The 244,057-nt window shown below is 38.5% G+C and overlaps 22 protein-coding genes, 7 long non-coding RNA genes, 5 other non-coding genes and 3 pseudogenes across 44 annotated transcripts; 22 read left to right on the top strand and 15 right to left on the bottom strand.

Annotated features, from left to right (window-relative positions):
• Nucleotides 1-5,544: 5,544 nt before the first annotated feature.
• On the bottom strand, nucleotides 5,545-5,616 carry Trnap-agg (transfer RNA proline (anticodon AGG)). Its single transcript has one exon. It is a non-coding gene; the product is annotated as a tRNA-Pro (tRNA).
• A 242-nt stretch (nucleotides 5,617-5,858) lies between these two features.
• On the top strand, nucleotides 5,859-5,932 carry Trnan-guu (transfer RNA asparagine (anticodon GUU)). Its single transcript has one exon. It is a non-coding gene; the product is annotated as a tRNA-Asn (tRNA).
• Nucleotides 5,933-11,808: 5,876 nt separating this feature from the next.
• LOC110044136 (galanin receptor type 1-like) lies at nucleotides 11,809-23,491 on the top strand. Of its 2 annotated transcripts, none has more exons than XM_020749658.2 (3): nucleotides 11,809-12,043; nucleotides 19,104-19,575; nucleotides 20,391-23,491. In XM_020749658.2, the coding sequence occupies exons 2-3, from the start codon at nucleotides 19,199-19,201 to the stop codon at nucleotides 21,256-21,258; spliced, it is 1,245 nt and encodes a 414-aa protein (XP_020605317.1). In that variant the 5' UTR covers nucleotides 11,809-12,043; nucleotides 19,104-19,198; the 3' UTR covers nucleotides 21,259-23,491. The 2 variants fall into 2 exon arrangements, with proteins under 2 accessions (XP_020605317.1, XP_020605315.1); XM_020749656.2 differs by lacking the exon at nucleotides 11,809-12,043 and adding an exon at nucleotides 16,831-16,987.
• LOC110044167 (cholecystokinin receptor-like) lies at nucleotides 22,954-26,655 on the bottom strand. Its single transcript, XM_020749689.2, has 2 exons — nucleotides 25,842-26,655; nucleotides 22,954-25,169 (listed from the first exon to the last, which is right to left on the bottom strand). Exons 1-2 carry the CDS (start codon nucleotides 26,204-26,206, stop codon nucleotides 24,398-24,400), a joined length of 1,137 nt encoding a protein of 378 aa, XP_020605348.2. The 5' UTR covers nucleotides 26,207-26,655; the 3' UTR covers nucleotides 22,954-24,397.
• A 10,529-nt stretch (nucleotides 26,656-37,184) lies between these two features.
• LOC110044168 (cholecystokinin receptor type A-like) lies at nucleotides 37,185-44,495 on the bottom strand. 2 transcript variants are annotated; one of them, XM_020749690.2, is made up of 3 exons: nucleotides 44,138-44,495; nucleotides 38,589-39,051; nucleotides 37,185-38,341 (listed from the first exon to the last, which is right to left on the bottom strand). In XM_020749690.2, exons 2-3 carry the CDS (start codon nucleotides 38,966-38,968, stop codon nucleotides 37,588-37,590), a joined length of 1,134 nt encoding a protein of 377 aa, XP_020605349.1. In that variant the 5' UTR covers nucleotides 38,969-39,051; nucleotides 44,138-44,495; the 3' UTR covers nucleotides 37,185-37,587. The 2 variants fall into 2 exon arrangements, with proteins under 2 accessions (XP_020605349.1, XP_089130006.1); XM_089273880.1 differs by lacking the exon at nucleotides 44,138-44,495 and having other exon boundaries at nucleotides 38,589-39,300.
• A 1,711-nt stretch (nucleotides 44,496-46,206) lies between these two features.
• LOC110044148 (uncharacterized) lies at nucleotides 46,207-49,159 on the bottom strand. Its single transcript, XR_002296079.2, has 2 exons — nucleotides 48,341-49,159; nucleotides 46,207-47,048 (listed from the first exon to the last, which is right to left on the bottom strand). It is a non-coding gene; the product is annotated as an uncharacterized LOC110044148 (long non-coding RNA).
• Nucleotides 49,160-50,113: 954 nt separating this feature from the next.
• LOC149102552 (uncharacterized) lies at nucleotides 50,114-51,941 on the top strand. The gene is made up of 2 exons (XR_016202084.1): nucleotides 50,114-50,582; nucleotides 50,681-51,941. It is a non-coding gene; the product is annotated as an uncharacterized LOC149102552 (long non-coding RNA).
• Nucleotides 51,942-52,849: 908 nt separating this feature from the next.
• On the bottom strand, nucleotides 52,850-54,436 carry LOC110044163 (uncharacterized). 2 transcript variants are annotated; one of them, XR_002296086.2, is made up of 3 exons: nucleotides 54,331-54,436; nucleotides 54,081-54,173; nucleotides 52,850-53,654 (listed from the first exon to the last, which is right to left on the bottom strand). It is a non-coding gene; the product is annotated as an uncharacterized LOC110044163 (long non-coding RNA). The 2 variants fall into 2 exon arrangements; XR_016202083.1 differs by lacking the exon at nucleotides 54,081-54,173.
• Nucleotides 54,437-66,730: 12,294 nt separating this feature from the next.
• On the top strand, nucleotides 66,731-73,129 carry LOC110044162 (uncharacterized). Of its 2 annotated transcripts, none has more exons than XR_002296084.2 (3): nucleotides 66,731-66,871; nucleotides 71,367-71,418; nucleotides 72,687-73,129. It is a non-coding gene; the product is annotated as an uncharacterized LOC110044162 (long non-coding RNA). The 2 variants fall into 2 exon arrangements; XR_002296085.2 differs by lacking the exon at nucleotides 66,731-66,871 and adding an exon at nucleotides 71,020-71,153.
• Nucleotides 73,130-78,983: 5,854 nt separating this feature from the next.
• Nucleotides 78,984-80,085, top strand: LOC149102551 (uncharacterized). The gene is made up of 2 exons (XR_016202081.1): nucleotides 78,984-79,453; nucleotides 79,549-80,085. It is a non-coding gene; the product is annotated as an uncharacterized LOC149102551 (long non-coding RNA).
• Nucleotides 80,086-80,182: 97 nt separating this feature from the next.
• Nucleotides 80,183-88,893, top strand: LOC110044157 (uncharacterized). 3 transcript variants are annotated; one of them, XR_002296083.2, is made up of 3 exons: nucleotides 80,183-80,427; nucleotides 83,200-83,261; nucleotides 88,502-88,893. It is a non-coding gene; the product is annotated as an uncharacterized LOC110044157 (long non-coding RNA). The 3 variants fall into 3 exon arrangements; XR_002296082.2 differs by lacking the exon at nucleotides 80,183-80,427 and adding an exon at nucleotides 82,590-82,800; XR_002296081.2 differs by lacking the exon at nucleotides 80,183-80,427 and adding an exon at nucleotides 82,892-83,108.
• On the bottom strand, nucleotides 88,810-100,358 carry LOC110044156 (WD repeat-containing protein 55-like). Its single transcript, XM_089273076.1, has 9 exons — nucleotides 100,312-100,358; nucleotides 99,945-100,060; nucleotides 97,997-98,094; nucleotides 96,807-96,894; nucleotides 96,146-96,218; nucleotides 95,351-95,457; nucleotides 93,630-93,729; nucleotides 91,172-91,341; nucleotides 88,810-90,408 (listed from the first exon to the last, which is right to left on the bottom strand). Exons 1-9 carry the CDS (start codon nucleotides 100,327-100,329, stop codon nucleotides 90,174-90,176), a joined length of 1,005 nt encoding a protein of 334 aa, XP_089129202.1. The 5' UTR covers nucleotides 100,330-100,358; the 3' UTR covers nucleotides 88,810-90,173.
• A 472-nt stretch (nucleotides 100,359-100,830) lies between these two features.
• On the top strand, nucleotides 100,831-106,313 carry LOC149102550 (acyltransferase PGAP2-like). Its single transcript, XM_089272436.1, has 5 exons — nucleotides 100,831-101,004; nucleotides 102,819-103,089; nucleotides 103,223-103,329; nucleotides 103,951-104,059; nucleotides 104,786-106,313. The coding sequence occupies exons 1-5, from the start codon at nucleotides 100,852-100,854 to the stop codon at nucleotides 104,920-104,922; spliced, it is 777 nt and encodes a 258-aa protein (XP_089128562.1). The 5' UTR covers nucleotides 100,831-100,851; the 3' UTR covers nucleotides 104,923-106,313.
• Nucleotides 106,314-107,908: 1,595 nt separating this feature from the next.
• LOC110044142 (acyltransferase PGAP2-like) lies at nucleotides 107,909-112,915 on the top strand. The gene is made up of 5 exons (XM_020749667.2): nucleotides 107,909-108,142; nucleotides 109,879-110,152; nucleotides 110,255-110,361; nucleotides 111,590-111,698; nucleotides 112,406-112,915. Exons 1-5 carry the CDS (start codon nucleotides 107,990-107,992, stop codon nucleotides 112,540-112,542), a joined length of 780 nt encoding a protein of 259 aa, XP_020605326.1. The 5' UTR covers nucleotides 107,909-107,989; the 3' UTR covers nucleotides 112,543-112,915.
• An 820-nt stretch (nucleotides 112,916-113,735) lies between these two features.
• Nucleotides 113,736-118,962, top strand: LOC110044141 (acyltransferase PGAP2-like). 2 transcript variants are annotated; one of them, XM_020749666.2, is made up of 5 exons: nucleotides 113,736-113,888; nucleotides 116,232-116,505; nucleotides 116,858-116,964; nucleotides 117,288-117,396; nucleotides 117,993-118,962. In XM_020749666.2, exons 1-5 carry the CDS (start codon nucleotides 113,736-113,738, stop codon nucleotides 118,127-118,129), a joined length of 780 nt encoding a protein of 259 aa, XP_020605325.1. In that variant the 3' UTR covers nucleotides 118,130-118,962. The 2 variants fall into 2 exon arrangements, with proteins under 2 accessions (XP_020605325.1, XP_020605324.1); XM_020749665.2 differs by having other exon boundaries at nucleotides 113,750-115,261.
• Nucleotides 118,871-123,847, bottom strand: LOC110044140 (sialidase-1-like). The gene is made up of 6 exons (XM_020749664.2): nucleotides 123,719-123,847; nucleotides 123,071-123,241; nucleotides 121,913-122,313; nucleotides 120,831-120,918; nucleotides 120,442-120,512; nucleotides 118,871-119,978 (listed from the first exon to the last, which is right to left on the bottom strand). Exons 2-6 carry the CDS (start codon nucleotides 123,189-123,191, stop codon nucleotides 119,556-119,558), a joined length of 1,104 nt encoding a protein of 367 aa, XP_020605323.1. The 5' UTR covers nucleotides 123,192-123,241; nucleotides 123,719-123,847; the 3' UTR covers nucleotides 118,871-119,555.
• LOC110044138 (calpain-15-like) lies at nucleotides 123,470-134,157 on the top strand. The gene is made up of 14 exons (XM_020749659.2): nucleotides 123,470-124,332; nucleotides 125,637-125,893; nucleotides 126,255-126,469; nucleotides 127,095-127,164; nucleotides 127,674-127,787; nucleotides 128,294-128,438; nucleotides 128,855-128,936; nucleotides 129,767-129,892; nucleotides 130,569-130,721; nucleotides 131,240-131,401; nucleotides 131,776-131,945; nucleotides 132,278-132,498; nucleotides 132,669-132,847; nucleotides 133,215-134,157. The coding sequence occupies exons 1-14, from the start codon at nucleotides 123,633-123,635 to the stop codon at nucleotides 133,381-133,383; spliced, it is 2,763 nt and encodes a 920-aa protein (XP_020605318.1). The 5' UTR covers nucleotides 123,470-123,632; the 3' UTR covers nucleotides 133,384-134,157.
• Nucleotides 134,158-137,382: 3,225 nt separating this feature from the next.
• On the top strand, nucleotides 137,383-144,668 carry LOC110044139 (uncharacterized). 2 transcript variants are annotated; one of them, XM_020749660.2, is made up of 7 exons: nucleotides 137,383-137,442; nucleotides 140,473-140,545; nucleotides 140,853-141,003; nucleotides 142,193-142,434; nucleotides 142,638-142,658; nucleotides 143,229-143,436; nucleotides 144,018-144,668. In XM_020749660.2, exons 2-7 carry the CDS (start codon nucleotides 140,491-140,493, stop codon nucleotides 144,505-144,507), a joined length of 1,167 nt encoding a protein of 388 aa, XP_020605319.1. In that variant the 5' UTR covers nucleotides 137,383-137,442; nucleotides 140,473-140,490; the 3' UTR covers nucleotides 144,508-144,668. The 2 variants fall into 2 exon arrangements, with proteins under 2 accessions (XP_020605319.1, XP_020605321.1); XM_020749662.2 differs by lacking the exon at nucleotides 137,383-137,442 and adding an exon at nucleotides 138,708-138,832.
• Nucleotides 144,669-144,676: 8 nt separating this feature from the next.
• Nucleotides 144,677-155,641, bottom strand: LOC110044143 (uncharacterized). Its single transcript, XM_020749668.2, has 4 exons — nucleotides 155,401-155,641; nucleotides 154,179-154,320; nucleotides 153,228-153,330; nucleotides 144,677-145,222 (listed from the first exon to the last, which is right to left on the bottom strand). Exons 1-4 carry the CDS (start codon nucleotides 155,531-155,533, stop codon nucleotides 145,130-145,132), a joined length of 471 nt encoding a protein of 156 aa, XP_020605327.2. The 5' UTR covers nucleotides 155,534-155,641; the 3' UTR covers nucleotides 144,677-145,129.
• A 1,140-nt stretch (nucleotides 155,642-156,781) lies between these two features.
• Trnav-cac (transfer RNA valine (anticodon CAC)) lies at nucleotides 156,782-156,854 on the top strand. The gene has a single exon. It is a non-coding gene; the product is annotated as a tRNA-Val (tRNA).
• Nucleotides 156,855-157,158: 304 nt separating this feature from the next.
• Trnat-agu (transfer RNA threonine (anticodon AGU)) lies at nucleotides 157,159-157,232 on the bottom strand. Its single transcript has one exon. It is a non-coding gene; the product is annotated as a tRNA-Thr (tRNA).
• A 1,055-nt stretch (nucleotides 157,233-158,287) lies between these two features.
• Nucleotides 158,288-161,658, bottom strand: LOC110044125 (uncharacterized). The gene is made up of 3 exons (XM_020749645.2): nucleotides 161,411-161,658; nucleotides 160,396-160,533; nucleotides 158,288-158,305 (listed from the first exon to the last, which is right to left on the bottom strand). The coding sequence occupies exons 1-3, from the start codon at nucleotides 161,624-161,626 to the stop codon at nucleotides 158,288-158,290; spliced, it is 372 nt and encodes a 123-aa protein (XP_020605304.2). The 5' UTR covers nucleotides 161,627-161,658.
• A 3,461-nt stretch (nucleotides 161,659-165,119) lies between these two features.
• On the top strand, nucleotides 165,120-168,254 carry LOC149102549 (uncharacterized). Of its 2 annotated transcripts, XM_089273504.1 has the most exons (3): nucleotides 165,122-165,591; nucleotides 166,796-166,936; nucleotides 167,761-168,254. In XM_089273504.1, exons 1-3 carry the CDS (start codon nucleotides 165,391-165,393, stop codon nucleotides 167,884-167,886), a joined length of 468 nt encoding a protein of 155 aa, XP_089129630.1. In that variant the 5' UTR covers nucleotides 165,122-165,390; the 3' UTR covers nucleotides 167,887-168,254. The 2 variants fall into 2 exon arrangements, with proteins under 2 accessions (XP_089129629.1, XP_089129630.1); XM_089273503.1 differs by lacking the exon at nucleotides 167,761-168,254 and having other exon boundaries at nucleotides 165,120-165,591; nucleotides 166,796-167,265.
• Trnap-ugg (transfer RNA proline (anticodon UGG)) lies at nucleotides 168,200-168,271 on the bottom strand. Its single transcript has one exon. It is a non-coding gene; the product is annotated as a tRNA-Pro (tRNA).
• Nucleotides 168,272-174,498: 6,227 nt separating this feature from the next.
• LOC149102547 (uncharacterized) lies at nucleotides 174,499-175,927 on the top strand (annotated as a pseudogene).
• A 671-nt stretch (nucleotides 175,928-176,598) lies between these two features.
• Nucleotides 176,599-185,151, bottom strand: LOC110044133 (uncharacterized). Its single transcript, XM_020749653.2, has 9 exons — nucleotides 184,612-185,151; nucleotides 184,112-184,243; nucleotides 183,642-183,728; nucleotides 182,295-182,996; nucleotides 181,935-182,081; nucleotides 181,149-181,590; nucleotides 178,789-179,070; nucleotides 177,945-178,172; nucleotides 176,599-177,582 (listed from the first exon to the last, which is right to left on the bottom strand). Exons 4-9 carry the CDS (start codon nucleotides 182,320-182,322, stop codon nucleotides 177,279-177,281), a joined length of 1,431 nt encoding a protein of 476 aa, XP_020605312.1. The 5' UTR covers nucleotides 182,323-182,996; nucleotides 183,642-183,728; nucleotides 184,112-184,243; nucleotides 184,612-185,151; the 3' UTR covers nucleotides 176,599-177,278.
• A 379-nt stretch (nucleotides 185,152-185,530) lies between these two features.
• On the bottom strand, nucleotides 185,531-187,169 carry LOC149102546 (uncharacterized). Its single transcript, XM_089272738.1, has one exon. The coding sequence runs from the start codon at nucleotides 186,308-186,310 to the stop codon at nucleotides 185,924-185,926; it is 387 nt and encodes a 128-aa protein (XP_089128864.1). The 5' UTR covers nucleotides 186,311-187,169; the 3' UTR covers nucleotides 185,531-185,923.
• Nucleotides 187,170-191,255: 4,086 nt separating this feature from the next.
• LOC149102545 (beta-1,3-galactosyltransferase 5-like) lies at nucleotides 191,256-197,786 on the top strand. The gene has a single exon (XM_089272735.1). It carries the CDS (start codon nucleotides 194,632-194,634, stop codon nucleotides 195,769-195,771), a length of 1,140 nt encoding a protein of 379 aa, XP_089128861.1. The 5' UTR covers nucleotides 191,256-194,631; the 3' UTR covers nucleotides 195,772-197,786.
• An 89-nt stretch (nucleotides 197,787-197,875) lies between these two features.
• LOC149102544 (beta-1,3-galactosyltransferase 5-like) lies at nucleotides 197,876-200,523 on the top strand. The gene has a single exon (XM_089272736.1). The coding sequence runs from the start codon at nucleotides 198,007-198,009 to the stop codon at nucleotides 199,144-199,146; it is 1,140 nt and encodes a 379-aa protein (XP_089128862.1). The 5' UTR covers nucleotides 197,876-198,006; the 3' UTR covers nucleotides 199,147-200,523.
• Nucleotides 200,524-201,898: 1,375 nt separating this feature from the next.
• Nucleotides 201,899-206,189, top strand: LOC149102543 (beta-1,3-galactosyltransferase 5-like). Its single transcript, XM_089272737.1, has one exon. The coding sequence runs from the start codon at nucleotides 204,538-204,540 to the stop codon at nucleotides 205,675-205,677; it is 1,140 nt and encodes a 379-aa protein (XP_089128863.1). The 5' UTR covers nucleotides 201,899-204,537; the 3' UTR covers nucleotides 205,678-206,189.
• A 4,164-nt stretch (nucleotides 206,190-210,353) lies between these two features.
• On the top strand, nucleotides 210,354-212,054 carry LOC149102542 (beta-1,3-galactosyltransferase 5-like; annotated as a pseudogene).
• Nucleotides 212,055-212,127: 73 nt separating this feature from the next.
• LOC149102541 (uncharacterized) lies at nucleotides 212,128-216,960 on the top strand (annotated as a pseudogene). Its single transcript, XR_016201944.1, has 4 exons — nucleotides 212,128-212,682; nucleotides 213,716-213,748; nucleotides 215,256-215,859; nucleotides 216,389-216,960. The product of XR_016201944.1 is annotated as an uncharacterized LOC149102541 (transcript).
• A 76-nt stretch (nucleotides 216,961-217,036) lies between these two features.
• On the top strand, nucleotides 217,037-220,143 carry LOC149102540 (tolloid-like protein 2). Its single transcript, XM_089273252.1, has 3 exons — nucleotides 217,037-217,672; nucleotides 218,139-218,513; nucleotides 220,092-220,143. The coding sequence occupies exons 1-3, from the start codon at nucleotides 217,246-217,248 to the stop codon at nucleotides 220,097-220,099; spliced, it is 810 nt and encodes a 269-aa protein (XP_089129378.1). The 5' UTR covers nucleotides 217,037-217,245; the 3' UTR covers nucleotides 220,100-220,143.
• Nucleotides 219,818-223,056, top strand: LOC149102539 (uncharacterized). The gene is made up of 3 exons (XM_089273253.1): nucleotides 219,818-220,259; nucleotides 221,465-221,606; nucleotides 222,428-223,056. Exons 1-3 carry the CDS (start codon nucleotides 220,060-220,062, stop codon nucleotides 222,551-222,553), a joined length of 468 nt encoding a protein of 155 aa, XP_089129379.1. The 5' UTR covers nucleotides 219,818-220,059; the 3' UTR covers nucleotides 222,554-223,056.
• Nucleotides 223,057-232,114: 9,058 nt separating this feature from the next.
• Nucleotides 232,115-232,790, bottom strand: LOC149102538 (uncharacterized). Its single transcript, XM_089273860.1, has one exon. The coding sequence runs from the start codon at nucleotides 232,721-232,723 to the stop codon at nucleotides 232,172-232,174; it is 552 nt and encodes a 183-aa protein (XP_089129986.1). The 5' UTR covers nucleotides 232,724-232,790; the 3' UTR covers nucleotides 232,115-232,171.
• Nucleotides 232,668-233,717, bottom strand: LOC149102537 (uncharacterized). Its single transcript, XM_089273859.1, has one exon. It carries the CDS (start codon nucleotides 233,628-233,630, stop codon nucleotides 232,812-232,814), a length of 819 nt encoding a protein of 272 aa, XP_089129985.1. The 5' UTR covers nucleotides 233,631-233,717; the 3' UTR covers nucleotides 232,668-232,811.
• Nucleotides 233,718-239,902: 6,185 nt separating this feature from the next.
• LOC149102536 (uncharacterized) lies at nucleotides 239,903-242,107 on the top strand. The gene is made up of 2 exons (XR_016201995.1): nucleotides 239,903-240,246; nucleotides 240,927-242,107. It is a non-coding gene; the product is annotated as an uncharacterized LOC149102536 (long non-coding RNA).
• The last annotated feature ends 1,950 nt before the right edge of the window (nucleotides 242,108-244,057 follow it).

The raw sequence follows: 244,057 nt of genomic DNA, 5'->3' as shown, positions 1-244,057 counted from the left end.
TGATTGGCTGAGCTACTCGTAGACTATCAGCCAGTAGAACGCAGTGACGTCATGTTTTCTCGTTTTTGCAAAGTTAAAGAAGAAGATTTAATTACAAATGCATAATTAAACTCCTGGAAGACTAAACTGAAAGGCATTCACAGTTTCGTAACTTTAAAGAAACAAGAAAATGTTGAAAAAACTGACGAGTGGGCGTACACAACAGGAAATTCCAAACAACAATTCAGTCCGCGCGATTTTTCTAAAGCTAAAGTTAAATACGATGTACAAAAAAATTGGAAATGGTTAAATTTAAGTGAGAATTATACTAAAACAACTAGACTATTCGCTCTCGATTTCTGTAAGTTCATGATAGTTGATTCGGCCTTCGGTATCATCAACTGTTACCTAATGGAAATTAATTAAATCTCGAGTTCATAATCTAATTGTTAAATAGTGGGTATACAAGGAGGTCTTATTAAGGCAAAAACTTGATTTGTAAATAATGCCTACTGATTTTGAAATTTTCCTTGCCACGTTCTGTCTGTGAGATTTCCAAGACAAGTCTTCAGCACAATCAATAGGTCACGTTCGATGTATCAATATTCTAACATGGCGCTGAGGCTTTCGGGTCAAAATTGTAATTTTTTTTTTAAGTTTCTTTTGTCTCTCAATTCCCAAAAGAGACTTAAACACACTAAAAAACACCACACATAGAAGTTTGTCCTGAGAGCCTCTGAGCGATGTTAGAATATTGATATATAGAACAAAACCTCTTTCAGTTTCAGTAATGGAACTGAAGGTAATTCAAGATTCCTCTTGTTTTGAATAAAATGAAATTTGATTTTCTAATATTGATAGAACTTTTATTAGCCTGGTCGAACAAGCTTGACAGTTTCGTCTATTCAATAGTTACACTTATCATTAAGTAAATTTGGTTCTTTGTGTGAAAAAAATGATAAGTGTCATCATTAAATAAGAAATACAAGATGGTTGACTCATTGCATAAATCGTTTATGTATAACTAGATCGACCCTTGAGGTACACCGGCCAAATTTAATGTACTTAGAAGTCGAACTATATCCATTGAACGGTACAAACTGAGTTCTGCAAGGAAGATAACTCTTAAACCACTGTAAAGCAACAGCGCGCACTCCATAAAATTTTAGTTTAGTAAGGAGCATATCGTGATTAACAGTGTCAAAGACCTTGGATAAGTCAATAAATAGACCCTAGGTGACTTTCCTTGATCAAAGCATCTGCCAGTTTATCATATAGCTGAATTAGGCAGTAGACTAGGTTTTCCTAAAGCGGTATTGGTTACAAGAAAGGATGATATGTTTATTAAAGAAATTAATCAAACGTTTATAAACAATCCTTTCTAGAATATTGGAAAACGTTGGTAAAGTAGAAACTTGTTTGCAGTTGCTACATTACGACAGAACACCTGATTTAAATCAAGGACTAACCCAGGCTATATTCATATAACCAGAGACGGCACCAGATCTATGACTGAAAGATAAATTTGTTACATATATATATGTTAACCAGACGTGAATAGCTCAATTAGACAGATTCATAGGGAAAACAGAAAGTTTGAAATTAAATTTTAGTTTTCTTTAATGGTTGAATAATTAGACATATTGTTTCTTTTACAACCTTCAAAGTCATTTGGCTATAATCTGCGGTAGTTCCAGATTGAAAACTACTACAAATTTCTGAAATTTCTTGCTTAGTTGTTGGTTGTACGGATTCGCAAGGACTCTAGAAAGAAAGGAACGGCAGGAATTAGAAGAAGATGGAATCGAATTCGCTAAATTAGGTCCAAGCGTTAGACTGTCGTTTGGCTTTACAGTTTGTCATCGGGATTTGTTCAGTTTTCGTAAATAAACATTTTTTTATTACTGATATATCACCAATTAGAATTAATAACGAGGCGTCGTTCCGTCAAAGGTACCGGTGTTCTCTAACAGAAACGATGGCTTTAGTAAGCTGTACCGTGCTTCATTTCTGGCAATGTTGCCCCAATTCCGTCGATGAGACCATTCATTCAGAAAGTCTTCCTTATCAAAGATGTCTCATCTCTGACATTTCTGAAGATGCACAGCATACAGCCCGTGGCGTTGCTAACTATATTATTGTCCCCTCTTAACATGCCGGTAGCCTTTCTGTCGCTCTTGGGAAATGACCTTGTCCTCACTGCTGTGATTCGGTAAAGATCCCTTTAGTATCTTTCATTGATACTGCTAGGTAACTGTCCGTCAATAACGGACTTGGTGTAGGCTCTGCTTTCCATTGTCAGAGACGCCCCAAGGTGTACGAGTGAAGGCCTTTGCCCTGAAACAAGCGAGGACGAGGCAGTATTTGCTATTTTGTGCATGGCAGCAAACTTTTTGTAGCCTGGCCATTTTTAGCTTAGACCGGTATTTAGCGGTGAGCAAGCCTTGGTGGTACCGTAGCAGTGTGAAACGACCACGGTTTTTAAACAAGCGTCTGTAGTTTGGCTTTACATTGTCATCAGGATTCGTTTTCGCAAATAGATATTCCCTTATTCCTGATATAGCACCAATAATTACTAACATTTTCTTGTATATTTTATTTCAGGCAATGTTGTCCCAAGTCAATGAGACTATTCATTCAGGAATTCTTCTTTATCAAAGATGCCTCATTTCTGGCATTTCTGAAGATGCACAGCATACATCGCGTGACGTCACAAACTACGTTATTGTCCCTCTTGCCATGCTGGTAGCCTTTCTCTCTCTTTTGAGCAATGGCCTTGTTCTCACTGCTGTGATCCGAGCAAGATCTCTTCAGAATCCCCCACTGTTACTGTTGTGCAGTCTGTCAATAACTGACTTGCTGTGGGCTTTGTTTTCCATCGTCAGAGGCACCGGAAGATATACGACTGAAAGTCTTTGCCTTGAAAAAAGCAAGGAGTTGGCTTGGTTTTCTTCTTTGTGTTTTACAGCAACCGCTGGTAGCCTGGCCATTATTAGTAGAGATCGGTATTTAGCGGTGAGCAAACCTTTGCTGTACCGAAACAATGTGAAAAGATCACGGGTTTTCAAACATGCGTTGGCAGTTTGGCTTTCCAGTTTAATGTCATCGGGATTCGTTTACGCAAAAGAACATTCCCTTATTTCTGGTATAGTACCACTACTCGCTAACCGTTTCATGTATGTTTTTTCCTTAATTATAATTATTTATTCATATATTGGCATACTTATCGCAAACTTACGCCACAATCGAGTCATGCATCAGCACGGGCAGAGAGGTCGTCTACACGCAATAATTAAACGAGAGAAGAAATTGGCAAACACAGTTGGTTTGATCCTGATTGTGCCCCTGTTAACTTTCGTACCAGCGATTTGTTTTCCACCATTTCTGTTAATCTCAGGGCTTGCAGAATCAGTTGAGAATCTCGCTGCCTGGATACCATTTTATAGTTTCCTCATCTCATTAAATGGATTTTTAAATCCGCTTTTGAACTATGGACGGAATGGACGTTCGTAAAGTGGTGCGTGCTCTAATCGGCTGTCCCCAGCGGGCTAGAAGGCTGGTTCCTTTCCCTACTATAGCTAGGGAAACAGGCCACACTCATTCTTCCCGTAATGCCACAGCAATAGAACTCGTAGCAACGTGTTCAGCGCTCCACTGACAATTAAACATACTGCTTTAATCGTTCTATGATATTTACGTATCTGTACGTTAAAATTTCTGTAAAGTTGTGAATTCGAATAAATACTAAATAATTCAGTGGATTAATGAGTGGTAATCTGCCAGTTGTTAAGGGAAAATAAAGGACCGCACCATATGATTTATTCTATTCCAAAGAATCCATAACGCTAACTCCTATTATATATTGTATAGCTTGATGGAACCATCTTTGAGAGTATGGAAAACTGCGTTTTGACGGGTTCGGTTAATTAAACATTTCGCCATGTGCGCAATATCAAGAGAGGATGGTTCAAGGTTGTTCCTCGCAAATTATTTGTAGATGTAGTACTCACTTCTCCCGCGGAAAATTTTTCATGAGCGTTGGGTGGAGGTTTTCTTCGAGGATGAAAATGCGTGTAAAGCCGTTTGGGCTTCTCACGTGACCCAAGTCCGCTTCAAAAGATTAGCTTCATCTAGACCCTCCCAGAATTTTTTAAGCCAGGAGTGGCATTTAAAAATATCTTGGTAGGGATTACCTCGATAAGCCTATTGGGTGGAGTAAGATAATATAAAGATCTTTTCCCCAAAGAACATTTTTTTTCAAAACATGCGCATTCAACATCTCTGAGCATTTGCAAGACTTATTTTGATACGATTTTGTTCTAATCGCTCGTTGATTTACGTTTAAATTAAGAAATCTGTTTACTGGTAGCTATCTTTCAAGATAGCAACGCCCATAGCAACGGTTGCTCACAGTCTAAAAGTTGTCACAAAATGGATTCAATTCACTACAATTCGAGAATACTTTACAAGAAAGCTGTAAAGATGAATACTATGAGAATTTTTGCATCATGGTCCTGGAAATTGTTTCCTTTATCATCTTATACGCCCCTTACACTTGGTTAACATTTCTTTGGCCGGTTTCTGATTCGCGTATTTAATGCAACATTGATGTAACTCCTTTCGATATCCACCCACCACCCCCCCCCCCCCCCTTTTCACAGGGCTAATTTGCGTTCCCAGAGACCGAAGTAAAACTTTAAAGCTTATTTCTCAAAAAACCCAAACAGACAGATCACCAATATCTTAAGAACGAGGGTAGTCTTCACTGATGGTGCAACACAGCATGAAACCCGGCCATAACACAAATTTCGAGGTTTTTATTTGAAATCTAACCCAAAAACCCTACATGTAATGCCACCCATTCTTGCTCATTCGCTTCCTCGAAGATGATGGATTTCTATCCATTCATGTCATTTAGCGACTACTTATGGGCTACAAGAGATTACAGAGTTGTCAAGACGTCACAAATCACAAATCAAAGTGTGTATGAGCCACTCGCAGCTTGGAAAATGGATGGTGTGTAGACAGTAGCGATTTTGATGACGTTGAATTAATTTGTTATTCCGTAGAACATGCATCATTCATATATTGAGCTATAAATTAAAGGCGAAAGTTAAAAGTAATCACTCGGTGGGGAAATCATTTTCATCTCCAAGCCGAATAACTTGAAGTTTTCCCACCCATACCTACAACTTGGAAAATAGAATTTTCCAAATGAAATCGATACGTTTTGCGATTTTCTGATGGTTGTCTTACTAGGTGTAAGCGAATCAGGGAACAGTCGCTGGACTCTCTTCACTATAATTATTTCAATTATTACCAAAAATCTTAAAAACAACCTGGGCCTGTCCGGGAGTCGAACCCGGGACCACAAACGGAAATGCTGCTGCTATACGTAGGATCTGTAAAAGATCTGATGAGCCAAAAATAGAAATATAACAATGAAGCACGGCTGATTACTAGTAGACAATCTATACAGAGACACTTAGGAAATGTGACATTCTGCATTTTTGAAACATGATTGTTCATTGTTCCACCATTCTAATTCCAAGAAAAAAGATTCGTGGGCCTGTCCGGGAGTCGAACCCGGGATCTCTCGCACCCTAAGCGAGAATCATGCCACTAGACCAACAGGCCAAACGTGGTTGAAAATCATTTACCAAAGGCCTTAATTTACCTCTCCACGTAACTGGTACTATAACACCTGTTATGTGCTGTCTCATTGGCCAAGACAGTTACTCTTATCACCCATCTCCCCCAGTTTTTCCCTTTTCATGTCTCTTGACCACGATAAAATAATGTAGCAAAAACCTTACACAAGTTAAAATTTCATCCACACAATTAAATTTGATTAAAATGATAGAAATTCCTCCGTTGAAGTCTCCGTGGCGCAATCGGTTAGCGCGCTCGGCTGTTAACCGAAAGGCTGGTGGTTCAAGCCCACCCGGGGACGATTCTTGTTGTTTTGATCCGCAGAAAATAATCATTAACAATATTATCAGAGAATTGTTCTGTAAAATAGGATAGGATAATATAACTTTTGTTAACAAGACAGGTGGTCGAGGCAAAACAGACGATACATTTCTAGAACAGCGTAATTAAGCGTTAAGCGTTTTTTTAGTTTTGTTGCATGTAAGTTGGTCTTCAAAAAACACAGCTGCTCGGTGTATGTGCTTTAAACAAACCGTTATTATTATCATTATCATTAACATTATCATTATCATTATCATTATCATTATCATTATCATTATCATTATCATTATCATTATCATTATCATTATCATTATCATTATCATTATCATTATCATTATCATTATCATTATCATTATCATTATCATTATCATTATCATTATCATTACCATTACCTGATTACCATTACCATTATTATTGCTGTTCTTGTTATTATTATTATTTTTTATTTTTAAATAAAGGAGTGTTTATTGTGACAAAAACTAGAGCTAAGCTTTACAAAATGCTATAATATTTACATAATTTGATGTCTGTTAAACCTGTAAAACATGTTTCTGTATCTAATCATGATATCATGGTTACTACAACTAATACTAATGCTACTATCATCATCATAACATTAACTAACATATTCCATACAAATTGGTATATACAAGGTAAAAGTAAGTAAAAGAAATAAACTATTAAAACCTATTTCAACAGTGTTTACATAATGGCTCGCTCCTGGGTTTCAACGTCAATATCAATGTTCTTAAAGTCACAAAAGGCTTTCCTTCTAGCTCTTGAACCTCTTAGGCAGATTAGTGCGGATCTTAGTAAAGCGAAGGATGTCCTTGCTGTTATCCAGGAGATTGTTTTAGCATAATGTTCTCCTTTCTTGATTGAGATCAGCTGCGCCAGTCTGGAATGATATTGCAAGCACTCGTTTCCCATGCCGCCTGTTGACGTGAAAATAAGGGGTGTAAAAGTTCCTTGTTCGATATCCAAAACCCTCCTCGCGTAAAGGCGCTTCTTCTCGTTCTCATGATTGCGGTATATCTGTTGGGGCTCTAGGTCCCTATACGAATCAGCATTAGGGTGACAAACCCTCACGCCAAAGAATGCTGATCGTTGGTTCTCCCAGAACCCGCGCGCATGAATATCTAATCTCGCATCTGGAGCTCGATTAGAACCTCTTCCCAGCTGTTCACCCGAGATGTCTTGCAGGACAGGCTCAGTCTCAACATCGGTACAAACCATATTCAGGAGTTCGGCTTCTAAGTCCCTCAGCTCATTGTGACGTTGGGTAACGAACCCACCTTATCATTACTATTATTATTATTATTATTATAATTACCGAAAACTTAAGGAACAACAGAATTTCTTAATTTTTTACCAAATGCATGTAAGATTCAAGTTTGTATGGAAAAGTGCCCAATAAATTTTGTTATTATTGCTATTACTATTATTACTATTATTATTTTTATTATTATTGTTATTATTATCATTATCATAATTATTATTATGATTATTATTATTATTAGTGGGATCAAATACACCAGGCATGGCCAAATACTACACCGGCCATTTCTAAATTAGCATTATAATGTTACTCTTTCAAATAGGTGGAGCGCTCTCCAGTTGCTCGATGCCTGTCCTCACACTGAGATAAAACGCCCTTTTAGACATTTGCTTATGACTTATCACCTAACCACACCAAGTTCGCGGAAACCATATATTTCCCATAATGTTGGACCCTCCTGGAGTTGAAACTGACAAAGTTATTTGGCATGCAAACTTTTCAGGTTCAAGAGACGCAGGGACGGTTTTTGTTATATTATTATAATATAATTTATTATTATTATTATTATTATTATTAGTAGTAGTAGTAGTAGTAGTAGTAGTAGTAATATTAGTATTAGTATTATTTTTACTACTATTATTATTACTACGATAGTGGAGTGTGTGAAGATTTGTAAATAGGTTTTCTGAGGAGATTTTAATAAAGCTCTTGTTTATTATTATTATTATTATTATTATTATTATTATTAATGGTCAGCACAATGAAGAATGACAGCAAGCAAAATGCTACGTGTAAATTTCCTTTTGTATATCAAACCATGATATACATGCCGTATTTTTATTCGATCGTTCAATTCGCGAATAGAATCGCGAGAGAACTGGACGTCAGCGCAAAACGGGAGACATGACAGGGTAGGGGATCTCCCCTCCCCCCACCCTTCATTTCCGCGTGCTTCGCGCTTGCTTCGCTCGCTTCAGTTTTCTTTCGCGTGCGTTGAAAAATAGAGAGGTTGTGAACAGTATACATCTGATTTTACTCTCCGTCCTTGCGGCACACCGTCTCAGTCGACTTTGCAATAACTTATTACCTCGGAAAATGCTGGGTCAGTGGGAAAATTGAATTAGAAAACCAATAAAGTTTTAATGTTGAGTGTACTGTAAGAGAAATAACTGGATTTCTAAGACTCCTACAGAGGTCGCAGGTAAATAAGTGTATCATACACATCCAATGCTTAGAAAACAATTTGTAATGAAAAGCCTTTGGAAAAATTATAATTCCATTCGAATTCAATTCCCGTGTTATCACAAGATCGTTTTTTTTTTTTCGGTTTTCTGCGTTTTTGAACATTTGCAGCTCACCGAAAAAAAAAATATAGAGAACAATATCTGTTATTTAATCCTGCTCCTTGAATTTAGAAAGTGGAAAGCGGCTTTTTGAAAGTAAATTCCAGTTAAAAATTATTAAGCAATTTTGATTGTTCTAGCCGAGACTGAGTTTTATTGTTTTGATAGCCTAAGTGTAGGTTCATCAGTTGTCGGACTCTGAAATTTTTTTGGCGCAGCCAACAAAGACAATTTTGTGGATTTCTTTGAGTCAATTTGTTGTAAATGTCCTTACTTAAACTGTCACAGGCATTTCAAATGCGGCTTCGACGCAGCCTGTTCTGATATGCCATCTGAAAGGTGCCGGGCATGATTACGTATTGAGTAACCATAACATTACAGGGGAACTATTACTGACCAACAGGAACTCAAAAGAAGAATGGAAACGTAAACAGCTGTAAAATCCGAGGAATAATTCACGTAGTATTATTCTATTGTGATTTATTGTTTACTGCATATAAAGCCCGTGAGATTAATTGAGAACGCACCCTATGGCCTCTGTATAGTCCTTTTCATCGGTTCCTGCAGTGTTATTCATTCACCGATTAAACTGCAGGGCTAGTTTGTTTCCGATATCCCACATTTTTTTTCCATCCAGAAGACTGTTATTAAAGCTTTTGTTAACTGCATATGTATTCTTAGTAAACTTGTTTAATCCACCAAATTAAAAACTGTGTGTCGTAACCTCCTCGGAGGCTGGCAAAATTAAAAGTCAGATCTTTGCCGGGAACCAGCTGTGTATGGACCATGATTGATTTTTTTTTATTAAAGAAAGCATAAATTCACTTCAGTCAGGACAAACTGCTGTGTCCTTTTCATTTCTTGAAATTGATTACAACCGTACAATTTCTCGCTAGGAAGATTAAATATGCATGTATATATCAGTTTATGTCAGACAGTGTACACAATGTTACTTCGTCAGCTGCTGTGTTATTTTCAGAGGCCGAATGAGGAGGTGAGAAATCTAATAATGTTCACTGCGAATCAGATTCCGAACAAAAGCTGCATTGAAAATACCTATCACCCGAAGGGCGTCTGAAAATTGAAACTTTATTATCATCTAGAACATCAGAAGCCGACCAAAAAAAAAAAATCCAAGGCTAACAAAGTGTGTCTTATTTCACTGTGAGCTAAAAGTCGCACAAAGGTTGAGATGTATCCTTGGAGTTAAAAGCCTTCGATCGAAGGTAAGCTTGCCAAATGTTGGTGTGAACCGTGCATAGTTCGTATTTCAGTTCTTTTAACACATTCCTTGTTATTTCATCAACCCAATAACATATGAATCACGTTAAATGTACAAGGAATATGCATGCCTGTATGTTAGTCACCGTTTAAACTCTGTTGTTACTTAGTTTGTGCAAAGATTTCTTAGTATTTTCTTAAAGCTTGCCAGGTATAATCAGAGTCAATAGTTATGAAAATGTGCTTTGAATATGTTCGGCAATTTCGCTGATCAAAGTTGTAATACAATTTCAACAGCAGGACACATTTTCTCGATTTAGATTTTCTCTAAGCCCCTTCTCCCGAGCGCCAAAAAGTACGTCATTTAGGCACCGATATTTACTCTGAAATGTTAAGCGTGTAATTTTAGAAGCAAGTTTCGATTAATATCCTTTTAAGTTCTTTTACTGGCTACCGATTGCTTCGTAGCCTTCATCGGAGTTTCAGGAACCTTTTTCACTTGTTAAATATTGGCAAGATTTTTGGATTGTTTAGACCTCTATCATATTGGTGTTGAGTATTTGCAAAAAAATACAGCCAATGGTGTACCGCTTAACTGGTTAGCATATCAAATAAGTAACTCTGCATTGCTAAACTTCGATAAGCTACTTCTATAAAAAACTGGCCGTGATTTATTTTTCTTGCTAGCTCGAATAGTGTTTCCACCTATATGCCTTTCATGTTCTATCTGCAAGAAGAAGATAATTGTTATAGGGATAGCTTCAGTTAGCCGAGGGTAAATAATGGTATATATTTTTCATTTTATTTGTTTATTTATTTATTGATATTTTTTTTGTAGTTATTATTAGAATCTCCAACTAATCTAGAATTTGAAGCTCCAACTGTTTCTCTTGTTAATTTCGTGTTGATATCTTATATCCTGTTTTGTCTGGTTCCATGACCCCTATTGTCTTGTCCTATTCAACTGGTACTGGTTGTCAGGACACCCTGATGATTCAAGCAATATGTCCTTGAACTTTATTACCCACTGACGGATATCAATGTCAAAATAAATCAATTTTCATGTTTATTGACGCCTGCTTTCTTTTCCTTTGTGTCCAATAAAAATACCTTGCAATAAAATTGCCTTTTCTCAAGAATTGCTTTTCTTGAACCCAAGGACATGTACACTTGATCATATTCTAACTATACACGGAATTCTAATTAAATGGGTGTAATGATTTGTCATTAGAAAAAAACGTAGTGCGGCTGTGTTTCAAGATACGCTATACAAAATAAAAGTTCATTGAAAAGGGAAATTCTAATAGGAAACTTACATGTATAAAGAGTTTTAAGATTTTAAGGGATTTTTTTCATATTACCGCCTCATTTTCAGCAAGTTGTTTAAGTATATGCTACTATACTATTTGCTTTATGCACAATGAGAAATTTTGGAAACTTTCGAACCTATTCCTGCGACAAAACCTTGAACCACGAAAAGCATGATACAAGCAAAGCTAAACAATGCTAAATACCTACAATAGGAAGAGCATGTAACCATGGACATTGCGTCAGTCATAATTTTTCTTGGCTATATGGCCAGGGAAATAAAATCGAATACAACCCATGTTACCAGTGGACATTTAATCCTACCATGCATGGCTGCAAAAGTAACTGAGAACTGAAGAGTTCCTACAGGATATTAACGAAATTTATGTGGGTCACTGTACTCTGTGCTTGGCTCTCTAGGTAGCGGTGCCATTGTCTATCGCGGGGACTTGTCCTCGTAATGCTCTTTACAAACTCAAACGAAATTCAAACTTTTGTCAAAACATGCCCAGAAGTCTTAGTCCAAAATTCCCAGAGCATGGTCGCCGTTGTGTCCATCGGTTAGGCCACAAGAATGCCATACGCCCTAGTCATGAGCTTTTGATGACAGTAATGAAGTGATTTATATTGAATTAAATGCTATCAATAAAACATACCAGGAAAACAAAACGATCAACTCAATGCCCCTAACAATACTTAGCGTATCAAACCCATTCCCAGTTGAGAGTTTGGAAATGGAGAAGAAAGTCACCAACTGGAACCGGATAATTTAGGGAGTCACGAAGATTGAAATTCTTAAATTCTCCGAACATCAATCGGATGGCTTAACGGAGTCGTCCCCGAAGGTTTTCGATTTCAGTCCCAGCCTCCCATGAACCGATTTTTGATTTAAAGTTCAAAATGGCTGCAACATAAAACTGTAGGGACACACTCATCACAGGTAAGATTAACTTATCATTTATTATTAGCTTGTTTCACGGCTTGCAAAGAACACGACCAATATTTCCCCGGTGCGAGCCTCGTCTAGTTCGAAAACGTCTTTGTGAAAACCTTGAGTCATTCATCGGTCAAAGACGAACTGTAAATAAATTAATGTTCTAACATGGCTCCGAGGCTTTCAAGACAACATTACTAATTTGCGAAGTTGATTGGTCTCTCAATTCCCAAAAGATAGAAAGAAAATACCACCGAATATAGAAGTCTGCCCCAGAGCCGTGGCCTGTTGAAAAAACTAGATTTGCGTGCATGAAGCTAGGGTCTTAAGTTTGGAGGCGGAAAAAAAGATATTACGAGTTTCCTGTCCGTCTCGTGGCCTTTGGGTCAACAAGGTAATGTGCTAATAATTCGTCCGTGAACTCAAAACCATTTTGACGATGCCTTTTTTCGCACGACACATTTTGTTTTAAAACCTGCACTGAAGATTGAAGTGGAACTGTTCAAAAAAATATGTTTTGTATCTATCAATTTGTTAGTGCAAACATCACTTTGCTAGAATGTACAACAACAACTCATTAGTAAACTTAATTTACTATCTCACTGAAAACATAATACCAGCTTTTTAGTTAAGGAGTTGATTTTGGCACACATATTCAGAAGCATTGTTCTCAATTCGGTGACATGGCAAGACTTAAGACATCTTTTTTTTTTTTCATCTCAAAATGTTTATGATATGAAAATAATTTTTTCAAAGAAAATTCAGGGACATTTTCCTGTAATTATTGACAGAAGTTTATTGTATTTGGTATCTTGTTCATTATTTCAATGTCGTTATGCGATGTTTGACATATTTTCATTGCTGGTCTCTATACTATTTTTATATTCCTGTTTTCTTTATGGGTGTGCTTCGATATCATATCATGATAGACAATTCAATATGACCCCCGAGTCTTAAAACTTATAAATATAATATCGATACTTATCTGGACAAAAGAGAGAGCCCGGTCTGCTTTAATCGGAAAAAAATATCCAGAGAGTATTTTGTTAAAATGTAAGCGAGAAACTGAAACTTAGTGGACATTAGAATGTAAACAGTTATATTAGTGTAATGCCACTAAAAAGTACGATTGCGAAATCAAAAGAAGCAAAAATTAATCAAAATTTATGAAATCAAATACAAAGTAAATCAAACGCATGGAAATGTTTACAAGGAATTCACATGAGAAGATGTCTGCCGCCGATTAAAATAAGAACCCCCTTGTTCAGCCAGAAGGCATATATATATTTGACACCCATGCACCAATGAATATAATTTCAATTGGCAATCTCTGATTGCTATTTTGTATTTGGATTCTGCTAATAGTTAAAATCGTTTTACCTAGAGCAGGAATGTCGCAGACTTGCGATATTAAAGCCGTGATCTTCTGCCATTACATAAATTATAGTTCATGCTAATCTTGGTTCAATATGGTCAACAAGTTTTTTAAGCTCTGAAATAAGTAATTAAACGTGTGGTGATCGATCAGTTATATTTTTGGGGTTCAATCTCCGTTATAGACTCACAGTGATGGAAAGAACAGAAATGTTAAGTTTATCAATCCAGAGCCACCTGACAAGTAGAAAATAAACGAGACGACACAGAGAATTGGAATCATTGTTAAAATATCACAAAAGGGAAACGTTTACAATATTTCGGCTCTGTTTCAGAGTCCATGTAATTAAAATTCAAACAAATGGCGCGGCGTAGATTGATATACAACTGCATGCCTATCATAATCTTGACAATGTTAATCTCAGAAAGCTAAAACACATAACAAGTGTAAATCTAAAGCAAACAAGAAAAATGAAAGGGGTTGAATTTCCTCTTAGCGTGGGATTTATATTACATCTCGGCCACCGGCGGAAACAACTGCCTCCGCCTTGGCATGTTTTTTTTCCTTCCACTGAAATATCACAAGAGAATTATTTAATTATTATTAATACACGAGGACAACTTCCCACGGCCATACAAATTTCCAGGTAGGAGGTTAACATAAATGATCCACATTTTTTGAGGAGAGAAGTGCAAACTGTGGCAAGCCGGTCTGCGTTTTGCAGAGGATGGATTTATTTATAGCAAATTTTAATTTATATTTCACGTTTCATTCGTGAGCTATTGGAGAAACGTGAGTATCACAAATTAGCGCGAAAAATTTATCTGATTTCGAATTACATGGTAAAATATAACACTGTAGTCACTGTTTTCTGTTTAATATCACCTAAAATTTGGCTTTACAATCAAGATCGAAGTTGAAGGGGAGTTCTATATTGACATTCAAGGCTATCTAGAGTACTATCTGAGAACTTGAAAATTATCATAAATTGTCTTTACGAGTTTGAAACGGTTAAACCTTTCCTCACCACTTTTTGCATTAGATACCCAAATTTGATGTATTGGTCGACAGAAACATTGTTGATCTTTTCCATGCAAAGACGGGTTCGATGACAGACGTTGAAATTCAGTATTTCTCGCTGCGCAAGTAACATGGTCTGACTAAATTAATCAAAATCACTCAACGAGTTTTGCAGCAAGATGTTATGAAAACACATGATAATTTTTTCGGCGGTGTTTGGAAAAAGAAGCTTTCTTTCAGGACATTTTTGCAAAATATGGGTCCTTAAGCGGCCTGACATATAATTCAAGAGAGCACAACTATCATGTTTTGAAATGTTTAAATACGTACAGATGGCAAGAGGATATAGATATTGCAAAAAAAAAAAGACAGATCAGAATTGCTCACTGCCACTTTAGCTAGGACGCATGCGTAGCCAGCTGGCACCAGCGAAACCTCGGTGGTGCTTTTTGTAGGTCGCCTAGTCCAGGCGCCTCAACGCTTGTTTTATTTATTACATGGTTACATGCGTTCGGTCATTTACGTAAATATTTAAGAATAAAAATTAGCGAGAAAAGTTTACCAGCGTGCCCATATAAAGTGATGAAACATAACGATAACTATCGTATTTATAATTATAAGTATGTCTAAACGATGCGACATCAAAATTTTGTGTTAAACTGTTGTCGCTAATTTTAATCCTTAAATGTGCATTTCTAAATTTAATTTCATACATAAATATTAAAATGGATAATTATGGCGAGACTGACATACGTATGTTTCGTCCCTGTCAAGGGTCTCATCAGAGACCTTTCGGCTAGCTCGTCAAACATCGCGTTTGAAGTCCCGCCGTAATATGCCATTCAACATATGACGCAATTGGGAATCTTTACGTTATATAAGGCCATATTGCCAGCCACTATCATTTTGATGCTAATGGACTTCAAACGCGATCTCAGATGAGTTAGCCGAAAGGTCTGCGATGAATCCCTTGGCAGGAACGAAACATACTTATGTCAGGCTTGCTATAATTATCCATTGTAAAATTCTTGCTCTTTTTTCAAGTTTATAAATATTAGAAGGAAAAAAATCCACACATGACAGTTTCACCCTAGTTACTTGCTGGTAGTTAGGGACATCTTAAATTCCGTTCCCCCGCAGAAATAAATCATTAGTTTTACCAGGTTAAATATTAATAGTTTGACATTTTAACTTTTTAAATGCTTTTCGTGGTATTAATCTATTTGTCACAAAACAGAAAATTATTATTTTGTTATAAGAAATTCATGTATAGCCTACAGGTGTTGACAAATTCATGAGCACCGGCCAGAGGAAATAATTTATACCGCTTTACTAGTTAATAGTAAAAGTACAAACACTGGAATGGTTTCACCTTGTATATAACCATGGCAACAGTCAGCGCCTCCGTATGGCTGTGGATCTGCATTAACAGTCGATCACCGAAGATAATTTGCAGCTTTGGTATACATGTTGTATTTTCTTAAATAACTAAAAACCAAAACTATTCAAGCTTTAAAAAAATGCAAGAATTGTGGAATAATCTTATAATTTTACATGAGATTCGAAAAAACGGGGCGACCAATACAAACTTCTGAGTTTTGTAGAAGTTTCCCGGATTTCCCAAATATTAAGATGCTTACTACTTTCCTAATAAGTTGAATTGAAACTCAGTTGCTAGTTGATGTTTCATTTTAAAAGAAAATTCACTTTCAGGCATTCATCCGCTGGTTCATTCTAAAAATAGCCTATTGGTGATGATGGTCACTTCAAAACGTGACAGAAATTCGCGGGCGACCAAAATTTGCAAAGTGCGGCACGTTGTTGTAATTCTCATAGACATTGCGTGGAACATAAAACCATTTTAACCTACGAGTTAAGACTATAATACATCAGAATTAGTTGACTTGACTGGATTTAATTTTGACAAACGGAAAGCTTAGTGATTGTTTCTGCAGTGTCCTTTAAATCAAATTATCTTCATGAATATAAAGCTCTTTTTCGGCTCGTCTTCTCAATTGCCTTCTTTAATGTTAAATCCTCCACCCTTAATTTATTTTGACATGAGAGAACAATTTAGTAAATTTTAACCCTAAGGGATGCCCTCCTCTTGGCAAAATAATAATTCTGTCAAAATTATTCCTTGCTTCCTCTCTCTGATAATCAAAATTTAATTCTATTATATTAATTTTGTCATCTTTCTGGACAGTCCATATTCCATGGCAGCGTTTCTTTGAAAAGCAGACCGTGTATTCCAGTTTAATGAAGGAAGCTAATATAATTTTCTCTTTAGAATTCGAAACAGCACCTTATGTTCCCAAAATTTCCTTACATTGAGATTAAGGTTAATAAATTATTCAAACGCCTTCACAAAGTGAATTACACCCGAGTAACAATTAAGTGAAGATCGTTTTGTCCTGATTTACATAAAGACGTGATGTCAGTGGGAGGCGACGGTGTATTATAGAGGTTAACAGGAGAGAAAGACAGTAGTCTGTAGAACAGCTTCTTTATCTTAACAAGATACTTTTTTCTTCACAACAACAGCAGTGTCTAAGGTGAGATTGGCTAGAAATTGTAATCTTGCGGCATACATGTAGTAATGTCATGCATACTGAAATTACATCGTATTTGAGGGAAGCTTGGCTTGCATGTGTTTTCGGTGGGTTTCGAAAAAGATTTTACTCTTCTCGAGAAATCTTTATGAACTGGCAAAATATGCGCTAGTATAAGGCGAGGTCCAGTTTGACCCAAAAACGCGCAAAATTTTCCTTGTTGAAACTGAGGGTGTATGGTGTTACTAATCAGGTTTATAAAGATAAGGAAACCGAAGAAAAGTTAAAGACTGCGTTCGTGAATTTAACTACGTGATGAAAATTGGAAATAATGACTGGTAAAATTTTTTTAATATTTCTACACATCAAACCTTAAAGCAAAAGAAAGAACAATACTGTTGTTCTGTTTGTGTTCGTTTTTGGTGGTTTCGTAATTGATGCCGAGAGCAAGTCGCGACAGATGTTCGATATCAGACTGTTGACAAGGGAGTCATGAAGTTTACACGTCCTCCCATCAATAGCCATTTACTTTTCAGGGTGAAAATCCGACATCACTTTGTGAGAATTAAGTCTAACAAGGTCGGCAGCACTTTGAAATTTCATATAGTTCGTGTGTCTCGAAACGTTTTGTCGTTATACATTTGTCTCCCAAAAGTCTCAGCGGAGCCCAGCTTTTATTTTTATTCTCTGGTCTTGTCCGAGGCTTCTTGATTACTAATGGCCTCTTATACAAAGTCATGTTTGAAAGCAAGACAAATAAACAGCTAAATGGAACTGTTTTATTCCTCTAGAACTTTCCACTGTTTGAACCAAAAGGGTTGATAATTGATTTGATTTTAAACGTACATGTATTCTTTTTCATCAATCGGTTTTCTTATGCTAATCATCATGGCGGTAACATACTGTTGGCAGGCAACATGCATACAATCGTCGGTTGTGCAGTACCGAGAGAATAAGTTGAAATACGTGTAACTGAAAACTGAAATATTAAAGATGTCACTAAAAATAAATGTTTATTTTTTTTATGTTTTCTGTCGACGTATTTCTAGATATATGTCGAACAGTTTTGCAGATGTTATTGAAATCGGCGCACAGGCAATTAATGCGCATTTATTTTAATATCAGTGTGCTTATATCTTTTGTGATACGAATTTTATTAGCACGCACGAAAATACGAACTACGACTGAAATTTAGGGTATACTTATCTGAATTATATGTAAAAGGCTTTGACGAAAAAGTGTCAGTTGACATAAATCATTGTAAACTCGTTTATAATTTCGTCTTGACTTGACATACTATTCAACACCAACAAAACAACAGCCTTTGTTGTGACACCTTTTAAAACAAGCTAATTTGAAAAAGGTTTTAATGAACAAAAGATAAACTTATAGTTCCCAAGTGGTCCTTGGCTGAAATTAAAACCACAGTGTTGATGATAAACAAATTCCACTCAGCTGTTAAGTAGTTGACATGCAAGTGAAGGGGTCACTGTGCTTCGGCGAGCAAGTTACTAAGATACCTCACAAGTCAGGACAAGCATATCTCATAATGCGATTTTATTCACACGTACAGTATATTGTAAAAACGTCATGTCACGCCTGTGCTACTATCAGTTATTGGGTCGCCTTGTTTTGCTTTGTTTTTGCACATTTCAAAGTGTATCTAACGTGATACTTTCTCAGCATATTTGTATGCACACAGCACCCTTAAGATCGAGTCCCCTTAGGCATATTCCTAAACAAAGAGTGATGTGACGTCACAATTCTTATCTTTAACGATAAAACAGCTCTTTCAGCTGATAATCCTACTTTTGAACAGAAAATAAAATAGTGTTATCTTGAACAACAAAAGCTCAAACGATCGAGAATATTTTAGAAGGTAGTTGGTGCGCATTTCCACATCCTTATTCCCTGGCTCTCCTGACATATTTTAACTATGCCAGTTTTACTTGGCTCTTACCTTGGCGTTCAAAATTCTGAATAATCTACTCATGATGATTCAAAATATAATAACTTCCACGTTTCCGCTGGGTTAACCATGAATTTCACTGCTTATTATGTTATTGATTATATTCCCTCAATTTTGATGATGTGACATGCTACTATTATTCGTTCTCAGAGAGAGATAAGCAGAGTTTGGCCCGTGGATAAGCAATCGTAATCACGGTTATCACACCACAAGCGTAACAAAGTTGACCATTTACATCGCTCGTAATGAACAATTCCACCCACATAACAAACCTAAATGTTAAACCGACAAGTGAAGCTGAATCTACTGACACTCAATGGCTGGACATTTTACAGTTCACACTGTTTGCGGTAATATTCACTTTGAGTGCCACAGGAAACACTTTAGTTTGCTTGGTAGTGGCTCGAACACGACGCATGCGTACAACGCGTAATTATTTGCTTGTCAACCTTGCGGTGTCGGACCTGACAGTTGCCTTGTGGTGCATACCATTTGATATGGTGGTGAAAATAGCTGCCCCTGAATGGCCGCTTGGTGCTGCCATGTGTAAGTTACTGTGGCCTTCTATGACGCTTGTTACCAACTCTTCTGCAGCTACACTTGCAGTCATTAGTTATGACAGGTAAGGATTGTTATTATAAAAATGTTTACTTGTTACAACACAATGGTGAAACATTTTTAAACACTTTCTTCAATTCCCAGACGCATCGACGTTTTTGTCTGGCACCAAACGCTACTAACTCTGGTAGGATGTGAGTTTTTGAGTTCACACAGAGTACTCGTTTTGCGAGAAATAAAACAATTTAAAATAGGATTTTTTTTCGCTTAGATTGCAGTCAGTTAGGCATGGTTATATTCATACTGGTTATAAACAATCAACAAAGCATAAGAATAGACCTTTCCCGCATTCCACTTCAGTGCGTACGAACAATAGTACCAGAGCGAGATTGGGGTGGACATTTTCGTACATTTGTTGTATTTTTGTCCACCCTGACCTCGATTCGGCGCCATTGTTTGTTGGAACGCGGGAAAGGTCTATTAAGAACCTAAATAGCCTAATTTCTTAGTAAACACTAATGATATAAGACACTTTTGAGGTTACGTTTAAATATGCAGGTTTTTATGAACGGGTTTTTTACTGTACCCTAGTAGGCTGATTTAGTAAACAAAGGTTATTACTTGTACGGATTTATTACAAAATTAAAGCGTTATGCAAATTAGATGGTATCGAAGGAGAAGAAGCCAAGACTTTTCATTGCAGTAGAATTAACTCTGCATTCCGAGATGATTCTGTAAGCAAGGAAAAGTAACCTAAGTAAATACGTACGGTTGTATAGTTCTTATCTACTAACATTTTGCTATTTATTCGGTCATTCACTGAAACTGCGTACAGCAGGAAATGACGTTCAAGTTTGTTTTCGCTTTCTTTTGTTCTAGATATCGAGCAGTAGTACGACCTATGAAAGCTCGCTTCACAACTCGTCAAACGGGCCTCATCATTGGGGCGATTTGGATCATCTCTCTATTGCTGGTACTACCTTACGTTTTTGCTTTGGGAATTATCGAGAACAATTGCACTGAAAAGTGGTCAAGTGAAAGCACCAGGAAAATTTACACTGTTGGATTATTTGTATTTCAATATGCTTTACCTTTAACGATTATTGCGGCTGCCTATATCAAAGTCGTGCTCAGACTTCGACAACAGGCCGAGCGAATGGCGAGGAACTACGAATTTTCGTTAAGACCGCCCTCACCAACACCTCTTCGCCATGACAGCTGGAACCTCAAGAGTAACCTTTCTCCTAAGACACGTAACACCTTAACCGTATCGCCTCCAAATCACGAAAAGAAATTATTTCTTAATGCGGATGCAGGCAAAAAGAATCATCTTGGGAGAAATCTTCTTGCTGTGCAGATGTGTGACATTGCTTCCCCACTACCACCAAGGAAATTACTTTCCAGGCGCGATAATGAGAAGAAGCAGTACCCGGATAGATTTGGCAGCGGCCGGATAAAAGAGGCAAGACGACTAGAGCACAATACAAAGGTCGTAAAGATGCTTGTATCAGTGGTTCTTTTGTACGCCATTTGTCTGTTGCCAAACCAGATTGCTTGGTTGTGGTACGAGTTTGGGTCGGGTCAGAGCTGGCCGCACATTAATGAGCTGCTTATATTTGGAAGTCTTATGGTGTATATAAATAGTTCTGTAAATCCTTTACTTTATGCTGGAATGAATGAGGAATTCAGAAAAGGATTCATTGATATCATAAAATGCCAATGGCGGAGACAACCTGAACTAGTTTAGCTTTGATTTGGAACAATGCTTGAGAAAGCTCATTACTTCTAACTTATGTAATTTGTAAAGTGTCTATTTTCATGTAATTTAGAGAAGGATTTTATAAACTGAGGTTATGGATTGAAAATCAAAAAGAATTATAATTATTTAACCTCGCAATGGTTGCATCCACTGCTGATAGAGTTTTTTAGTGCCTCAGAATGGGAAAAAAGCCTATATGACTACGGAACGTGTCGACGGAGTAGCAAGATAGTCGTCGACAACCGTTTAGATGTAACTCAATGTGTATAAGAAACTGTAAATATATATTTTTTTTAAGGAAAACTACGTTAGTTCTCGATAACAGGCAGTTGAAGACAACTAGTCTTGTTCTTACCTATTAGACAATTCTCCACAGCTAAGCGAATATCAGCATTTTTTGTGCCAACATTTTCAAAAACGCTTCTATAACTGTTACACGCGCAGTAAATGCCGGTTATCAAGTTTTGCATCTAAATTTAGTTCTGGATGACTTTGGCCAAAATAAGTATTTAATCTATATATTAAATACAATTATTATCAAAAACTCATTGGATAATGCAATTTGAGAGTTTTCATTGGCTTAGCCATTAAGGGTTATGAGCCACTATACCATGCTTTACAAATATAGAAAGCGTACGCGTTTTGGGGGCTTTTCTATTTTTAGTTTAGTTTAGTTTTCTATCTTTTGGGGGCATTTTTAATTAAACCATTTTCCCGCTCGCGTTTGTTGAGTATGAGATGATTATGGCCAACTCGGCGTTACGCGCCTCGTTGCCTATCTACCATCGTCTCATATCCAACGCGCTCTCCTAGAATAATTGCTAAATTTCGATTTTATTTTTGGCCCACCTCGGATAAATCGGTACTCATGCCCGCTTTCACCCACATACGCGTTATGTAGCTAGGAAGTCCGAATACGGATAAACATTGACAAGGGTAGCAATTTTATCCGATCGAGCCGTACCAAAAATTCCATGTAGTGTAAAATGGGAAATAGTTGATCAGCCCAACTCCTTCCGTCGTCGCTTTTTTCTATTTTTTTTCTTATTGGCATAGTTGACTGCTTTTTTTACTTCTCTTTGATAGTTCTGCTGCTTTTGTCCAGAGTTACTGGGGAAAGAATGAAAATTACGTTTTCCATAAAGTTAAGCTGGTATTCAATCAACTCGTGAAGGAATAATGATCGAGATCACAGTGAATTTTAACCATCATTCAAATAACAATTCTTGTGACAGGTATAGTAATCCCACATAATTGATAGATAAAAGCACGTTGGGCGCCGAATAGAGTGAGTCACGCTCGAATTGGCCCCTTTCGTTGATTCATACACCTGAGCAAGGTATTTCACCACTCTGTTTGGACTGAGGGACAGGAAATGATCTGGCTGAATTTAACCGCTTAAACTTTTCAACATTTTTAAATATTCTAAACTCTGCGAGACTTTATTTGAGATTTATTTCTAAAACAAAATTTTGGTATGACCTTTCATAGGTTCGGAACTTGTTGTTTCAATAGCAACCGTTTTATAGCAAAATTGTTTTTCCAAATTGGAATTTCCAAGTTTTTATCAACAAAATGTAACTCCGTGCAGTTATTTTTACATTTTCAGAACATTTTCGTATTGTTTGATTGACTTTCATGAGTACTGCGTCAATAATAACCCTGCAAATTACAATGAGTCCCTTTTTATAATAGTTTTATATTTATTAGACGTTAACAGCACTTAGGCCATGTCTAACGTTTTAAGGTTTGTGTAGTATCAGGAGACGAAAGTTTTAGCTACAAACATTTACATCTGAAAATAGGCAAAAATCTTCGGCTAACCCTGTGAAAAGCTCTCGATCGGTAAGCAATCTCGAACTCTTTCGTAAAATCTTATTTATGTTGCTCTAATAGAAACCTTAATAGTAATATAGTAATCTGCTTTTTTGGTAGGATACGGTCTAGGGTTTTAGTAATAGCTCGTATTCTGTGGAAATTAACGATATAGCCAGTATAACTCCGTTGTTAATTAATCTCTAATTCTTATATAAATATTGTAGCTTATTAAACTAGCTTGGAACACAGCTTAGACTGCTATGTTTTGGAACCAATGCACGCCCCAATGGCAGTCCGCTTTCGAGCTTCATGCATCAATCACTGACATATTTCAATGACGTCTTTATATTAAAAGAAAGCTAATTGCAATAAAAATTTGAAAGCCAGTAATTTTTTTGCACGATCGCGACTGGAATGTGGTTTTATGGTCACGTATTCTGAATTTAGCATAATTAACTAAATATGAGGCTGAAAAGGCTCTTGCAACTGTAAAATAGTGACGGCGTTTAGTAGACGTTTCAAGCTTCGCCCACTCAGCCTCATATTTAGTTTATCATCACAGTATCACGCATCATGAGTTTTTTGCTCACTTCTATTAACCAAAATGACCAAGGATACTGGTGTGAAACCTTATCTGGGCCGTCATGAGTGACATGACTATTTACTCTTAGGGTGCAGTCCTTTGGGGTGATTTGCATCAGGATCAGAAATCAAAGATCACTGATCCTGATCCTGATCCAGATCACCCCAAAGGAACGCACCCTTAAAGTCCTTCCACTCAGGAATGCGGCGATAATTGTAAGGATAACCTAAAAAAAAAAAGGCCGGTGAAAGATATTCTGCAGAGGACCGATATCTTATTCAGACGAAGTGGTAGCAATATTCTAGTCGCTTGGATTCAGATTAATAAAAACTACGTACATACCCAGCTAGCTTTCTACCTGTTTTTTTTTCCGGCCTGCATACCTTCTTACCTACCCACCAACCTACCTATAGCTACCTACCTACCTGGTACGTACCCAACTGTGTCTACCTTCCTGCCTGCCTAAATGAACCTACCTACCAACCAAACCTACCTAACTTTTTGTAGCTATCGAGATAACTGCTTATCTACCTGCCTGTTTGCCTGTCAACCTACCTTCCTTTCTAATGTGGTCATGGTACCCATGTACCTCAGATATAAAACAAAATGTGGTGTCTTTCTATTAAGATTCAAATATCCTGATGGCAGTTGTTTTCTTCAAACTTGATTCATCGACCAATCACAGTGCATTCAATTTCTAAATCTGTAAGTAATCAGCAGTTTTTCTCATACAAGCGTCTTTGCATGTGACTTCCTGTTGCAGTTGAGGAGTTTTATAAAGCCTTTCCTGAAGTCGTCATTCATACCAGCGTACAACAAAGGATTCACACAGCTGTTTACATACACCATGATGCTGCCAAAAGTGAGAAGCTCGTTAAAATGGGGCCAGCTTTGTGCGGTGCCAAACTCGTACCACAACCAGACAACCTGATTGGGCAGCAGGCAGATGGCGTACAGAGACACAACAGTCACTAACATTTTCATTATCTTGGTATTGCGTTCCAGTCTTTTCACTTCCCTTCTGTCAACTTGCGGAGGATCAATGCTTTGAGGAACAAGGTCTTGTTTAGCAGAATCGCTGCACTTTTTCCGGACCTCAGATTGTTGCACGGTAGGGGAAGACACGGAAAAGGCTTCGCTTGTTGGGTGCAGTTGATACCCATTTGCTCCTAGGCCGTCAGTTGTCATTGATATGCCATTTTCGTGACGATTCCTTGCAATGCGAGCTGCTTGGTGGCGAAGCTTCCTAGCTACCATTAGGTAAGCGAAAGTGATTATGAGAAGCGGTAAAGCGTATTGAAAGATAAACAACCCCATGGTGTAGACCTTCACAGCAGAAGGGTGAGGCCAGTCTTCAGCGCAATAGCCACCTTGGATTTTAAGTACGAGAGCGTATGGCAGCACTAGTATGAATGACACCGACCAGGTAGATGCAATGATGGCGGCTGTCTGAGATGATGTAAAGCGTGGTTTCCAGGGATGTACAACAGCCCGGTATCTGACAACATAAGTGAAACATGTTACAGGTGTCCAGAAATGAGTATACAGTCGTGTGGCAATGTAACATAGTTTTTTAAGAGGTAGCCCAGCTCGCGAGAAACAATAATATCTAACTAGAAGTTCCAAGTGAGTTTTAGACATGGAATGAAATCAAAAATAGCGTTTACTTGACAGCGATACCAACGAAGATTAACAATTAAGCTGCACAAAGAAGCCAGACATACAAGCTGGAAAAACTCAGAATAAATTAAATGATCTATATCGTGAAGGCAATAGAACTTAGAAATTGTAGAAACCATCAACATGCAAAACACTGTTTTTTTATTTACATCACTTGTCTTCTAGCATCCTGAGGGGAAATACGATTTTAGACTGTCTTTGGAATTGCAGAGAGATCGGAGTAAGGTACTATGTCCGAGAAGTCAGTAATGATACGGGATGCGGCGGTCCTGTTTTCTTCTGTTTATCTTTGGGGTTTTAAATTTTTTTTGTATTCCTTTCTCTGTTTTCTTGGCTTTGCTTGTCCTTCTCAAGCAACATTCTGGCCTGCTCATCTCTATTTTTGTCGTGTGAAGTTACCATGGACCATGGTAAAAATAGACAGGAAAACTCTAAAACCTTACACTGGTTCTTGTTAACAATATTAACCTCACAAACACTTCTCCGTTACCTGTCTAGACTTATGGCCGCCAGAGTAGCTGACGAGCAGTTGGTGACCAAAGTCATCCCTGGCCACAGTATGTTACACATGGCGGCTCCCAATGGCCAGTGAGGATGGGTTATCTTCAGAACTACATCAAATGGTATACACAGTAGCGACACGGTCAGATCGGACATTGCTAAGTTCACCAGGAGATAGTTTCTGGTTGTGCGCATACGTGGCGTCTTAAAGATCACCAAACAGACGAGAATATTTCCTGTCACACTGACGAGAAAAACAGCGGAGAAAATGGTATACTCTGTTACTTGTAGCCACGTAAAACTCGGTGAAGTGCTATTTGGAAGTGAATTTCCACTGTCGGTGAGATTTGCCATCGGGTAGAAAGCGTGAAACCAAAGAAACGGACGATGTTTTAATGATTCAGAAACGCTTAACACGTTTTGGCTTTTTTGAGCTTGACTAGTGGTTTGGTTTAGTCCGACCCATTGTTATCCTAGAAAAATCATCAAATAAAAGCCTGTCAAAGGAGAAACAAACAAGAAAAGAAATTTCATAAGCTAAGCAAATAACTTAAGTCCTCAACACCTTTAGGTAAAAGCTCGTCCGGGTTTAACAATTTTATACGAAAAAAGATCAAAGAGGTAAGTACCACCAAAGTAAATATAAATTCAAATTATCGACACTATTTCTAAGAAGTGTACTTAATTTAAGATTTTAAAATACTTTTTCCTCTCCTTCTTCTGAATGTATATACCTTGCTTGAGTTTCGAAGGGAACTTAAACCCTCGAGAGGAATGTGCCAAAAGAATACAAATAATCTAAGTGAAAGCGTTAAAATAATCTGTCTCTCGGTAGATCAAAAGACGACAATTTGATGTTTAAGTGATTCAATTGAGCTTCAATGCTGTGGGCGACAATTAACAGTAATTTTTAAATTTTCTTCGTGCCTTTTACCTTGGCACAATCATATCCAGAGGCAAAGTAGGAAAAGTTGTTCTCAATAACGCACGAGAACACAAACACCACTTGCCGACTTTTATTTACTTTTACATGTGTGCAGCTTTGTAAACAACTTTCTTCCGAAAACAAAACTGTCAAAGAAAGACGTCGAAGGACACACTTCTTTCAATGAACTGATGACTCAGACTAGCCGGCGAAGCAAATCTGATTTGGATTGTCAATTCAACATTCTCCTAATGTCCTACTTTGTTTCTTTTTATATTCTACGAAACAATCAACCTTGCCTTCTTGTTTCTTCTTCTCCTCTCTGTGGCATGCTGTTGTTAGATAATAACTATTTTAATTATTATTTGAGCTTAAATTTACTTTAAAAAATCGTTCTATAGTTGAAGAATCAATTAAAAATAGTTTAATAGTTCAAACAACATGACCGCCATACACGCCCCATTCCACTCCAGGGACTGCATCGTTTCCTGCATGGCGGCGGCTTATTTGAACTTGCAAATCAGCTGTTGTAGGTAAAGAAGGTCTTGGAATATATAGATCCTTTTTTATGCTTATATATTTGAGACCTTTCTTCTAAACTAAAAAGAAAAACAGTTTATTATTTCTTACGGCTGGCTTAATTTCATTAAGCAAAGCCACGAGTGAATTTATACAGGAAAAGAAGCTTTATGTTAAGCAGTTATTCTTTTTTTTTTTAGAAACATTTGCGCGCTTACGACCCTTGGAGATGATTGAGCTGTCTTAATCAATGAATTAAATCTCGAATTTTATCAAATTAAACTTAAGCGCGAAAGTATAAATTGGATTTTCTGTATTAAAATTTTGGCATCAAAAACCACAATAATTTCACTGCGTACATAATTATAACGACAGAAAATGCTTACTAAGGTAAAAAAAAAATGCCACTTATCGGAAATGGCTAAACAAATACGAAAACTCTCAAAACTCCGGAACCTTGTCTAATAATTTCCGTAGATGACATTTGGTCTCTAATATATTCACAGTTTGTGCATGTAACCTGCAAATAACGTGTTGTTATGTAATAAATTAAATCAGCTAAGTCCTTGAAATCATAACTTGATTCCTTATTAAGCTTCAATTCTTTCTTTGGTCTTCTAAGGAAGCCACTATTAGCATTTATCGTTCCTTCCCCTAAAATAAGGAAGAGTCGTACAAACCTGTAAGACAATCTGATGAACCTTATCTCTATGTAAAACTGGAGAGAACAATTCATGTATTTTATCTCCGCTTTCCTCGCTCTTCTTCATTGATGTTTTCTAACGCTTTTATTCGAACACGAGAACCACCAATACGCATTGAAAGTATTTAATGTTCTCGACCTCTTTTAAAGGTTTCCTCCTCACTTTTTTGTCTTTCAATCAAGTAACATATTACGGAAAGAATGTACTGGTTTTATACAAAATTTGTAGTGGGTGAAGTAATGTTTTGATTCAAGTGCATTTTCTGTATCTGAACCTACTGATAAGGCCACTAGGCATAACAGGCGGATTATATTCACATAGAGAGCACACTTAGCTCACCACGTAGCCAAAGGGCTTTTTAGGCAGTCTACTCATAATTTATTGTAGGATATACTCACTAAGACTTGTTTTCGATTAAATTCGTCGGTACCTTAGTTGATTTTATAGGAACAAACGTTCTAGTGAAATGTTCAATGTTCAATGTTCTATATGCACATTGTTCTTTTTTGTTGTTGTGCTATGTTGCTCTGCAAATTCTTTATGCTTTTTTAATACTTTTTTAAATTTATTTTATATTTATTCAAGATGACAGTAATGCATTGGCAATTGCACCCAAGACTGCCAGATGCCAAATGTGCGTTAGAAGTTCCTAAAAACCAGGAGAAAAATAAGGATTGGTGCAAGTCTTCCGTTATAACCTCTGATGATTTACGATGCGTCTCACACAATTGAGACCACACAGACAAGTTTCCGGAACGCGGTCCGACGAAAACTTAATTTTCTCACGTTTTCTCAAACTCGACGACTGATAGTCAGCTGGTAACATAATTTCATTGGTTAGTAAGTTTGCTAAATGTCTTAAGATTTTTCGGAGTGTTGAGTATTTTCAAACAAGAAACGTAAGTTGCATGCATGTGCAGCTTCGCTAATCACTGATCAGCTTTTGTATTTGTTTCTATCAATAACAACTCTGCATGGATATAAAATATCTGTTCCTTTCCACATCCTGTTTTTTATGTCCATATCTGGTTTAGAATTTAGTAATAACACGCGACCCATTGACGATAAAATCTATTTCGATTGCATTTTGTTTTTGCTATGAGAATAGAAGAACTTTTAACAAAATCCAAAATTACACTTTTGATGTTAATTTCGTTTACTCGCAGGTGCATGCGACAAAAGTGTTTTGGCACAGATAACAAATTCTACGCTGTTCTCTTTTTGTACGTCAAATCGTGAAATATAATCCTTCCTTTTGCCAGGGAAAAACAAGTAAAAATTTTTTTGGATGAATTTTTGCAGCCGATTCGTCGAAAAAACAGTCGATCTAATATTTTATATCATTTTTTTCTGGTCCAAAGAAAAATATTTTAAATTGCTCACGCGTAGTTTGAAGGTATAACATTTATTTGCCCGAGGATTAACATTAAATCGAAAAGAAAAAAATTGAAACTTTCCATTCAAATCGAACCTGATTTATATTTTCGACGTTTGGTATTTTTCGTTTAGATTTTTGAATTATTTACACCATGGTGTTGTGACTATTTAACAAAAAGGTAACAAGGTTTGATACAAATGCAGTGAGGAATCGTCTCACTGATAAAACAAAGCAGAATTATCAAAGCTAGGAAGTAAGATGAATATCTAAAACTCACCTCATTTGGTAAATAAACATAGTAAAGCCGAAGCCAAAAACACGCAGCTCCGTTACCCGATTAAGACCTCTCGCTACCGCCATGAAGAAAGCTACATTTCTTACATTAGATATCGACAGCTATTTATCATAAGCTGAAAGAACATCTGTAAAAAGCTCAGTACACACACTATGACGACGTCATACATATGCAGAAATAATAGCAACTAATGAAGTTTCTTTAGAAGAAAGATCCCTTTTTTCTAACTTTCCTGCCCCAACATTGGGTTTAACATCAAAAGAGGTAAAAAAAAGATTGAATCAATGTCGTGCCGAGTAGCGCTAGGAAATATCTTCCCTCGTTTAATTATTTTTCTGTGTGCCAAACAGAAACAGAAACACTTTTAATTCAATGAAAGATCTAAAATACTTGCCCATCAGTTTATCCATTATGAATCGCATAAAAAATAATGATACCATTAAAATTATCAGACCACATGCTGCGAAGAAACGTCGTAGCACAAGTCGACTGCACTTGTTTTGCTTGTCTTTAAACTAAATAAATTTTAGGTACATTTTACATATTTGTGTTCTACCGCGAAAGAAAGATAGCTAGGTCTTAAGAAATGAAAAGCAAAAGAAAAACAAAACTGTTCACGTGTGAACGAGCATCGAGCTTGGCCAATAAGCAGCCTTCATCAATTTTGATCTAGAACACTTTGGCGCCAAAATAATTCTTACGTGGTTTTCCGAATGCATCAAGATGGAGGTCGTAAAAGCTATAAATGAAGCTTTTTGGGTCCTCTCTCAAGCCAGAGATATCAACCTTCGTATGCCAATATTCTGGAGACGTTAATTATAGTGTAACATGCACAAGGCGAGGAAAACAATTTGAGGCGCTCGAAAAGAAATTCAATTGGAAATGCAAATGCTTTGGCTTTTTAGAGAATGAGCTTTTAAAAACTGCTTTTAACGCGTGTTAATTGGCTAATCTTTCTCGTTAATAACAATACAGAGTTCTAGTTAACGCCATCTGTGCTAGGAGCACTGTAAAATATTTCTCCAAACTCTGTAGAGCTGTACAAGAAGCAATAGGTCTTCCTAAACAGGAAAACTTTTCAAACAGGCATAGTCGGAAGGGACTTTTCAAGCAATGGGCTGACGACAATTGAATAAGTTTGAGCAGAACGCGGCAAGCATACAACAAAACATCTTTGTTGTATTGAAAGACTGCAGGTGTCAGGAAATATCTTAAACCAACGTGAAAAAGAAAATTCATGTCGTTTAATTCGGACAGAGACAACGTCGAATTTTGTTGTTGACTGAAAATTTCACACAAAACAAATTGTGAAATTGCTTCCTGACTCATTAACTATTTTGTTCATCTCGGCGTAAGCCTAACCATTTCAAACCGGCTTTTATTTCATCCTCTACCCCAAAGAATTGAAATTTTTTTTTCTAAATTCGCTTTCAGGGACTCAGTTTCGATTCAGGGGTATGTGATATACATTAGAAAGTTCATAGGAATAACTTACAAGTTTATGCAAAATAAAGAATGGAGATGGCGGTGGTTTCAATCCAATTAATAAGCACCACTTACCATGTTTCTTTTCTTTCCTTTCTAAAACAGATCCTCGTGTCTTTCAATCACCAAATCTCCTCTTGTTCTCCTAAACGGTCTTAACACGGTAACAGGCATATATGGACGATCTGATTTCAAACGCTTTTTTATGCATCAGTTCAATAATTTGAACTTTTTTATGGCAATAGTTCATTTTTACCTTTAAAATTCAACGGCCAGACAGTGGGGACAAAAGCAGACGCTAGCACGCTTTTGGGTAAAACTGGTTAAAAACTTGTAAATGACGAATTTAAACACAAACAGCCAATTAAAAGGCTCCTCTAGTTTTTTTTACACAATACCATTACAGAGCAATTGTGTTAGAGCCTTTTTTAACGCTTCTTACATTTCCTATAAAATATGTGGCATATTTTTCAGTAGATTTAAACGAAATAGTGTTTGAAGAACAACATTGTAGCCATTGACAGTGACGTTGACAGTGTCAAAAACCTCAGTTAATTATTATCTAAACCACAATTTAGAGAGTTGACACGTTTGTAAATTATACTCTGTACTTCTTCCTTAGCCAAAGCGAGAGATTCCCAATTGCTTTTTCATTTACTGGCTAGAATCAAAAGGCGGTAGAAAGTTTCTTTCATTCAGAAACGATGACTTTAAGGGAGCACTGATTTAATGGCTGTTCGGCCGCTTAAGATAGGTCGTTCTAATTTCTATGATTAGAAAATTCAGAAAATCATGATAAAACATTCATCATTACAGTGGTTTTATATTGGTACAGCATTCATATTTTCATTTAATTCTTAGAAACTCAGTTGAAGTTGATAAAATTGTTTTTAACAGATTGTCTTTAGGCCTGGTAAAAGAAGCCCACGTTTAAACAGCAAAACATAATTCAAACATTCATTTTCAGCAAAGGAGCTACGTTTTCGAATTATTGAAAAGAAGAGATATTTTTTCTCCTGTCGCATAATGAAATTATTGAATTCCATTGTTACATTTAGCGGTTTTTAAAATATCAATATTTAAACGTATAAATTATACGGTACATTTTCAGCCAAACAATAGTCAAGGAAAGGAAAAAGCAAATCTTTTCTGAACTTTCTGGAGATGCACAAATGATCAGCCAAACAGAAAATACTATTCACACTCTTGTTTTTGTTAATTGGGCTGACAGAAATCAGTGCCTTGAGTAAGACTATAATGACCACAACAGCAACAACAAAACAAAATAATCAGACTACAAAACTGGAAACAAGGGACAGACAAAGGGAAATTCGTTTACAGCCATGTCAAATTATTAACTATGGAAAATCAGATATAAGGTGCTGTTGAAAAGGACTTAGTCAAATTTTGTGGCAATTTTCTATTATTGAATATACCTGTTTTCTGGATCAGACAACAGAACTATGGAGTGGAAAAGCTAAGTGCAATCAAGCGCATCGAGTTAATATCGACTGCTGAGCTAGGGTGAACCCTTAGTACTGCCGTCAACTGTGATTCATGATAAATGAATCTGTGAAATAACTTGTGCAATTGTAACGTTACCTGAGAAACAAATATAGAATGGTGTTGACACCAGGGCCGGGCTGTTCGAAAGGTAACCTGGAATTCAAAGTTAAGCGAAGTATTAATTTTGCTGGTGTAAAAATGCTTTTCACTTCTTCAGTTAGATCGACGCTCGAGATTAATGCATGCATAATTCAAATGTCTACCAGAAAGAAAGCAGAGGACACTTGTTATCAGATCAACTTGAAACTACTTCATAAGACGTTTCGAGAGAGAGAGAGAAAAAAAAACACCAAAAGATCCGTGGAAAAGAATGAAGTACTTCCTCTTTTCAAGACAGCTTTATTGTGCCGTTTTATCTTTCAGAACAAAGATACAAAAACGTGAGATATTCTTATTTATTATCGTTGAATAATTAACTTCAATTCATGCATAACGGTAGCATTTCATGTCTCGGAAATGTTCTCCTATTGTCCGTGCTTCGTCTTCAAGTGCTTTCCTTAATTTTTAATGAAACTGTTAAAGAGTATTAAAAAACATTCCTAAGAAAATACGCGCGCTGATTGGTTAAAAATCGTGTTTCTATTTAACAATTAGATTTTTAGCTCGAGATTTCTATGAGGTGATAGTTGATGAGGCCGAAGGCCGTATCAACTATCACCTCATAGAAATCATGAGCGAATAATCTAATTGTTTTAGTAGAATTCTAACCAAATTTTCCTTCAAATAACGATTCCAATTTTTTCTGGTCTTGGTATTAAACTCCACGCTGTAGAGAGTTCGCGCGGACTAAATTGTGACTTTCGAGCGTTTTTAATCCAAGAAACCGTAAATGCCCTTCTTTTACTCTTCTTAGGAATTTTATTTCATTTGTTTCTAAATGTTCTTGCAAAACTTCGAAGAAACGTGGAAACGTTGCATTTTGTTCGACCACACCAAGCCACTGAACACTAATGGCTGAGAGAGTGCAATGGTTCAGCCAATCAGATTACATCATTTTGCATTATTGTACTAGTACAATTCTACTAAAGCCTGATAGAAACACAGAACTAGCACGAGCTGTTGACGTAATGATGGCGCGAGCAAAGAGAATTTACATTTTAATAATCAAAGTTAACAGTTTATTTTCCTTACTTTCGTCGCGATCGCGGTGTTTCCTAAAAGAAATAGAAAACATGTCCTCCGTGTTTCTATTGAGTTATAGATCTAGAAACATTCGTGAAAGTTTGGGAGAACTCGAAAAAGCTAAGGAAACACTCGCTTGCGGCTCGTTTTCCCACAACATTTCTCGTTCTCCGAAACTTCCACCCGTGTTTCTATTTAACAATTAGATTATGAGCTCGAGATTTCTATGAGGTGATAGTTGACTAGGCCGAAGCCGAATCAACTATAACTTCATAGAAATCAAGAGCAAATAATCCAATTGTTAAACGTAACTTTGCGCTTGAAAAAGATCGTTCGGGTTGAATTGTCATTTAAAATTGAAGTTGTGTGTGCGCGCGCATCAGTTTTTTTCAATATTTTAAACTTTTTTAAAAGTTAAGAAACCGTAAATGTCCTTCGTTTAGACTTCTTAGGAATTTAACTGTCCATTCGCATCAAAATTTTCCTCCAAATCTTTGAAAAACGAAAATAGGGTCGTCATTTCCTAGACGACCTCCAGCCACTGCACACTAATGCCTGATAGTGTTCGATGGCTCAGCCAATCAGATTACAGCATTTGTTTTCTGTTTCTTAAAAAACACCCGTGCCGCTGAATCTCTCTTTCACCGTGTGAAATTCGTCAAAGGATTCATTTCCTTTCGCTTATCAAGTCATGAAATAACCCTCTACGTAATGTATTATGAATGCACAATTCTCAGCGTGTGCTTTTCCCGTAATCTGCAATGACCGATAACAAACTTAACGTACCACAGGAAGTCAGCGCCAAATCTGTTGTACTGTTTACAAGAGCATATATATTTTTTGGGGGGGGAGGGGGGGGGGAAACAAAAATAAAGAAAAAAAAACTAAAATAAACGCATTTTTGTGCCAATAGAAGGTCAAAACCAAGTATTTGGGATGTTAAATTTGGCCACTGATTATTTCAGTTTCACCTGAGGTTAAGATACGTTTCATGTTAGTGGATGCCGGAGCGAGAAAATTTCACTCCTTTATTAGATGAAATCAATTTGCATTATTCTCATCGCGACACTCGGAAACCATATTCGAAGTACAACATCAACTCGAAGCAATGTTAAGATCAAAGATAGAGAGTGCATAACAACAAGCCTTGCGCTCAGTGTGTTGTCAGACTTAAGTCACCAAAAAATGGAAGAACGGGATTTGTGTACCGATTTCATTATAAGGAGTAGTTCTAATTTTACTTTTACAAACATAAAGAACATGAATGTGAAAAGTGAAAACTAGAAGCGCTGTGTTCTGAAGAACTAAAGCACCACCCTTTCATGTTTCAGGGGTTTGCAAGACGCAAACCCTTTAGTGACGGTAAACATGCCACTCTTTTCCGACGCATCCATCCCCTCACTGACTGATATAATGTTCTGCTCAAACCTCACTGCACAATCTGTGACACATTAAAGCGACCACTTTTGTGAGTTCGTTTGCTTAAAAAAATATACTTTCAATTTCCAACATAATTATAAGCTTTGGTTTTCCTTAGACGAGGCCTAGGAAGATATAGAGTTCGATTTAATTCGTCTTTGATGATTGAAAAGCAAAATGGATGGTGGTTTTCATTTTTTTTTCCGTTCTATACCTTAAGCTACCTTACCTGCAGATGTCAGCTGAAGTAAGTTCTCTGTAACTTCTCCTCAGTTTGCCGGCTTTTGCAGCGTTCTGTCCATTCTCTTACGCTGTTTGACCGAGCTCTACTCAAAGCAAAATGTGAAAGTAAACATTTTGTGACGTAGGCAAACGAAACCTGTTAATTAACGCGATGTTGCATGTATTCAAAACAAGGATATGAAAACTTCTAATTAAAGTCTGGAACTTTGAATATACAGTTCGCTTACATTTATATTTTCTTTAGTTGCTGACGGGTAGTTTGTTTTGTTTAGAGAAAGCTTTATTTTGCGTTCTTATTTTGATTTTGCTTATACATAAATCAGAAAATAAGATAATAATAATAAAAAACTAATTACCCGGAGTACATATCCGTATTTCTTGCAAAAGCAATACGTCAATGTCAAAAATTAAGAAATATCCAGCTGAATTATTAGTCATTGCTATCATTTTGAATTTCTGTTATCCGTTTTTGTGAATGCGAAATTCCACGATGTGGTTTCGTAGCCCGGTTTCTGGACATTTCAGGACCCTAAACTGCAATGTAAGAAACCTTTTTTTTTTTTTTGGTTTAATATCTCGGTTTCCTGAACACTAAACGTCTACCCCTGCAATTGCCAGCTTCTTCTTACAAAAACAACCAATATTTGAGATCATTTCTGATTTTCCGACCCTTGCGACAGAAGGTCCCTCGTTATTAAGCAATTGGCACATCGCCGCAATAATCTTCGAAACAAAAATTACCGGGCATAATAAAACCATGGCAGCTGTTTTTTTGATGTCATTTTTCCCATCCAAGACTCATGGTGTATTATATCATTATACTGCTGATGACAAAATACCGCTCAAAGAATTTTAAACCAAACAGGGCGGTAGTGAACAAGAACCTTGCCGACTTGGGTATTCTCTATAAACCAATAAACACGTAAACTACATGACTAGTATTAATTTGACAGAAATTTACAACGAAACTTTCACTATTGATGTTGATGAGCTTAAATCCTGGTCAATAAGTTAATTAAAAAGCGCTCACTATGCTGTAAACTACATGATATCCAGAGAAGATCTAGACATGGTCGTATTATATTTTTCACTGCTGTGCCATGTATAACGAAGTTAATGGTATAACCTTATTATTATAATTCCATTCAGTTAGAGCGGCAGGTCTTTTTGCCAGAGTTCTAGCTGTTCTGTTGACTCCGATCTGCTGCTTGTAAATGCGATAGCTGAGTGCCAAAGGATTTATTTACTAACAACATAAGTTACATTATCTTTGTTTCATCAAAATCACAAATTCAGACAAAAGTTTATCTATATTTCGATCACGGCAATGACGAAATTCACAATGTACTGAGTGTTTTACTTCTTTTGATAAGTTTAACCTTAAATTATGGCTGAACTTATCAAAAATTGTCAATTGTGGCTATAGAGCGTTTTCACATGACGTCACGGCAGCCATATTGTTGTTCCAAAGCAATGGAACGGCGGCCATGTTGGTGTACCAAACCAATCCTGTGGGAATTGAACTCTTTTCGTATGTAAACACTTTCTTTTGTTTGTTCCAATAAATTTGCATAGCTGCTGGCCAGGTGAGTGAAAACGCTTCATAGCGATAGTTGCGGTATATTTGTCTCTCCGGGCGAAAAAAGGCGAAACGATTCACCACGGAAAACAGTGACTCTCGAACGAAAGAAATATAATTTTATTCCCTAAGAAACTGGTGTTTTCACCTACTGGCTTGCTACTTTTAAGCTATTATAATAATACAATTTTTTATACAGGTAGCACACTAGGTAGCACACTAGGTTGAAAAATATAATAAACGACAAACAAACAACCAATCTGACGAACCAACAAAAACGCAAATATGGTCGGAACAAAATGAAAATAGCTCACACTGTATACGTAACGAGAATGTTCCTGTTTGTAAACATCCATTGTATGATATCAATTCACTGACTGGCAAATCCCACTGTTATCTACGCCCCTTCTACGACCTCAATGACTTATTATTCTTTTAATCGTTTAGTGCGAGTGGTCGAACCCGAGGAAAATTGCACAGTTACAGATAACTGTGTACGCCTAGTTCATAGGACGCCTGCAGTGACAACGTAAGAGGCCGAGGAACCCTCTACGAAATTCTTCATTCATTCCCGCATAAAGAATAGGATTTACAGAACTGTTCAAATACACCATGGAACTGCCCAATGTTAGAAGCGCTTTAATATACTGCCAATTCTTCCCAGATCCAAACTCGTACCATAACCACACCACCTGGTTGGGCAGCATACAGATGGCGTAAAGGAGCACCACCGTCACCAACATTTTGACGATCTTGGTTTTGCGCTCCAGTCGCTGAATTGCCTTACTTGGTCCACGCTTGGGGCTGCGGGGAGACAAAGCAAGTTGCATTTGATTCAAACCAGTGGAAAACTTCTTGTCGGGAAGTGGCGATCCTGATATAGAATTCACGTCGCTGCCATCGGCAGTCAGGAAGCTGCTGGACGGGCCTGGTCGAGGTGATGGAATAGATTCCTGGATGCCTGCCTTTCCGGAGAAACGAGCCGCTTGATCTCGTAGCTTTAGAACCACTTTGGTGTAGGCAAAAGCAATGATTACGAGTGGCACGATAAATTGGATGATGAAGAGTCCTAGAGTGTACACGCGCCTGGTGACGGTGCTCGGCCACACTTCTTCGCAGTAGTTGTCCTTGATTGACAGCACCAACAGATAGGGTATGACGAGCACAAAGGACACTGACCATGTGATTGAAATAATTATGGTAGTTTGGAGTAAAGTGAAACGAGGCTTCCAGGGATGAACAACAGCTCGATACCTGTGTGATCAATGGGTAAAATATTGTTGTTGTAGGTTAGATAGAGCATAGACAACATAAACAAATAACTGACTGAAACAGCTGGTCGTTGTAATAATAGCAACATTGATAATACATTTTTTAGAAAATGTTGTCTTGGTAAAGATTTGATGCTAGGTGTTACCAGGGGTCCACAAAGAGCACTCGTCAAATTTAAAACCACAATATTTAACGGTTCCATTTTTAGATGAAAAGGAAATATTTTTACCTGTCATAACTGATGGCTACAAGGGTAGCTGAGGAACACGTGGTCACTGACGTCATAGTAGGCCAAAGAATTTTACACATGGCAGACCCCAGGGGCCAGCGAGGATATGTGATTTTTAAAGCTGTTTCAAAGGGTATGCATAGCAGAGCGACAGTCAGATCTGCTACAGCTAGGTTCACCAATAAGAAGTTCCGGGTAGTACGCATGCGTGGAGTTCTTGCGATGACTAAACAGACGAGCGTATTTCCGATGACGCTGATCACAAAGATTGCTGTCAACATGGTGTACTGTAACACATTCAACCATTCAGGTTGGGAAACTGGCATCTCGTCACCGACACTGTCGTTTATTGTAGAGTTGGTGGCTATTATTGAGGGCATAACGTTCCAGACAGTCTTTAGTATAATCCTCTGATTAGGTTGTACGTCTCTCTTGTTCTGTTTCAGCGGTTTGCCATTCTTTACTAAAGAATAAAGAAAATGGGAAGTTGAGATTTACTGCAAAATTGAGATTGCAAACTTCGTCAGTCAAAGATTTATTCAGGAGGGAAGTTGTCAACGGCTGTATTTTAAAAGGGCTGCAAAGTTCATTCTTAACTGTGGTCCAATTTTCAACTGCTGCCATAAGAGCTACCCATGAATCCGCCGTGCTAGTTAAACACTTTACAGAACAGATAAGGAGCCACAATATGGCAACGCAGATCTAGGTGATCTGACGTATCTGGACAGTTTAGTATCATTTTTTTTTTCCAGAACAGCGAGCCGACAGTGCTTTGACCGGTTTTGCCAATAGCAGTCGTTCAAAAAAGAATAAGAAAATCGGTATCTAATGTGCATGTTGAGCCTAGTGAGGAAAACATAGACAGTACATCACATACATCATTGCTAGGCAATAGACAAAAGTATTTTTAATGAAGCTTCGAGTAACCCTATTTGCATATTGGTGAATATTAACGTATTGTTAGACATATTTGGACGCGTTATATGGATGACAATCACTATTTGTTGGCTGATTTAGTTGTATTCGAATCTGGTTGCTTACAAACAACCAACCAGTTGGCAATCAATTTCACTGAAAGAAACCAAGTCAAACAATGAAATAGTCAAAAACAGGAGAATTCGTGCGAAGCATCATCATTTAAAAGTCTTTCCTGTGGTGAATATACATAATTATTCCTTGAGTCCCAGCTTACAATACGTTTTGCCCAGAACAATCTTTTCTAAACTAGGAGGCACAAAACTACTACATACCGGCTTGCCTACCGCCACAGCGTCAGTGAACTGTCATGCTATATAACATCAGAAGAGGCTATCAAAGACACTGGCAACACTAGGCGACACGTCTTTTACAAAACACCCACATGGCAACAGCTGCTCTCTCTTGTCTTACCTATTTTTAAGCTTAGCTTGGCCAATTCTAATTTGTTCTAACGCGTTCAACAAGAGGCCAAATGGCTTTAAATTAACCAGTTTGCGATCATCTGGTTTTGTAATTATATGTAAATGACCATAAAAAGTTGTCCCGCTTTTTAAAAAGTAATTTATCGGTCATTTAAGTTACAAGAGCATTTGGAAGAGGTGTTTTCATTCGCTGGAGGAAGAGCTTTGTGCACTATCGTTAAGTAAGAAACTCTTTGTCCTTTGAAATCTTAGAAAACTTTAATTCTGATAAAGTTTAGATTTTAAAGTCGCTCAAAATCCTACCTTTAGGGGCTTACAGCCAATTTGTCTAACTTATCTTATCCAGAATATAGTAAATATTAATCAATATTACTAATTTATTGTTGCCTCAGTTTTCAATCTTGTTTCATTGTTTTCTAAAATCCAAATTACGTTTTCATGTTCTCAAACTCTAAATTGAGATAAGCATATACGGTTATAAAATAACTAAATCGAAATGGGAAGTATTATAACCTCACTATTATTCAAAACGCTAAAAAGGCAGACACGCTACATGTGCCTATCTAAGTTCTCAAACTTTGTTGATGTTTTCAGCTTGTGAGAGCATTTTTCTATTAACTGGCTGCTTTTGCTACCTTACAGTCGGGTTCATTTAACGTAGAAATGGCACATTTTTACGATTTTCTTTATTTTTTATCCACACACATGTCTAATTTAAAAGTTTGCAGTTGCAATGAATCCCATTTTCTAATACTCATGTCCACCCTACCATTGAGCATGCAAATGGTTTAGTGCGATAATCAGTCAGTAACGTATACTAGGGTAAGCAGGTTCTGGTTCAAAACCTGCAGGAACGCCCCTGCTACGCTACAAGGGCGTCTGCAAACGAGACTTGAGGGCAGGCAACATCGATCCACCAATTTGGGAGGCGGTGGCTGAAGAACACAGTGACTGGAGAAGTAGTCATGCGTTCAGAGGAGTGAGGTGATGAGAGAACAGCAATGGGAGAGAGGAGATAGCGCAGACGGCAAAGGGCAGATTCCTGCTCTCAGAGCCAGGCGCGATCTTCACCACAGACAACTGCAATAGAGCCTGTATATCTAGAATCTGCCTGTACAACCACAGCAGGCGCTGCAACTCAACCACAAACTGAATCACGGAGCAGAGTTCCATTGTCTTCCGAGACAGAAGAACGCCAACAACAGCAAAACAGCATACACTGTATTTGGACAGCTCAGGAAATACATCAGTCAGGTGGTGAATTTGTTATCTCCATTTTTCTCGCGACATCCAACGCTCAAGCAAATTAACCGTCTTCAACCTACTCCCTCGCTCAACTCGGTCATGGTACAAAAAGTCAAAGTTAACACATCGTCTTCATTATTTAACATGTTGCCAAGTATTTATAGCAGTGCAGTTTACTATATCTCATTTGAAAGGGCGCAAGATATGCTTTCACACAAAACTAGGTTTCCCTCGCGAAAACTAATATAACTTTCCAAAAACTTGTAATCAGAACTTTGCAAAATAAGCTGAAATTTGCTTACTATCAACATTCCTAAAATTGTAATATTTCCTTAAAATCCTATCAGGATTCTTTTAATGATATACAATACCACAAAAAACTACCCTACCACTACCAGACTACAACCTGTACTTACATTATGCAATTACTATGCTGCACTGGTAATGCAAAGCAAAGTAGAAAACAAAGCATAGAAAGACTTATTAGCGAAAAAAACTTCCACGCTTCATTAACTGTACAATATGTGTATTCACAGAGTTTTGCTAATTTTCATTGACAAGATATTGTCTAGCTCAACAATTTCTTTCGTGTTAGTTCATCCTATACACATTGTCTACATTACACATTACACTGCATAAAGATATACTAGACAGTTCTAGCTTGTTGGAGTAAAATTAATACAGAAGAAACTATATTCCCTAAAACGTAGCAAAAAACAAAAACAACAAAAACAAAAACAAAAAAAAGATCGAGACTGCACAGCAGAACAAGAGAAGAAATAAAGAAGGGAGATTTTGTGTTTATATGTGATGTTATACGCGATTTTATCTGTAAAGTCAAATCCTATGACGATGTTAAAGAGCAAACATTTCTATTGCAGAGCCTAAAAGAATTCCCTAGTTATAGAATATTGGGCGTTGTTTCATATCCTCTATATAGAAAATTTCACTTTTCATCCTGAAACCCTCGCGAAATTTTCAATCAACCTATATTAATTAAGTTATATCTACATTTTGTAACTGAAGGCAAAAAACCTTCATAGTCAATTAATTTGTCTCAGCTCTTCAAATATTAGTTTATTCGTAAGTTTATTCCGCGTAAGCTGGTAGCAGGGTCTCTCCTGTATTTAAAATGATCTTTTGTCCTCCATGAGATATATCATGGTATTTTGTCTATTTATATTCCTTCGCTGTTGATCAAGTTCCAAAGTAGTTTATAGAATTTAAGTAAGTCAATGTACATTTTTTATCTTTAAAATCGCATTTTGTAGGTTAAAAAGTTGTTGAGGTAATTTATTGTATTAAAACAATTTCTTAATATATTATAACTCGACGAAACCGCCAATAATTAGTTTCGTGTCACATTAAAAACACTACAAGTTCTATTCCTTATTACCCGCCTAAATACGTATAAATTATCTTTTTCCTTGGTATCTGAAATTCGTTTTGTTTTAAATTCGCTGCTCTTGCTAATGATTGCTATTCCCCGCTATTCCCTGCCTTCACTGCTATTCACTGCTCCGGTTCAAACTCCGCGGTTAAAAATAATCACTGAGCGGATATATTTCAAGAAAACCGAGGGAAAAGGAATGACAAAGGTCTAGACTGCCGCCATCTATCATGCACGACGAAGGCAACTGTAAAAGGATGGCAATGGTCCATACACTTGGGGAGATGGGATGGGAGATGGTTTGCCAAAATATTACTTGCTTCTTAGCTACGGGTGGAGATGAAGTTTTTATCACCTGGTTGAAAGGGAAACAGCTAAATACTTAACTAGAAACTTGATTTCTCCTTTCACGATGCAAGAATAGAAAGATTTAATTATTTGTTCCCTTCAGCTTACAACTGCAATTTATTATTACCTGTGCCTGATAGCGGAGAAAAAGATTATGGTTACAGGCGAATTTTCATGACTGTCGGCGTTCTGTCGATTTCCAAGTTACAATAAGGTCAAGATTTCTAAGACCATCATTAACTCATGTTTGACACAGAAGCGGAAAATTCAATATATTTTTTCAACATTTTGCACATTTTCAGATAAGGAAATATTCCAGAAGCCCGGACACAAGCCAATTAAAGTCTTCTTAATTTTAGGGGATTTTAGCTATCAACACAGTAAGAAAAGCATTCTCCTTTTCATTCGATCATCGCAAAAATCGCCTTTGACGATTAGAAGTACAAAGATCACGTTTTCAGTGAAACAGATAGAAATTAAAAATATATATATATTTTTTGTTTTTCATCTAAGCCCAGAGGGCAGAATATTTTAACACATTGGAAAGTTGGAGGATAAAACCCATTATAAAAGCAAACTAACGCAAAATTATGATGAAAATGACATATTTCTGCCGGTCAAACTCGCATCAACTTCAGTTTTATCCGACAGGATCGCGAAAAAGAAGGAAACCATTTCCTGCCGGAAATATTATTTCCCTGATTCATTTAACTTCGTAAAAATATTGGTTACATTTAAATCAGTGTGAATAAATGCGCATATCATATACCTCAAGAAGCTAAGAGTTCCTTTAAACTGTGGTGTAAAAGGGCCTTTCTTTCACGCTTGCTTCATATATGTGTTATAACTGACTTACTTTATGTAGCATAACATTTAAGGAAATGCATACAGATTCTTAATTCATAATTTTAAAATACCTGCTTTTAAAGAAGATCGACTTACCATGTCAAGGTGTGTACTTTTTCAAATATAAAGGCTAACTTGTGCATGAAAAAAGCAAACTCAGTAAATTGTTTCATTATAATTACAATTTTCAATATTTTTTTTTAGTTTACCTCGTTATTACTAAAGACCGCGAAACTTTAAAGTCAACCATTTTTTGTTAGCAAGACTATGCAACCACAGCATGTCGATAATGCTCTACGTCTTAAAAAAAAGACACTAACCTGAATATTTCTCGGTGTAGCAATAGACGAAGTGCGTAGTATTTGGCTCGTGTATTTCCGAACGGGTCTGTATCCAAAATTGTATACCTTGGAAGCATGAATTCCTGGTCAGTATATTTTCGTACGTGCAGACGTCATAACCAGTAGGAGTACACTACAATAGGTGTGAGCAGTTACGGAACAATTCTTAAGCCAACAATATTATTTAAATACCTAAAATATTACTTACCAAAGAAACTTCGCCGAAATCAAAACAAAAGTTGTCAACCTGTTTTAAGCTGACAACTGGAATCTTCCGTTTTGCGATAAGCGTACAAAACTGAATTGAAATCAGCAAACACTGACAACAATACGACGTGGTGATGATGAAATACCATATGCTAATTCATTATTTTACGGCTTAAGTCACCTAAAACAATGTAAAATTTTTATTTATTAAGGTTCTACCCAGTTGTCAAAAAAGATCCCTTAAGAGGAACAGATTGTGTCATTGGCATACAACATGTCAGCCCGAACTGACAGAGCTCGCGTTATTCCGGCGTTTGATTTTAAGTAACTGCTATAGCATAATGATATGCTCTCATAAAACAGAATGTCTTTTAATGTAGAAAGTAAAGGTGACAGCAGGATTGCCAATTTATGTAAGCCCTAATTAGAACCCTTTTGTTCCCTTTTTGTTCCTACCGTATGCACAATATTGAAAGTAAATTAATGTTTGCCTAAAGTAAAGTAAACACAATCATTGAAGGCGCGACAAGGCTATCTTAAAATGCCCTTTACTAGATGAAAGACGGTCTCTCGATACAGGAAAAAGCCTAGATAATGTAATGTTTCCCTACCAAATACATTAATATTCACATTAGCATCACTGTCCTCTTTGTCATGAGGTCGTGACTGACGTACACAAAAGGAATCTTAAAATAAAGAAAACAGCAATGCCAAGTAAAGCAGTTTAGAATGTAACATATGAATCGTTAAATGGCATGAGCAGCGGGGCCCTCGGGTTCCAAACAAAGGAAGGCTCAGGGCTCAGGGGCTGAAAACTGAGGGGCTCCAAGGGTCCTAGAACGAGACAGAGGGGCTCTAGGGTGATTGTTTATATATATATATATATATTGCACATGATCAATTTTTCTGGTCTATTCTTTTTATTTCAAAGAAAATTTTTGAATTTTTAAACCTTCAAAAATTGTGGAAAAAAAGCCAACAACCTGAATCGGTTAATGCGATGAGCCTAGTAAGCGAGAAGTAAAGGTTATTTCAATTCCCTAGTTGACCCAAAAATCAAATGAGAATTTGGGTGATTCTCTTACATTGCAGAGATCATGAAACCCGATGGCTGGATCCACAAGTGCACGGTCTGGTTTTGGAATTCATGATCAAGTCATTTTCTCGCCATGTAGAGGGAATACTGGGTACGAAACATAGATTATAATCCATCGAATATTTTCGCTCGCTTTCGATTGGTCTAAATAAGTCACGCAACTAAATGCACGCTAGCTAAAACAGGGAAATATCCGAATGATATTTCCCAATTTTCTGAACCAGCGTTTTGCGGTAAATATTCAATTAAGAAGGATAAACACAATGACCTCCAAGACCATTTGACTTTGAAAATATGTTCGGATATCTGTCCTTGGACATAACCTGTTCTTCGAAGCGTCGCTCTCAGGAAACTATTCACTTCTCGGAATAGATCATTTCCACGGACATTTGTCCGTGCATATTTTCGCACCAAATGGAGGCTATTTGTTTATATCTTCTTTCCCGTGCCCAGGAAGCTAGAAACGTTTCCAGTGGATTAAAGAGTAAAAAAACTAGAGATTGAAAATTTAAATTTTGTACATCGTGAAATAGGGGGGGGGGGGGGGGGGTTAATCCGTTTGGAAGATCTAGCTGATCGAGGTTAGAGTTTTTCACTACCTTAATTCTAGTCTACTGAGCTGAAATTGCGAAAAACGAGACAAACTCCATGACACTATATTTGAATTCCTTTTTTTTTAATGGTCCAGGAACCAGGTCAAAGTTAACTTGTTTCAAAGCGTTAGCCACGACCAGTCTAGTAAGTAAATAAGTGAACCTTTATTTTTTCAGGGTAACTCTGTCAGCCCTATAAATAAAACTGCTACCAATTCACATACATGTAGAGGCCCTAATAGAATTAAAAATTAGAAATTTATTAATCTTACAACATGCTAAAAAATTCGATAAAAATAGTTTAAAAGGTTAAAAATACAAAACTACATCTTACAATATGCGAAAAGAAAATCGATAAAAATTTATAATTTAAAAGGTTTGAAATATAAAACTACTTAGATTAAAGCTAAAATTCCATATACGTAAATGGCAAATTAAATTTACATACTTTTAAAACAGTTATAAATTTGACATCCAGAATAATAAAAAGACTCTTTCGCCGCTTCAGTCCTCTTGGCACAGTTTACCGGCCTGCCTTGTCTGTCGGAGCGAGACATCTCGATTAAAGATAAAAGAGTTTTTAAAAAACCCTGATACTCTTTGCCACCAATGCATCTGAGGACTAAATTATATACATGTTTCTTGCGCCCATCTTCCAACGTCTCATACGCAAGATTTTCGGCGATAAAATAACAATTGTAACTTAACATTCAAGTCCAGAGACATTTCATAATGATTCAAAAATGGTTGACTTGATGTTCTTGAGGATGGTTTATATAAAGCAGGAGTCAGGACATTCTGCTGTACATGTAGAATACTCCAGACTGCAGTCATAACAAGCGCTCATCGGTTCACACTGCGACATGCATTCCGCCCAATTAGAGAGACAACAATCCGAACAAGCATCTCCTTGAGGTCGGCAGTGGACGGGAAAAATGCTGGATACCAAGAGAAGGAACACTAAGACCGTGATAACAGCAGCTTTTGTTGGGTTCTAAAAATGAATAATAATAATAGTAATAAAATAACTTAAGTCTTTTTGAAAATTAGATTAAATGATTTGGGTTTCTATCGCCTGATCAGCAAGGGTGCGGCCAGAATCAGCTATTACGGGATTGAAACGGAGAGCAATTATTCAGGACTGTATCGAGTAGAGGTGTTAGGAACTAAATGTTAATGGGAGCTTGAAGTTTGTCTGGCTGCGATTAAACAAGAGAGAACTTTAGTTTTATTTTGAGCTCAAGCGGTTTTCACTTGTCGGACGGGATTAGAAACATGTGCTTTTGTCAAAATGGCGCCGGCGTGTTTCATTTTCAATTTGTCGTTAAGTTTTCCCGACCAGGACGGTGTCACTCAAAATTCTCTATGCAGCACATAACGAGAACAACGTTTCTATCTTTGAACAATGTAAAGTTGCATTTTTCTGTCCGATCTACGTATATTTTGCTTCGTATTGGTGCGAAATATTTTTTTTGTCATTTCATCGTCTAGGTTTTACCTAACCATACTAAGCCTAAGCGTGGGTTGAAATAAATCTGTTAGAGTTATTGAAACGTCTTTCTTGTGTTAATTTTCTTTGGCTTTATACCGCGTCACAGAAGAAACTAATTATATGGTGCCTAAATGCTTAAAATATGACGAGGTGATTTTACACTTAATCAAATGTAAGATAATCTGGTAGCCGTTCACTACTGGCGCTGCGAAGACTCCTTTGTACTGAGCATCATTTGACAGTTTTAATTAGATAATACTGTAGTAGCTTTGGAGAACACTATGATTAACACTATTTCGTTCGATGGCCAGTGAACTTTGTCAGAGAAAATCTTCACGCAGCAATACAAGTAGTTATGCTTATTATGACTATTATAAGATCTCAGTATCATCAAGATGGAAAACAATTTTATTCAATTAAAAAAAACAGCACCAATCTCCAGTCGCGCGAAAAGAAAAAAATCGATAGTGATGTTCACCATACAGCATATTTTCATGAGTTTGCAAAACTATTTCTTGCTAGATCCTCATCGCTTCCATTAGAACCGAAATAAGGCAACTACAGAGTCGTTACGACATTTCCTCCTAGAAAGGAAAGCCGATGCTTAATATTTGTTCCAACCAGTTCCATCTAGTAACTGGTCTCTTCAAAAAAATCTGGGATTCATTTCTGTTGCTTGTAGTCACTTGGTTGTGGAGCCGACATTATTGAAACTGACCTTTTAGGTTCAGACAGTTTTTGAGCGTAATAACTGATTGCAGGAAGAAGTAAAAGAAAAAACTATTTCAGCATACCTTCATTTTTGCCCTCTCCTTGCCCACTATGAACTGAGAAATAAAAGTACTACTCTGATCTTCGGTTGGTGGACTAAATTCTGCTGGAAACGAAACTTCCAAGTTTCCCTTTATATGCTTTTTAGCTCAGTTATGTTAAGTTTTTTTTGGCAACGTACAATGTAAATTTCGGTTTTACGTACATTCGGGCTATTTGTTTTATACGTTAAAGCACCATATTTAGGTCAGGCAACAGTCGAAGAATTTAGACGGTCATACCGCATTTCCTGTAAACATTTTCTGATTTCCATGGTTTCAAAACAAATAACGTGATTATTTCCTAGGGCTGGATTCAACTGATTCAATTGCTGATCCGACACCGGCTTTCTCATTGCAAAGACTTTATTCTGTCATTCGAACGCCAGTTGACTAATAAAAGTTCTAGTCAAACTTATTTGCATTTATTATGTATATTCCCCGATAGTTTAGTTTAACGTTAAGAAATAGATACAAACATATCATAGACTCATTAAAGTGCAAAAATATTTTATAACGTTTGTTTAAGCAATCTTCACAACCCACACACTTATTTGTCTAGTGGGCAAAATATTTGTTGGAGAAAAACGTGATTATCGAGCGGTTTAGCTGCTCTAATCCTCTGTTTACAAATACCGCTATCGTCTTCTCGGAGGAAATCTTTCTAAATTTAGCAAAATTACCCCATGTGAATGTTTTAAAAGCGTTCAGTCGGAACAAAATAAAGGTCTGAAAAAAAAAAAGCGAGGCGCGAATTCGACATTATGTGCTCTAGGAATGTAATGATAAGCTGAGAGTTGAAACACGGTCACCCTAGAAGTTTAACCGTCTCTGTCATCGAGTTAGTGAAATCACGTCAAAACTTGAGCACGAAAGCAAACACAAATATTCATGCAAAATGTATTTCTGAGTTATTTGGAAATTTCAAAATAACCATGTTGCGTGCTATTTTTAAAATCCTCGCCCCCTTAGGCTGCAAACGGCAACGGTTTATCTTACTAAGCTGATTCGACAATTGTCGGCAATATTTTACGGCACGAGCAGAAGATTCCATGATATCCTTAAGGGATTAAAAGGTTATCGTAATATTTAACGCTTGAAAGGGGTGCGTTACATTATTTGTTTTACCTACTTATTTAGCATTCTTTACATTTTCAGGTGCATGTCATTGCTAGTTTCATAAATAACTTCAGGTTCAAATACTGAACAAGCCCTACCGTTTGTTATTAACGCCTTTTCTGAAAAAAAAAACAAAACAAAAAATGGACCATCAAGCTCTTAGACGCTCCGTGGACTCATTCTTGGAGAAGAGGGTTGAATATGAAGTAAAATACTTGAAAATACTCGCTGAGGTCCTTAAAAGTGTAAGGGCAGTGACAGTGTTTTATAAACGTCCGTTACCAGAGAGATTCTTGACTAGGCGACTCCCGTTATTGAGATAAATGCTTCATAAAAGCCTCACTTATCGCAGCCGCTACAATATGTTCCGCCGATTTGCGTCCATTTTGCTGATACTTCCCCTGTTAACAATGAATTTCGAACTTCTTGAAGAGGGTATTTCGTTACTTTTTCATCAAGCCTGGAGCAAAACGATATTTGCCTCATTCATTCCGTACTGGTGATCCAGACCCAGTGATCACGGAGCTAGTCACTTCATTAATTATAGCAAGTTGAAAAAATGTGCACATCATATCGGTTCATAAATTTGTGTCTAGCTAAAGAATGCAAATCAATTGAAGGTGAACTACGTCACTGACAAGTCTGAGTTAATGGCAAGGGCTGAATCAATTTGTGTGACTTACTCAACTTCGTATTCTCCCAAACACAAACTTTGCTGGTTTCATGCCACGTTTGTCCCATTTTCAAATGATTGATTTTACGATGAAAAGGTTTGTCTGCAGGAGGGCTTGTGTATAATTTAATTTGTTATTCGCCATACCCTTGAGCTCGAGGGGTCCAATTATCGATAGAATATTTCGTGGTCATAACTGAACGAACGACCGATAGCTACAGCTAACGTGACTGCTTGACTCTGGGGGAAACATGATGACCAAAAACCAAAGAAAACAAAACGAAAAGTGGATCTAAAAACAAGGTGATACCCTTAAAGGATGGAACCGATCACCTTGAGGCCATCGGCCATTGGGCACCGAGTGACTATCGAGTTCCATAACAAAGCTAAATGACGGGAACATTCCTTAACATAAAAAGAACGGGGGATCATAAAGTAAGTTTAACTTTCCATTAAACACGTTTAAAAAATGGATTAGGTTTCAAGTAAAAGTCCAAAGCCTTATTATGCCGACTAAATGGCTTGCTATTCAGGTCCGGACGATCAATAGGGAACGGAAAGGCGACCGAATTCAAGACTTAACTAAGCTAGACATGAACCGCCGTAGAACCTGGGTCACAGGCATCGGTCGAGACGATTCGTATTCAAGGCGGACAATTAGACCCACAGTGAGTTAATGTCTGTAAAGTGCTGCTCATTAAGAGAATACTATACATGCTGTAGTTGTCGAGGCACCATTCGTTGACCCTCAAATTGCTTCAAAAGTTTCGTTTTTAAGTAGCTTATAATCTGCACGAACTGTCGAGTTCCGTGGCACCGAGCTCTTGGAGGAGTTTTTCTTCATTCTACTCCCGTAATTAAGAGATGGAAACAGCAAAAGCAATTAGTTCTACAACACAAGAGCGTCGGTGAAAACTAACATGGGTTATTGACCAAGCGTGAGGTCAAGATGGCTGGATATTGGCCAAGTTCTTTATTGCGTGTTGATGGACCGCCGAAGGAGCCGAGGTCCATAAACACGCAATGAACGAGATAGGGCCATCTTGCCCCCTCAGGTAGCAAATCACAGTGCAGTATTCAGTTCAGCGGAACTAGCCATATAATAGACGTTTATTGGTAGCTTTATTTTCTATTTAAGGTTCTCTATATAAGGCATACTTGGAATTACGTTTTCGCTCAAACAAGCAAACTGGTAGAAAACTCTATTGATTCCGATAGAACTACCTCAAACAAAAGTTCAAACTACTAACAGGTCTGTTGAATAACAAGAAGTTCAGTAGCTCGCAAACCATTTACAACAAAAAGTTCAATTAACATTCGCAAATGAATCTTGAAGTCGTCAAAATGCAACCTCGTTCCCAGGCTCTTTCTACTTTTCACTTTTTCCCGCCAAACGCATTTGCATTCTTAAGGACGTTCGTGCGAAATTTTCCAGTCGATAGATTTTTTAAAACTTTTTACTGCGGTCAGATAATGAGTTACTTGTGTCGGAAATGAAAAAAAAATTGGGAAACACCGACTTCGTTACAGAGATAAAATGTATGGAAAACTACTCTAATTTTGAAAAATTGGCGCACGTAGTTCAGCATGATCTATAGCTACAAGGGTTTACAGTTAAAAATATCGAAGGTGAGTCAACGGAAACAAATGATCTTAGTCATATTTTGTAGAAGTGGGTCTGCTGCGTAAATGTTGCCAACTTTTTCACAAAACTTAACCCTCCAAGAGGAATTTGAAACCGCCGCACAGATAAACGAAGAGTTGAAAAGAACGGAATTCGATGGTGCATTTTCCGTAGAAAATCAGTAGAGAAAATGATCCATCAAAAGAAAAATAGGGGTCATCGAACGTCCAAGATCTTTAAATCCAGGAAAAGCTGTAGCAATGGTTATCTGCTCTATTTAACAATTAGATTATTCGCTCTCGAATAATCTAGCTGCGCCCTCGTCAACTATCACGCATAGAAATCGAGAGCGAATAATCTAATTGTTTTAGTATAAATCTACCAGTCATTCAAAACATCATCCAAATCCTCTTCACAAACACTTTGAAAACGCCAAGAAGCGGCCGTCATTTTTTTAACAAGTGCACACTGCTACGCTAAATCACTATCTATCACAGAATAGATAGGGGGTAGCGTAGCCAATCCGAGAACGGCATTCGTGATAGAACGCTAGTAGATTTATACCGAAACAGCAGGATGAAACTGACCGTCCATCATCTGGAGTAGTGTACAGAATCAATTGCAGTCAGTGCGATTTTGTATGCTATGGCCAGACCGAAAGATCTCTGAAGATGCGGGTTTCCGAGCACAAACAGGCTGTCTTGATGTTCGATCATAACTCCAAACTTGCGTGTCATATTCACGAATGCCATCATCACATGGACTTTGAAAACGTTGAAGTCGTCGGACATGAGGCACATTACCATCAGCGGCTTTTTCTAGAAGTTTGGATGCCTGTAAAAGACCCGAACGCTGGGAATGATCACATAGTCATCCCTGAAGTTTACAAGTGCTTGGCACGCACTTAAAATTCTCTCGAGTCACGCGCATATACAGCACGCGCAACGTTTCAATTTTAAAAAAGTTTTTGAATCGCGCGTAACATCAAGCGATTTTTCAACTGATGAAGGCTTAACAGTTAGCCGAAACGTCTTGCTAAAATATACAAGTCAGTGACAAAAAACGACACTTTTATCGATTAGATTTATACTGTCTAACATTGTTTGTTTTATTACTTAGCGCGCGCGCTCGATGCATGACGTGGCGTGTGAATTTGCGTGCGCAGTAAGAGTACGCACAGACAATTAGCGCGAACGTCCTTCAATCTAAATTTTTGACAAGTTTATTTCAGCAAAACTTTCACAACGCGAGGAAAGAGTTTTGAAGGGAAAAAGCACCAAATGAAGGTTTCGACGAACCATCTTCCTCGGGCACAACATAAACGAAATGCCTTGATCTTGGAATTGTCCCAGAGACATTGATCGAATAACATTACGTTCTTCTCCATAGTTTTATCTCGTTCGAATCAACGGTGGTGTTTTATGCTTCAATTTCCTCCGATGAAAACGGTTATTGAATCCGGCTTCTGAGAACATGGATAAGTGCAGTTCTTTGGCAGAATGTTAAGCCAAGCCGCTTTCCTCGTAATTCTTCAACTGTTCCTTCAATTAACTTCCACTCCTCCTTCGAAGTTTTTTGAGCAATTTACTTAGCTTCCATTTCATCTTGAGTTTCTTGGGTCTGTTGCTGGAGCGACCGTCTGAGATAAGATTTTGCTTGCGAAATGAAGGCGGGTTTTTCACTGAGCAGGACCCTGGACAGCCATTTTGACATATCTTTAGTTCTGCGTTGCATTGTGAAGCACAAGCCTGCATAGTCTCACAACCCGTGAAACACGCATTCCACTTTCCATGACAACAGCTAGCACAATCTTGTTTCGAAAGGGACACAGTAATAAGAGTAACAGCCAGTGTCAACAGCAATGATTTCCTCATACCAAACATCTGGAAGTAAATAAAACGGCATTAAATAATTGGGGTTTTTTGTTTGTTTTTTCAGAGTTCGGCGTGCGCATGTAAGGTCCAAACATTGTCGTTTGTGTTAAAGGGACACTCAGGAGTTGCGCATGCTCGAGCTTTCGATCCAGAGTTTGAAAACGTCCAGCGACGATTTCAATCTCATGGGCGAAACTTCCAATGGCGTCGACCAACGGAGACTACGCAATGAAAGTATTTTGGCCAGTTGACCTAACTAGAAATCTGCGAAGAAAATCACATATTTTGTTGAAGAAAAGCAACCGTTCAAATTTTGGGACATATTCAAGGTTTAAGGACCTTAAAAATTTGTTGCAAGTTCTTAAAGTGGGCTTTTACTATTTTCAGTGTACTGATTGGTTTCTAATAAATGTACCCTCGGTAATACGATTTCACCTTGATAAAACCCGGGCATGGATCCAAGAAAGTTTCCAATCATTCAAGGATGGAGAACTCAGAACCATCGAACGTTGATCGGTATACTATCTCCTTTAAAAAAAGAATACCAATTAAAATAACCCCGGTAAATACGGTGCCGAGAGATAAAACTAAATGATCAAGAACCTTCCGATCTCAAATACAATAAAAGATTATAGTCTAGTTTCAAAAACAAAATGTTCGAAATATAGGGAAGTGAAAAACTTACCGCTTATAATTGTGAGCAGTACCCCGCAACTTCTAGTGTAGCACTCCGCCTGAATTATCAAATTTGGAATGAACCCTTTGCTTGGCAAGTGGTTTATATAACAAAACCACTACACTTGAATCACGTTTTCTAGTACGTGTAACTTGACAGATTGCGATCTTTGTGGCTTAAAATTTATAAGGTGATATCCGTGGCACCGGAAATGAAAGTGAGGGACATGATGAAACAATTAAACAATGGATGGATGGATAGATCATTCAGTAATTGAGTCATTCATATTTTGGTTTGAAAACTTAAAGAGTGGTCTAGTGAGGTACGTAACTTTTGGAGTTTTTTGGCAATGATATTTACCACTATAATCCATGCCCCTGCATTGATCGCAGCATGCGATCTTTGAATTTGGCTACGTTTCCTTCACATCCTTTGAGAATTATACTACGGGGAACAACATTCATTTGTGTGTGGCTGTCTGCTCTTCGTGTGTTTCTGCCGAAATTGAAGAAGAACATGCCATCAGTGTAAAGTAAGTAGTTTCCATTTACACGCACAATAACGTCAGCCGGGGGAGGTACTCACTTTTGTAAGCTATATGGCTTTATGTATATCAGATAGTATGGATTTTGAGCCTTTTTGGGGTAGGCGGGGATTCCGACCGTCTTACTTTGAAATATGGTATAGCTTCTGCACTGTAGTCAGCAGTGAGGTATAATTCTTAGAAAGAAAGGGTTTTTTTTAAATTCTTTATTATTCGTTTCTTAAGAAGCGCAATTTAAATAACATAAGGAAATTGAGGTCCTTCACTGTAAATATTTACACAAATCAATGCTCCTTAGTAGGGTTTGGCCTAAAATTAAGCACCAAATTTAAGTTAGGTCCAAACAAAAGGTGAGGAAAATTGCATAATTTGGTCTGAAATAGCGGTAAGGGTTTCAGAAAGAAACACTTCCTAGAGCACCACCAGGATTTTTAGGAAAGTACCCCCCCCCCTCCCCCCCTCGGACCTGTAATTCATGTTTTCATGTTTATGCCGAAACTCAAGTGCGACTTATCACCAGATATAAAGTAACTCGTTCCGGCTTTCACATACGATGATTACATCGTCAAGTAACCAGTTTCCTTTTACAAACAGTTCTTCAAGGTGTTGAAATCAACTGAAAACTCCTCTTCAGAATACTGAGCTTTATTGACGACGAAGTTGTAATCGTTTCACACATAAGTTTTTGGAATCGTGTTTTGCTGCGCGTGGTAGTGGCTAATTGTTAAGTCGAGAGATGATGCACGAACGCTCGTTATTGTTGTTGTGTCGGCAAAATTTTGCTTCAGGCTGTCGGCGACTGTTTAGCGGCCGACGGCAAATACCGACAACGTCAGCGACAGAACTTGGCAGGAAGGACCGTTACTGTTTTGAGAGAGGAAGAGAGGAGGGGAAGGACTAAGGGGGGGGGGGGGGGAGATTGGGCAATTTCCAAATTCCTACACAACAAAAACTGCTGGGAAAAAAAAGGGCTCAAAAGGGATCATGGGGAGATAAATCGAGGAAGTGCTATCTACTATCCAGCTGTGTTTGACTTAAAGGTGAGAAAAAATTTCGTGTCCCAGAAATCGCCTCCCCCCACCCCCCACCCCCCACCCGCTCCCATTCAAAAAAATTAATGGTCCGTCTCTGATCATGAAAAAAGCATTTATTTGGGAGCACAGTTTCACTCACGCGATTCTCCAGACCAAACAACCTCGACAATACGTTTTTCTACCCACAATCATATTGATACTTTCGCATCAGCGTGACATCAGCAGTCGCATTCCGACACGCAACCTTTGATTTTGAACCGCATTAGAGAGTCTGTGGTTGACCATTATTTCTTTTCAAAGCATATGGATCAATTTATTCGCTGAGCAATCAGTTCTACAAAGTGTTAGGTAATAAGAAGGCCAAGTTGTACTTTTGTTCCTTGCCTAAATTCGCCTCAAGCAATTTCTATTCATTGAACGTTAAGTAAACCTATCATATCATTTCCTGAGAGAGAGCTTTCAAGTACTTTCAAGGCGTTAGAGGAACATTTGCAAATCATGAACCGACATGACGTTAACACCCTATGATGGAGTCGCAACAAAAGGTCTATGATACGCAGCTAAAAACAACAGTTAGGCAGTTTTCATTAAAGATTAAAGATTCGGCATGTCGATCTGTTATTTCGGTCGTTATATGTTGTTTCCGCGCGTGACTACGTGATGGGAGCGGCACAGGTGGTGGGAAGGAACTGATACCGGGGTCAAAATGGGGTTAAGAAACCACGATGGCGACGTCGAGGACAAAGTCGATTAAAAAAATGGGTTGGCATTTTACCTACGAATCTCGTGATACTCTAGAGTCATTTACTTTGTTTATCACTGTCAAAGCTATCACGAAACTGAATCTAGGACACATCGATTAATTCGAAATAAAAATTTTAAAAAATTAGCCGTCGTGGTTCACGTTCTCCAGACAACGCAGAATTTGATCATTTCACGCTGTTGTTTTGCAGAGGACAGCAAAGAAAAGTACCAAGAATTATAACGCACGTGCACGGCCATAATTGTTCTGCTCATTAGACCTTTTGTTTAGCAACGTTGGTTTTCTTGAGCTCCCTAAATGACCAAATTCTGCGTTGTCTGGAGAACGTGAACCACGACGGCTAATTTTTTTACATTCTTATTTCGAGAATTTATCGATGTGTCCTAGATTCAGTTTCGTGATAGTTTTGACATTGATAAACAAATTAATTAAAAAAATTCAGGGAACCGCGACATTCGTGGGTAAAATATAAACTCTATTATTTTCAATTGACGTTGTCCTCGACGTCGCCTTCGTGGCTTTTTAAGCTCCTTATTGAGACCCTCTGATACGGGTACAGTTGCAAATGGCAGTTTGCGACAAAATTTAACTTATTTAGGATGAACGGTTTATTTTAGTACCTGAATTAAGGTTAGCTCCGACAGGGGTGCTCGTAATACCTATTTGGGGGTTAAAAAAGCGGTTTTAGTGCCTCTTAGCATGGTCAGCGTCAAAAGGTCCACAGCGGTCGCTTTTGGGGTCCTTTCTAGGGCATTGAGCTGAAAAACATATGACGGAAGATATTGTGTTGTTTTAGAATTGGTGCTTCTTAGGTGCGAAAAAATTTCAAACCACAACAACAAAACAAGATCTTGGAACCTATTAGGGGTTCTTTGCAAAATTTCCGACAAACACCCCCGTCACCCCCCGGGTGACGCTGATCGCGTTGATTGTTAGCTGTGCAAGGGAGGGTGGTTTATCTAACTGAAGTATAAAGCAGCGCTATTTTTCTGCAGAAGCAAATGATATCATAACATAACATACTTTATTTCCTCACAATTTACATTTACAGGTAACATTAGAGCTTTGTTATAATTACAATATAACTTTTCGGTTGATAAATATTAAAGTTAGAGTATGGGGGTCAAGTAAACCATTCAGTTTAATCGGCCCAAGAGGATATCTTTACAAGACACCGAATTTATATGTGGCCTGGAGTACAAAGCAGTTTTATTTGATTCCTTGTTTGGCGTGTTTTCTGCTAGAGGGCCCAGAGGATGTTTTGTTGGTATCGGCTGGACATCGACAATTACGAAACGGATCACATACCAACCATGAAGCCTCGTCTACACGGACAATTTCTATGTGAGAATTTTTATTTGCTCGTGCACATGAGGAAAATTGGCCAATTTTTATGTGACAAATATTTTTGCTGAAAACCTAGCGTGTTAGCTTTTATGTGACAAATAAAAGTTGTCACGTACGTAAAATTGCTCGTGTAGACGACTCGTCACATGAAATGTGGCAAATATGTTCGGAAGCACCAAGATTTTCGGAGGCGACTAAGCAGCCCCGCCGTTTTTCTGCGTATCTCTGCCATCCAAAGTCATTACTGGCGCACTAAACTTTGAACTGTCGAAAAATATTTGCTGTGCTATCTAGACGTTCAAATATATTTGTCACGTAAAAATTTTCACATAAAAATTGCTCGTGTATACGAGATTCTATTGTCTCGCGATGCTGGATCAGAGTCTGTTTCGAATCGCTTGGCGACTTGGACGCCCTTTCATTCTCTCCATCCATGTTACTGAAGCACACCACACCCTCGATTAAAAATTAACTTTATCGGCCCTAAAATTAGAGATGAGAAATTTTAGAATTGCACGGCGATCCAGCCCGGTGACATTTTTGAAACTTGGTCAGTTATTGGTTTATTTTTATTACGGTCAATCTTCTTCCGACAGCTATAATAAATAATAGCCAATGAAAGCGAACCTTTTCTATCTTGTCTGTTGGATGTTTTTCATTAACCACAAGTGTCCCACGACATATGCGTCAATGGAATACCTTAACTTATTATATTAAGCCATAGATACATCTGCGATGCACTGCCGACACGCTCAAAATTAAGTACTCAAACTGATTTGACACACACCCCGTTATCTTTCCACAGCTAAGCGAAAGGTACTAATTATCGCTCATGCGTCATACTACTCCACGCCGGCAAAGTGCGTTGAAGAGTCTTTCTTGTACCAGCCTGCCTTTCAGAGCCGCCGACGTGCCGCCTGTGAAGTTGAACTTCAACTTTGGCCGGCATGCCGGCGATAAAGACCTGCGATAGAAATTGATTCTGGTAGGAGAAGCTCCCATAATGCCGAAACAATATCACACGCTGTTATCATACTTACATGGCTGCCGCAAATGAGATTCAATTTTTTGATTGTGCTTGTTGCTTCTGTACCCTTTCATGTCTAGTTCCTTAGCCGCAGATCTTGGTTTCTTAATAATTTCCAACAATGTGGTAACGATCGAGGAAATGTAAAATTACAGCCCTTGTAAGTTTCCCCGAGGCTTTCTTCTGAGTGTGTATGTAAATTTCATCTTAAACTATTTTTCTATCTCTTTTTGTGGGAAAGTAAATAAATGAAGTCAAGTACACTTTGACATTTTGGGAGACATTTTTCTTCTTGAACATACTGAGAACTTTTACAAATGTTAACAACTGCAAATAACACCGATTGGTTATCACTAATATGAATTTTCGAAAATTACTCTGAATCTAAGACTGACATCCCATTTGACAATTATTTTGAATTAGCCGGGCTTTGTATCAGATAGAAAATCGGTTTCAGACATGCATCTGCAAAAATGATCCCTGGTTGTGACAAAATTTCAAGGTTGTCGCACATTGTCTGTTCTGCGTCGAACTTGTATTCTTATTTTGAATTAGCAAAAGGCGACAAAAAAGGTAATAAGAAAACATTTTTCGGTTATGCGAGGCAGTTAGCTACTTGAGGGATCTTTTTATCTTCTTTAACTTGGATTACGCCGTGGTCAGCACAATGGTTTATTCTTATTTTAACATTTTGAGCCAGTTTGTAGAACTTTTCCACCTTCTCATGCTTTCATCTTTTTTCCTTTGTAAATACTGGGAATTTTTGTGATAGAGTCATGTACGTCGATACACATTAAATTTAACTCGCCGTTGGTTCTTCTCTTTGAAGAGCGATGGCATTTTTTCAGTTTTATTTTCCACTTCAAATAAACTAAATTGATGGTGATTGTACTGCCAATCTGCCAATCGACTGAAAGATTCGCTGAAGGGGAAGAAGACAGTTGAAAAAACCCAAACAATTGAACAGTTAAGTGCAATATGACAATTTAAGAAAACACATTTTAACCACGCTCTTAAAAGTGACCTATTATATTTTTCAGGTCGGTTTGAATATACTTTTTGATGCATTTATCCATTACTTGGTGCGAATGAAAAATCCTAGAGGCTGTAATTTTGTTTTCACTAGAAAATTGCCTTTGGCTTTTTGATCATTCAGGAATATATTAAATAAACAAGCTTGAGTCTTCTGTAAGCTCTACTACGATTGTTTTTTTTTTCATTGAACTCTTTGTACGAGTCTTCAGTTAGTGTTTTTCATCAAAATCGTCTGTTGTGCCTTATTTCAAAACCATTCAGTTTTATTACATTCGGTCATTTTAGCTAAATTGTATCCCTTTGGCTAGCTCGCCAGAGGAAGTGCACAGGAACTCATATGTAAAACCTGGAAATGGAGGTTTCAAAGTTAATTACACGACTAATCAAAATATTGTGAAAGGGCTATTTTTCGATTTGCTATCTTCATTTTATAAGTGGTTTCGATGTAAATATTTTGTTTGATGTATTTCCATAATTAACCGACTCATGCCTCACGCCTACACATTGAGCAGTTATATCTTGGCAGGGCGACGTCTTACGCCGTCAGTTGAGGGAAGTTGTTCGCTTCATTTACGATCAAAACAACCATATAGATCCTGTGTGGGTAAGTATGCTTCACTGGCTTATTTTCTAGGTCCGAAATAATTCCGCGAATCTTTAGAGAAAAGGGCAGTAGGTCTGTTATCTATTCGTGGTATGCGAATCTTGTTAAATTGATTCAATGTCGGTTGAAACTGAAATTTTACATTTCATTACTTTGCCATACAGAGCCACCCCGTCTTCATATAACTGTTTCAACCGCTGCCAAGGAAAGTTCAGTTTGTCATTTTCTTGATCATATGTCCCTTCAGCCGTTGTAGTGGACATTTCAGCGTTTCGGTGAGCCATAAAAAAAAAAACGGTTAAAGCTTTCCAATGCCTCTATTTCGCGTTCTTAGCTTTCATGTGATTTCTGTGTTCACGGAAAACCATAAGGAAAAGAAGAATGTTGTGCATCCCAAGCGCTAGGGACTAGATTCTGCAGGATCTCAGATCATCAACGGAGTTCCACTGCATGTACACCACCCTTGCGAGATTCGTTTTCGCGAATGCAAATGATATCAACACCTTACTCAGAAGTATTGTGTATTTCTGTCCTGACACGGCCTTATTTTCTTCATAAAACGAAAAGTGTCCAAATCAGGCTATTCTCAATGAACACAATGATTTAATAATTTTTCAGTTTGTAAGATGTTGGCTCTGTCTGCCTTTTGTCACCAAAAGTCAAACCTTCACAATCTGAATTGCAATGAAACTTATAGAATTTTGCATTTTTTTTTTTAAATTAAAGTGTTTTCCACCAAATGAGTCGCGCCCTATCCAGGTACATTTCGAAAAGAATTACCTTTTTTTCTTTTGAAGAAATCTAGATGGGTTATTTATTAAGATAGGATTTAATTCACCTTTCACATGCTAGGATAATCCGGGAATTAAAAATATACAAATTGATTTAAAAGTAGGTTAATACGTGGTCCGCCTATTTGGTCTTTATTAACCTCAGGGTTTTTTTTTAAGGGTAGATAATGTTATGGCCCTACATTACGCGGGGAAAATTAACATAGATACAAAATACATAGCTTGATGGAGATAATCTTACATATCCCGACAGCACTTTCCTCCACTTTGATGCCGCTAGGACTGGATGAATAAATATTCTTGCCAAAAAGTGTTTAGTAGTACAGACACAGGCTAACCTGTCTTAAACTCCCTTCATTATTAAGTTACATTTTTATTGCTCTTACTAGGCTAAGGCTAAGGCTAAGGTTTTTGTTGTGTGAACGGATTTTCGCTTTCCAGGGGGGCAAAAATAAGACAACTTAATAAAAACTAGATAAATAGGAACTGGCACAGGCAAATTTGACGAGGAGGTTTTCGTCCACTGTTCTTAAATCGAATTGGAATTTAGCATTGTTTTTTGGGGGGGCGGGGGGGGGGGGGGGAGACGAAAACTGGAGAACTAGGTAAAATACCTCGAAGCAAGTACAAGAACCAACAACAAATTTATCCCACTTATGGCTTCTGGTCCGGATTCGAAGCCGGGTTACATTGGCGGGGCACGAGCTCACACCACTGTGCCCTCCCCCCCCCCCCCCCCCACAGTCGTCCTCCCCTTGCCCCACTCCCTCCACTTCCTCATGGGTGGATAGTCAGAAAAGTTTGCCTATTTAAATTTCTAGGAAGCTACTTTAATAGTGATAGTGAGATGTCACCAGTCGGAACAATTTACACATAAAGCGTATGCGATAGTTCGAGATATTTTGAAGATTAATCCTCAAGCTAATAACATCAAAATTTGGCAAGATTGTAGTCTCAGAGTGCAGCGCACTCTGAAAAAGGCGAACTGAAGTAACAAGTTTACTGTGGCGACTTCTGAGATAAGGGGCAGATGCATTGGTTCGGAATTAATACACACGCCTCCTGGTGTTGGTTTATCCTGGACGCGACTTCTAATCTTGTAACGGATCAAAAGTTCTGCATCAAACTGTCATGTGCGCTAGAGTGATTTACAACTTGAACCACTCCCCCCCCCCCCCCCCTCTCCCTCTCCATACCTGCCCGTCTCCTGTCTCAAAAATAACGGAAAGGAGTAGTTATGACAAACCAGAAGATAGAAATAAGAATGGCTACGCAAAGGTTAGGATAGAGCGAGATCCGCTGAATACTTATTTATTCAAGCGAAAAATATTTTAAACTAAGCGATTGGGTATTGTGCTTTGCAACATTGCCACTCCCTCGAAAAAAGTTTTCGACCGGTTTGGCTCAATTTCTTGGCATTTCTTGATTATCCTCTTTTGATTCGCAAAATAACATCTCATTTTTCTGTCTATTTCTATTTTTTTTTTATTTTTTTTTTATTGAGCTGCTGGCGACAAATATGAACTCGCATTTCTTTAGATATCTTGAGCATGAAACCTATAAAAACAAGCTATATACAACCACAGCTTTCTCCTGGTTCCACAAATCGTGATAAGATCCGGAAAACCCGTTTATTTCTTCTTAATAGGATGTTGAAGTATTTTTGGATTTATTTCCGTGATTTCCTTTGGACGCCCATCTTTTGGATGTGTAGCGAACATTATGCGCACTGATTCTCTGTCATTCCAGATTACTCCCACGCATGAGTGGTGTTTTCGCACTTGAGTGCGATAAAATGTTCAGCTATCGACAGCTGTGTGGCTCAAATAAAGTTCCACATCTGATCTTGGCAAATTACGAAAGAAATCTATCTCTACATCAAATGTGAATAATACGCGGTTTTTGTACAAAACTTAAATTGCACAGGAAAAAACAAAGGCGGTACTCCAATATAACCGCTTGGCAAAACAACGGCTCTGCTTTGCGGTATTCACTGCTATTTTCGGAGACCTTATCTTCAGATATTCAGGAGAGAAACTACATCCTGTTTCACAAAGTAATTATCAAAGTCTCATTTAAAATATTGTCGCTGGCTGCATGCAAGAACTAAAGCGATATTACAGCATTGATCTGGAAAGTCGTGGAATTTGTTGTCCTCTACCTTAATGACAAAAGATATAGATTACATTTTCTTTTTGTTTGGTCTAAATCCAAAATCGCGAATATCATTTTTACTTACTTCATTTTTTCTCGATAAAAGAGTCCCAAGATTCTGGACGTCATTAAATCGCGTATTAGCACTTTTTTCGTCTCAGTTATTTAATTTTGCACTTTTAGAGACCACTAAAAAACTACCGTCTTTTGATATTAAGTAAACGTTGGCGAGAACGACCTGCTAAAAAAATGAAAGAAAATTCATCATTAATATTCAGATATTCGTGGGTTTACATGGCCAATACATTTGTAATTAAAAAAGGAGGACTAGCATTCACTTAAGGTCAGGTACAAAAAATAAATAAAAATTCGCTTAAGGTGCTTTCGTCGTCGTGCGGATGAAGAAGTAAAACCAAAGATTATTCTCGTGCGAGAGACCTTTCTCGGACTAAGAGGCGTGTCTGGGATCAAAATCTTGAAGAGCGTTGTTAATCTTGAATGCGAAGCAGTATATGCTTTTATCATTGGTGGTAGAACGATATGGATTACGTAGTTAGACAAATATCAGGTACATCGTCAAGTGCTATCGTTCTAGTCTTTTGTAATTATGAGTTGAAAAGAAGAAAAATGACATTGCTGAATAATAGATACCTTTTGAGCACTTACAATTAGTAAACTGTTAACTAAATGCGAAGAGAATCTATTCCCGGGAATCACATGTAATCACTTTGAAACCTATAGAGCATGTAACGATTGAAGCAATACTAATTAAAAGGAATAAAATTGCTATTCGAATGTGTAATCAACACCAGACATGGTTTGAGGAACACTAAAAAGGTGAACAACCTACTCCAAGAAAATGCCTTTGCCCAAGATGAAAATAACAACTTAGAAATCAATCATGTCAAACTTAATTAAGAGTACTCTTTTCATTTGACAAATACAGATTGTTATATGCGTATTTACAAAGGTGTAATGTATTTCTTTCACAAGTTCTATTGTTCTTTTTTCATTAGTTCTCGTCATATCGAATTAGAGGGAATTTTGTTTGAGAAATCTACGAATAAAACAAAAAGTAAATATATTTCTAAATGTATGGAACTACTAGTTGCAAAAATGGTAATTTTTAATCTTTGGGAAGTAAGCTTACCGTCGAACACAATATTCAAATTTAAAATATCGGCTTGTGGAAATCCCTCCGTAACGAACAAAAGAAAACCTGCAGTAATAAATTTCACACAGGAAATTACAAAAGTCAAGAATTTGTGGTCATAAACAAATTGTATTGGTGAGACAGATAAAGATTTGCACTTTAAAAGCGTTTTACTCCGCAGATGGGGATTTCAGAATATTGGTATGAAAGACGTATCGAGATTTACTATCTGTGGCATTAATTTTGCATCACTTTCGGCTTTTCTTTCCTGTATTTCTCTGAGGCATTTGGAATGATTTACGTAACACAAATTAAATTTGCTTTTTGGATAAATTTCTTAAAATTAAAGAGGAAAAGCGCAGTTCAAAATCTATTTGAAATGTAGAGAAAAAGATGATAAGAACATTTTAATATAATTAAAAATTAAAATAATTGTCTTATCTTCTACGTAGCAACCTCATGGGAAATTTGAAAGGTGAATTCAATATTTCACTGGTTAGAACAGATTATTTTTACCAACGCATACGCGAATGCTGATATTCGAAAAACAAAACCATTAAAGAGGAATACATCGCCTTTGTTTTTAGAGAGTTTTTAAAAGCAACCAAACAGACAAATATTCACAAGCACGTTTTAAAAATATATGTTTCGAGACATTTCATGGGGCATTATTTTATCTTTGCCGAAAATTCACAGTGAGATTACCCAAGTGTTATCATTCAATTTCGTTTAAAAAGAACTGAATTCGACTAACATTCCCGAAGCTTTGTAACGTTGGCTGTATGTGGGCGGTTTTTCATTACAATAGTAGAAAACTTGTGCTTAGCAAATTGACTGATTAGCATTCTCTATCCATCTTTCTCTTTCTGGAGTCAGTTAATCTTGTAGAGGAGAATAAAGGACGTGAAAAAAGGACACTCGCGTTAAGATCATTTTATGTTATAGATATTAACTGCCACATTCATAAAAAAGAAGGCTTCTATCCAGACTTATGGGTAACAATATCCGCCATTTGGCACTTCCTTTCTATCTGAGGGTCACCAAAACGTTTGTGCTGGAACATCTGCCTCACCACTAACCTAAAACCATCATCGAGAAAAAGACTCAACGAAAGCCGAAAGTCATCAAAGAAAATTTATACTTCGCATATCTAAACAAGTAGACATTGCAAGCGATGTGATTAAAGAGTAGAACAATGCATTTGCGTCGCTTCATTTAACTCAATACTTTTTGTAATAGCTTTTCGTCGCAGCTCCTAATTATAAGCTCGCCGCAAACTGCTAACCCATCAATGAGTTGTCACACTGGCTGAAAGCTTTCTAACGAGCATCATTGTGTGAGCGTGATTACGAGGAGTTTAAGAGTGAGAAACCATCCGTAACCAGTCTCTGTTATTGATGATTGTTTTTTGGTCTATGAAAGAAGGTTCTGGGTAATTTTTGTGTGACAGGTGACTACAGTGCGGTTGGTATCGCTAACAACGTTTACTCAATCACATCGTGTGTGGCTCGCGGAAGTTTTTCATGGTTTACCGAACGCTATGTGTAAGAATAAATACATTTAAGCAATGTAAACACGTGGGAGCACTTACGTATATATGTGCGGGCACGAAAGTCCCTACTTATAAGGTATTTTAACCAAAGAAAACTTCAAAATTGAATTTGTCCCACCCTTGAGAAATGAGGCTTACGGTAGGAAATTATTTCTTTTAATGTTGACCGTTGTTACACGAGAAATCCTACACGTTTTGCTAGCACTTCCGAATGCTGAAGCTTGCTCGGAAAATCATGTCACTTTTGATCTCTGGTCGTTTAATTAATTTTGCCAACATGTAAATATGCACTCCTGTTTGCCACGCAAGAAATAAATAAAATGTTTAACATGTAAAAGGAAAGCGATGAAATGGGTTGGTGTCATCCGGAACTTTTTGTAATTATCAGCGCTCAATATTCTCACCTGCCGCGAAAATCCCATGAGGTATTCAATGCAAATTAGAACTAAACAGTATATATATTCAGAACATAAAGCAGAATTGAAACGCGTTTGTATCAATACATCGAGTGGCTTCGCTTGCAACATTTACTCCAGAAGACCTCCGGTGAGTAATTTGCGCTTTATTCGTGTAAAAAGGCAAAGAAAGAAGTGGTGATTAAGATAACATCACTATTCTATTTGATTTAACCGAGAGAAGGTTAAATGTTTGAGTTCGCGGGGAGTGTTCGACTATGTAACTGTGCATAAGTTTCGTAATCATCTTCGGAAACATTACAAAAAGCGCACTTGCTTTGCTAAAACGGTGGAAAAACTTATTTAACTTGTAAAAACGGGACTTTTTTTGTTTCTGTTCCTAAAAGCCTGGCAGAAATTTAACTTGTAGGTTAATCAGAACATTTTGTTTTCGACATGGCACGTCCGAAAAAATAATAATAAAGAATAATTAGAAGAAAATAAGCGTATTTTTCATTTGAACAATTTTGATTATTATTGTCTGCTCATGGTGACACGATTTGTGGGAGGAGAAGGTTGCCTCAACAAGTAAATTTAGCGTTATTAATCTTATTTGGCGGATTTTGTATACGATTATCAATGCAACCTAGAGCGGTGTCTTCACACTGGGGATCCTCATTCCAATAAAATACATAGATTAAGGCAGATTTACTGACATAACGCTTGGAATTAAAACTGAACTATTTGCCAAATAATTGAGTGTATATTTGTACTTCTGTAGTTTTGATTTTCTGAAAGCAATCGGTTGCAGCAACTAAACTGAAAACTTCTAGTAGAATCGCTTTTTCGTTTATTCTTCTCCTAACAGTTTGCACAAAGCATGTGTCATAACTTTTCGCATAACATCGCATTATGTCTCGTTAGTTCAGAAAAAACGGCGCCGTTATAACGTAAAGAAAAGATAGGTCTGTCTTTCTTTTGCGTTAATGAAGAAAATAAGAAAGAATGTTCTCGACGATTCAATGATGGCAATTCGATCCAGCTGTCAAATGATATCCTGTCATATTCCGAAATAAAATAGAGTCGTCGTTTCTGTCATGAGTCGTATTTTAAATCCAGAGTCATGGATTAAAAGGGATGACGCACCAGCTACAGATAAAAGCAAATTTTCCAATTTAAAATTCTACGAACGACGAAAAATCCATCGCAGTATTATTGCATATTTTGTACAAATAAATATAGTACAATGTTTTGTTTTTTTTATTTTTATTTTTTAAACTTGTTTTCCTTTTACATTTGGTGGTTTTTTTTGTTTTTTTTTTACATTTTGCATTTGAGAACCGCAGCCTTAGATTAACTTAAAAAATGCATCTAGTATTGAAAAAAAAAAAGAAAAAGAAAATATAATCTTTGTAGAGTCTTTTTTAATTATGGCCAGAATGCAAATAAGATATACTGCGTAATTGAAAGAAAAAATACGTAAGTGTACACTTATTTTGGCAATGTTACTGCGTATGGACTGGTTATAGCCCTCCATCAAATGCATACGTCCTTTCAACGTGTTGCAAACTGAGGGAAATAAGGCAAATATAGACTTAATATAGGCATATGTAAAATCCCGTTCAACATCAAATACATATTTTTTTAAGACCAGAAAATAATTTTTTGTTCATTCCAGCAAGTTAAATGGAACCAGATGACATTGGTTTATTGAAATATTTGAACTGGGAGAATTTGGGCGTTTCCTAATCTATTTCATTTACTGGTATATTTGCTGTGTGACATACAAACGGACATCGACTAACCAAACAAATTACGTTTAATTCTTGTTTGCACTGACTCTACTAAGAAAGCGAGTAAACATTCGAATGCATGTGGGTATGATACAAACAACAATGTCAAAATTGAACACTACACCACAGCTAATGGATCATGTCCCACGACAAACACCCGATCTTTGGTCGCTCAATTGAATTTAACAAAAAGTTAAGAAAAAAGTATAGATAATACGAGTAAAGCATGTCTCCAGGATATGGCCAATATTACAATTATAATTTGTTTTTGCTCTGTTCCATCACTTAAACTTATATTATACTATTTTTTATTACGTATTGTATTATTCTATCGTAGTGCTGTGTTTTCGCTTCTGAGCACGAATGATCCGAAGAAAATTTCAAGTCAAAAGGCAGAAAAATAGTTATTTCCTTTATTTTATTATATTTTCACAGTACACCACGTTTTGTTTCCTTAGCTAATTGGTAACATTTGTAATTTTTAATTAAATCAAATTACTTACCTAGTATTAATTGTTCTGTAAATATCTCCGCTGATGGTACACGTACATTTAACTCCACTAAATTGTTTTGAGTATAGATCGTTTTTAAGTTATTGTCTCTTTTTGTGTGTTTTCGTTTGGAAAGTCCTGGAGTCGCGAAGTTCTACCTGGTCCAAAGAAACATCAATGAGAGAAAAATCAAATAGATATATGTATTCGACTTGTTAACATGTCCAGTAACCACCTTGCCTTAGGCCACGCGACATTATTTGTAATCAAGGGAAGATCATTATTCATTAGATATTTGCATATTTCAATAAATGCTTTCGTACCAGAATTAATGAATTCATCTGCAAACATGAGAGAAGAATTCAAAGTTTATGCACCTTATTTGATGTGATCAAAACAGTATGTTATTATTACCACTATTATTATTATTTTAAGAAAAATATGTATTTCAGCGGACCTTAAATATTTTATGCTCTCATTAATGTACAATTTTGCAAGTGCCAATTTCTTTCGTTTATAAACTTGTAAAAATACAATTCCCTGAAAATTGGCCTGGACACTTAATGAAACATGTTCCGCGCTTTTTCCCTTTCGGCTTTCCTGCTTGGAAGTGTGACCAATTCAGTCTGAATATTTGTTGATTCCTTCCCACTGTTAAAAATGAAAATTACAAAGCTGAAAAGAGCCGACATTTGCTTTTTTGTTTCTAAGATAAGTATGTGGTAACGATCACTGAATGATCGTGAACCAAATTGCTCCTCCCCTCTCACTGGCCATGCAACATCTGTGAACTTTGTGAAAGCTTAACCTCACTGAAATTAGAAAGTTCAGCTGCTTCGGAAATCTATTATATATACATATATATAGACAATGGGAGCGGCATTGAAATCTTGTTTTTAAACTTGAGCTTGAAATGTTTCACATGATGTGATATTCGTGCAAACGATGGCTTGGTACTTGCGTGTAACCTTCAACTTTATATCGTTATCTGCGCACGCAATCCCATAGGTAATATTGCTCGGAAGTCTGAAAATATCTTATGAAGTGACAAGGCGTGTCAGATACATATGTTTTTTTTCTTTTTGTACATAAACTATCTGATCAATATTTTGCCATCAGAACAAACTCAATCACTTTTCTTTTTAATGCAAAGTGCTACTACAATTGTGGTTCATGTTGGCCATAAAATTGGACCATTCTTCTCTTGTTTAATTTTAAATTTATGGTTAGACAAAAAGTCGGGCACAATTAAATTATCGAAAGCTTTCGTAAACATGTTCGGCGTTACACGTTTCATCAAGTCATTAGTACTCCATCATTCATAATTTCCTTCTGCAAGCACTGCCTGGCAAACTTCACAAGTCGTTTCTCCCCGTGCGGTTTTTATTCATTTTTATTCGATTACCTGCGGCCGATTCAAAGTCACGCTATAATTTGACTCGTTATCGATTTTACAGTTTTAAATTTTACAAAGAAAATAGCTATAAAAAATATAGAGCCCTCTACTTTTCAGCAACGATATAAATGTCACATCATTATGTTTCAAAGCTTAAATGCAATCGCATCAATTACAACTGAAAAAATACCGCACGGGCTTTTTCTACGTGAGGCCTGAATTTACAAAGCGATCATATCGCCACGGCTATTAAAGTCACCGAGCGTCGCCACACGTATTCCTTCTGGTCTTGTTTCTGTTAATAAATACTCATTCAATTAACAGGAAAAAGGCAGCTCTAGAAATTACATTTAATAGAATAAAAGCTGTGAAAGCAATTTTTCAATCTATGTGCTGCAATTGTTCCAAAGCTGTGAAATTCAAATTGGGCACAAAAATGTGTTATCTGAATAGAGTGAACGCAACAGTCATTTACCGCACGCATTTATGACCACTATCGTTAGATAACATTAACAAAGAAATCCACCTATGCTTGTAAGAAGTCATTAACAGTAATATTCTCCCTGGCCATCGTATATCAGTACTAAAATCTTGCAACTATCGTGAAGAAAGCCAAATTGGGGAGACACATTGATGATGAAAAGACAATACATGCAAATTAGTCAGTGTGGGAGTCGGCGTACTTATAAGGAGTCGTGTTACATCTGCTCTCGAGGATTTCCCAAGATCTGCCGACGACTCCATCTAGCTTATGTATGTTGGCAGTTTCGTATAAGAGTGCACATTCTCAGACTAACTTGCCTTTTTCACTCCGCTTAAAATCATATTTTTATTATCCTCGTAATCAAAATCTGCATCACTTTCTTTTGGGCTCTGGTTTGATCCCGAGAAATTGTGTTTGTAGGTAATCCGAGTCATAGTCTTTCCGAAATATATAACTTATCACATTTATCCTCTTGCTTTCAGAAAAAGTCTGAATCTTCTGTTCTGATAAGACGACAAAAACAGACAAGCCAAGGTAGGTCTTATTTTACTGTGCTGCCTGCATTTACAAGTCTTTTCTTAAACTTAGGTTGTTTTTTCTTCTTCTGTACATATGAATAGCACTCACTTTTCTCACCGCTAAGATTGCATCAAAGAAAAAAAAAAACATTGTTGTAATGACCTCCTCAGAGTTATCGAGCTACACTATCCAAATCACAAGACTGGCCATATTTGTGTGTTTTATGTATTTTATTATTATTATTATATTATTATTATTTTACGTTAAGTGAAATATCATATTCAACTTTCTATAAACAAGCCTCTTCCAGTCTGTATAGATCATCAGCATGTATTTTACCGATTTTTTGTCTTGAATACTCCATATGTCCATAAAAACAAGAAAAAAAAAAAAACTCGCGGAAATGTTTCTCCCAAGAGTGAATTTTGGTCTTGAATTAAAATTTCGTATTGTTTAAATTCATAGGTTGTCGACATCTCTCATCGCGAGCTGTTAATTGATAAAGTAACAGAAAATTTATTCAGTCCTGTCTTATATTCGGGATTGGTCAGTGCAATTTAAGTAACACCTATTTTCCTGTATTTAAGGGATAATTCTAATACTTTTAATTTGCTTGGAGGAACTGATGCCTCCAGTAAGAATAATAATATAATTAAAATCCGGGAGAAAATTATAAACTCTCGAAAAATAAAGGAAAATGACTTTGCTTGGGATTTTTGTTTGGGTAGGTAATGAATTTATTTTGATCAACTGAGAAACTTGTAAGATTGGTGAATTATTCAGATCTGATGCGTGCATTCTAGGCAGATATCTCATCGAGGAAGATTATCAGCGGGAAGTCAAACTTTTCCCCTGCATTAAAATTTATTATTGATGCTTTTTAAATAATTAATGATCCTGTGGTTTGCTCATTAGTCAGCGCTCAATACTTTAAACAATCTGCATGGTTAAGGCGATATTGGGTTATTACGGAATTTTAGAAACGATCTCCTCTTCCCTATAATACTATATGTACATTGCAAATATGGTCAAGCAAGAGCATGAAATTTATCGCACTAAATGTCATCAGTATGAAGTTACCAGTATTAAGAGAACAAAGGAGTTCGTTCAAGGAACTGGATTTTCTTTTTCTCGAATACTTGAGAAGTACCACACCTCGTAGAGAATTATAGAAATGCGCCTTCGTTTTTGAAAAATCACTTTAGCACTTAGTCTTTCTGTTACTATGGTCACTGTATGTGCTGTTGTTATGATTTGAATTGTAATTTTTTTTTTTATTGCAGATGAAACGATTATTGTTGGCCCTCCTTGTTCTTATGATGGTATCCATAGATGTTCAAGGGTTTAATCGGCAATGCCTTACAGGGTGTCGAACCCAACAGATGGAATGCCAAGTTACCATGAATAAGTGTAACACTCCAGAGGAGTGCAACACAAACTGCCTGATGCCCTCATTACAGTGTGCAGAGGGTTGCCGCAGAAAGAGAGAAGTGCTATCAAAGTTCTTCCGAGATTACAATGAAGAAAAGTAGAACTGTTCCACATGAACCACAATTATGCGTTTGTTTCGTTTCTGTTTTTAAAGAAATAAATTACTGGTGTAAATCTTCCCTCTTAGTTTGTTTGTGTAATGTACCCGCATTATGTTGCTGCAATTGATAAAAGCATGCAACCTTAGAATTTTACTGTTTTATGCGAATAAATGTTGAGTTTGTTATTACCTCAATACCGATTTCTCGAATTCTCTATTAATACTTTAGATAATTGTATCAAGTATTATTAACGTTCGAAATATAACTAAAATCTCCAGTTAAAAGTCCGCGGACGATTATCTCGGACAAATGTCGCCTGACATTCAATAAATGATGAGCTTGTCTATTTCTCGAACTCGTTATCTATACTTTAGATATAAGTGAAATAAGTGTAACGAATGAGTTGCCAGCAATTGGTGGTTTCATTCCTCTCCCGTTGTAAAAAGAAATTGCATCATATTCTTAGAGAAACAGCGGGAAAGCACAATTGTTGATGACCCCTTATTAAAATCAAAATACATCTGAGCGAATCCACCGTAGGGAAAAAGATGGCGACTGTACATTTTACCACAATACCTTGCGAACCTAACACAGCCTATGTGGCGCAATGACGGCCAAATTTTTACAATATTTGTTCCTGCACTAAGGACATTGTGTAGCCTAGGTTTTAAAATTTTATAGAAGGTTGTTATGGTTTTTTTTTTTTTGCGCTAACTATGGGTAAATGTACCAGTCGCCATCTTTTTTCCTACGGAGGATTAAGTTCCTAAAAGAAGAATTTGAAAAGATTACTAAATACGGAACCCAAAGTCTGATAAGTGGGATAATGAAGTTGAAAAGAATATTGAACACTTTCTTAAGGCTGCCACACACTGGCCGATTTTTTGTCGGCCGACAAAAGATCTTCACTTGTCGGCTAGTGTGCGGTAAATTCATAAAAGTCTGTGACAAGATCGGGGCTTGTCGGGCGATATCTGACAGTGCTAGATCTCAAAACGTCTTGTCGGGCCTTGTCGGCTAGTGTGCAGTGGACCAAGACAATTTGTCGGGGTCGCGCGCGCCTCAACTAATTAAGAAATGTCAGGAGAGTTACATCAGTGAACAGGCGCCATCTTGATTTTGGATGACTCAGCCCCAAGCCTCAACGCGATTAGTCGCGACAAAAAAATCGGCTAGTGTGCGACAAGCTGATGGCCCGACAAATTTTAACCCGATTTAACCCCGACAAAAAATCTGCAGTTCTACGACAAAAAATCGGCTAGTGTGCGGTAGCCTCTAGTCTTAATAAGCCAACTAAAACTCAACGACAATACTAACGTCACATCAGACGAAGACAGTTTAATCGAATGTAAAATAATACAGTCGAACAACACGTAAGCGACCACCCAAAATGTCAAGCCTATGTGGTCGTTAACGGGAGCTTAGGCCACATTGGGTCAAAATTTTGACTCATTAGCATATGGTAATGGCAGACACTTACCCTACGTTTTAAATATTTTATTCATATGAAAATGTCAATTTCGAGAGAAAATACGATACTACCCATTGAAAAATATCTCTTGTAAAATGAAATGTGATAATGTTACAACACCTTATTATCCAATTTCCGCTCTATTATCTGTTCACGGGAGGTTAAAAACAAAAGAAAATTTCAAAATTTTAGCTCTGGAAGTGGTCGCTGTCGCTTGCGAGAGGTGGTCGCTAACAAGAGGTTTTCAAATGTAGTGATTTTACTTGAAAATGTTTGAAAAACTGGTCGCTGGGGAGAGGTGGTCGCAACCGGAGGTTCGACTGTATTTAGACACCTCGAATATTTGTATACCTCGAAAATACATAACTCCTCCGACTTTAATCTTTTTTAGCCAGCAAACGAGACTTTTTCGAGCCCTGGGGACCAACAGTCTTAAGCTTGCGACGCCTGGCACAGGTGGCCTTGCGGCTGACTTGGATATTTACTCTCCGCCCCTAACGTAACCTACGCAGAGGCTCTTTAAGTTAAAAACTGGCGCCCTATCACCTTCCTTAACACGGGCTACAAAATTGCAGCCAAAGTCATTGGGAACCGTGCTTCCAAAGGTTATAAACAATGATCAGACAGGATTTATGAAAGGAAGGTTATCGGGGTAAATATACGACTTATTGACCGCATCATCCAATACGCTGCACGGCATAATGCACCAGTTCTACGTCTTTTCATAGATTTCGAAAGAGCGTTTGGTTCACTTGAATGGCCATCCATTTTGGATACTTAACCCTTTGTTTTTTTGTTTGTTTGTTTGTTTTTGGTTTTTTGGATACCTTACTTGGTTTTGGTCCATCAGTTATCAATTGGGTATGAACTTTTTTAGCGCAGAATTGAAAGCTGCGTTCTCGACAACGGGTGGCCAAGTAATCTTTCCAGCCCCAAAGAGGTGTTAGGCAAGGCTGCCCTCTTTCGCCACATTTATTCATTCTGACAGCGGAGGTACTAGCCAAGAAACTCCGAAGCAATAGGGGCGTTAAGGGTTTTCCTTTTGCTAACAATGAAGTCAAGTTAAGTCAATATGTCGATCAATACCGCTCTTATTTTAGACAGGTCAAGGTTCAGAGAATTTCAGTAAGATCTCTGGCCTCAGGCTCAATGATAGCAAAACGGAAGCTCTCGGGATCGGCTCTAAGTCTTGGGAAGAGAATTTTTTTTTTTGCCTAGAAAGGATATATAATGGCCACAACACAAAGTTGAAGCACTTGGTTTGCGGCTGTCAACAGATCCGGATATGGCAATAAACTTCAACTACAACGATGAAACTAATAAAATTAGAAAGCTATTAAGTAGTTGGAAATACCGTAGGCTCACGCTGATAGGGACAATTACTGTACGTGTATCACCGCATCACAGCTGGTTTACTTACTTGCACCATTACATTCTAATCATCATGCTGTAAAAGAGATAAACGACATGTTTTACCTTTTCCTATGGAATGGTAAGAGGACAAAATAAAAAGAAAAGTTATGATTAATGAACAGGGAAATGGAGCCTTGAAGATGGTCGACCTTTGCTCTTTCGACAAGTCTCTCAAAACAACATGGGTGACTTGGGTGACTTGGACACGGCTAATAATGGGAAATGGTGGGAAAAATACAGTCTTTAACTTCATTTTAAAAGAATTTCATTTCCGGGCGCCATTGTCTGTTGGAATGCGGAAAAGGTCTATTGCTTTGTTAATGTTTATAGATCTTTATGTTGTTTGTCACCATGGGTAACAAAGAAGTGAGGCCATCAGCTATAACACAGTCATTATGATCACTGTACAATGACCGACAGAAACAGCGTAAAGCATGACCGTGAGCCTCATCATTGCAGTAGTCCTTCATTTTCTCAGGAATAGGTTTCCTTTTGTTTCAAGAGAAAAAATGCCGTTTGCCGGAATAATGGGCCTTATTAGCAATAAATGCAATAAAATAAATAACTTTATTTTAGTGTGAAATGTATTTGGCACTATCGTGCTAATTGGGGACACTGTAAATAAACACACAAATATTGCAAATAGAACATAAATAATTAAGAATTCCAGCTGGGGGGAAACGGTCCAGTTGAACTCGGGACTACCGAGAACAAATCCAGATAGCGGTAAGGTGGTGGCTGGAGGATTTGAATCAGGGACCTCCAGATATCAAATCCAGGGCCCTGAACCACTCGGCCACGCCGCCTCCATAATACTTATAATATTTTTTCTTCACCCTAAGCGGCGCCGAATTTTGATCTGCTTTCTAATTTTTCACAGAATTTGGCTTTTTTCTCAGTTTTCTCTACAAAGTTTTCTTTTCACGAATAGCCTTCTCTTTTCTTTTGATCTAAATTAATTTCTTGATTTAGTTACTTTTGACTTTAAATTAAAATATAAGAAACATAAAAAAATACCACTGAAAAAGCAAATAAAACATAAACTCACAAGAATCTTGTTAATACATTGGGTTTTTTGTTTTATTATATATTAAAACGCCAGTGAAATACCAGGATTTTTCCTTTTTCCACAAAATCATATCTCCATCGCGCGCAGTGAAGATACCATTTTTATCTTTCACACTGTAAAGATATCATTCCTTTTTGATAACATTTTTCTTTTTCTTTTGTCCCTTTAACTACACTTAACTATGTATGATCGAAACATCTTCGGATCTTCTTCAGTCGTCTTTGACAATCTTCAGCAATCAACGGTAATCTTCGGGATATGTTAGAAAATGTTTGGAAAATGTTCGGAAGCGTTTGTCTGGCATTCGGAACAATTTTGGAAAATCTTCGGAAATCTTCAAAAAGTGGTCGGAAATCTTCGGAAAATCGTCAAGAATGTCGTCGTTAGTATATTTACATCATAAACAGAATATTACATGCCCGCTTCTGGATACGAATTTTATCTTCTCGTGTTCAACTCAATATCTCACTCATGATCATTCGCTAGGCTAAATTATGAGATATCGAGTTGAACATTCGAAGCGGTAAAATTCGTATCCACTCGCGCGCATGTAATATCCTCTGTATTATAGTCTTCTTACTCACTGACCAGGTATTCTGTAAATTAACAAACAAAACAGCAATAACAATATCTATTTATTATACTAAGAAAAAAGGAAACAGGAAGACAATAACTTGACGCTTATAAATAAGGTATTAGCTACCTATAACAACCATACGACTGAAAAAATTAAACAGCTGTCTTTAGGATACGTACAGCTGGCTGTGAAAATTTGGTGGAGAATCAAGCCAATATTCACTAGTTGATAAGTCTTTTTTTCTGTCTCATTTTCTCATTTTCTGTCATATATCTGATATGCTAAGAAATATAGTCGACAATTCTAAATATTTTTATGTTTTGATCTTGCTCACCAGGGAATTCTAGATCACCTCCTAAATATGGTCTCCTGCATTACATATATACACCTTATTCCAAAATGGCCGCAATTTTAGTATTCTTTTGTTTACTTGCAAATTAGTCCTTGTTGCCTCGTTCTTAAGCTCGAAATTCAAAAGAATATTTTCCCTTAAACGAGGTTTTGACACAGAGGCAAAAGTCAACTCTGAAATTAAATGGTTTACTGGATGCCACTTGAAAATTTGTTGTTGACCAATCTAATTGGACTTGCTTTAGTTTTGATCTTCGACTGCCCGGGGGAAGAAAACCGCGCCACCCTGCGAAACTTTAAGTAGCGGTAATGAAATTCAGAGATTCCATACGTCCATAAGTTTCTTCTTCGAGGTAAAAGATGAGACAATAGGGAACTTGAGCAAACCGCGACGACGACGGCAACGAGAACGTCACCAAACAAAAGGTTTAATGAGCCGAAGCAATAGCTGTGCACGTGCGTTATAAATCTTTGTACATTTCTTTGCCGTCCTCTGCAAAACAAGAACGTGAAATAACCAAGTTCTGCGTCGTCCACGGAACGCAGAGACGACGGCTAATTTTTCGTGTTATTATTATTTGGAATTGAACGCTGTCTTTGCATATTTATAAGTGCGCTTTAAGAGCCATTGGCGTACCGAACAGATCTAGACAATGGAGAATTTCGGCTGTAAAACGTAACTTCATTTTTTACAGGCGTCGTCCTCGACGTCGTCGTCGTCGTTGCTTACTCCCTAATAAGGTCTTATCCCATAATAATTACATCATGATATCCAAACAAGCGCTCCCTTGATTTTCCTGATTTTACCAAAAACACCACCGAAATGATTGAACATTAATCGCAGTAAAAGAAAAAAACATGCTAAAGTAACGTAAAAGCAACTGCTTTAACGTTACATTATGTTAATAAAAACAAGAAAATTTGTAAAACGGTTATCATGAAATTATCAAGTTTTCGGTGCAATGACATGCCATACCAAATTGTAGCCAATAACTTTGGGATGATATTACCAGGTTTTACGTAAATTTTAGCATTTACTTAAATCTGGAACACAATTATAAACGGTTTAAGTCAGTGCGGACACTTTTCGTCCCCAGCCCCCGCTCTGAACTGGCTAATGTAACAGCAGATTGCAGGAAACAACTGTCATTACGCTGTGAAGGGGAATGGTGACGACGTAAATAGAAAATCACTCGCTTGGACATGTTACCTCGATGCGCGATCAAAGTCTCATTACTTGAGTGACCAGAATGCATGACAATCAATACGGAGAATTTATAATGATCATGCTTGGAACTGAAGATGGTAACAAACGAAAAAGAACTTTGTCGCAAAGTTAAAATTAATGTTGATGCAAGGTGGAGACTGCGATAGATTTTGTTCTTGAAGTAGGTTTAAATTTCTACAATCCATTACCTTTGTTTTTCACGTGACTTTGTATATATGCCAGTATTTCGCTCGAGAGGTTGACGCTATGCACAATTCAAGTACTATCAGAGGCAACAGAACTAGGTTACCTTTCGGTTGAATTCATAATCGACAAAGCAAAGTTCTCAACAAGCAACACAAATGTACTTAATCGTAATTTCAAGATGGCTTGGAAAACTTGTTCGTCAAACCATCCTCTCGAGAACTGGGTAATTTGGTCATTTAACTCAACCACATTTGTCATTCAACATTTGACGTAAATATACTTTTGACTAAAGTTTTGGATTTTTTTTCTTTCCTATAGCTGGTTGGTCCTAGCCTTTCGAGCAATGAAGACCATTAGCGTTGAATTCAACGGCGGAAAGGCCGCCGGCAAGTTTCAAGTTAGAACATTTTCCGTATAAATTAGCCCAAGAAAACTCCATACTTCATTTTGTCTTTGTCGTCGAAGCATACCCTTAAAAATCTGTTACACCACACAGCGAGTTCCCTTTATTTACCTGAAAAGAATTCAACATATCAATTTTCATTACAATCGGGATCAGATCCTACTGTAAAACAAGGACTTCCTACGTCAATGCAAAACCCTGTTATCCACGAACGCCAATTGAAGTGACAAGAAGAAAAGGTTTTCAATAGATCTGAATATATTTGCATTTTTTCAGTGTAAGTCGTAAAACGAAATTTTTTCTCGTTGCTAACTCGACTTACAGTAAAAACACTTAAACGAATGATTTTAAAGACGCGTAATATTGCTGAGCAAAGAGCGAAGCTCTCTTTTGAAACATGGCGCCTTCAATGGTAAATGAATGGAATAAAAACATTTACAAGCGAAAAGAAATCCGCGTTATTAAATTATTTCCACGCCCAGTTTACATTTCTTTCGTGCCGTTTATTCAAATTTCTTTTTTTACGTGGTTAAAGTCAATTTGAGAAAGTAGAGGAAGAAATAATGTTGTTGTTTTTTCCTTTTTTATTCCAAAACACCTCTCTGACTTTGGAAACAGCTGCTTCAATTATTCAATAACCCAAGACTGTGTGGGCCTAAAATTGTGGCAACTCCAATCAAAAGAAAGAGTTGAGAATTGGACATTTACATTTCCGTCAACCACTTTTGACAGTGACAATAAGTGTGCATCTCAGAAATAACGTTGTTTAGTGTTGGTATACGGGAAGCCCGTAGGTAAGAAATAGATATTTTTATTTTTACCCTAGAACGTAAATATTTTAAAGAAATTATTGATTTGTTGTTCGGTTACAATTATCTTCAATTTCTACAGATCTTAAAAAGTTATCTCAAACAAACAGGAACACTACCGCTTATACCTCCACTGGTTTTCCACAAAAAGGTTTTAAAATTTAAATCCCAAAGTGCTCTAGACTCCAGATTAAGATTCCATTTTTTTCAGGAACTACAGCTTGTTGGTCGAGTTTTTTCGTGAAACGGGAAATTATTGTTTACTTTTTCAATTGATTTCCGCCTGACTTTATCGTTTCTTAGCCAATTTTTTGCTGATTTTAGTTTTAATCTTTTAAAACGTTCATTGTTAGATTTGCTGTGGATAAATGTCTTATCTGGGACATTTGCTCCCAACGTACCTGGCGATGCACGTTTAATTTACCCTTCTTTCAATCAAACTTTTTGATCTTCTGTTTTCTGATTCAACTTTCCGTTGTCTATTGAAAAACACATGACCTCAACTGGCTTACAGTCTTAAAAATCCCTAGCTTCTCAACTTCGTTAACTGCATCGCACGTTGACATAAACCCATCAATCCGTTTTCTTCTCGTTTACAATGGACGCCTAATTCACCTGTGTACGCCATTTTCAGTGTTCCTCCTTTAATATCCAGTTCTTTCTTGATCAAGCACAATCAAGTGACAATCCGGCAGAGCAAAGTATTTGTACCGTCTCGGAAGGGTTAATTAAACGAGGGATATTAATGAAAAAGCGCGCTGTCATAAACTCAAATCAGTTCAGCGAAAAGTTAAGTATTCATAGGTACCTATCTACTTCACGACAGCCGAGAATGCCACATCGCGGAAACGTTTAATTGAAGTTGCTTCAATAATATTTCTCTTCTCCGCTCAGCCTTAATTGCGTTAACTGTTAGTCGAAAGCATTTATTGTTTAAAACCCATGTTGAACGGGCTAAACTTTCTTTTGGTTAGGATTCTGTATTTAATATTTTCCTTTCTTTGGTAAACTCCGGTAAGACAACAATTGAACATTTGCATTCAACTTACACGAGGAGATCGACAAAGAAAGTTATTCAAAAAAAAACTGAAGTCTTTGTGCTATTCTTTTGCACTTGACATCGCGACAATTCGACGGATAAACTGAGTCATCAAATATCATTCCTTTTCATAACACAGTCGACGCAAAGCAAACAGTGGTTTTCTTTCGTTTAATTTCGCTTTGCAAATGATATTATCAGCTGAAAATCCCCGATGATTTAGCTCTCTAGTTCATTGTCATTATGGGGGATAATGCAGTGACAGCGCTTTATCTTTCATGAAAAAGAAAAGCCTAAAATGAACGTCTCTTCAGTTAGTTATGGTTATGAATCTACGCCACAATGTCGTCATGGTCGGCAAAAGACGCCGTGGCTATAGTTCAAATTGTTTGGGCTGATTCCGCGAAATTGCGATTTAAGAATTCTAATTCCGGTCATATTTTGTTTTAAAGGTTTATGCAATTTAGTGCGATATGTATGAGGCTATTGTTTTTCAAACCTCATATAGAGCTGAGACATTTTATTGCTTGTAGATGTGTTTATTTATAGTTTTCGTTTTCCTTAATGTTCAACATCGTAAGAAATAAATACATTTGGGGTCCTTCTGATTGAGTCATTTTTCATGTCAAATAGCCCCGGGCCCTGTCACATCACTTAAGCTATGGGCAATTCTAAGTTTCCCTCTGGAGCAGTCGACTGGCGCAAGGCTATTGACAATTTGAACACAATTTGAATTACTCAATGGAGAAAATTGCTTCCCGCCTAATAAATTTCTGAAAAAAATGAGTGGCTCAGTTAAAAGTGTTTCTGAAAAAGCGAAATCGCAACCGATAACGGCGCTAAGTTTTAACTGAAACGAATGATTAAGGAAAGGCCTTGCTTTTTGATTTATTCGCTTTCTTTTTTAAACGATTCTTTCTAAAAGATAAGTTGTCTTTCCTGCAATTTCGTGCCAAAGGGGGGTTGGCAATTAACTGACATTGTTTGGCGATTTTTTGGCTATCGCTTTTATCAGAATTCAGGTTATGATCAAAATTGCGAAGATCACGGCCGAGCGAACAGGTGGACTCATTATGTATGCTGATTAGGTTTGTGACATAAACGTCATTAAAGTCAGCACATTCGACGTATTCGCTCAGCGACGCGCACTAAAAACGAGCGGAACCGCAACAAGTTCCGCTGTTGACAATTTTCGAACTCCTTTTACAATATAAAAAGAGCTTAACGTTCACTGACAAGCTATTCAAACTTCGCTGACGCTTTTTGTCCATTTCAGCGTGTTCACAACAGAGACGGACCGATAATACGGTGAATAAAAGGTAGTTATCTCATCCGCTACGCTTGGCTTGTGCGATTTAGCGTGATATTAGCCAATATTCTGCCGGACAGCGTGAGCTGTCAAATGCAATGAATTGCTGCCCATTTAGGGTCAAAATGATTCGTCCATGATGTTTTCCTAAAGCTTCCTGAAGCTACACAACCGGTGCTAAAGTTGGACACTTATTTAATGTCCAAGAAATTTGTTTTTCAGCCAATTACATAAATAACGGAGATACCACAGGAGTTCCGTCAAAATAAACCACTCATATTTCTGACTAGATCTGTCGATCAGCCTCGCCTTGAATGTGTGAGTAGCGACAGAATAAAACTGTTACAATCCCTTTTGAATTTTATCGGGAATCAAAACTATTATTTTTGTTGTTGTTGTTTTTCTGCAGAACGTGTAGCTGGAAAACAAAAGACTATTACAAGATCCAAAGAACTATCACCGCTAGAAAAGGTATGTAATACGCGCTTTTTTTTTAAGGAATCAATAAAATGATAAGTGAACGAAAAGATCCTCGATGCTTCAATGCTCGCTCGCAAATAAGGACTATGTTTGTTCCATTTTTCAATATCCGACTCTGTTTTGTCCTCAAAAAGCGACTGAAAAATTGAGTATAAGCAATGTGCCGATCGCTGTCTGACGGGAGCATAGCTTATGAAACGGCATACACAATTAGATTTGCGTTCGTCAAAGGCTACCGAAACAATCGTCTTCGGTACTGTGTTGGAACAAGAAGGAAAACAACGAAAAAAGGGAGTAAAACAAAATAAACACGTCTATTATGTGAAACAATTCTATACCAGATAGAACCTTTTATATACTTAAAGAATTAAGGCTGTCTGAGGCAAGAATTACATCCTTTAATATTGTCTTTACTCGGTGCATGTATTATTCAAAGAATATTAGCGCCGCTTGGCTGTTTTCAAATTAAAAGAAAGAAAATCCATCAAAAGACGTGCAGTTTAACATTAGTTTCAAGAGCAGCACATCGTTTATTAGCAACAAAGGATCGCACGCGCTCGCCTTTAGATCTGACAGTGCTGAAATAAAATTTCAGTTTCTTGGAAGCGGAATCGGAAGCGAGGCATATAAATTTAGCCCACTTTGGTGAACTCATCAGGCTTCGCCGCCAGTTAATTTACATTTTCGTTGTTTGGCGCGGAAAGCCTTCACACAATCCTATCGTCTTCTCCCACGCATTTTCAGCTAGTACCGCTGCAAACCTTTTGACGCCATACTCGTCTTTGCGTTTTTACGTTTCAACACATCAAGCCTTTTCTTAATTAAGGACCAATTGCCGTAAACTTCGCAACTTCACATACATCATTTATTAGCCCCTCAACGTGTTCAAAATCAGCTGCCTCTACGACTTACAACAGGGCTTCAACACTTTTTTCTTCTCGAACACACGGATGTATTTCAATTCTTTTTATTTATTTACATATATAATTTTTTCCTTGATAATGGAAAGCCCGATTGGGACAAATAAAGTATGTGTGTATATATAATACATAATGTTTTTTATGCTTAGGAGTAAAACCAAGTAAAATCTTGCTGATATAATGAAAACTAGACAAAACAACCTAACTACCGAAAATCTATGAACAACGATCACATCACGAAACCAAAAGACCAGAAATAGGCCGGTTTATGATAATACAAAAACGAATTTATCACAAATTTAGCCCCTTAGAACGATACAGTTGGTTTAATTGAAATAGATTCTTTGTTAATCGAAAGTATAGAAAACGTGTAGGCCTGAAAACAAGAGAAAATAGCGCATGCGTACGCGAGAAACAAGCGCGTGAAGACAGTGAATTAAAATCTCAAACAGTTGATCGTCTGTTATTTCCTTCCTCGCGATTTTAAAGCCTTTAAGCTGTGTTCAAGCGAATTTAAGTATACGTGACAAGCAGAAGTTAAAAGTCGCCAAAATATGGTTTAAAAGCTCTGTAACAGGAAATATAATAGATTAATGAGATTACGTGAGTGCCGCGCTATCTAATTAGCAAAATCTTGCCAAGCATTAATCTTCATTCGCCATTTCGTCATGCACTCTATTTCTTGCCTAATGGCGTCATTTACGTTCGCAAGGGTTTTGCTTTTACGGATTAATTGGCTTTGAGTCTTTTAGAGTCCCTCAGACGTTTGCAATAGCATGTAATTGACACGATCGTGTGGCGAGTTGCTAAAAGGTTAAGGCACGCGAAATTTCACAGGCCCAAGATTGGCAAACTTCCCGAGAAATTTAACGCTCGTAAAAAGCTGGACGAAGAACGATAAAGTTTTCACCTCGCGATCGAACAATTGACGAGTGTTTAGAACTTCTGACAAATTATACATGATTGTGTTTATTTAAGTGGACTCCTGAGGGTAAATAAATAAAGGACTTTATCACATCTTAGAAAAAAACAAGGGATCTGACAGCATGAGTGAATGTCATGTCATACATGACCTGTGGTTGAACCAAATCTACTATCCTTGCTTGATGTACTAAGCCCAGGGGTAACTCCCATATGAAAAGGTCGGGGATGCTCGGCGGAAAATATGAATTAAACCCCTAAAGGAGATCAACCTGGGTGTGGCTAGAGCTTTATCTGACCCCTGAAAGATACCACTTAAAACGAAATAGCTGGATTACCAGCCGCTGCTTAGGAAAGGAGCCTGCGCCAGTAGATCGGACTCGAGAGACCCGCAGAAATCGAGCCAAAAACCGAAAATAGGAGCATTTCTTTTATTGTACATACATACATTTTATTTTTGTTTTCAAATTAAAATTACAATTATAACATGCCCGCGGATAGCTGAGCTAATCTAGGCGGGTCCTGTTTACGCGAATTATTAATATACAACTAGGTACAACTAAATACAACTGAAGGTAGCAAGAGAAATAAAGAGACTAAAATTGACAACAATGACTAGAGACAACTAATAAACTAACGGTATTACAAATAATAATTAACAACAGTTACGACGAGAGACTACAGAGACACTAAAGCGAAATTATTGAATATTAATTATTAGAATTAAATATCAGAATCCTTGAGTTATAACGGCCTAAGCAAGCATCCCCGACCTTTTCATATGGGAGACCCCACAGGCACCAAGTAAACTTGGTTCAACAGCAAATCATGTATGGCTTATTATATCTGACTTTCACCCAAAGGAAAGGTAGGAAATGCAGGAGAGAGGGAGAGGGCAGTTCTATAACAGCACAAAAGCTGAAAATAAGCATCGACCCACCTTTTACCTCTCTTTTGATTAGCCGGGGCACGTCTTCGTCACAAAGAAAATGGTTTGAAGCAAGCAGTATTCGCAATTCGCCCCCCCCCCCCCCACCCCTCGGGGGGGAGGGGGTACTCCTTATAACAGCCTATACGGGGAGGCACTGTCCGAAAGGGGTTGCCTTTTTCAGGCTTCAGGTGTATAATTAAAAGGATAGGGATTTCACAAGTTCAGGAATATGGTAGGGTAGGAAAATCTGTCATTTAGGTATAATGTAAACAGGAACTGAAAAAATTACACTTGCTCTTTGTTTAACATCTCTACTGGTTTTGCTTGTTGTTCTCCTGTAGTATTGTTCATTGACTTCTTCCCAAGGGTTTAGAAAAGGAATTGAGTGTCCTTAAGTAGGTCCGAGAGGTACCAAGCGGCCAGCAGTTCCCGTAGTTCGTCAGAGTTGTATTTCTGAAAAGATCAAACGGTTTTTAATGACTGAGGTTTCGACAACCTCATGGGAACTTATCTTCTTTCACAAAAACCCGACTCTGAAGATGACTTTCGCTCAGCCGATTGTCGAGACGTCAGTCTTGTTTGAACGTTGTTTGTCTTATTTTTGCCATTGATAAATATATTTACAATGAAAATATCAGTCTATAAGGCAAGGAAGTCCAGGGAAGCCAATACCGCAGTTCTTTCCAGAACAAATCTCACCGAAACCATCACTACAGTAATTCATAGACCTTTACTCTCTCCCCAGCAAATACCTGCCCTACAAATTATATTCTTCTCGTGCGCATGACTAAAAGCATTCAGCTCAAATCGTATACAGAGGCCGTTGCCGAGGGGCGGCCGCGTTATGGAGAGATAGGGGTGTTTCCCGGGATGGAGCTACTCTCTTATATGGTATGTGCGGTCCCAAAGGGCATGGTTTTTCAGCCATTTTGGTCAGAAATAGGGTATCGATTTTGGCCATTTTGGTCTCAAATACATTTAGGGTATGGTTTTTGCAGTCAAGTCTTGAATTGGATATGCTTTTTAGTAGAAGCCACTTTTTTCATCATTATCGATAAGACCATCAACAAAAGCCCTTCACAATGCCTTTAACATGGGTCTGAACTAGAGAACTAATTGTAGGACAGGCCTGAAACTGGGTATTGATATAAGGGTCTTAAATAGGGTATCGAATTTTTGGGCAAGCCATAAATAGGGTAGTGAAAATAGCATACTTTGGTCTTAAATAGGATAAGAGTTTTGGGACGCGGGCCGCATGCCCCAACCCAATTTTTCTGGGAGTACCCCTGGACCTGTTTTTATCGGGTGGCCAGGGTGCAACATTTTATCTTTAAAAAAATAAAAAATGCTTAATGTAGCATGTAAATACGTAACACAATCAAAACGTATCAATAAAATCGAAACCGAACAGAAACAGAGACTAACGACGCGCGGTTCGGATCAAGTTCGTAACCTTTTACAATAAAAAATTGGGTTTTGTATATACACCATTCGTCAGTCGTTGATTAAAATCCGCCATCGAGAGGTTGCCGTTGTAGAGAGGTTAAAAATAATAGTGAATGTTCAGACCCGGTCCCTTTGGACAAAAAAGTGGCCTTTGTAGAGCGGTGACCGCTGTAGTGCGGTGACCGCTGTAGAGCAGTGGCCCTGTCGAGCGATGGCCACTGTTGGGCGGTGGCAGCTGTAGAGCGGTGGCCGCTGTAGAGCGGTGGCCGCTGTAGAGCGGTGGCAGCTGTAGAGTGGTGGCCGCTGTAGAGCGGTGGCCACTGTAAAGAGGTGGCCGCTGTGGAAAGGTGGCCGCTGTGGAGAGGTGGCCGCTGTGGAGAGATGGCCGCTGTAAAAGAGGCCGATGTAGGAAGGTGGCCATTGTTAAATACTAAATGTTTTATAGCAGGACCTCAAAATAAGAACCGCTAAGCATTGAGTGCTTATTTACCAGACCTCTTCACTCGCACCCTCAGCCAAAAAAAAAAGCTGGAACCATACATTTTCATCACAATTTGTTCACACGGTGTTTCTACGGAACCCGAATAAAAGGAAATATGATATCTTGGTGTGATATACAGATAAAAAGAAAAAAAAAGAGATTATTATGGTGGAATGACAGAAAGCGAGACGGGAGAGTGGTGCGGGATGACTATACTTATAATCCGTCAAATATTTTTGTTGGCGCGCGATTGGTCTAAACGCATCACATGACTGAATATGCCCCAGCTAAAACTGGGGAATATCCGAGTAATATTCTACAATTTTCAAAACTGCGTGTGTTGCGAAAATATTTCAAGGTTTATAAACACAATAGCCCCCATTTGGTGCTAAAATATGCTCGGATATTTGTCCTTGGGCATTACCTGTTCCTCAAATCTCACAGTTTTCCTCGAACTACGCTCTCTGTCGCGCGCGCGCACATTAAGACACTCCCAGAGATAACTGTATTGAATGTTCTTTTCTTTTCTTAGATGCCACAGAAACTACGGAGTATAACGATCATAGCAATGATATTTTGCACACTTGTACCGTTCATTAACGCGCTCCCACAGCCTCCAATGACAGAATTCAATAACTGCTTGATAAAATGCCGAACTTGCCTTCTCCATTGTTCCTTTCAAGAAGAAGTTCGACCAGACGACATGCCCAACTGCCTTGAAGACCTACGTGCCTGTCAACAAGGTTGCAGATTGAATCCGTCTACAGACAAACCATGCCGCCAGTAACAATGAAAATAATATGTGTATATATAGTAATAATAATTGGGTCAGGAAGTGTATTCTGGTGTGAAAAAGTAATAGTATTTAATAAGCTGTATTTAGGTAACTGGTTAAGTAGAAATAATAAACAAATCACCTAGCAACGACGTGAAACAACAAATGGCTTATTGGAGCTTTAATTAGGGCTCCAAGTTCCAGCATCTTGTCTATACATACTATACCTGTAGTTATGGAACGCTTTCGAGTGGTATTTCACGGAATATCCCACGAGTCACTTGTAGTTTCTACGTGTGTAAAAGGCTCCTGTGTATACCAAGAAAATACAAGTGACAGGTGGGAAATATTCCATGGTATTGCACGAGAGAGCATTGCATAACTGTCTTATACCACGCCATAGAAAATACAGAGGGGAACACAATCTATGCGACATACGCGCGGTGCATGATGGGAATGTTGGATGAAACACCGTCGAACACACAATGGATTTCCTGTATTCTGATTGGCTCTAATTTCTATGACATGGTATAACATCATATATACATGTCAAGAATATTTGATATGAGAAAAAAGGCACAGATCGGATTGTGCGACATCGCGCCTTCCAAATCGCTTTGCTTGGTTCTCGTGTATACATCCGCGGATCGAGTCCTCAGCTCACCTCACTTCCAAAGGTTAGATCGTATTTAAAATCATTGCACCCGTCCCTGTAAGGTCAATTGTATGTTACCACGTTTCTGCATTGACTTTTCGCTTGCAGAACTTATTTGTAGCCTTCCCTTTCCCATCTTCGTCTTCACTGGGCGTCCACCGAAAAAATAAGTCAATGTACCCAATGTTAAGGCATTTCCCTTTTGCATTGGGTTTGAAAATGAGATGATTCTTTGTCATTGAGATGGTGTGATAAGGTGCACATAAATCAGCTGATACTATAGCAACGGTCCCAGAATCCATGGCACATTCTAGTTCTTTCCAAACCATATGCTGGTACTTCGCCCCCTTTCCATGCCCTTGCAAGCCACGCTGCCACTTTTTAGCAAATTCCACATTTTCAGGCGAAGCACTGTTCAATTATTAATAAAGGTTTCCTAAATGTTCCACGTTTGCCATACGATGTAACATTCCACATCTGCTTCACTCGATAATTAAGGTTTTCAATCAAGCCACGCCGCCACTTTTTAGCAAATTCCACATTTTCTTGCGAAGCACTGTTCAATTAAAGGTTTCTTAAATGTTCCACGTTTGCCATACGATGTAAAATTCCACAGTTGCTTCATTCGATAATTAGGGTTTTCAGTCAAATAGGAGGCGTTTGAAATCGCCTCCAATGAGGTTCATGTCTTCTCCCTTCCTGTTTCCTCCTGGCTCCTCCTCCTCCTCTTCATGCCGCTTCCAATCAAGAGATGACTGCGGAAAGTTGAAGAAACTAAAGATCAGCAAAGAAGTCATTTGCCGTGTTGTCCACGGCATTGTCCCTCTTTTTACTTCCAGGATCCACATGGAGTGTCTTAAGATGACTCACGTCCCAAAACTTGATGCTCTGATCATGTGAACAACTCGCCAGGATGTCTCCATCACGTGAGAGGCGCATTCTCTCTACTGGAAAATCGTCGTGTTCTCCAACGGTACCAACAAAACGGTTTGGTAGAATATGAACAGCTCTGATGATATTAAAGAGGTGAACTTCAAATTAACAACTCACTCTGGAAACTAGACATTTTGAAAAAAAAAAACCACAACAACAACAACTAGCGGCCGGTCTAGGCCGAGAGTGTCTGCGCAAGCACGCATGGCCAGGGTCAAGTTAGCCTGCGAGGTCAGGCTCTCGCGAGAGAGAAGCATCCGACCCCACCCCAACGTCCTTTGTTCCGCAACGCGCGTCGTTCATAAACTTTCTCGCGCGCCAAAGCGAAAAGCTATAGCAGCGCTTAACTGCGAAACTCAAACACTAGAGCCTGCTTGCGGGCTGGAACCAAGTACAAATCGAGAACAAATGTACAGCATTGTCTCCATCCCTCATTTTTAACGTTATGTTGTTCTGCTATCTCCTTTCGACTTAAAACTCAACATGAAATCATCAGATGGCATTCTGATTCACTCATAGCGATCCATACCGTTTATCACCTAGCCTGCGAACGGGCTCGCGTGTGCTGCGGCACGAGCAAAAGCAAAGACGCGAGAAAAGAGTCCGGGCCAGTGAGGCGAGCCGGTAAGGGCCCTTTTCGCCGGCTTGCTTCGTTCACCGATTCGTCTCTCGCAGATTCACCTTTACTCGTGCCGCAGTGTGATGTCACACAACATAAATACTTGTGTGGATACTCTCGACCCAGCCCATCACTCTTCCGAACAAAGTTATGGAAATACACAGTCATGTACATAAACATGCAAGTACGAGAAGTTTGTGAAAGCAGGGCATACATGTACCTGATAATTCCGTCCATTGAGCCTGTACAGACAACGTTCTCACTGACAGCCACACAAGAGTCAATGGACAGTGGATGGCCTGGAAAACGATCACTGATGTCTCCCCACTCCCCCCAAGAGAACAGGTTTAAAATGCCGTCACCAGTTCCACACACCACTTTACGTCCACCCTATAAACAACAGTAATGAGCAGTCAGGAAAGGAAAGTTAAGGCCAGGCAGGCCCATTCCAGTTATAGGGTTTAGAGGCACCGTGGATGGGATGCTAGTCAATAAGCAGTAACCCCCCTGTCCTCCTTCTCCCTCCTTCCCACGGTTGTCTCGACAACAGTAAGGCATGGTGGCCTCATGGTTATTGTGCTCAACTTTGCTGGATCAAGTACATCAGGTTTGCGCCCTGGCCAGGGTCATCGTGTTGTCTCCTTGGATATTTTGAGTCACAGTCCCTCTCCCCCATTCTCGTCCCCAGAGGCCACGCTCCCTTTGGTCAGCACCAAGAATCACGGCCTCTGGCCCAACCCGATTTTTCTGAGCACGCGCAGATTAATCGCTCCGTATTCTCAGGCAATCAGATTTGTCCGACTTGACGAGAAATCCGTGAATCGCGGACTTCCAGTGCTGGACCAGCCCAGAGGTCGCGATTCTGGGTGCTGACCAGAAGGAGCGCGGCCTCTGGAGACGAGAATGCCTCTCTCCAAGCACGTGCATAAATGGGTATTGAATTGAATATTGGGATTCACGCTGTAATGGCCTACATGTTGCATTCCATCAGCGCTTTGAGTACTTTCTACACTGTAGTCGGCGTCGACAAAATCTGGATCGGACCGGACCGGACCGGATCACGGATCGGATCATGGACCGGATCACGGATCGGATCACGGATCGGATCACGGATCGGATCACGGATCGGATCACGGACCGGATCACGGATCGGATCAAGGAAAAAAAATTCAAAATTTCGTTGAGCAAATTGCACTAGAGTGACTACTGTCAGCAGAAAGTTTTATTTAATTCAGGTGTGATATTCCTTTATCATTTTATAATATCAAGCCAACTGGGAGCTGGTCACAGATGAATTTTTTTCAGGCTGTTGGGTTTTGATTGCGATGATCAATCATGTCTTCATATCTTTCTCCGCAGTTCAGATAAATGATATTTCGTATATTCACTTGCATCAAAGGTAAACTGTCATAAAACGAGTCAGTATGGTAATAATAGGACGAACGTATGAATAGAAACACAAAAACTAAAAACACTAACAAATTAAACACCTGATGATTTCAAACAATTTCCGTTTTTGAGACAAGTCTATACTTTTACAAGATGTGAGTTTGGAATACGATATTTCGCACTGGAATAAAACGAAACAAACCATTTGTATTTCAAGGAAATATAGCTGTTTTACAAAAAATTCTAGGAATGACATCGATAGTGTGAACGATAACGCAACCCGAAAATAAACAACATTTTAGGAGTTACGTCACGAGTTTTAGAGTCATTTTTAGGGTCGTAAAGAGTTGCCTTTAAATAGAATAAAACCTTAAAATGATCGTGTTCTAGGATAGAAAACACTTAAGAGGCAAGAACAAATCAAAACGGAATGAGGATCGTCAAGGATGGCAAAGATTAACGGGGATTGCAAATGATGAACTTGAAAAACTAGGCTAGTTTTTTCAAGATGTGCAAATGTCCTTAAGCTTTCGTACGTAAGTTTTCTCATTAACTGTAACGCCAACTGTAACGCTCACATCTGACACGAAAATGTAGCCGAGAATTAGCCACTAATAACAATTTCAAAAACGAGAATGGGAGGTTCACGTAAGCTTCGAGCCAACTAACGTTCAAATATAACTACATCTGCCTGTTCATTACAATTTAAATTCGTCGTAAAATAGGCGCTTAGTGGCTTTTTAAATGACCTCTTGTCATTCTCTGTAATTAACATGTCATTGCGTCAAATTCGGGATTCTTATTCTCATTTAACATATTTTAGTTTTTCACTTTTCTTTTTTATTTATCATTATCTTATAAACGGTTTGATTTTAGTTTTTGATTTTTTTTCTTTAAAACTTTTTTTTTTCTGTGATCCGATCCGTGATCCGATCCGTGATCCGATCCGTGATCCGGTCCGTGATCCGGTCCGTGATCCGGTCCGTGATCCGGTCCGTGATCCGATCCGTGATCCGATCCGTGATCCGATCCGTGATCCGATCCAGCTTTTGTCGACGCCGCACTGTAGTTGCTTTGTGCCATGGAAACTGAAGCTACTGTAAAATTAATGTCAGCCTGCTGGGCCACTATGCTTGACTTCAGGCTTGACCTTTTACCTTTCAACGTATAAAATAAAGCATTTCGTTTTTGTCAAGCAGATGAGAAGAATAAAATCATCAACTTGAACTCAGGACCTGTCTTGATGTACCACAACACTTTCCCCACTTGTACCCAACAACATATATTACCTTTACCACTGCAACTGAGAGAAGCTCACTTTCCATGTTGTCTGACCGTTGTTCAATCTTTTGACTCCGAATGTTAAATATTGACAAAGTACCATCACCACTGCGGGAAGAAAAAACAATATATCAGAACCCAGTCGAGAATTAAGACTGAGGCAATGTCCATGCTTTAAGTGTCTTGATAGGTATTTAGCGTGTTTATGAGGACTATAAACAACAAAGACGAAATATATGACTGGACAAGTGCCTCGGTTTCAGTGCTGTTTCTAGCTACAGCCCTGTCTTATCAGTAAGGTACCACAGTACAGAAAAACATCACGTGCAAGTGGTGCACATTAATTTTACAAAAATCTTGTTGGTAGAAAAATTAAAGTTTGATCCACAGACCCTTAATGGCCCACTCAACTTAAAAAACAGGACCACATGAAAGTGATGTTAAATATTATGCTTCATTTTGAATAGTTTTACAAAAAAAAACAATTTTATCTACAGACTGAAAATTAAAACCTCCTCGTGTGGCATCACAAACTATGGGGGTGGTGAATGGTCCTTCAAAATCCACGAGTCTTGCAAAATTTTCGTCCAATTTCAGAGGTCTCGCAGTCTGGCCTTCTCACAAAGTCTTGCATTTACCATTCCCAACCCCTAACAATGCTCCATGGACATTTACTCCTCAACCCGGCTTTCATTTGAATGCATGCTCACATCCTAAGGTTTTATGCACCGGTCCAGACTTTATTGTAAGGCAAATCATGCTGTTCTCTTATTGGCTACTACTCACTATCCCATTTTTTTTTGTTTTGTTTTGTATCTAATGTAACGTTATTGCAATAAATTAAAATAAAATAAAAAATAAATAAATAATAAAAAAAATCTATTCTGTATCTGTTCTGTTTTAGTATAAATCTACTAGCGATTCTCTGATTGGCTGTGCTACTCACTATCTATTCTGTGACAGATAATGAGTAGCATAGCAGTGTGCACTTGTTAACAAAATGACGGCCACTTCTTGGCATTTTCAAAGTGTCTGCAAAGAGGATTTAGATATAGTTTTGAATGACTAGTAGATTTATACTAAAACAATTAGATTATTTGCTCTCGATTTCTATATGTGATATTGATGAGGGCGCAGCCCGAGTCAACTATCACACGATAGAAATCTCAAGCTCATAATCTAATTGTTTAGTAGCTGGTGAGCAACCAAGCAGTGTGTGGTTGTTATCAAAATGGCTGCTGCTCTATGCATTTTTGGACGTGTCTGAAAAGAGGATTTAGGCAATTAGATGACATTTTAAATGCCCGGTAGATTTATACTAAAACAATTACTAGATTATTCACTCTGGATTTCTATGCATTATTGCTGAGTAAGGCTATGCCCTCAGCAAAAATCAAACATAGAATCTTAAGCTCATTGATGTCCTAATTGTTAGTTATTGATAACTGATCTGAGTTGAGATTGCATTGTAGACAGTGTACTGGTAAAGTCTGCACACAAGCCAAGCGGCCAATCAGGCCTGAGCTTATCCCGGTTTCCATAGCATGAAGCAGCAAGGAGTATTTTTACTCCCCCCTGGTCGGGATGCTAGTCCATCACAGGGTTACCCCCAGCATTAAGTTAGCCGGTACCCATTTATACACCTGGGTGGAGAGAGGCATTGTGAGAGTAAAGCATCTTGCTCAAGAACACAACACAATGTCCCCAGCCAGGGATGTTTCCATTGTACCTAGTCGCTAGAAGCGTCCGTTTTTCTGCATCACAGGCCATGTCAGAGATAAAGTCTTCATTATCTGCTACTGTCAATACACACGCTGCTTGCCTTGTGTCCCAGAACTGCAAAAAAACAGCAGAAAACACAACTTTACCTACAGTGTGCTTCCAGAAAATATCCATGCCCAGTTCGAAATACAGTCAAACATTTTGAGCGGTAGCAGGTCTCCAACCACAAAAGTTTAAAGGAAAGTCCCAAGTTAAACTACTGTCCGAAGGGGGAGTGTCATGCCAGTTTTCTGGAAGAACACCATTCTGCAATATACTGTACAAGTAGGCTATTTTAAAAGGAAGTCATGTATAGTAATGTTCAACCAAAGATAGTTACATTTAGAACTAGCTAAACAAGTAAATAATAAGATAAAAATAAAAATAAATTACAATATTTTGAGAGGAGGCCACATCAGCCTTAGCCGGGTTTCATGCAGGTCCTCTATCCTGGTCAAATTGGAATTTGGAGATGTTGGCTTCTGTGGAGGGAGGAAAGCCGGAGAACCTGGAGAAAAACTCTCGGAGCAAGGCGAGAACCAACGACAAATGCTACCCACTTGTGGCACCAGGCTGGAATCGAACCTGGGCCACGTTGGTGGGAGGCGAGTGCTCTCACCACTGCACCATCCCTGCTCCCCAAAAATAAACTGCAGTGAGAGTTGAAGCATGAAACAATCTGAAAAAAGGTTAAGTAAGAGAAGCTGAACCTATTATAAGAATATGTTTTTTCAAAAATTTTACATATATCAAAATTATTTACCTTGACACAGCCATTGTCATCACCTGTCACTATAAGGCTGTCAGTTATAACCTTGATGCAGTAAACAGGGGAACTGAAAATCACAGAAATAAAAACACACATTATAATACAGGTAAGTCATGAGTGCACTAAAGTATGCCATTCAATAACACAAACTCTGCTCTATCAATGGTTTTGTGCTTTGTTGCCATCAATCACTTTAGTGGACCTCTCAGGAAACAGAAGTTTACTTCTACATTGAAAAGTCATATCTGTGGCTTGTAATAAATTTATATAAAACGAGTGGGGCCTTTGTTCTGGTAAACAAAAGTGAGCCTTTCATTTATGGTGTATGGTTCATTTATTTAATATCTCTTTGGTGTTTTTCTATCTTAGTAGTAAACTACTATCTTCAGGTTTCCTTAAATTTGAAGGTAAATTTGTACCTGGCTAAAATAATTCAAAAATACAGCGACTGAGCTCCTATGAGTTAGCAGTGCAAAAAGAAAGCAAATGCAAGACACTCAAGTTAGACACTCAAGTGAAAACTGCTGTGATAAAATTTTACTTAAAATTTGCTGTTTTATATGTTTACGTTGTTCTGAACTCCATTTGCTATAGACTATTTTTTCAATCACAAGAGGACAAATTGCATTTGCCTTTAACATAACACAAAATGTACCTGTGTGCTCTATTAATTACATGGGCAACTGCTCCTGAATTCATATCAACAGCCTGCACTGACTTGTCTTTAGATGCTGTAAAAAGGTCTACACAACACAAAAAAAAAAACATTCACCTAATCAGGGCTTTCCTGCTGCAACCAACAGAGAAAATTGGAGGCATTCTGTGGAGGCCTTATGTGCCACGAGGCACAAAGAAGCTAAGTGAAGTGAAGTGAATCAGGGCTTTCATTGACATTAGGGAGTTTAACAAAACCACAACAGCAACGGCAATGGCAACATCGCTAACCAAAAGGTTTAATGAGAAGAACAATGGCTGCGCACATGCATTATAATACTTGGTACATTTCTTTGCCGTCCTCTGCAAAACAACAATGTGAAATTACCAAATTCTGCATTGTCTGGAGAACATGAACCACGATAGGTAATTTGTTAAATTTTTAGTGCTAATTAATCGATGTGTCCTAATTTCAGTTTCGTGATAGCTTTGACAGTGATAAACAAATTAAATGGCTCTGGAGGTTCGTAGGTAAAATATAAACTCATTTTTTTAATCGATGTTGTCCTCAACTTTGCTGTCGGGGTTTCTTAAGCTCCCTACAGCTGTATTTTCAACAGGAGGGCAACTGGTTTTCACAGGTGGGCAAAACTTTTTGAACTGAGCTTCTTTGTAACAAAAACGTGCCTCCAGATGGTCAGACCAGGTGGGCAATATCATCCTCACAATCAGTCAATTTTCACAGTGCCCAGACCTTAAATTGAAACCCCTGTCCAATGATTATGAACAATAAACTACAACTTGGAATATTTACTGTTCAATAACATAATAGTGGGCAAAGGGAAATTTACATTAGAACTAAGTTTTATAACTAGTTGCTACATTTATTTTACAGAGGCCTGAATAAGGAGACAGTCGCTATAAAATATATACAATGCATACAGGGCTAAAAAATACTTAAAACTCCAGCTTGCCCTTTAGACCAGCATCTCTCAAAGGTTGCTTGCCATGGGAAAGTCAGTCCTTTCTTTTTATTAAGTTGGCAGATGACTTACCAGGGCGATTGCCTATCAGACAAGTGAGAATATAAAGTTACTTGCCCAGCAGGAAAAACTACTTGTCCTGGACTTCCAGATCACACTTTTTCCAAGCCCTGTGCATATTAGTGTCAAAGTAAAGGTGACTACTTACACAAGCCATCTGATGAGAAGGACAATGCTCTGCAAGCTTTCTTGTGATGGTGAAGGTCTAGAAGCAGGTGATTCCCTTCAGCAACAGAGTATGAGTGCCTATGATGTTAATAACAAAAAAATAGGTGCCAGCCCTATGAAAAAAATAAGTGACTATCCTAAATTCCTTAACAAGATGGAATGCAATTTAGTCTGATATCATAGGCGTGATTTCAAAATCAAAGGAGGGCACTGATTCCAGACAAAAATTGCATGACACAAAGTTCATTTGCCACTTTATTACATCCATTTTGAAATCACGCATTTGATTTAATTGCCTGAATACAGGATTTTGGTCAGTAGATATACAGTATGTTACTGATCCAGTGGCTTGATTGTTAAAAAAGTTCAAACGTAGATGCTTAAATACACCTCTTTTTTGATGCAAAACAGAAAAAGTTACCATTTAGAGCAAACATACAATGCAGTGCAATTTGTGAATAAATCACACTGACATTCTTGCAATTTTTTTTTTTTAATATGTTTTATTTATAACCTATGACATAACAATACATTACAATACATAACTTACTTACAAGTCATTATAGGAGTACAAAAAAACAAAAGTGAGAACTTACGAAAAAAAAAAAGAGATAAAAGTACAAGAAGAAATAAGTACGAGAAAGAAAATAAGACGGAGAACAGGTTCCTTTTTCTAAACTAATAGAGTTAATATATACAATGGCCAGTAATGTGGCTCCTTTTTTTTTTCGGTTTGTTGTTATATCCATTTTTGATATTCTATTTATTGTTACAACTTTATCTGTTTCTTAGATTTGTGCTTCTCTATTTGAAGTTTACTTGCAAGGATGGCCATGAAAGCTTCCCAGTAGTACTCTTCTTCTTCTTCTCTAAAGGCAGTGTAAATATAGTGTTTTGCAATAATCAAGCAGAGGTTTAAACCAAGTCGACGAGAGAAGCCATTGGTAACACCATATATTATCCTGTTTTCATCAAGAGTCATTGGCTCAGAGTTTTTGGAAATCCACCAGTAAGTAAACTGAGACCAAAAGCTCTTAACTTTCAGACAGGTTGCGAAAAGGTGGATCAGTGTTTGTCTTTCAGAGCATAGGTGACATTTATCGGATTCTTTAAGCGCATCTCTAAAAAGTGTTGCGTTTGTTGGCAGAATGTGATGAATAATTTTAAACTGAAACATGGCAAGTCTGGTGTCCTTGGTGACTTTGAAAGGAAGGCTATAAATGAGTTGTATTGTTTTCTCATTCAGATTTGCTTTTACCATCCTTTTTTCAGCAGTAGGCGTTACAAACTTATTTTTAACAAAGAATTGTGTTGCAATTTGATTGGTTACTTTAAACAAGCCTTGAAATCTTATTGGTTGTTTTGTTTTAGTGCTCCTTTCTCATTGGCTGGGAAAAAATGCGAATTAGAACAAAAAATAGACTGTGTGATTTTTGAATAAATCAGACTGCCCAGAGCCAATAAGATTGCAAGGATCACCAGTGATTTCAAAATGGATACAATAAATAGATTAACATATAGCTTATACTTAAACTATGCACACCCAGACACTACCTGAAATCTTGATATCATAAGTTATTGAATGAGTTGAAAGTTCCATGTATTAAAGTCACAGAAATGCACTAGACAGGGCTGTGCTCTGAAAGCACCACAGGTGACTAACTTTTACCTTTGGGGGACTGGAAAAACTTACTTTTTTCACATAACTTCAGCACTGCATGTGCACCCAGGATTTCATGGTTAAGAACCTTTGCGCTTCTCGTAATTTTTCTTAGACCACAGCGTTGACTACACAACCTGAGTTTTTAATTCCAGTCTTTCCCTTTTTAGATCTTTTAAAATTATGTACTTCTGATGACAGTAGAATATGTGTAAAAATGGACACATGAAGCCGAAATAATATTATTAATATGGCTCATGCTACTTACACAGTCACTCTTCCGTCGATTTCTCCAGCAGCAATAACATCTCTGTTTGGATGAAAGCTCAAGTCAAACACCTGGTTGTTAAAACTGATATCTCCTGGCACGCCATCACTTGTCCCCTATATAAAAACAACATCAAGGTGAAGAGAGTGTTTGTACTAACACTGGTGTAACCTACGCTACAAAGCCTTTTGTGTGCCTCCAGAGAAAGGCTTAGCCAGAAATTCTTCCGGGAAAACCCAGCTAGATTGGTGCCTCGGGGGCTTTAAGGGTGTGTCACCCTCCGTCCTGGTATATTATCATATATGATATTTCTTTCTTGCCAATCAAAACCTACGGTACCGCACGGGACCGCATTTTGTTCAGTTACCTTCGATTGATCCGCCATCTTGTTCTATTCTTTTATGTCCAATATCTGACGGGGAGGGACTTGGGGACAAAGATTCGCGTGAACCTCGCGCGCAGACTCGCGCGTTTTCAAGACTGACGCGTTTTCATTTTCAATCTGGGCAAAGCCCTCTAAAAAGAGCTAGACGTTTTAAAAGTTGTAGCTCGACAAGGTTCTTTTTTTAATGGAACGCAATTGAATTTCCGTGCTTTTGTGTTGTGCGGCATTTAAAATATCGTTTTAAAAGCAAACGACAGATGTTTCTGTTGTTTTACGGCCGCCACGTTGCCTTGGGAACGCCAAATCGCGTGTAAATATATGAATGAATAATTTTTAGATGGATAAAGAACAAACCTCTAGAGAATATCACGTGGTCTGGAATGGGAAAACAAACCGCCCAAGCTAAAGAGGTCCATTCACACATAGACCGTGAAGGCCTGGGAGAGAACCATACAGCTACTTTGCAATGATAGCAGTAGGCTAGCATTCGGGTTTGCATCAACGCTTGTGACATTTTAAACAATGGGCACTGATCGCTTTCAGTCACCTCTGGTGTCCATACGTTGGGAGCGCGTGGCTTTCTTTCTCTGTTTTGTTCCCCTAATTTCGGTTGTGTCTTGTGTATCGATCGCCGTTGTCTGGCATTTCGACGAAACTACAAAGACTCAATGCAACGTAAGTAACTCTAATTCTCTTTTCATGCATTGTAAATTATTTTCCTTTTTTCCATGGAAATGTTTGACTGTTTTTGCAAGAATTTTTTGAGAATGAATTTCACAAAATGTAAAACAAACGGAGGAAGAAAAACTGATTTTTCTGTTTTTTCTTCTTCCAAAAATGGACTAAAGGTAAGTACGAAATTTGATATAGTTTTTTTATCCCTGCTCAATCGTGAAACGCTTTTAATTCGAGAAAATCGTGAGGAAAAAACGAACTTTGCCCCGACAATCGCCAAATTGGCTGGACGCAGAGGGTTGAAAATCAAAAATCTACACTTACTCTGTGCTAGCGTGTAAATGAGAACGTAACCAAAGCTTCTTTGTACTTTTTCCTGAAAGACAAAGCAGGTTATAACTGAGAGTCATTCGAAGAACAAAACTACTTGAAACGTTGAAAAAATCTCTTTGTTTACCCAGGTGACACTTCCAATCTCGGATTATAATCCAGAGATATTTTTCGATATGTGTCGTAACTCCAAAATTCTTCAAATTTTGCCTTCAAGTATCAAAGTTAGCCTGGGTTATTTTCCGAGCGGTTTTTGAGGCGCTGCTGAAATTACTTAATTTTAACGAAAATTTGAGCTATTTCAAAATGAAATAGCATGAAATGTGCCGGTTCCCCGTTATACATCTGGTCGGGAGACAAGCACTGTGAGAGAGGTGTCTTGCTCAAGAACATGACACAACGTCCCCAGCCAAGTCTCGAACCTGGAGTCGAGCGCATTAAAGCCACGTTTTGTTTTGCATAGTAATAATTTAAAACCAGCAAAGTTTCCGTTCGAAGCAACAGTGGAGTGCCTCTTTTCTCTCTCCTTTATTATTATTTTTTTTTTTTGCGACGCATGAATATTTTAGCAAAACTCATTGCGCAGATTAAGACCAAATATTCTGGCCCCAAATCACTTGAATACGGATCGGCGCATACCAAGTATACCGAAATATTCTGACTCGAAATACACCTGAAATAGCCTATTTTGATTCCGACTGCAAGAGTTTCCAAATTGAACTTGAATACGTCAGGCCTGCATCCTTGAACACTCTTGAATATTCCAGGTGCACGTCACCTTTTCCGTGCGCAGTTGCTTGAACGACTCTTGAATCTTCCAGGTTACGTCAAATTCTGCGTGCGCACGCCTTTGAATACTCTTGACTGCTTCCGCTGTTCATCGCGTATGGCGTGCACCTTAACTAAATACTCTTGGATTCTATGCATGACGTTACGATTTCGTAGTCGAGGCTTGCACGCAGAATACTCTAGGATATTTTCGCTCTGGCCACCATGTTTACAACAGAGTTTAACTCGGAAAGCAATACCTTTGCTTTTTCCAAAGTTCTTTCAGTTCTAGCTGAATCACTTACGTAAACTTGAGATAGATTTTTTACAGAATTTATCCATCAGTTTATATCTGAACACATGTTCACTATTTTTGTTTGTCCAGCTAGAGCATGTTTACATTGTCAGTTACGAACCAGCCGATATCAGAGACTCCTTTGACCGGTTTTCATATGACGTCAGTGTTTTCTCATTGGTTCACCATTGACCTTAGTCGGGTATGGATTACTAATCAATGAAAGCTTGTCCAAAATTGTTTTGAAAAAGAAGTTTGACTGATGAGATTTTGAAAATGGCAGTTTCTCCAAACACTTTTCTGACCCATGTGAAAAGATTAAAAGATATATTATTTAAAATGACAGTTTCTCCATTGAAACAACATTAATATACCTTTTAATCTTTTCATATTAACGTTGCTTTGTTTTTCCTTCTTTTAGGTTCCAAACTATTTACCATCGATAAGTGCGGTGATAGGAGGAGAAATGCCTGAGAGGTTCATCTGGAGAACTACAGTAGCTGTACATTGTCTGCCGCGAATCGTACTTTTCTCGTCAGTGGTTGATAAATATTATAAGAATACACCATTAGGCACGCAGTACAGCTCAACGTGGTGGTTTGGGCCACTCAATCTTCTAAACTGTATCTCACAAGTAGTGGAGAATGTAGCCCTTATGGCAGTTGGTTACATCTCTTCAACAGATAACCTTGGTAAGATATTTTAAAAGGCCGCAATGTTACAGGTACAAATGGTGATTTTTCCAAAGTCATCGGGCTCTTTGAGCTGAATGACAAGTAATATGTGCCCTCTTTATTTTATTATTATTTTTTAAATTTATTTCAGTTGTCCATGAATGTTCTTTCGTTGTCTTCACGGTGTGTGCTATGCTCTACATGTTGCTGTCTTGTATTTTATTCTGGTTGACTGCAAACAAGCCAATGAATACTGAGGTATAAAACAAACTAGTTAACAAACTTAGTTAATGAGTTAAACTGGGTACTGAAACGTCTAAATTTTTAGCCCTACAAGCTCACATTTCAGGCTCACAGTGGCATGATGCCAATATTATTATTCAGCTCTCTGCGAAAACAATGATTTGCGATAACCCCAGTGTCCAGGTCTCCTGCACACACATTCCAGGCCAATGACGTAAAGTGGTGATCTTACGGTTATCAGTAGACATTTACATTTCAAACTTATGTTGCTGGAAAACTATCTAATTTTATGGACACACTCCAGCCCGTCAGCGTAGATGATGTTGTGGGCCAATGTTGCGAGAGAATTTTCTTTGAGGAATAGTGGGGGACTGAATGCCAAAAAAAGTACGGATGGACCCCACCAGTTCAAACTCTACTATTTCGAATTCCCCTGAAATTAATTGTTTTGAACTCAAAATAATTTCTCTTGGATTTGTCCTCCAGTCATTTATTATCGGCTATTTCCAACTGTCGCTATTTCGAACTATTTTTCGTAATTCCCCTGAGAGGTCGAAATAGCGGGATTCAACTGTACTCAGCCTGGCTTCAGTGTTTGCTTTAAATGACGTTTCCTTTTCTATTCTTTGTTCACAGGACTACACATTATTCAGAAGAAAAATATTTATTATGTTCTTCAACTATTGCTCGTTTGGTCTGTCGATGTACTTTTTCTTTAGACATGAATGGTACTGTGAACCAGGAAGTATCCTTTTGAACTTTCTTACAAACACTCAGCTGTACTACAACAACATGTTCTTAACATGTCGGTTGGAATTAGTATAGCTAATCGTTCGAGTGATATTTGAAAATTTTCTCAAAATAGCGCGAGCCTTCATTTGCTAGCGCAACTGGAAAGACTTCGTAATCTCGGATCTGAAACTATATCTGACTACCAAACACCGTTCAGTTTCTGTAGCATGAAGCGGCTAGGGAATTCCTACCCCCTCTGAATGAGATGCTAGGTCATTGAGGGGTAATTTCACGTACCGATGTATTAATTTATGTATTCTTCCCTTGCGGCATGAGGCACGGGGGGAAAGTGTCTAGGTAGCCAAACGGAATTGCAAGTCAGTGCAAGCTTTTCATTATTTCTAAGAGTTACACGTGCACTTGAAAGTTAATTAAATGGCGAGTCTGTCTGGCCCAACTAAAGGCTTCGTATGATTTCAATTTTTAGTAACTACTTGTCAAGTGCCTCAATCCGTTTAATTTGTACAAGAATGTAAGTGTCATTTGCCGAGAGTGGACACATAGACCCTTCTTAATCTAGGGCTGAAACCCAGCAAGACTACTTGGTCTAAAATACAATTGTTCTGGGTCACTGCGCCACAAAAATGACTAGAACAGTAAAATTGACTTCAGTTTTATTGTATTTGAAGGTTACTCTTCCTGCAGTTAGTTTTTCTTAACAATAGCTGTATCTCTACAGTGTACACCCTGTTTGCACTGGCTGAATACTGCACAATTTTGTCCAACATAGCTTTTATGTGGCATTTGTTTTGCCTTTTTAATGGATCTACCTTGTTGCTGGTCGTCACTGAAAACAATCAGTCTAAGGAGAACTAAACAAGCACGTAGGGGCCAAACCACCCCCCTAATGTTTCATGAAGGCTATATTTGCTTGGTTTATATATTTCTGAACCAAGTTTGGCAGATGAGCTTTCTTTGTTCTCCAGTTTATTTTAATTTAGAAGTTGTGACAAAATGTCAGATTATGACGTCATAACTGATTACGTCACCAAAACGTGCTATATTTTTTGTAAAATCTGATGTAAAGATTATGTCATTGGAAAGGCCTTGACTTGAGGAGTAAAATGCCGAAAACCGTTTTTTGCTATGATGATTATTTTTTGAGATATGGTAAATTAAATATTTTTTTGCTGTCCCCCCCGGAATTTGCTTAACCATACTGTCCTTCTTAAGTCAGTCTCTCTGGTTTATTTTTTTCAGGTTTATTCTAGGAAGGCTAATAATCTAGAAAACTGGAAAGCTTGACGTTGTCAAAAATCGTATGGTTTTAGAAATTTGATTTTCGGCTTTGTTAAGATGGTATTAACAGTAAAAAAACGGGTGACGTCACAGGTTATGACGTAACAAAACTAATTTTAACGCAATAACACTAGAGGAATGATTTTTTATTCCGATTTTCTTCTTTATTTTTGGTTTAGTCATCTGGCACATCACATGTGCAACATAGCTGCATTTGTTGGAACAAAATTACGGCTTCAATTTGGGGATTTTTCTCAAGGGGGGGACCCCAAATTTTGCAGAGTTAGTTTTCATATTTAAAAATGCCATATTTCATTTAATTTTTGTGATATGGACAAAATTTTTTCAGGTTTCAACTCCCCTTGATGTGCTCTTTCGAACACACTGTAAAAAATATGCACATTAAAAATTTCAAAAGTGGCAAAAAACTTGACGTCATCACTGTGACGTCACAACTCTGACATTTACTGACATTTTTCACGTACATATAATTGGCAATAGGTCTCCTGCCCATCTGCCAAGTTTAGTGTAGAAAGAGTCAGTACTTTTTAAGTAATGCGAAATAATGTGAAATACCCAAGAACTGACGAAACATTTGGGGGGTGGTTTGGCCCCTACGTGAAGGTGAACAAACTGGACATTTTACACTTGTTTTTCTATAAGATTCGTCTCCATAACAAGTGCCATTTATGCAAAGAGTTTTAAAACCCTGATTTAACGAGAACCAAATGGTGTTTGTCAGTACCACGTGAAACAAGGCCAATGGCCGTCTAGCTCTTCCGCATTTTTTGTAATTTAAACTTCTCAAGAAGTCTCTTAATCTGCAATAACCGTCAGCTTGGAATGTTTGATACAATTTGCCTTGGAGTTTGAGAGAGTTATTGTCCAGACGCAGAAGTTTTCTTGTGTGTTGACCACGACCGTGGAGATACTACTAGAAATAATAAAATACAACTTATTGGGAGTCATTTCCGTGTTCAGTGTTATTATTAAATCTCGTGGAGTTGAATGCGGGAGTGCTACAACTTTAACTTCTTTGACAATTAATTATTGAATGAAGAGTAATCGAGAACTTCAGTGATCAAACTATTCCACAACTTACGTAACACTGTACAGAAGGACCATCATCAAACGCGTCATGCATACGACGATAAAGTAAGTATTTTCAAAATGATGGGAAAAACCGCGCGCCAACTTTCATCCTGCCTGCTTTACGCCCGTTTGCCGGGCGGGGGGGGGGGGGGGTTTGAGGGGGGTTGGGGGAACTCCCATATAAAGAGGACGGGGTGCTCGTCGGAAATTTGAAAAGATCCCCCGACCAAGACCCTGTTATGTGGACGTGGCTTGAAGTTTTTTTACCCCTAAGAGATATCAATTCTAAAACAACACATTGACACTGATTTTAGGAGGATCGTTTGGGGCTGAACACCCTAAGGGGGACCAAATGCGCTTTTCTAACCCCTTTAAGGTCATTCCTCACATTTGCATTGCGCATCCTTATTGCGCATACTTTATCTCGTCATTAGCGCGCGCTCGTGCACGCGCATATTGAAAACATGACGGATTTGCCTTGATATTAAGCTCTTTCAGTTGAAAAATGGCTCTAGCTCACCAACGAGCACAGGCACCCCAATTTTTTTTCCAGTCATTGTAATCAACTAATCATAAGCTTCGCGTGAGGAAAGACTGATCTAATTTCTATTGCTGAAAATTGAATAAATAAGAAAAATAGCAGATACACTGTGGTCTTTTCTGTTTTTCAGTCGGTAACCACGTCAAGAAATTTGGTTCAAATTTTTACTCAAGGATTTAGCTTTCTGTCTGAATCAAACTTAAAATGTTTCTTTGTGTCCGAAACAAAGTATTGACTGTAGTTCAATGCGTTTTCTTATGAGTCTGGGCTCACAAAAATTTTACAATTACTGGGAATGCGTTTTTGTAATAAGCATTAAATAATGCCAAAATGGGGCATTTTCAATGCCTCACTGCTCCTTAATGAGCATGTGCACCCCCTTTTTTTATTTCAAAATTGAAGTTATCATATGACAAATATTCAGTGGACAAAGTTTGAACAAAAATCTATTGACAGTTTTATTTCAGAGGAATTACCTTGAGGTGGACGAACATCTCCGTCTTTTTATATCGGAGTCTCCCCAGGAAAAGGGGGGGGGGGGTTGTTGGTTTCTTGGGTTTCGCTCAGGTCGCAAATTCTGGTGGAACGGGAGAAACAAACAACCCTTAAAGTAAAGTAAAAAAACTACGGATTATTTCGTTTGCTTGATTTTCCGCCATGCGCCAATGGAACGCACTTCGCCAAAAAGAAAACTGCAAAATTAATCAAGAAAAAAGGCGATATCTGTCCTTTGCTGTGTTTTATTTTCTTTTTGTGTTTAAAATTAATTGACAAGTAAAGAAGAGAGGTAATCCTCGTGAAGCTATTTACGGCACCGCATTAATTTACGACCAATTACGTTTGGCCGATGTGTGAAGACATGTGAAGGGGACTTGGGGACAAAGGTTCGCGTGGGTTCGCGCGTGGGCTCCCACTCCTTCAGCTTTCTGGCCAGGTTCCTCAACCTTGTTCCCGCCTGAGGCAATAGATTTCAGCATTTACGCGTCTTAACTGTTATTTTTTCACGCTAAAATGGTCACTGATCGCTTTCAGACACCATTATTGTCCGTACGCTTGGAGCGCTTTGCTTTATTTCTCTGTTCTTTACCACTCCTTTCATTTATGTCTTGTGTGGCGATCGCTCTTGTTTGGCACTTTGACGAAACTACGAATACTCATTGTAACGTAAGTATAAATGGATTTTCTTGTCATTGGTGCATCGCAAACTGTTTGCCTTTTCGCTTGAGCACTTTTATTAGGGCTTAATTTGCTTAGGCATATCATTTTAGTTACAGTCAACTGACTGCACACGATATTAGCTTTAGGGCCCGGTTTGAACCTGGTTTTAAGGGAAAGGCCCGGTTTGAACATGAAACATGTGTCGATCGACTACGGTAGTCGAATACAACGGCAAAAGTTCAACTTTGTTTCAAGCGTTTAACTTAGCTTTACATGTGCTGAATCTAATGCTTACATTTTACGGATACATAAGCCTAAATATTGAATTTAAGCTTAGCTTAAATCAAGCTTATGTTTAATTTTACTTCAAAGATTTTGTGTCAGATTACAATTTAGTCAACGGTGGAACTCAATTATTAGAGTCCACTCAAATGGGTATTAGGTTCGGCACTGTAAGAGTAGAAAAGGTTGATGTTTGAACCGGTCCTTTCTTCGCAATTCTTGTTGGTTGTTCGAAAGCACAAGCTTAATAATTTATGCAGCTTGTAATTATACTTTACTTTAATCATTTTCTCAACAGAAATACATACATATTCATATTTATTATATGGAGAAGAGTGTTTTACTGGGAACTAAACCACTCGTAGATTCCATACGCCACTTCATCCGGGACCCGAGTGGCGTATTTTCCGTATGTCGCCTTTGTGAGTGTCGTATCGTTCAATGAAGTCACGATTCCCACCTTTTGCTTTTGTTGAATTGGTTTCTCCATATAATAGAAAGAACATTACACGTTGGCGCAAAGGTATGAATTTTCTGTTCTCGTGGTAAGAACAATATCTCACGAGTGAGCTTCGCTCACTCGTGAGATATTGTTCTTGCCACTCGAACATAAAATTCATATCTTCTCGCCACCGTGTAATATCCTCTATATATAAAGCTGAGGGAGAAAGCCAAAAACAGGAACAAGTTCCCTTACAAATGGCCACCCAAACCACAAAAAAAAAAAAGAAAAAAAAATTAAATATAAATATAATAGTAATAACAATAAAACCAGTAATAATAATAATCATGCCCCAATCTGATTGATTGGCGAAAAAACTTAAGCTTCCTTTGCTTGTTGATCCATTTCAAACCATGTGATGTACCAATGGAAATTCTTTCAGATTCAAGCATACCACATGGAAACGAATAATGTTTAAACAATTCTCCAGAGAGTTAAAAACACAAGATTACTTAATATACCGTATTATTGTCACATTTTGATTTCTTATTATTTTTTTGTTTCTTTATTATACAAAACAGATAGATTCCATGTTGCTGTGCATCTGTTCAGTAATTCATCACAGAAGATGTGAAAATGTAGTAAGAACATCATTGATGCACTCGGCTATGATCACCTTGTGTGCCACTTTTTTGTTGTTACCACATTTTGACATCATCTGTAATCAAGTACTGAACAGATGCACGTCAACATGTAGTCTACTTGTTAATCTGAGATGGGTGCATTGGCTCCGTGTTCAGTAGAATAAGTGACTTATCTTGAGAACATTTGCAAAACTGTTTTGAGAGTCTGAACATGACAGTTTGTCCAAGCACTTTTCTGACCATTCCATCTCAAGTTGTGATTTTTTTTTTTTTTTTTCATTTGCCATGGGTTATCTCTCAAGCATCTGTTGATGAAATTGGATTGCATCTCAAAACATTAATTAAAACATAATTTGTTATTTTCCCTGTGTTAGGTTCCAAACTATTTACCATCAATAAGTGCAGCAATCGGGGGAGAAATGCCAGAGAAGTTTATCTGGAGAGTTGGAATAGCTCTACACTGTTTACCACGAATTCTACTTTTCCCGCCAGTGATTCATAAACATTACAAGAATACACAATTAGGCAGGCAATTGAACTTGACAACATGGTGGTTTTGGCCTCTCAACTTTCTAAGCTGTATTTCACAAGTAGTGGAAAATGGAGCACTCATGACTTTGACTTACATTTCTTCAACAGATAACTTTAGTAAGCTATTTTGCTGTGTTAAAGGGTTGTTTCTTCCAAAGTCATAATGAACTGAATGGCAAGTGAGATATGTCAGATCTTTTGGCTTTTTATTTGTTTCAGCTGTCCATGAAGGTTCGTTCATTGTCTTTATGGTCTGTGCTATGCTCTACATGTTTCTCTCTTGTGCTTTATTTTGGCTGACTTCAAACAAGCCAATGAATACTGAGGTACATAACAAACTAGCCGACCAAAGTTAATGATTTTAGTTTGTGTTAAGTTATGAACTGGAAGGCCTGAGAATTTTAGGCCCACAGGCCTGCCTCTGAGGCCTACTGCATGATGTTAATACAGTCTAACCCCTATTAAGGAGCCACCTATTAGATGGCCACTCCTATTAGGCAGCCAGCAATCAAAGACTCAATGATGGCTTTTCTATTGTTTCTACCTCTATTAAGCGGCCAACCCCTTTTATCGGCCACAGTCCATTTCCCCGAGGGTGACCATTTAATAGGGGTGCGACTGTATATGGTATATAAATTATTTTCATGCAGCTATCTGTATGTATTGCAGGCCTATAATACTACCATTCTCTGCACACATTTCAGGCCAATAATGTGAGGTGATTGCACAGCTATAACAGCACACACTCTGGTCTAGAGTTGTGAAAAGATAATCCAGCTCTCTGCATGCTACTTTTACCAATGACATGGGTGCATAATAATGTTACTCTGCTCTGCCCACCACAGGGCTATGGTGCAAGATATTTGTATTACAAGAATAGTGGGGGAAATGCCAAGATTGGAAATGCTTGCTCGTTTTAAATCATATAACTAATTAATTTATTTATTTATTTATTTATTATTGTTATTATTATTATTATTATTATTATTATTATTATTATTATTATTATAATTATTATAAGTCCTTAAAGTCTTGCCGCATTTTAATTTATGGTGCCAAGTTCAATCTGTGAGCCTAGGGCAGTCATAAGTCTGCTGGATTACTTGATGGATAGAGTCCTCCTAAGTATGTGAGCAGTTCCAAGGAGGATGGTCTTCTGTAGCTCTGTTATTCTAATATTGCCTGGGATCTTGCTGATGTAGTTTTCTGTTCCCTACTTGACAAGCCCGAAAGCTCCAATGATCACTGGGACAGTTGTTGTTTTCATTCCCCATGTTTTCTCGATTTCAATTTCAAGATCTTTGTACATGTACTTTGTGAGTTTCGAGTTTTCGAGGAGGTGTTCCTTTCTGTGGGGATGGACATATCGATAAGCAGACTGGTTCTTTCCTTCTTGTCTTTCACCACTATGTCTGGTCTGTTTATTATTATTATTATTATTATTATTATTATTATTGTTATTATTATTATTATTTAAAAAAAAATAAAAAATATTATTATTATTATTAATATTGTTATTAATATTATTATTATTTGCATATTCTCTTTTTTCAGGACTACATATTATTCAGGAGAAAGCTCTTTATAATGGTCTTCAATTATTGCTCTTTTGGTCTAGCAGTATATTTTTTCTTCAGGCACAACTCGCACTGTGAACCAGGAGGTATCCTTTTTTAACTCACTGTCACTTAAACGTAATATATATGTTATAGTCTTAAATTAGTACAATTATGTTCCAAGTTAGGTTAAGTACTTTATTTCAATTTATTTCAAACTGGAATCACTGCCAAACATGGGCCAGTTTCTGTAGCATGAATTGGTGGAGAGTATTGCTTCTCTCCCTCTGCCCCTCCCCCTTCCCCCCACCCCCCCAGATTAGATGCTAGTTCATTAATTTTGTGGGTTACTTCTAAGCATTCTGTCATGCAAATGTATCAAGTGTTTTTTCACTAGCTCCCCTTTTGGCAAGAGGTACCATGAGCGTTTAAAGGCCTGGTCAAAAAGAGTTGCTGCCTGCAGTGCTGCAAGTTTTTCATTTTCATTTTTTTGGCAACTTGAACATACACTTGGAATGTAAATGGTGAATCTCTCTGCAGTCCTACTCGAGGCTGCACAGGAGCTTAAATTTTTCAGCCACTAGTCAGATACCTCTGTTTGTCCAGGAAATAAAGTGTCCTGCCCAGAGTGCAACACAGAGCAAATTACCCTTCTTGGGCTTAAACCGAGACTGCTTGATCTAAAATACATTTATTTACGGCCACTTACAATTGATTTTAAAAAGATAATTTGGAATGACATCAGTTTTACTGTATTTGAAGGTCAATCTCTGCAGTTAGTTTTTCTTAACAATTCCTGTATCTGTATGTACAGTGTATACCTTGTTTGCTCTGGCTGAATACTGCACAATTGTGTCCAACATTGCCTTTCACTGGCTTTGCTCCTGGCATTTTAATGGTTCTACCTTGTCGTTGGCCTTCAGTGAAGACACTCCGTCAAAGACCAGCTAAGACACTCCGTCAAAGACCAGGTTTCATGGTGCAAGGGTATTGTCATTCTGTAAAATCAGAGTGTTGAACCTCTGTGCATTACCTGCCTGTTATGAGGACGACTCTCGAGGGTTTGCTTGTTCAAAGACATCAAGCTATTAAGTGTAGGAGTATGTGACGAGCCATTATAACAACGGTGGCGAAAGAAGCTAGCGACACAGACAACCGTGAAAATCTGCTTTTTTTTTTGTTGCTTTGTAAACCTCCTTGCCGCAACAAGAGCACCAGGGGACATATCTACGTTCCGCATGGAGCAAAGCTGTATAAACAAACAAACAAACAAGCAAAACAAATGCCCCTTTTTTGTTTTGAATAATATAAATTATGGACACATGTTTTGTAGTCTCAGGGTTTTCACGTTCCATGGACAAGGGCTTAGTTCACACAAGCGACATAACGACATAATCACTGGGTTCAAACCATTTTAATACTATTTACTATGATCGCGTAGTCGTTTCGGTACAAGTCGAAGTCGATCCGATACTCATCTTAAGTCGATTCGATACAAACTGAGGTCAATTCCAAAACTTTAGGATACCCGGCAGTATGAAATTATTATAGAATTTCCACGTTTAGAATTGCCAAGCCATACGATTTGCTCCAACGTGAGGCTGGTTTGACTTCCCTTCGAATCGGGCTCGTGTCAGGGAAGAAGTTCAGCGTATTCAGCTGGCGGAAAAAGTTCCGAGACCTCCATGCAGACAAACATGATTTTTCTCCTTTTGATTTTTCTCCTTTTGCTACGAAACGACTTCAGTTTGCCGGTATCGAATTGACTTTATTTTGTATCGAATCAACTTTAGAAGTGTATCGAATCGACTTCCGTTTGTATCGAAACGACTTGGTATCGAAACGACCGTACTTTGTTGGTAATGCTAACGCCGACATAAAGACATAAGGAAAATTGATGGAAATGAAAACTTACGTTTCTCCGATTTCAAAATTGATTATTTCACCGTTGTTATTATTATTATTATTCATGTTAATAATATCAATCGATATCGGTTTTTATTATGACTTTTTGAGGTCATCGATTGACTTTAAACGTACTCGGTAAAAGATATCAAGAACACGTGATCTCATTAGCAAACATGACTTTTCACTCGTGATGTTGCGGTGCTCCTTGTGGTATTGCTGAGTCAAAGCAGGGCAAGATGGTTTCCTCAAGCCTCCAAGCACCTGTCATGTCCTTATCTTTAGATCGTTTTGCGGTGTTTATTTGTTCGTTACCGCTTCTTTCTTTCGCCTCTTGTGTGGCAATCGCGATTGCTTTGCACTTCGAAGAAACTACATGGTCTCATTGCAAGGTGAGCGTGTTTTTAAATAATTTACTAAGAGAAATCATCACGTTTCTTTGTTCCGTTTTCCCTCGATATATTTTGAGAATTTCTGCACTCGTTTTTCGGTTAAATCTCGAATGCAGTTCATTTACGTGCCAGCCCAGCGAAATTATTTCCTTGATATATGAACACGCATGAATACATAAAATAGAATTGACTTCTTACTCAAACATATCGAATGGAATAAATTAAGCGAGATTACACGCAACATTTTGAATTATGTTAGTTCGAACTAAGTATGTTTAACCGTTATTTTAACTTGACACTAATGATAGAATGATCTCGAACTTTGTTATTTTTGGCGTGATGTAATATATTTAAAGCAAAGTTGGTATGGAAAGGCCTCGTTCACACTTCTTGTGATGTATAAACCACATAACGGTAATGTCACGAAATCACGTAAGGCACCCTTTGACACCAATGTGACCAACACAACGTAACGACAGAAAGGAACAGAATAGGCATAAGCATAATGCCATAACGAAAGAAAATTCTCTATGTTGTACTTAAGTATCATGTGGTAATGTCGTGAGTGTGAACCAGGTTTTACTGTGGTGTAAATTGGGAAGATAGAAAATATTTTAACATTAGAAGAAGAAGATATTTTAACATCAGCTATGCACCGAAACTGAGCAGAGCTATTGTTTTAATATATTTAGAATCAGATAACGACCACTAGTCTAAACCCACCCAGAAACGTTATAAAAGTGAAAACTTTTACCAATATCCGTAAAAGCGTGACAACTCCAAAGCGTGACAATCCACCGAACCACGCATGAGTGAAAGTAGTTCCGAATGTTTACTGATGATTTAATTGGTTTTCGGTACATTACTGAAAGATAACGTGGACAGTTCGGGCTGAGTCTATTGACTCTAATTGAACAAAATAAATTAAACTTAAATAACAAATAAAGAGGAAAAATCACGGAAACCACGGGTGCATGGTACTTTTTTCCGTGTGGGGAAAATCCGCTGAGCGATGTGAGTGAAGGCGTGGAGCTACGTGAAGGGTGAGAACTTTGCGCCCGCACTCTTTTTGCACAGCGAGTTTCTATAACGAATCTTCCTACCTCTGTGGGGGAGAGAGGGAACAGACAATCTGATTTGGACAATGAACTACTTCCAGTAGCAGGCCTTCACTTCTCGTATTGTGTTGCTTTGTTGACGTTATTCGAGAGGGCAAAATGGTTTCTGCTGACCTCGGCCGAGCAATTTACATCTCCATACTTTCTGAACGGTTTTGTTTGTTTCTTTGCTCTTTACCGCTGCTTTCGTTCTCGTCTTGTGTGTCAATCTCTCTTGTCTGGCATTTTCGTAGAGCTAACAGCACTCAATGTGAGGTGAGCGAGTTTCGAAATAATACAAAGAAAATATTATAAACAGATGTACCGTGCACGTTCCATAGAGGGTGTGCGGTACACAGAAATGAGTTACACCGCCATAGTCAACTGATGAACAAAAATGATACTATATGCTCCCTGTAGGCTAAACTACAGACACCTGATCATACTTCGTTCTTTGGTAACGACGACGACAACGATGATGACCTTAATTTAATCACGACAGGGTCTTAACTAAGCGTGAGGTCAAATGGTTTGATATTGGCTAACGTGTTCCATTTTAGAAATATTTGCTTGAAGTCAGGAGCTTTGTATGTTAAGACATGTCAATTACCAATTGAGACCGTGCTGTGCTCTCTAGGGAATTTTTCTTTTATAATATTTGTTCTAAAATTATTCATTCATTTTCACACGGACATGATTGAAATTGAAAGAAATACTGTTCAAATCAGGGCAACGTCAAAATGTGTCTAAACATGATATGAACAGTTGAGCTTAGCGAGCAAAAAAGAGTGTCTCAACTAATTGCCACAATAGGCCATTTCCGAGTTGCGTTTTGCGTCTGTGTCAAAACGAGTCGTGCGAAACCATTCATGTGGAAATGTACTCGCTCTACAAGTTCATTTTCATGAAAATCAAACTCATTTTCATATGAAAAATTTTTTACGCGGACTCGTTTTGAAACAGAGGCACAAGGCAACTTGGAAATGGCCTATAGGCTTTCTTTTTCTAGGCGCGAGCTGGTCCAATACTTTGTTTATTTTTATCCTGTTCCTTCGGTGGCACAGAAGAAAAAGAAAGCGAGCGAGGGAAAAATTCGTTCTCGTAATTATCTCTCCTAACGTCATGGCAAAATCCAGATTAACGGTGAGATCCATCAGAGGGTGTGTTTTGTATTCACCCCAAGAGCATCTGCCTTTCAGCGTAAAATACGCGGCTAATTGCAAGGACTTTAAAATCTCTGTTATAGGTTCCAAATTACCTTCCATCGATAAGTGCAGCAATAGGGGGTCGCATGCCTGAGAGGTTTATCTGGAGAGTTGGAATAGCCTTACACTGTCTTCCACGGATCCTGGTAATGCCTTACGCACTTCACAAACATTTCAAGAATACCCAGGCAGGCAGGAGATACAACTTAACTACTTGGTGGTTTGCGCCGCTCAATCTTCTGAACAGTCTGTTGCATTTAGTTGAAAATGGCGCTCTCTTAACTTTAACCTACATTTCTTCAAAGGAGAACTTAGGTAAGGTTGTTATACAAACTATTTAGTCAAAGTAGACTAGTTTATAATTTTGTATTGACAGAGAACTTAAGCTGCGTAACAGGCGTTTCCTTTCCATTTACCAGGCGGTGAAATCGAGCAAACGAGCGCGCCTCGGGTGAGCGAAAAAATGGAGAGAAGTGCGGAGGGGGTGAGCAAAAGAGGAGGAGAAAGGGGAGGGTGTGGGGAGGAAATTTGCTCCACCCCGTCTCCCTGCTCCTTATTTTTCGCCAGCAACGCAAGCTACAGAAAACTTAAATTTCTTGTGGACACAGTTTTGTATCCGCACTCGAATTTAATGCAAAAATATACCTATTTTGCTTTTTCGTCACAGATATCCATGAAGGGTCGTTTATTGTGTTCATGGCTTGTGCCATATCGTTTATGCTCCTGCATTGCATCTTATACCGATTGACTGCGACTCAGCCAATGGCTGATGAGGTAAATGTGATTAGTCCAAGTTATGCCAGAGGCGAATTATCTGACGCCGAATTCAGTTATGCGAGGCCGGAGACGATTTATCCATCTGAGACAATTTATAAATAATCTAGGTTCAAATCCATTGTTTAGACTAATTTCATGGCAAATTCGTCTTCAACTGATTCGTCTAACAGCATGTCTTCGAGATGTGCTGATAGACGAATCAGCCGAAGACGAATTTTGCCACATAATTTGCTTAAACACTGTATTTATTATTATTATTTTTCTTTTTTGGCATTCATGTTTACATGGTTATAAAATGGACATTTCATTTCTATTTACAGGAATACAAACTATTCACAAGAAAAGTCAGCGTCATGTCCTTCAACTGTTGTTCTTTTGGTCTAGCAGTGTATTTTTTCTTTAGACACAACTGGTACTGTGAAGCAGGAAGTATCCTTTTTAAAACAAAGCATGCAGCTAGAAAAAAAGGCAACGTTCGAATGATTTCGATAACATTTCCTGCTTAGAAGTCTAGAAGTCTATAACAAGTAGAAGTCTATAACAAGTGCAAGGTTTATTTCTTCGCTTTACATTTTATCCGTAGTTCATATTTGATTCACTCCAGTTATATGCATGATCGTCTTTGAGCCGAACCCCACAGGTAATCCAAACTCGCCTTACGAGCCCCCATATTAGTGAATAGTTCAAGAACACATTGCAAAACAGACAAGAAACGCGCGGCACATTTTTTCCAATCCATTGAAAATCAAAAGGCCCTTTTAGCTGCCTCGTGTTACTTGTTTTAGAGCGTTGAGAAATCCACTGCTAAAACCAAAACCAAGTGTAAAATGCAAGCGTAACGCTGGAGAAAAAAAACAGGAGCGACATAGCAAAGGATCACCGCTTACTTGAGAGTCGAGTGTTTCACGGCGTAAGGCTTATACAACTAGGCATGAAGTTGATAACCGCAATTATAATAAGTGAAACTACTGAGAATGCAATCATATTTCATTACTTTTTTCTTAACATTTGTTTTATCACCGCAGTGTACACTCTGTTCGCTCTGGCCGAGTACTGCACCATTGTATCGAACGTAGTTTTTCACTGGCTTTGTACGCGTATTTACAAAGGAGCTACAATGGCGATCTTATACCCTGATGACTACGAGCCAAAGATGAGCTGAGAGTAATCTTGTCTGTGATGTATGTTCTTGTCAGTCAGCACTTTGGTTGTCCTGTGAAACGTTTATGAATTCATTAATTTCGTTATGAGCAGATTCACAACATATGGATTAGTTCAGACCACGACACATGCGCACAAGTACGTAATATAATGCACGACCAACCCATGTCTCTCTTGACTAGCGGTCTCTGGGTATGACGCTGTTGCACAGCACGCGCAATTTGCTGTTAAAGCGGCGAGTGGAACTCCATGGCTTCGACGCTTAAAGGAAGGGCTCGCGAAGCCCTCTTTATGCCAATCGCGTGGCATATAGACCGTTTCAATTCCACTCATATTGCCAGAAGCTATGCAATTTCATTGGAGCAAAAGAAAGTCTTTACACAAGAAAAGGTTTCAACTCCCACAAGATTTGTTTGGGAGATCAACATGGCCGCTGTTTTGTTTTGGGACACCAATATGGCTGCCCTGACGTCACTGATGTGAATTGTGAAACATAAGGCTTGTAACGCTCGGGTTTGCTAGCTTGTAACGCACGGCCGGGTTTTCTAGCATCTTTGTCATGCATAACAATCAACATAACAGTAACTAATGCCATTTTTTTCTTCGATGTCATCTTTCTTAGGCAAGGATTGTCTTGTAATGTCAGAGTTAGCTTCGATTACCGGATGCCAAAGTGTGAGGTTACTTATGTTACCAGAATATAGAAAGTTTGCGCAATAATACTCAATTCCATTCAAAACAATACCATTTTAGAATTTATTTATAATTTCTAGTGATGTAATATTTATATTATCTGCATACTTGTTATACATTAAAATACCGATATTGAAAAAAGATATCCGAGTGATTAACTAAGACTCTACCAATATGAAAAAAAGCCCCTAAAACTGAGATACACGCGTACATTACATATACTTTTTAATAAAGCGGGTCTGAATATGGCAACCTTAGGGCTGGTGTGGACCTGCCATAAAATTTAACTAACCTAATATATTCAGATATTCAGATACTTCTAAAACAGACACAAAACTCAGGTATGATGGCTAGAGATTTGATGATAACGATATTGTCATTGAATGTGATAAAAGTTGAAAGATTTTAAGCCAGATAAATCTAAACGATCAGCACAACATAGCGGCATGCAACCCTAAAATATCCCCTGATGGATGAAAACAGTAAAATTCTGTAGGCCATTTCCGAGTTGTCTTTTGCCTCTGTGTAAAACCGAGTCCCCGAGCAAAACCATTCATATGAAAATGTGTCCCGCCTACTGTTTCATTTTCATGCAAACCAAATTCATTTTCATATGAAAGGTTCTGTACAAGGACTCGATTTGAAACGAGGCACCAGGTAACACGGAAATGGCCAATTGAGCTGCCTAAGTGAGACCAAAATCCCCAACTCAGACGTGATCTGTGAAAAAATGCTTACACTCGCAGCCTAACGAATACAATACTCTCGTAGTAGCGAATGTTTCCTTTCTCAAACACCAAGCCAATGAAAGTGTCGTTTGCCAGCTTGCCAGGAACGTTGGTGAGACAAGAATATCCACTAGGGCCTTTCCACACTCCTAGAGATCCCACCCATGATGTGCCTTTGTCACCACTCCAGCGGACAGTCATGTTTATACGGAGTAGTTTACTGGCTGGGTTGGAGAAGTATACCGTGTTTCTGTATTGCAGCAAGCTGGCGGCCACCACTGGGTCTATCAGAGTTTCGTCGAAGTAGATATCGGAATGAGCAAATGATTCTGCTCCGTCATAACTCTTGGACATGATGCGACAATGGCAGTGAAAACTCTGCTGGTTTCGGGAGGTCATTAACAAAGTACCGTCATACAACTCGATAAGCTGTTAAGGAGAAAACAAGTCTCGCTTAGATATCAGAGATATTGCGCCTAGGCTGACATGTTGAACAGACAATAACTTGAGGAAATTTTTAGTCTAGTTCCTAGGCCGTCCGTCTCGTTTACGTGACGTGAAGTCAATTGACCGTGAAGGCCTGAGAGAAAGCCGTGCAGGAACAAGGCAAAGAAGTAGGCCATTTTGCTACTGTAAATATTTCCTAGTTCCATTCCCTTGTGGGAACAGGAAGTGATCACTTGGCCAAAAAGGCCTCATTAATTCATTAAATAGATCAAATTTTGCCCCCACAAGGGACTGGAGCTAGCGTTAGCAAAATGGTGTATTGTCAGGATGCCAGTATGAGGTTAGGACATGTCCATTTTCCGATGGAGTTCTTTGGACCGCTTTACATATTCCTTTCCTCCGCAGGAACGAATTATTTACATATAAAAGCAAAAAAAGGGCGTACCTGAGATTCGTCCGGTTCAAATTCACCATTCTGGAGAATGGAACCTGCAACCCTCCAGTTGACTCCATGATCTGCAGTGGGAATGTATATGTCGGCAGATTAATTTTAGCGACCGCAGATTTCAGTAATTAGGCATGTAAATTATACTTTTGGGCCCGATCCATGATCTGAACGCGCCACATGAACTATATATCTATAATTGAGTTTGTATAAGCCGCTACCTCTATTTCGCGCGAAAAAATATCCTGAGACAAATATATAGTGCAATTTTTGAGGACACATGGACACTGTTGCCAGGCATGAAGCAGGGTGTAAGGCTGGAAGAACGGAAAGGAGAGGGAGAAGAAATTGTGATATATTGACAATGTTGGTATCGACTTGAAACTCACCGTCGCTGACGATGCAGAAAACACCATCGTGTCCGGGGGAGGCATGACCACATGTAATAAGCCGTCCCCTGTGGGGATCTTGTTTTTTCTAGGCAAGTGAAGAAATTAAATTATGCAGTTACATGGACTATTAATAATTTGTGTATGTTTTCTTATTTTTTTTTTTTTGTTTGTAATAACTAAACTGGTTCTAACGAAAAACAGCCGGTTGTTTGGGGGACTCTGTTTGGTCAAAAACTCGCGCCATGCACTCCACGTTTCAGATTCGAAGTTAAGACCGGTCGCGACTTCGTCGTTCGCGCGCGTTCTCGATCTCACCCTGTGGGCTACGTGTATTTTGTTCGAGCTCTCACTGGTCTGTTGTGTCATTTAGGTTTGTTTTGGCTGCCTTCTGTTATCACTTTGGAACGGTCAGTGTGCAAGCAAAAACTTCGCTCGCCACCTTCGAATTTCCTCCCCACCAAGCTCTGTGCGCAGCTCCCCAGAAGACTTCTAGTAAACAATATTGATTAGATTATGAGCTCGAGATTTTTGCTGCGCCCTCGTCAACTATCACGAATAGAAATCGAGGGCGAATAATCTAATTGTCACTTAGTATAAATCTGCTAGTCGTTCAAAACTTTAGTTAAATTCTCTTCACAAACATCTCCAAAACGCAAAGAAGCGGCCGTCATTTTGTTAACAAGCGCACACAGCTACGCTACTCATTATCTACCACAGAATAGAATGGATAGTAAGTAGCGTAGCCAATCAGAGAACGTCATTCGTGATAGAACGCTAGTCGGATTTATACTAAGAGTAATTAGTATAAACCTACCAACGTTTCATCACGAATGCCGTTCTCTGATCGGCTACGCTACTCACTATCTATTCCGTTGTAGTCGGTGACTAGCCCAGTAGTGTGCGGTGGTTAAGTTCTTTGCTTTTTCGAAATGTCTGTGAAAGTTAGATAAAAAGTTTAGAACGACTAGTAGAACAATAAAATTATTCGCTCTCGACATGATTTCTGTGTGATAATCGACCCACGCTGCGACCTCGTCAACTATGATACAATAGAAAGCTGTAGCTGATAATCCCATAACCTGTATACCAAAGCCCGGTCCAGGGGCGAACAGGGACGTGCCAATCTGGTCTGAGAGGTTTGACGGCTTGCTCCAGGTGTCTCCAAAGTCATCGCTACTAATCAGATATGTAGTGTGATACACACATTTGTGGGCACAATACGAATACACCACGAAAACGCGATTTGCGTCTTCATCCACAAACACTGTGCCCAGATTAAGGCCATCAGGGTCCTCGCCGTCGTCTTCAATGAAGGTTGTATTGCTCCATGTTATCCCTTGATCTTTAGAACGGCGCATTGCAAGAAATTTTGGTCCTGAGTCGGCAGAACTGTGCTTCCTTCCTTCTGACATTGCAATGAGAGATCCATCGGGAAGGGACGTTATGATGGGGATACGATAGGTGTTGACGCCAATGTCACCTAGAAAAATGATTGAAAAAGCATTAACTGCATAGTTAGCTGTGATGAGATTTAAATCATGATAAATCTTTATACGCTTGAAAGTAATGAAACCCCTTGCGAAACCCAAGAGATAATAATCTCTTGTTTCCCTTGATTATTCTTTAACATCTCATCTGCTTAACTTGGTGACCCACCCCTCACTGGCAAGAAACTTGTTTTCAGTGTCCATTCAGAAGGCAAAGGCTTGGGGCGAGAAGAACTTGCGGGACGCGGGACATCTCAGCCTCTCGCCCCAATCTGTTCTCGTGCAAACCAGCTAATTGTCACGAGCTAAAAATCATGCTTGCAAATGTTCGAAACTGAAACAGTTTATGTACAGAGAAGCAAGTGCGCGGCGAGGCAACGTTTTAGCAAATTTTCACTCAATTTATAGTGAAAATTGGCAGCTTTTGCCACTTTTTTCTGAATCCCCGCATGAAGCCGTATGTCGACACTGATCTCGATCATGTCACGCAATTTTTGGGCCGTGTTAAACATGACACTATATAAATAGCTACATGCAAGTCAGGGAAAAAAGAAAATTACGTACGAATTATACTTGATCTGTTGAAAATATCCCATGACTGGCCAAAAATTACTTAACAAAGTTGCTTACAACATGAACCAAAATTGAACGGCCAGTTGGCTCGCCCCGATCACGCGACCCGCAAACAAATTTCAGAATTATCGTTCCAGTCAGCCATGAAAGCTAAAAATTATGTTGAGTCATATTTACCTTGCTTCCATAAGGTCACCTCGTGATCAATAATTGGTTCACAAATGCATTGCAAAATCCCCGCGGAAGGAAAGATTAGAAAGGCAAACAAGACCGGTACGGAAGTGTTAGCGGCCATCATCTTACTTCCGGTGTCCTTGTAGCCTCGTTTTCAGTAAGTCGGATAGTGTCCTTCCGGGTGGAAGAGAAAATGAGATATGTCGTCGACCCAAATTTTTGCAAAAAATGAGTCAAAAATCAAAGTTAATGAGACAACGTAATAAAGATAGGAAATGGAAAGAGCTTTTAATTTCGTTTCTATGATTTCTTATCCCTATTGTTGTTTATAGTCGCTTAGTGTAATCGCGTGTCACTACCCCACTTGGTCAAGTAATTTTCAGTTCTCAGACTGGCTGAAAATCACTGCTGACCGCGAACTATTTATGGGACTTACTGCATACAGCCGGTAGTAATCGAAGGGAAATCTACCTTGTAATTTGTAGTGTTAATTGCAAGCTTTGGTGCTATTATATTGTCGATATCAGTCGATAGTCATGTACTATAGTAGACGTTTAACTCACAGATGGAAGCAATGGGAGTGAATTTTTCCACGGAACAAAGTTGGACCTGCAAGCAATGTACATTGATAAACACGGGACGAAATCCCACCTGTTCTGCTTGTGGTTATCGTAAACAGCCAACTGTTAGTGCATGGACGTGTAAAGTTTGTGGTTCTCGCAATCCACAGACGGTAGTTCTTTGCAATCATTGTGGATCGGACAGGATAAAATCTCCTCGTAACTGTGATCACAATGGAAAACAATGGACATGTCCTCGGTGCACGTTGACAAATCCATGGACAGCTAGCATCTGCTCTGCTTGTCAGCTCGATCCCTCGCTAGTTATGGCAGATTCTTCAGCAAGTCGCGGATCTTCTGCCAAGGAAAGGCTCTACCCTGATTTGTCACTTCAATTACATCCAGTTATTGCTCAACAAAGCCCGGAGGTTCTCAAATGTCCCAAATGCCAAAGTTTATTATACGACAATGTCGGAGTGTATTGCACAGTTTGTCATTCTCCGTGTCCTGAAGAAGGTTTTAAACCGAGACCATTTCCCAAATCCTCTGTACCTCATGTGTCTAAAGATATTGATGACAGCCACTGGAGTTGCTCTGGCTGTACTTTAGATAACAAAGCTTCTAATTCAGTCTGCGAGGTTTGCGGAAGGGCTCGTGATGTTGGACCTAACCGCAGCAATTCAGGAGAAACTTCTGATTCAACAGGTATTTCGCTTACTCCTTTGTAGATAAGAAGTTATGTAATATCGCTTTTCAATATTTTGTTAGTCAATTATGATCATAACCCAGCTGGCTGAACTTGGTGTAGCAGTTGTCTTAATGCAGCCTGCAAATATGGGGCCATTCCATCTTTTATCCACACTCCCCTCCCCTCCCCTCCTCCATTGAGGACCTAGGGAATCTGAAAGGGAGGGGGGAGTCTTAAAAGGTCGTCTCTGAGGGGGCAACTGTGTTGGCACCTCTGATCTTTTAATAAATTCCGAAGCTTGCCAATATGGGGCCATTCCATCTTTTATCTGCACACCCCTCCCCCCTCCATTGAGGACCTAGGAAATCTGAAAGGGAGGGGGGAGTCTTTAAAGGTTGTCTCTGAGTGGGTAACTGTGTTGGCACCTCTGATCTTAAAATAAATTCTGAAGGCAGAAGTGTGTCCGCACTTTGAACTTCCTCTCTTGCAATTGAGTGGTAAAAAGTTTACTTTTCTGAGGGGTTAAAATTGAAAGCTCCTTAATATGAGAGATAATAAATGGAATGGCCAATGGTCTGGTCGAAATGGAGCTGAGCTACTCATGTTCCAAACCTGACTGACAAGTTAGGTATAACAGAGGAGCAGCTTTTGAATTAGTGTGGTTTGACAGCTGTGTGCAGCCATGTTATGTTGGGTTGAATATGTTACATCTGTGGTGTTGCTGAGTGCTAGCTCCAGTGATCAGTTTAAAATTAAGGGAATATATGTTTTTCCAGTTATTTTACTTTTCTTGATGGTAAACATACTAGAGGATATTACACGGTGCTATGGAGATACCAATTTTATGTCCAGGTCGTAGAATATTATTCTCAACATGTGAAAATAAAATTCTTATTTTCAAGCCGCCGTGTAATTTTATATTTATTAAATAGAAAAACTGAAAGTTTGCACAAACAACCTGAAAAAGCAGGAAATGACATCATCAACATCCCCACTGGTGAGGATATGGAAAATATGCCACTTTTGTCCTGGCTGTAGTTTCATATGAATTTTTCAACTGGTGTATTTTCCAGTAAAACACTCCTCTCTTTATAATAAAATTTATTATTAACTGTACTGCTATTTTGACAACTTAAAAGATAAAATTTAATTGAGTACAAACTGACGATCTTATGACCAGAGAATTACTAATTCTCTACTTCCTTGTCTCCTGAGACAGACGGACACCAACAACTTATTACGTGAAGAATTCAGTGAAAGGAATATTAGTTTTATATTTGTTTTAATATTATTGTAATAAGTTCAATAACCAACTTCTAAGGTTCTGGTGTTGTGGATCCTGGCTGGTCTTGTCCAACTTGTACTCTCTTCAATTCATCAAATGTTGCTATGTGTAGTGCATGTGGTTCAAAAAGAGACAGCGGTGCAAGTCATGGAGAAGCCTCTCAACCGTCACCCTCAACCAGCCCCAGTAAAACAATGAAGCGCCAGAAAAGTATACCTGTGGAGTCCAGGAGAATGCGTGACGAGAAGCAGGCTAAAGAACAGTGGATCAACATTGTGCAATACTGTAACAGTGTACGTACAAATACTGGTTCATTGGTATCATAGCACAGCTTTTCATGTTTGAAACTCAGCTGTGTGAAAATTTACCAACTTTCATGAAGGGATATTTACAAATAATTAAGAACCAACATAACATAACAGGAAATTAAGTGACACATTTTGATCGCAAACAGAATTAAATCAGCTACATGTACCCAGTGCAGCATGGAAAAATAATGCTATTTTGTGACTGGCTATAATAATTTTAATTAGCTTTTAAATTGATTTATTGTCAACTTTAGCCAGAGAATTAAATAATATATATTTAGGAACACTGCTCTAATGTCTATTTAACAATTTAAAGTGATGCTGTTCTATTTGTTTTTACATTCAGCAAAGTATCCAGTTTATAGATGACTCCTTCCCACCTGCTGAAAAGTCTCTCTATCTGGAGCCACGGTTCTCTGAACACCCTCGCGTAGCAGAATGGAGGCGTCCTCAGCACATCACCTCATTTGGAGGTGGGCGTGGCACAGCTTCAATTGCACTGGCAGTTTTCCGCAGTCCAAGGCCCGATGACATTATGCAAGGGGTTCTGGGTGACTGCTGGTAAGTTACTGAGAAAAACAAACCAGTTGAAATGCACTGTCTGTCTACTTCTGTCACATGGTAAAATTTGTAGACTGACAAATTTTTCATTGCTCCCTGTGGTTTTCCTGACAAACACCAGCTCAAAGTACAGTCCATTGGCACTTGGCTGTAAGTTTAAACTTTCTTTCTCCTTGCAGACAGAATTGTTTATAATAGACCATATTCATTTTCTCAGTATTGGACTGCAACTAGCTTGCAACTGTCTGCTAAGGCAGGAAGTCTTTTCAAATGTAAATGGAATTAATCTCTTTTAAGTGATATTCCCCCGCATGAGCCTCTGTTGCAAGCTCGTTCCAGTCTTATTCCAAGAATTCATACAAATATGGCCTTGAATTGGCCCTGAAAAAACCTCATTGGGGGAGTGGTCAATTAAAACATTTAGTTTTATTTTACTTATTTATTTTATTGCTTGGGTGAGTAAGCAGTAATGACAACAGAAACTAATAAATAAAGGAGTCAAATTAAGTAATAATTTTAATTGATAAGTTAATTGACTCTTTTCAGTAATTTTAAAATCAGGTCTCATCCTAAATTTAAGTCTTTGCTAAATTTACCACTCAACATTCTTTAATAATTGTTTCAGGTTTCTGAGTGCTATGGCTGTCTTGGGCGAAAGACCTGAGCTCCTGGAAAAAATTGTGATAACAAGAGAGGTAACTGTTCTAGATTTATAAACTTCAGTTTTTGTTCTCTCCTTTGAATATTTAGCTAAATTTAACAAACGGAAAGTGTGCAAACACTGGGTTATACAACCTTAGGACTTCCATAGATGTTCGGCTTTCAATTTCTCTTCACTGTCTCTAATTTTTAAGGGTGACAAGTAATGACAATGATGTGAAACTCTGAGAATTAATGGCAAATTTAAAGAAATTTGGGGTAGTCTGGAAGGGACAGATCTTCAGGGGCAAATCTAGGAGGGGGTTGGGGAGTTCGGCTGAAGCCCCTAAATTAAGAAAATGAGACATTATTAACAACAGGCCTCAGAATGGCAGAAATTCCATTTCCAAGGACCTCAATTTTAAACAGTTTACAGATCACAGGGGTTTGCCTTGGCCAGTCTGTATCTCGAACCCCCTTCTCAAAGATCTTGCATCAACCCCAAGATTTGTTTATCTTTTATGGCCTTTTAAATTTGTAAGTGTACTCTGTTTCACTGCTGTAGATCAATCCAGAGGGAGCATACCAAGTTCGACTTTGTAAAGATGGAAAATGGACAGTAATTTTGGTTGATGACCTCTTACCTTGTGATTGCCATGGACAACCTGTTTATTCACAGGTAGATAATAAACTATGTGTTAACTCGATAAGTCTTTAGAACATGACTTGAGGATGAGGAACCATCCCTCCAAGTGGAAAATTACAGTACTCCATGATTAGTAGTAAATATTTTTGAGTCATTGTTACTTAATAAAATTATGTCTATTAATAGTAATGCTTATCAGGGTCAGGCACAATTTTGGTGAGTACGGTTGCAGTTTGCTTCGGTGACCTGTCAAAACTGATGTTAGGGCAGGATAGTGGGTGACTTGCGATAGACCAGTATTTTATTAGTAATTTATACTCTTAGTTGCTTGCATGCAGCTGTTCCCTCTGATCTCTAATTTAAGTTCAATGTACATGCATCCCAGTATTTTAAGCTTTATTTTCCGAGGCTGCGCTTGCTTATTAGGTCTCTCCATTGAAACTCTTGATTTCCTGTTCACAGGCAAATCTTTCAGAATTAGTGCCGTACAATAGGTAATATTTGAAAAGAAATATCTTGAATTTCTTATTCTGCCTTAGGCTCGTCGTCGGCAGCTATGGGTTCCATTAATTGAGAAGGCCATGGCCAAACTTCATGGTTGTTACCAGGCTCTTACTGCTGGTCGCTGCATAGAAGGCCTTGCTACTTTGACAGGAGCTCCATGTCAGAGTTTTATGTTGCATGGTAAGGGACTTTCAGATTCTAACTAGTTTTCCTCAAAAGGGAAAATTTTCATAAAAGGAAAAAAATACATAATTAGTGATATCTTGCTTTGTTTTGCTTGCACAAAATCTCAACAAAATTTAGAAGTTGTTGTTTTCTATAAATAAGTTAAGTTGCCTCCTTGTAGAAAAATGGACTGATCAGAGAATTTCTGCCCCAGATTTGCAAGTCAGGGTGTTCTTCATAAGAATTTAAGAGGTACAAGCCTTATAAGGTTGTGGCGCTGACAGAGCAAAGTTGTTCAACAGCTTTTTATATTGTTATTAAAACTATTGATAGATCGAAGTATATTTTTCATTTAATGTACGATATACATATCAAGGTTATCTTTGGTTCATGTTCAGTGGACCTAATGTGGTTGTTTTGTTTTTATGCAGCGCCTCAAAACCCCACAAGCGACACAGAACCTATAGATAAAGACATGATCTGGGCACAGCTTCTGAGCTGTAGAAGTGCTGGGTAGGTAGCAAAACCATTCGTGGTTCATCATTGCATGTAGGAATTTGGACCACTTCCCATCAGTGCCAGTTTTTTCATTAGTCTTTTCTGATATTTTGATGGTTTATATCTATTTATTTTGTTTTGTTTTGTATTACTCTTGTACCAAGTTTATGATATTTATGTGCACCAATGTATTTGTTGTGCCTCTTTCCTGACTCTCACATTTTTAATTATTATAATTACGGTCACCCAACTAGTTCAGCTTTTTAGTTGTTTTGGGTGTCCCACTACTGTATGTACTGTACTGTTTATTTATTTATTTATAATTAAAATCTTGTAAATTCTTTTAGTTGTTTACAGTAGTAGAAATAAACTGTTGTTGTTGTTGTTGTTGCGCGTCTGCAGAACGAGATTGGGGGAGAGCAAAGGGTTGGACACTATAGCAGCGTCCACACTACCGCCGCCTTATTTCTAAGGTTAGGCCTACCGTCCACACTAATCCGTCACGAAAACGGAGCTTTTCGAAAACGCTCTTGAAACTGGAGGAATTTGAAAACGTCGGCTTTTCATTTTCGTGTGGACGGAGAACATTTTGAAAACGGAGCTTTTCCGGCGAAAACGATAGCGTCCCGATAATCATGTGATTTCCTCAAACACGAACCCAAAATGACTGGTGATTGTTACGTTTTTAAATTCCTCCGGCGTGTTGTGGACGGAAAATATTTGGTGCGTTTTAAGAGTGAAAGCTCCGTTTTCAAATTCCTTCGGTGTAGTTTGGACGGGGCTTATATTCTCATGTCAATTTTCATCTTTGAAGTGCACCCTCATCATTGCAATTTACGTGGTAGGTTTCTTATGGGGGCATCCTGTGGTGGAGATACAAAACCGGAAGAAGAACCCGTTTTTGCAGCAGTTGGTCTGCAAACGCATCACGCTTACTCCGTGCTTGATGTAAAGGATGTTCATGGCATAAGGTTAGCTAGTCATGTTCCATCGTCTACATGTAGTACATTTGCTGTACAGAGCACTTTGTCTCTTGCACTTGCAAGATTTCTGCCGAAGAACGAGACTAAATGAAATCTAAAAAAAGCACATTTGGCTAAAATGGAGATGTATTGCAAGTTTAAAAGAGTCGCGCTTTAGCGTCGCGTCGCTTCTTTGACATGCATTAAAAAATAATGGTTTAAGTTTTAAAAACTATTAAAACTTATCAAGATTCAACGAAATGATCAAAATCACGCAAAATTAGAATGCGTTGCAATGCAATGTAACGTGTTAAGTTTATATCTGACTGAAGAGAATCAAGGTAAGGTCTTTTTTTTTAAGTTCATGCGTACAGCTAAGATGCCCCAGTAAAAAAGGTCACGTGCAGAGTCCTTACTTTTTCCACGCGCGCCTTGTCTCCAATTTCTACGCGGCTGGATATTTTTTTTTTCTTTTCTTTTTTTTTTTTTTTTTGCTCAGTTTTTCTTTCTTTTCTATTTCGTTAAGGCGCAATCCAATTCTGATTTCAACTTATCCAGTTTTTATTTCCACAAACGTGATCTATTAGGGAAATTCCATATGTAGTCCAAGGTTGAAAACAAAGCGTGACTAAAACTTCAATAAGGTTTGACATGATTACTGAACCTGTAATATATTATGCCACAGACTCGTTCGCCTTCGTAACCCTTGGGGTCGCTTCTCGTGGACTGGTGACTGGTCTGATGCATCCCCTCTGTGGACCCCTGAGTTGAGATATGAACTCATGGCCCATGGGTCTGAGGAAGGAGTCTTCTGGATGTCCCTTGAGGACTTCATGAAGTAAGTGCCATTCTCCGCATAGATGTTTATCATGTTTCCATGAGGTTCGAAAATATGGAGCTTAAGCAATGACAACTGCGACGTCGAGGACAAGGCCTGTAAAAATATGGATTTATATCTCGCCTTTGAATGTCGCAATTTTGTAGGCCTGTTTAGTACTTTTGTCGTCTATCGGTCTAAAAAGATGTTCATGCAAACCTAACATGTAACGACAGAGTTGAAATTCCAAAATAAATGGAAAATTAGCCCTCGAACTTCACCTTCAGCTTCTTCAAAATACACAGAACTTTGCTATTTCACGTTGTCTTTTTGCAGATTACGGCTAAGGACTGTACAAAGTTTCACAACGCTCGTTTGCCTAGAAAAGCGGGGAAATCTATTAAATGAATCTTCAAGTAATTTTATCGATACATAGATCGGCCTCTGAAGAACCTTGCGTATTGTCGCACTTCATTTTAGTTGCTAAGCACGCTGTAAAGCGCTTACTAGAGAATGGAATTCTTTTCATTTATGTACAGGTACTTTGACAGTGTGGACGTGTGCAAGCTCAGGGAGGGCTGGGCCGAGGCCCGTGTCAATGGATGTTTTCCGGCGTTTGCAGGTCCCCCAGCTAAGGTTGCTTTGGTGAACGTGTTTTCTACCACTGATGTTGACTTTTGCCTGTTCCAAGAAGGAGTCAGGTTGGTTTTTCTATGCGCGTGCAAGGCGTGTAGCTTGCGTGGGCTGATGGCCTGGTTTTACACTATAGTTTTAAAAGTCTCACGCCCCTTGTCTTTTGGTGTACAAGGAATCTGCCTCGCTACAGCAATATTTCTGCAAGCATTGCAAGATCTTCAGTTAAACGAAGTCTATTTTGCGCTGCAGCATTTGTAGCTGCACTGTAACCAATGAATATACCCACTGAAATCGACCCTTTCGTTAAACTTATTGCAAAGACCTAACGAATTATCTCCTATTATAAAAAAACAAGCTGATCTCTGAAATGCATGACTTTGAGACCCTCCCTATATTCATCTCTTTATTTATTTATTTATTTTTTTATTTTTTTTTTCAGGGGAAAGGCGGAAGGTGTGAAATCTCTGCTTGACCTGTCAATCATTGTGTGTCGCACGTCATCCGGGACTCTGAGTCCCAGACCCCTCTCGCTCGTCTGTCACAGCAGGAGACAGGTGAAGTCTGATGTTTCATGTAACGGTATTCTGGAAGAAGGAACTTACATGATAGGTAAGCAATTCGTGCATAGAGGTACCCTTGTGCCATGGCAAAGCTAAAAGCTTTCATATAAAGGTGAATTGTGCTATTTTTAGGACAAGTTTGATTCCGAAGGTAAAATGCTGCGGCGGGTATCTTTGGATAGAAACATCTCCAGATAATTTATTTTCTTTCAGTGCGACCTAAACTTGATATATTTTGATTGTTTTTTTTTTTTTCTTTATTTGATTTGGTCCTATAAGCATAAACAACAACACTGCACAGGCTACTGGGCCAGTACCACATGACAAATGATTTATTAGCATTGTTTACTGGTTATTTAAGCTGTTGATGTTGTCCTTTAGTTTGCTCAGCGTTCAATCACTGGCAGTCGTTGGAAGCAAGAAGCAATGAAGTAGCAGGAGCCTCATTCGTCAAAGGACTTGTAGATGAAGAACTTTTCCCAAACTATGTGCTGGCAGTGCACAGCTCTCGCGCGGTCATGGTGGAGCAAGTACCAATGGCAGACTTCTGTTTGGCTGATACGCTTTTGTTATTGGCCACGTCAAAAGGAAAACGACATGAGGTAATTTGCTGGGTTCACGTCACGAGGACTTTTAGTAAACGGATTCGACTGACTTCAAGCCACAGAGAAATTGCTCCCTGTTAGTAGTTTTCAATGAGACCCCGTCTTCCCTTCTCCACAATGTCTAAAAACTCTATCAATGTGTAATGACATTGTTCACATGTTCGTAGGGTATTCCCGGAGTCACGTGTTACTACATGGCGCAAGGAATTGCGGGATTGATAGTTGTAGCGGAAAACCGCCGACCCGAACACCACTTGCTCGTGGACTGTGACTGTTCAGAGAGCTTTAACGTGGTGTCATCCAGAGGAGTGCTCATGACCACTGACTGTGTTCCACCCCTCCATACGTAAGTTAAAAATTATGGCAAGTTGTTGAATATGTTGTATTCTGCTGAAATAATCCTGGCGCTAGGAACTGGCCTAACTTCAGACTTGTTGAACATAAGTATAAACTCTATTTCCGTCCCTAATGACCAAAATTGCCATGAAGTTCCCCTCAAATTCAAAAGGAAAGCAAGAAATATGACCCACGTTTGTCTCGTGGAAACTGCAACTAGGATTAAAATTACCTTTCGGCTAAAAGCGCTGTACTTTAGTTAAGTTTGCATTATTCTTTCCTCGGGGGAGGAGAAGGAGGGGGTTTCCCAAATCACAATATTTGGTTTTAGAGTTCAGTTTTATAAGTCTCTTATTGGAATATTGTTCCCATTCTAGGCAGATACTTGTTCTTTTGACGCAGCTGGAAGGAACAGACGGTTTCGCCGTGTCTCATAAACTCAGCTTTCGGATCTTGCCCGATAATGGTTTTGGAGCATACGGAGCTCATCACACGCCACAGCTGACACCAGAACTGTTTGGATTACACAGCGCACGGCCTTTATGACGAAGGGGTTGATGACGTCATGGACTCAAAACACCTGCATGTAAAATGTGCCAAGTCAGGGGGAAACTCTCTAACCAGGCGAAGTTACTGATCCCGAAGATAACAAAGCTGTCCTTTTCTAGTTCAAAAGCTTGTCTGTGAAAGCTAATTGTTGCTACAACCGTGGACAGAATATCTGACAAAATGTTTGAAATACTGTGTGAATTTTCTGTCGATGTAATCGATAGGTTTACTGGAAGATCGTGACAATTCCCTCGATATTCGCAATTCATTATGATGGGGAATGTAAACGGGATTTGGTCTAAGGAAGCTGGCCTTCTTTCCGTTTTATTTATTGTTTTATTTTTCAGAAGCGTCTAAAAACGAAATAGAGATGTAAAAATTGTAACAGTCATGTTGTGAACCATGTTAAGTTACATGAAGCCATATGAAATAGGGCTCAATTCAATTTTTTTGTGACTATGACATGTATGAATTAAAATAGGGACACTCATGAAAGTTTGGGAGAACTAGAAATAGTTGTGGGAACACTTGCCTGTGGCTGGTGGCCTCACAGTGTTTCTCGTTCTCACAAACTTCCACTCGCGTTACTAAAACGTAGATGGAAACATGGAAACGTTTTATATTTTAAATATTAATTAGTTGGGGGAGATATGCAAAGCCAAGGAAGTAAGAATGAAAAGAAGAGGTCTCAACCACTGACTATTGCAAGTGTTAATCGCAAGTTGTATTAAATGACATTTTAGTTGAATAAATTTTATTTAACTCATTGTACGACCCTTTCAAACTAGTACGTGAAGCCATGGTGCTGAAGGGACGACTGTATGTGTGTTGCGTACACAATAACAATTTTAGACTGCATGCCAGTTTTATTGTGCATGGAAAATTGTGTTATTTTTTGTTGCGTAAAGGAAGGAAAAATGATCACTGGATTTTTAGGTTATGTACTATGCTAAAGAGAAATTACATGGAGGGTCACATATTTACAGCAGACCTATACATACAGTGGTATGTCAAAACTGATACCATTTGTTTTAGTGTCGTTGTCGCCTTCAGTCTTTTTAATACGGAAGCCCTAAAGGGACATCCACTTATGAAAAATGGGAGTTCGTTTTTCGAGATTAAGAATTTGCTTTTTCGAAAATGGAAGTTTGTTTTTCGAAAATGGGAGTTTGTTTTACGAAAATGCGAGTTTGTTTTACGAAAATGGGAGTTTGTATTTTCGAAAATGGGAGTTTGTTTTTCGAAAATGGGAGTTTGTTTTCTCGAAAATGGGAGTTTGTTTTTTTAAAAATGGGAGTTTGTGTTTCGGAAATGAGAGTTTGTTTTACGAAAATGCGAGTTAGTTTTTTTTAAAAATGGGAGTTTGTTCTACGAAAATGGGAGTTTGTTTTACGAAAATGGGAGTTTGTTTTGCGAAAATGGGGGTTTGTTTTGCGAAAATGGGAGTTTGTCTTTCGAAAATGGGAGTTTGTTTTTCGAAAATACGAGTTTGTTTTTCGAAAATGGGAGTTTGTTTTGCGAAAATACGAGTTTTTTTTCGAAAATGGGAGTTTGTTTTTCGAAAATGGGAGTTTGTTTTCTCGAAAATGGGAGGGTTTTTTTGATGATGAAAATGATTGACAGGCCAAACACGACTCCTATTGGTCAAGATAGAGCTAGCCAATGGCGTAATGTAACGTTTTCGCTCCTTATTTGTTTGAAGGTCGACCTCGTTATTTTGTGTGTCTTTGACGGCATTTCAGTGTAAGATAGGATTGAATAGCCTTCACGACTTCTACGGTTCGTGATATTTGTACATTTGCCGTTCTCTGTTCGTTCACTCGACCCGGCCTTGTTTTGGTCGCTTCCCTCGTGTTTATGAAGGACACTTCATGTTGTGTTATAAGGAGGAATTTTAAGTAGAGTTGAGTCGTTAGATCGTGCTATGGCAAATTTTTATAGGTCATAGGTCTGCATGATTTCCGCAGTTATCTGCATGTCACTTCGTCGAGTTTGACACCTCTGTAATTTGCCATGTGTTTATACATTGTTTTGGCTCATTTGTATTGCAAGCTATGTTTTTAAATCTCCAAGTATTTGCTTTTAAGGACCAAAATACGAAATTTACCGTGAACATGTTGCTTAGTTGCATTCTATATTGTGACGCCTGGCCCGGCTGTGATTAAAACTGTTTGCAAGAACAGTGGTCAGTAGAGATTGTTATCACGGATATCATATTTGCCCTCGTACGTTTTTCTTCGGAGACGCCGTAGCTTTACTTCAAGAAAGCTAAACGTTTATCTTGAGACATTTTAATGTTTTTTGCAGCTATCTGATCGACCTTATGTTTCTCAAACTCGATGTATACGTCTAATCCTCCTTTGGTCGTTCTGGCACCACAAGATTCAAATGTAGCTGTTTACGCGCAAACAAATCAGGATCGAAAAGTACATTACGCCATTAGCTAGCTCTATCTTGACCAATAGGAGTCGTGTTTGGCCTGTCAATCATTTTTATCATCACTCCCATTTTCGTAAAACAAACTCCCATTTTCGAAAAAACAAACTCACATTTTCGTAAACCAAACTCCCATTTTCGAAAAACGAACTCTCATTTTCGTAAAACAAGGCTCCCATTTTCGAAATACAAACTCCCGTTTTCGAAAAACAAACTCCCATTTTCGAAAACACAAACTCCCATTTTTGAAAAAACAAACCCCCATTTTCGCAAAAAAACCTCCCATTTTCGTAAAACAAACTCCAATTTTCGTAAAACAAACTCCCATTTTTGGAAAAACAAACTCCCATTTTCAAAAAACAAACTCCCATTTTCGTAAAACAAACTCCAATTTTCGTAAAACAAACTCTCATTTTCGAAAAAACAAACTCCCATTTTCGAAAAAACAAACTCCCATTTTCGAAAAACAAACTCCCATTTTCGTAAAACAAACTCCAATTTTCGTGAAACAAACTCCCCTTTTCGAAAAAACAAACTCCCATTTTCGGAAACACAAACTCCCATTTTCGAAAAAACAAACTCCCATTTTCGTAAAACAAACTCCCAGTTTCGAAAAAACAAACTCCCATTTTCGAAAAACAAACTCCCATCTTCGTAAAACAAACTCCCATTTTCGAAAAAACAAACTCCCATTTTCACAAAAAAAAAAAAAAACTCCCATTTTCGTAAAACAAACTCCAATTTTTGTAAAATAAACTCCCATTTTCGGAAAAACAAACTCCCATTTTCGAAAAAGCAAACTCCCATTTTCGAAAAACGAACTCCAATTTTGTATAAGTGGATGTCCCTTTGGGGCTTCCGTATTTTAATCTTAATCATTTTGGGGGTTATTTTTACAATACTGTACTCACTTCTCATAATAAATTTGACTAGTTAACAGATGACAATGAGACAAATATGTTACATGAGGTATTATCTTTCTCCATTATCGGAGTAATGCCAACCTGAGTCTTAAATCTGGTTCCCTGCTTTACCCGAGCGCGAAAAATCTGTTTCAAAACTGAACTGAATGGTTTACCCGTTCGTTTACAATGACGTTTATTCAGAAAAGGAAAACAACTCGGTACCTAACGGCAGCCGAACCCGGATACCGCTTGGAAGTTCAGCCGGCTGGGCTTGTGGCGAGAAGCGAGGATTCTTATTTTTGCAAGGCTCGATAATTTGAAAGTGACAAATGTAAATAAGGATGAGTGAAATTGTGACTTGCCTGAAAGCGTAAATGAAAAAAGCGGACGCAAGTCGAATTTTCGCGAAAAAGCAAATTTCTAAGCCGGCTAACGAAAGTCGAACCCACAACGTTTTTCATACCGATTTGACACTAGCCTCTGACAACACAAACTTAAGTCCTCAACTATTGTAGTTTCTCGCGTGCCAGATGCCATGCTAACTGTAACGCTCGGTAACGCCAGAGTGTCTGTAAATAATTTAAGGTGGCAATGTGACATGGCGTATTGACAGTTAATAAGTGAAGAGACATTTGTAATAATATAACGCGACGTGAAAAATCAACAAAATCGCAGTTACATCGACCAAGGCACTCAGGAAGGCACTGCCGTAAAGGTAAGAAAGCTCTATTTTACGGTTTTTTTTTCCCTCGGTTTTTAGGCTAGTAAATAAAATTAGTCTCATTATAGCCCTTGTAAGGGCACAATTCATTGTAAAAACAGTACAGGGAACGTTACTCTCAAACAAAATGGACAAATGAAGCGCCATTGTAATAAGAAAAATATGCTTAATATTTTGAGCTGTGGTAGATATTCCCACCTCTTGCCCTCCTACGTTAAATTTTGAGTTGCCTGTGAGTGGTAGAGTCGACTTGCCACGGAAGTTCTCTCTTTACCTTCACTTTGACACAATTCACTGTTTCATTTTACATTTTTTGAATGAAACTGAACGGAGTTACAAGTCCTTAATTAAATCGGGTTTGTTTGCCTTCATTAACTCAATAACTGCCAGAGAGCAATATATGATTCTTAAAACAAGAACGCATGCATATGGGCAAAACTGTTGCCTTCTCAACACTCCTAGAGCGAGAATAGCAGGAAAATATATCACGACCGTGGTCAGAAAAAAACAAAACCCAATCACTCCCCACATGACCTGGGAAGAGACTGAGGATTGAAGATGTGCCTATGCTGGGCAACTGACCATGCGCAGAAAGAGTGGGTTTTTTAAGGACTAGTGGGGGCTTTTGTCATGAGTTTTATTTATACATCTATATTCGCCTTTGTGAAAACTTATTGACTTGACCGCGGTTGCTAAGACTTAAAAGTAAATGGTCAGGTGAGTGGGCACGTTATGCTTCACAAAAACCACGCTAGAATTAAGAGGAAATAATAAAAAATATTAAAAGAATCCGTCGATGAAAGGTGTGTTGTGCAAGCGATGTGATACTTTACGCTTTACAAGCACTGGACTGGAAAAAAAAAGAAAACAAAAACAGCTATGAATAACAATCGGCGAGCTTAACCTTCGTATTTTCTAAGTAATGTGCGGTTTGACAGGCCTCGTTAATTTTTATAGGGTTAAATAGAGCTAAATTTTGGTAAGGGCTTAATATAGCTTATACTGCAAGGAGGAAATATCGCTCTACACCCTTGCGAAAAATGTGGAAAAATGTGCTCCCTTATCCAGAATTGAGATAAATTGATAAAGGATGGTGATACTTTTCTAATTATCTTCTTACTGGGAGGTGAGAAAAATGAAATGACACTCAAACGTCCACACAGCAAGATACCGGAGACTTCAATAAATGTATAGTTTTACAAACATGCTTAATGAAAATGGTTTGTTTTAATTGCTCTGTGTCTAAATGTTGACATAGGCTTCAATAGAAGTGTAATATAGCAATAGAGCAACCTTTAGGTTTTTTACCTAAATGTTTCGGTTTTTTTATAATTATTCACGGTACTCGTTCAAGAGGATAGACAAAAAGCAAAACTTTTCCAAGGTAAGATCTCTAACTCGTCATTTTTTCTCCATAATTATTGTTCCTATAAGTGTTAATTTCTACATGTAGAGCCATTTTGTAAAAGCATCGCCCTTAAACAATTGCTAGTCGACACCAAATATAAAGTTCCCCGATCGCGTCAGATATTTGCTATAGCCATATAAAATACTTATTACAACATAATTTTATTCCTTTAAACAGTTCCTCAGTCTGGCCGAGTAAGCTATTTCGATTACGAAAGCTGAATACGAAAGGATGATAATATAAAATTTATGCCGAAAAAACTATAATTGTTTAAAATCGAGGGCAAGGCAAATAAGCAATAGCCTATTCGAACAGTTTCGTTCTTAGCCGAGGATATTTGGAAAACGTGAAACTGGGTGCATCGCCAATGCTTAAAACATAGCTTTGTCTCAATCGTTCTATCACCTGATTTACACGTAAGAAAGTATATAACAGCAATTTGATGTTCCCCAGCGAAGAACAGAATGGGAAATCAAGGAAGAAAACTGATCTCAAGTGATCATTAGTGATTATAAGTGGTTATTATCAGTTGCGTTCGCTTCACACTTTGTAACTTGTGGAGGGATAAAAAGTAAATGAATGTAGCAATGTAAAGAGGGGAAATTCAGAAAATCTGTTTCAACAATTATTATTTCAAGAGTGGCGTTTTCGTTCAGTACCGTTTCTTTTAAAGAAGTTTGACTAAGAAGTTTTGCTTATGGCAACACTAGGACAGAAGCTTTGAAAGAAGCTTGATTTTATTGAAAAACGTTTACAACTGACATTTAGTTTTTTTTTTTTTTACAAATTTGAACATAGAAAACTGTACAATATGTTCTGCATGCGGAACATGCCACATTCACATGTACTTTGCGGGAGTTTAAAACAACATTTATTTGTTAGTGTGTGGTATTCAAATGCAGAACTGTGTCTCTACTCAAGACAACTAATGGTAATTTTGAGCAAAGTGACATTTCACTCAGTAGCTAATATGATTGTAAATTTTATTGCTTAACAATTAATCCTCCGTTTCCGTAATTATAACATTGAGCAACCATGTTCAAATACATCAAATTCGTATAAAAAATAAAGGATTTTTTAATTTCCTAAACGTTTTTGAGAGGTATTGGCATGCATTGCATTAGTATGAGCGAGCGTTCGAGTTATTCTATTCTAAGCAAACGCGTAATCCACTAATACCTAACTGCAATATATTACAAGTTCAACGAAATATGGGACGTAGCTCTCAGACCCCACAGTCTTCACAATAGTTACTTTCATCTTTCTGCCTAATAGATTAAGCAATTATTGCACGAGATGGTAGATAACCAACGAGGATTGTAACGCCGAGTTGTCTATATCATCCCATATTCAACAAGCGCAAGTGGAATAATTGTTTTAATAAAAACGCGCTCCCCCCCTCCCCCCCCAAAAAATATATATATTGATAACTAGTCTAGAATAAAAATAAAAACGCCCCAAAAATAACCCGTACGCTTACCATATTTGTAGAGCATGGTATAATGGCTTATATACCATGATGGCTAAGCCAATGAAAACTCTCGAATTGCGTTATCCAATGATCCATGTTTGTAATAAGTTATTTCATTTCATTCATTGTTTTTTAATTTGCGCAGAACTAGTTCCAACTCAAGATGAAGCTTCTTTTGTTTGTGGTTTTGCTGTCATATGTCCATGCCGCCAAAGGAGGTAAACACATCAATTTAATTGCTAAATACAGCCTAAATTTATCACAACCCAGTCCAATGACTACATCGAATTGTTAAAATTAGTTAGTAAAACCTTAAGTTAAAGTTAACAAAAAAGGCTAAATTGTGCTAGCGGTCAGAGGATTGTATTGACGTATACATAAGAGGAAGATATGTCAGCATGTTACATTTGTCGCGTTACCTAGCAACATGAGGGTACCGCGACACATTCACCGCTTACTGCTGCAAAGAAATTATTATAGTACAACTTCTGTCGTCTGAACAAGTTATAATGTCAATTTTAATAGCAAGAAACCCATGTTCGTCATACAAAGAGCTGAATGAGGCTGACAGAGAAAGGCGATTCACCCAAGATCTTGGGAAAAGCGACGCGGATGATCTACGCGCGGGGAAGTGGTACCGTTTTACCGGAAGGGCAGGATTTAAATTGTCAAACAGGTAACTGGAAGAAGCTGGTAGTTTGTCATCACTTTGGCACCATAACGGTCTAATTAACATAGCGCCAAATAAATTTACACATTTTGTACATTTTCGTTCATTCAATAAATATATTCCCCTTATTGTTCAGTCAGTTTATGAGTTATCAGTCATCGAGCTTCCCTCGCCCAGCTACTCAAAATTAGAACAGAAAAGAAGTTTTGATATGATGAAGAAAAATAACTAGGCTTTGAAGGATAACTTTTTTTTTATTTATTTTTAATTTTTCTTTGAGAGGATAGCCCTTATGAATACGTGTAGACGTTCATTTTTGCAGGTATCCTGGTTTTTCCGTAGACATATTTTTCATGTAAACAAAACCGTGGAATTCTATCTCTTTTACACACTGAATTCAGGGAAGTCAAATCTTTTCGTAAGCTTAGGAAAAATACTGATTCGTCAAAGTTTCAGAGGAATGTTGTTAGTATAAGATATCTTGTTTTTGTTTTTCTCCATAACCTTTTATCTTAATGGTTATATATTTCACTGGAAAGCCTCAAGGGGACGTGAAATAAACGAATGAATGCGTGTATTTATCTCTCAAGCATCCCTATGTTCAGGTTATAACAAATGATCTCGATGGGATTTGAACCCACGACCCTCCGTGATCTAGTCGGATGCTCTAACCACTGAATTACTGGAGACTCTATGGTGAGCAAGGGTAAAATGTGGGTCTTTGACTGGAACTCGAATTTTTTTTCCGAGTTGATGTTTCTACCTTGAAAAAATTTCTACCTTGAAAATTTCCTTATAATACTCACTTTGGAGGGTGGTTGGTTGCATCTTTGATATGCCTTAATGTGACTGCGCGATGCAGTTAGTGAGTTCATATGCGACTAGACATCATTTGGCTGTGTGACCGCGCGATGCGGTTCCAGTCAAAGACCCACATTTCACCCTTGCTCACCATAGAGTCTCCAGGAGCTCAGTGGTAAGAGCATCCGACTAGATCACGGAGGCTCGTGGGTTCAAATCCCATCTGGAACTCGGATTTTTTTTCCGAGTTGATGTTTCTACCTTGAAAAAATTTCTACCTTGAAAATTTCCTTGTAGTACTAACAAATGATCTGTCTTTAATTTAACTTTGCTGTTATAACTCACACACGACACGGTTTTCTTGAGTAGATCTGAGCTGTCTTTGGTTCCACAGGTTAAAAAGAACTGCCTGTAAACCTGGACCAGCGTGTGGGGCCAGTTATCCTGGTTTTATGATTGGTGGTAATCCGAAGAGAATAGGAAAGAATGCCAGAAGAAAGAAAGTGTGTTTCACTGAAGGCGATAACTGCTGCGCAAAATATGTCTACGTCAAGGTTAAAAGGTGTGCGGGTAACTTCTTAGTGTATCAGTTGCCCGCGCCGCCTTCTGGGAGTTACCGCTACTGTGGCCAAAAACGTAAGTAGGCCGTTTATACATTACTCTAAGCACAGGAACGTTTCAGATAAGGTATGACTTAGTAATGACTTATAAAGGCTCATATACCATGATGGCCAAGCCAATGAAAACATCCATCGGCAGTTACTAATAGTTGGTAGTTATTTGAAATCTTTTCTTCTTAGCAACGATTACTGAATCCAATTGACTTTTTTTTTCCGCAGAAAGAGGAAAGCCAACCCAAGGTATGTCAGAAAAGATAATGTGTTAGCTCGGAGAAATCTCCTTTATCCAGTGTTCCGTGTTCGGTGTCCAATGTTCCTTGTCCACTGTCCAGAGTTCTCTGCCATGTGTCCCGTGCCCTGTGTCCTAGACCTGGTTTACTGTGTTCAGTGTGCTGTGTGTAGTGTCCTATACCTACTTTCCAGAGTCCAGTGTCCAGTGTCCCGTGTCCACTGTCTAGAGTGCTCTGCTCTGTGTGATATGACCGGTGTACTGCATCCATTGTACTAGGTCTGGTATCTTGTGTCTACTTTTCAGTGTCAGGTGTTTTGTTTTCTGTGTCCAGTGTTAAGTTTACACTGACCAGAGTTCTCTGCGATGTGTCCCGTGCTCTGTGTTATGCCCGGTGTACTGTGTCTATTGTGCTATGCCTAGTATCCTGTGCCTACTTTCCAGGGTCCAGTATTCTGTGCAAGTGTATTAGCATGCTCTGTGATTAGTGTATGTAGATAATTGGCATTACTTGCCCTGTGTTTCACCCGTTGAGGAGATCTTCATAACTTATGATCTTCTCACTCCATCATTTTCTTCAGCTCCACCCACCACTCCCGCTGTGAAAACCGGTGAAGACAAGCAGCACCCTGGCAACTCGTGCAAAGTTGTAAAAGACGAAAATCCTCAAGGTGGTTCAGGGGTGTACTGGATAAACCCAGCAGGAAAGACTTTCAGGGCTTACTGTGATCAAGAGACTGACGGCGGAGGGTGGACACTGGTTTACAGTTATACCTTCACAAACTATCCGTAAGTGAGAGACAGAGGAATAGTAAAAAAGATATCAGTAATTCTTTAGATCTGCTCTTTACCAGTATTCTCTTTCGTGCTTCACAAGTTTCGCTGACATTTTTTGATCATTTCTTAAATGACATGTATGCTGCCGCAGTATGGGTGCGTTTCGTTGAGTCTTTCGCTTAGGCTCAAGCGTTGTAGGAAAGGATTTTGTTGAGGAGGTGAACGCTTTTCAATTTAGATTCTTCTCCGGACGGGAAGAGCCCGTGGAAGTAGACCAGACTCTAAAGAGCGGCAGAAATGGAGGTTAAAAATAGGAAATGAGAGAGTTTTTTATTGTTATTTCTTCGAGTGCACCCTAAAACTAAAAATAGTGACGTTTCGTCTACACAACACCCCACTGAAGAACAAAAACCTTGAATTACTCCTCTAATCTAGAGGACGAGCACCCCCGCCTTTTTTATATGGGATTTTCCCCCACCCCTACCCCAAAGACAATTCACTATAAGCGAGAGACGATGGTCTGCAATTGATATTATCAAGGGGCGATGCAGCAGTAACGTTTACATAGTTATTTTATATATTTCGCTTCATAGGAAATTTTTGGATGGAAGTAACGCTGTCACACCACGCCCCTCATGGCCGGCTAACGGGGACGTTCCCTTGTCAAAGAAAACTCCCTTACGTGAGACGCAGTTGGGTGCCATGAACTTCGATTTGTGGAAACAAATTGGACAGGAATTCATGGTCAAGTCTAACATCAATCATTGGATCACATGTAAGGAAGGAACTGGAAGCTTAGTGGACTGCAGAGCTGGGACCTTGGATTGCCAAGTAGTCAAGAATATCGCCCCTACCTGCCACAATGTTGCCCCTGACGAGATACGCATCCTAACTAAAGAATCGTCGGAAGATTTCGGACCTCATCTCTACTATTCAAAGAGTTCTACCTATTTGAAGACCTACTACTACTGGGAGAGCTCGACCAAGTCCCCCAACTGGCCCACGCATGACCCTTGTGGCCAAAACGGCCTGTCACATGTCAAAGATGTAATGAATCCCCGTGGCAACATTTTCATTCGTTAGGTATTCCCCGTCGGAATTGTGAGAAGGTGTTTTTGCAATAATGAATAACTAAGTCGTATAATGTAGTAGGGGATTACTTCTCAGGGATGTTCGCAAAAAATGGAATGGTACTTAACTGTAAACAGAAGCTGCATATTAAATAAACTAGAATAACAAAACAACTACAGCCTTGGTTTTAACGATTTCTTGTATTTATTTCGCGCTGTTCTATAACCTCTCTGACAATCAAAACTGCTCGTTCATATTATCAGGGGTGCTATACACACCCTTGAAATCTCACTTTTGGATTGTTACAACTCTTCTAGTCTGGATCAGTTTACGGTATAGCTCAGAACTGAATAGGCAAAGTTTTAATTATCTGTCCGGCTTTTAACTGATTGCTGAGATCTCGGACCTATTAATGTACTGATAGCCTAGAGATGAGCTGAAATTTTTACTAATGAATGGGATGCAAGCATTGATATCTAGGTCCTTTTGTCAAGAGAAACTCTTTCATTTATTCCTACCAAACACCTTGACAGTTGAGTAACTAAATTAGCAATCTAAACATAGTAAAGAATCAACATTCATGATTACAATAGTAGACTATCCTGGTACAAATGTTGAGGTGATGACTCTGCACTTAGCCACCATAACTGTACACCCATTCATTGGCTGGAATCCACTCATTGAAGGCAAACTTATAGACGAGAGAACCTGCGGGCTTTACAGTGACCTAGCAAAAAAACATCGATGAGTGTCTAAAAATCATATGAAGCTATTTATAGTTTATTATCGTTTCGTTGTATGCAAAGGCGATTTTTGTGCTGGGCTTTAATTTAGAAGTGTGAGTAGCGCGCAGAGATATTTCGAGAAGGACTATAGAAAAAACTGGCAAAATCAAAACGGCACTATTTTTTAAAATGAAATGTATATTTTTTTTATGAAGCACGGGGCTTCTACTATAATTACCGCAGAGAAATGGTAGAAAATTTTCCCAGCATTCCTTACATACTCTCACAAGGGTTCTTCGTCTCGCGGCTAGGGAAAGCGTCATAATCTGTTTCAGTGGCAGGTCGATGATATTAAATAAAAAATAAACCTGAAAGGGCCGATTGAATATGAGACAAGCTTTAAAATGAAGTCACGATATTAATACTGCTTTAAAAGTAAATAGTGCGTTCGAGTCAATCCCGATGCTTTCAAATGATGACGGACTCCACCGGCGCCAATAATCTGGAACAAAACAAGATCATTATATATCGGATCACGTCTAAACACACGTGAAGAAAGACTTGGGCAGGAAAAAAACGCGAGGGGGCAAAACCGAGGAATGCCGATAAAGCAAGTAATCCCGCAATGATGAACGAATTACACAACATAAACCTTCCTCTGCTTCTCCCCCTCAACCAAGTTCAGATCTACGAACTGAACTTAAATATACCAAAGTGCCTACGAATGGATGTTGAGCGCTGCGAGCAGACGTAAATGTCTTGTTTACCCAATGAAAGCCATCACAATAAACGCTGAGCTTGCATCGAGATGCTTGTCCGGGCGTAAAGGAGCGTTTGATTAATTAATTTAAAACAGATCTTAAGGAATAAAAACCCAGATGATATGGAATACTTGTCTGAGTATGTCGTTGGCAGTGGGAGCCACGTGCAGTATTATCATGCTCGGCAATTGAAGTTATTGTGTAGAAAATATCGCACAATTACACAGCCGAGGGCAAAAAAAAAAAAAAAAAAAAACGCGAGGAGAAACTTAGTACATGGAGCTAAGATAGATTGTCAGTGCTTTAGGTGACCATGCACGGCTACCAATGGCTTGACCAATGGCTCGTACACGCAACGAAACGTAAAAGTCCGTAAGTAACGACCTCCGAAAGAAGTGAGCCCACCCCCGATCCCCTGAAAATAAAGGAACTAAGGTTCAAAAGTGTAATTATTTTTCCAATCAATAACCTGAATAACGTATGATAAACTGATGACGATTCAACTAGGGAAGGTATAGCTTATTCCGCAGGAGGCGTCATGAAGCGCCCTGGTAAAACAAACCCCGCAAAATTTTCATCAAGTAACAAGAAGGTACTAACAGGACCTTTTCTTCAAATTGAAATTACTAAAATTGACCACTTTGCATCATTTTTAACAGGAACGCATAAAAAGAACGTTTAATCATATTGAAATTAAAAACTCGACCAGAGCAGTTAAATATTTATAAAGCAGAGTAACCTAGCAGTGCATCATGAACAGTAAATAGTTCATGAATAGTTTAAAGTATCTAGCATCACGGTGTACATATAAAGTGCCCACCCATGTGCCAGCAACATAAATTTGAACTGGAACGAAGAATTTCTAAACGATTTATAAGAACTCAGTGTTTTTACGAATTACACCCACAGCCTTAGAGGAATACAGCCCTGTTCTCATAGTATTTTGAAAAAACAAAAACACACACAAAAAAAACAACAACAACAAAACACCAGGAAGAGATATTTAAAATAGAAGTCATTTGCGTTCCCTCATGGCGTGAGAGATAATCGTCCATATCAACTTTCTTTTCCCTCGTAAGCTCTCGCGCGTTTAGAGATGCGCCACACTCGCGTTTTAGGTCCAGGGATCCCAACCAGTGCTTACCTAACTTTTTAAAGATGCTACTTTTAGCCCTCCCCCAAAATTACACACGTGTATTTCACTTGTGGAACACTATCGATTTGCACAGTGTTTGGGTTGGAGATTCTCGCCCATATCAACTGTCTTTTCTCTGGTAAGTTCTTGCGCGTTTAGAGATGCGCCACACTCGCGTTTTAGGTGCGGGGATCCCAATCAATGCTCACCTAACCTTCTCAAGATGCTACTTTTAGCCCTCCCCCAAATCTACACACGTGTATTTCACGTGTGGAAGTCTATCGATTTGGACAGTGCTTGAGTGAGAGATTCTCGCCCCTATCAACTTTCTTTTCTCTCGTAAGTTCTCGCACGTTTAGAACTGCGCCACACTCGCGATTTAGCTGCGGAGATCCCAACCAATGCTTACCTAACACTTTAAAGATGTTACTTTTAGCCCTCCCCCAAATCTACACACGTGTATTTCACTTGTCGAAGTCTATCGATTTGGACATTGCTTGGACGAGAGATTCTCGCCCCTATAAACTTTCTTTTCTCTAGTAAGTTCTCGCGCGTTTAGAGATGCACCCCACTCGCGCTTTTGGTGTCGGGATCTAAAATTATGCTTGCTGGGTTTTTTAAAGATGCTAGATTTGGCCCTTTCTCAAATCTACACATGTGTATTTCACTTGTGGTAGTCTTTCGCTTTGGACAATGCTTGGGTTGGAGATTCTCGCCCATTTATAATTTTTTTCTTTTGCGTGTTTTCGCGCGTTTAAAGCTTAAGATGCGCCACACTCGCGATTTCGGTGTTGGCATCTCAAACCATGCTTTCTGGACTTTTCAAAGATGTTAGATTTGACCCTTTCTCAAATCTATACAAATGCATTTCATTTGTGGAAGTCTATCGATTTGCACAGTGTTTGCGTTGGAGATTCTTGCCCATATCAGCTTTCTTTCTCTCGTAAGTTCTCGCGCGTTTAGAGATGCGCCTCACTTGCGTTTTAGGTGCGGAAATCCCCACCAATGCTTACCTAACTTTTTAAAGATGCTACGTTTATCCCTTCACCAAACCTACACACGTGTATTTCACTTGTGGAAGTCCATCGATTTTGACAGTGCTTGGGTAAGAGATTCTCGCCCCATCAACTTTTTTTCTCTTATAAGTTCTTGCGCGTTTAAAGATGCGTCACACTTGCGTTTTAGGTGCTGGAATCCCAACCAATGCTTAGGTAACCTTTTAAACATGCTACTTTTAGCCCTCCCCCAAATTTACAAACGTGTATTTCACTTGTGAAAGTCGATCGATTTGGTCAGTGCTTGGGTGAGAGATTCTCGCCCATATCAACTCTCTTTTCTCTAGTAAGTTCTTGCGCGTATAGAGATGCGCCACACTCGCAGTTTTGATGCCGACATCACAAACTATGGTTACTGGACTTTTTTAAGATGCTAGATTTGGCCCTTTATCAAATCTACACACGTGTATTTTACTTGTCGTAGTCTGTCGCTTTGGACAATGCTTGGGTTAGAGATTCTTGCCCATTTATATTTTTTCTCTCGCGGGTTTTCGCGCGTTTAGAGATGTGTCACACTCGCGATTTCGGTGTCGGCATCTCAAACTATGCTAACTGGACCTTTTAAAAATGCTAGATTAGGCCCTTTCTCAAATCTACACACGTGTATGTTACTTGTGGAAGTCTGTCGCTTTGGACAATGCCTGGGTTTAAGATTTTCGCCCATTTATATCTTCTTTTGCACTCGCGTGTTTTCCCACGTTTAGCAATGCGGCAACCTCGCGTTTCTGGTGTGGGGATCCCAAACTATGCTATGCCCTCCACCACATCTACACAAAGGTATTTCACTTGTGGAAGTCTACCGATTTGGACAGTGTTTGGGTTGGAGATTCTCGCCCCTAAAAACTTTCTTTTCTCTTTTAAGTTCTCGCGCGTTTAGAGATGGGCCACACTCGTGTTTTAGGTGCGGGAGTCCCAACCAGTGCTTACCTCACTTTTTAAAGATGCTACTTTTAGCCATCCTTGAAATCTACACTTGTGTATTTCACTTGTGCAAATCTATCGATTTGGACAGTGCTTAGGTAAGAGATTCTCGCCCATATCAACCTTCTTTTTGCTAGTTCTCGCGCGTTTAGAGATGCGCCACACTGGCGGTTTTGGTCTCGGCATCTTAAACCATCTTTAATTGACTTTTTAAACATGCTAGATTTTTACCCTTTCTCAAATCTGCACACGTGTATTTTACTAGTAGAAAACCGTCGGTCTGCACAATGCCTGGGTTTTAGATTTTCGCCCATTTATCTCTTTTTTTCACTCGCGTGCTTTCGCGCGTTTAGCAATGCGGCAAGCTCGCGTTTTTGGAGTGCGGATCCCCAACTATGCTAACGTGGCCCTTTAAAAATGTTAGTTTATGCCCTCGACCAAATCTACACAAACGTATTTCCCTTGTAGAAGTCTATCGAATTGGACAGTGTTTGGGTTGGAGATTCTCGCCCATATCAACTTTCTTTTCTCCCGTAAGTTCTCGCGCTTGGAGATGTGCCACACTCGCGTTTTAGGTGCAGGGATCCCAACCAGTGTTTACGTAACTTTTTAAAGATGCAACTTTTAGCCCTCCCCCAAATCTACACACGTTTATTTCACTTGTGAAAGTCCATCGATTTGGACCGTGCTTGGGTGAGAGAGTCTCGCCCATATTAACTTTCTTTTCTCTCGTAAGTTCTCGCGCGTTTAGAAGAGTGCCACATGCGTGTTTTAGGTGGAGGAGTCCCAAACAATGCCTACCTAACTTTTTAAAGATGCTACTTTCAGCCCTCCCCCCAATCTACACGCGTGTATTTAACTTGTGGAAGTCTATCGATTTGGACAGTGCTCAAAGTCGCCGAGACCGGGCTAGCGTAGGTTTATTTTAACCAACTTTGGGTCAATTTCCAGGATTTTAAGCGATATTTCCGAGTTCCAGGGACTCTAAACTAATTCGAGAAGACGATCACGGTTTTTAGTGAAATGGACAGAGGAAAAATATTTGAACGCTTGGTTATGAGCAGTCTGGTGGAAATATAGCCCCTCTTTAACTCACTTAGTGACTAGAAAGTCGCCCAGACCGGGCTACGCGCAGCGTGATTTTGACAAACTTTGGGTCAATTTCCAGGAACTTGGACGATATTTCCGAGACCAAGGGACTCGAACCTAATTCGAAAAGACTTTGGTTTTCAGTGAAAGGGACAGACAATAAAATTTTTGAACGCTTGGTTATGAGCAGTCTAGCCGAAATATAGCCCGTCTTAATTCCCTTATTGACTAGAAAATCGTCGAGACCGGGCTACGCGCAGCGTGATTTTGACCAACTTTGGGTCGATTTCCAGGAACTTGGGCGATATTTCCGAGTCCTAGGGACTCTAAACTAACTTAAGAAGACTTTAGTTTTCAGTGAAATGGAGACAGGAAAAATTTTTGAACGTTGATATATGCAAGAATCTCTTACCCAAGCACTGTCCAAATCGATAGACTTCCACAAGTTAAATACACGTTTATAGGTTTGGGGAAGGGCTAAAAATAGCATCTTGAGAAGGTTACCTAAGCATTGGTTGGGATCCCCGCACCTTAAACGCGTGTGGCGCATTTCTAAACGCGTGAGAACTTACGAGAGAAAAGAAAATTGATATGGGCGAGAATCTCCATCCTAAGCACTGTCCAAATTGATAGACTTCCACAAGTGAAATACATTTGTCTAGATTTGGTGAAGGGCCAAAAGTAGCATTTTTAGAGAGCCCGTAAGCAGAGTTTAGGTATCCCTACTGCAAAAACGCGAGTGGGCCGCATCGCTAAACGCGCGAAAACACGCGAGGGAAAAAAAGATATAAATGGGCGAGAATCTTTAACCCAACCATTGTCCAAAACGACAGACTTCTACAAGTGAAATACACGTGTGTAGATTTGGGGGAGGGCTAAAAGTACCATCTTTAAAAAGTTAGGTAAGCATTGGTTGGGATCTCCGCACCTAAAACGCGAGTGTGGCGCATCTCTAAACGCGCGAGAACTTACGAGAGAAAAGAAAGTTTATATATGCGAGAATCTCTTACCAAGCACTGTCCAAATCGATAGACTACCACAAGTGAAATACACGTGTATAGATTTAGGGGAGGGCTAAAAGAGGCATTTTTAAAAAGTTAGGTAAGCATTCGTTGGGCCCCCCGCACTTAAAACGCGAGTGTGGCCCATCTCTAAACGCGCGAGAACTTACGAGAGAAAAGAGAGTTTTCATGGGCGAGAATCTCCAACCTAAACACTGTGCAAATCGACAGTTTTCCACAAATGAAACACACGTGTGTAGATTTACGGGAGGGTCTAAAGTAGAAATTTAAAAAGTTAGGTAACCATTGGTTTGGATACCTGGACCTAAAACGCGAGTGTAGCGCATCTCTAAACGCCAGAGAACTTGCGAGAGAAAAAAAAGTTGATATGGGCGATTATCTCTCACGCCATGAGGGAACGCAAATGACTTCTATTTTAAGTATCTCTTCCCGGTGTTTTTTGCTTTGTTTGTTTGTTTGTTTGTTTCTTTTTTGTTTGTTTGTTTGTTTTTTAAAAGTTCTGTGAGAACAGGGCTGTATTCCTCTAAGGCTGTGGGTGTAGTTCGTAAAAACACTGAGTTCTTATAAATCGTTTAGAAATTCTTCGTTCCAGTTCAAATTTATGTTGCTGGCACATGGGTGGGCACTTTATATGTACACCGTGATGTAAGATATCTTAAATTATTCATGAACTATTTACTGTTCATGATGCACTGCTACGTTACTGTGCTTTATAACTACTTAACTGCTCTGGTCGAGTTTTTTAATTTCAATACGATTAAAAGTTCATTTTATGCGTTGTCAATTTTAGTAAATTCAATTTGAAGAAAAGGTCCTGTTAGTACCTTCTTGTTACTTGATGAAAATTTTGCGGGGTTTGTTTTACCAGGGCGCTTCATGACGCCTCCTGCGGAATAAGCTATACCTTCCCTAGTTGAATCGTCATCAGTTTATCATACGTTATTCAGGTCACTGATTGGAAAAATAATTGTACTTTTGAACCTTAGTTCCTCTATTTTCAGGGGATGGAGGGTGGGCTCACTTCTTTCGGAGGTCGTTACTTACGGACTTTAACGATTCGTTGCGTGTACGAACCATTGGCCAAGCCATTGGTAATCCGTGCATGGTCACCTAAAGCACTGGCAATCTATCTTAGCTCCATGTACTAAGTTTCTCCTCACGCTTTGTTTTTTTTTTGCCCTCGGCTGTGTAATTGTGCGATATTTTCTACACAATAACTGTAATTCGTTCATCATTGCGGGATTACTTGACTTATCGGCTGATTCCCCGGTTTTGTCCGCCCACGTTTTTTTCCTGCCCAAGTCTTTCTTCACGTGTGTTTAGACGTGATCCGATATATAATGACCTTCTTTTGTTCAGATTATTGGCGTCGGTGGAGTCGGCCATCATTTGAAAGCATCGAAAATGACTCAAACGCACTATTTACTTTTTAAGCGCTATTAATACCGTGACTTCAGTTTAAAGCTTGTCTCATGTTTCATAGGCCCTTTCTGGTTTATGTTTTAATTTGATATCATCGACATGTCACTGAAACAGATTATGACGCCTTCCTTGGCCGCAAGACGAAGAACCCTAGTGAGAGTATATAAGGAATGCTAGGAAAATTTCCTACCATTTCTCTGCGGTACTTACAGTAGAAGCCCCGTGCGTCCCGTCATAGTCAGAAGCACACAACTAACAATTTTGGAAGAATTCATCACTAGCTAACAGCTCGACTTTTTCTAGCTCTAAATTGGTATACTTTTTGCTCTCCTAAGCAGGGTCCATCTTCCCTACAGACAGAAAGTCTCTCTCAGCGACACAGAACGAACACATCTTTAACACTCAGCTATGAACTTCGTAGGAAACACCCTTTTTTTAGCTGCAGTATGGAACAGTCACGCTGGGTGCCCTTGCAGAACACGACAAAATGCAAAAACAGAGTAATGTGTGCCTTTATAGGACCCAAGGTGTTTTCTGAGAGCGCATTCTGAAACAAAGTATAAATTGATTCTCAAATATTGTGTACATGTAGCATATCTTACCAGTTCTAACTTCCAATCGTCCCATACACCTTTCTCGTTGCGCTTAATTCCCACTTTTTCCAAAGAGCCAACAGCATTTTCCACCAAAATAAAATCATCAACGCTGAAAAATATGGATTAATTTTTAAAAAAAAAACGTTATAACTGAAACCTGCTACCTGAAGTGAAAAAATCTCTTTCACTCATCGTAAAAAAAATCAGGTACGTAAATGCCCCTTTTTTCCAAATAAATAAATAAATAAATAAATATACATTTATATAGCGCCATTTTCCACTAATGGGAAACAATGGGTGACTACGCCGACTCACACAAGTGGTCATATCTTGGATTTAATCATAACTAGAAATCAGTGTAAACTTATAGACAATGTTATGGTTCATGACCCTTTGATTTCTGATCATTACGCTATTTTTATGCATTTATTATTGCACAAACCACAATTTCCAACAAAAACTATTCGCCACCGGAAGCTGCGCAAATCATTAAAAGCGGCCGGCCGGGGTGTAAATGATGTGGCAAAAGCGGCATTTTTTACGGCCTTTGCTTCGCATTTACCCTTCGTTTTATAACGTTAACATCATATACGCGAGGTAATTATATAAATTTGAGCAAATCATTTTTCAAGTAAATTTATCAACAGGATTGTTATTTTACACATGTTAAATATTTGTACATGAATATACTGGCGGTGTTTGAATGTTTGCTACTGTTGTGTAAAGAGGCCGAGAGCAAATAAAACGAGTACTGTGTAATTCATTGCCTCCGACCGGGCTTCCTCGGTCGGGCATGCTGAGATGGTCTAGCGGACGGGAAAACCGGGAAGCTTTTCCCGCATGAGTACGAGTTCGTGGCCCAGCTGAAGAAATCGCTACCAAGCTCTTATATCCTGGAAATAGCGTTATGTTACCAAGTACTGTTATGGACGTGAAAGAAAATGGAATAATTCTTACTCTCCCCTTTCAAATAGGTTGCCAGACTTAGTTAACTCCACGGCTGATGTATTTCCGTTCTTTCCGAAGATTTGTATGAAGACATCAGCATCGGTTCCAGCCCACTGCTCGTCAGCGGTTGTCACTGACACATAGTATAAAGCTAAAACACAAAGAAAGTCGCAGGAGGAAAAGTTGTAACAATTGCAATCACATAACACACCAACCAGGATATATTCTTATAGATTCTAATCTTCTCTTTCAGTGGCGGATCTAGGGGCCCGGGGGGCCCGCATCCCACCCCCACCCCCACCCCCTTTTTTGGGTAAAAAAATCGCAGAAGGAAGAAAAGCCGCCAGGGCAAGCAAAAAATAAATAAATAAATAAATAAATAAATAAATAAATAAATAAATAAAACCGCCCCCCAGCCCTAACCCTTAGCTCAAGGTCTGGATCCGCCACTGTCTCAGTAAATAAATATATATATATTTTATTATCTCAGAATTTAAACGCCAGTTTGCTTTCAGAATTTCACCTTCTTGGAATTTTGAACAAATAATTATGGAAAATTTTGAAAATTTAGGAAAAAACCATGCAGTAATCTGCTGTGTAAAGAATCTCTTAAGCAGCAATACTATATAGCGTCTTCTTATATTTTAAAAGCGTTGCCCAAGTGTAAATTGGTCTGCATGACGGAACACAATTCTGGTTGCTATGTGTTAGTTTAGTTATTAGACCAAAGGTGCACAGAAATAAAAGAAGTGTGCTAGATGAAATATCGTTTGAACAGCTGTTGATCGAGCGTAGATGAATAATACATACCAAAATATAACGAAGACGTGGCAAGATATCTATGCCTCGCGGCTATTTGGTATTGCAGTGAAATTTCTAACGAAGAAAAGGCTCTCAAATTCAACTGTTTGACGAAAAGAATGCATGATTAAACTATTACAAGTAAACCTCTGTTTCTTGTTTCAGAATCATTATTAAATTCGTCCATGTACGAAGTTTTCAAAAAAGCCTGCAACCAGTCCATTGCTCTTGAATTGATTCATCTATCTTTCTTTTTAATATGTAGATTTTCAACGCAAACGGCTGCTATCCCCGCACGAGTTTTTCTCTACTAAGTTTATACATCTTGAAAACTGCATACTTTTTGTGCACTGTTTTAGAAAAATTGAAATTAGAACGTCTATTTAAGTGGCGCATGAAGCGACAAAGCTCTTGACTTTTTACTGGTTACCTGTCGTACTGCCTCGCTTGGTGTCTTTCTCGTCATTTCTCCATTTACTTTCATTACTTGACGTCTTAGACACAAAGCATAACAGCGCTAGACCGATGAAACTACACCATTTACAGTAATGCGTTACAAACATCTCGCCAAACGTAAAGGGTCTTCAGTGCCTGATGAGCGAAAAGTGAGCCCACTAAATCATTCATCTACAAGACTGCTTTGTTCTTCGCGCTCGCTACTTGTAATTTATTCACTCACTAAGACACTTTGAAATGATATTTGTTCAATAATAAACACAGTAATGGCACATAAACCGTGATATTTGCATATCGAAAGTTGGTATTAACTTACATAAGGAAAATTTTTACTTTGAACTTGCCCTTTGTAAACTGTGTGTGCACTAAGAGTTAAATGTTAAACGGCGCTCGTCGGAAAATTAAATAGACGCAGATCTGGTACTTCCTTTAAACCTTGCAGCAATCAGCAAGTTTTAAGAATTTTATCTAGTTCTTACTTTACTTAGCATTAGACTTACCGTTTTTGTCATCATCGTTATTAACATTTTGTCTTACTTAACTTATTCAGTAACGACGTCTAAGAATTTACTGAAAGCAGTTTCGTCAGAATTAATTTAGTTAACTAACGACACTGTAATGACATTTTAAAACTGAGATAACATAGAGAATAGTTCAGGTAGCAGGGAATCTCGGTGACTGCTCATTCCTATTTGGTTACAAAACAGCTGTGTTTGCATGATTTTACATCATTGCTTCTTATTATTGATTGCCAGTACAATGTTAAATAAACATGGCATATTTAATTTAGCTGGCTTGTCTATGTTGAGTGTCTTTGAGTAAGACTGAAACCGTGAAGATGTAGCGCGATCTCAGAGGCCAGCCATTCATGAGAACAAATGCCGCCTCGCTTAAACGGGTTAAAACTTCTTCGATATTAAAGTAAAATTGTCTGGAGACAATTCATTATGGCATGTCATTGTTCCAGAAACTTGATTTTGCCATGGCAAACATGTTAATTTTTTTTCAACTTTTAGCAACAACTTTTTGGTGTTTTTCTATTGGTTTTGATTAGTTCTGAGTAATTTTTGAGTAAATAAAGTAAAGAGGTTTCTGGCTTTTTGAAAAATCAATATGGCGGATCAATGACAGCTGCTGTTGGATGACATGACATAGTTACCAAGTCTATGAATCATCCCATGCTGTTGCGTCAAAGGATGCATTTTTAGACGTTGTATAAAACGTATAAGTTTCATTATCATTGCTTTGATATTCTTAAAGTTATAAATGATGGGGAAGGTCACTGAAGATAGAAAAAGCCCGATATTGTCTGTCGAGGGTACATATGCGTTATGTTTGTCCATAATAGCAGTCATGTTTCCGTAGTGTAGTGGTTATCACGTCCGCCTCACACGCGGAAGGTCGCCGGTTCGAGCCCGGCCGGAAACATTTTGGGCCGTATGTTGAGCATTCAACGTCCAAATATTTCTTTTTGTCTCTTAAAAAAGAAAAACAAGTCTTCCCAATCTTTTACTAAGATCGATAGGTTGTGAATACCAAAGACCACTGTTGAATACATTTTAAAAGCACGATAAACTATTCTCTATTTCGTCAAAATATATTATTCAAAAGTTTTTTAGTAAATAATGTTTGCGTACATTAATGTTCACGTACTGGTTAACTGACATTAGGTATAAAATAGACAACAAACGGTAAAGAAATAAAGAGAAAGGAAATAAAAATACGAAGGCTAAGGCACCGATGGGATTTTAACCCATGACCTCCTGTTTACTAGACAGGCGCTCTAACCAACTGAGCTACGGCGCTCACGTGTTCCTTGTTGCCTGATTCTAAAGGCACACTTTTATAACCATCAGAAACAGCGGTAAACTGGAAACAAGATAATAATAACTATGTTAGTGAAAATTGACCTCTTATAACCTGTATTAAAGATTCCCATTTTTCAGTTTTACCTGATCAAACTATTGCAAGAGTTAAAATATTAGAGCGATTTTCAACCAAGTGACGAAAATAATTGTTTTGCATAAGCTACGCTACATAATTAGCTTAAAAAAGCTCGTGCCACTTTTTCATCCAATCAGACATAACACCAAGACCAATCAGTGACTCGGTCGCACACGTTTTCCCGCGCTTTGCGTCAGCTACATGTAAATACTTCAAGCTTTGATTGGTTCACTGTATTGTGTGTGTCCTTTGTGATTGGCTAGAGTGAGAACTTTTATTGGTTTTACGACACCCAATCAAAAATCGCTCTAAAGAAACAAAGAAACAAATAATATTTGTCGTTTGAACTGCAGTCAGGCTCTCAATATTTGTTTGGAGAAGTATTACAACGGTGAACTTCTTATTTAAAGATATGAAGGTAACAATTGTCAAAATCGCCTGACTATTTTTCCAGTACGTATCTTTTTTGCCTTCGATATCTTGCTACCAGACACCTTGAAAGTAGCAGTATTTTTGTCGATAAAATCTGAGAATCTTCAGCAATCCTCAACAATGAGGTGGTGGGATGACTTGGAACAAGAAGAAGAAAAAGAAGAAGAAGAAGAAGAAGAAGAAGAAGAAGAAGAAGAAGAAGAAGAAGAAGAAAAAGATGAAGAAGAAGAAAAAGATGAAGAAGATCTCTTCTCCTTCCACTATGTATAAAATCTACTTCTACTATGTATAAACTCTTTCAGCTTTCAAACTTGAGTATTGTGATATGGTCATACTTTACAATAGTTCAAGTCCCCTCTCATATAATGGAGAAGTTAAGATACTCTCCCAAAATGATCATAAGAGTATATACGTATCGATCACATGTTAGAAAAAAACACGAAACACAGCTCTATAACAATCAGGCTCTTTAATGCTACATTTGTTCACGGAAGACATTTTTGCTAAAGTGAGATAACAAGAAAAGCAGAAAGGTTATGGATTAGAAAGTTTATGTAACTTATCATCGATGTTATTAAGACTGTTGCCTATCATTTCGGTATTGTGGTAACAATAATATCTGTCAATTTGGTGTAAGTGTTGTTAGGCCAACATGGCCGTTCACTTTCAAACAACAACAAATACAATCGCACAGCAGCTGCGTGTAATTAACAATTATTCCATGAGCGCGCGTTGGATATGGGATGGTAAATAGCCAACGAGGCCCGTAGGGCCGAGTTGGCTATAACCAATCTCATATCCAACAAGCGCGAATGGAATAATTGTTTTATTAAATTCGGTGCGTTTGTACTCTTGGAAATATAGCTTAATTTTATTGGGTTTTAATTTTACAAAACGACCGGAAGTCGATGTGACAAAAACAACAACAAGTGGGAAATCACATGACATGCGCGCCGTTTGTAAAATTAGTTGAATGAAAAATTTGAGAGCGAAGCAAACGAATTTGCTGAATGAAATTGCAATCAAGTAGAATTCAAGAAACGTCTATCAAATGAAGGAGATATAACCTTGGCCAGAAAGTTTGAAAAGCGTTCGAGTTCGAGTCATGGAGAAGAGCCAAATAATTGTGCACTTGTACATTGCCATCGTAATAATGCTGCGGAAAACTTTGATCGCCATGTGACACAGACGTTGTGCCAAAATTATTCTCGACAAGATCTCTCTCAGGATTCCCTTGCTTTGAAAGCCTTGGCATTTCGAGCTGTATGTGTGGAGCTCATTGTTGGTCAGTTTTAGAGTCAAGGACAGAAACTATCTTAGCGTCAGATTCATCTTCAGAATCTCCGAGGCCACCCTGGTGGTTTTTCGTGGCTGGTAAAGAACCGGGCTTACTTCGGTTCAGCTCAAAACACTCAACTCCTTGAGGTGTTTTTCGCAAGGACAGAATTGTTGGCGCTAGCTGTCGTTGATTCTCTCGTCGTCGTCGGCCAAAAAAGAGACTGAGATAAAACTAGGTCGTCCTCTGTAGCTGTGCGGGATTCTTGCTCTCGGCCGATCCGAGCTTGCTTAGTCGAACAGTTTCCTCATCTGCTCATTGGAAACTGGTTTCTTGTGGACTACGCCGGCAATTATGCCTGTTTTCCTGCGGCCTTTTACAAATGCATATGCTCTAATAATTTATTTGCCTGGTCAGAGATAATGGAAAACGGTTTGTTGTGTGGCGGCGTGCGAAGGAAATGATCAACTGGCGGCTTTAATGGATTTAATCAATGAACTTTTGCAATACGTGTCATCTTTCTTCCTCGCAGACGAGTAAAAACACTTCAACTGAACATTCAGTTCTTCTTTTGACATTTCTTATATCGGTTTCGAAAATTTGGTGCCACCAGGACTAGCAAGCCATTCTGTTCAGGTAAAATTTGTTTTTGTTACATAATCTTCATGAATGCGTAAAATCTCGCCGGTCATATTTTAATTTTGCAACTTTAAGGGAAACTTAACGTATACGTACCGTTAAATAATCTTATCTCGAGCTTTGTGGCTTTTTTGTTGTTACTGGGTCGGTATTGTCCATAATTTCCTGTATTTGCTGTGTAGATAGCTCACCGAATGTGCTTTTTTTTTCATCCATTTTTTTTGTCGACGACACTTTGCTTCACGCGAAAAAGCTCATGCCGAGCGACATTTGCCGCTTTCATTTCCATATAAGGTCAAACGCAGGTATAATGGCTGGTAACCGAGATCCAGTGAACCAATCAGAAAGCTAGAATTGCATTATCCGAGGCTGAGAATTTAATAATTAACAATTATTCCACTCGCGCTTGTTGGATATGAGATGATAGATAGTCATCTCATTTCCAACAAACGTGAGTGAGATAATTGTTTTATTAAAAAAAAACGCTCCCAAACAATAGGAAACTAAAATAAATTAAAAGTAGAAACGTCTCAAAAAATTACACGCACTCTTATCACGTTTGTAGAGCTTGGTATAATGGCTCATATACCACGATGGCTAAGCCAATGAAAACTCTTGAATTGCATTATCCAATGATCCGCCAGGTTTTGATAACAACTGATATAGCTCAGTACTTACCACATTATCGGGCAGGTGATGTAAACGTACGCCTGCTTCGTGCAGGCACTTTCCAGTTTTCTTGATGCACTCCAAATGTTTACAGGCATCATCCCCAGCTTTCTTGTGGCACATAATTGCCCCAACAATGCATAATTTCTGTGAAGAAATTTACATAAAAAGAAAGCAATTTTCAATTCTTGGGTTTCTTAGCAACATTGGTACTTTAAGACAAAATCCGAAAGGAAATCGAGCAATTTCAGCTATTAGTGGACAAAAACCTAGTACTAAAATATTATTAATTAGGTATTTTGCAGTCCTATTTATATTAAGATATAAATAGTTGCCTGAAATGAGGTCTGAAACTGAACACCGAAAATTTTACCATGAGAACTCGAGAAAATAAATTTCAAAGTTCAGAGAAATTGTGCAAACACTGCAGGTAAAATATGATCATCAGTTTCATTTCACCAGCAGTTTCAAGTGTTTCATACGAAGTTTAAACTTTGTTTTCGACATTTGGTTTTGCTAGAAATGATTTTTTTTAAAGATATTTTAAACAGCAGAAGTTTGCAATGCGTCGTAAATAATCTCAGTACAAAGTTTTTGCCCTCTTGTTACTCGAACTTCTGGTGGATTCCTTCTTAAATGTTTTTATTAACCTTTCCTCTGAGTCCATGCTAAAATCTTTTTTTTTTTTATTAAGCATATGCATTTTTAAGCCCACACTAATCATTCTAGAATCAAAACTGTTACTCTTCCTTTGGTGGCCACGGTAGCTGCTAGAAACAAAAATAATGAAATTATAAGCATTTTTTTTTTCTTACTTTAAGGTTTCGGTCAAAATAACTAAACTCAAAGTTTCATATTAATCCTTAGTTTTTAATTCCCTAGCTTTCCGAGAAACCGTTCCTTGGCGGCTCTTCCAATGAAAACGCCAGCTTGAAAATATCAACTATTCAAAAGCTAAATTTACTGAAAATATGTGAGGGCATAGATAGAGAGCATGTCTTTTTGCTTAATACTGAGTACTTACGACTGGTAGGGAAATTCCAGTTGGCTTGAAGCTTGGTGAAAAGCTTGGCTTACCGCTCGGCAACCCCCTCGCTTTGACTATACTGCGAACTTTCCTCGCCATTTCACGATCTTCCATCTCCAGATAATGCAATACAGCTTGAGGATGATATTCCATCTCCGCCCAAGCGCATGCGGCCACCGCCGCGAGAAACAGCAAAGCTATCATTGACTTCATGTTGACGCGCCTAATCTGTGCTCTGGAAAACACGATGTGCAAAACGATGGGCGTGTTAGTTTATATAGAAAATGGTACGTGCTGGAGGGCGTCGTACGCATGCGTCGTGACTTTATAGGGACAAACACGCTCAAGGCGTATTTAAACAGCTTTAAAACTACGTGGGCCAAACGTTACGCTTGTTTATGAAGAAACTGAAGATCAACGTTAATTTACGAACTCTTTTGAAATTAAAGATTGTAAGTCAACATGTTGTTACCTCGGAACTTATTCTTTCGTTTCCCTCACACATTTTCTCGACAAGGCTTTGTGAAGGTTGTTTTAATTGTACGTGCGGCAGTGTAATTAATTTTTCCTGAACAAATTTAAAAAAACAACAGATTTTTTCCGTGAGGCTATGCATAGCGTGAAATGTATACGGAAATCTATTGTACATTTTCTTTTATTTCCAGCTTTCTCCTAACCCCATCTAGAAAAAAAAAGACCTTAGAATCTTGCTCGATAGTAGCCGTGATAAAGACTTACAGTTGTTGAATGGATGCACGTGTTAACCATAAATTTGACTTTAAGAACCACTTTAAATTATTCGGTAGGAAGAGAGCCGCTTTACGTAAGCGATTGCAAACTTCAAAAAAAGAGGAAATTATGTGTACTGTTGCGAGTTAAGGTGTATTTTGCTCAGTTTTTCTCGTCCTCTTACAGAAACTGACTTTGCGCAGTCGGAGGCTGCTTCAAAAAAATATGCAAGTATTCTCGGGATCTTCAAACACTTGTAATATTAAAAAAATATCTTCCTGTGATTGAATGCTTTGAGTCAAGTTAAAGGAAATAAGATCATGAACACACACCTCGAAAAACTCGTCATCTTTTTTGCCGTTCGTCATCTTCAACTCAACCACTGCTCTTATTTCTTCATAGTACATATTTTGATCTTTTTGTCCATTAAAACAGGACACGCCTTGTACGCCCTAGTTTTGGCCCTGGTATGATTTGCATTAAAGAATTATGTTCCATGTTCATAGTATTTTTTTATGATTAGTCTTTGTCGAAAATGAAAGGTGATAAACATCGCGTTCATCACGCCTTCAGTGCATATAACATATAGAATCCGAGACAAATTCAAGTTACAATATCTTCTCCACGAAAATCAGGGCTGTAGCAAGAGAAAAATTATGACTGAGACTATGCCCATGGTTAAATTTTCTAACTAGGTATTTGGGGTGTTTATGATAACGAAAAACAACAAAAATGAAAAACAATGACTGAGCCAAGTACCTCGACTTGCCTTTTACTAGCTAACAGTTGTTAAAAGAAGAAGAGGTTTCACTGCTTGTCAATTTCCTGCTTGTTTTGTGTTCATTGAAAATGTTAAGCATCTGAGTTCATTACAAAGCTTTTGTGATATTTTAGTTTGCCATATGAGTAATTTTGAAACCTTTACAAACCAGATAAACTGTAAGAATCTTTTTATTTTCCATGACAATTAGTCTTCGCTACGTGGGTGCTGAAAAATAATTTAAATTCTACGAAAATATGCTCAAATCCGCATAACAATAAATTACAAAAACCTGAAAACTACAAACACCAACATTGCAGCCGAAGAGTCAAAATAACGGAGGCTAAAAATGGTAAGACTTAAATGCGTCTATTAAGTCATGGTAGATAAGCTTTTAAAAGCAGATAAGTGTTGAAATCCACGCCAGTGAAAGGTATTTACCAAGAAAATACTTAAGTAATCTGCCTTCCAACATGGAAAACGTGTACCGTTTCACAGTCACTTTGACAATGTTATGACGTGATTTATTATCAATAAGAGGACAGACGCATAAAAAAACTGACGTCAATTTGCTAATTTTTAGTTAAATTACGCTTGTTCAAATTTGTGATTTTAGCCACTTTTCGTGGAAGACTGAGGTCAAGTAAATATTGCTTCTGATTAGGAGTTTTAGATTTTCTTGCGTTAGCGGTATTATTACCCTTTTCAATAGCGAAGACAAACTTACACCACTAAATACTCTACTCTACTCTGTCTTCCGAGCAACATGGAAGCCAAAAGCAACAGCTAGGACGAATCTCGAAAGCGAGAGTAATATATTTGCAAAAACAACGATTGTTTGCCAAAAACACTTAAGGGTTACTGGCGTAATTTATAAAAGTATTTGTTTACAATTTTCTCTTGTTATAATAAACAAGCAGGAACACTCCAGGCTAGCTTTGAACAAAGCCTATCGTCCGGTGAAGTAATAACACAATAACAGAAGCGCGCGAAGCAAGCGCTCATTGATTACGCTTTTGTGTTTTAGTAAGTTTTACTTACCTAGGTGAACAAATATTGAATTACAGAGACTTACGTATTCAGCAACGCTTAATTAACAAGCCCGCGAGTTTGGGTTGAAGTTTTGTCAATACAGACGCATACCGTTCGAATAAAATTGTCTCATTTTCGTAGCGTTTTAAAATTTTCCTCTTTCGAAATAAAAAAAAAGCTCTTTTGTATTTTAAGCGATTCGTTACGTGTAAGACGTTCTGAGTCCTGTCAAATATTCAAAGCCTTTTATAGGGAATTTCAAGAAATTTCCGTTTTGGCTTACGGTGCATGTGAGACCTAAGGAGATCTTTGGTTTCTAACTAGTGTTTTATCGGAAGGTTTAATAAACAAAAGAAGAGGCCTACAAGAGCATTATAAATCATGGGGGGTTTATTGGCCTTCCCTAGCAAAATAACAACGTAAAATTGCACAATTCTACGTATTAAGAGGACGTGAACAAAATCAACTTAATTTTCTAAAATTAGAGTTCACAAATGTCATTACATATATATTTTGCGCTTGAGCGAGTTACGCACCGAACAGATCGAAACTTGATGTTAACAAATGATTTTCAATCCCAGAGTCGTCTTCTGCGTCGACGAACGGTCATAAGCTTCCGTAATTTTGCCAGAGAGTTCCCAATCTGCAGGAATAATCTTGTTTTGTTCTCACTGAAATGTTTTGAGATGGAAATCAGTGGGAAAAAAAGAAGAAAACAAAAATTCCGACAGTTTAACCGCTCGTAGTGGGTGCAAGGTTGATGTCTATTAAGCCATACCGATAAATATAATGAGTAAGTATGTAAACTGAGCAGACTTGAAGATATCCGACCAATTTAAAAACGTGACTTTTCCTCCGTTGGTGTCCCCTTAACTTATCCTTCATATCTCAGATAGTTTATTATAATCCTGATGCAGATAAAGGTACTTCAAATCTTGAGTATGATTTAATGTGTGTAAGTCTGACTTCTTAGTGACAACAAGTAACATATATGTTCTCTTTTTTCTGCGCAAAACCAAATAAATTATTTAAAATTGCGACTTTGCAAGAAGACTAAGCTACAAGTTTGAACTTTACCAATTTTCTTAACAGTAGAAAAGATAAAAACTCTACATAAAAGAACATAATCAAGTAGTTAGTTATCTATTTAGACAGAATTTAGAGAGGTTTCTTTGCTACCTTATTTGTGTTAGTTTTGAAAAGATTTCATATCTTTCCGTGTTTTCGGGTTGCTTTTTCTTCCACATCTGTGCCCATCTAGTACGCTCTCTTTTGTTCTCGACAGCACACTTAATTTTGCGTTGAACACTAACGAAGCAAAGCTGTCCAAACAATTGTTTAGCAACACCATTTGTTCTTGACAGCCTTAAAATCAGGCCGGGGTCTGTCGATTCTATATAAGAGGCATTCGCTGTCTCAAAATTACAGTGTCATTTGCACGCATCTCGAAGCCAAAATGAAGACTTTCACATCTCTTCTCCTCCTCAGCGCCTTAGCAGCTTACGTGTCCTCCAGTAAAATGGAATTCCACAGAACTGTGTTTGATTTCTTGGACGAGCGACATGACGAGAGAATGGCTCAGGTTCTGAGAGACCAGGGTTTGCCGGAAAATACTCTGGTTGCCCGCGATCATGACAAAGAAATACCAGACTGGATGGTAAGTCGATAACAAAGTCTTTACTTGATATCTCCCTTCTTGCGTAATAGCAGTTTTAACAAGTTAACTTTGGCAGCAATGACGAATTTGACTGTTCGTAAATAATTCGCGACATGATTTAAAATTTGGTTAAATAAAAAGAGGCGTTTGTGGGTGTTAGAAGTTTTTTGTCACCCGTGCACAATTATTTTTCATCGTTAGGTTTAAGATTTGCCTTTTTTATATCTGTTTGAAGTTATTTATGTCGCTGAGTTCGATTCAGAGGTTATGTTTGTCGTTGGTCTCGAATCACTTTACGTTAGATTCAAAATTATTTTTGCATCTGGGCTGCAAGGACGGACAAGTTACATTGTCACAGCTCTGTTCAGACCTATTTCTTGAATGTTACGCTTCTTTAAAAATTACTACCGTAGGTCATTTAGGCTTTGAAAGTTCTTTTCAGTGACACGAGGATTGGTGGTTTTAAAGTTATTTTCGTTGCGGGCACGTCTAGACTTCAAATTACCCTGTATTTGCTAATCTCTCGAGCATTTGGAGACACCCCGGCCGCACTCGTAGTCGGTTATCTGGGATCTACAGGGTTTTCGAAGGACTCACTTTTTTTTTTCGAAAATTGAGAAATTTTGTGAATGGCTCAGACCCATGTAGTTCTAAGGTTGCAGTTAACGTAACCGTGCTACGCCCTTTCAATATTTAGGGTCACCCGAGTGATAGAGTAAAAATCCATGTATAAGAAAAAAAGGTTTACTGTCAAATTAGGGTACCTAGGTAGGTTCTTAATCAGGTTCTTAATTTTTGTTAAAAAAAGATGTAGACACGAGTGTGGCCTTTATACTGAATCGTTCACAGTACCGTATTGTGGTCTTATAACACTGCCAGTGGTTTGGTTAGTTTTTATTACCTTTTTTGTATCGCATGCTTTGTACTTAATTACATTTGAAAAAAAGTCCTATATTTTGAAAATAAGATATTTGGGCCTAGAATGGTTCTTGTGTGAAGGGCGCTTAACAGGGAAATTTTAGACCAACAGTTTCTTAAATTTTAGGTTGTTATACGCGGGCTTTTACTGTATTTTTGCAGCTTAATCGGAATCTGAAGCGCTTATACTAATGAGGCAAATATCATAAACAAAGATTCATTGATTCACTCTGTGAATTGAAAATGTAATAGTTGTCATGCTGATTGCACAAAATTTCCCCGACAGAAACCTTGCAGAATACAAAGAGAGGCCTGTTGGCACAAGGCTGGAGAAGATGCTTGTAAACGGCTGGAATGCATTGACAGCTTCATTAAATGCGTCAAGGAACACCACCCCACGCCAATTCCTTCACCTTCTCCGTTACAGGTAAGGATCGGACCATTATGTTTTTTTAAGGCGGTGGAGGAGCTGGGTACCCTCGGTGCCAGAGATTTTTCTTGCGCGGTTTCCGGTGTCGGTCATGTCTCTATTGTGACCCGCACGAAAAACTTCTACCCAGGGTACCAGAAGATTTTCTGGCGGCTTCGCCGCTCGTTCCAGCGAAGCAAAGTATTTCCGTCCGCCTTGCACGAGAAAAAACCTCTGGTACCCAGGGTAGGAGCTGGGCAATTTCCCCAAAAAATTCCTGCGCAGTAAAAACTACGAAAAAAAAAATTTCTTGCAAGGGGAGCCATAACCAAGAAAAAAACAAACAATCAACCAAGCAAATAATTTCTACTACCCAGGTCCTATTTGCGGTGTTATACAAATTCTTGGACAAGCTACTGTTCACTAAAAAAAATCCCGTCCAACCTAAGGGTGAGTTTCATGCCCCAGAAGATTGCCCATATAGCCCCCCCCCCCCCCTCCCCCCTCTTCAAAAAATAACGGTCCGTCCCCAAACACATATCGTTACCAAAATCGCCTAAACAGCCACAATCTACCGTAAATGAATGGTCTTGTGTTTGTAACTCACTGAAATTAGTCCACTTGAGACCTGTCAGTATCAGCCAATATTCAGGGTCACTAAAGCGACCAAGCAAAATCAAACAGCAAAACAGAAAGCAAAACCAAGCCAACGCATAGCAAAAGAAATACAAATGAGATGGACTTGCAATGAAACAAGTATGCCAGGTCTTTATTCCTATCGAAAACCCTTCATAGGCCGATTTCAATGAATTCAATTGTATCTGTGTTTGTTTTTCTTGTAGATTGGTTGTGTTGCGCTGCTTAAAATGTGCCGGGAACACAGTCCGAGCTGTGCTGGTAAATTGTGTTGCTTCGTTCGTATCAAGAGGTGCTTTGATTTTGCGGAGGAACAAATAAAGAAGGCGTGAGTCCTCGAGGGTAAATAATGTCACACTGTTTCCATGGCAACGGATAGTAAGATATCGATCAAGATGACGTGCAATCAGGCTCCTTTTTTTTCTTCATCCATATATATTAATGTATCTCGTAGGCATTGTGATCAAAGAGCCAACTAAAGAGAAAAATCATTCGGACTTGGCCAGAGGGCTTATCGGCCTCGTTCACTTTGAGAGATATGGGAATGAAATTAGACAGAAACTTAGAAAACCTGACTGACATTTGGCCATTTTAGAAACATTGCTCATCGTTCCGCCGCTTTAGTTCCAAAAAGAAAAAAAGACTGGGCCTGTCCGGGAGTCGAACCCGGGACCTCTCGCACCCAAAGCGAGAATCATGCCACTAGACCAACAGGCCATTTTTGGTTAGTAAGGCTAAATATAACGCCCGGTACCTGCTACAGGAAGAGTGCGAAAACAATTTTTAGTTTAAAATCTTAAGATTAATCTGTTGAAGTAAAGAATTGGTTCATGTTTAGTGTGCGTATATCGAGTAATGGATGCGCGAGGAAAGTTGCGAGAGCACGACAGAAGCGAAATAGTTGTTCGAGGCTCAGCTAAAATGAAACTGCATAAGTCATGTAAATAGAGATTTTTACCATGAAATCTCAATAGGAATTAGGTAGGACCAGCGTGTGCCCTATATATGTTGCAGCACTCTTTATACCAAGTTCCATGGCTTTTTAGTCCCACCAGTCGCCAAAAAAGTTATTGAGCCAGCAAGAGACCACCACCACTTTTGGGAAACAGCGGAGCCAAGGAGTGATGACAACAGGTTCTCTGATGATAAGTAGATTAGACACCTACGTCGAAATGAGCAGTCCTGCCTGGCCTGTTGGTCCTCCTTCTTTCGGTGACAGATGTCCCTGGCTCCGCCGACTCCTGGACATGCCCCTTATTGGTAACCTTATTTAAGATTTCCCAAACTATGTTCTTGTTGCATCCATCAAAAGCTGGCACCTACTTGCTTTTTTAAATTCCTCTCTTCCTTCTGTTGGTCACCTCATGTCCGGAAAGTGAGGGACAAATTAAATAAGCGAAAAACAAAATTTGCTTTAATTTGATTTGTAGCTTTCAAAAGGTGATTCGGATTTTAACCTTTAGAGGTCGTAAAAAATTCCACAATTCCTTCTTTAGCCCGTAACTCTTTAGGTAAATTGTTCCATTCTTTTCCTGCCGCAAATTTAAATATAGATTGCCCCATAGCAGATTTTAAATCAGGCAGGCGAATTTCTCGGGTATCTCTTAAGGACCTGCCACAAAGTTCTGATCTGAAATTCATATAACTCTGAAGTTGCGTAGGATAACGGTGGTTATTAACAATTTCAAACACTAGCTGAAGACGCATTAAGATTATTCTCAAAGCTTTATTCTGTAACCGTTCCAAAAAATCGGAATTCTTCCTCAGGAAGAATTCCGATTTTTTGAATTCTGCGCGATGTAGTGCAGGATCCTCATATGGTGGAAACGTAATCTAAAACAGGTAAAATAGTGACTTAATATAATATATCTTCAAAGGGATAGCTGAGCCCTAAAAAGACGAAAATCTATTTAACAATTTAAAGGAGTTCAGCACGGTATTTTGAGTTATTTTGACCACATTCAAAATTACCTTTAAATGGTAGGAAACCTGAAAATAACAGTTTAATAAGATAGAAAAACACCAAAGAGATAATGATAAACCACAAAGGAACAGGGATGGCTAAAGATGGAGAAGATTAACACGGATTAAAAACGACGAATTTGAAAAATTGACGCTAAACTTTTCAATATGCGCAAACCGTGACGTAGCTCCGTTAAGGCAGACTGTGGAAGCGACGTAAGATATGTGACTGTTCCAAGATAACGATGCATCAACTATCACACCAAAGTACTTAAAAGATCTCTTCTGGTTGAGAATCGAATCACCGCAGAATATAGATATCTACGGTTTAAACCAGACGCGCTACATCGCTTGGGCGCGAGACACCTCTAAAGGTATAGGGGAACCTTAAATCTGATGATAATTAACTTACGACTTACGTTATATGACGTGGGTCACACGATGGTGATAACGATGCTAAACTGTGACATTGAACTCCCTCGAAAAGCTTAGCATAGAAATCGAGGAATAGGAACGATTGTTACCCCTAGTAACTCATTGCTCAGTTACGACTGGACAGCAGTCAGATATCAGAAGTTAGCATTTTTCATCATGTAATGAATTACGCTTGTTCTCGTTTTATGTAAACTTATGTGCACGAGCTGTCGTTCTGATATTTGTATGCTTTCAATTTATTTATATGAGTGAGGCAATATAACAATTGCGGCTTTTACTTTCATTACAAGTTTTCTTTCGTTTCGTTTGATTTTTACTCAATTTTATTTCACCTTCGTAGATCCGTTAATTCCTCGATTTCCGGCTCTCAGGCCTGGTGCATCATCAGCGTCATTAACTTTGGGAACTTAAACCTTTCTTATTTTCAGATTTTCTTTTCTGCTATATTACAGCCACAAACCTCGTTATTTTTCGTCTATAAACTCGCAGTGATTCATACGCTATCAGATTTCGTTTTCGTTTTCGTTTCGTGTTTTTTTTTCTCTTTGCTCTACCGACTGAGATCATTAATTGATAAGCTTCGTTGACTGAGTTGCTCGGTAACGGATATCTCTTTCGGATCTATTTTCGAAATTGGCAAACTGTGCCAAACTCAGTAATCAAGAATCAATTAGATTCTTTGAAACGATGTCTCTAAAAATAAACGAGATTGCTGGTAAGCTTAATTAAAATCGTTATTTCTTGACCATATCAGTCCTATCCTATGTTCTCGATGTCTAAAACATTTCTTCACAATAGTCAATAAATTGCATCTGAGAAATATACTTTCTAACAAGAAATTTAATGGGGCATGGTAATTTTGCCAAGTAAAGAAAGCCTAAAACGGCTCAAACAACAACGACTAAATTATCCATCAAAGAACATTATAAAAGGTTAAAATAAAGAATCAAAATCAATATTTGATGGCAAACAAAGGTCAAACGCGTCATTCATAAAATGAAAATCAGTTTTTATTGTACAGAGGATCCGGAAAACTCAAAAGAAAGCCACCACAAAAAAATAGTGAGTTACACTCAACCTCGTTCCCAGGGTCTCTCATCTTACCGTCCCCTGGAGCGAGCGAAGAGAGACCCTGGTTGGGTCTGGTCACGTGCCACTTTGACAACTGAGAACATCAGGGAGGGGTCCTCTGTAATCAGCAGTTTGTCGCGTTGAGCTTTGTCGCGCGCTGCGACCGCCACTTTACCCGCGGGGTTTATCAATACTTAGTTTTCAGGCTGAAATTTCGAATAATATCTGTTCCAACGTTTACCTAAAGGTTAAGCAAGTCTGTCTCGAGGCAATTTAGTGGTCGTGATTTTCAGTGTTGCCGTCTTACCCACTGGATTTATGGAAAGTCATTCATATTTCAACTGTGGACGTCGAGCAGCGCAATTTCATCCCGTAGTAATTGTTGTTTCTCCTTTGAATGCACTCGATCAAATTGATGCAAAAAAACATAAGAACGTCTCTAGGAAAACGTATAGCTTTCTCAAAGTAAAGCTACGGCAGTCTCTGAAGAAAAGCTGGACGAAAATAAATATGATATTCGTGCAACGCACTGTGCTTGCAGACAGTTCTAATCAAATAGCCGGGCCCGGCGTCACCTGCGGCGTCACAACATAGAATGCAAGTAAGCAATATGTTCACGGAATATTTTAATCTTTGTCCCTGGAGAGCCAATACTTAGAGCCTTAAAACATATCTTGCAATGGAAACGAACCTAACCAACGTATAAGCACGGCATGGCAAATTACAGAGGTGTCAAACTCTGAGAAGCGACATGCAGTTAACAGCGGAAACCATGCAGACCTACGACCTCTAAAAATATGCTGTAACATAATCAAACGACTCCGCTCTACTTATAATTTCCATTTCTTCTAATAACACGGCACAAAAAATGTCCCTCAGAAACACGCTTGAAGCAAAGAAAGGTCGAGAGATCGAGAATTAAATGAAAATGTGCACAATTCTCTCGAACCGTTGGTGTCACGTACACTAATTTATTAACGACACAATAAAAATTAAATTTTTCTTTTTCTAGCCTCGTTTCGTTCGAAGATAAATCCATTTTATCAGCAACGACGGCGAAATGTATACCGCGACAAGTTCACTGTATTTAAATCCTTCGCGCTCGGCAAAGTTCGGGGCGCCGACGGCGCGGTGAAACTTCAATAAATCTTTTCACCCTTTCGCTCCTTTCGAAGTGACTTTGGCTTTCAGTGATCATTTAAAAGGCCCTTAATTCTCTAAAATTATTTAATCGCCGGTAACAAGACCTACACTTCATTCTGAGGTAAAGATGAGCCAAACATCTTCCGGCATACACAGCCTCGGCTGCGGTGTGTAATTCTCCATTCGCCTTCGTGAGGAGATTTTTACAATATGTAACGTCCTTCACTAACCATGCAACCATCAGCGACATGGATTTCCGCTATCAGATGATGGATAAGTTTTCCTTGGCGTTTGCAGAATATTACCGCCGGACATTGCCGCAGAACATCATATCGTTCTTGGTTTACTTTGGTGGCAACACTTCCCGAACTCCCGTAGGCTAAGTATAGACAAAATTCCTACTAGGCCGCCCATCCCTACAATAATTTAATTGTCACCTCCCAGATTCTGGGAGGCACGTGACCAGACCCAACCAGGGTCTCTCTTCGTTCGCTCCAGGGAGCGGTAAGATGAGAGACCCTGGGAACGAGGTTGAGTTACACTGCACTTCTTGAACAAGAACTAATGCTCTCTGGGCATACAGTAGCTACATTTTTTAGTATCTTATGCGAGTGCATAGAAAAAAAATTGGTTTTACACTGTAAGATTTTCAAGAAGAATTGGTGTTCTTGGCTGAGCATCGTTGTCCTGACATTGGCCTCTCTTTGAAATTTATTCTAGAATCTGATTGGCTCAAAATCACTATGGTTTATGAAGTCCTCATAAACAGATGACCTGTTAAAAAGACACACTTGACTGGTTCATTTAGCACAACTAAGATCGAGGATTCTACTGAGCGCACTGCGTGAAAGCCAAAATATTCTAGAGTATTCTGGACTCGAATATGTGATTGTGACGCAATACAATCCTAGAGTATTCAAGCCGCACACAACACGTGACGTACACCTGAAATATTCGTGTCGAATATGGTGGAATACGTTCCGTTCATAATCGTTCGAGGATTTTCGTTTAAGTATACCACACATCTGTCATAATCCTAGAGTATGATGGCGAACCCTTTGTAAAAAGAACTTTATAAAAGAAGGTAACAGTTCGGGTGCATAGCATTCTCCTGGAAGCAAAACTTAGACTATGAATTCAAAGTATATGCGATCTGCGCGTGTATACGTTTATCCTGGAATACGTGATCTTAACGCCAAAGCTATAGAATTCTAGAGTATTCATGGCGTGTACAACCGTGACGTGGACCTGGAAAATTCTTATCGAATATGGACATACGCAGGAGCACGACCGTGTATTCGTTTCGTTGACCAGAACAATTGTACTTTTTTAGTTCATGTTGTCGGCGCAGCGCATGTGTTTTGCTTGAGTCAAGAAATTTACACGCTTTGTTGTAACTTCGAATTCCACTCATTCGGTTTTGACCGACGATTTTGGGATAATCACTACAAAGCGATTTCTCTTTGTGTGACCCGTCTCGTCTGAAATGGTTAACACAGCACGAAACCACAAATTGGACACTACGGGATACGTAAAGTTCCACCAAGTTAAACTGACTAGAGACACACAGGCGTAAACCTGCGCAAAGTTTGGTTAGTAAGAGGAATCAAGTTCGTTTCGGAGAAGTTTTGGTGTATTCAGTGGAGAAAGTCCCGAGACCTTCAGACAGATATCTTTTCTCTGTGGGATGAGTTTAACTCCGGAGCCCGCAGGGCAACGAAACTCCTAAATAACGGCCCAATAGCTTCCTCAGTCGACTCCCTGCCATCATATCAACGCTGCATTACGCTTGAACAAGAAATCACAAAATATATTACGGAAAACACTTTAATCAGATTTTTTCCTCGAGGTTACTTTTGAAACGAAATTGACCTTAAATGTGTTTCGAAACGACTTGTAACGAAATGAGAGAAACGACCAACATGAGCATTATGAGTGTCCGACCTTCAACAAGCACGGATCAGCGGTTTTCCACATTAGATACCAGGTTCTCTCGATTCTCGCGCCATTTTTTGGGCGTCCTTTTTGAAAGGTGTGAAATGTTGAAGCTTGCATCGATCTCTTGTCTCGTGTACCGGTTAACGAAAATTGCGTGACCAAGGTCGACTAAAAGATACACCGGTCAACCAAAAGATAACGTGACAACTAGATGGCTTAATTTAATTTCCAAAAAAATAATTTTTTCGGGATTGCAAGTTGCGGAATTTTTATTATGTTCATGGGCCAGTTGGGTCACTTAGGCCATCTGAGGTTGTTAGGCCAGCTGGGATATAGATTTCTGGGCCGACTGGGCCAGCTGGGTCATTTGGACTAGTTGGGTCATTTGGGGCAAGTAGGTCATTTGGGTCAGCTGAAAGGACATTTCACCGGCATGCTTTGCGCGCCTAGTCGAACCATATTATCAACGCATATCTCACGTGACCTTATCATTCCTGCATACGCAAGTGGAGAGCGTTCCGAAGGCGATGGAGATTGTTGAAGGAAATTGCGCTCCCTTTTCGAACTCAAACGTTCTCTACATTCATTGTGTCGACTCCAATGTTAGATTCGAGTACTCTTTTAACGAAGCAGCTTCTCTGAACCTAATAACCATACTTGGACACGTAAGTTTTCCATCTGATCTGCGATCAAGACGGCTTGTGTTGTTCCTCTGCTCCAGCGAAGTAATGGATACTTTGAAGGATAAAAAGTCTCCAGTGGTATGGCGAGTGAAAGCAAGTTGTTTTTTCGAGGTGAGCTGACTATTGGTGCTCTTAATACCCTTCCTTATGTAGAAGTGGGATGAATGTCTTCTCTTGCGCGCGAGGGAACTCTCCTTATGTTTGCGGACTTAAAACCCTTACCAATCGCGAACCTTACTAACGTCCACGAACAATATAATTGCTGTGGTCCTTTGATTTTCAAATTTCTTTTACAGTATCTAATTCAAGATTTTCCATATTGTGGCTCGAATTATTTAGAGAGTTCGAATTCATGTTTGTTATGTTGCATTTAGGTATATACGTTTGCCATTCCTTTACTCTTCAGTAAAATTGTTGTCTATATTTGCAGATGGATGAAGGAAAGACAGTGGTTTTGATAAGCAAAATACAACTTTTGGATAATCAAAGCTTGGTAGCAGCACCTTTATGTCCACGAAATGATTATGGCAGCAATGACATCCCTGAAATGCCATGACTCGATTGCGATTCTGTGAGGTGTAATTGCAGTAAATTTCCTTTGTTGGGCAATGTGATCATACACAGTGTGGACATTTTTTCTCGAAATGTTAGGACTGAAGTGGATGAAGATGAGGACACTGGTAATGTATCTGATGATGCCCTGCCAGCTCCAGTTGATAATGGCAATGATGACAATTTAGATCCAGCAATCACACTTTACACAGAGTATATAAAATTGAAGGGCTGTACTTACCATGATCACTTTCAAGAAGTGCTCAAGGCTTGCGAGTTAAGGCTGCAGGCCAGTAATGAGATACACTTAAGGCTCTTCTATGAACCAGCAAATGTTGCAGATGAGAATGCTGTTGTGGCTCAAGTGTTACAAGATCAAGACTGGGTGCAAATTGGTTACATACCAGGAAAAAAAGTACAAAAAGTTCTTGATGCACTCCAATCGACATCCATCAAAGTTATCAAGATTAAGAAAATAGAACATTCTTACATTTGGTCCATTAGTGCATTTAAATATATTCCGACATTGATAGTCACTAAAGAGGGGCGTTGGCCAAGGGACAATGAAAACTATAGCTACAACGACTGATGTTATTGTAAACAGATTCCATCACTAGAGGGTAGTGCTGATTGTTTACTTGTCAAGATTTTTATTTCAGGCATGCAAGAATGTTTATCCACATGTAAAGGAAGTTCAGCCACTTGTCATTACCATAATTTTATAATCATGAAAATTGCTTTTTGGCCTGACAAAAAACATTGGGGCAGCTCAAATATGAAAAGTGTGGGGATGCTTGTTCAAAAATTTGAATTAAACCCCTAAAGGAGACCAAGCTGGGTGTGACTCTAACTTTATTCAACCTCTTAAGGATACCACTCCGAACAGAAAAGGCTCAAATGCAGTTTGCTGTTCAGGAAAGGAGCCTGCTCTAGTGGACTGTTGGAAATCAAGCCAAAAAATGGAAATGAGAGTGTTCTTTAATCATTTTTTCTCTGAGTGAACCCTAAAAGATACTCTGACAGGTACAAGTAGTGGTGTTTTGTCATGAACACCCTAAGTTTGACAAGAATCCTTTGTTTATACCCCTAAGCAAGTTGATGAGCATCCCCAACCTTTTCATAAGGGAGTACCCCCTGGGCAAAAAAAAAAAATTGTTATTACTCTCCTTTGGTTCACATTCTCTTGAATAGCCAGAGAGATACAGCAAACCAATCAAGCTTTTAAACTGACAGAAACACTCAAACTACATGTAGAAAGTATTCATATTCGTAATTCTTTAATGGTACATACATGTATGGTGTACCACCATTATGTAAATTACATTTTGTAAATACTGTACTTGACATAAGCAAACTTCTGCCATCTCCTCCAGTCACTTAGTATGGAATTGAACAATGTGGCTTACTACTGAGATTGTAAAGAATGCACAGCTAATGTAATCCAGTGTAGAAGGTAACTTATTAACATCATCTTGTGGTATCTAAGACCCACTTTCTGTTTCTTCACAACATGAACGTAAATGGACTCCAAATTTTTGCTCTCAATTCAACCAATTCACCAAATTGACTTCTTAAAACCTGCAACCAGTTTTTACATACATGTACCGGTACCTTGTGCTACAGATGTATGTATTTCTAGTAAAACATGTAAACATACATTTTGTACAATAATATTAATAAGTTGTTTACTAACTTGCCTTGCAGGAGATCAATTAATAAATAGCAAAACAATGATCGTTGTTTCATCATGTACAATACTGTACATGACACATACCAACCATTAACTAAAGAGGTTTCAGTGAACACTTACTAAATTTTTGGAAATTCTCTTTATACAGTTTTTGTACAAAGAATTTTCTTCTGGTCTTATTGTATGAGTTTTTCACTGATTTCTAGAAATTACTACTCAATAAGTAAAACACAAAACAAGCCATTTAACTCTATTGGTTTAGCTCCATGTGATGGGGCACTGGTGGTTGTCCCAAAATAGGCTTATGCAAACGTTGCCGAATGGAGCCTCGATGTCGCGCAGATAGGAAGGCTCTCCCTGGAACAAAAATGGAGCCATCTTCTCTTTGATTGATCCGCAAACGGTGAAGTCGCAGAGGGTGATGAGCCGGTTCAACATCATCATCTATTTGTGGGCATTCATCAAAAGATGGATAGTTGTCTTCGCCTCTAAATCTTTCATTTAGGGTGAAGAAGTAGAATGGGAGACTGTGGTCCATTCTCTTGCAGAATTCCCTGAAACAAAATACCCAGTTACAAGTAAGACAAACAGTTTCAGACTTTTGAAAAATATTCTGTGCAATGACAGAGAGACACTGGACCTTTAGTTTGCAGCATGCATTTCTTAATTGGACTCTAGGATCAATTTGGCAATTTTAGTCATGTGCAAAATTCAATTTGAAAAAAATGCATTATCAAACATTGGAATTTGCACAATTTAGAGACATTGTGACAAAATTCAATATTGCATTGGCTACATATGAATGCCAATCGACCAAATTTACTTTTTGGAAACATACAGAACTATAAAGCAAAGAAGTACACTAACAGTATTACACCATTTTTCTGCAGTGTTACTTAAGTGTTGATACACATACCTGACTAGTTTTTGCCACATCTCTTTGAACTGCTTGAGGGAGAAAAGCATTCCAAGGTAGCGGTGAGCAATGCTGAAAAAGGTTTCCAGGTCATCTGTTCCCCCTGCCCTGGGATGCTCTGCATAGCCAATCTCCCAATTTTGTCGCCGGTGGAGTTCCTGACTTTCTATGTTCGAAGTCATCTCTATAAGGGTTTCTCTGGAGAAACCTCTGATGCAGTCAACTGGTCTAAATGTAAAAATAATGAAAGGTCTTTTACATTGCATCTAGGTTTTTGCTGATGGAATATATGAAAATAGCATTATAGCCATACTCAAACCAATCAGTCTAGTCTTGAAATCATACCTATACATTATTTATTTGTAGAACTCCAATTTTGATTAAAGAAGATATGGAAAACATTTTGAAATAAAACTAAACGCTATAACATGACATTTCAATGTTATCTTGTTGACATTATCAAATTCAGATTTTAGTCGTTCAGTTCAGATATCTACTAGCTTAGGTGTTAAGGAGTCACAAAATATGTCAAGAACAATGTGACCTAATTAAACTCTTGTGTCCTAATAGAGTCCACTTATGTGTTCAAATTTGATATTTTTTCTTTGACTAGCAACAATTCATACATCAGGCATTCCAGCCTCACTTCTCCAAGACTTTGAATTGCTTGTGCAGATTTATGTAATTCCAATTCAATCTAAAATTTCGTGTACATTTATTACAATTCATTCCAAAAAAAAGGTACTGGTTTATCTAAATCTACATCCAAAGTTATTCAAAAATTTCGAGATGTTTATACAAGTGATTTTACATAAGTAATATTAATCAATCATTTTGTACTAACTTGTTGATGTCAATGGATCTGAAGTCATAGTTCTCAACATGCCATGGCATCCATTCATCCAAGATGTAGTTTAGTATCTGGTAGTTGTACTTGCAACGCTGTAGCTGACTGAGACCTCTACCATCAGTGGCTTCGTGCCACTGTGTTAGGACTTCAATGTGACGAGCCTCTTGGTGATGTGCACTGCGACGAAGTGAGGAAACAACATGAGTTGATATCAGCCTTTCCGCATCAACAAGGGATTGTTTCCTCTTTCCAATGAGTGCTGCGTGAGTAAGTCCACTGAAAATCAACAGTCGATTAATATTTAGACCATTTAATGGATGCCATGTATATTAACAGTAATTTTACTTTTGGGTGAACCCTGGCTAGCCAAAGATCTCTAGGGCACTAGAATGGCAACTCAACCATAGCTCATAACTCATGTTGTATGTTCAAGTTTACAAAAAGGAGAACCACACTTGAGAAAACTGCAAATTAAATAGCAAAAACTCAAACAGAATAAATGTACTTTCAGTTTAGGAAAAAGAAGCTGTTGAAAGAACAAGAAAACACTGTTTCAAATGAAAATATACCTTTGATAAAATTTTTTCGCTAAAACAAATCTAGACTTTATTTGAAGCATTTGGGCGAAGAAATTTTTGAATTTGGTTGAATCCTCGATTTTCTATGCCCTTTCAAAGTCGCGATTAAGTGTTTCACGACCGCGTTTTAGGGAGTCTGGGGCGGCGGTACCTGATGACGTCTACCCAGGAACCAAACACAATAGCGCCTCAGTCAACTCACTGTATTTGCTCGAGAAAATAGAATGCAAAACTAATCGTTCCGATGTATTTTGGGACTAAAACGTCCAAGTTTTGTCTCAGAATCATTTCTTTTTCGTCACTGGAGTCAGAGTTAAGTTTCGATTCGGAAGGCTCCGAAATAAACTTCGATCGAGCACGTTCGACAACTGTGAACTCACTGCTTAGAGCTTTGAGAGCAATTTGCAATATTTCAAGCGACGACGGGGAAGACGTCTTTGCGGACGAGCTGCTTGTATATTAGGAATGGAAAGCTAGATACGAAGTGGAGGAGCAGGCAAACGAACAGGAGGAAAGAAAACTCAAGGACTGCTTTGGATGGTAATTTCGTCAACTAAACATAAGATTCCCACGCGTGTTTATAGCCCGTTTACATTTGTCCTTACCGAGAATGTATTTTGTCAAGGTTCTGTTAAATCCAGTTTGTGTTTTACTTTCAGTTGAATGCTTCATGTTTATAAGAGCGACGTACGTGTTGCAGTTTTCGAGACTTGATGACCTCCAAAACATTGGCTTCGATCGATTGAAAATCGTATTGTTTGGACCTGTATTTTTGAAGCTGCGGGAAGCAAGGCGGAAGGAAACATTTCATACAATTACCGATTTCACATTGTCACACGTTTTAAGTCATAACTCCAAATAACCAATGTAAATTGTTCTCAAAGTTTGCAGTGAAATTCGTCGGATAAGCGAAAAGGATGTGTTCCCTAAGCGGTCCGCAGATAATGTTACGCGGTCATATTTTCGACGCTATTGCACAGAATCTTTGTCACACTGCTGATTTCCAAACCTTCGAAAAACTCTGTGAGTCTAACAATTTTGTTATCATGTAATTCTAGAGGATTAATCTTCGACTTTCATCTAAATCGAAAGAGAAATAAGTGTTGGTTAGCGGCGTACAGTTGCGATCTATTTACGTATCAGTATAACGCTTCTTGATCATGACCGGATCACACAACTTTGCCGGTTATGTTATAAATACTGCGGGATTGGAAGATATAGGCTGTCGGTGGTATTTCTACAAATTGCTGGTTAGTTTTAAGCAGAAAATTTATGAAAACAGCGTTCGAAAGTCTGCGGAACAAATTCCAGTGAGAGTTCTTCAATGGTTCTCACAGATTCAGTTCGCTTGTTTCGGTTCGACAAAATCAACCATCGTTTACGTCTTTATTGCACCATTAGCCGATCATCGCCAGTAACTTGTACAGTATACCTTTCTTTAAATCTGGAATATTGCTGCAACAGCCGATAGCACCTCTGGAAGGCGTTTCTGCGCACTTTTCGAATGTGTATTGCACCATCCTGAAGGAGATGAGAGGAAATGAGATATCCAACCTTCCTGGGTAGACGTCACAAGAGCCGCTGGACCCATTCTCCTCAAACTCGGTCGTGAAACAAAATGGCGGTGTTTTGGAGCTATTTTCGAGATTTCGTCGTGGCACAGAAAAGCGAGGATTTAACGGAATCCAAAAATTTTTTCGCAGAACTATTTCAAATAATAAGTAGATTCGTTCTAGCGAAAAAAAAATTTTGGGGTTAGGTGCACTTTAAAGGTACCTGAGAGAATCCATAAGGACATCATCAAATGCCTCAAAATTCAGAGAAGGATCTCTGCCCTGTCTGATGCTGCTTGCTGCGCGACGAAACAGATGGTTGTGGTCACCACGATCATGTCTCTCCTGGCCAGTCACAGGATCAATTTCTGGTATATAGAGATAAGTGGAAAAGTCCACTTCTCTTTCTTTCCAGTAGTCAATGGTTGCCCTAAATTTGAATGTGGCAACAATTGAACGAAGTTTGTCCAATAGTGATTCTGGTGTGTCACGCCTGAATGGATATGGGCTGTACCCAGTTGGAACAAGCTTGCCACGCACAAAGGTCACCACATCTTCCAGTGACATTCTCTCATCACCATATCTGAGGTCATGAATCTGGGATATAACATCATGTGGTATATCTGTGTATGGCAACCTTGTCAGTGGTTTCCCATCTGGATCAACTAAATGAATTGGGAAAAACAAAAAATTCATTGCATTCATATATGTTAGAAGAAAAAGACAAGACAAATTACCATTAATTATTCATCTATGCAATTTCCATTGTTGATGACGTACAGCACCTTAACAAAAGTTGCTTACTTGAAATATTGGTTTAAGTGACGAAATGGGATCTTACAACTTAACGCTTACACGGAATCAGAGTGAAATAAGAATTCATCTGGACACAAGTAGTGTGTTTTAGAAATCAAAGAATAGTGTAATATTTAGGTAAATACAGTATAACATTTCAGAACAGTCTTTGACCAAGACACTGGCTTTGATTCGTTAAAAAAAAAACACTCACCACCAATCAGTTCAAGTTTATCAAGGAGCGTTTTCTTGCTGCATTTGCTGACACTTTCTTTAGCATCATGAATTATCTGCCAGAGATGCAAAGGCCGTGTCTCACCTTGAGACCTCAAAGAGCAGAACTCTCCATCAGTGACAGTACCTTGGGCAAAAAAAAATCATACAGAGAAATTACTTTTCACCATTCATATAGCCTATTTTCTAGGAAAAAAGAACTTACCTTTTTCAGGTAAAAAGTAGTAGAAAATATACTCAAAGATAAGGCTCAAAAATAATGCCAGTAATCTGTTATAGCTTGCCGTATAATGCTGCTTTTCCCAGAGAGAAAAAGGTTTATACAACTTCATCAGCTTACCTGTAAGGTATAAATCCCGTTTCTTCATCTCCTGTTTAAGATCCTTGGTCTAATGAACTGATCCCTCAGAGTTCTGCATGGCACATAGCAAACTGGTAGGGCATATGGTTTTTTTGCTCTCCTCTCGTCTGACAGCATCAGCACAAGTACATGCGTTGCTGCTGTTCTTTTCTTTTTAAAGATGCTTCTCAAATAGACAAAGCTACTTGTTGCCAGGATGTGGATCGTGGGGAGAATGGCATCAGCTTGGGTAATATCAGCAAGGCTAGCAAGTGCATTTTCGAAGTTCTGATGTAGCTCTTGAGATTGTTGCAATAGGATCTGGTACTCTACCACTTCCCAGTTAGCTTCCTTCAGGGTTTCCTCTGGGCAGTTTGCCTGTCTACTTTTTTTCTCAAAGTGGTCTGATGCCTCTTTAAAGCTTTTATCCAAGAAGATTATGTCATCTGTGAAGGCATCAAGAACTCTTGGAAGGACCTCCTTCACCTCAGCTGCATTTCTTGATTTAAGCCTGTGCATGTCAGCCATCCTCTCCTCGTATTCGTCTCTTAATGCCTCCAGCTTACCATCTCCGAGATCCTCATCCCCATTCCAAACCTTTTTCTGGGATTCCATGATGCAACTCTTGATGTCTGTTGCATCAATCTTGATCCAAAAGCGACCATTTGGATTGGATGACTTGAGTAGATCAACAGCAGCAAGCTGCATTTAAGACAACAAACCATTATTTCTCTAAACATTTGTCAAACATACAATGGTATTTATTTGAAAATAAATGAATGTTCCCCATTTGCACATGTCACAATCTGAAGTGCAAACCCTGATAATGGTGACACAACTAAAAATTCCAGGTTTTATCAATATTGATGTTGTTACATAATGATGTACATAATGTACATAATCATGTTAAAAAACTGTCCTAAGAAAATACTCATGCTGATTGGTTAAAAATCGTGTTTCTATAACTCACTAGAAACATAGAATTTGCATGAGCTGTTGACGTAATGATTGCGTGAGCAAAGAGAATTTACATTTTGATAATCAAAGTTAACAAGTTGTTTTCCTGTTTTCGTTGTGGTGTTTCATAAAAGAAATAGAAAACATGTTCTCCATGTTTCAATTGAGTTATATAAGCACTCATGAAAGTTTGGGAGAACTCGAAAAAGGTGCGGAAACACCCGCCTGCGGCTCATGTTCACACAGCATTTCTTGTTCTCCAAAACTTCCACTCGTTTCTATAACTTGATAGAAGCACTGTACATGTTTTCTATTTCTTAACTGATGTTGCTAGTAAGCTGCTAAAGTACAATACTTGTGATAACTTTCCTATTACATCAGTCATTTTACCTGCAAACGAGGTTCCATTGTAAAAAGTGAATCACTGTCATGTCTCCACTGTGTCGTCTTACTCACACAGGCAACATTTACCCTGGCCTTAGATCACAAAAGAGAGAATGTGAGGATTTTTAGAGTGTTTTAGAAAGAGATCCAATCCTCAAGTTAATAAACTCCTCTTTTAATCTCTATTGTTAATTAGAACGAATTGTATTAATCATAACCCAGATCACACATGCACCATTCCTTTGAAGAAGTACGACACAGTTAAACACTGTCATACTGCAGTTAAACACGATAAATCATTTTGAATCATTCTAAAACCGTAAGAATGTTTAGTAATTTTTGGTTGGCATGGGGCTCTGTCACAGTTTCAATATGGTAAAATCAATCTTGAGCTTAACAGTCTAAGTGTTTATATGTGCAATATGATAGGAAACAAAGCCAAAAGTTATAAACAAACATGGAAAGAGATGCTATACCTTATCTGGCCTTCCTACATCTTCTTTCTTCATTCCACTCCACATTGGTCCAGCAAACAGTCTCTTGAAACGCTCTGGGAACTCTGTACCCATAGTCTGCAACCACAACTTATAGTCCTCAGGCAATGTTATCTGAAAACAATGAAAAGAAATCTCAGCAATCAGGTTTAAAAAGAAACATCGCCACAAACATTATAAGATAATAATTGTTACATATGAGTGATTCATGAAAATAAATCAATACCAACCCAGTAAAGGTCACTGGAAATTCTTAGTGATAGTATACAAGAAAGGGCAGCACTTAAGTCAAAATGATCTGTGTCAGGGGTATAAGTATTTTCTGAAACACAAAATTGCTACATCCATATTTTTGCTGATCTAACTTCAGATCAAGTATGTTTGGATCCAGACATCTTGTTAACTGTTTCAGCTTGTAGTAATTAAATAGATCTAAGTTAATGTACACATAAACCTGTTCAATTCCAGAAGAGAAAAATTACCTGCATGACATTTGAACAGCTGAAGAACTCAATCTGATATTCAATCAGACCAAATGGCATCCTTTCAAAATCCAATTTGGGCTTTCCGTCAGGTCCCCAGATGCACCTGCTCCATTTGGAAATCAAGTTTGGTTTACCGCTGTCCTGCAAGAGTTTCATTGCATTTAATGATGTGCTTGCAAAGGACAATGGATTGCTTATAATGCCCCTATGCACAGCAGCAGTAAGAAACATGTCATCGAGAAGCTTCTCTGTGTTTGAGGGATTCAGCTTTTCTACAAACTGGTTGATAAATCTGGACAACAGTTCATAATTGCAAGATTTCAACCTGTCAGTTAATAGTTCAAATATTTTGTCTTCTGGGATGTTGGCAAGTGCCTTGCTGACCACTGCAATCAACTGTTTTGCTGATAGGCTGTCCAACTTTTGAAGAATGTCAGGATGTACATTTTCTAATTCATCATCACTGGATGGGAGTGCTGTAACACCAAGATAACTGTCCACTGACAGACCATAATCATCCTCCACACTACAAAGCAATACAGGTTAACTGTTTAGAGGTTTTGCAAGTATCTGGTTTTCTATTGCAATAGGCCATTTTACAGTTGCATGCTTGGCTACCTGGCCATGAATGCAAGCGAGGCTGGAGGTGACCTTGCTTTGATACTGACCTCTCCGCTTTTCTCTTGTAGATGCCAACTAATTAGCATAAAAACAACTTGATTTACACAACAAAAGTAGCAAGGCCTGTATCAAAACAAGGTCACCTCCAGCCTTGCTGCCGTTCAAAGGTCAGGTCATTAAGCAGACAACTGTAAAATGGCCTATTGAGCTAGCAAAACACCCAGATTGTTAGATGAGCATTGTAAATAGTAAACATTGCAATTTACCCATAATTTGAGTGAACAAGAACTTTTATTTTCTATTCAATTACTTAATAATGTATTATTCTCTGTTGCGTTAAATATTAAAAGAATATATATTGCATCTTTGTATAAATTAATGAAAGAACTTTAAAAATACTATAAGTAAATGAACTTCAGCATTAATATTCTTAAACTATCCTTCCCTACCATGATTACTTTGTTTCAGTTAGTGCTAAAAAATATCCATATCGATACACTTATGTATAAAATTAATCATATTCTGAAATTGTTTATTGATATATACATCTTCCACTGTCAGGAAACATTAACAAAAATATGTTTCACGTGAGATTGCTCAGTATGTTGATTACATGTATATTCAGGTTAATATTATTGTTATTACAGGAGTTGTATTGCAGCATTATTAAGGCTTCTAGTTTGCAACTCTATTTTGATGTTGCCAAGAATGCTTCAATCTCATCCTTTTGTGGATGAGCATCCATGACAGTTTCCTGCATGTCTGCTGTTATCTTGTCATCTATTTTTATAAAAGCAAGCCTGTATTCTTCGGGTGTAAGGCCACAAGCAGCAATAGCGTGCAGGCTTACCGCTGTTGGAAGTTTCTTAAGAAAAACTACCAATTTGTTAAGTGTCAGAACTGTACCAGTCCCAGTATCCTGTAAGCTTGCCATGGCTTCCTGGACAGCTTTACTGTTTGGCCTTCTTGTCGAGGAGTAGCTTCGTACCACTCTTCGTGCACATACAAACGGTCCAGGTAGACGCAGAATTCTGTTTTGGATATCCTCACTAAGAACTCCCACCTTCAGTCCCATTGATGACCTTTGCAATCATTTAATTCACCAAGAAATGGTTCAACTCACCGACCAATGGTTTAGTGTAGTGCAAACTGATTTAATGCAGACACAAATAGTGCAGTACGAGGTCAAGTCATTCGTGCAAACAGCAAATAGCTTAACTTAATGTTGAGCTGTTCAGTCATAGAAGGAATGGTCCAGTGTAATTAGAAATGATTGAACGAAATTAAAAGTGATTTAGCGTGGCACGAAACGAAACAGCCTTCTTTGCGCGCCGAACCGCAAAAAATACAACAGTGAAGTGGACAAGCCAAGATTGAAATGGATCAGTCAATGTGGGGTCTGACGTAATACGTATACCGTCATATTTGGCGTCAAATTAGCAGAGTGAATGAGCGTGACACGGGTCACACCGACTCGGCGAGCTTGGCCAAGCGTGTTGCGGACAACGTCGGTAAGTTTGCTTCTTTTTATTTCATTTTGCAACGCATTTCTGTCCAGAAGATATGTCTTTGAGAGTGCCAGAGGGAACCTAAAAATTATGACAATATTTATGAGATCAGATAGGATATTATATCAAGGTCAAAGAAGGTTAAAGTCACGAGCCTGAACTCAAAGGAAATGGTGACACCTCCAGTTTACTCACCTTTGTTCTTTGTCTTGTTTCAGATTTAAATTTTTTGGACTATTTTCCACTATGGTACGGATTTTGCTCTATATTTTAACGCCATGTTTTAAATTAACAATGTTGATTGTATAGATATATGCTCAGGCAATTCGATTACATCAAAACGATTGTCGTCGGAAATAGTGTAACAAACAACTGAGCCGCCTACTCACCTCTTTGCTGATCTTTATCTGAAATATGCAGGGGCGTAGCGTGAGATTTTGAAGGTGTACGCACAGCGCGCAAATACTAGGGGGGTCTGGGGGCATGCTCCCCCAGAAAATTTTGAAATTTAGGGTCTCGGAAATGCCATTTCCAACTATTTCCGCGGAAATTCTTTATAAATAAATGCGACGGAAAATGCCGTAGTTGGTTGTTTATTTTACCTATCTTTAGAGTTTTCCGTAACCTACAACAAAAAATGGGGTAAGAAAATGGTAAAAACAGGGCAAGACGTGCACTCTTTAGACGGGCGAACTCTGTTATAACATCATCAATGTCAACGTCCTTGTGCTTGGAAATGTGCAAAATTGCTAAAGAGCTCAATCTCCCATCTGCCATGGTACTTCGTAAGGGCGTTTCCGATCTCTTCATACTGCTGAAACTACGCTCAGCAGTGCAAGCAATCTCATTCCCAGAGTCTCCGTTCCCCTTGACCAGCGGTTGGAAAACAAGAGTTCTGGGAGCAATCATTTTGAAATAACCGACTTCTGCCCATCCGGTTTCACTGCGCAGTCTGCATCTATGGCGCACGCCTGAAATGGTTGCTTCTAGAGCTCTCGTTTCCGACCGCTGGTCAAGGGGCACGGAGACTGGGAACGAGATTGCAGTGATACAGGTACGTCAACAATGTTGTCACAGCAACATAAACTCCGGGATAGAATTGAGGGTTGTCATGATCAAGAGTCTCAACCAAAGTCTTTGGCTTCACAATACCATCCATTCCACTCCACTTTTGCCTCTATCTTTTGACCTCGGATTTGAATTCGCCCTCAGAGATGTCCATGTCACTGCCGAAGTAGCAGTAGATATCATTAACGGTTCTTTCTGTTAGCTCAGTGAGCTTCGCTGGAATATAGAATTAAAGCTAAAAGGGTGTTGGCTTCCTAAAACAACTAGAGAGTGAACAAGTCTAGGAAGCCAAATAACGTTTCTTGTCGTTTATGGATTAATTAAAAGGTACTGGGAAAACAAACACACAGGCCAGTATAATTCGAAATTTAAAAATCTGTCCTATTTTATCGTAACTTTGACAAATGCTATAAGGGAATAAAACTTTTTTTTTCCAGATTTCAACTGTACGCACGGGCGTACGTGCGTATATGGATGCTACGCCCCTGATATGTGGTACTTGGCGATGCTTTGAATGAAAACTTTATTCACTTTACTCTAACAGTTGATTGTCGTTAAGATACCTTGGTTCTTGGGCAGTCGCTTTATAGGAAAAAACTAGTGAATTTTGAGAGGGTTGGTGTGCACATTTTTTTTTTGTACACTACTAATTGTCGCGCACGTGTTTTTCTTTTATCATTTTCTAGGATATTTCTTAACACTATTTTTCTTTGCCGGAAATTTTTCTTTTGCGAATTCCAACTATGAATTTCTTATTTTACGACGACTGCAGAAATTCTTGTGCGCTCATGGGGCTAAATTTTTATCGTCAATAAGCGGACAGACACTAGAATGTATAATTTATAATTTATAATTTATTGACAATTTGTTATCAGTTTTTCATGCGTCTGTCCTGTTATTGATCATGAATTTCCTCATAACATTGTCCACAGGTAGTTTGACAATGTTATGACGAAATTCATTGTCAATAACAGGACTAGTTTTTTCCTATAAAGCGGCTGCCCAAGAACCAAGGTATCTTAACGACAATCAACTGTTAGAGTAACGTGAATAAAGTTTTCATTCAAAGCATCGCCAAGTACCACATATTTCAGATAAAGATCAGCAACGAGGTGAGTAGGCGGCTCAGTTGTTTGTTACACTATTTCCGACGACAATCGTTTTGATGTAATCGAATTGCCTGAGCATATATCTATACAATCAACGTTGTTAATTTAAAACATGGCGTTAAAATATAGAGCAAAATCCGTACCATAGTGGAAAATAGTCCAAAAAATTTAAATCTGAAACAAGACAAAGAACAAAGGTGAGTAAACTGGAGGTGTCACCATTTCCTTTGAGTTCAGGCTCGTGACTTTAACCTTCTTTGACCTCGATATAATATCCTATCTGATCTCATAAATATTGTCATAATTTCTAGGTTCCCTCTGGCACTCTCAAAGACATATCTTCTGGACAGAAATGCGTTGCAAAATGAAATAAAAAGAAGCAAACTTACCGACGTTGTCCGCAACACGCTTGGCCAAGCTCGCCGAGTCGGTGTGACCCGTGTCACGCTCATTCACTCTGCTAATTTGACGCCAAATATGACGGTATACGTATTACGTCAGACCCCACATTGACTGATCCATTTCAATCTTGGCTTGTCCACTTCACTGTTGTATTTTTTGCGGTTCGGCGCGCAAAGAAGGCTGTTTCGTTTCGTGCCACGCTAAATCACTTTTAATTTCGTTCAATCATTTCTAATTACACTGGACCATTCCTTCTATGACTGAACAGCTCAACATTAAGTTAAGCTATTTGCTGTTTGCACGAATGACTTGACCTCGTACTGCACTATTTGTGTCTGCATTAAATCAGTTTGCACTACACTAAACCATTGGTCGGTGAGTTGAACCATTTCTTGGTGAATTAAATGATTTGTCGATTACTTCAACCGTCCCACCATTGATTACACCATTTGAAACAGAACACTTGACCGTTTGTTGTCAGACCTGATCATTCTACGTGTCGTACTCACATGGATTCTCATTTAAATAAACTGATCCTTATTAGTTTGCTCCATTTTGATATCGGTGACTGAACCATTTCTAAATTGTCTAAATCATTTACTGTTTCAGTAGACCGTTTAACACAAGAGCACCTAACTATTTGTATTTAGACAGTGTCATTTGTCAATCATTTATTCCATTTCGCAAACCATCACTAAACCATTTATGTTTGGTCTGTGCCGTTTAATAATCTTGTATTTTTGGTGGTGACGGCCGCCCATAGTCTTGTACGTACGAGTAAGTTAAGCTTAAGTTTCCAGGGTAAAGTTCAGTTGTAATGTTTGCTTAAGATGTATGGAATTGCCTCTGGTTCTAAATGTTTCTTTATCAAGCAGAAGTTATACATTGGAAGTAAATGTAACCTTGATTTCAAGAGGGACAGCAATGGGAATGATGGTGAATTAAACCATTAAATCAAACTACTGTGTAAAATTTACTGATTGATTTATTATGATATTTTCCTTAGCACTCCAAGCTTGATTTGAGGTTTCCCAGTGTGAATTTACACATAAACTTAACTAACCTTTTATGCCTATTGTATTTTAATCATAGGATGAAGTAAAATTGGTAATGCCTTACATGTATGTATAATCCCTGGCCTCCTTATTTGAAGAAAAAAAGGAAAACCTGTGAGGAAGAACCCTGGCTTACAAGATACATGTATGTATTAATGACTATTTAGGTGGCCATGGAGACTTTTTAAGATTTATTTTTGTAAGAGCTTTTGAAAAATTATATTGGCAAGTAAATGTTGGCATTTCACTAGTCAGTCTCTATATATTTTATATATAAACAAGGTGATTTGCATATCTGTTTTCAGAGTGCTCAGTAGTAAACTAGAGCGTGATTATAACAGATGACGAACTGAGCAACTGTAGATCTAACTTGACATTTTATTACTATTTAGTTTCGTAGTACACAGCTTGTGTGCAGCACTCATGAGATAAAATTGCCAAATGCGAATTTACATATCATTACACTGATTTGAAATACACATGCAACCGTTGGAAATATGATAGCTACAATAAGTGAACACTTTTACAAAAAAAAGAAAAATTGGAAATTATAGATAAACACTTACTATTGTGTAACAACAGAAGCTTTAAAAGTTAAAATTTAGCATTTTTCCAGAAGAATTTGTTTGCATGTCTACATGAAGTTATCAGTTCATTCCATTTATTCAGAGAGGCTAACTCAGGTTTACAAATAATAAAGTACTTCTCCCACAGGCGTAGGTTACATCGATTTGAAGTGGGGTTACATGGGGCAGCCTGCAAGTGACTTTGACAATAAATCAAAGTTCAAAGTCCCTTGAAAGATTTTAAAGCAAGCTGCCCCATATAACCCCACTTCAAATCAATGTAACCTATGCCTCTGGGAGAAGTACCTTTGTAACCTGAGTTAGCCTCTCTGAACAAACAGAATGAACTGATTAGATAACTTCATGTAGACATGCAAACAAATTCCTCCTGAAAAATGTTAAATTTTAAACTTTAAATTTTAAATCTTCTCTTGTATTTCAATAATAACAGAGTTTATTCCTAATTTCTAGCTTTCCTTTGTTTTGTAAAAGCATTCGCTTATTGTAGCTATCACATTTCCAATGGTCGCTTGTGTATTTCAAATTAGTGTAATGATGTAAATTCCCATTTGGCAATTTTTATCTGATGAGTACTGCACACAAGTTGTGTAGTACAAAACTAAATAGTAGTAAAATGTCAAGTCAAATCTACATTTGATCAGTTCGTCATCTGTTATTTTATATATGCATTATATTAAGGTACATGTAAACCCTGTTTCATTGATGACCACTACAAATTTCAAGACAATTTGTTATAGTAATGTCAAACTACAGTGAAACTTTGATATAATGAAGTGCCAAGGAATTGGCAAAGTATGTTCACTATAAGAGGGTTTTGTATCAAGGTTCTTTTCTGTATAGTCTACTATTACTGGGGCCATGAAAATCATTCGTTATACTGAGGACCTCGTTATATAGAGGCTCGTTAAATCGAGGTTCCACTGTACTAACCATATTCCTTCCAAAGGTAAATATTGAAAATTGAGTTTTATTACTCATTTAGGTTATTAGCCTCAGGAGGAATTTGTTTGCATGTCTACATGAAGTTATCTAATCAGTTCATTCTGTTTGTTCAGAGTGACTATTGGCCACTCATTTCAGGTTAAGAGCTGAAAGTTCAGAACAATATTGAATTTGATACTCAAATTTTGATTGGATTAATTAATGCATAAAAAGTTTGCACCATATCTAGCAAAAAATGAAAGACTTCTAGAGCTTGCCTACCTTTGTCAGTACAAAATGAAACATAATCTGTAACCTTGAACATTGTTGCTCTAATCGTTTTTAATGTTTTTAAGCCCACAAACTCTGGCCCTCACATCCTTTCATACTTTGTTTGCACTGTAAACTCGATTAATGTGCAACACAACTCTCTCTTCTCTCAAAGGCATCTTAAGTATGTTTTTGCATGCACTAGAAACCCAGGTGCTTACAGTGTAGCTTTCCAAATGTGACTGTAAAACGTTTTGGTCATCAATCCTGTCAACACTTAGTGTTGATCTCAGGTCTTGGTTTGAATTTTCAGCTCTTTGTCTTGAGGTTACCCTATATCTTTCAGAGTGTCTTGCACCCACGCCATTTAGCATGTCTAATTAAAGCCAATAAAGCTGGCTATCAATCCACACGTACATGTATACCAAGAATTTGGAAATAAAATGAATTATCAAATTTTTCAGGGTTTCTCTGTGCGAGCATCTAAATCACTTTTTGAAAGCTAAGTCAAAGTGAGTCTGCCTCAAATTTTGGACAGTAGCTAGTTTATCATCCATGTCTGTTAATTTTTATTTTGAAATATTTTTTCTCTGAGAGTGAGTTTTTGAATGATCACTCCACCATTCTTTAGTCCTGTTTTGGAAATGTTCTGTAACTTTTTACTGCGATTGAATATGGCAACACACAGGCAATTTTTTTAGAGTTTTGTGTCCAGAAACTGAGAAACAAATTAAATTAACAAGAAACAAAGTTCACTTTGACTTGTACATGTAGCTTTCAAAATGTGATAATAATAATAATAATAATAATAATAATAATAATAATAATAATAATTTGGACGCCTGCACTAAAATGTCTAGAAAAATTTGGCAATTCATTTTATTTGAAAGTCCTTGGTATAGTTTGATAGCCAGCTCTATAAGTTTTAATTTGATATGGGGTTTATATACAATGTCTACAGATTAAATCGGATGCACTACATCCCTTTTGTGTGAGACACCTCTAAAGGTTTATGGTAATGTTAAGAGGGTTCCAATTGTTGAACCAAATAATAATGATGTTGGAGTGGTTTTCAATTGAGTGTCGTAAAACCAAAACCAAAACCAAAACCAAAACCAATTACTTACCGATCAGACTTCTCAGCTAATCTCGAACTGTAGTAAAACCAAAACCAAAACCAAAACCAAAGTTAATTGTCTAATTACACTCAACTGAAAACCGCTCTAAATATGCAAAGCAGCAATTCAATAATTCATCCCTAATTCTCTTTCGTAACATAGCAGCATCTAGTTCTAAAGTTTGCATACAAAATGTAAGTGTTTTTTTAGACTGCTTCTCAGATGGTTCCGAACTTCTGCTTTTTCATAATAAAGTGTGTCGTTTAGAATACCTTAAAACCTCACGTATGCCTCAGTATTCAAACATGAACACGTTTCATACTTGCATGAGTCTCGAGCTCGTGTTCCAGTCGGACGCTTCGGAACACTAGCGTGTTGTCTGAATGAACTACGCGGTAGCGTATATTACCTGCATAAAACCCGTTCTTGACGACGCAATACATCTTTGGCTGTGAAAAATGTGACATAACTTTCATATTCACAGCGTGCGATTCTCGAAAATTAGAGCATACTTGACGTATTTATTAGTATTCGAAGACATTCACGTCAGAAGTGGCGTCGTGCATCGCGTGTTCCAGTCGCAAACTCTCGAACAACTGAGAGTGTTCGAGTCATAAATGATCGCTATATCTTCGAAGAACATCTAATGCAACATTAATCTACCAAAACGTGGCCCGTATGATTTATCGAACACTTCGAGTCATTCACGAGTGTTAAATTTGAATACGGAAAAACAGGCCGGATTCCTCTAGAATATTCCAGGTGTATTTCGAGTCAGCCGTAACAGAAAGTTGAATTTCTACTCAAGTTTTAAAAGAGATGTAAGCAGATCTGAGTACCTAGAACAAGTAAAGAACCTCAAAGATAGACAAGCTTTGGCAAAACTCCGATCGGGTAATCATAATCTTAGAATTGAATCTGGGCGACACTGTACTCCTAAATTACCTGAAACTCTTACTTTGCATATGAAGCACTACAAATAAGAGAACTTTGTAACCCTAGAACTTAAAATGAAGAATCTTGTTATTAACTATTTTTATTTTTCTTCCTGGTTGCTGTTGTAATTTGTTTCGTTTTTTGAATTTTTATTTAGCGATTCTGCATTTAGGTAACACCATCTATATGGGAATACCAATAAATTGTTGCTGTTGTTGTGGTAATCGAATACGTCAGAACATTGAGGCATACGCGGCGTGCGCCGATCCGTATTCGAGCGAATTCGGGCCCGAATATTTGGCTTTTCGCGCAGTGGCGAACCTTCAAAACCAGGCACTCGCGACAAAACGATCCTTAAAACAGCGAAATTCAAGCTGAAAGATAACTTTGTAATCTATTACAAAACGTTATAGCAAGTCAGAATGCTGTCGCGGGTGACACATGTACGAAATTCAAGGCTTTTCATTGCATTGCTGATTTCCGTCGTTGTCACCGTGTCAGTCATCATTTCCTTTTTGCAGAAAAGCGACTTGTATCATCGCGGCATTTCACCTGGTACACCGCAAGATGCTCCACAGAACGTTGCCCTCACCATCAACAAACAGTCGTTTAGCCCGGCGGCTGTAAAGGAAGTTGCGCTCACCATCAACAAAGAGTCATTTAGCCCAGCTGCAAAAGTTCGTTTCTCAACAGCTAAAGAAGTCACTCTTCCACACCGAACCTATTTAATATCCCGTACACGATGCACCCAAACATTATTCCTTCTGATTTTGGTTGCAACTGCTCCAGACAATATTGATAGAAGGAAAGTTATTCGGAAAACATGGGCAAGCGATCCATCAATAAACATAAGATGGAAAACAATGTTTCTTGTCGGTCAAGCGAAAGACAGTACACAGGAGGAATATTTAAAAGCTGAGAACTTGATGTACAATGACTTAGCAAGAGGAGCACAGAGAGACACTTATCAAAATCTAACACTGAAGACACAAATGGGTCTGGAATGGGCGGCAAAATATTGCGACTTTCAGTTTGTAATGAAAACAGACGACGATGTCTTTGTCAATCCTTACAGACTGATGGACTATCTAGGAAACCCCGACACACCTAAAACTGAGCTGTATCTCGGATACGTGAGGTACAATGGGAAACCTCACCGTAAGGGAAAGTATGCAGTGTCCGTAGAAGAGTACAATAAAACCAGATATCCTGCCTTTTGTGGCGGCGTAGGCATCGTGCTATCGTCAGACCTTGTCCTGAAAATGGTGCAAATGTTTGATGCCAAGAAACCTTTGAAGCTTGAAGACGTGTACATAGGTACATTAGTGGAAAGGCTGGGAGTGAAAGATGTGCGACACCATCAAGGATTTCGTCCTTTGCAGTATGGGCCATGCAAATATTTCTCGGATACTATTGCTTATCATCAAGCCTCGATAAATTGCATGGAGAAATTGTTTAATCAAGCGATGAAAGAAAGACTTGAAGATGAAATTAAAAAATCCAAGAGTATGAAAACTGAGGAAAACAAACAACTATATAGTAATACCTCCGGTCAACTATGAATACCGGCAGTCAGAGACACTTAATCACCCGAATTTCAGCTCCTAGTATCGTCTCAATTGGGCCTGGCCGGCGAATTTGATGGAAAACCTCGTGTTTGGGTGAAGCAAACGGAAAATAATTGGTGGCAGACTTTGACACAACGCTCTCAAACATGGTTAACAAAGTGTGGCATCAAACCGAGGCCCTTAAACCCTTAGTCTCGTTTAAAACTCGATCACTTCAGCAGCTAATGTTTGCCTCTCTCATTTTGTTTACTTTCTGAATCAGTATGTAAATATAGCGAGTTTTTCTAAGTCGATTTATGTTCGAAGGAAGCAATTATACTTTACCCCTGTGGCAGAAATGGGCTTCAAATGCGCTTATAATCAAAACGCCCGACAAATTGCCCGTGAGGTTGTTGTATGCCTAAACGAACAAGAAAAGACAAGTACTGAACCAAAATCTGTAGTGGTCCCTTTTATTTCATTAGTCAGTCTCTATATATTTTATATATAAACAAGGTGATTTGCATATCTCTTTTCAGAGTGCTCAGTAGTAAACTAGAGCGTGATTATAACAGATGACGCACTGAGCAACTGTAGATCTGACTTGACATTTTATTACTATTTAGTTTCGTAGTACACAGCTTGTGTGCAGCACTCATGAGATAAAATTGCCAAATGCGAATTTACATCATTACACTGATTTGAAATACACATGCAACCGTTGGAAATATGATTGTCTAATTACTTTCGACACTCAACTGAAAACCGCTCTAAATATGCAAGGCAGCAATTCAATAATTCATCCCTAATTCTCTTTCGTAACATAGCAGCATCTAGTTCTAAAGTTTGCATACAAAATGTAAGTGTTTTTTTAGACTGCTTCTCAGATGGTTCCGAACTTCTGCTTTTTCATAATAAAGTGTGTCGTTTAGAATACCTTAAAACCTCACGTATGCCTCAGTATTCAAACATGAACACGTTTCATACTTGCATGAGTCTCGAGCTCGTGTTCCAGTCGGACGCTTCGGAACACTAGCGTGTTGTCTGAATGAACTACGCGGTAGCGTATATTACCTGCATAAAACCCGTTCTTGACGACGCAATACATCTTTGGCTGTGAAAAATGTGACATAACTTTCATATTCATAGCGTGCGATTCTCGAAAATTAGAGCATACTTGACGTATTCATTAGTATTCGAAGACATTCACGTCAGAAGTGGCGTCGTGCATCGCGTGTTCCAGTCGCAAACTCTCGAACAACTGAGAGTATTCGAAAATGTTCGAGTCATAAATGATCGCTATATCTTCGAAGAACATCTAATGCAACATTAATCTACCAAAACGTGGCCCGTATGATTTATCGAACACTTCGAGTCATTCACGAGTATTAAATTTGAATACGGAAAAACAGGCCGGATTCCTCTAGAATATTCCAGGTGTATTTCGAGTCAGCCGTAACAGAAAGTTGAATTTCTACTCAAGTTTTAAAAGAGATGTAAGCAGATCTGAGTACCTAGAACAAGTAAAGAACCTCAAACATGGACAAGCTTTGGCAAAACTCCGATCTGGTAATCATAATCTTAGAATTGAATCTGGGCGACACTGTACTCCTAAATTACCTGAAACTCTTAGAATTTGTCAGTACTGCTGTTCTAACCAAATTGAGAATGAAATGCATTTCTTATTTCATTGTGACCGATACAATAATATTAGACAACAAGTCACAGATGACATCATCAAGAAATATCCAAAATTTGATTCCTTTAATAACACAGAGAAAACAATATTTCTATTTAACAATGCTGATACTTTTATTTGTAAAAAACTAGGTTACTTTACATATGAAGCACTACAAATAAGAGAACTTTGTAACCCTAGAACTTAAAATGAAGAATCTTGTAACTAACTATTTTTATTTTTCTTCCTGGTTGCTGTTGTAATTTGTTTCGTTTTTTGAATTTTTATTTAGCGATTCTGCATTTAGGTAACACCATCTATATGGGAATACCAATAAATTGTTGTTGTTGTTGTTGTTGCTGTTGTTGTGGAAATCGAATACGTCAGAACATTGCGGCATACGCGGCGTGCGCCGATCCGTATTCGAGCGAATTCGGGCCCGAATATTTGGCTTTTCGCGCAGTGGCGAACCTTCAAAACCAGGCGCTCGCGACAAAACGATCCTTAAAGCAGCGAAATTCAAGCTGAAAGATAACTTTGTAATCTATTACAAAACGTTATAGCAAGTCAGAATGCTGTCGCGGGTGACACATGTACGAAACTCAAGGCTTTTCATTGCATTGCTGATTTCCGTCGTTGTCACCGTGTCAGTCATCATTTCCTTTTTGCAGAAAAGCGACTTGTATCATCGCGGCATTTCACCTGGTACACCGCAAGATGCTCCACAGAACGTTGCCCTCGCCATCAACAAACAGTCGTTTAGCCCGGCGGCTGTAAAGGAAGTTGCGCTCACCATCAACAAAGAGTCATTTAGCCCGGCTGCAAAAGTTCCATTCTCAACAGCTAAAGAAGTCACTCTTCCACACCGAACCTATTTAATATCCCGTACACGATGCACCCAAACATTATTCCTTCTGATTTTGGTTGCAACTGCTCCAGACAATATTGATAGAAGGAAAGTTATTCGGAAAACATGGGCAAGCGATCCATCAATAAACATAAGATGGAAAACAATGTTTCTTGTCGGTCAAGCGAAAGACAGTACACAGGAGGAATATTTAAAAGCTGAAAACTTGATGTACAATGACTTAGCAAGAGGAGCAGAGAGAGACACTTATCAAAATCTAACACTGAAGATACAAATGGGTCTGGAATGGGCGGCAAAATATTGCGACTTTCAGTTTGTAATGAAAACAGACGACGATGTCTTTGTCAATCCTTACAGACTAATGGACTATCTAGGAAATCCCGACACACCTAAAACTAAGCTGTATCTCGGATTCGTGAGGCGGAGTGTGGTACCTCTTCGGCAAGGAAAGTATGGAGTGTCCGTGGAAGAGTACAATAAAGCCAGATATCCTGCCTTTTGTGGCGGCGTAGGCTACGTGCTATCGTCAGACCTTGTCCTGAAAATGGTGCAAATGTTTGATGCCAAGAAACCTTTGAAGCTTGAAGACGTGTACATAGGTACATTAGTGGAAAGGCTGGGAGTGACAGATGTGCGACACCATCAAGGATTTCGTCCTTGGCAGTATGGGCCATGCAAATATTTCTCGGACACTATCGCTTATCATCAAGCCTCGATAAATTGCATCGAGGAAATGTTTAATCAAGCGATGAAAGAAAGACTGGAAGATGAAATTAAAAAATCCAAGAGTATGAAGACTGAGGAAAACAAACAACTATATAGTAATATCTCCGGTCAACTATGAATATAGGCAGTCAGAGACGCTTAATCACCCGAATTTCAGCTCCTAGTATCGTCTCAATTGGGCCTGGCCGGCGAATTTGATGGAAAACCTCGTATTTGGGTGAAGCAAACGGAAAATAATTGGTGGCAGACTTTGACACAACGCTCTCAAACATGGTTAACAAAGTGTTGCATCAAACTGAGGTCCTTAAACCCTTAGTCTCGTTTAAAACTCGATCACTTCAGCAGCTAATGTTTGCCTCTCTCATTTTTTTACCTTCTGAATCAGTATGTAAATATAGCGAGTTTTCCTAAGTCGATTTATGTTCGAAGGGAGCAATTATACTTTCCCCCTGCGGCAGAAATGGGCTTCAAATGCGCTTATAATCAAAACGCCCGACAAATTGCCCGTGAGGTTGTTGTATGCCTAAACGAACAAGAAAAGACAAGTACTGAACAAAAATCTGTAGTGGTCCCTTTTATTTCACTAGTCAGTCTCTATATATTTTATATATAAACAAGGTGATTTGCATATCTGTTTTTCGAGTGCTCAGTAGTAAACTAGAGCGTGATTATAACAGATGACGAACTGAGCAACTGTAGATCTGACTTGACATTTTATTATTTAGTTTCGTAGTACACAGCTTGTGTGTAGCACTCATGAGATAAAATTGCCAAATGCGAATTTACATCATGAACGCTTTTACAAAAACAAGGCAAATTGGAAATTATAGATAAACACTGTTACTATTGTGTAACAACAGAAGCTTTAAAAGTTAAAATTTAGCATTTTTCAGGAAGAATTTGTTTGCATGTCTACATGAAGTTATCAGTTCATTCCATTTATTCGGAGAGGCTAACTCAGGTTTACAAAGGTACTTCTCCCAGAGGCATAGGTTACATTGATTTGAAGTGGGGTTATATGGGGCAGCTTGCTTTAAAATCTTTCAAGTAACTTTGAACTTTGATTTATTGTCAAAGTCACTTGGAGGCTGCCCCATGTAACCCGCTTCAAATCGATGTAACCTACGCCTCTGGGAGAAGTACTTTATTATTTGTAAACCTGAGTTAGCCTCTCTGAACAAACAGAATGAACTTATTAGATAACTTCATGTAGACATGCAAACAAATTCCTCCTGAAAAATGTTAAATTTTAAACTTTAAATTTTAAATCTTCTCTTGTATTTCAATAATAACAGAGTTTATTCCTATATTCCAGCTTTCCTTTGTTTTGTAAAAGCATTCGCTTATTGTAGCTATCACATTTCCAATGGTCGCTTGTGTATTTCAAATTAGTGTAATGATGTAAATTCCCATTTGGCAATTTTTATCTGATGAGTACTGTACACAAGTTGTGTAGTACAAAACTAAATAGTAATAAAATGTCAAGTCAAATCTACATTTCATCAGTTCGTCATCTGTTATTTTATATCTACATTATATTAAGGTACATGTAAACCCTGTTTCATTGATGACCACTACAAATTTCAAGACAATTTGTTATTGTAATGTCAAACTACAGTGAAACTTTGATATAATGAAGTGCCAAGGAATTGGCAAAGTATGTTCACTATAACAGGGCAGTTGTATGGGCCCTATTTTATTTACTCTCTACGTGTCCCGTCTCTTTAACATTATTTCACAGCACCTCCCTTCCGTCCATGTTTATGCTGACGACACCCAGATTTACCTTTCCTTCCGACCTTGTTCTAGCCATTCGGAATTTAACGCTGTCTCTGTCATTGAAAAGTGCATCGCTGATGTCCGCTCTTGGTTTATTGTTAATCGTCTAATGATCAATGACGCGAAAACTGAATTTCTAATTATTGGCTCCCGTCAACAACTTGAAAAAACATCTATTGATTCTATTTTCATTGGCGACACTGTCATTAAACCGTTAGAAAGCGTCCGGAACCTTGGGGCCTGGTTCGATGCTCATATGCGAATGAATGTTCACATTGGCAAGATTTGTAGCAAGGCTTTTCGCGGACTATACAACATAAGACAGATCAGAAAATTCCTTACCGCGCAATCCACAAAGACACTGATCCACGCCTTTGTATCTTCGCACCTTGATTACTGCAATGCACTTCTATTTGGTCTACCTAAATACCAGATTGATCGTTTACAGAAAGTTCAGAATGCCGCGGCTAGAGTGATTTTTCGGATTGCGAAATTTGATCATATCACACCCGCTCTTATCGACTTACATTGGCTCCCAGTATCGTTTAGAGTTCAGTTTAAATTGCTTCTTCTTGTTTACAAGGCACTACACAACCAAAGTCCTTCCTACATAAATGATCTTTTATCCCTGAAACCAGCTACTAATTACGCTCTTCGTTCGTCTGCAAAATCTCTTCTGGTTGTTCCAAAAGTCAACTGCTCTACACTTGGGGATCGGGCCTTTGCTCATGCTGCACCTGTTTTATGGAACTCGCTGCCATTAACTATAAGAACAAGTAGCAGCCTCGCCATTTTCAAAAAGCAACTGAAAACATTTCTTTTTAAGAAAGCTTTTGACTTGTGGAAATAGTTTTAAAGTTTAGCATAGTTGTTGTAATAGTTTTAAAGTTTAGTGATTTCCATTTATTCATTTATTTTAACTTAATGTCAAGCCCTTTTGAGTATGTTTGCCTAGTTCTAGCGCTATACAAGTCTATTATTATTATTATTATTATTAACACCAATATGACCTTCATTCGCGCGTAAGGAACGTTTAAGAAAAACATTTACATATGCATTAACATTCAAAACCATCAAAAGAAAAACAATACCTTCATTTGACATTCATTGACTGTAAATGTATTTTCATTTTGGTCGAAAAAAAATTCGTTGTCACGAAACGACAATCATTTACACTTTACGACATTCAGTTTTCAACAAAAGACTTTCAATAACACAATTTGCATGAGAACTAACATTCAATTGCATTATTATGCAACCATATCCATGAAGGTAGCAATCTTGCATACAATCCTGTCAACACTTAGTGTTGATCTCAGGTCTTGGTTTGAATTTTCAGCTCTTTGTCTTGAGGTTACCCTATATCTTTCAGAGTGTCTTGCACCCACGCCATTTAGCATGTCTAATTAAAGCCAATAAAGCTGGCTATCAATCTACACGTACATGTATACCAAGGATTTGGAAATAAAATGAGTTATCGAATTTTTCAGGGTTTCTCTGTGCGAGCATCTAAATCACTTTTTGAAAGCTAAGTCAAAGTGAGTCTGCCTCAAATTTTGGACAGTAGCTAGTTTATCATCCATGTCTGTTAATTTTTATTTTGAAATATTTTTTCTCTGAGAGTGATTTTTGAATGATCACTCCACCATTCTTTAATCCTGTTTTGGAAATGTTCTGTAACTTTTTACTGCGATTGAATATGGCAACACACAGGCAATTTTTTTAGAGTTTTGTGTCCAGAAACTGAGAAACAAATTAAATTAACAAGAAACAAAGTTCACTTTGACTTGTACATGTAGCTTTCAAAATGTGATAATAATAATAATAATAATAATAATAATAATAATAATAATAATAATAACAATTTGGACGCCAGCACTAAAATGTCTAGAAAAATTTGGCAATTCATTTTATTTGAAAGTCCTTGGTATAGTTTGATAGCCAGCTCTATAAGTTTTAATTTGGTATGGGGTTTATATACAATGTCTACAGATTAAATCGGATGCACTACATCCCTTTTGTGTGAGACACCTCTAAAGGTTTATGGTAATGTTAAGAGGGTTCCAATTGTTGAACCAAATAATAATGATGTTAGAGTGGTTTTCAATTGAGTGTCGTAAAACCAAAACCAAAACCAAAACCAAAACCAAAACCAATTACTTACCGATCAGACTTCTCAGCTAATCTCGAACTGTAGTAAAACCAAAACCAAAACCAAAACCAAAGTTAATTGTCTAATTACACTCAACTGAAAACCGCTCTAAATATGCAAAGCAGCAATTCAATAATTCATCCCTAATTCTCTTTCGTAACATAGCAGCATCTAGTTCTAAAGTTTGCATACAAAATGTAAGTGTTTTTTTAGACTGCTTCTCAGATGGTTCCGAACTTCTGCTTTTTCATAATAAAGTGTGTCGTTTAGAATACCTTAAAACCTCACGTATGCCTCAGTATTCAAACATGAACACGTTTCATACTTGCATGAGTCTCGAGCTCGTGTTCCAGTCGGACGCTTCGGAACACTAGCGTGTTGTCTGAATGAACTACGCGGTAGCGTATATTACCTGCATAAAACCCGTTCTTGACGACGCAATACATCTTTGGCTGTGAAAAATGTGACATAACTTTCATATTCACAGCGTGCGATTCTCGAAAATTAGAGCATACTTGACGTATTTATTAGTATTCGAAGACATTCACGTCAGAAGTGGCGTCGTGCATCGCGTGTTCCAGTCGCAAACTCTCGAACAACTGAGAGTGTTCGAGTCATAAATGATCGCTATATCTTCGAAGAACATCTAATGCAACATTAATCTACCAAAACGTGGCCCGTATGATTTATCGAACACTTCGAGTCATTCACGAGTGTTAAATTTGAATACGGAAAAACAGGCCGGATTCCTCTAGAATATTCCAGGTGTATTTCGAGTCAGCCGTAACAGAAAGTTGAATTTCTACTCAAGTTTTAAAAGAGATGTAAGCAGATCTGAGTACCTAGAACAAGTAAAGAACCTCAAACATAGACAAGCTTTGGCAAAACTCCGATCTGGTAATCATAATCTTAGAATTGAATCTGGGCGACACTGTACTCCTAAATTACCTGAAACTCTTAGAATTTGTCAGTACTGCTGTTCTAACCAAATTGAGAATGAAATGCATTTCTTATTTCATTGTGACCGATACAATAATATTAGACAACAAGTCACAGATGACATCATCAAGAAATATCCAAAATTTGATTCCTTTAATAACACAGAGAAAACAATATTTCTATTTAACAATGCTGATACTTTTATTTGTAAAAAACTAGGTTACTTTACATATGAAGCACTACAAATAAGAGAACTTTGTAACCCTAGAACTTAAAATGAAGAATCTTGTAATTAACTATTTTTATTTTTCTTCCTGGTTGCTGTTGTAATTTGTTTCGTTTTTTGAATTTTTATTTAGCGATTCTGCATTTAGGTAACACCATCTATATGGGAATACCAATAAATTGTTGTTGTTGTTGTTGTTGCTGTTGTTGTGGTAATCGAATACGTCAGAACATTGTGGCATACGCGGCGTGCGCCGATCCGTATTCGAGCGAATTCGGGCCCGAATATTTGGCTTTTCGCGCAGTGGCGAACCTTCAAAACCAGGCGCTCGCGACAAACCGATCCTTAAAGCAGCGAAATTCAAGCTGAAATATAACTTTGTAATCTATTACAAAACGTTATAGCAAATCAGAATGCTGTCGCGGGTGACACATGTACGAAACTCAAGGCTTTTCATTGCATTGCTGATTTCCGTCGTTGTCACCGTGTCAGTCATCATTTCCTTTTTGCAGAAAAGCGACTTGTATCATCGCGGCATTTCACCTGGTACACCGCAAGATGCTCCACAGAACGTTGCCCTCGCCATCAACAAACAGTCGTTTAGCCCGGCGGCTGTAAAGGAAGTTGCGCTCACCATCAACAAAGAGTCATTTAGCCCGGCAGCAAAAGTTCCATTCTCAACAGCTAAAGAAGTCACTCTTCCACACCGAACCTATTTAATATCCCGTACACGATGCACACAAACATTATTCCTTCTGATTTTGGTTGCAACTGCTCCAGACAATATTGATAGAAGGAAAGTTATTCGGAAAACATGGGCAAGCGATCCATCAATAAACATAAGATGGAAAACAATGTTTCTTGTCGGTCAAGCGAAAGACAGTACACAGGAGGAATATTTAAAAGCTGAAAACTTGATGTACAATGACTTAGCAAGAGGAGCAGAGAGAGACACTTATCAAAATCTAACACTGAAGATACAAATGGGTCTGGAATGGGCGGCAATATATTGCGACTTTCAGTTTGTAATGAAAACAGACGACGATGTCTTTGTCAATCCTTACAGACTAATGGACTATCTAGGAAATCCCGACACACCTAAAACTAAGCTGTATCTCGGATTCGTGAGGCGGAGTGTGGTACCTCTTCGGCAAGGAAAGTATGGAGTGTCCGTGGAAGAGTACAATAAAACCAGATATCCTGCCTTTTGTGGCGGCGTAGGCTACGTGCTATCGTCAGACCTTGTCCTGAAAATGGTGCAAATGTTTGATGCCAAGAAACCTTTGAAGCTTGAAGACGTGTACATAGGTACATTAGTGGAAAGGCTGGGAGTGACAGATGTGCGACACCATCAAGGATTTCGTCCTTGGCAGTATGGGCCATGCAAATATTTCTCGGATACTATTGCTTATCATCAAGCCTCGATAAATTGCATCGAGGAATTGTTTAATCAAGCGATGAAAGAAAGACTGGAAGATGAAATTAAAAAATCCAAGAGTATGAAAACTGAGGAAAACAAACAACTATATAGTAATACCTCCGGTCAACTATGAATACCGGCAGTCAGAGACGCTTAATCACCCGAATTTCAGCTCCTAGTATCGTCTCAATTGGGCCTGGCCGGCGAATTTGATGGAAAACCTCGTGTTTGGGTGAAGCAAACGGAAAATAATTAGTGGCAGACTTTGACACAACGCTCTCAAACATGGTTAACAAAGTGTGGCATCAAACTGAGGCCCTTAAACCCTTAGCTCGTTTAAAACTGGATCACTTCAGCAGCTGATGTTTGCCTCTCTCATTTTGTTTACTTTCTGAATCAGTATGTAAATATAGCGAGTTTTTCTAAGTCGATTTATGTTCGAAGGAAGCAATTATACTTTCCCCCTGCGGCAGAAATGGGCTTCAAATGCGCTTATAATCAAAACGCCCGACAAATTGCCCGTGAGGTTGTTGTATGCCTAAACGAACAAGAAAAGACAAGTACTGAACCAAAATCTGTAGTGGTCCCTTTTATTTCACTAGTCAGTCTCTATATATTTTATATATAAACAAGGTGATTTGCATATCTCTTTTCAGAGTGCTCAGTAGTAAACTAGAGCGTGATTATAACAGATGACGAACTGAGCAAGTGTAGATCTGACTTGACATTTTATTACTATTTAGTTTCGTCGTACACAGCTTGTGTGCAGCACTCATGAGATAAAATTGCCAAATGCGAATTTACATCATTACACTGATTTGAAATACACATGCAACCGTTGCAAATATGATAGCTACAATAAGTGAACGCTTTTACAAAAAAAAAAGAAAATTGGAAATTATAGATAAACACTGTTACTATTGTGTAACAACAGAAGCTTTAAAAGTTAAAATTTAGCATTTTTCCGGACGAATTTGTTTCCATGTCTACATGAAGTTCTCAGTTCATCCCATTTATTCAGAGAGGCTAACTCAGGTTTACAAAGGTACTTCTCCCAGAGGCATAGGTTACATTGATTTGAAGTGGGGTTATATGGGGCAGCTTGCTTTAAAATCTTTCAAGTGACTTAGAACTTTGATTTATTGTCAAAGTCACTTGGAGGCTGCCCCATGTAACCCCGCTTGAAATCGATGTAACCTACGCCTCTGGGAGAAGTACTTTGTTATTTGTAAACCTGAGTTAGCCTCTCTGAACAAACAGAATGAACTTATTAGATAACTTCATGTAGACATGCAAACAAATTCCTCCTGAAAAATGTTAAATTTTAAACTTTAAATTTTAAATCTTCTCTTGTATTTCAATAATAACAGAGTTTATTCCTAATTTCCAGCTTTCCTTTGTTTTGTAAAAGCATTCGCTTATTGTAGCTATCACATTTCCAATGGTCGCTTGTGTATTTCAAATCAGTGTAATGATGTAAATTCCCATTTGGCAATTTTTATCTGATGAGTACTGCACACAAGTTGTGTAGTACAAAACTAAATAGTAATAAAATGTCAAGTCAAATCTACATTTCATCACTTCGTCATCTGTTATTTTATATATACATTATATTAAGGTACATGTAAACCCTGTTTCATTGATGACCACTACAAATTTCAAGACAATTTGCTATAGTAATGTCAAACTACAGTGAAACTCTGATATAATGAAGTGCCAAGGAATTGGCAAAGTATGTTCACTATAAGAGGGTTTTGTATCAAGGTTCTTTTCTGTATAGTCTACTATTACTGGGGCCATGAAAATCATTCGTTATACTGAGGACCTCGTTATATAGAGGCTCGTTAAATCGAGGTTCCACTGTACTAACCATATTCCTTCCAAAGGTAAATATTGAAAATTGAGTTTTATTACTCATTTAGGTTATTAGCCTTAGGAGGAATTTGTTTGCATGTCTACATGAAGTTATCTAATCAGTTCATTCTGTTTGTTCAGAGTAACTATTAGCCACTCATTTCAGGTTAAGAGCTGAAAGTTCAGAACAATATTGAATTTGATACTCAAATTTTGATTGGATTAATTAATGCATAAAAAGTTTGCACCATATCTAGCAAAAAATGAAAGACTTCTAGAGCTTGCCTACCTTTGTCAGTACAAAATGAAACATAATCTGTAACCTTGAACATTGTTGCTCTAATCGTTTTTAATGTTTTTAAGCCCACAAACTCTGGCCCTCACATCCTTTCATACTGTGTTTGCACTGTAAACTTGATTAATGTGCAACACAACTCTCTCTCCTCTCAAAGGCATCTTAAGTATGTTTTTGCATGCACTAGAAACCCAGGTGCTTACAGTGTAGCTTTCCAAATGTGACTGTAAAACGTTTTGGTCATCAATCCTGTCAACACTTAGTGTTGATCTCAGCTCTTGGTTTGAATTTTCAGCTCTTTGTCTTGAGGTTACCCTATATCTTTCAGAGTGTCTTGCACCCACGCCATTTAGCATGTCTAATTAAAGCCAATAAAGCTGGCTATCAATCTACACGTACATGTATACCAAGAATTTGGAAATAAAATGAGTTATCGAATTTTTCAGGGTTTCTCTGTGCGAGCATCTAAATCACTTTTTGAAAGCTAAGTCAAAGTGAGTCTGCCTCAAATTTTGGATAGTAGCTAGTTTATCATCCATGTCTGTTAATTTTTATTTTGAAATATTTTTTCTCTGAGAGTGATTTTTGAATGATCACTCCACCATTCTTTAATCCTGTTTTGGAAATGTTCTGTAACTTTTTACTGCGATTGAATATGGCAACACACAGGCAATTTTTTTAGAGTTTTGTGTCCAGAAACTGAGAAACAAATTAAATTAACAAGAAACAAAGTTCACTTTGACTTGTACATGTAGCTTTCAAAATGTGATGATAATAATAATAATAATAATAATAATAATAATAATAATAATAATAATAATAATAATAATAACAATTTGGACGCCAGCACTAAAATGTCTAGAAAAATTTGGCAATTCATTTTATTTGAAAGTCCTTGGTATAGTTTGATAGCCAGCTCTATAAGTTTTAATTTGATATGGGGTTTATATACAATGTCTACAGATTAAATCGGATGCACTACATCCCTTTTGTGTGAGACCCCTCTAAAGGTTTATGGTAATGTTAAGAGGGTTCCAATTGTTGAACCAAATAATAATGATGTTAGAGTGGTTTTCAATTGAGTGTCGTAAAACCAAAACCAAAACCAAAACCAAAACCAATTACTTACCGATCAGACTTCTCAGCTAATCTCGAACTGTAGTAAAACCAAAACCAAAACCAAAACCAAAGTTAATTGTCTAATTACACTCAACTGAAAACCGCTCTAAATATGCAAAGCAGCAATTCAATAATTCATCCCTAATTCTCTTTCGTAACATAGCAGCATCTAGTTCTAAAGTTTGCATACAAAATGTAAGTGTTTTTTTAGACTGCTTCTCAGATGGTTCCGAACTTCTGCTTTTTCATAATAAAGTGTGTCGTTTAGAATACCTTAAAACCTCACGTATGCCTCAGTATTCAAACATGAACACGTTTCATACTTGCATGAGTCTCGAGCTCGTGTTCCAGTCGGACGCTTCGGAACACTAGCGTGTTGTCTGAATGAACTACGCGGTAGCGTATATTACCTGCATAAAACCCGTTCTTGACGACGCAATACATCTTTGGCTGTGAAAAATGTGACATAACTTTCATATTCACAGCGTGCGATTCTCGAAAATTAGAGCATACTTGACGTATTTATTAGTATTCGAAGACATTCACGTCAGAAGTGGCGTCGTGCATCGCGTGTTCCAGTCGCAAACTCTCGAACAACTGAGAGTATTCGAAAATGTTCGAGTCATAAATGATCGCTATATCTTCGAAGAACATCTAATGCAACATTAATCTACCAAAACGTGGCCCGTATGATTTATCGAACACTTCGAGTCATTCACGAGTATTTAATTTGAATACGGAAAAACAGGCCGGATTCCTCTAGAATATTCCAGGTGTATTTCGAGTCAGCCGTAACAGAAAGTTGAATTTCTACTCAAGTTTTAAAAGAGATGTAAGCAGATCTGAGTACCTAGAACAAGTAAAGAACCTCAAACATAGACAAGCTTTGGCAAAACTCCGATCTGGTAATCATAATCTTAGAATTGAATCTGGGCGACACTGTACTCCTAAATTACCTGAAACTCTTAGAATTTGTCAGTACTGCTGTTCTAACCAAATTGAGAATGAAATGCATTTCTTATTTCATTGTGACCGATACAATAATATTAGACAACAAGTCAGAGATGACATTATCACGAAATATCCAAAATTTGATTCCTTTAATAACACAGAGAAAACAATATTTCTATTTAACAATGCTGATACTTTTATTTGTAAAAAACTAGGTTACTTTACATATGAAGCACTACAAATAAGAGAACTTTGTAACCCTAGAACTTAAAATGAAGAATCTTGTAATTAACTATTTTTATTTTTCTTCCTGGTTGCTGTTGTAATTTGTTTCGTTTTTTGAATTTTTATTTAGCGATTCTGCATTTAGGTAACACCATCTATATGGGAATACCAATAAATTGTTGTTGTTGTTGTTGTTGCTGTTGTTGTGGTAATCGAATACGTCAGAACATTGCGGCATACGCGGCGTGCGCCGATCCGTATTCGAGCGAATTCGGGCCCGAATATTTGGCTTTTCGCGCAGTGGCGAACCTTCAAAACCAGGCGCTCGCGACAAAACGATCCTTAAAACAGCGAAATTGAAGTTGAGATATAACTTTGTAATCTATTACAAAACGTTATAGCAAGTCAGAATGCTGTCGCGGGTGACACGTGTACGAAATTCAAGGCTTTTCATTGCATTGCTGATTTCCGTCGTTGTCACCGTGTCAGTCATCATTTCCTTTTTGCAGAAAAGCGACTTGTATCATCGCGGCATTTCACCTGGTACACCGCAAGATGCTCCACAGAACGTTGCCCTCGCCATCAACAAACAGTCGTTTAGCCCGGCGGCTGTAAAGGAAGTTGCGCTCACCATCAACAATAAGTCATTTAGCCCGGCAGCAAAAGTTCCATTCTCAACAGCTAAAGAAGTCACTCCTCCACACCGAACCTATTTAATATCCCGTACACGATACACCCAAACATTATTCCTTCTAATTTTGGTTGCAACTGCTCCAGACAATATTGATAGAAGGAAAGTTATTCGGAAAACATGGGCAAGCGATCCATCAATAAACATAAGATGGAAAACAATGTTTCTTGTCGGTCAAGCGAAAGACAGTACACAGGAGGAATATTTAAAAGCTGAAAACTTGATGTACAATGACTTAGCAAGAGGAGCACAGAGAGACACTTATCAAAATCTAACACTGAAGATACAAATGGGTCTGGAATGGGCGGCAATATATTGCGACTTTCAGTTTGTAATGAAAACAGACGACGATGTCTTTGTCAATCCTTACAGACTAATGGACTATCTAGGAAACCCCGACACACCTAAAACTAAGCTGTATCTCGGATTCGTGAGGCGGAGTGTGGTACCTCTTCGGCAAGGAAAGTATGGAGTGTCCGTGGAAGAGTACAATAAAACCAGATATCCTGCCTTTTGTGGCGGCGTAGGCTACGTGCTATCGTCAGACCTTGTCCTGAAAATGGTGCAAATGGCAAGAAACCTTTGAAGCTTGAAGACGTGTACATAGGTACATTAGTGGAAAGGCTGGGAGTGACAGATGTGCGACACCATCAAGGATTTCGTCCTTGGCAGTATGGGCCATGCAAATATTTCTCGGATACTATTGCTTATCATCAAGCCTCGATAAATTGCATCGAGGAATTGTTTAATCAAGCGATGAAAGAAAGACTGGAAGATGAAATTAAAAAATCCAAGAGTATGAAAACTGAGGAAAACAAACAACTATATAGTAATACCTCCGGACAACTATGAATACCGGCAGTCAGAGACGCTTAATCACCCGAATTTCAGCTCCTAGTATCGTCTCAATTGGGCCTGGCCGGCGAATTTGATGGAAAACCTCGTGTTTGGGTGAAGCAAACGGAAAATAATTGGTGGCAGACTTTGACACAACGCTCTCAAACATGGTTAACAAAGTGTGGCATCAAACTGAGGCCCTTAAACCCTTAGTCTCGTTTAAAACTCGATCACTTCAGCGGCTAATGTTTGCCTCTCTCATTTTGTTTACTTTCTGAATCAGTATGTAAATATAGCGAGTTTGCTCAAGTCGATTTATGTTCGAAGGAAGCAATTATACTTTCCCCCTGCGGCAGAAATGGGCTTCAAATGCGCTTATAATCAAAACGCCCGACAAATTGCCCGTGATCTGACTTGACATTTTATTACTATTTAGTTTGGTAGTACACAGCTTGTGTGCAGCACTCATGAGATAAAATTGCCAAATGCGAATTTACATCATTACACTGATTTGAAATACACATGCAACCGTTGCAAATATGATAGCTACAATAAGTGAACGCTTTTACAAAAAAAAGGAAAATTGGAAATTATAGATAAACACTGTTACTATTGTGTAACAACAGAAGCTTTAAAAGTTAAAATTTAGCATTTTTCCGGAAGAATTTGTTTGCATGTCTACATGAAGTTATCAGTTCATTCCATTTATTCAGAGAGGCTAACTCAGGTTTACAAAGGTACTTCTCCCAGAGGCATAGGTTACATTGATTTGAAGTGGGGTTATATGGGGCAGCTTGCTTTAAAATCTTTCAAGTGACTTTGAACTTTGATTTATTGTCAAAGTCACTTATATTATTTATATTAAGTGATGCAGGCGAGGAGATTAGTAGGTTCCAAAATTTCGTTGGGCTGTCATTTGAGCATGTAACTTAATAATTAATATGTATTTTAAAATTCTTGTTTTCGAGTTCTGGCAGAGAACGCCTCATTATGATTCTTAATGTTAATCACTTCGTTGCTCGGATGTCTTCTTTTCATTTAATAAGGCACGTGAGTTCGGGATTACCATAATTTCAACGCATGAATCTCGCACTGTAATAGATTAAAGTATAGTTTCAAGATGAGTAAAGGAAGTCTTTGGTACCATTTTACAATCTCGCTGGCGGGTAAGTCCCTCGTTAATCTTAGGCAAAAACAAGAAGGTTTGATTACTTTTTTAAATGAGAAGCAAATTCTTGGGCAATGCTCACAACCTGATTCGTTAAGGTTTTCCAACACTGAGCTACACAACAACTAGCTTGTTTGCGATTGGAATTTTTGGAAAGAAAGGCACTCTTACCATAAAATCACTGACTCGATTTTGCTTTCCTTAACACGATTACTTCATAATCACAGCCTCTCGTAAAAAAAAAAGAGATGAAAAGAACGAAAACACGAATGAAGTCACTCGCAGAAATATTAAATTATTGTGAATAATTGAAAACTAATCTCGTGGATGGCAGATTATCTGATTTTTCCGCTCCTGAGAGATAAAACTAACTGGCGATTTCCACAGGATGCGTTTGACAGATGGGCTACAATTCGAATTTATAGAAGCAGTTTTTCATGAAAAAAGGGACTCAGCAAAACGCTCTACAGATATGAGTTCCTTGGTGAGGCATTGGGAGAAAAAAAATTACGTCTTTTCCTCAGTTCTGTTTTATTTTTCCTTCACCGTAACTCTTTTAGCTTCTTGTTGAACCACGCATGTCTACCGGCAAGCATATTTTTATGCTCAGCCCAAAAACCCGCTGAAAGAAAAATCAAAGATTAAAACTTTGAAAGTTTTCGTCAGATGGCCTTTGAAGTAAACACTTGCGGTGATATCTGGTGAAATGGTCATCGACAATTAACTCGAAACATTGTTCTGACTGGTAATTTCAGTACATATTCCTCATTTATAATTAAAGAGTAAAAATGTATTTCACCTTAAGAGTAAAATATATGCAAACGAACGAACTTTTTATCCTGTGAAAGCTTTCGGTACAATTCTTATTCTGTGATAATCAGCGATTTCAGAACTATGTGCTTAGTTATTAATTTAAACCGACCACTGTATAGCAACAGAAACAAAAGCAAAAACCAAAACCACATGGAAAAATTATTAGTCGGTCTTGCTAGTAAAGTATTTTAACGCCTCCCTTTGTCATGTTTGTTTAGCTCTGTATTGTACAAGGCAAGCTCTCTGCTATGGTAAGTGGTCAGAAAGGTAATTGTCTATAGTGAAAATAGTTTTATGTTTAACTTCTTCTTTTAATGACCAGTCTTATTTAGTATTGTTTAAAATGGCCCATTCAACACAGATTTCAACCAAAACACGAATTTTTAATTATAGAATATGTAAACACAGGGCAAAAAATAATGAACCTTGCTTAATGATGATAACTATAATTGTAGAAAATGTATTCTTGGTAGTGGTTCGCAAAAAAAAAGGGAAATTATAAGGCAGGTGTTCCACAGGCGAAGTTGCAAATCCTTGAATAATGACTTGTATTTAAAACTGATCATTGGATAATGCAGTTCAAGAGTTTTCACTGGCTTAGCCATCATGGTACATGAGCAATTATACCATGTTCTGCGAATATAGTAAGCGTACGCGTTAGTTTTGAGGGCGTTTTTATTTTTATTTTATTTTTCTATTTTTGGGGGCGTTTGTAATAAATCAATTATTCCACTCGTGTTTGTTGGATATGATATGATTAAAGCCAACTCGGTTCCAGGCGCCTCGTTGGCTATCTATCACCTCATATCCAATGCGCGCTCTTGGATTCATTATTAACTGTTGGTTAGAAGAAATAATAATAATACTAATAATAATTTTTTTTTTGTATGCATAGGTCATTAAAACTCTTCACTAAAACTTCACATGATAATTGCTTCCAGCACAAAACTATTTACGATAACAATTTTATTAAAGTCGTTAAAAAAAGAAAGCAAAGTTTAGTTTTAATAATAATAATAATAATACAAATCAAACGCTGGTCTGATTGAAGTAAAATTGAATACAGATGGCTACACCTTCAAAACCAGTCGCGACAAAATTTATCTTAATTTAGGGAATTTTTGTTTGTTTGTTCAGCGTTTGATAGGAATCGACTACTTTTGTCACAATGTATCTCAATTACATTTTTTCCAGTTCTTTACAATTAGCTCAAAATATTTAGCACCCTATGATTGTTGATAGAAATAACAATTGAGCATCTCGATACCACTGATTTTTCAAAGTGGCTTCCTCCAGTTTCCCTCCTCCCGTACTGTTTTTGCCCCGCACGTAAATGACGAAAAACACTTGCACCGCCGGGCACTGAGTGACGCTATTTCAATGGCAAAGTGGTCTCTCCTAAACTTTTTGGATTGGTCTAACTTGCCAAATCTTGAAAGCATCAAGGCAAGAAGATAAAACCTGCTGGAGCAATAAAATCATTGGAATGTCACTTGAGACTGGAATAAATCAGTATTAAGAGTAGTATTGTGCCCAATCAAAGACTCTCAAAATATTATCTGTTGCTTACTCTGTTTGTAAGTGTACCGTAAATAATAAACATCACTGCATCGGTCCATCCTCATATTTTTACTTAGTGAAGTGTTTGAAAACGTCCACAGTGAGTCCACTGATTGACATGTTTTGAAGTTATCTGCTACATGTATTTAGGTTTATTTCGATAAATAGTTTAATTCTGTTTAATTCTTTTTCAAACAGCCTCGGGGAATGGAGTAACTTTGAGAGCAAAGACAAGTTACGTGGAGTACCATTTTAACACGACTTCGGCCTTCCTAGGAGCCATATTTCAACTTGAATTCTCCTCCACAAGTTGCAAGGGAGATTTAATACTTGTGACTAGTAGAGACAGATAACTTTTTCAAAATTTCTTTGGAAGAAGAAGATAAAGTCAATTTTTATTACAAACACGAAGATGGAGATTTCAACTTGCGAATATCTCCATCTCACAACAAAACGTTTTGCGATGGGCAAAGACACAATATTGAGGTTAAAAGATATGGAAAGATGGTCACTTACAGCACTGATGGTGGTGAGGAAATGCAGACTAAAGACACAAGTGTCAAAATAGCCATCTTTAGTAAACCAGATAAGATCACCCTCGGAGGGTCCAATGATAAGTTTGATGGCTGCATGTTCAGTGCATTGGTCCTTTTCCATGGGAAAACCGACTTAAGTAAGAATGTCAGCGTTAACATTATAGAGCGTTACCTCAAGAGGGATGCCAGGGTTCATTCTGCTGCTGTGTGTCCCGGAGCTTGCCCTAACTCTAAATCACCCGCAAAAGGTGATTATGAAATACGAGGTAAGCCATTAAGTATGTTGTAAAATGATGTAGCTGCCATAGAAGCGGTCTGTATAACCAATGACACATCATACCGAACTGTTCATAAATTCTTTCGATGAAATTACAAAGTTTAGTAGTATTTCCCTTGCATGAAAAGGTTTTTCGATCATTTTGCCTCCTCTCTACCAAGGATTTTAAGTGGAAACCATGCCAGCTTTAATTTAGTTCAAGACAGGTCGCTATGTTTTCACTAACAGTCCCATCTGAAGTCCTGCCACGTAGCTGGATGGGCCAGCCTCGATAAACCTGGTACTGAAGTCATGTGGACTTTTGTGCGAACACTGTCTGTACTCTAAAGATTGGCATCTTGTGGAAGATCTGAACATGTTTTCACCATGCATAGCCGGTTCAAGTCAGAACAATGTAGTTTTATCGGACCGACAGAGCTATGGAACACCAATTCCGGATTGAATATACAGAACGCGCAAAGCTCTTAGTACCTAAAAACTATTCAACATTGGTACCATTTTTGTTCCTATACATTTAGAATGTACACGTTCCAACACCGACATCTCCATGACAACGGACCGTGGTGTGATAGCCAGTCCCCAACCACAAGAATTAAGCCACATCAGTAGATGCGTATGGCGCATCACGGCCCCAGCTGAACATTGATTGAAGTTCACATTGCTCTTTTATAACATCAGCGGATTTGTGTCCTGTTTACGTTCTAAAAGTGAAGTCGTTGTCTATAACGGAATATCTTCTGCTTCGAATGTTCTTGAACGGTTCTGTTTCCCCAAATCGAATACAATGGTGTATACACGAGAACGTCAGATGATGGTCGACATGACTTTACCCGACAGCATCTACCTTGATTTCATTGGCGCTTATGAAGTCGTGAAAATGGACGAAGGTAACTCATATGATACCGTTGAAACTATCTACAACGGCCATCTTGAGGACAAGGGAAAGTAAGGTAGTTGTGTAACATGTCACCTGTTCTTTTCCGGATTACAATATTTATAGTTCAGAAACAAAATGCTTATTGTAGCATATTAATACGGAACCCAATAAAAATACATCAAAACAAAAAGTATAAACAGAAACAAAGACCAACGACGCGTAGTTCGGATCAAGTTTAGTGACCTTTTCCAATTAAAAGTGTGGTTTTGTATATACACCGTTCGTCCGTCATTGATGAACTAGCCCTTGTCGAGAGGTTATTTTGGCAGGTGGGACGCGTTTTAGTGGCCGTTGCTGTCGTAGAGAAATTAAAACAAGAGTGCATGTACGGGCTTTCCGCTGGGACCAAAAAAAAGTGGCCGCGTTAAAGAGAGGTGGCCATTATTAGATGTTTGACTGCAATTTAATGACAAAGGTTCTGAAAATGATTGAAACAATATGTCAATGAACATGGGTGCATGGTATGATGAAAAGTATAACTTTCTTATCTCTAACATCCAATCAACAAACAGGAACCTAACAAACATGTCTGGAATATTGACTAGTCCAGATTTTCCACACAATTACGGATTTGAACATGACTGTACCTGGATCATATCAGTACCAATAGGACATCACGTTCTTCTTTCATTCGATATGGGTGACTTCAACATTCATCCGTGTAACAAGAGCTGTGCCTGTGACTTTCTAGAAGTTCGAGCTGGAACAACTTCTAAAGGAAAGTTTATTGGAAAATTTTGCGGTGCTACCCCGCCCTCTCCTATTTATGTTAGCGGACGCGAAAGCTGGCTTCGTTTCGTAACGAACAAACTTACGAACAATAAAGGATTTCGCACAACGTATAAAGCCATCCGAAGCCTTGCAGGTAAATGCACGTATCAATATTTTGAGTCGCAATCTTCTCTCACATATATATGTCCAATAATAAGTCATTCTTCTTATCAATCTGTTGTTCATCAGCGATGTGTGAGTGCAATGATCGACTAAGACACATTATTTTTTGTACTTCAGCTAATGACGATACTTATTAAAAATAAGTGGTGCCTTGAACTTTAGAAAATGGATTTTTAGGCCTAGCCACGTTTACTGCTGTCAACGGATATCTGTGTGTCCCTTTATACCTAAATAAGAGGCAGTATCTTTCAGTCAAGCAAATCACTTCGAATCATCGTAAAATAAACCACTTGCATCTCTCAGAAAATGATTGTTTTTTACGCATTGGTGTTATGGAACAGTGACATTTTTATGTACAGCTATAAGCTTCCATGCACTTACTATAGCAATCACTAAATTAGATTCAATGCATTAGTCGTTGTTTCCTCTTTCTTCAGACGAATGCCCAAGGAACAGGACATTTACGGATCGTCGTGGGTATGTCCATAGCCCAAGGTTTGCTTTAGATTATCCAGGCAAGATGGAATGCATATGGAGAATTCGCGTTCCTAAGGAATACAGAGTTAGTTTTGTATTCTTAGCTCCGATCAATCTTGATCCAAACTGTACTGACGTTTTGGAAGTTAGAGATGGCCTAGATGTAACCAGTCCATTGCTGAATCGGTTCTGTGGCTCTACCAAGGCTCCGCCGAACATATTTTCAAGCGGAAGAGCATTGTTTGTACGGTTCAGGTCTGACAGCTATCTTCGTGGTTTCGATGGCTCAAACCCAGGATTTCGGGCCACATACTTTGCTACACGTGTCAAATCAGGTATGCTAAGCTGCTGTCTAGATTTAAAGTTTTTGCAGTTGGAAGGTCGACTGCATTATGAGTAGTAGTGGCTGTTGTTATGGAGAAAAGTTTTACTTACTTAGGTGATCAAATATTGAATAACAGAGACTTATGTAATCAGCAACGCGTAATAAACAAGCCCGCGAGTTTGGGTTGAAGTTTTTTCAATACAGACGCATACCGTTCGAATAAAATTGTCTCACTTTCGTAGCGTTTTTTAAAAATTTTCCTCTTTCGGAATAAAAAAGAAGTCTTTTGTGTTATAAGCGATTCGTTACGTGTAAGACGTTCTGAGCCCTGTCAAATATTCAAAGCCTTTTATAGGGAATTTCAAGAAATTTCCGTTTTGGCTTACGGTGCATGTAAGACGTAAGGAGATTTTTGGTTTCTAACTAGTGTTTTATCGGAAGGTTTAATAAACAAAAGAAGAGGCCTACAAGAGCATTACAAATCATGGGGGATTTATTGGCCTTCCCTAGCAAAATAACAACGTAAAATTGCAAAATTCTACGTATTAAGAGGACGTGAACAAAATCAACTTAATTTTCTAAAATTAGAGTTCACAAATGTCATTACATATATATTTTGCGCTTGAGCGAGTTACGCACCGAACCGATTGAAACTTGATATTAGCAAATTATTTTCAATCCCAGAGTCGTCCTCTGCGTCGACGAACGGTCATAAGCTCACGTAATTTTGCCAGAGAGTTCATAATCTGCAGGAATAATCTTGTTTTGTTCTCACTAAAATGTTTTGAGATGGAAATCAGTGGGAAAAAAGAAGAAAACAAAAACTCCGACAGCTTAGCCGCTCGTAGTGGGTGCAAGGTTGATGTCTATGAAGCCATACACAAATATAATGAGTAAGTATGTAAACTGAGCAGACTCGAAGATATCCGACCAATTTAAAAACGTTAATTTTCTTCCGTTGGTGTTCCCTTAACTTGTCCTTCATATCTCAGATAGTTTATTATAATCCTGATGCAGATAAAGGTACTTCAAATCTTGAGTATGATTTAATGTGTGTAAGTCTGACTTCTTAGTGACAACAAGTAACATATCTGTTCTCTTTTTTCTGCGCAAAACCAAATAGATTATTTGAAATTGCGACTTTGCGAGAAGACTAAGCTACAAGTTTGAACTTTACCAATTTTCTTGACAGTAGAAAAGATAAAAACTCTACATAAAAGAACATAATCAAGTTGTTAGTTATTTATTTAGACAGAATTTAGAGAGGTTTCTTTGTTACCTTATCTGTGTTAGTTTTGAAAAGATTTCATATCGTTCCGTGTTTTCGGGTTGCTTTTTCTTCCACATCTGTGTCCATCTAGGACGCTCTCTTTTGTTCTCGACAGCACACTTAATTTTGCGTTGAACACTAACGAAGCAAAGCTGTCCAAACACTTGTTTAGCAACACCATTTGTTCTTGACAGCCTCCAAATCAGGCCGGGGTCTGTCGATTCTATATAAGAGGCATTCGCTTTCTCAAAATTACAGTGTCATTTGCACGCATCTCGAAGCCAAAATGAAGACTTTCACATCTCTTCTCCTCCTCAGCGCCTTAGCAGCTTACGTGTCCTCCAATAAAATAGAATTTCACAGAGCCGTGTTGGATTTCTTGGACGAGCGACATGGCGAAAGAATGGCTCAGGTTCTGAGAGACCAGGGTTTGCCGGAAAATACTCTGGTTGCCCGCGATCATGACAAAGAAATACAAGACTGGATGATAAGTCGATAACAAAGTCTTTACTTGATATCTTCCTTCTTGCGTAATAGCAGTTTTAACAAGTTAACTTTGGCCGCAATGACGAATTTGACTGTTCGTAAATAATTGGCAACATGATTTTTAATTTGGTTTAATAAAAAGAGGTGTTTGTGGGTGTTAGAAGTTTTTTGCCACCCGTGTACAATTATTTTTCATGGTTAGGTTTAAGATTTGCCTTTTTTATATCTGTTTGAAGTTATTCATGTCACTGAGTGCGATTCAGAGGTTATGTTCGTCGTTGGTCTCGAATCACTTTACGTTAGATTCAAAATTATTTTTTCATCTGGGCTGCAAGGACGGACAAGTTACATTGTCCCAGCTCTGTTCAGACCTATTTCTTGAATGTTATGCTTCTTTAAAAATTACTACCGTAGGTCATTTAGGCTTTGAAAGTTCTTTTCAGTGACACGAGGATTGGTGGTTTTAAAGTTATTTTCGTTGCGGGCACGTCTAGACTTCAAATTACCCTGTATTTGCTAATCTCTCGAGCATTTGGAGACACCCCGGCCGCACTCGTAGTCGGTTATCTAGGATCTACAGGGTTTTCGAAGGACTCACTTTTTTTTTTCGAAAACTGAGAAATTTTGTGAGTGGCTCAGACCCATGTAGTTCTAAGGTTGCAGTTAACGTAACCGTGCTACGCCCTTTCAATATTTAGGGTCACCCAAGTCATAGAGTAAAAATCCGTGTATAAGAAAAAAAGGTTTACTGTCAAATTAGGGTACCTAGGTAGGTTCGTAATCAGGTTCTTAATTTTTGGTAAAAAAAATGTAGACATGAGTGTGGCCTTTATATTGAATCGTTCACAGTACCGTATTGTGGTCTTATAACACTGCCAGTGGTCTGGTTAGTTTTTATTACCTTTTTTGTATCGAATGCTTTGTACTTAATTATATTTTAAAAAAAGTCCTATATTTTGCAAATAAGATATTTGGGCCTAGAATGGTTCTTGTGTGAAGGGTGCTTAACAGGGAAATTTTAGACCGACAGTTTCTTAAATTTTAGGTTGTTATACGCGGGCTTTTGCTGTATTTTTGCAGCTTAATCGGAATCTGAAGCGCTTATACTAATGAGGCAAATATCATAAACAAAGATTCATTGATTCACTCTGTGAATTGAAAATGGAATAGTTCTGTCATGCTGATTGCACAAAATTTTCCCGACAGAAACCTTGCAAAATAAAAGGAGAGGCCTGTTGGCACAAGGCCGGAGAAGATGCTTGTAAACGGCTGGAATGCATTGACAACTTCATTAAATGCGTCAAGGAACACCACCCCACGCCAATTCCTTCACCTTCTCCGTTACAGGTAAGGATCGGACCATTATGTTTTTTTTAAGGCGCTGGGGGAGCTGGGTACCCTCGGTGCCAAAGATTTTTCTTGCGCGGTTTCCGGTGTCGGTCATGTCTCTATTGTGACCCGCACGAAAAACTTCTACCCAGGGTACCAGAAGATTTTCTGGCGGCTTCGCTGCTCGTTCCAGCGAAGCAAAGTATTTCCGTCCGCCTTGCGCGAGAAAAAACCTCTGGTACCCAAGGTAGGAGCTGGGCAATTTCCCAAAAAAATTCCTGCGCAGTAAAAACTACGAAAAAAAAAATCTTGTAAGGGAACCATAACCAAGAAAAAAACAAACAATCAACCAAGCAAATAATTTCTACTACCCAGGTCCTATTTGCGGTGTTATACAAATTCTTCGACAAGCTACTGTTCACTAAAAAAAAATCCCGTCCAACCTAAGGGTGAGTTTCACGCCCCAGAAGATTGCCCATATAGCCCCCCCCCCCCCCCCACCTCTTCAAAAAATAACGGTCCGTCCCCAAACACATATCGTTACCAAAATCGCCTAAACAGCCACAATCTACCGTAAATGAATGGTCTTGTGTTTGTAACTCACTGAAATTAGTCCACTTGAGGCCTGTCAGTATCAGCCAATATTCAGGGTCACTCAAGCGACCAAGCAAAATCAAACAGCGAAACAGAAAGCAAAACCAAACCAACGCATAGCAAAAGAAATACAAATAAGATGAACTTGCAATGAAACAAGTATGCCAGGTCTTTATTCCTATCGAAAACCCTTCATAGGCCGATTTCAATGAATTCAATTGTATCTGTGTTTGTTTTTCTTGTAGATTGGTTGTGTTGCGCTGCTTAAAATGTGCCGGGAACACAGTCCGAGCTGTGCTGGTAAATTGTGTTGCTTCGTTCGTATCAAGAGGTGCTTTGATTTTGCGGAGGAACAAATAAAGAAGGCGTGAGTCCTCGAGGGTAAATAATGTCACACTGTTTCCATGGCAACGGATAGTAAGATATCGATCAAGATGACGTGCAATCAGGCTCCTTTTTTTTCTTCATCCATATGTATTAATGTATCTCGTAGGCATTGTGATCAAAGAGCCAACTAAAGAGAAAAATCATTCGGACTTGGCCAGAGGGCTTATCGGCCTCGTTCACTTTGAGAGATATGGGAATGAAATTAGACAGAAACTTAGAAAACCTGACTGACATTTGGCCATTTCAGAAACATTGTTGATCGTTCCGCCGCTTTAGTTCCAAAAAGAAAAAAAGACTGGGTCTGTCCGGGAGTCGAACCCGGGACCTCTCGCACCCAAAGCGAGAATCATGCCACTAGACCAACGGGCCATTTTTGGTTAGTAAGGCTAAATATAACGCCCAGTACCTGCTACAGGAAGAGTGCGAAAACAATTTTTAGTTTAAAATCTTAAGATTAATCTGTTGAAGTAAAGAATTGGTTCATGTTTAGTGTGCGTATATCGAGTAATGGATGCGCGAGGAAAGTTGCGAGAGCACGACAGAAGCGAAATAGTTGTTCGAGGCTCAGCTAAAATGAAACTGCATAAGTCATGTAAATAGAGATTTTTACCATGAAATCTCAATAGGAATTAGGTAGGACCAGCGTGTGCCCTATATATGTTGTAGCACTCTTTATACCAAGTTCCATGGCTTTTTAGTCCCACCAGTCGCCAAAAAAGATATTGAGCCAGCAAGAGACCACCACCACTTTTGGGAAAAAGCGGAGCCAAGGAGTGATGACAACAGGTTCTCTGATGATTAGTAGATTAGACACCTACGTCGAAATGAGCAGTCCTGCCTGGCCTGTTGGTCCTCCTTCTTTCGGTGACAGATGTCCCTGGCTCCGCCGACTCCTGGACATGCCCCTTATTGGTAACCTTATTTAAGATTTCCCAAACTATGTTCTTGTTGCATCGATCAAAAGGAAGCTGGCATCTACTTGCTTTTTTAAATTCCTCTCTTCCTTCTGTTGGTCACCTCATGTCCGGAAAGTGAGGGACAAATTAAATAAGCGAAAAACAAAATTTGCTTTAATTTGATTTGTAGCTTTCAAAAGGTGATTCGGATTTTACATTTAGAGGTCGTAAAAAATTCGACAATTCGTTTTACTAGTCAAAATTCTTCGTAGCCAGCTATATAAACTTAAATTTGACATAGGGATGTAGGTAAAATAAAAAATAATGAATACTTTATTTATACTGTAAGAAATAGATCAGCTGAATTTAAATATAACGACAGCTGGTATAAACCTATGTGCAGTTGATAAAATATTTCAAATAGTTTTAGCAATAAAAAAATATTAAAAACTAAAAGGGAAAATTTGTTTACAACAAAAGCAACTCTTAACTAATTATAAATTCTACATTTATGCTGTATTCTGTCTTGCTCTAACAAATACTGGAATGCTTTTGACTTAAAAGTTCTCAGATTTAATATCTTTAGCCAGGAGCCATAATCGGGGACGGAGACCGTAAGCGCGCGCCATTTCAAGTATTGGGGCTGTCCCCATGATATGGGACAATAATTCTATTTTTAGAACAAATTGCGCCATCGTCTGCGGCACACGCGCGTACATGCTGCGAGGATTTCTGCGGATGTCGCGCGGGGGAAATGGCGTCCGAAATTCCCGAAATTTTTCATGTTTTTGGCCCACAACTCAAAGCGTTTACGTCTGTTGGAATTTTGCTTAATTAAGTATTTTCGTCGTAAGCTGCTCCAGTTTGAGTGAAGTAAGACCGTGTCGAATTTAGGTATGTTCCGCTTTAAGCTTATATGTATATCGCTGACCAAGTTGTGTTCCGACGGATGCTTTTTTACATGAGCTATACATTACCCCACTTTAAATTTCACATATGTTGAAGATTAACAGCTTTTCCATTACACAGCAAAAAACTGGCTGGATATATTTAGATATAGCAGAGCTTCAGGACTTCATGGTTTCCTAGCTCCTCTTACCACACGCTTGCGAGGAATTTGCCAGTCTATCGCGACCGAAAAGTAAAACAAAATAATTGCTAGTTTGAGTTTCGCCTGAATTGTAAGCAACGCTTGATGTTTCATCAAGGCCCAATAACTTTACGTCCGTAGATACTGCTCAGTTTCATTTGTGTAAAAATCCAGTAAATTCTCTGTTGTCGATAAATGAGAGCGCCCGCCGATGCGTGTTTTGTACAGTCAGTAAACATGATAAATTGGACTTCCGCCGCACTTTCGTGTGAAAGCGTACATCGAACTCAAACAATAACTCTATAGTTTTTAAATATGTTTAAGATTGATAAATATTTGAGAACATATTAAAAGCTAAGCTGGAAATATGTCAATAAAGCAGAAATAATCAGCAAAGTTACAATGACACTTTCTTTAATCAACTTCGAATAACGATTTCGATTTTGTTGATCGAGTTATCAAAACTCCTTGTCTATTTTCATTTTCGCAGTGTAAAACTTCACTATGCTTATGTTGAAGAAACACACATGATGTTAGTAGCCTTTTCTGCGTTCGTGAAATTTGTTGTAGCATCTCAGCACAAAAGATAACGAAAGAAATCTTTGTCAAGGTTTGTTGACAATTGAAAACACCGACTCGGACTTGAAAGTGCGCGAGCTGCACTATGCAAATGAGCTAATTGTACGCGTCAGAGTTTCCTTTCAAAAACTTTTACGAACTCACCCTGAAACTCACCAAGCAAGCAGAACTAATAAGAAACCATCAAAACAGGTTTTGGTTATGATTGACCATTGTCTGAGAAACTCACAAATTAACTCGATACCAGAGTATAGAGTTTTCTTGCTATATTCTTAAGTCAGAACAAACGCAAAAACATCCATGGATACGCGTAAGCTTACAACAAGCGCGAGCAGACCTTATTATTCATTCTCAGCGCGAGATTGAAGTCTTGCTTTCGACCCTGAAAAACCCACCTTTCCGTTAGCTCAGAGCATAAAACTACATATAAGCGCCCTGGTTCGTATTCCCTGCCTTATTCCCTGCCATCACGGTGAAAAATACGCAAGAGAATCTCGCAACTCTCACCATTTGATCACGCAACGTGACAGCATCCACGCGAGAGCCCCCGACATGTGCGTGGATCCGCGCGGATATATGACGTCAGGATGGCGTAATTTGTTCTAAAAATAGAAAAATTGTCCCATATCATAGGTGCGCGCGAATCCTAAGACTTACGGTCTCCGTCCCCGATTATGGCTCCCGCTTTAGCCCGTAATTCTTTAGGTAAATTGTTCCATTCTTTTCCTGCTGCAAATTTAAATGTAGACTGGCCCATAGCAGATTTTAAATCAGGCAGGCGAATTTCTCGGCTATCTCTTAATGACCTGCCACAAAGTTCTGATCTGAAATTCATATAACTCTGAAGTTGCGTAGGACAACGGTGGTTATTAACAATTTCAAACACTAGCTGAAGACGCATTAAGATTATTCTCAAAGCTTTATTCTGTAACCGTTCTAAAAAATCGGAATTCTTCCTAGTGCAGGATCCTCATATGGTGGAAACGTAATCTAAAACAGGTAAAATAGTGACTTAATATAATATATCTTCAAAGGGATAGCTGGGCCCTAAAAAGACGAAAATCTATTTAACAATTTAAAGGAGCTAAGCACGGTATTTTGAGTTATTTTGGCCACATTCAAAATTACCTTTAAATGGTAGGAAACCTGAAAATAACAGTTTAATAAGATAGAAAAACACCAAAGAGATAATGATAAACCATAAAGGAACAGGGATGGCTAAAGATGGAGAAGATTAACACGGATTAAAAACGACGAATTTGAAAAATTGACGCTAAACTTTTCAATATGCGCAAACCGTGACGTAGCTCCGTTAAGGCAGACTGTGGAAGCGACGTAAGATATGTGACTGTTCCAAGATAACGATGCATCAACTATCACACCAAAGTACAGTGGAACCCCGCTCTACGGACACCCCGATATTACGGACAGTTTCGTTTTCCCCGACGAAAAGCTCATATATTTTTTCTAAAATTAACCCGCTTATTACGGACACCCGTTAATACGGACAACGGACACTTTTCTGTGTCCCGAGCGACAAACTCTTATACATCGTCAACCCCGCTTTACGGACACTGTTTGTATCTGTGCATTGTCTATTGTCATTGTCATGATTATGTGCTAATTAGAGATTTTGTACCCTGGTCAAATTATGACAGATTTCGGCGGGTTAATACAATTTTATTACTAAATGAAACAGTGGCAAAATAGCATGATGCATTTGACCAGTTCTTTGTTCCGGTGCATTACCCAGTCTGCAGTCCTTATATAAAGTTTTCTGCCTGATACGCTTACACAAAAGTTTCACTTTCTTGGTCTTTTGCTACACTCCTTGCTTGTAGCCTTCTTCCTCTTTGACGTCTTATGCTTGCCACTATCACCATCGGCCTCCGTTCGTATTGCTGGGTTGTTGCCAACGTCTATTAATTGTTCAAGTAAATCCACGTGCTTCCTAGAACCGTCAAAAATATAAACACACGGTATTTCCATACCAAGGCCTCCACCCCGATTAACTGCTTTTCCACATACTTCACCTGATCCTCGATTAGTAGGCTTTGAAATAAAATGGGTGACTATACCAGTGCGGTTTTTGGTGTTTGCGAGGTGATATGGAATGTGGCCGATAACTCGCCTTTTAGTTAGCACAGCGACCACGTTTTTGTCCTCACCATTTCCCGGCTCTGGTTGCAAAGGCAAAATTTCACCGAGAGTGATACAGTTAATGATTTGTAATTTACAGTACAATTAAAACGTTTTGTTGCCGTACAAGTGTCGGCCTTAGTGTTTGTATCGATAAAACACGTGTCCCTGACTTTTTCCCGAGGACTCCGGTTAATACGGACACCCCGTTAATACGGACATTTTGGCATGTCCCCTTGGTGTCCGTATTAACGGGGTTCCACTGTACTTAAAAGATCTCTTCTGGTTTAGAATCGAATCACCGCAGAATATAGATATCTACGGTTTAAACCAGACGCGCTGCATCGCTTGGGCGCGAGACACCTCTAAAAGTATAGGGGAACCTTAAATCTGATGATAATTAACCTACGACTTACGTTATATGATGTGGGTCACACGATGGTGATAACGATGCTAAACTGTGAGATTGAACTCCCTCGAAAAGCTTAGCATAGAAATCGAGGAATAGGAACGATTGTTACCCCTAGTAACTCATTGCTCAGTTACAACTGGACAGCAGTCAGATATCAGAAGTTAGCATTTTTCACCATGTAATGAATTACGCTTGTTCTCGTTTTATGTAAACTTATGTGCACGAGCTGTCGTTCTGATACTTGTATGCTTTCAATTTATTTATATGAGTGAGACAATATAACAATTTTCGCTTTTACTTTCATTACAAGTTTTCTTTCGTTTCGTTTGATATTTACTCAATTTTATTTCACTTTTGTAGATCCGTTAATTCCTTGATTCCCGGCTCTCAGGCCTGGTGCATCATCAGCGTCATTAACTTTGGGAACTTAAACCTTTCTTATTTTCAGATTTTCTTTTCTGCTATATTACAGCCACAAACCTTGTTATTTTTAGTCTATAAACTGGCAGTGATTCATACGCTATCAGATTTCGTTTTCGTTTTCGTTTCGTCTTTTTTTTTCTCTTTGCTCTACCGACTGAAGTCATTAATTGATAAGTTTCGTTGACTGAGTGTCTCGGTAACGGATATCTCGCTCGGATCTCTTTTCAAAATTGACAGTAGTGTAGGACGCTCTTAGGGGCCCTAACCAACCAGGAGCCAGCAAAAAATCACGTGACAGGCTCTCGACCAATCAGATTGCAGCATTTGCTGACGAATTAAAAGTGGGCGTGGTTTGAAAAAATTGATGACGTCACAGGTGATGTCCAAATAAGGGTCATCAGCGATAGTGGTGAGTGGTGATTAAAAGATTAGTGGTGGAGCTGTTGTCATGTAGTGGCAAATGAGTTTTTATGATGGTGTGAGCAATTTTTAATGGTTGAAAAGGGGCCAATGAGCATCGCGCTGAAAAAACGGTGTGCTTGTGCGCCAAGGCGCTTCGAGCGCACAAAGGTCAATGTTTTTGAGAAGTGCCGTAGTCGTCAGTTGCTGGCGCGCGCGGTCAAAGTTCAGAGGTAGTCGAGCTCGCGCGCGTCAAGGTCAAAGTTCAGGGGTAGCCGAGCTCGCGCGCGTCAAGGTCAAAGTTCAGGGGTAGTCGTCAACTGCGCGGGCGCGTCAAGGATTTTTTGAGGAGTGCGTAGCGCGTAAAAGGTCTCAATTGACACGATTTAAATGTGAATTATAGTTTAATGATAAACTAACAAATGTTTTTACATTTGAGAAACGACGGATCTAATGTGAATAAATTTTTGTTTGTTATAAAAGTAACAAAATGGTTTTATACATTTGAGAAACGTCGGATCTAATGTGAATAAATTTTATTATAAAGTAACAAAATGTGAAATAATGGTTTTACATTTGAGAAACGTGGGATCATTGTCCGTTGATCAGGTGGGCTTCGGCGATTCCTCGGGGTGGTTCGTCGATCCATTGAAAAAACTTGCAGGTGCGCCTGGGGCACTTGAGATAGAGTCGGCCTGGGTTATTGACCGAGTGTGAGGTGGCCAATACCAGGGACTTGTTGCACAGACAACGGAAACGGGCTGGGTCTATTTTCTTGTAGCAGGGTTGGGTCTGTTCGGCAACGCGTTGCAAGTAGGCGCTCACTTCACTGGCTCCGCAGGTCACATAACACTTGGTGAAGAATCTGGAAGAGGGGCACCGGTAATACTCCCAGGTACTACCGTCGGGGGTTTGCACACTCCCGAATTGCATGGGCGCCCAACAACGCGGGTAGGTGTGATCTTGTTTTTTTCAGTTGGTCCAAGAACTGATCGGGGTTAAACTCCTCCAACACTTGCACTTCGGTGAATTCCCCTTTGTCGTCCACTTCTGGTGGCACTTCTACGAGGTTGTCTTTCCTGAACTTGTCGAGTCCTACTAATGACATCAGTCCTCCTTGAATGGCGGGTGGATGTGAGTCTATGAGCAAAAAAAAGAGTTAGTATCCCAGTCGAGTGTTTTCTCGTAGCAGTCTTTCCAGAACGTGCGTGGTTTTTCGCGCATTTTTGGGAGTCGGTCTTTGTCTTCGCCAGAAATGGTTACGTTTCATTTCACTTTTGACTTGTTGTCGTTTCTTTGAGAAGGCACTCCATGGTTCGGAGAAGCCTTTGAGAGGTACTGTGGTCCAACGCACGGAGTCGGGCGTGATCTCTTTGAGGAGTACGCGTTTTTTGAAACGTACTCGAGAGCGTGTTTTGAAGAGCCAACGGTCTAACGTATATTGTAGTTTACCTTCTTCTCTCTTGCGGATATCCAGTTTCAGTTTCTTGCGAGCGGCTTTTTTTTCTTGTCGGGATACTTGGCGGGGGAATAAGCTCCGTAGTCGATGTGACTGTCCGGTCCGAATTTACCGGACGGATCATTCGGGTCGATGTGAGGTACCTCTTTGGGTTCACCGAGGGAAGTCATGACACCTACGAGTGTCTACATGAAATAATGTGTGTGATTTGAAATTGCGTGGATCGATTATATTGCGTCTTTCGAGGACCAATAGTAGTAATAGTCGCTCATATGACCGGTAACCAATCAGGAGCCGAGAAAGACAATAGGCTATTGTTTGGAGAACAATGGATGCTATTGTTTTCCAAATCCAAGATGGCCGCCACAAATTTCAGCCAATCAGGAGCCGAATTAAGAACAATGGATGCTATTGTTTTCCAAATCCAAGATGGCCGCCACAAATTTCAGCCAGTCAGGAGCCGAATTAAGAATTCAAGATGGCGGCGCCCACGTCACGAAAGTCGGCCATGTTGGAAAACAGCCCACCATCCTCGACGGAGGACTGGGATCGGTCTCACGGATTTCCATGGCGACACAAATCACGCCAGGGTCACGCAAAAATTGTCATGCAACTTCAAACTCGATACTTACAGTGTCCTGTGGTCCTAAACGACAGAGGTCCGGTATTTAAAAACCAAACATCACACATTGTCAAATGTCACGAACTTTAATATCAACACTTTTTGACTAACATTAAAAGATATGACGTCATTACCATGTTGATCGAGTAAAAAGACCGGTTTCTATCGTCATCACACAATTTTTCAAATGAACTTTAATGTCCAAAACGTTTGCGCTAAAATTACAGAAAGCTGTTCATTGTGTCTCAGATAAGATAGCACCATCAAAAGAAATGGAACAGAAATAATTTTATCCAGCGTGAATGCAATCTTTGACGAGTAACGAATAATAAGCGAAGACAAAAATTTATAGGCTAAAAGGTGAGAAGAAAACACTACAATTGAAATGCGTCAAGTGAAAATGAATTGCTAATGGAAGATTGCAATAAAATCTAAACTCCTTGATCTCGACTGTTCCCTTGAGAAAAGCATCATTCAAAGGAATCTTGAACAAACAAAAGGCATTTTGGGCGACCATTGAAGCGGAATTAACATAATTAGTCAGAGATGAAACATGGAATAAATTAAAACCGAAAAGCACATGTTTAGAGGTTGAAATCATGATAGACTGTATTTTAACCCTTGAGAATAAAATCAAAGGAATTTCAAACAAACGTTTCGCGCTTGAAGTAAAGATTTAACTTCATTTACAAACACTGCAAATCGCTCCTAATTCAACAATTATAGTTGTCTAAGCGGGTTTCCAATAGCGCCAAAATAAATCACTTACATCAAACATAGTCCTTTCCTCCAAAGCGTCACACAACTAGCAATCGCTCAACTCCATAGCCACGAAGACAGGAAAGAATGTTACGCTTAGAAAAGAAGACGTGTGCTGAACGTTGTCACAAGTAAAATGAATTCTATCAAGACCGATTGACTTATAAACTCGTAAAACAAAACAAAAACAAAAACAAAGAGTCTGAGTCTTTGCAACGTTTATTGAATAATGATAATAAAAATAATAACATGAACTCCGAAAAAGAATTGATTACAATTTTTAACTCATTAAGTCTTGACCGTCGGTATTCCACAAAGTGTTGGGAACTAAACTCGTTTCCAGTTTCACAGACTCTTGGTCCCTGGCCCCAAAACGCACGATATTCTGCCCTAGTTTTCTTTGCTTTTGGTCATGAAGTCTTTGCCTGATCCGTTCCTTATTCTTGGCATAATAACTTCTCCAATACTCGTTGATCCGTTCCCTGTTGTTTTTACAGTATTGTCTTCGGTAATTTCTGATGTGCTCCTTGTTCTGTTGACAATAGGCTCTCTGGCTGCTGGCGAGTCGTTCCTTGTTTTTTTCATACCATCTTTTACAACGGGTTTTGAGAATCCCGACGTTCTCTGCACGATATCTCTTTTGTTGGGCCAGGATTCGCTGTTTGTTCTTGGCATAATATTTTTTGTGGTAGGCCTTTTTACAGACAACCCTCTGGTCTTTCCCTGACAGTTGATTGGAGCAATTCATCTTGCATGTGTAGCGTCTTACAAATAATGACTAAAAACCTGGAATCACACACTCTTATAAGAGTCACATGGCTAATTCAGGTCTTAACCTCTTCTTCTACTTCCTCTTCGTCATCATCGTCGGGGAGTAACTTCTTCCGCATTAGTCTGTTTAGCAGGAATTTTCGTTTTGCCACTGCCGACTCGGCCGCTTCGTCAAAATCCATGTCGTCTTCCTCAATAAAGCGTCGAAGAGTCTTCATGACTTTACGGTGTATTGCGTCGTGTTTGATACGGTGAGTCCATTTTAGACGCTCTAAGTAAGTCCTTCGTAGCCTTCTTCTACTTACAGGTAATAGGACGTTGAAAGCAGCATTTTCGGCATAGTTTTGGGATTTTCCCTTATCCAGGAACTGCTGGACTTCTTTCAGGTAGGTTTCTTTGACGTCTTCCCTGACGTTTTGACGTAGCGGACTCCACGGATCTGGTTCATCGTCGTCCGCTTCTTCTTCCTCTTCGGAGCTGCTACTATCCTCATCTTCTTCCTGTTCCTCTTCAGGCTCCTCTTCATCCACCTCTTCTTCCTCTCCAACGTTCTCATCATTGTTATCTTCCACGGGGCCAAAAATATCTGTTGAACGATCATCCATGATTCTCGTCGACCCTCACCCAAGACAACGTACTTCAAATGAGCCGAGTCGATTAAAATGATCTTTAATATACCATTTTGGGCAATGATCAGACATCCTCTCTCTTTCTTCGATGCCAGCGCGGGTATCCTTCGTGCGTCGTGAGGTGACTAAACACGCGTTTCCTGTCATCACTGGCGGGATGTAAATCCAGGACCGTGTACCCAAACGGTCGTTCGGTCACTTTTTGATACGCGTCCATCATGTCTTGCCAGCAAGTGGGAAAAGCTTGAAGCACTAAATTCTTCATCCCTAATTGATCTCTTGGATTTTTGAAGGCTACGATGTAGTGCGCGTTCCTGGAAATACTCTTGGCGTATTTCCCTGGAAACATGTCTTGGCACAAGTACAACACGGTGATATTTTGATGATGAGAGTGTTTGGTGAATAAGTCTAGCAACGCTTTGTCCTCACCTCCCTCTGCCATCAGATCGTCCAGTACGAGTAATCCACCCTTCGGAAACCATGACTTGAGATGGTCTGACTCTGGAATCCCTTCGTGAAATTGCACACCAGCGTCTTCCATGTCTCTAAATCCGTCTTGCCACGCCCCGTAGCAATAATGAATCGTAGTGGGAGGGTTTACAAACAATTCTTCCAAGTGATCCAAGAGTAACGATTCGGTAAAACAAGTCTTGCCACAACCAGAAGGGCCCACGATCAAAATACTGGAGGGTGTCTTGAACCGAAACGCTTCTCCCATTTCTATTCTACTAGGGATCCCATGGTGCTTTTCGGTAGGAAATGTGATATTTGGGACATCTCGTGTCTTTTCTGATCCACTGCGTTGACAACTATGTTTTTCGTGACGAATTCTTCTGTCTGCACGAGAGAATAGTCTATGACAATATCGACAATAAAGGGACATGACTCCTTGCTAGTTTGACTCAAAATAAATTGAGGCAGTTAATGCCTTAGTTTTATACATGATTAATGATCGAGTTGACGAGTGTGGTGGAGGTGGTGGGGGTGGTGGTGGTGATGGTGAATGTGGTGGTGGTGGTGAAGGTAGATGTGGTGGTGGTGGATGCGGTGGTGGTGGTGTAGGTAATGGATGTGGCTGTAGTGGTGAATGTGGTAGATGTGGCGGTAGTGGTGGTGGCGGTGGTGGCGGTGGTGGCGGCGGTGGTGGTAAATGTGGTGGTTGTATAGGTGGTGGTGGTGGTGGCGGTGGATGTGGTGGTGGTGGCGGTGGTAAATGTGGTGGTGGTGTAGGTGGTGGTAGTGGTGGATGCGGTGGTGGTGTAGGTGGTGGTGGTGGATGCGGTGGTGGCGGTGTAGGTGGTGGATGTGGTGGTGGTGGTGGTGGTGAATGTGGTGGATGTGGCGGTGGTGGTGGTAAATGTGGTGGATGTGGCGGTGCTGGTGGTGGTGGTAAATTTGGTGGTGGTGTAAGTGGTGGTGGTGGTGTAGGTGGTGGATGTGGCTGTGGTGGTGAATGTGGTGGATGCGGCGTGGTGGTGCATTTGGTGGTGATATAGGAGGTGGTGGTGGTAAATGTGGTGGTTGTGATGGTGCATGTGGTGGTGCTGGTGAATGTGGTAATGGTGAATGTGGTGGTGGTGGCGGTGGTAGCGGTGGTGGTGTAGGTGGTGGTGGATGTGTTGGTGGATGTGGTGGTGGTAAATGTGGTGGTGATGGTGGTGGCGGTGGTGGTGGATGTGGTGGTCGTAAATGTGGTGGTGGTGGTGGTAAATGTGGTGGTAGTGGATGAGGTGGTGGTGGTGTCGTAAAAGATGGTATGAAAAAAACAAGGAACGACTCGCCAGCAGCCAGAGAGCCTATTGTCAACAGAACAAGGAGCACATCAGAAATTACCGAAGACAATACTGTAAAAACAACAGGGAACGGATCAACGAGTATTGGAGAAGTTATTATGCCAAGAATAAGGAACGGATCAGGCAAAGACTTCATGACCAAAAGCAAAGAAAACTAGGGCAGAATATCGTGCGTTTTGGGGCCAGGGACCAAGAGTCTGTGAAACTGGAAACGAGTTTAGTTCCCAACACTTTGTGGAATACCGACGGTCAAGACTTAATGAGTTAAAAATTGTAATCAATTCTTTTTCGGAGTTCATGTTATTATTTTTATTATCATTATTCAATAAACGTTGCAAAGACTCAGACTCTTTGTTTTTGTTTTTGTTTTGTTTTACGAGTTTATAAGTCAATCGGTCTTGATAGAATTCATTTTACTTGTGACAACGTTCAGCACACGTCTTCTTTTCTAAGCGTAACATTCTTTCCTGTCTTCGTGGCTATGGAGTTGAGCGATTGCTAGTTGTGTGACGCTTTGGAGGAAAGGACTATGTTTGATGTAAGTGATTTATTTTGGCGCTATTGGAAACCCGCTTAGACAACTATAATTGTTGAATTAGGAGCGATTTGCAGTGTTTGTAAATGAAGTTAAATCTTTACTTCAAGCGCGAAACGTTTGTTTGAAATTCCTTTGATTTTATTCTCAAGGGTTAAAATACAGTCTATCATGATTTCAACCTCTAAACATGTGCTTTTCGGTTTTAATTTATTCCATGTTTCATCTCTGACTAATTATGTTAATTCCGCTTCAATGGTCGCCCAAAATGCCTTTTGTTTGTTCAAGATTCCTTTGAATGATGCTTTTCTCAAGGGAACAGTCGAGATCAAGGAGTTTAGATTTTATTGCAATCTTCCATTAGCAATTCATTTTCACTTGACGCATTTCAATTGTAGTGTTTTCTTCTCACCTTTTAGCCTATAAATTTTTGTCTTCGCTTATTATTCGTTACTCGTCAAAGATTGCATTCACGCTGGATAAAATTATTTCTGTTCCATTTCTTTTGATGGTGCTATCTTATCTGAGACACAATGAACAGCTTTCTGTAATTTTAGCGCAAACGTTTTGGACATTAAAGTTCATTTGAAAAATTGTGTGATGACGATAGAAACCGGTCTTTTTACTCGATCAACATGGTAATGACGTCATATCTTTTAATGTTAGTCAAAAAGTGTTGATATTAAAGTTCGTGACATTTGACAATGTGTGATGTTTGGTTTTTAAATACCGGACCTCTGTCGTTTAGGACCACAGGACACTGTAAGTATCGAGTTTGAAGTTGCATGACAATTTTTGCGTGACCCTGGCGTGATTTGTGTCGCCATGGAAATCCGTGAGACCGATCCCAGTCCTCCGTCGAGGATGGTGGGCTGTTTTCCAACATGGCCGACTTTCGTGACGTGGGCGCCGCCATCTTGAATTCTTAATTCGGCTCCTGATTGGCTGAAATTTGTGGCGGCCATCTTGGATTTGGAAAACAATAGCATCCATTGTTCTTAATTCGGCTCCTGATTGGCTGAAATTTGTGGCGGCCATCTTGGATTTGGAAAACAATAGCATCCATTGTTCTCCAAACAATAGCCTATTGTCTTTCTCGGCTCCTGATTGGTTACCGGTCATATGAGCGACTATTACTACTATTGGTCCTCGAAAGACGCAATATAATCGATCCACGCAATTTCAAATCACACACATTATTTCATGTAGACACTCGTAGGTGTCATGACTTCCCTCGGTGAACCCAAAGAGGTACCTCACATCGACCCGAATGATCCGTCCGGTAAATTCGGACCGGACAGTCACATCGACTACGGAGCTTATTCCCCCGCCAAGTATCCCGACAAGAAAAAAAAGCCGCTCGCAAGAAACTGAAACTGGATATCCGCAAGAGAGAAGAAGGTAAACTACAATATACGTTAGACCGTTGGCTCTTCAAAACACGCTCTCGAGTACGTTTCAAAAAACGCGTACTCCTCAAAGAGATCACGCCCGACTCCGTGCGTTGGACCACAGTACCTCTCAAAGGCTTCTCCGAACCATGGAGTGCCTTCTCAAAGAAACGACAACAAGTCAAAAGTGAAATGAAACGTAACCATTTCTGGCGAAGACAAAGACCGACTCCCAAAAATGCGCGAAAAACCACGCACGTTCTGGAAAGACTGCTACGAGAAAACACTCGACTGGGATACTAACTCTTTTTTTTGCTCATAGACTCACATCCACCCGCCATTCAAGGAGGACTGATGTCATTAGTAGGACTCGACAAGTTCAGGAAAGACAACCTCGTAGAAGTGCCACCAGAAGTGGACGACAAAGGGGAATTCACCGAAGTGCAAGTGTTGGAGGAGTTTAACCCCGATCAGTTCTTGGACCAACTGAAAAAAACAAGATCACACCTACCCGCGTTGTTGGGCGCCCATGCAATTCGGGAGTGTGCAAACCCCCGACGGTAGTACCTGGGAGTATTACCGGTGCCCCTCTTCCAGATTCTTCACCAAGTGTTATGTGACCTGCGGAGCCAGTGAAGTGAGCGCCTACTTGCAACGCGTTGCCGAACAGACCCAACCCTGCTACAAGAAAATAGACCCAGCCCGTTTCCGTTGTCTGTGCAACAAGTCCCTGGTATTGGCCACCTCACACTCGGTCAATAACCCAGGCCGACTCTATCTCAAGTGCCCCAGGCGCACCTGCAAGTTTTTTCAATGGATCGACGAACCACCCCGAGGAATCGCCGAAGCCCACCTGATCAACGGACAATGATCCCACGTTTCTCAAATGTAAAACCATTATTTCACATTTTGTTACTTTATAATAAAATTTATTCACATTAGATCCGACGTTTCTCAAATGTATAAAACCATTTTGTTACTTTTATAACAAACAAAAATTTATTCACATTAGATCCGTCGTTTCTCAAATGTAAAAACATTTGTTAGTTTATCATTAAACTATAATTCACATTTAAATCGTGTCAATTGAGACCTTTTACGCGCTACGCACTCCTCAAAAAATCCTTGACGCGCCCGCGCAGTTGACGACTACCCCTGAACTTTGACCTTGACGCGCGCGAGCTCGGCTACCCCTGAACTTTGACCTTGACGCGCGCGAGCTCGACTACCCCTGAACTTTGACCTTGACGCGCGCGAGCTCGACTACCTCTGAACTTTGACCGCGCGCGCCAGCAACTGACGACTACGGCACTTCTCAAAAACATTGACCTTTGTGCGCTCGAAGCGCCTTGGCGCACAAGCACACCGTTTTTTCAGCGCGATGCTCATTGGCCCCTTTTCAACCATTAAAAATTGCTCACACCATCATAAAAACTCATTTGCCACTACATGACAACAGCTCCACCACTAATCTTTTAATCACCACTCACCACTATCGCTGATGACCCTTATTTGGACATCACCTGTGACGTCATCAATTTTTTCAAACCACGCCCACTTTTAATTCGTCAGCAAATGCTGCAATCTGATTGGTCGAGAGCCTGTCACGTGATTTTTTGCTGGCTCCTGGTTGGTTAGGGCCCCTAAGAGCGTCCTACACTACTATTGGGAAACTGTGCCAAACTCAGTAATCAAGAATCAATTAGATTCTTTGAAACGATGTCTCTAAAAATAAACGAATTGCTGGTAAGCTTAATTAAAATCGTTAATTCTTGACCATATCAGTCCTATCGTATCTTCTCGATGTCTAAAACATTTCTTCACAATAGTCAATAAATTGCATCTGAGAAATATACTTTCTAACAAGAAATTTAATGGGGCATGGTAGTTTTGCCAAGTAAAGAAAGCCTAAAACGGCTCAAACAACAACGACTAAATTATCCCTCAAAGAATGTCAAAAAGGTTAAAAAAAAAATGAAAATCAATATTTGATGGCAAACAAAGGTCAAACGCGTCATTCATAAAATGAAAATCAGTTTTTATTGTACAGAGGATCCGGAAAACTCAAAAGAAAGCCACCACAAAAAAATAGTGAGTTACACTGCACTTCGAATTCTTGAACAAGAAGAACTAATGCTGTCTGGGCATACAGTAGCTACATTTTTTAGTATCTTATGCGAGTGCATAGAAAAAAAATTGGTTTTACACTGTAAGATTTTCAAGAAGAATTGGTGTTCTTGGCTGAGCGTCGTTGTGCTGACATTGGCCTCTCTTTGAAATTTATTCTAGAATCTGATTGGCTCAAAATCACTATGGTTTATGAAGTCCCCATAAACAGATGGCCTGTTAAAAAGACACACTTGACTGGTTCATTTAGCACAACTAAGATCGAGGATTCTACTGAGCGCACTGCGTGAAAGCCAAAATATTCTAGAGTATTCTGGACTCGAATATGTGATTGTGACGCAATAGAATCCTAGAGTATTCAAGCCGCACCACACAACACGTGACGTACAATTGAAATATTCGTGTCAAATATGGTGGAATACGTTCTGTTCATAATCGTTCGAGGATTTTCGTTTAAGTATACCACACATCTGTCATAATCCCAGAGTATGATGGCGAACCCTTTGTAAAAAGAACTTTATAAAAGAAGGTAACAGTTCGGGTGCATAGCATTCTCCTGGAAGCAAAATTTAGACTATGAATTCAAAGTATATGCGATCTGCGCGTGTATACGTTTATCCTGGAATACGTGATCTTAACGCCAAAGCTATTGAATTCTAGAGTATTCATGGCGTGTACAACCGTGACGTGGACCTGGAAAATTCTTATCGAATATGGGCATACGCAGGAGCACGACCGTGTATTCGTTTCGTTGACCAGAACAATTGTACTTTTTTAGTTCATGTTGTCGGCGCAGCGCATGTGTTTTGCTTGAGTCAAGAAATTTACACGCTTTGTTGTAACTTCGAATTCCACTCATTCGGTTTTGACCGACGTTTTTGGGATAATCACTACAAAGCGATTTCTCTTTGTGTGACCCGTCTCGTCTGAAATGGTTAACACAGCACGAAACCACAAATTGGACACTACGGGATACGTAAAGTTCCACAAAGTTAAACTGACTACAGACACGTAAAGCTGCGCAAAGTTTGGTTAGTAAGAGGAATCAAGTTCGTTTCGGAGAAGTTTTGGTGTATTCGGTGGAGAAAGTCCCGAGACCTTCAGACAGATATCTTTTCTCTGTGGGATGAGTTTAACTCCGGAGCCCGCGGGGCAACGAAACTCCTAAATAACGGCCCAATAGCTTCCTCAGTCGACTCCCTGCCATCATATCAACATTGCATTACGCTTGAACAAGAAATCACAAAATATATTACGGAAAACACTTTAATCAGATTTTTTGCTCGAGGTTACTTTTGAAGCGAAATTGACCTTAAACGTGTTTCGAAACGACTTGTAACGAAATGAGAGAAACGACCAACATCAGCATTCTGAGTGTCCGACCTTCAACAAGCACGGATCAGCGGTTTTCCACATTAGATACCAAGTTCTCTCGATTGTCGCGCCATTTTTTTGGCGTCCTTTTTGAAAGGTGTGAAATCTTGAAGCTTGCACCGATCTCTTGGTCCTTTTTCACTGTTTAAAAACTCTACTTTGGCGGACACAATTCATTTTATCTTCACTTCTTCTCTGTGCACGATTTCAAGCAATTTTTGGTGGCATACAGCTGGTGAAAACATCGATACATACGGAGGTACGAGTCAACAACAACAGGTAAAACGTAAGCCATTGTTGTCTTCCCGGGTTGTCTTGTACGTACGAGTACCCTTGTAGAATCAGACACTATGTACAACATATGTAAATGCTATGCCAGTAAGCTATGTAAAATGTATGTTTTGGGTATTAGAAAACTATGTTAGCTGCCATATAGCTGCCTTATTGAAACTCTATTTTGTCTATATGTTTACTCTATGTATTTTAATAACAAATTCTATGTATTTGTTAGTCAAATGCAACCTTTCCATAGTCTATGTAAAAGCTATGTATTCAAATGAATATGGAAGTTAGTTGATGACACTGAAATGAAATAGCCTTTAAATAGCCTCTGCATATATTTGAAATACAACTTACATAGCTTTTACATAACACTTAAGTTTTCCAGGGTAAAGTTCAGTTGTAATGTTTGCTTAAGATGTATGGAATTGCCTCTGGTTGTAAATGTTTCTTTATCAAGCAGAAGTTATACATTGGAAGTAAATGTAACCTTGATTTCAAGAGGGACAGCAATGGGAATGATGGTGAATTAAGGCATTAAATCAAACTACTGTGTAAAATTTACTGATTGATTTATTATGATATTTTCCTTAGCACTGCAAGCTTGATTTGAGGTTTCCCAGTGTGGATTTACACATAAACTTAACTAACCTTTTATGCGTATTGTATTTTAATCATAGGATGAAGTAAAATTGGTAATGCCTTACATGTATGTATAATCCCTGGCCTCCTTATTTGAAGAAAAAAAGGAAAACCTGTGAGGAAGAACCCTGGCTTACAAGATACATGTATGTATTAATGACTATTTAGGGGGCCATGGAGACTTTTTAAGAATTATTTTTGTAAGAGCTTTTGAAAAATTGTATTGGCAAGTAAATTTTGGCATTTCACCAGTCAGTCTCTATATATTTTATATATAAACAAGGTGATTTGCATATCTGTTTTCAGAGTGCTCAGTAGTAAACTAGAGCGTGATTATAACAGATGACGAACTGAGCAACTGTAGATCTAACTTGACATTTTATTACCATTTAGTTTCGTAGTACACAACTTGTGTGCAGCACTCATGAGATAAAATTGCCAAATGCGAATTTACATCATTACATGGATTTGAAATACACATGCAACCGTTGGAAATGTGATAGCTACAATAAGTGAACGCTTTTACAAAAAAAAGGAAAATTGGAAATTATAGATAAACACTGTTACTATTGTGTAACAACAGAAGCTTTAAAAGTTAAAATTTAGCATTTTTCCGGAAGAATTTGTTTGCATGTCTACATGAAGTTATCAGTTCATTCCATTTATTCAGAGAGGCTAACTCAGGTTTACAAAGGTACTTCTCCCAGAGGCATAGGTTACATTGATTTGAAGTGGGGTTATATGGGGCAGCTTGCTTTAAAATCTTTCAACTGACTTTGAACTTTGATTTATTGTCAAAGTGACTTGAAGCCTCACCCATGTAACCCCGCTTCAAATCAATGGAACCTACGCCTCTGGGAGAAGTACTTTATTATTTGTAAACCCGAGTTAGCCTCTCTGAACAAACAGAATGAACTGATTAGATAACTTCATGTAGACATATAAACAAATTCCTCCTGAAAAATGTTAAATGTTTAATTTTAAATTTTAAATCTTCTCTTGTATTTCAATAATAACAGAGTTTATTCCTAATTTCCAGCTTTCCTTTGTTTTGTAAAAGCATTCGCTTATTGTAGCTATCACATTTCCAATGGTCGCTTGTGTATTTCAAATCAGTGTAATGATGTAAATTCCCATTTGACAATTTTTATCTGATGAGTACTGCACACAAGTTGTGTAGTACAAAACTAAATAGTAATAAAATGTCAAGTCAAATCTACATTTCATCAGTTCGTCATCTGTTATTTTATATATACATTATATTAAGGTACATGTAAACCCTGTTTCATTGATGACCACTACAAATTTCAAGACAATTTGCTATAGTAATGTCAAACTACAGTGAAACTTTGATATAATGAAGTGCCAAGGAATTGGCAAAGTATGTTCACTATAACAGGGTTTTGTATCAAGGTTCTTTTCTGTATAGTCTACTATTACTGGGGCTATGAAAATCATTCGTTATACTGAGGACCTCGTTATAGCTAGAGGCTCGTTAAATCGAGGTTCCACTGTACTAACCATATTCCTTCCAAAGGTAAATATTGAAAATTGAGTTTTATTACTCATTTAGGTTATTAGCCTTAGGAGGAATTTGTTTGCATGTCTACATGAAGTTATCTAATCAGTTCATTCTGTTTGTTCAGAGTGACTATTAGCCACTCATTTCAGGTTAAGAGCTGAAAGTTCAGAACAATATTGAATTTGATACTCAAATTTTGATTGGATTAATTAATGCATAAAAAGTTTGCACCATATCTAGCAAAAAATGAAAGACTTCTAGAGCTTGCCTACCTTTGTCAGTACAAAATGAAACATAATCTGTAACCTTGAACATTGTTGCTCTAATCGTTTTTAATGTTTTTAAGCCCACAAACTCTGGCCCTCACATCCTTTCATACTTTGTTTGCACTGTAAACTTGATTAATGTGCAAGACAACTCTCTTCTCTCAAAGGCATCTTAAGTATGTTTTTGCATGCACTAGAAACCCAGGTGCTTACAGTGTAGCTTTCCAAATGTGACTGTAAAACTTTTTGGTCATCAATCGTGTCAACACTTAGTGTTGATCCCAGGTCTTGGTTTGAATTTTCAGCTCTTTGTCTTGAGGTTACCCTATATCTTTCAGAGTGTCTTGCACCCACGCCATTTAGCATGTCTAATTAAAGCCAATAAAGCTGGCTATCAATCTACACGTACATGTATAGCAAGAATTTGGAAATAAAATGAATGATCAAATTTTTCAGGGTTTCTCTGCGCGAGCATCCAAATCACTTTTCGAAAGCTAAGTTAAAGTGAGTCTGCCTCAAATTTTGGACAGTAGCTAGTTTATCATCCATGTCTGTTAATTTTTATTTTGAAATATTTTTTTCTCTGAGAGTGATTTTTGAATGATCACTCCACCATTCTTTAATCCTGTTTTGGAAATGTTCTGTAACTTTTTACTGCGATTGAATATGGCAACACACAGGCAATTTTTTTAGTGTTTTGTGTCCAGAAACTGAGAAACAAATTAAATTAACAAGAAACAAAGTTCACTTTGACTTGTACATGTAGCTTTCAAAATGTGATAATAATAATAATGATTTGGAGGCCAGCACTAAAATGTCTAGAAAAATTTGGCAATTCATTTTATTTGAAAGTCCTTGGTATAGTTTGATAGCCAGCTCTATAAGTTTTAATTTGATATGGGGTTTACAAACAATGTCTACAGATTAAATCGGATGCACTACATCCCTTTTGTGTGAGACACCTCTAAAGGTATCTGGTAATGTTAAGAGGGTTCCAATTGTTGAACCAAATAATAATGATGTTAGAGTGGTTTTCAATTGAGTGTCGTAAAACCAAAACCAAAACCAAAACCAATTACTTACCGATTAGACTTCTCAGTTAATCTGGAAAGGTAGTAAAACCAAAACCAAAACCAAAACTAAAGTAATTGTCTAATTACTTTCGACACTCAACTGAAAACCGCTCTAAATATGCAAAGCAGCAATTCATTAATTCATCCCTAATTCTCTTTCGTAACATAGCAGCGTCTAGTTCTAAAGTTTGCATACAAAATGTAAGTGTTTTTTTAGACTGCTTCTCAGATGGTTCCGAACCTCTGCTTTTTCATAATATAGCAGCATCTAGTTAGAAAGTTGCATGCAAAATGTTATAGAAGTGGTT

This window comes from Orbicella faveolata, unplaced genomic scaffold, assembly GCF_042242905.1.
Source record: "Orbicella faveolata isolate gen_17 unplaced genomic scaffold, um_ofav_v1 contig_35, whole genome shotgun sequence".
In the NCBI taxonomy this organism is placed as follows: Eukaryota; Metazoa; Cnidaria; class Anthozoa; order Scleractinia; family Merulinidae; genus Orbicella; species Orbicella faveolata.
The sequence above is the reverse complement of the archived record's forward strand: the minus strand, read 5'-3'. Positions and strand labels throughout refer to the sequence as shown.

Excerpts from the sequence above, each read along its gene's own strand:
- LOC149102543 (XM_089272737.1), top strand. The coding sequence starts at position 204,538 with ATGCTGTCGCGGGTGACACATGTACGAAACTCAAGGCTTTTCATTGCA.
- LOC149102550 (XM_089272436.1), top strand. The coding sequence starts at position 100,852 with ATGGGCACTGATCGCTTTCAGTCACCTCTGGTGTCCATACGTTGGGAG. Across the intron at positions 101,005-102,818 it reads CTACAAAGACTCAATGCAAC|GTTCCAAACTATTTACCATC; the intron begins GTAAGTAACTCT and ends TCCTTCTTTTAG. Across the intron at positions 103,090-103,222 it reads CTCTTCAACAGATAACCTTG|TTGTCCATGAATGTTCTTTC; the intron begins GTAAGATATTTT and ends AATTTATTTCAG.
- LOC149102539 (XM_089273253.1), top strand. The coding sequence starts at position 220,060 with ATGAAGACTTTCACATCTCTTCTCCTCCTCAGCGCCTTAGCAGCTTAC. Across the intron at positions 220,260-221,464 it reads AAAGAAATACAAGACTGGAT|GAAACCTTGCAAAATAAAAG; the intron begins GATAAGTCGATA and ends ATTTTCCCGACA. Across the intron at positions 221,607-222,427 it reads CTTCACCTTCTCCGTTACAG|ATTGGTTGTGTTGCGCTGCT; the intron begins GTAAGGATCGGA and ends TTTTTCTTGTAG.
- LOC110044167 (XM_020749689.2), bottom strand. The coding sequence starts at position 26,206 with ATGGCAAATCTCACCGACAGTGGAAATTCACTTCCAAATAGCACTTCA. Across the intron at positions 25,170-25,841 it reads GCGGCCATAAGTCTAGACAG|ATACCGGGCTGTTGTACATC; the intron begins GTAACGGAGAAG and ends TTATGTTGTCAG.
- LOC110044143 (XM_020749668.2), bottom strand. The coding sequence starts at position 155,533 with ATGTTTGTAACGCATTACTGTAAATGGTGTAGTTTCATCGGTCTAGCG. Across the intron at positions 153,331-154,178 it reads AACCTATTTGAAAGGGGAGA|CGTTGATGATTTTATTTTGG; the intron begins GTAAGAATTATT and ends CATATTTTTCAG. Across the intron at positions 145,223-153,227 it reads ACGATTGGAAGTTAGAACTG|GTCACTGTAAAGCCCGCAGG; the intron begins GTAAGATATGCT and ends TTTTTTTGCTAG.
- LOC110044136 (XM_020749658.2), top strand. The coding sequence starts at position 19,199 with ATGAACAATTCCACCCACATAACAAACCTAAATGTTAAACCGACAAGT. Across the intron at positions 19,576-20,390 it reads GCAGTCATTAGTTATGACAG|ATATCGAGCAGTAGTACGAC; the intron begins GTAAGGATTGTT and ends CTTTTGTTCTAG.
- LOC110044142 (XM_020749667.2), top strand. The coding sequence starts at position 107,990 with ATGGTCACTGATCGCTTTCAGACACCATTATTGTCCGTACGCTTGGAG. Across the intron at positions 108,143-109,878 it reads CTACGAATACTCATTGTAAC|GTTCCAAACTATTTACCATC; the intron begins GTAAGTATAAAT and ends TCCCTGTGTTAG. Across the intron at positions 111,699-112,405 it reads CTCGCACTGTGAACCAGGAG|TGTATACCTTGTTTGCTCTG; the intron begins GTATCCTTTTTT and ends CTGTATGTACAG.
- LOC110044168 (XM_020749690.2), bottom strand. The coding sequence starts at position 38,968 with ATGCCCTCAATAATAGCCACCAACTCTACAATAAACGACAGTGTCGGT. Across the intron at positions 38,342-38,588 it reads GTAGCCATCAGTTATGACAG|GTATCGAGCTGTTGTTCATC; the intron begins GTAAAAATATTT and ends TTGATCACACAG.
- LOC110044125 (XM_020749645.2), bottom strand. The coding sequence starts at position 161,626 with ATGAAGTCAATGATAGCTTTGCTGTTTCTCGCGGCGGTGGCCGCATGC. Across the intron at positions 160,534-161,410 it reads CTGGAATTTCCCTACCAGTC|AAATTATGCATTGTTGGGGC; the intron begins GTAAGTACTCAG and ends ATTTCTTCACAG.
- LOC149102544 (XM_089272736.1), top strand. The coding sequence starts at position 198,007 with ATGCTGTCGCGGGTGACACATGTACGAAACTCAAGGCTTTTCATTGCA.
- LOC149102545 (XM_089272735.1), top strand. The coding sequence starts at position 194,632 with ATGCTGTCGCGGGTGACACATGTACGAAATTCAAGGCTTTTCATTGCA.
- LOC110044138 (XM_020749659.2), top strand. The coding sequence starts at position 123,633 with ATGGAAGCAATGGGAGTGAATTTTTCCACGGAACAAAGTTGGACCTGC. Across the intron at positions 127,788-128,293 it reads GACAACCTGTTTATTCACAG|GCTCGTCGTCGGCAGCTATG; the intron begins GTAGATAATAAA and ends ATTCTGCCTTAG. Across the intron at positions 131,402-131,775 it reads CTGTTCCAAGAAGGAGTCAG|GGGAAAGGCGGAAGGTGTGA; the intron begins GTTGGTTTTTCT and ends TTTTTTTTTCAG.
- LOC149102540 (XM_089273252.1), top strand. The coding sequence starts at position 217,246 with ATGTCAATGAACATGGGTGCATGGTATGATGAAAAGTATAACTTTCTT. Across the intron at positions 217,673-218,138 it reads AGCCATCCGAAGCCTTGCAG|ACGAATGCCCAAGGAACAGG; the intron begins GTAAATGCACGT and ends CTCTTTCTTCAG.
- LOC149102549 (XM_089273503.1), top strand. The coding sequence starts at position 165,391 with ATGAAGACTTTCACATCTCTTCTCCTCCTCAGCGCCTTAGCAGCTTAC. Across the intron at positions 165,592-166,795 it reads AAGAAATACCAGACTGGATG|AAACCTTGCAGAATACAAAG; the intron begins GTAAGTCGATAA and ends TTTCCCCGACAG.
- LOC149102538 (XM_089273860.1), bottom strand. The coding sequence starts at position 232,723 with ATGGATGATCGTTCAACAGATATTTTTGGCCCCGTGGAAGATAACAAT.
- LOC110044156 (XM_089273076.1), bottom strand. Across the intron at positions 96,895-97,996 it reads CTTCTCATCAGATGGCTTGT|ACCTTTTTACAGCATCTAAA; the intron begins GTAAGTAGTCAC and ends TGTGTTGTGTAG. Across the intron at positions 91,342-93,629 it reads TCTCAGTTGCAGTGGTAAAG|GGTGGACGTAAAGTGGTGTG; the intron begins GTAATATATGTT and ends TGTTGTTTATAG.
- LOC110044141 (XM_020749665.2), top strand. The coding sequence starts at position 115,106 with ATGGTTTCTGCTGACCTCGGCCGAGCAATTTACATCTCCATACTTTCT. Across the intron at positions 116,506-116,857 it reads TTCTTCAAAGGAGAACTTAG|ATATCCATGAAGGGTCGTTT; the intron begins GTAAGGTTGTTA and ends TTTTCGTCACAG. Across the intron at positions 117,397-117,992 it reads CTGGTACTGTGAAGCAGGAA|TGTACACTCTGTTCGCTCTG; the intron begins GTATCCTTTTTA and ends TTATCACCGCAG.
- LOC149102537 (XM_089273859.1), bottom strand. The coding sequence starts at position 233,630 with ATGTCCCTTTATTGTCGATATTGTCATAGACTATTCTCTCGTGCAGAC.
- LOC149102546 (XM_089272738.1), bottom strand. The coding sequence starts at position 186,310 with ATGGGACTGAAGGTGGGAGTTCTTAGTGAGGATATCCAAAACAGAATT.
- LOC110044140 (XM_020749664.2), bottom strand. The coding sequence starts at position 123,191 with ATGATGGCCGCTAACACTTCCGTACCGGTCTTGTTTGCCTTTCTAATC. Across the intron at positions 120,919-121,912 it reads GACCGGGCTTTGGTATACAG|AAAAAACAAGATCCCCACAG; the intron begins GTTATGGGATTA and ends TCACTTGCCTAG. Across the intron at positions 119,979-120,441 it reads TTGAACCGGACGAATCTCAG|CTTATCGAGTTGTATGACGG; the intron begins GTACGCCCTTTT and ends TCTCCTTAACAG.
- LOC110044139 (XM_020749660.2), top strand. The coding sequence starts at position 140,491 with ATGAAGCTTCTTTTGTTTGTGGTTTTGCTGTCATATGTCCATGCCGCC. Across the intron at positions 140,546-140,852 it reads TGTCCATGCCGCCAAAGGAG|CAAGAAACCCATGTTCGTCA; the intron begins GTAAACACATCA and ends CAATTTTAATAG. Across the intron at positions 141,004-142,192 it reads GGATTTAAATTGTCAAACAG|GTTAAAAAGAACTGCCTGTA; the intron begins GTAACTGGAAGA and ends TTGGTTCCACAG.
- LOC110044133 (XM_020749653.2), bottom strand. The coding sequence starts at position 182,322 with ATGAAGAAACGGGATTTATACCTTACAG. Across the intron at positions 182,082-182,294 it reads ACGGGATTTATACCTTACAG|GTACTGTCACTGATGGAGAG; the intron begins GTAAGCTGATGA and ends TTTTTGCCCAAG. Across the intron at positions 181,591-181,934 it reads TAAACTTGAACTGATTGGTG|TTGATCCAGATGGGAAACCA; the intron begins GTGAGTGTTTTT and ends CAATTCATTTAG.